Source organism: Pseudonaja textilis, chromosome 1, assembly GCF_049901715.1.
Source record: "Pseudonaja textilis isolate UNSWEBS1 chromosome 1, rPseTex1.2, whole genome shotgun sequence".
Lineage (NCBI taxonomy): Eukaryota > Metazoa > Chordata > Lepidosauria > Squamata > Elapidae > Pseudonaja > Pseudonaja textilis.
Window position 1 is genome coordinate 87,592,182 of NC_141990.1, and position 243,793 is coordinate 87,835,974.

General features: G+C 38.0%; 3 protein-coding genes and 2 long non-coding RNA genes across 12 annotated transcripts; 2 read left to right on the forward strand and 3 right to left on the reverse strand.

Moving 5' to 3' along the window:
* Positions 1 to 5,088: 5,088 nt before the first annotated feature.
* On the forward strand, positions 5,089 to 116,122 carry MAP3K5 (mitogen-activated protein kinase kinase kinase 5). Of its 2 annotated transcripts, none has more exons than XR_015744927.1 (30): positions 5,089 to 5,902; positions 43,664 to 43,803; positions 46,602 to 46,625; positions 54,122 to 54,315; positions 56,195 to 56,363; positions 58,708 to 58,814; positions 60,720 to 60,890; positions 68,712 to 68,824; positions 70,866 to 71,025; positions 72,454 to 72,607; positions 74,520 to 74,627; positions 79,648 to 79,697; positions 86,512 to 86,607; positions 87,669 to 87,750; positions 88,992 to 89,125; positions 92,082 to 92,209; positions 92,881 to 93,017; positions 94,855 to 94,960; positions 96,690 to 96,847; positions 97,198 to 97,375; positions 97,696 to 97,716; positions 98,154 to 98,331; positions 98,431 to 98,599; positions 101,436 to 101,621; positions 102,659 to 102,764; positions 106,642 to 106,876; positions 108,394 to 108,529; positions 111,184 to 111,296; positions 113,463 to 113,539; positions 115,187 to 116,122. XR_015744927.1 is itself a non-coding variant. In XM_026705554.2 (30 exons), the coding sequence occupies exons 1-30, from the start codon at positions 5,467 to 5,469 to the stop codon at positions 115,251 to 115,253; spliced, it is 4,110 nt and encodes a 1,369-aa protein (XP_026561339.1). In that variant the 5' UTR covers positions 5,089 to 5,466; the 3' UTR covers positions 115,254 to 116,122. The 2 variants fall into 2 exon arrangements, 1 of the variants encoding a protein (XP_026561339.1); XM_026705554.2 differs by having other exon boundaries at positions 108,394 to 108,506.
* Positions 49,997 to 66,653, reverse strand: LOC148127714 (uncharacterized). Its single transcript, XR_015744935.1, has 3 exons — positions 66,391 to 66,653; positions 54,264 to 54,350; positions 49,997 to 51,033 (listed from the first exon to the last, which is right to left on the reverse strand). It is a non-coding gene; the product is annotated as an uncharacterized LOC148127714 (long non-coding RNA).
* LOC148127715 (uncharacterized) lies at positions 71,144 to 135,371 on the reverse strand. The gene is made up of 3 exons (XR_015744937.1): positions 135,285 to 135,371; positions 73,916 to 73,981; positions 71,144 to 71,246 (listed from the first exon to the last, which is right to left on the reverse strand). It is a non-coding gene; the product is annotated as an uncharacterized LOC148127715 (long non-coding RNA).
* MAP7 (microtubule associated protein 7) lies at positions 118,755 to 210,965 on the forward strand. Of its 6 annotated transcripts, none has more exons than XM_087940430.1 (19): positions 135,378 to 136,428; positions 178,543 to 178,644; positions 180,715 to 180,780; positions 182,776 to 182,939; positions 183,657 to 183,774; positions 185,409 to 185,495; positions 187,570 to 187,680; positions 191,216 to 191,329; positions 192,407 to 192,555; positions 194,063 to 194,166; positions 196,411 to 196,664; positions 200,070 to 200,253; positions 201,962 to 202,154; positions 204,408 to 204,503; positions 205,921 to 205,971; positions 206,234 to 206,276; positions 207,110 to 207,245; positions 208,787 to 209,019; positions 210,156 to 210,965. In XM_087940430.1, the coding sequence occupies exons 1-18, from the start codon at positions 136,296 to 136,298 to the stop codon at positions 208,971 to 208,973; spliced, it is 2,292 nt and encodes a 763-aa protein (XP_087796556.1). In that variant the 5' UTR covers positions 135,378 to 136,295; the 3' UTR covers positions 208,974 to 209,019; positions 210,156 to 210,965. The 6 variants fall into 6 exon arrangements, with proteins under 6 accessions (XP_087796580.1, XP_087796577.1, XP_087796570.1 ...); XM_087940437.1 differs by having other exon boundaries at positions 192,431 to 192,555; XM_087940454.1 differs by lacking the exons at positions 135,378 to 136,428; positions 185,409 to 185,495 and adding an exon at positions 118,755 to 118,950 and having other exon boundaries at positions 192,431 to 192,555.
* LOC113439617 (uncharacterized) lies at positions 210,891 to 242,745 on the reverse strand. 2 transcript variants are annotated; one of them, XM_026705552.2, is made up of 14 exons: positions 242,139 to 242,745; positions 240,491 to 240,610; positions 238,040 to 238,162; positions 237,050 to 237,169; positions 235,830 to 235,952; positions 234,928 to 235,010; positions 230,960 to 231,085; positions 229,947 to 229,992; positions 226,145 to 226,278; positions 224,676 to 224,804; positions 220,905 to 221,019; positions 216,795 to 216,929; positions 214,174 to 214,299; positions 210,891 to 213,267 (listed from the first exon to the last, which is right to left on the reverse strand). In XM_026705552.2, exons 1-14 carry the CDS (start codon positions 242,362 to 242,364, stop codon positions 213,146 to 213,148), a joined length of 1,728 nt encoding a protein of 575 aa, XP_026561337.2. In that variant the 5' UTR covers positions 242,365 to 242,745; the 3' UTR covers positions 210,891 to 213,145. The 2 variants fall into 2 exon arrangements, with proteins under 2 accessions (XP_026561337.2, XP_087796603.1); XM_087940477.1 differs by lacking the exon at positions 224,676 to 224,804.
* Positions 242,746 to 243,793: the final 1,048 nt, after the last annotated feature.

Genomic DNA, 243,793 nt, shown 5'->3' on the forward strand with positions numbered 1-243,793 from the left:
TAAAATGTGGCGAATGCCTAGGTTGGCTGCAAAACGGCTGAATTCTACTGATGCGAACTGTGGGCCATTATCGGAGACCAAGGAGTCGGGTAGTCCATGGGTAACGAACAGGCGCGTTAACACGTTGGTGATTGCTAGTGTGGTTGTTGTGGATAGCTGCGCCACGTCTATCCACTTGGAATAAGCGTCCACGACCACTAGGAACATCTTCCCATGCACGGGGCCGGCCAGATCGATATGGATTCTCGACCAAGGGGCGCTGGCGCTCTCCCATCTGGTAGGAGTGGCGATGGGGGGAGCAGGACGGGATTCCTGGCAAATGCTGCAGGAACTTACCCACTTGACAATGTCCTCGTCTAGACCCGGCCACCATACGTAGCTGCGTGCCAACGCCTTCATTCTCACAATGCCGGGGTGTCCCTCGTGCAACGCCTCCAGGACTCGGGTACGCAGCGAGGTCGGAATGATCACTCGGGTGCCCCACAGAAGACAACCCTGCAAACTGGACAGCTCCTGCATGCGAGTCTTAAAGGGTGCGAATTTGTTATCAACATTGCCTCCCGGCCACCCCCTCCTCACCCAGTCGAGCACCTGGGCGAGCGTTTGGTCTGCCTTGGTTTTGGCGGCGATGTCAAGGGCGGTGATGGGCAGGTCCAACTGGGTGATTTCAAAAATGGCATTGACAGGAGCTGGGTCTTCAGCCGGAGCGGGTAAGGGGCAGCGACTGAGTGCGTCAGCGTGGGATAGAGTTTTGCCCGGGCGGTGGATAAGTTTGTATGAGTAGGCCGCTAGAAAAAGCGTCCACCGTGTCATCCGAGGGAGAGGACTTGAGGTGTCTGCTTGTCGCCGGCCAGTAGGCCCAGGAGGGGTTTATGGTCGGTGACCAGTTCAAAAAGTGGCCAAAAAGGAATTCGTGAAACTTTTTCACGGCTGCAACAGCTGCTAGGGCTTCCTTGTCTATTTGGCTGTAATTTCGCTCCGTGGCCGAGAGCGTCCTGGAGAAAAAGCGATGGGGGCCTCGGCACCATTGGCGAGTCGGTGACTAAGGACCGCCCCAATTCCAAAAGGGGATGCGTCTGCTGCCAGTACTAAAGGAAGGTTGGGGTCGAATTGGATGAGCACTGCCTCTGGCGTAAGTAGTGATTTGACGGCGTTAAACGCCTGGTCTTCTTTGTGCCCCCAGTGCCACGGTGACTTTTTGTCTAGTAATCTGTGTAGGGGTTCGGCTACTGAGGCTTTATGGGGCAAGAAGGATGCATAAAAGTTTAGGAGTCCCAAGAAAGCTTGTAGCTCCGTTTTGGAGGTTGGTGTGGGAGCTTCGTGGATCGCCCTGACCTTGGACTCCAGGGGTGAATGCCAGAGCGTCAATTTTATAACCCAGAAAGTCCACCTGTCTAGTGGCAATGGCGCATTTTCTTTTTTAACTTGAGGCCATGCTGTCTGAACCTCTCTAACACTGCTCGCACTCTCTGGAAGAGTTGGGGTCTGTCCCTGGCCGAGACCAAGATGTCGTCGAAGTAGGGTACTACACCAGGGAGGCCCTGTAAAATCCGCTCCATGAGGATTGAAAAATGCCGGGCAACACTTACGCCAAATTGGAGACGCTTGCATCGGAAGGCACCCCTGTGAGTGACGATGGTCTGAAGTTCCGCTGTTTGGTTATCAACAGGGAATTGTTGATATGCTTGAGACATGTCCAATTTAGCAAAAATACTGCCCGGTTCGAATGTATGCAATAAATGCTGAATGACGGGCACAGGATAGCGCTAACTTGTAAATATTTATTGATTGTTGTCTTGTAGTCCAAGCAAATTCTCAGGCTACCATCTTTTTTAGGGGTGTGACAATGGGCGTCTCCCACTTGGCGAAATCTGTTGGCTCAATGACCCCTTGTTTTAGTAGTTTATCCAATTCAGCGTCTAGTTTTGGTCGAATAGCAAATGGAACTCTACGTGGTTTTAATCTGATTGGGGCTGCCTGGGGGTCAACGGTGAACAAGATGGGGGTTCCATTATAACACCCCAGCTCCTCGCTGAACACATCTGCGTAGTCAGCGAATAAGGAGTCAGTGTCTGAGGTTGAGACAGCATGGACTCCTGTTAACCCTAGGCCGAGGTGGGGAAACCAATCGAGCCCCAATAAGGTGGGTAGGTTGCCGTTAACTACCACTAGAGGTAGGTGGCCTTTAAAAGCTCTAAAACTGACAAAGAACTTGCCTCTGCCGATCACGGGAATGGCCTTCCCCTGGTAGTCCTTCAGACCGAACTGGCATCTCTGGAGCCGGGTAGTAGATAGGCTGGGGTGGAGTCTCTTGAGGGTGTTCCACGAGATTATTGAGAGCGCTGACCCTGTGTCAACCTCCATGTGGCACGGTTTACCTTCTAGGGAAACGGAGAGAGAAATTTTACTAACAGAGTGGCAAGTCGCCTGGCAAGGCGGTGCGTGCGACAGTTTAATACTTGCCTCTGTGGTCCCGAGTGCGAGGACGGGGGTCTTTGTGCAGCGCTTTGGGGGCTTGGCAGACTCTCGCAATGTGCCCCCTCTTATGGCAGTTGTTGCAACGGCTCCTTTAAACTTGCAGGTGGCCCTTTGATGTGATCCCCACAGGCTAGGCACAGGGTGATGTGCTTGGGTGGACCGGTGTATTCTTGTTTGGCCCCTACCTGCGACCGTCTGTCATTGGTGAGGCGATGGACATCGTTCTCATCGTTGTGGCCTTCCTCCGCTTCCACCTCTTCGGAATGGACTGGGAACGCTGCTAGCTTGGCGCTTGGGCCCTGAATTTCGGTGGCTGAGTTCGTAGCTAGCTCGGCTGCTAGGGCCTCCTCTACCGCTTGCGCGAGGTTGAGGTCTTTCTTAGCTAGCAGTCGCCTCTGTAGGTTGAGATCCTTGACCCCACAAACCAATTGATCGAGGAGCATGTCCTCTAGGTATGTTCCAAACCCGCAGTGCAGGGCTGCTGTTCTGAGGGCGGCCATATATTGGTTGATGGTCTCCTTACTAGATTGCTTCCTCATTCGGAACGTGAACCTCCTGGCGATTTGTGACGGTCTGGGAGCGTAGTGGTTTGTGAGGATCTCAAGCAACTCGGACCACGGAACGTTTTTAATTCTCTCGGCGCCACGAGTGCTGCAGCGGTATCGTAAATGGTGGCTCCGCAGTAGATTAGGAAATAGGATTTTTTCCGATGCTCTCCCGCATCCGACAGGCCGACCGCATCGATGTAATGATTGAAACGGTTCTTATACGATTCCCACTTCTCTTCGTCTGGTTTAAACGCCGGGAATACTGGATTGGAACTCATGGTGCTGGAACGGCTGGGCTACCTGCGGGAGAAATCTCTCTGGGACTACGAATGCTCGTGAGTTACAAGTGATATCAGCTCTGGAGAGGTTTTTTGCTACCCTCTCTTTCTCTCTCTCTGGGTTACCACGTTGGCTGCTAGCCGTTGGAGGTGTCTTGATTCGCGCCAAAAAAAGTGGGCGTTAGTGACTCTCTACAGCGCTGTGCTGTGATTCCTACTGGCCCGAAATTCAAATGACACCCGTTTGAATTTTGCGCCAAATGCAGAGCGGCTGCGGCTCGCAGCGCTTCACTTTCCCCGTAGCGAGGCTAACAAGCGGCTACAGACGCTTCTAACTATTTGACTCAGACCGCTTTCTCTGGCTGCGGATCTGCGTTTGCTCTTTTTGATCGCTCGTTTCGCTAGCTGACCGCTCTCTCTGGCTGCGGATCAGCGTTTCCCCTGTTGCCAACCGATCGCTCTCTCTGGGCTGTAGATCGGTGGCTAGTGACTCAGTGGTTGCAAGGTGCTTCTGGTAGCCATCCCATCCTCGTCGCCAGTGTTAAGTTTGAGCAATGAGAGGCTGAACCAGAGCATGAGTGCAACAGTACTTTATTTACAAATAAAGGGCTGACCGTGCTTGCCAAGCCTGGAACTGGCTCGCAGCAATCAGCGGCCAGTTGGACCCCGCAGCCTGCTTTTATAGCTGGCTGCTGTGGAGAACTGACCAATGGGAATGGGGGAAATAACGCCCACACAAGTGAGTGGACCTGAGTGAGAACTCCTAGAGTCCTCAGGACATAACACTGCCCAAGGAGCTGCTGATACACTCCTACAGAGGAATTATTGAGTCTATCATATGCACCTCTATAACTGTCTGGTTCGGTTCTGCAACCCAACAAGACAGACACAGACTTCAGAGAGTAATTAGGACTGCAGAAAAAAACAATTACTACCAACCTGCCTTCCATCAGGGACCTGTATACTGCATGAGTCAAAAAGAGGGCTGTGAAAATATTTATAGACCCCTCATATCCCAGACATAAACTGTTTCAACTCCTTTCCTCAAAACGACGCTATAGAGCACTGCACACCAGAACAACTAGACACAAGGACAGTTTTTCCCCAAATGCCATCACTCTGCTAAACAAATAATCCCCTCAACACTGTCCAACTATTTACTAAGTCTGCACTACTATTACTATTAATCTTCTCATCACTCCTTAGCACCCATCCCCTCCCACTTCTGACTGTATGACTGTAACTTTGTCGCTTGTATCCTTATGATCTATATTGACTGTTTCCTAGTATGATTTGATTACTTATTGTACCCTATGACTATAATTAAGTGTTGTACCTGATGATTCTTGACGAATGTATCTTTTCTTTTATGTACACTGAGAGACTTTGCAACCAAGACAAATTCCTTGTGTATCCAATCACACTTAAATTAAAGAATTCTATTCTGTTCTAAAAAAGAGGTTTAGGAGCGGAACAGCAGAGGGCGCCATACAATTACATTAATGTAAAGGGCTTTTCACTTTCCTTGCCGCAACGGCTCTTTAACAAAACTTTCGCACTCTTTACTAGCGCAGGAATGCGCAGCTCCTTCTACTATTGGGCAGGGGGCGTGGCCGAGGCGGAAAGGCGGAGCTCCCACTGGGCGGGCTGCCGGCGGCTTGCAGAGGGTTGTAGCAATGCAACAAGTGTCCGCGTTCTGCTCTTCTCCTCTTTTCGTCAGCCGAGGCTCTCGGGGGAAGTGGCCGCCGCGTAACGTCTCGAGGAGGGACCCGCCGAACCGGGCCGAACCTGGTGAAGAAGAGGCACGTTTGCAAAGGAGAGATCGCGCGTCTTTCTTAAGGCTGCAACCTTTTACCGAGGCTCATGAGCTCCGGAAAGGAGTGCGCAATGGTGGCGCTGGCCAACGCCGGAGGAAGTCGCGCTGTTTCGGCTGCCACCGTCGGCTGGGCAGCGTGAGACCGAAGCAAGGGCTCCCTTTCCTCCCGGCCCGATTTCCAAGTCGGCAAGGATCTTTGCAGAAATAAGCAGGCCTGGAGGCAATGGCAGCATCTGCGTGAAAGCCCCGTCGGAGGGCAGAGTCGAAGGCCGAGAGAGACGCCGCTGCAAAAAAAAGAAAGAAAGGAAGGAAGGAAAGAAAGAAAAGCAAACAAACCCCGTTCGGCATGAGCGACAGCAGCGAAGGGGACAGCATCAGCTTCTTCGTGCCAAGTATGATCGGCGGGGGTTGCCCGCTGCTGTACGAAGACGGGCTCGGCAGGAGAGCGCCCGCAGCAAGCGAGGAAATGGCCCGCGGGTTCTCGGCCAGCCCAGCCGCCCCGCCGGCCGGCACTTTCTGGAACGAGGAGAGTAGCGCCTCCTGTCCGTCCAGCGACGCAACAAATCGGGTCAAAAGCGGCGCGGGTGGCGGTAGCAGCCGGAGGACCACGGTCTCCTACGTGATCAACGAGGCGAGCCCTGGGCTGCTGCAGGCGGCGGAGAGCGGGGCCCTGCAGAGCCTCAAAGAAGCCTGCGAAGCGGTCGGCGCCGACCTGCAAACACTGCACTTCGGCAAGCTCGACTTCGGCGAGACGTCGGTGCTCGACCGCTTCTACAACGCGGGTGAGTCGCCCGTTTGGTCTCTGGGCGTGGGACATAACGGTTTGCGGCCGCGGCCCTGAATGCCAGGTGGAGAATAAGCTCGTTTAGAGGCAAGGGAGCTTAGTAAACACGGTGGGTTTTTTTTGGTGGGGTCATGTTGTACACGGGCGGTTTGAGTACAGAATAGAGAACAAGGACAAGTTCTTTCTGCTCTCTCGGTCTCCCAAATGCCTCTAACTTATGTCACGGTTGGGTATTGGTCATTATTCCGGGTCTGTAGCGTGTAACCTCAAAGAAGGTCTTGAGCGCCTCTAGAAGGTATCTTTAAATATTCTGAGGCAATTTCTGTTTTTGATACAAACGTGTGAAAGGGTAACAGAACTTGGGTTTGCTGCTGTCTATTTATTCCACTCAAGCGTTTCAGAACAATACCTGTGTTTGACACGTGCAGAATTCACTTTTTTTAATACGCTACTAAAAGTTCAATGACCAGAAGTAATATATGAAAGCGGTGCGCTTTCTGGTGGGTTCTCTTAGAACTGGCTTCCTTCAAGTACCTTCAAAAAAGTCCATTTGTGAAAAGTGGTATTAAACATAACTAAAGTGGGGGGGAAAAGAGAATTCTTTTACTTCTATCACACAACAAACATCTTCCAAAGCTTCAACCTAAATGTCATCTGTGGTGTCAGATCCTTTAAAAGTAGGAATACATTCATTTTAAAACAGACATTGTGGTAGTTATTAAAGAGATTTGCTTTAATGCAGTATAGGTAGTCCTCGATTTATGACCACAATTGAGCTCAAAATTTATGTTGCTGAGTGAGAAATGTGTTAAGTGAGTTTGCCCCATTTACAACTTTTCTTGCCACGTTTGTTAAATGAATCACTGCAGTTAAGTTACTAATGTGGTTGTTAAATGAATCTGGCTTCCCCATTGACTTCATTTGTCAGAAGGTTTCAAACATGGTCCTTGGATACTGCAACCATCATAACTGTGAACCAGTTAGCAAGCATTTGAATGTAAATCACATGATCATGGAAATGCTGAGCAGTCATAAATGTGAAAAATGTTTTTTTTTCAGTGCCATTGGTAACTTTAAATGGTCACTAAATGAAGTGTTGTAAGTCAGGGTCTACCTGTATATGCGTTAAAGATGACCAGGTGATGGATTTGGTTAGTGTACGTAAAATAAAATTGAAGCTTAAATTAGGCATCTAGTCAATATAGATATTTAATTCTTTAACCTTTTATTCTTTAAGCTTTTATTCCTATCTGGGTCTTGTGGTTGCATTCCGATGAAGAAACTACATTCTCCAGCTTCATACAAAGGACTTTCTGTCTTCATTGCCTGAATCAAGCTGGATCTGTACTCTTGAAACTGTACTTAAGGTTTGATAGAAGTCCTGAGGCAGGCAGAATGTGACAGACTTCCTGCTTTCCTCGTGGCTTATAAGGAAGTCCTTAGGCAAGCTGAAGTCTGTCTTTCAGCATTTGTGAAAGATGGAATAAAGACTCTGTTTTGTCATTCCTTGATTCCTCCCTCCCCCCTGTTTACGTGGTTTGAATATGGGACTTGGCCAATTCCAGTGGCGGCTGGTTCAGGACAGTAAACAAAGGCAGATAGGTCATTTGTTGATAGTGTCTGGACAGAAAAGCTCTGGATATATATTTTATGCTGTCCAGGGTTTTGCTAGAAGCCATGAAGTTTTTTTCAGAATTAATGTACCCATCTCAGTTATCCGATATGTTGATTTATTTTTGACTTTATTCATGTATCTCTTCTAATACATGGGCTGGGCATATCCAACTTAGGTTTTGTTTGTGATGTGATCCTACCCAGTGGCTGTTTTACTACATACCTGGCTTGAAACTTTCTGGCTTGGGCTCATGATTGAAACTGCACGAGTCTTACTTATGAATCTTTTTAATCCCTGAGGATTGGGGAGTTGGAAGTGCTATGTGATGGTGAGTCTACATCTTCATAGAGGGTCGGTCCAGATAGTGGTTGTTAGGTAGGACAGGTCTAGCCCTCTGGAATTCTATTATATGATATAGAGCCTGTATCCTGGAGTATTTGTATATACATAAATAAGATTAGGTTCAAGGCAAGGAAAGCCAAGTGGTTATTCATTCAAAAGTCTTTTGATTCTGGAAATATACCACCTTGGAGTTCTAATAGGATTATGTTCTCCCATGGAGAACAGACTTGCTATTTGAAGATCTTTCTGGACTCACAGCAAAAAAACCCAAATATTCTATGGTCAGGAGGGCCTTTGCCCAGCTTCAGCTGATATGCCAGTTGCTATCTTATTTAGAAGTGGAGCAGTTGTGCTCCAACGACCTTCCTTCCTGTAATTTGCTTTACCAGAGGCTGCTCTTAAAAACCACCTGGAAACTTCAGCTGGTGCAAAATGCAACAGCTTGTATGCTTAAGTCACAGTCTCGCTACTGTGAAATGCCACTGTCGTGAGAGCTGCATTGGCTACCTGGGTGTTTCCAAATCGATTCAAGGTGCTGGTGATATGAGAATGCCTGTTCCAAATAGACTCTGCCACCTGATTTGAGCAAATGGAAAGTGATCGTTGAAGGTTCCCATCTGCTGGATGTTGTGAGGGTCCCAGAAAACCAGCCACGCTTTGTGGAGTGCCTCTCTTCCTCTCGAACAGCTTGCCTCCCTCCAAACTCCTACTCCCATCGTGTTTCTGGAAGCTTGTAAAAAGCATGGCTGTTCTACAAGACCTTTTTGACAGGACTGGTGTAAAATTGCTAGTGCCAGATGTCTAATTGTTAGTATAAAACAATATAATCTTTTAGGTTTTATTTTATTTATCTATAAACAATGTATTGTTTACATTGGCTATTTCACCATTGCTCTTTGTACGCTGTTACTGCCTTTCAAGAGAGAAGCAGCATGGACATAAGCAAACTTCTTAAAATATATTGAATATAGGTTGGCATTTGCCAGGTATATGCTTAACTGCCTCAATCCGCAAAAAAACCTGTTCAGGTCCACTGAAACTGTAGGCTCAGTGTATTGCAATCATTATGCTCAGCGTATATGTACGTACAACCAGGTATGCTGAACAGGAAAGTAATAGTACTATATTTGTTTCTGTCTTACAACAGTCTACTTATGCAGACAAAGAAAGAATGGTGGATAATAAGGTTTTACAATAAGCTGAGCCTTTTGAATGCTGACTTATTGACATAGAGTAAATATGCTAAAGCATGTCGCCTTTCCTCCACACTCTGGGAATTGCTAAATGAACCCACTACCGTTCTTTTACATTATATCCCAATCCAGAATGTTATATTAAGCCAAACCCTTAAGCTCCGAAACAAACTGTGGCTTAGATTTCCATGCAAGCTAAGAATTGCAGTCCACATTCCATGGTAAAAATTCTATTGTCAGAAGCTCCCTGATTTGTTCAACACTGTCAATTGAGACAGATTGGGCGGGATGTCCTCTCCTCATCAGCCACCCTTCAGAAAATTCTGACTTGTTGGGATATATAAACCAGCAAGGGGTGACAATGGTGGTATCCAACTCGGCTTCTTCTGATACAGTGGACAGTGCTGGCAAGATATATACCTTCTTTGCCTGCAGGTCCTTGTATCCTCAGATTCCATTTTAGAATACTAGGAAACCCTCCAGAACATTTTTGGGTGACTGAGGAAGGTGGAATGGGAAGGATTTTTACAAGTCCTATTGTATTAGTCAGAGTCCATTTACGTGACACTCAATTGACTGCTTGTTAATATTTCACTCCCAAATAAAAGCTCATGTTCCAATAACCTCTTGCCTGTCAGAATCATTTGTAGAGTAAATATTATTTAATTTTAAATGATTATCCAACAAGCTGTTCTAGGGAAGAAAGCTCAACCATTTTTTCTTCATTACATTTGGCTTTTCTGTTATTCCTCCTCCCTCATTCTCTCGCCCATTGCTTTCAGGAAAATTGTGTTGTGTGCTTGTTTTGTGAATTTAACTATTTAACAGATATTTTAATATTACTTGGGTGTTTTAATTTTACTTATATCATGTGAGATTCCGGGAGCTGCAGGACATAAATGCAATAAATAAACATTTAAATGACAAAAACTGACATTCTGGGAGCCAGGTTGGAGATAATTGTTCTGCATAGTCTTGATGATGGTTATCTTTATTATGATGGGTGTGGTATTGAAAAAATGGTTTCAGTAGTTTAAATGTTTCTTTGGCACAAAAAGGCTGAAGACTTTTTTCTGATGGTTGCAGCAACAATTCCCAGATTTTCCCTTGATGCAGATTACATGTTTGGATTGTCATGTTCAGATTGCAGAGTTTGCTACTGTGGAGTGTCATGTTCATATTAATGTTGTGGAAAAGCACCACAATTTAAATTCATTGTACATTGTATTTACGTAAAAATAAGAGCTTTTGGGGGCACTTGTTTATTATATAACCATTCAAGGATTACAGTTCATTTGATCTGATGTCTGGAAGAAATAGAGTGTGATCCACAAAAACCTAGGCAACAATACACTGGTTAATTTTTAGGATTCTTCATGCAAAAGGTTAACATGACCAACTAAACCTTTTTACATAATGTCTTTTATCAGATAAAATCAATTATGAACCATAATTGGAGAGCCAGTTTAGTCTAGTGGTTAAGGCACTAAGATTAGAAAGCAGGAAGCTGTGGATTTTAATCCCACCTTAACCATGGAAGCCAGTTACTCTCTCTCAGCCAAATTCACCTCAGAAGGTTCTTGTGGTGGGGAAAATAGGAGGAGGAAGGTATGTTATGAATATGTTCGCCACCATGAGCTATTTATAAAAAATAATAAAGGTGGGATACATTAAAATCCTGTGCCATTATGTTATTGATATATTAGCTTCTCAGAGTCTACCTGCAGCACTGTTGTGGACCACAGGCTGAGGATTGCTGGGGCTTAACAACCCTAATGGAGACTGAAATTTCAGTCACTAAGTGATCGTTAGGTGACCGTACCACTTAGCGACAGTTCAGTTCATCCTGGTTGCATTTATTAGGGGAGGAATGCAGCACCATTAGGCAACAACTTCATGCTTCTCCTGCCGTGCCTGAACTGCGGGCTCTACCCTGCTGCCTCCTCTCCAGTTAGTCCTTGGTGAGCTCCCTTTGGCAGAGGAGGCTCTGCCGCCATGCCACACTTGCCTCAGCTTTAATCCCCTACTCACCTATCTCCTCCATCTCTGTCCTTTGGATGCCCTGCCCTTTGTCACCATCTATATCTACCACCCCAGGTGACCTGTGCAGTCTTTTTTTTTTCTCCTGCTGTTGGCAAGGAACACCAAACCAAGGCAACTGCTAGCCCTTTGGGAAGTGCCTGCAACACCTGGGAACGGGGGTGGCAGGGGGCAGTGGAGTGTGAACTGTGTGAAGGGCCAGCAGTGGGAGAAGGAGAATTGCAAAAGTTGGGGAGGGGGAGTCCACAGGGTGACAGGTGTGCTGGCGTGCAGGTTGTTCAGAAGGACAAAATTGGAGAGAGATAGAGGGGGGGGGGAATTGAAGCATATATTGTGGTTGTAATATAAGCCTATATAAGCAGGCTGCCAAGTGCCCACGTTTTGATTATATGACTGAGGAAGACCTGTTAACAGCCATAACTTTCAAGTACCAGTTGCAACTATTATTCATCCAGCGCTGTTGTAACTTCAAAACCACCAAGAGTCAGGGCAGATGAGTGTCATGTAAATTTAATAATTTAATCAATAAATGAAATCAATAAAATGTATGACAGTTAAACAAATGTCATCTACCCATGTATTCACAGAATTGTTAATTTCAGGTACCTGTCTTCTATTGTGGGGCAAGATATCAATAGGAAATATTTCTATGAATATAATATATATTAAAAATAAATAGTGAAGCCATTGATATTCTGTTTTTTTTTTAAATTCTGAATTTGAGTAAAAGTTATTTTATAAAAATAATTTATAGATAGCCACAGTGGTATGGTGGCTAAAGCAGTTCTCAAAATATTCAATATCATGATCTGCATAGATATATAGATATAGATAGGAGAAGTTCTCAACCTTGCAAATTGAATAGCAGAAGATAGGAGCAAAAAAACCCAGGATGTTTTTGGACAGTGCTCCCTTTTTGTCTTCACAAGACAAAACTAACTCATATTTTCAAAAGCCCTGGGTTAACGTGTTGGATTAGATCTCCCCTCAGCCATGGCAGCTCACCTGGTGATATTTGGCCAGTCATTATGCCTCAGACTGTGCTTCCTCACAGAGCTGTAGTGGTGCTAGAGGGAAATTAGAGAAAGGAGTGTAAGCCACCTTGAGTTATTGTAGGAAAGGGGTATCAATGAAACAAATGCTATAAATCAATTATGTTAGGACCATTTCCAGTTTTGATGCATTCAGATCTTTCTCTTTATATTTACTGCTCTTGAACTTACCAGATCAACACCAAAGGAAGGAAGAAGGATAACTTAGAAGCTAAGGAAGAAGGCATCACATACCATTGCAGTGCAAATACCACTCCTTTTAAATGGCAGATGTGACATCTTGGGTGTGTATGTGGGTGTGAAAAAGACGAAACTTAGGTTGTGACAATGCAGTGACAATGCAGTGCTGCTTCCCTTTCTTCTACCAGATGTATCCAATCCTGCAGTTGTTTCTGATTAGAAGTGGGGAAGAATTTTGTCAGAAGGGGCAAAGAAAAAATGTAAATAAATCTAATTGTAGTTAATTAAAAGGGTCTAAAGATAAGATTGTTAAAAGGAAAAGGAAAATAAAGTTGGTTTATTTGATTAAGGTTAAAATAGATACTATTTGTTGTTATCTCTGGTAACACTTAGATAAGAGATGGGATATGAGAAGAGGAGATAATTTGTTGCATTTTAAGAGAAGATAATTTACTAAAATTGTTTATACTTGCTATGGTGAAAGGGGAAGTAGCTTCTTCATATGTTTCCTTTTTTATTATTATATACAGTATTTTTATTTCTCTTCTAAGGTTCTTTCCATTTTTTTTCTCCTGCACTTTTATTTTTTTATTTTTTTCCTCTCTTTTTTAATATGAATTGTTACTATTGTAATCTGTAATCATTAATACAGTTACTCTAAAAAAAAGGAAGTAGGGCTCCAGGAACTCCTTTAGTAACAAGGAAAGAGAAGAGAAAGTGATTAATAGGGGGATAACTGCTCCATTGATGAGTGTAGATAGAGGAAGAAGAAGTCCTCACCGCTATGAGAGACTAGGCATGCAAGAGAGAGAGTTTGAACAGTAGAGGATCTTAAGAATGCAGAAGGAAAGCACAAAGACAGCAGAGCCTTTTTTTATTTTACTCTGCTCAGTTCAGAGTTGGGAAAGTTGTCAGCCCCTTCAGGTATATCAGTCTAGGAACCAGCTTCCATGGGATGACTAAAATGTCACTATCACAGATAAGTTATAATAAAAAGAATCTTTCAAATCTTCCGGTGTCTCTCTCTTGCATTTATCTCTCTTGCATTTCACTTATCTGACAAGAAATTGGTGGAGGGGTGTTTATTTATTTATAAAGTTTATTGGCTGCCTATCTTACCGTAAGGTAACTCTGGGCGGCGTACAGTCCTAAAATATATATATCTACATTAAACCGTAAATAAATTAAAACAAAATATTAAAATCTAAGGACATGTGGAGGGGGGTAGAATGGGAGGAGGTGGGATCAACCACCTCCAATATGGGGGGAGTTGGGATCAACCACCTCCAATGTGGGGGGAGGTGGGATCAACCACCTCCATTGTGTTGTTCCCCCACTAGGGCCCCAGGCCAACTGGCAAAGCCAGGTCTTCAGGCCCTTGTGAAAGGATAGGCTTGGCACCAATTTTCACATTGGAGGCAAGATGTTCTGAAGGGCAGGAACAACAACAAAGAAAGCCCTCCTCCTGGACCCTGCCAGCTGGAATAATAGGGCTGACAGGATCCACAGCATGTCTCCTTGCTGGCACAAGTGGGATGTACCAACCCAATGAAGTGAGATGGTCCCTCAAGGTATATAGCCTGAGTCTCTTTATGGACAAGAGGTTTCTTCTCTTGGTTTCTTAACAGCTTCTGGGTTCCTTCTCAAAGGTTACCTGCCTGGCTTCTACAGGAGTTGACTTACAAGTACATGTAAAGTCACCATTAAAACCAGACTTCGAGGTCAAAGCATTTTGAGGCTGACCGTCTGACTTGAGGAGACATTCTGACCAAACTATCTTCTGAGAAAGAAGCACATGAGTGGACAGGGGATGGAAACAAGGGACAAAGTCAGAATAAACATGGGTAGACAGCATTGTTGTTACGATTAGTCACACAGTCAGCCAGATTTTTAGACAGGATTTGGCATTTTTATCAATTTTTCAACAAGGACCTGAATTAAGTAGATGTTGTTAGAAGCTGTCTTTTGCAGTTGACTGATGATGCCAGTGATGTTCAAATGATACTCCAGGTGTGTTGGGATTGTACACAAGATGCCTATAATTATTGGAACTGTCTTTGCTGTTTGCAGGTCTTTTGTGAATTTTCTCCAGGTCTTTCTCTGTTTCCAGGTATTGCCACATCCACTCTCCAGACATTTTTGTCTTTCTTAGCAACAGTTGTTAGGGCTTGGGTGTTATATGGTAGGTGCTTGTCTGTTTGAATTCTAAAGTCTCCAGACAGTCTATTATTTCGTATATTTTGTGGTCCTACCAATTCTTGCTTCCAGGCAAATGTTATTTCTTGCAGATAGTCAAATGCACTATGTTGGTGATAGTTTGTTATGTCATTGTTTGTACCGGTAATCCTCAAGTTGCAACAGTTCGCTTAGTGACCATTCAAACTAACAACAGCACTGAAAAAACTGACGTGACCATTTTTCACACTTATGGCTATTTCAGCATCCCCATGGTCACGTGATTTACATTCAGATGCTTGACAGCCGACTCACATTTATGACAGTTGCAATGTCATGTCCCTTTGCAATCTTCTGACAAGCAAAGTCAACGGGGAAGCCAGACACACTTAAGAACCATGCTACTAAATTTAACAAATGCAGTGATTCACTTACCAAATGTGGCAAGAAAAGTTATAAAGTGGGGCAAAACTCACTTAACAAATTTCTCACTTAGCAACATAAATTTTCGGCTCGATTGTGGTTCGATGTTGAGGGCTACCTGTAATCAGTTTTTGCAATCTTCTTGCAGCAGCTATCTAGTAGTGCACTGTGTCTTCAGCTTCTTTGCAGCGACCGTCCTTCCCTGTCTTCTCAATTTTGGCTTTATATGCATTTATTCTTAAGGCTTGGTTTTATGCAGCCAGAATTAGTCCCTCTGTCTTACTATTATTATTAAAAAATATTTAATTAAAATGTGCTATTACAATAGGAAGAAAGAATATGGTGATCTGTTAAAAGTGCAGGCAGGAAGAAGCTGCCCAGACAATGCCAAGTAAGAGAGGAACCTTGGTGACTTCTGTCCTCCGGGATGCTGTAGAAGTTAGCAAGTTAGAGTAAGACTTAGAAAAACTAGGTTGAAGTCTACTCTCAGCCACAAAAGCCTATTGGATGACTTGGAGTCAATTACTCCTTTCACCCCACCTACCCCTTTGGGTGGCTATTGTTCTATATTTAAAATGTTTAGAGGTAAACTTCTTTGAACTTCAGGGATGTAGCAATTGCTTGGCCTACTCAAGATTGTATTCAGGAGATTGAAACCTTAGGTAACCTAAGACCTTAGGTCTTCATCTCCTAAATACAATCTTGAGTAGGCCAAGAAATTGCTATATCCCCGAATTCCTTCCAGATAGAACACATGGCATTGCTTTCTAATAGCGCTTCTGGGGTATGTCCTGTGACCATTTTGGAAATAAACATCCTGCTACAGATTGCCGTTTTGTTTTGCACCCATTTTATTATGAGACTCAGGAGAAAAATTGAAAGCAAGGAGACATGGCAAATATCAAAAGATCTGTATCATTTTGGCAGCCATAGGCATAACTTTAAGAAGAAGAAGAAAGTAGAATCTTATTGCAATATTGCTGGCTTTCTTCTTAAATCCTACTGTAGCACTTACTGAAAAGTAGGTATAAAAGAGAAATTCCTAACCTCTGTGTCAATCCATATAAAACTCTTTCCTGACTCAGAATCACCGGGCTTTGCCTTATGCATTTTACACAGTAAACCAATGTTCTTTTATACTGTTGTTGTTTTGGTTTAGTTCTAAAAATATTTCTCTGACTTCAGATGCTAGTTTTTGACTCAGAGATTAATGCCTGTTGCATAAATCTTTATTTTAAAAGATGTATCATTTCCCTCTTACAGTACACCACTTGCCCCCAAAGATGCATTTATTTTATGAATTTATTTTATATTCTCCAAATTTTCAAAATAGTTTTATAACTATATGAGAAGATGGGCAGATAGCAGTGAAGTCCTGGAAGGAACTTAGTTTTATTGTTATTCCCTTAATAATTCAGTGAGATAGAAAATTATTATGTACTAGCTTACAAAAAAAGGATCTAATTCATAGTGAGTCTTGCATTGTGCAATGAATTTTATCAAATAGTTTGTACACCATTGTGCAAAGTTTGTTTTAGGGACCCAAAGGGGCTTTTTTTCAAGAGACAACTGGACTTTCTGATTTTTCTTTGAAGGCATTTTGCTTCTCATCCAAGAAGCTTCTTCAGCTCTGACTGGATGGTGGGGAATGGAAGGACCATCCAGTCACAGCTGAAGAAGCTTCTTGGATGAGAAGCGAAATGTCTTCAAAGAAAAAACAAAAAGTCCAATTGCCTCTCAAAAAAAAAAAGCACCTTTGGGACAACCATGACCTGGATGACTGAGAATCGCCATAGATACTTGTTTTAGGGAGTTTGTGGTAACATAGCAACATTGAAAGTCTCATAGGGTTTGTTTTGTCACTAAATATTCCGCTAAATGGAATGAAAAATGAAAATATCACTTCACATATACAAAGTTGAACTCTTCCGCTGCGTGCAGTCCTTAGCTTTGCCCATTGAAGAAGTCTGTAAATTGTTTTGTCTTTTGGTGGGATATTCAGAAACATTCTGATAATTTTTTTGGCCCATCCTGGATAGTTTTGTTGCTGTTAGTTGCGAAGTCGTGTCGCAACCCCGTGGACAACGTTCCTCAAGGCCTTCCTGTCTTCTATCATCCCCCAGAGTCCATTTAAGCTCCATCCAGCCACCTCATTTTCTGCTACCCCCTTCTTCTTTTGCCCTCAATTGTTCCCAGCATTAGGCTCTTCTCCAGTGAGTCCTTCCTTCTCATTAGGTGGCCAAAGTATTTGAGTTTCATCAGGATAGTTTAGATCAGGGGTGTCCAACCTTGGCAACTTTAAGACTTGTGGACTTCAACTCCCAGAATTCCTCAGCCAGCTGGCTGAGGAATTCTGGGAGTTGAAGTCCACAAGTCTTAAAGTTGCCAAGGTTGGACACCCCTGGTTTAGATTGTTGCAAATTACAGGGAAACTGTACAGTACAATCAGAAAAGTAAGGATTGGAGACATTTGATGAACAAAAAGCAGAGAAGAGGAACTGAAATAAAAGTTCCAGCTGGAAGAAAGCCAGGAAATCTTATTAGGAAGTAAAGGGGGGTTCTAACATATTTAAGTGAAAATTATATGCTGATGTTTATTTAGGGAACACATTGACCACCAATCATGGTGTGTTGGTTATTTTGTTCAAGAAATAAGTGACCATGTTCATTTCTGGCTTGCAGAAAAGGATGCAACTATATACACAGCTTTTGTTATAGTACGAAATCCTACAGGTATCATCCTAGTTTTCTAGCTTTCAAGAGTTAGAATTTAAGAAAGATGGAGCAATAGGAAACAAGTATTATCTGTTATTGCTACTTCAGAGAAAGTGTGATAAGGGACACTTGTACATGCATCTGTCTCTTCCTTCCTCTGGCTGGGGACCAGGAGTTCAGTATCTCTGAAGAGATTGCATTAGAATTGCTTATGCAGCTCTTACTTATAATTCACATATTTAAATCTGTTGTTATTCCCCTTAACCATGATTTTGCTGCAGTTTTTACATTCTTTTCAAAGCATTTGCAGTGTCATATTAATAAACAGAACACGGTTGAGCTGCAAAAATCCAGACAATCCCTAGATGGTGACAAAAAGATAGAATTGTTGGTTTTCGCTTGTGGCCTTTTATGGGCCACCTGGATTTTTGCAGCTAAGAGCTAGTAGGCCAAATTATTATAATGCAACAAAAATCATGCTTCACCCTTCTTGGTTATTATGTAGCTTTGTTATTCCCTGCCATAAAGAATGATTTATGTTAATTTATGCCATACATGCTTTTATATAGGTAGAGAGACTGTGTGTACAAAGATATAGGGTGGAAGAAGTCAAATTTCTTTCTAAATTCTGGGGATTCTTTGCTAAGAGTTCCTTGCTTACCTTGGGAAATGCTGTTCTGCTCCCCTCTTTTTTCTTCGTTGAAGCAGATGGTGGCTTCTAAAACACATTGGTTTCATATTAATAGCTGACTAAATTATTTCCATGCCCAACTGTTGTACATCCTGCAGCATCTGCCATTTATAGTCATAAAATGCTGTGTCAGCCTTCTAGTTGTTACCAGCTACTGAAATGAATGTTTGGAAATACAAATGAATGAGTTATGTTTCTGCTTGCTTTCCCTGAAAGACAGTTTGTGCCCTTCCCAGACAGCTACAACAGATCCTGCCTTGGATTTCCTAAACTTTCTTCCAATATTGTTTTGTTTCTTTTCCAGAGAACCGCTTGCCTGGGGTTTGTTCCTAAACTGATAAAAACGATCTCTTCTTGTGTTTGGAGTCCATGCTTCATGAAACTATACTACCATAATTAGCTGTAATATTGAGTCACTGACAAAAATATTGTCTTTGTTTAAAAGATGTTATTCCACAAGGCTATAGTGATCACCAGCCTATTATATTCCAATATACTTTGAAGATACCAGAATATTGAAAATACACAATGATCACATGCCTGCACTGTAACAAAAAATTAATTAAATGGGCTGTTAATTTAGCTGATAAAATCACTCTAGTATTTCATTCAAACCATCTTGTAAGATAACCAACTTAAAATTAATGCTGATCCAACTTCTCCAGTTATCCTGAGCCACTATCAACAGTTGACCATTTAAAACCGGAATTAAGGCAGGGCCCCTCTAACTTAAATTCAACTCAGCAACAACATAGCTGCTGATTTGATGTGGAACGTAGGACAGCATGTTCTATGATTAGGAATTTGGCAAGGAGAGCAAAGATTAGTTGTGCGCCATGGGTAATAATGGAACTGTTTAAGAAAAAAAGGGAATATAAACTTCCCCTAAAGCATAAGAAGGCAAATGACTCCTTGGCAATCTCTCCTGACTGCCATAAATTGTAAAGACACAGCATTATTCTGGAAACGGATAAATGCCAATTTGGCCAAAGATAAGAATATCTTAGAGGCTGGAGTGTCCAGAAAGGAATGGGGAAACTATTATATTAGCTTATACTAGATCTTTGTTTAGTTGGCATCAGAAAAGGGCATGATAAAAATACAAGTTTCAGATTTTTCTCTGCACTAGGACCAATTGGCTTCTTCTCTCTTTCTGATCCAGATGGATCTTGACAGACTAGAACACTGGGCCGTATCTAACAAAATGATATTCAATATAGAGAAAAGTAAAGTCCTACACTCAGGCAAGAAAAACAAAAAGTACACATATAGACTGGGTGAAACCAGGCTCAGTAGCAGTAGCTGTGAGAGGGATCTTGGAGTCTTAGTGGACAACCAGCTAAATATGATCCAGCAGTGTGCAGCAGCAGCCAAAAAAGCTAATGCAATCCTAAATTGTATTAACAGAGGGATACAATCAAGACCAAGGGAAGTACTGATACCACTCTATAGATCCTTAGTAAGACCACACCTAGAATACTGCATCCAGTTTTGCTCACCACATTATAAAAAAGATGTTGAGACTCTGGAGAAAGTACAGAGAAGGACCAGGGGAGACATGATAGAGGTCTTCCAATATTTGAGGGCTGCCACAGAGAGGAAGGGGTCAAGCTATTTTCTAAAGCGCCTGTAGGCCAGACAAGGAATAATGGATGGAAACTGAACAAGACGAAATTTAACCTGGAAATAAGGAGAAACTTTCTGACAGTGAGAACAATCAACCAATGGAACAGCTTGCCCTTGGAAGTTGTGGGAGCACCATCACTTGAGACTTTCAAGAAGAGATTGGACTGCCATTCGTCAGAAATGGTGTAGGGTCTCCTGCTTGGGCGGGGGGTTGGACTAGATGACCTACAAGGTCCCTTCCAACTCTGATTATCTGTTATCTGTTACCTATTCTCCAAACACATCCTGTCATGATTGTTTATTTCTCTTTTGGAAGGAAATTACTGAAATTGACCCTTGGTTTGTTTTGCAGGGAAACTGACAGATATACTATATTAAAAGGCAGATATTTTTGATGGCTGATAAAATTATAGTTAAAGTAATAATTTCATTATCTCAAGTTATTAAGTGATATTCATACTTAGGGGAATAATATACCATGTGAACTAGATTGTCCATGCTAATTTTATAGTATATTTACTGAATTTTTAAATGGATCTGTTTGCGTTGGTGAAATGTGATGGAAACATTATTCATTTCTACCTGAATGATGATAGCATTATAATACGCAGTATTTGGGATTATGATATTGCAATAAGGTAAATAGATTTTTCAGGCTATATATGTATATATGAGCTACACGGTAGTTTTGTAAATTTAACAAAGCTGTAGTGATATGTTATACTGATGTACTGATGATTGTATTTACAATATAAATTGATGCTCTGATAGCAATCTGTAAAGATTAAAAAAAAATCCTCAAAATCAGTAAGATTATATCTGTACCATTTAAAGTTCCAATAATGGTTTTCTTGCCCTGAGTTTTTCTTGGCAAAGTTTTTCCGAAATGCTTTGCCATTGCCTAGGGCTGAGAGATAGTCTCAGGCAGGACTAGAATTCTCACTCTCCCAGTTTTTAGCTTGATGCTTTTAACTGTTGCACCAACCTATCTCTCTTTAGATATTTAGAAACCTCCATTAAAAGAAACCTCTCAGGAAGCCAGACAACAAAACTAAAAAAAGAAAATTAGAAAGAACAATACAAACAAATGATATAAAAGTAGTTGAAACACAACATCACTGTATTAACTATAAGTCCTAAATCAACTGTAGGCCAAGCTGAACAAGTAAGGCTTTGGGGCTCGCTTGAAAATCTAGGGAAGGTTGAACATCAATAAGAACAACAGAAGCAGGGAGCCACAATTTAAGAGTTTCTGTTCCTTTTGTTTGCTAATGTTTCAGCAAATCTACAAGTAGAGTCTCACTGATCTCAGAATGCAGGTATTTTGTTATGAGTAAGACATTGAATAATCTGAAATAGCTTTTCCACAATACAGGGGTAGAGAGTGGGGGCAGTATTTAAAACTACCATTTGCACCAAAAGCAGCTTTTTGAAAAACTTTATTTTGATATAGAGAGATGAATATCTCTTGGAAATGGCCTCTATCCACCCTTGGTTTTAAAGGTTTTTACTAAACCAGTGAACGTTTTAAAATTTTTTCACATAGAATAAATAGCAAAAGGTCTTACTGGTACTCCTTGCTTAGTGATCGCACTTGGGATTGGCCACATGGTGACTAAATGAAAAAAAAAATCACACAGTTGTAAGTTACGATTCTACTTCTGCCTTCTGTACTGCACAGTATTAACTCAGCTTGTTGCAAGCAAGTTGTGAAGTATGTGGATAGCGGTTCTGTAATAAGGATGCTGCGACAGTCATACATGTACCCAAATGGTTGTGAAACAGATGAATTGTGATCACACTGTGGGATACTGCGATTGTCGTTAAGTGTGACAATGGATTGCAAAAAAAAATTTTTTAGCCCCGTCATAACTTCAACAGTCACTTCATGAGGCAGTTGGTAAGGAACCTGTACCTGTAATTGACTGCTGAATAGAACTTCTCCCTGTCTTGCAAAAAGTGAGTGCAGCTTTGTTGAGAAAGCTTGGATTTAAAGAGAACCCTATGGCTTGTTTGTATTCTGTGGGATAGAATTTTTATATACCTGTTTTACCGCATTTCCAGAGGTATACGGTCACAAGTGCAGTGGTATTCTTAGGGTTAAAAGTAATCCTGGTGGGGTTGATTATTTAGAACAGTGTTTCTCATCCTGATAATCTTTTAAGACTATGGACATGCTGGCTGAAGAATTTGAGGAATTAAAGTCCACACATCTTAAAATTGATCTGATTGAGAAACACTGCTTTAAATTGCAGTGCTAAGAATTTTTAGGCATTCAGTGAGACTGATTTTGGAACGAATACACACTGCATAGACCTGTTTGTACAGTCCTGCTTATTTCAGTTGAATTCTGCTTTACTTTGCTAAATTTTGTCCATTAAATCTGTTTTGTAACCAAAGACTAAAGTTGAATAAATATGCGTGGATCTATGAGCATTTCTCTTGTATGACAATTTTTGCCCTTGTATATTTTATTTTATGAAGACATTTTTATCCTGCTTTTCAGCTTTCTGGAATATAATAAAAACAAAGCATCTCCTGTCTTTAGGCTTGTAGATAGAAAAGTGGTGATACAGGAGTATAAGGAATGGGGAGGGAAAAGGGAAACAAGGTAATACAAGGATAAAATTTTAATGTTTTATGGTATATATGGGTGGTCAGTTGTAATAGAAATGGGCTGCCTGCTGGAGGTTCAGATGACATCACTTCCACAGCTAGTAGTCTTGTTACTTTTCTTCATAGGACATTTGACCCCACTGATTTCTGAGGAAGGAGAAGGGATTTCCCAATGCAATTAGTGGCAATGGTAGTCTAAGGCAATGATTCTAAAGTTTGAGGCTCATGACGAGGTGGGAACCAGCAGTTCCCAAGGCAGAGAAGGCCATTATGTAAACATTTCCAAACCACCAAGGGTCACCAAGTTATCCATCATCTATTGTGTTTGAGGCTGTAGTCTTGTTTGCAATAAGTATTTTAATTCAACCCTCTTGTGTCTGGGAATCTTTATTTTTTTTTAGTTGCCAGGCTGAGGCACTAAGAATGTTTGTGGTTTTTTTGTCACCCCATTTGCGAAGCCTCAGTGTGATATTTGCGCCACCATCTGCCTCTTTTTGATAATTAAGGTGGGACTTCTGGCCTTTAATGATAAGAACAGATACAGGCCAAGAATTCCTCCTTAATTACTTCTTACATTTTTTGCTTTCTTCATGGAAGTACACAGTAAATATCCCTGAAGATCCTGGATGTGGAATCCCTTAACAACATCGGATAACAAAAAATCTTGACACATATTAGAGAATAATATAGCACAAACATCTGTGGGCCTTGCACTGAAGTGATGTCATAGGAATCTTGCTCATGTTAATGTTAGTCAACCAAGATTCCAGTGTGGTGAAAGAATGATAGGAGTTCTATTAAGGAATTGTGCTGCGAAAATGGAAACAAGTTTATTACGAAAGATACCCATGATAACTTCTTAGGAAGTTAATTTGGGCTCGTGCGTTGGTCAGTCAGCTGAAAAAAAAAACACCTAGATGCATACAGGAAGCACATAAATCATGCAAGTTTGTGCATTAAAAGACTGTGAGGAATGCTGGATTACTCAACAGAGACCAATAAAACATTTGAACATTCTTGACATAGATGTTGCTTGTATCATAATTCCTGTAAAAGGAGAATAGTAACTGGATATAAAAAAGCCATTTTTACATTATATATTTGGGAAAGATACACAGAAAGCAATCCTAGGTATACATTTATGCTCAACCTCTTACCAATGATGGGAAAATAAGCATATACCATATTCGTACTGATTTTTGTTTTTGTTAATGTAATATTTACTAATTATTTCATCTGAAGCCCTGACTAATTCTGGGGAAAACCATGATGTTATTCAACTTGTCAAATTGGCTTGTTGAGTCCAGCCCTTGATTTCGATTTGAGCAGATTAGAAATCACAGAAAACCACAGGAAGAATGTCATGGATACATTTGAGTCGGTTGCTCCTGGAGCTCCAGATAGCTCAGAATGGAGCTAATTTGGGAGAATTGGAAGAAGCTTTCCGCATTCCTGCCCAACTACCAAAGCACCTTCTATTCTATCAGTCTCTGTGGTAGAAGTAAGAACAGTCCTGCTACAGTACATCTCTTAACTCCTCAGTAGGGCAAGGAGTGGTCATCCCCTTGTTCTTTTCAGAGCCCCTGTTCTGGAGCATATTGCAAAAAGCAGGAGAGGGGAGTTTATATGTTATACCGCTCTACATATGAAATTAGGACTTCATGCAGGGAAAGCAAGTCTTTTGCAAAACAGCCTTAAAGGGGAAACTAAGCAAGGACGCTTGTTGATAGCAGCAGACTGTCAGTTCTTTTAAAAACATTTATTTGTATTTATTTGGAAATTTGAAATAAACCTTTAAAAAAGTGTAAAGGTAAAAATGAGTATCCTAGGATTCTTGGGTTTCGTATACTCTTTGGGCAGAGAGCCAGATTAAAGAGACCAAATTATTGCTGTTACAACCTGCAACTACCAGCCACTGCCAGTAAAAAAATGAAAGCAAACCTGTTTATCGTGTTTGTTTAATCTAATTTTGCAGAGAGCAGCCTTCATGCAAAGTGTGAACAATCTGATTCAAATGAGTCATATCCGTTTTCAGTTGTGGATTTATAAGTACAATTTAATCTAACTTAATTACCAGTAGGATATGATTAGTCTCGCAGCATATACCTCAATGTTTTCCTCCAAATAATTTTACATATATGTGTTTCCTGCATAGGATATGTATCTTACATTGTTATATTGAATGTGTACAGAATGTGAATTGTGAATTGAAGCCCCTGGCAAAATCTGGCTTCTTGGGTGATATCTTCTGTGCTGTTCCAGCTGATTGCTGATAACAAAAGCACTGCTTGAAGTTATATGTAGCATCGATGGCAAAATGATTTAGCAAAGGTTTTAAAAAGAAAAAAAAAATCTTTATTTCCGATAGGGCCTTGACATGTCTTCGTCCATTCATTTGTTAAAGGGCCCTTGCAACAAAGTTGAACTTGTAAGCATCTCATCTGTTTAGTAATTCAGTAGCATTTGTTTGAAGAGAGGTAGGGAAGTAGATACATTGTTCTAATAATTAAAATAAATAAATAAATAGATTTTTGGAAGGGAACAATTGCATAGAAATCGGATGAGGGTCCAGTTTTTTTACAAAAAGCAATGAAAGGATCAATACACCTGCCATTTATTGCTCGGAATTTTGTTTGGGCAAACTAATGTCTCTGATAGCGAAGGTGAGTTAAAGAAAAAGGAGGAAGAAAGGAAAATATGAGATAATTAACATTTGCCTCTTTTCTCTCATTTTTTTTCTTTCAAAACTGTTCAATCATGCCAGTGGCATGACCTCTTATTTTGTTTGATTCAGGTCATGTTCTATCATACCTGCATATAATAAAGGAGTTTATTGATACCCCTCCTCTTTTTATAGTTAGTTTGAGATATTGGAGGACTAGAGTCAGTAGTTTATGAGTGTTGGCATAAAATCTAGGAATGAAGTGCAAGAATTGGTCAAATCAAAAACAAAAATAGTTCCCTTTGATCTCTGAGGGTAAACCCCAGTTGTATAATGTTAGGAATGCTTAGCCTGAAGGCTGCAGTAAGTCAGTGTTACATCCTGATCCAGTGCACACAGAGATCAGTCAGGTGCATCTGAAAAACTCACAAACAAGCCTGTAGATCAGGGGTGTCCAACCTTGGCAACTTTAAGACTTGTGGACTTCAACTCCCAGAATTCCTCAGCCAGCAAAGCTTTGCTGGCTGAGGAATTCTGGGAGTTGAAGTCCACAAGTCTTAAAGTTGCCAAGGTTGGACACCCCTGCTGTAGATGTTGGCCACTTTATGGTTTTAATTTCAGAAAGTCTTTCACTATAGAGGCGTGGCCTAACCTTTATTTTAGTTGCCCCTTTCCTGTTCTTTGTCAAGCTCTGTAATAGTAGTTTTGATCTATATTAATCATTAGGGTTTACTAATTAACATATGGACATTTTTGACAGTTTTATTCTCACCCTTCTTCTGTATTTTTTTTTTTCATTACACAGTAAACCGGCTTGACATTTTCAGCTTTTGCTTTTATTTCCACTGCATTAAATGTTTCCATTTTCTCAGTTTCAATTTTTCCACAGTCCTTTTTAGTTTTATGATCATAAATCACTTTTTGGATCATCCTAAACATCCTAGTTACTTCCCACTTACCGTTACCTTCCCAGCTTTCTGGGCCCCGCTATTTCCTATTGTCTTGCACTTGATTAAACAAATGTTTAATTTCCTCTTGACATTTTCCTCCTCCAATGACAAATACACCGGGATTCCTTTCAAGGGCTCTTTAACTTGCTATTTAATGGATCTGCTGTTTTTTCCCTTTAAGAAATAATTTCCCATGTCTAATTGTTCTGTTTTATGTTCATAATTCATATCTAAAATAAATATAGGTGGTGGCAATCCTATTCAAGCCTGTTTGCTTTTATAAAGAGAGCAATCTACTTTGGGATCAAAATATATTGATAGTTGAAAGAAACCTGATTCAATGCATCACTCAATTGCAATAATTTTTGGAATCTCCATGTAAGGAAAGGCATTTTTAATAAATCCTGGAGGATTGGGGCTAGGAAAATGTGTGGCTTTAAAACTGTGAAATTCTTGAGTTGGCTGGCAAATTAGGTTCAACTTCAAGATACATGTGACTGAGGTAGTCCACCCTTTCCTATTGGATCTTGCCTGTAGTTTCATAAGAGTTTAAGGATTGCTATTAAGAACTCTGCTGATCTTATATGACCATTGTGAAAAGTATTTAAGACACACAACCCTCCCAATGTATAGGTTGGTTCACCTTAGCATCCTGGGACCAGATGCTTTCAGTCTATACTTCCTGCATGATGTATATATAATGGATGGTTATAAAAACTGACAACTCAGTAGCATGAAATGTGAAACGTGTTGGGCTCTGTAAGGCTCAGCTCTTCAAATAGTAGGACATCTTATTTCAACTTGTATCTTTCCAGATATCTAACCACAATGGCTGCTTCTTCTCTTATTATACTCCCTGGTTAACTTAGACCAACGGAGAGACCTTTTGAAATTAGCCAAGCTGCCAGATACATGGCTGTATGGTACAGGGCAGATGATCTTCTCCTGTGTAGCTCTGCAGCTATGGAATGCATTTGCAGGGGGAAACATGACAAAACTTGCATAGCAACGTTGCTATGCAACTTCCTCCACTGCTTATACATTCTCATGTGATGTTGCAATGCAAGTATGAAAAGGCAGGGCTTGTGGCATGATGTAACAGTGCACACCCTACCCCACAGGGTTGTTGTTGGAGAAGAATAGGGAACATTATGTTCTCCCATGAGCTGCTCATTGCATCCAGAAGTGGGAGGTGCTTCAGTCTCTTCTGAAAAGGCTGGGCTTAAAACTCCAGGATGCTCCTCCTCCTCCTCCACTGGACACTTCCCCAGCGTCCCCCAGTTTTAGCTCAGCCTTCATGGTAAGAGGTTGTGCACTCCCTGACTGGAACGGTTTCTGATTCAGCTACTCAAATTTCAGGTTTGCTCTTGGGTTAATTCGGCTTGTAAATTCCCCCCAATTAATTTGGCTATTTCAAGGCTTGTGGCTTTATTAGGTTATCCCCGATCAGTTGAGAGCAGCTCTTTGTGACAGGTGGAGCCTGCCACTCCGCAGGGAGACTGAGACAGCCGCGTCAGGCAATTAGCTTATCTATTCCCCCGATCGTTTTATCCCTGCGATCTTGGTGGAGCGCTCGCAGCCGCGGCTCTCTCCTCTGTGCCGTTTTGACTGACAGGATCATTTAGACAGTCAGCAGCAGCGGCTCGTTAAACTGCTCAGGCAATCAACATCGGAGATTCTGCCTTCCCGCCATTTTCAACGCCTGGCTTCAAGTTTGCACCTAAATACACAGGCGCCATTCCCCGCTGGTTTCCCTTCTTGGGGACCGGGGCAAGTACCTTCTCACTCCACTTTCCTGGGATTATTTCTCTTTTATCTTGCTGGCATTGGATAAGCAGGCTAGTTCTTAAACAGGAATTTCTTTGCAATTCCTTTTGAGTCATTACATTGAAGTGAAGCCGCAAGTGCCATTTTAAACAGCAGGACTTTTTTTGACAGGAAAGGATCCATCCAGGTCCTGTATAGCTGGTTTCCCTTGTTGGGGACCAGGGATCCAGAATATTTTTGCTTGGAGTGATTGGGGGTTTCCCTTGTTGGGGACCCTTAGATACTGTTCACCATATACTCAGTTTTACATACATACATACATACATATATATATAGTAGAAGGTAGAAAGTGTTCTACTTTCAACCACAGGGGTAGGCATCACCCGTAAGTACAAATAATAATAATAATAATAATAATAATAATAATAATAATAATAATAATAATAATAATAATAATAATAATAATTTAATAAAAAAAATAAAGAGTCCCAAGATAAGTCAGTGGGCCCCAAAAAGGCCTCTAAGGCGGCGGATAAGGATGCCCATAGATGGTATCAAGCCTTGGAAAGGCAGTTGCAGAAACGGGCCAGGGAGGAGGACAAGATGGCTATGACACATCAACCTCAGGACCCAAGTCCATTGCTGTGGCCCTTGGACTTATCTACCCAGCCCAGACAGACTATCTCTGGACAGCCTCCCATAGACATATCTCCTCCAATGAGCACTGTTCGGCAAATCCCAGAGGCAACCTTCACCCCTACGGCAGCCGGTTTAAGACAGGAGGAGGGTTTACCTGAGACCATTCCCATCGAAATGAGGCAATGGATGGAGATGGCCATAAAAAAGGGCATTGCGGCTGGAGTTCAGCAATCCATCCGGACCAGATACCTTTCGGCTACTTCGGAAGCGGGATCCCTATCTGCTCGCCCCTTTGCGCATTTGGGACACCATCAAACTCAGGTATTCCCCAATACTCCTGACTTATCAGTCCAGGGTCTTTGGGAGGAGGTGGAATTAGATGACCAGGATGTTCCCATGGAGGTGGGGTCGATCCATCAAATGGACTTGGGGTTGTCAGAGGCTGACCCACTAGAACGAAGAATGTCGGATGATGAAGGCCTCATTCCGGACCAACCTACCTTTTCTGGCCTTTTTCCTCTGTACCTTTTTAAATCTTTACTGTTCAAAGCAAAGAACACTGCTAAACTAGGAACATCAAACCCTCATCCATTATCATCAGGGTCTCAGGACGAACCCGAGGATCTATTATTCTCACAACTGGCTAATGAGGCAGAAACTATTCCTGTTCCTCCTATGTTTGATGATTTAGTACAAAATCAATGGGCATCAGCAGCATCCTACCCAGCCCCAGCAGGGTACGATAAATGATATTATAATTTAGCACCAGAGTTTACAAATTTTCTCAAAATGACGGAGGTGGATGAGCCTATTGTGGCACTGGCCTCTTCTTCAACTTTTCCCAATGAGGCCAAGGAAGCCCTGAGACCAAAGGAAAAGAGAGCAGAGTTGGCACTCCCTAGGGCGCATGTTTCTGATGCCTGGGCCATTAGGGCAGCTACAGCTGTATCTTTTTTCACACAGTCCTCCCTACAATGGCTCTTCCACCTGAGGGATATATTGCCAGCGTCAAATGTCAGAGCCCACCAGGACATTGCTAAGATTATTGCAGCGGCAGAATTCTCCGCCGACGCCACTTTTAATGCAGTCAAATTCTCATCTAGAGCCATAGCATCTCACGTATCAGCACGGAGACTGCTATGGCTCAGACACTGGCAGGTGGATACCAGGCATAAATGCAAGCTTATCCCCAATATCAGGGGATAAATTATTTGGCAGTGTCTTAGAGCCCCTGCTTATTGAGAATAGGAACAAAAAAAAAGTGCTTCCCCCTCTTTTTTGGAGGTCTGAAAACAGAATGCCCCAGTCGTTTCGAGGGGGTTCCTTTCAGCCCTACTATCAAGGCCCATACGTTCCCAGATCGCAGAGAACATCAGGCTACAGGCCCAGTTTTAGATAGGATAGGTCGGAATCTTCCGATAGAGGTCAGCAGGGAGGCCAAAACAGAAGAAACCCCAGAGATACTGGAGGCCGATTTTTTCTTTGCTCCAAGTGAGTCCTTGACAGCAGCTCCCATTGGAGGGTGGCTAAAATTGTTTGCTGATCAATGGGACAGTTCCACCTCTGATGCATGGGTCAGGGACACTGTTAGGTTTGGTTTGGTGCTAGAGTTTCAATCCTCCCCTCCGAACTTTTTTATTAGGAGCCCTAGGTCCACAGACCCCATTAAGAGGCCGTTGATGCAGGAGGCTATCAATCATCTTCTGCATATTCGGGCCATTAGAGAGGTCCCATCTGAACATCGGGGTCAAGGCTGTTACTCTCTATTGTTTGTGGTCCCAAAGAGTTCGGGGGGTTGGAGGGCAATTCTGGACCTCAAACGTTTGAACAGATCATTGGTTTATCGAAAATTCAAGACTACTCTCCAGTCCATTCTGCTCAGCATCAGAGAGAACGATGTCCTGACCTCTACAGATCTGACAGAGGCTTATCTACATATACCAATTAGACCTGCTCACTACAAGTATCTCAGATTTTGCTATTGTGATCAGCACTATGAATATATCACCCTACCATTCGGTCTGGCTTCGGCCCCTAGGACCTTTACCAAGGTCCTGGCGGCTTTGGCTGCCTCTCTCAGGATCAAATCTATTCTGTTTACAATGTTATCTGGATGATATTTTAATTTTGTCATCTTCCAGACATCAAGCAAATTTGGATTCCAAGATTACTCTGGAGACCCTTCAAAGTCACGTCTTTTCCATAAATTGGGATAAAAGCCATTTGACCCCCTCAACTAGGTTAGTTCGTTTAGAGGCAGCGATAGATACCGTGGAGGGCAAGGTTTTTCTCTCTCAGGACAGGCTGAATAGCATCCAGTCTTTGGCCAGAGAGATCAGAACCTTAAAGAGGGTTTCCTTGGCAGTTCTGTCTCAACTGTTAGGGAAACGGATTTCTTGTATTTCCATTGTGCCTTGGGCTCGGTTCCATTCTAGAGATCTGCAATGGTTCCTGCTATCTTTCCAGCAATCTGGAAGAGCCACTTCTAACGTCTGGATAAAGGTACTGCACAATGTTCTCCGATCACTCCACTGGTGGTCGGAAAACACGATAAACAAGGGGTGTCCTTTCAAGGAAACTTGCAGGGCAACTATCACAGCCGATGCCAGCCTGGTAGGATGGGGAGCTCACTTCCAATCCCACACTGCATAGGGAACTTGGACTGTTTCCGAACAATCACAAAGCATCAACCTATTGGAGCTGTGAGCAGTTCATCTGGTGTTACGCAGTTTTCTACCCCTTTTCGAATCACGCCACGTTCTGGGCTTGACAGACGATATTACAACCAAGGCCCACGTAAACAGACAGGGGGGTACCCATTCCAAACTTCTGATGCTGGAGACGGCCAGGTTGTTCAAGTAGGCCGAGACCAATCTGCCTTCGCTCAAGGCAGAGCACATAGCAGGGGCCTTAAACACACAAGCGGACTGGCTTAGCAGGGCCACGATAGATCAGGCAGAGTGGCGCCTACGCCTGTCTGTCTTCCAGGAAGCAATGCAGAGGTTTGGGCAACGGGTGATCGATCTATTTGCCTCTCCCCTCAACACCCAATCACCCTGCTATATTTCAAGGTACCCGACTCAGGGGGTGGAGGCCATAAATGCCCTGCGATGTCAGTGGCCTCCTGGACTTCTATGTGCGTTTCCTCCACTTCCTGTAATACCCAGGTTGATCTAGAAGTTATTGGAGGAATGAGAGGAATTGATATTGGTCCAGGCAAACGTGGTTCGCAGACTTACAGGACCTGTCGAGCCAACCACCTTGGAAAATTCCACCATCGAGGGTTTCCCTCTCGCAAAGGCTGGTACTTCACCCGGACCCACAATGGCTTAGCCTAGCCGTATGGAGGTTGAGCGGAGCCGTTTAAGGACCCAACAGATTTCAGAGGATGCCATTGCCACCATACAAGTATCCAGACAGTCCTTAACAAATTGTATATACAAGGCTACATGGTCTGCTTTATGTCGCTGGTGCCGGGGGTCTAAAATTGATCAACCGCCCCATCAATAGGACAATTATTGGACTTTTTACAGGAGGGGTTGAGGGGTGGCGGCCTTAGCCTCGGTGATATCCTGGGGTGACCTTTGTTCCATAGCGCACCATCCACACGTCCGCAGCTTTCTTGAGGGTGCTGCAAACTTACGACCTCCTGTAATTCACTGCTATCCCAGTTGGGAGCTCAACAAGGTGTTAACCGCACTTACATCTGGCCCGTTCGAGCCTTTAAGAACCGCTAGTCTCAAATTCCTGACATATAAGGTGGTCTTCTTAATTGCGATCACATCAGCAAAGAGGATTTCCGAATTGGCAGCATTGTCGATGAGAAAGGACCTGTGTGTGTTTCATGCGGACAGAGTGGTTCTCAGATTGGATCCATCGTTCACCCCTAAAGTAAATTCAGTCTTCCACAGAACGCAGGAGTTGGTGCTTCCAAATTTTTGTCCAAAACCATCTCATAGACTGGAGCATCAATGGCATCAACTTGACGTTCAAAGGACATTGAGCATCTATCTGGACCACATGGCGGCATTTCGAAAATCTGAGATTCTATTCATATCCTTCAACCCATCCACTTTAAGACACAAGGTGTTGTCGATGACCATTGGTAGATGGTTGAGAGCCACCATAGCTAAAAGTTACGAATGCCAGTCCATCTCAGTTCCTAAGGGCATTACAGCCCACTCAACAAGGAGTGTGGCAACATCAGCAGCATGGGCTACAAGGGCTTCCATAGACAAAATTTGCAGAGCAGCAACTTGGGCTTCACCATCGCCCTTTGTCAGAAATTATAAAATTGATGTCTATGCCTCAGCGGATGCTTCATTTGGCAGAAGTCCTGCAGAGGGTCCACAGAGTTTAGGAGTGGATTTCGATCCAGACAGAGTCCCTTCCTAAGGAAAGGCCAAGCTTTGGTACGTCCCACTTCTGGATGCTCTGAACAGCTCATGGGAGAAAGGGTGTTGGTACTTAGCTGATACACCCGTTCTCTGTGAGCTGTGAAGAGCATCCAGCCCCACCCATTTCTTTTCATCTGGTGGGGTTCCGTTCCGGTCAGGGATCTAGATTAGGTGATGAGTTCCGGACTTTGGCACTCAGTCTTCACAAAACTGGGAGACGCTAGGGAGGTGTCCCGTGGAGGAGGAGGAAGAGGAGCGTCCCGGAGTTTTAAGCCCAGCCTTTCCAGAAGAGACTGAAGCACCTCCCACTTCTGGATGCTCTTCACAGCTCACAGAGAATGGGCGTATCAGCTAAGTACCAACGCCCTTTCACTGCTTTGTATAAAATAAAGAGGGGGGGGAATCAAATACTGTAAATAAATTAATGGTTAGGAACATCAATGTCCCTGAGAAATGCCTTTGACCTTCTCTTCCAGGATTTAAGAAAAAAACAAAGAGAATACCTCTCTTATCACCAAGCTTTTAATATTGTTTTAATTATATTTGAATGATAGTAATCTTAAGCTATTATTTTAATTGAATTGATTTTACAGTTATGTTTTTACATTGTAACTTTAAAAATGCTTGTAAGCTGCCCTGAGCATTTACGTGATAAATAAAGGGATTTATGTCAATAAATAAAACATAATTATCTAAATAAATAAGCATAACTCATGGCAAAGGATGGAAACACTGTATTCAAAACTTAAGGGGACACAGGTTTAGGAAGGCCAATCGCTGCTCTGGTTGGAAGTGACTTGCAAAAATGCCAAGCCCAAGAAGATCAAAGCAAGGACAATGAGAGGGCAGAGAGGGTGACGTGCAAAAGAAAATACACAAAGCAGAAAATACATAAAGCAAGAGGAAGGGTACAAATGGAGAGAAGCAAAAAGAAGTCAAACCCAGGTTTACATTAAAAGGGCACGCACGCGCACACACACACATCAGCCAGGATACTGATATATTGAATTCCCAATAGAAGAGAATATTTGAAGCTCGAAGGTTAAACTGTGGGTTCCTTGGTGCGCTCTGATTTTGGTGGTTTTCTTGCAGACATTTCATTACCAAACTAGGTGACATGATGGACCCCACATATTGGATTACAACCCCATCCCCATGGCCACTGAAAGACAAAGAACATGAATTTCTTACAGGAATGCCAAACCCACAGTTTCACTGAAAAAGGTGAGGTATTCTTAACCTACCTCTATGTTGAGTGTTAAGTAGTCAGGGAATAGTTGCTTCCTCTTGCAATTTTTTTATACCATTCCACCCATATCCCAAAAGCTCACGTTTTTCTGTAACTAGAAGAATTTATCATTCTGTGTACTAGCTTGGTTCTATTATAATAGTACCTCTTTCTTCCCCCACCCCCAAATGTGTAGAAATATATTTATCCTATCTTTCCTCAACTATTTAAAGATAGCTGGATAAATCACAAGCACAAAAATTCTGCTGAGTTCCTTCTGTAGTGTTATGTTTTGTGATCTCTCGTGTGTTTCTGGGGTTTCAGTGCCAGCTAAGTGGAAAGTTTTAAATTTTTTTCATTTATTACAATTCACTCGTTGTTCTACTTGTTCTTTTGAAATGTTACCTTCTTAGAAATGTCTTATTGTTGTATTTCATTGTCATATATGCAGCTGAAGTAAAGGCAGAAAGGAAAATTGGAGATGGGGATCAAAAGGAATGCAAATCCTTTTCTTCTAGAGATGAGGGCATTGTCTCCAGTTTTCCAAATCTGATCATGTCTTTTTAGCTAGGAAACCTTCTGACTACCATTATCAACCCATAGAAAGGGATTCTTTTTCTCTTTATTGAAAATGCATTTAAAAAGCTAAAGCATTGGTTTGCTATTTTAATTTTTAAAGTACTTGTCCAGGAAATTCCTTGAAAGAGTGATCGAAATGCACATTAGAAATTTATAAATAGTGCTTATTGTAGGGATAAAGATTATACTGGTAGATGCATTTGTTGCAGGATATACACATTCTGTCAATGCATGCCAAGGGCTAAATCAAGGATCTTCAAACTTGGCAAGTTTAAGACTTGTGGACTTCAACTCCCAGAATTCCTGAGCTAACATGACTGGAGGAGGAGTTCTGGGAGTTGAAGTCCACAAGTCTTAAAGCTGTCAAGTTTGAAGACCCCTGGCCTAAACCAACCCATGTACCTTGTAAGCAACAACAATATTGAGGACTTCTCTCCGTTGAGTGGAGTGTATTTCTCGGCATACTTCCACTATGCTTTAGTTTTCTGTGCTGATACTCCTTGCTTGTCCTCCTTGCTCTCCTGCTCTCTGCTTTTTGCTTTCACCCAGTAGCAAGCTCCTGAAACAGTGGTGGTATTCTACCGGTTCGGCTTGGTTCTGCCGAGCTGGTCGTGCCCATGAGCAGCAGAGACCGAACCAGTTCTCTCCGATGCTTTGCTTTTGGGCCTACCCGCCCACCCTTGCCCCCATGCTAACCTTTATTTCTTGCTTTAGAAGTGCAGCTGCTTTGCGCGCCGCGGCAGATTGTTGCGCGGCAGCTGCTGAAGTGACAGGGAGAGTGCAGGACTGCAGGAGGCAAGTCAGAAAGCCCCTGAGCCTGCGCAAAGTGTGCATTTGGCATGCGCGTGCAAAGCATCCCCACCAAGCCACACCCACCGAACCGGTGATAAAAATGTTAGAAACGCACCACTGTCCTGAAAGCATTTGTGATCTGAAATTGGTGAAGAGAAACTGAAAGGAAATAGAGTTAGATTTGAAGTGGTTGAGAAGAGGTTGCCAGTCCATGAGGTTGGGATGAGCCACAAGTTAGTGACAGAGGAAAGTTATTAGGAGCGTCTGTTTTAGTGGAAGTTTTTTCACTAAAAAAACTTTGGTAAAAATGGAACCTTCTCGAGTGAGGAAAATAAAAAAAGACAGATCTGGGAAAGCACAAAATGGATTCATCATTTTTTTCCCCCCAGTTCATTCATATCCTGCTTTCTCCCCAAAGGAGTTACAAATGCATAACAGTGTTCTGTATTCCCCCCGCCCCCAATAAAATGTTGATGAATCAACCGTGGGATTTCAGAAGTACGTCTTAGTTTGGGAAGCAGTTGTATTTAAAAAGAAATAACTGAGAATCTTTCCATGTCTTAAAAACCACAATGGAAAGGACAAACGAAAAATTCTGCAAGCAGGGGACTACCCCAGTGGAACTGTTCATGCTGTGTCATCAGGAATGATACAATGATCAATGCAAATCATCAGAGAAAATGCCTGAATGAATTTGTTTGGACATAGTGTATACATTGTATGGATTTTGTACGTACAGGGACTTGGTATCGGTTACTTGGGAACAAATACGTGTAAAAGAAATACTCCCTCATTGATAAAACTCTTTCTTGAGACTCTTAGATGTAAAGATAGTTAAAAATACTAAGCAAGGAACAATGACAGATCCTTGCTTTTTACAATCCAGAATTGGCAAGCAGAATTGTTGCCTTCTATAATTGAAGGATTTTATTTATTTATTTACATAGGTTTAGAGAACACCCAAGCCAGTACAATATAATACAGTAAAAGCATAAATGATGTATATGCAAAAGAGGAAAATCATATAAAACAACACACTTTTGCCATATTTTAATTAAATAATGCATCAGCTGGAGAACCAAAAGAAGTGAATAAGACTATTTTTTTCTGGTGCTTTTAGATTCATCGTTGTTGGTTGTTGTTTTTTTACTCCAGGTAACTGGACATGTCCCTGAAGCTTTCTCAGTAAGATTTTGGAAGTGGTTTGCTCTTGCCTGCTTCCTGGGACTGAGAAAGAATGACTGGCCCAAGATACCCAATAAACTACATCTAAGGCAGGACTAGAATTCATGATTTCCTGTTTCTATCTTGCTGCCTGCCTTAACCACTACACAAAACTGGCTCCAAATATTACTAAGGCATTCCAGTAATATTTATCTATAGTCTCTTTCTCTCTCAATTTTGGTAATAGAGAAATTGTAAATATGCATTGCATGTCTAATTAGTAATGCAAGCTTTCTCTGGAGCGATAAAGATTTCTTTTTACATGCTAAGTAAATGATCCACAATACCATGATTGTAAACTTGTGTCAGAGATATAACAGTGCTAGCTGAATTTAGTCAGAGTTTTACAGAAGAGTAACACGTGGGTAGACTGCCTTGGTCTTTGAGATATTTGGCATCACATCTGCAAGGAGGACAAAGGGGTCAAAATAACCCAGGCAGTGTTGCAATTTTGGAATTCAAACCCTGCTCCTTTTCAGTGCATGTCACAATGTTGCATAAATGTTCAAAAGGCACAGGCATTTAGCTTAACATTAGTATGCTGCTTTCCTCATTTTGACAGAAGTTGTAAGAGTCTGTTGTCCCCTTGGTTTTAGCCACATAACATTTAGTTGATAACTGAAGTGGTTTGATGTTCTAAACATTTGGAGGCTACCAAGTTTATTGTTGGAATTTTTCAGTAAATTGGACATTGCAATCACAAGCACAAGGCTAAATACAGTTCTTAAACATTATATTTATTTATAAAAATACTTTTTGAGCCAACAAAATTTGGTCATGGATTGGATAATTCATATTTAAAGAAACAAGTGTTTGTAATCAGCTATGCTCAGCATAGTAGTTATTTTGTGAGTGTGCCTATTTCAGGTCCTTAAAATTCCAATATCTGGACTTCCGGTTTGAGCTTCTTCGGCGACAGACTGAGACCTCATTTCTGCGAGGCTTCGATCCATGCTCGCTGCTGGAGCACCCTGAGCCGGCTGGTTTCGGGGCTAAGCCACCCCGTAGAGGTGGTAAAGAGGGGGGAGACTGCCTGCAGGGTTGAGGAGAGCTGCATCTCTCCTCCCCAGCTAGCCATTACTCCCTTTCCTGAAGGTGGTTGTAGTGGTGGTCAGAAATGGCCACCACAAAGAAGAACTCAACCGGAAAAGAATGTGCAGGAGGAAGATAAGAAGAGAAAGTTTTGGTTGACTGGGTTAAACAGCAAAAGAAACAAATAAGGTCCCCTGGAATTGAAACTATTAAAAAAAAACCAATAACATTGTTCCCTAAGAAGATTTTTAAGCTGTGAAGGAGAGAGAAAAGGGAAAAGATTTGGGTTTTTTTTCCCTCCTTTTCCTATACTGACAGTTAAGAGCCTTAACCAAGAAATTGGAAAAAAATCCACTTTGACATTAATAGGCATTTAATGCTGAAAATAAAAAGTCAAAGGGATAATAAAGATTTCTAGATAATCAAAAGCTTTTGAAAACAGGAAAGGAGAGAAAAAGAATAAAAGGGCAGGATCTGGAAGGGAGGAGACTGCCTGGAATTAAAAAGAACTTACAGCAAAATCTCAACAAGACTTCCAAAAGATACATTTTAACTGAAATATCGCAACAAAAACCCCAGGAAGAGAAAGTGGAAAAAGAAATAAGAAGAAATAATTTGGGACTATTTGGATTACTTGATGATTTCTGGATTTTTGGTTATTGTATTTGAATGACTAAAATCAATTGGGTGGTTTTTTTTAATAGTGTTTAAAATGGCTCCACTTTTAGAAGAACTGAAAATGGAACTTAAAAAGTACAAAGAAGATGCACAAGAAGGGAAAGGTTCTTTTGGCTTTGTATTTCAGTTTTTAGAAATGGAGATTTGGAATTATGAGAAACAACAAGAAATGCCTGCAGAACAAGAAGATTGTGACAAAGAAGAAGCCATCTTTAATGAACAAGTAATCTTAGGTGGGGAGAAAAAAGGAAAGGGGGGGAAAGAGAATGAAAAATTTAAGGTTGGGAAAAACAACTCAAAAAAAGAGAGTGAAAAATAAGTATAAAATCAGAAAGCAACAGAAGAGAGAAATGCAGAAGAGAGAATTAGAAGTAGAGAGACAAGGGGAGGGAGAAGATGAGAGGGAAGAAAGAAAGGAAAAGAAGTTATAAAGGACAGGAAAAAATTGTAGAGAAACAGGGCCTATTTAGAGATAATGGGTGAAAACAATGGAAAAAGGGATTCTGCAAAGGTACGTAAGATAGTATTGTTATATTAGAAACAGAAATAATTTTAGAAAATATGCAACAATGTATGATTAAAATGTTTGATAAAATAGCTATTGTAATTCAGTAGAATGCTTGTCAATAAATAAATGTAACAAAATGAATATTTAATGATTTACAAAACATATGTGAAGAGAAATAAGGGAAAAATTAATTATGGAGATTATATGTGTCTTTAAGGAAGTATGATATTTAATTGAAAGGAAATGTTAAAGATGTTAAGATTTTAATGGTTATTAATGATAGAACTGAATTGGAAAGGAATGAAGGTTTATAATTACATATATTTATAATCTTTTTTCAAAAAAATATAGGGTGTATTATAAGAATGTACCAGCAGAATTTGATTGGAAGTTATGTATTATGTATTATATTGAAGGTCATAACCTTAAGGTATATATTGAAGTTTAAATAAGAGTTGAATGGATGTAATTAAAAGATATAAAGGTGTCATTCTCCAATTAGTAACTACAGGAGAAAATTTGTTTAATGAGAAAAGATAATATGAAATTGAAACAGAACAGATAAAAGTATAAATATAATGATTTGAATATGAGATGTGATAATCAAAATAAAATTGAGAAAATTAAAAGAGGGGAAAAACTATATAGAAAATGTAGAATAGTATAAGATAAGGAATAGAATACAAAAAGGAGCATGAAATTGAGTTTTGTGTCTGTATAAAGAAGTTCAACCCGGGACCATGCTATTTTCAAAAAAGATGTTTTACTTGTATTTTGTATGTGTGAAAACCCAAATAAAACTTTATTTTAAAAAAATGCAATATCTCCCTATCTTCTGATTTCATACCAATACACTTAATTCTAAATCTCCTTGCATCTTTCTTCTCTTCCCACTAAAAGGACCCAAGTTGGTTTCTGCCTAAATAGTATTCCTTTGAGATAATTAATGAGTGAGGCTGGAATTCATATATCTTGAGTCACAGGGTAATTCAGCTCTGGAAACACAGTTTTCACATAAAAAAACCCTAACTTAATTGGCTCGCATAGATAAGTTTCCAGAAATGGAATGCACATTTTCCCACATACAGAAATATCCTTTGGCTTAGGCAAAATAGCTGATAAAACATGCAAAGGTCTATTATTTAATTTTGTTAATAATTGACACTTTTAATCTTGCGAATTAAAGAGTGCCCAGCAGATAAAATGCAACTTTTAATTTTGCATATATTTCTTTTTTATTGATTTTAAATAATAGAAGCAAAAAGAATAGAACTGAAAGGTAATAGTGATGGTAAAATACACATTCTCAAAGAGAAAAAAGGAACACAAGAAATGCTTTAATAAAAACATGAAAGACATACAACTATAATACGTCATCATAACAATAAACAATTACAATACCATATATATTGTATGTAAATACAAATATTATTCATTTCTAATACATAGTTACAACTATCTTTTTTTAACCTGTTTTCTGTATAAATGACTCTTATTTTTCGTTATATTTGTCTGTACAAAGTTTATGTGTAAGTGGCAAGTACAATCAGGTTTTCAATCCATTGGATAAATGGAGCCATACATTTATCTTTCCAATGCTGCAATATCAATCTTTTAGTGAGAACAGTGACATGGAGAATCCATTTACAATCTATATGCTACTAAAACTTCATCTGCTTGATACTTTGTAACCTTCAATTGGGTAAAATGATGTATCATAAAGTAATCATTTTTTGAATCAATGTACCTCAGAGAGTCTAATTTACAGAATCTGTCCAAAATCTGGGATCCATGAATTCAGTGGGATTGAAATTCGGCAAAGTTGTGGCTGCTTCAGTGCTACCAACTACACCTCCCAGGAAGTAGGTTGCATGGCGTGAGGGGCATATCCTTGCCCTCTTTCCAACCGCCCTCTGGCCTCTGTGCCCAATCAGCTGACTGCAGGGCTTAATGAGTGAATGGCCATTAGCTGCTTTGAACTGAGCCCCAAATTTGAAATGTCTTAACTGCAGTGGCCACTGAAGGAAGAACGAGTGAGCAATTCAAATATCTCCTGGCAAGGTGAGACTGGGTGGGGGATGCTGGCAATTGACAGGGAGCCTTCTTGCACCCTGGGGGAGGGAGTCCTTGGGAATATGTTAGAATGAGGAGCAGGGATGAGGATTTCTTCATGATCCATGGCTCTTTTGTTTCCCCTCCTCACAACAAAGTGACAGGCAATTCTATGGGTCAGCTGAAGGGGAGAAGGAGGAGGAGGAGGCGGTGGCTTCATTGGAGTTATCCTGAGTGTCATGAGTGGAGGGGCAATGGCTGAAGCCTATGCTATATTTTGGAAAGAGGAAGGATGAGACGGAGATTCAGATACCTGATAATGAGGTAGGGTTGGTTGGAGGGGCACAAGCAGTCAACGGGTGAGCCCTCTTCCTTCCTTTAAGTACATTGAATAAAATATAATATGGAAAGTAGTAAATAAGAGCAGCTGGTTTGTGTCATCATTCAGTCAAGGCCAATGAAACCAATATAGAATCCAAATAATGCAAAAGTAGAAACTTACTTGATTTTATTATTCTAAAAAATGTCCTATAGAAGCCAAACATGTTTGGGCAGCTTAAACAATAATACAGTTAGATCATCTCTAGAGTAACTTTTGTGGTTTCATGTTGGATGGAAACCTTAGTGAGTGTTGTTAAAAACTCATAGTTCTTTGATTATTGGATGGTTTACATTATAAAGTTCAACCAAAGTATCTTTAGTGTCTCAGCTTTATTTTGATTAACTTTGATTTTAGCTTGAGATACAGCCTCTTTGTCCTTATGAAAATGCATAATTATCGCTGTATAATTTTATCATATATTGTTTTGTCAGATTAAGACAATAATGAACTTAGAAGTGCCTTGTTTTAAAGGAATGATTATAAATGACATTGCTTAATAAAGTTATTTAAGTGGGATTTATGTGCCTTTGAAATAATCCCTTTTATTGTGCGCTTCAAGATAATGAATACTCCTTGATAATATATTCTATCTCTGTCCTGTGAGCACCGATGCCTAATTTATAATATTTCTTAAATCATGTTTATGCTGAACTTCAGTATTCTCTGAATAATTTGAATTTGAATGTATTCCACAAATATCTATTCCAAGATACAGAATGCGCTGGTTTTGTTTTATTATACCTTGGAATAAAATGGGTTTTCAGCATTCACTATTAATCCACAGCAAGTATTGAAAATGTTGACTGTTATGCTGACCTGACTTCTCTGAACAAGTTTTACACAGATGTTGTTGAAATATGTTGTTGCATCCAAATTCATAACTGCATTAAGATTTATGATGGAATTTTTAAGTATAGCAAAATATTTCAGCATTCATTTCACTTTTTCTTTTTAAAAAGGAAAAGGTTTTGAAAGGGTTAAACAATATGGCTTATAGAAATGTATATTTATCATGAGACGTGATCCATAATTCAATTGGTAGAGTATTATCTTTCATTGGTTATTACAGGAACCTCACTTTTAATGGAGTTGAGTAAAATTTACAGGTGCAATAGATTATTTCCTTTAGAACACTTATCTAGCAAGAAGTCTTACGGAAAATGGAAAAAAACATGGTAGAAGTTTGGTACTGCTAAATCAGCTCTACAGAGTTTTCTTTTGTAGCAAAAATAATTTCATTAGAAACAACTCCAGCACTAGGCTCTCCTGAAGGGTGGTTAAAGAGGTCCGTGAAACAATTTTTGAATTAACAAAATGTCCATAATCTTGATTTAAAAAGCTCATTTGATGGCACTGGAGCATTCCGGATCATCAGGAAGAGAACTCAACGTGAAGCCCTCAGCAATTATTTGTCAAAGAATAATTTATAAGTATTCATTTGTGCTCCTTTTGAAGAATTTCCTTCATAGCAACAAGATTCTCATAAAAAACCCAGTTTCTTCCTACTTTTAACCTTGTGCTAAATCTTCCATATGCTCAAAGGTACAAACAGTTCCTCTTAGCCAACCACATGTATATGTTAGAATATGACCCAGAATTGTCCATTGTAAATAAATGTAGACACATTGCAATGGAAAGGATTTGAAAATATTGGGTTTTATATCCACGTGGAAACATTATATGAAGATTATTTAGCTATGCAACCTCAGAGCCAAATGAGGTGAAGAGCCAGGATTCTTATGGGGCCATCAAAGGAAAGCTACAAATGCTACATATTTCCAATTGCAGTGAAAGACCACTCCAAAGATTAAATTCACAAGCATGAAATGTTGCATTCCAGTGGTCCTTCTCTGTTAATGGGCTTCAAAGAGCTTTTGAGGCTTCTTACTTGATATTTCAGCCTGCCTCTTTATTCTAAATGGGAACTCCTCATCCACTGTGGATTCCCCTTGAAACACAGTCATGCTGAAGAAAAAGAGAAGATGCTGATTATCTTCCCTCAATTTTTTTAGCTAAAGGTTATCTTCTTATGTTTAATTTTGTTAGTCATAGTTGTTTTTCAAATAATCTTTTCGAGAGATTTCGTCTTTTCAGGATTACAGCTGAGTAAAATAATTACTGAGAGAAGTTCATGGGTTATCAGCAGATTTTGTTTTTTGAGTACTGTACTTGATTAGCGTATATTTTGATCTTCCTTGCAGATATTGCCGTGGTGGAAATGAGTGATGCTTTCCGTCAGCCCTCCCTCTTCTATCATCTAGGAGTTCGAGAGAGCTTCAGTATGGCCAACAACATTATTCTCTACTGTGATACAAACACAGATTCTCTGCAATCACTGAAGGTACAGATGCTTTTCTAACATTAAGGCAGAGCTTGGGTAAAAACAAGGCAGACTTGAGAAAGATACAGAGAAATGTATGATTGTGTTGTGTGGAATTGTTGGTACCTACGCAATTCTCAGTTTTAGTTTCTGCCATGATGGCCTAGATAGAAGCTTGGAAACAGTTTCAGGGTTCTTGAGTGCTGTGCACATGCAGCCTATGCTGAAAAGTCCCATGTTGGAACAAGGTTGATGTAGGAAGTGAGGTTAGAAGTAAAACTATTGCAGAAACTGAAGCTCCTCATGTGCATAAGCCTGTGGTTCTTGGAACTTTTGTGGTTCTGTTTTTATTTTTTTCTAGGAATTTGAAGAAAGTTCTCCTTCAGTCTCAAGCAGGTGTGGATTATTAAAAATAATGACTTTATCAAGCAAAGGGAGGAAATATATTCAAAATAGACTTTTTTCTTTTTAAAAAATTCCTTGACTTTCCCCACTAATTTTTTTTTAAGAAGCTGCCTTAAATGCTTACTATGGTTAGTCATCTAAGTGGCTTATTGCTAAATCATTTTAATATGAAAAACACAAGAGGTAAATACTAAATATGTTTCACAGCACATGTATCTGGATTCTAGAATTAACCCATTCTATGCTCAGGGATAGAATTTATTCTTAGATTACTTATCTGTGTATTTAAATTGTTTATATCTAAGCCACAAATTCCTAAGAGTTTGCAACATTAAAATGCAAGTTACTACATTTAAACTGCAATCAGATTGATCAGATAAGAAGACTGAAATAGCCCAGAATATGTAAACCTATGGCTTCGAGTTGTGGAAGAATACCATCTTGAGGCATCTAATGTGAAGATAAATGAACATGTTTTCAGCTTGTTTGTCAGTTGTAATAAGGTTGACACAAGCTTTATCTTGAGAGGGAGGGTATTTCACAGAGTAAGAACCACAACAAAAAAGACTTTCTTGTTGCTTAATACCAGCTGAATGTACAAAGGATGTGAGAAAGTGAGGATGATCTCTACTAATGGTTGCATCAGCTGGAGTGGCCTACATGAGAGCTAGCATATGGTAAAACAGTTATTTGTGTCTTGGCCTTCAGAAATTCTGGCTATCGAAGGCAGTCAAAAAACATATCACTCTTCTGTTTTTTCATGGCAGGGAAAAAATGGGATTGGGATCCCATGATTTTATCAACTTTGGGTTGTAGATACATTTTATTTGTGAAGTCCAGTTTATTTGTGAAGTAAAGTTCCATTCTTTCAAAGATACTTATGTTTTAATGTGCAAATTCAATTTATGTGTATTTCAGACAGGTCAATACTTGTCAAAAGTTACCATTTCTATCAGGAGATAGAGACATTCTATAGAATGTACATTAAAAAGCCTGACAAAATTCTCCTTTTGGTATAACAGTAGCAATAAATATAAATCTATCAAACGTATTGTAATCTGTATCCCAGATCTGTGAGCGCCAGGAAAATCAGCAGATCCAGACAATTCAAATGGTACAAAGATTTATTGTAAGCTTGAGCTCTCTACAAGAATCTGAACTACTAATGGCCAAGGGAAATTAGCGGGAGAGAAGAGTAGAAGGAATTCAAGGTGTGCTGGACTTAGATCTCTTGTGGGCATGAGGGGACTCATGACTGATGGCACATTTGACCCCTTCCTCAGGTTCAGCCTGATCATCTCCTACATGATCTTCCTATGTACATGTAAGACTTAAGCCAGATGGGATGGTGATATTAACCTTTTCCTTTCATGTACAAACATGTGCTTTTATCTACTTTTATTCCTCAAATTCCTCAGAGGTATTTTAGCTAGGGTAGCTTCATATTGAAGATTTCAAGAAGGAAATGTTTTGTATTTAGAAACATTGTGATACATATGAGACTACGTCATCATGTTTCTGTCAGTTCTAGCCAATTGTGAGGCTGTTATAAATAACAATTGATGAATATGAGGTTTCCAGTAAAAAATAGAACTATTTTTAGCAAAGGCACAAAACAACATTATTCCACTGAACAGTTACCTAGGATGAGAGCATGCAGTCCAGTAGGATAAGGATTTAGGTCCCTTTTTCCTTCTTGATTGGGCCTTCTTTTTTCCTGATGTCATAAATCAGAGGTGTCAAAACTGGCAGCCCACAGGCTGGATGCATCACATGCAGGCCACACCCACCCCAGCTCCACAAAGAAAAAAACAGTTGTGACACATAATGTGACGCGATCGAGTTTGACACCCGTGTCATAAATGATTAAAATGTGCAAAAGAAACAGGTCTGGAATACACAAAAAATGTTAGTGTATGGGTGCTGGCATGCTATTAGTTCAGCTTTATATCAGTGTAAATATTAAGAATAGACATGAAAGCAGATTGATTAATTAATTAATGCTCTGTAAATAGTTATGATAATTTTTTTCACTGTCTGTCTAGTTACCTTTTTGTCCTTCTTTATTTTTAATTGATACACTTGAACTTAACACATGAAGCTTTTCTTATTTGCCTATGCTCATTCCAAGAAAAGTTTCATCTGGTTAATTTCTAGGGCCAAACCTTTTGATTTAATAAAATGAGAAATTTTAGTGATACTTAAAGCCCTTTCACTCAGCAACTAATATAATGCTAATATGATGCAGCACCTATCAGCAATTTGTTTTTATGCTAAGCAACAGATTTTTGTGAAGAAAATCTAGAATTCCCAGAGCAAACAAAAGTAAGTATATTTTTTGTTAAGTATTCAGTAAGTAGATGCATACATTGTTCATGGATAGTTCTCTCATCTGCTTTTTTCCCCTTTTACAGGAAATTATTTGCCAGAAGAATAATGTAAGTATATTTTTAAAAACAAAAGTGAAATTTCAGCTTCTGCTATATATGTTTTTGAATTGTGCAAAGTTCCTTATTGGTTGATAACTTGTCTGAATATGTAATTGTAATTCTACTGATTCTTTCATTAAATTATATAACTTCAAGTCATTCAGTTCAATTCCCAGTCAAAGTGTTTTTAGAATCTTAACAAATGTGATGCTTGGTATTGTATTAACCAGTTTACTTTATTAAAAATTTGCTGTTTTCTTCAAATGAACAATCTTTCTTGTAATATTCTCTTCATATTCTCCTTACTCATTTTATTTTTATAGCTTCCCACTGAGTTTCTTTTAACCTGCTTTTCCTTTTCTGCTCTGCATTTGCAAGCTGTGTTCAGATGGATGCATTTCCTGTCTCTACAAATGTCAGTGGTTGATAGACTGTACATATCACGCAGACTTTCCAGCACTCATAACTCATGCAGGCTTTTCTTTTGTATACAAAAGAAAAACTGCATTGGTTAGGCCAGAAGTATGTATTTAGCCTTGTAAAAGCTTTCAGAAATTTGTAAACAGGTTGGTATTGCAAAAGAGAAGTAGCAAGCTCTTCGTGATATGGGTGGAGGAAACTACCCATCTAAACAAGTGGCTTTTGCTACATTCTGAAGGAAACCGATTCGATTAATCTGCATTTTGTAAAAAAAACTATTCCTGTCTATCTTATCAAACTTTGATTTCTGCATCAACAGTAGGCTTCCTTCTGTTTTGAATCTTCTACTGATGAAAAATCATTGAGTGACTTGAGGGAGCTATCCTTTAAAAAGGTGTTTGATTTTATTATGCTAAACTAGTACAATGTGAGGTATGACCAAAAGCTGCTGATGGAAGTAGCGGGACAGATTAATGTAGAAGATGTACCTGCAGGAACTTAGATGTTTGTGTGTGTGTGTGTGTGTGTGTGTGTGTGTGTACATCTTTCTTTCCCTCCCTCTCTCCTTCCCTCTCCCCCCTCTCCCCCGTCTCTCTCTCTACACACACACACACACTCTCTCTCTCTCTGTGTGTGTGTGTGTGTGTGTGTGTGTGTGTGTAAAACAGCATGCAGAAGCCTGTCCTGTAAATGGAATAGGGCTTGTAGCATAGGTATAATGTGATCTTGGAAGATCAGACCTGCCAGTATCTCGGCCACTATATTTTGTACCAAAGGCCGTTTCTGGGTGGTCCAGAGGCATCCCCATCTAGAGAAGAATTATGCAGCTCTCTGGAACTTGAAGAATTTGCCTTAAAGGAATAAGACTTCACTTTATTACCTTAGTAATTTGCTGCATTTATTCTTCCCCAGTGTGAAATGAACCAGAAACATTGGTTGATTTCAAAGCACAGAAGAGTTTATTATTACTGCCTCTAATATAAGCATCTAGCCAACCAACAGTCAAAACTAAATTGGCACTAGATTAAGGGTCAGCAGAATTCATGGCTGGACTTAGGTCTTTTATGACAATGCAATGACTCCAAGTTATGACACTTTTAACTCTGACTTCCAGCTCAGCCTCTTCTTTCCTATATCCAGGGGACTAATGATGTTCTTCTGAGATGAAGTCAGTCAGGAGACATGACAAATATGGAAAAATGTCAATATTTAATATGACTTCCATTTTTAATAGGAAAAAAAAAGGACACAGATGACACATACTATAAAATGTAGGGTGAATTTTGGCTAATGTGTGATACATTTGATCAATTTAAAATCATATGGTGATAGATACTGGAAAAAGTTACCATTTCTTCTCTTGCAGAGAGCTAGCAAAGCAAATTGATTTTCCAGAATTATTACTAGAATTCTTGTGTGCTTTCTGTGCTTACATCACATTTATTGTAGTTTTTATTGCAGAAGAACAATGTTACCCTTTTGAGTTTTAGGATAGCTATAAAAACTTAGATTTTTGAGAGAGTGGTAACTGAAAGCCCACATTGGTTGTGTTTGGATGTTTATTGTTCTTCAGTAGCCATGGTTTTCTTTGTAGTTTGACTTTTATTTAGATGGCTGTTCTTTTATTATATTTTTTTCCTATTTAAATTTTCTTGGTAAGGAAAGGGAATGTAGGCCACCCACAGTCTCTCTGGATAGGAACAGCACCTAAACTAATAACGAAATGATTTAGCTCAAACATCTTTTGTTGCTATGCGCTCCTTACCCACACTTGCCTGTATCCCTCACTGTTTTATAAACTAGGAAGAATATGCAGCTGTGACTTGAGCAGAAAAGATAAGAACCTGCACAAAACTATAACTTGAAGGCAGCACAAAAGCCAAGCTGATCCTGCAGAGAATTCAAAAGTTCCTGAGGTGGCAGACTGAGGAGAATATTCGTTACTTGCAACAACAAATAACACTTTTGAAAACATGAGATGGAATCCCAAAATAGTATTGATCCCAATTCTCTCAGTACAAAAGTTATGAAATCAGACTATGACTAAGTGTCATGCAACTCTGGTGCTTCATAACTGTAGCATAATAGTGTGATCAGGAGAACCATTATACTACCTTATATTTGCCCAAATAAGAAAAACACACTGAGTACCTTTCTGCTCATGTCTGATAAAAGAACAGAAAGGATCTTGTCTTCCATAGTTCAAATCTCTTGCCGGATAACTCGACTCATTTTAGGATTCAAGTGCATAGGCTGTGGAAAAGTGCTGATTATATGGAGAGAGTTTTAAAAAAAATAAGATTGAAGAATGTTGTCTCTTATGAAGACTGATCATTGAACATATCTTCCTTTCTATGAGCTTCAGATTATTTCGTGGTATTAGGAGGAAGGATGCTTTATTTTAGGAGTTCTCATTTGGCTGGCATCAAAGTTGTCCAAATGCTGCATTCCAATGTGTACCTCTTGGCAATTTGCAAATAAAATTATTTCACAGAGCTGGGTAGGATATTTTTGGTCTCTTTTCTGTATTTGAAGACTACACCAGAAAACCGAACCAGGAAATGTGTTTGAAAGTGATTATATTTGAGGCAGAGCGCAACTTTGGGAAGTGTCATAGAGGACTGTCGCAAGATACTGAAGTTTTTGTCCTCTAGTGATATTCATGAAAAAATTTCTCAGCCTGGCTAGAAGTAGCAGCAATTAATTGAGCATTCTCTTTGATATGCTAGATATACAATCTCAATGCCAGTTGCATTTCTTTTACGTGTTTCTGGTATGAAATGGCTCAGGTTTTAGGAAGCAACCAACTCTTCATTTTATTTTTGCATTTGAAAAAAATGTATACCAGTTATGTTGTCACAATCCTAAAACATGTAGTTAATTAATTAGCTCCTAATTACATTTCCATGCATGCTGTTTAAAGCAGCTAATAATGATAAATTGCAAAATCCAGTACAAACTTTAAAAAAGCATAGTATACTTTATTTGGCCAAGTGTGATTACGCACATAAGTAATTTGTACCCGGTGCAGAAGCGCTCCATGCATATACAACGCAACAAAATAATCATCATCATAATAATGATACCAATAATAGGAGATAGTAAAGAAAATGAAAAGGATAATAATAATATTACAGCCATACAACATGGGCGAATATACTTAAACATAAGATAGTACTGGGATTAGATGTTCAGCAGAGTGATGGCACAAGGGAAAAAAACTGTCGCTATGTCTAGTTGTTTTGGCATATAATGCCCTATAGTAGCATCCTGAGGAGAAGAGTTGAAACAGATTATGTCCAGGATGTGAAGAGTCTAGTTATTTTCTTAGTTCCCCTCCACGCAACATGCAAGTCTTCTTTGGAAAGCAGGCTGATTGCAGTTCTTTTTTCTGCAGTCCTAACTATCCATTGGAGTATGTACCTATCCTGTTTAGATGCTGTACCAAACCAATTATAGAAGTACAGATGGATTTAATAATTTCTCTGTAGAATTATATCAACGCTCCTGGGGCAGCCTGAACTTCCTAAGTTGATGCAGGAACAGCCTTCTTTGTTGTGCCTTTTTGAAGATGGTTCTACTGTTAGGTGTCCATTTCAAATCCTGGGAGAGTATAGAACCCCCAAACTTGAAGGATTCTACGAGTGATACTGTGCTATCAAATATAGTAATAATTTTAAATCCAAAAGCAGAAATGCAAGTGAACAATTCTGGATGTTCTGCACTGAATTTTTTTCTATTTATGTTGTTAGTTGCCCAGAATTAAGGATTTGGATGGCCTCAAAATTTAAATAAACAAATATGAAATGTAATAAGTCCATGCGCCTAGATTTCTGGCCCAACTGCAGTTTCCTATCGCACATACTTGACTTGCTTAGGTAAATCTACCTGCCCCAACTGTAGAATGTGCTGATGGCTCACAGGATGTAGTTTGTACAGAGAAGAAAAATAGGATTGCTGTACGTAAATAGACTTCACAAGTGACATTAATTCTGTTCTAAAGAGAAAGAGAGAGAGAAAGAATATAAATTGAGAATTATGCAGCAACTTAACTGTTTCTAGGAGTTAATTTGTAACTGCTCCAATGTTTCTTCTTCCATGCCTAGGTCAAATTTTATTGAAGACACCTTCTTGGCTTTGTTGTTGGCAAAGCCAAAAATAAGTCATTATCGGTACATATTTTTGATAGTAGCCAACATACCAGCAGATGGTCTGGGCTTTGTGTCTCTCCAGATTCACACAGTGTGTTGTTTATCTGTTAAGAGCCTCTACTTGACCATATTAGTTTTACATTTTGGCACTCCAACTTTCAGCCTATTTAGGGTCCTCCTGGTAATATAAGGGAGGTCGGATCCTTCAGCCACATCTTCCTTTAATGTTACTCCTTCCTCCATCTTTTAATTCATTTTTGTTCTTGTGTACTCTCAAGAATGTTTGCCATAAAGTTGTTCCTAGATCTGAGTCAGATGGTTTGGGGGATATGTCCGTTCAGAGGATGTTGAAGGTTATTCTCTTGCTTAGATCCCTCAGTGTCTGCCACAACTCTCTCCTGATTTTAAGTGGGGCAATGCCAGAGGGAGAATATATATTTTCAATTGGTGTAGGTTTGAGAAATCCTGTCACTAAACATACTGTCTCATTGATGGTGATACCTACTTTTGAATGATGAAATATGTGCAGAAGAAAGAATGGGATGAGCATCAGATTCACAAATAAATGTGAACATTAGGCCAGTGACGAAAGATCAGAAAATTTCCCTAAATCTTAATAATTGTTCATAGTGTTATTCATTTTAAATTCCTAATTCTGCTGCAAAATATCAGTCTGTGTGTATGTGCATGCATGCACACGTGCCAGTGCATGTGGAAAAATATAACCATTCTAAGTCATTCCTAACTAATAAGCTCTGGATCGTGCTATTTATTATTACTGCTCAAAAAATGCTGCAGGGAGGACATTTCAACAGTGCTCCAACATAGTTATTATGTGAGTTTGCTGAGAGTGGCAAAATAAGGTTTGTATAAGAAGAACTGATTCATCATCATCCTGTTAGTGTTTCCTCTTGGGAATAATTATAAAAGATATAATGAATGCTACAAAAGCGTATTGCCTAATGTCATAAGGGGTGGATTAATAATTAACATGCCTTAGCTTCTCTAAGTTGGCAGGATTTTTCTAACAAAGGAGACCTATAATTACTGCAAAAAGTAGAAATTTATATCAACGTTGTGCTTGTTTATGTGGAGGTCAACTCTATAGAGAAACCTGAATTTCTTTCTAGGGAATTCAGAATTTTATCTATTTTAGGTTAGCCCAGTATTTCACAGTGTTTTGTTTTCCAATATGTTAGTCCTAACCCCCAGGCTGTGGACCGCTCCCAGTCTGTAGCCTGTTAGGAACTGAGCCTGCAAGTGAAGCTTCATCTGTGCATGCACAGAATCTAGGTTGTGCCTCCCATCACTGCTTTAGTCCTCCAGCTTCCAGAATTTCCAGTCAGCACATTGAGAGCTGTGTTAATTGAGAAAGTTGGGAATTGTAAAAGGAATGAGCACAGCTTGCTAATACCTATCTATCTATCTATCTATCTATCTATCTATCTATCTATCTATCTATCTATCTATCTCTATCGTGCACTCATCATGAGCATAACTAGAATAGTAGTATTGGCATTATGGCTTATGATCTCTAAAATTTGATATTTTCTATTAATATTAATAGAATATTACTAATATTTTGAATAAAACAAATTACATTTAGCTTGCTCATAATTTTTGATAGGATTAAGTTGATAAGATGAGAGCCAATTTAGTCTAGTGGTTACGGCACCTGGCTATTAATCAGGAAATTGTAGTTCTTCCTTAGGCATGAAAGCCAACTGGCTTACCCAGTTTTCATTCATAGCCTGAAACCAAGTGTTTTCCATCACAATCCACTGCTTTGTTGATTCTTCTACTTTGAAAGGAGTAACTATGCCAACTGAACTGCTTGATAATATATATTTTAGGCAGGCTATGCCTTATCCAGCTCTATTTTGCAGCAAATATATAATGTTTCTTTTAGAGAAATGGTGTTTCATCTTTTTATATCTTTTCTTATGCTTTCCAGACAGGGCAGCAATTTAAAGATATTTAAAACTTTCAGTATATTAATGTCTAAATATTTAAAAGTTATGTGAAAATTTTATGTTCAATCCTGATATGAAAAACACAGTGATGGTGCTTGATATTTCAATAATTCAACTGTGATAACCTTTGAATTTCCCTATATTCTTTACATTATAATTAATGCATATATTATGATGCAGTATAATGCAAATTACTGTTGTATAATACCAAGAAGTTCTTCTCGTGGTTTCTGTGTTTCCTGTGTTATCAATTAAAATTATAGTTGTTCCCTTTCAGTCCTACAAAAAATATACATAATGTTTACAACAGTAAACAGTAGAATAGAGTCAATCTCCATAATTCCTTACCCTTGTATAATCCAAATATTTGTTCACCTGCAGAGCTTCTTTATGTCTAAACTTGTCTGATGTGCAGGTTATTCTTTCAATAAAAGTACTTGGAAGAATTCCCTCCTTAAATAGTAATGTTCTGCCAGTTCTTTCCCAATCTGATTATTAACAAAATAACATCTCCAGGTATGCTTGATTATAGTATCCCGCATTCCCAGTCATTATGAACATACATTTCAGGACAGATAGGAATTGTAGCCTGTCACATCTGGACACCAATGTGGGGATGGCAGATGCACCATTACTTCAATAGAGAGAATATGGAAAAACGTTTCATTTTTAATTAACTGTTCATTATTTTTATGTCATAATGTGGTGCTGCTTTTGTTGCTTTGATGTATTTTGTTGGCATAAGATGCTGCATGTGCTTATATGGAAAGATGGGATGTTAATCATATAAGTATTCTGTGCCAGCAGAATCTATTAATAAGGAAACCTGAATGGATTAAAGAGATTTACAATATGAAAATTATGTTAGGTGTTAGTTAAGTTCTACAAAGTATATTGATTTTAAGATTATATATGTTATAATTTACATTGCTAAACTCATCCCTTTCCTCCTTTTCTGCAGATGTGCACTGGCAATTATATATTTGTTCCATATATGATAACTCCCCATAACAAAGTCTATTGCTGTGACAGCAGTTTCATGAAGGGTTTGACTGAATTGATGCAACCCAACTTTGAACTGTTGCTGGGACCAATATGCTTACCCTTAGTTGACCGCTTTATTCAGCTCTTGAAGATGGCACAGGGCAGCTCAAGGTATGGAGCGTCTTCAGCTGTAACATTCAAATTTGCTATAAAAAAAGAAAACCGTATGGACCCAATACATTTAACAGGCATAGCATTTGATAGTAGCAGCCAAGAGACAATACATAACAAGAATACCAGAATAACAGAGTTGGAAGGGACCTTGGAGGTCCTGTAGTCCAACCCTCTGTTCAGGTAGGAAGCCCTATACTATTTCAGACAAACATTGTTCAATCTCTTAAAAACTTCCAGTGTTGGGGCATCCACAACATCTGGAGGCAAATTATTCCACTGATTAATTGTTCTAATAATTAGGAAACTGTCGTGTTCATGTCTATCAAGAGTACTTTCATATTAGGATAGCTAGTTGCTTGAACTTTAGCTTCCAATTACCTCTCACCAAGAAGTATCTGAGGACCATGGTATTTCAGATTAGTAATGGGTCCATTGTTCTGTCCATTCTTCCATCTGTCAAAAGCTTTCATGATTAATAAAAGTCCCCAAAGATAAAAAGTAGTCTAAAAAAGGAGAGAACCCACTTTGCCTTGTATCCTTCACCATTTTGAAATAAGATGCATCTTCCCTTTTAAGTTTATGGGGAAGATGCATTGCTTGGAAGTGATAGACATATTTGGGGATGGATGGGGCGTGAGGTGAGGTATAGGAAAGAAGCCTGAGGCGGAGAAAAAGACTCCCCCTCTTTCTCTTTTACAATTTGGAAATGAATTGCTTCTTCAGAATTATAATGGCATCCTGGGGAGGCCTCTTGTTGTTTCATAGATGAAATGTGATAATACTTATACTTGACATTTATAGACTAGAAACATTGAAAAGCTTTAATGAGATGGGCAACATAGAATTTTAATAGTGAATAGCCCATATCAAATGCTTTGTTTGTTTGTTTAATGTATCAGCATCCTTGAGATATGGGCCAACATTATTTTATTACATTATCTACAACTGGGGGAAAGATGAAGCTGAGAAGCTTGCCTAAGGCCATCTACTAGCCTGTGCAATTATGATATGAACTGGAGATTTTTTTTAACATACAGATGGGCATCCTGAATAATCAATTGGACTCTTCAGTTGTCCCTCTTGTGCACTCGGTCGCTACATATTTGTTAACATTTTGAAGGGATGCTCAGAGGACCAAATTGACAGGAATCTTTAGTTTCTTATCATTCTTTCCTCCTCCTTCCCCAAAGAAATAATGCTTCAAGGATGCGGAGTGCCAATAGGTTTCACAAAGACCAAGTGGACTTCTTGTCCAACTTTAGGTGAAACATTTTTGCCATGATTTTTGTTTCCTCGTGAGAAATGACTTACGAGCCAGTGACAGGTTTGCCAGATAGCCAGTAATCTGAATTAAATTACAATGCTTATATCCCATGACTTGAGAACATTTGAAGAACATTTAAGATGTCATGGATCGTAGAACAAGTCAATCCAGAGTTTTCAAGGCACAAATTAGCAATATCCTATTGTCATATTTTGGATACATAATGTGAAGACCCAACTCCCTTGTGAAATCTATAATACCGGGAAAGCTGGAAGGAAAGAGAAAAGAGGACAGCCAGAAAGTAAAATGGACAATACGATAACACAGGCAATGGGTCCATTTTGGAAGGTCTGAAGAGCCAGGTTAAGGGCAAATTATCCTGGAGAAGGCCCATCAGTGTGGCTACTGAGATTCAGCATGAATCTGATGGCACAGAATAAAATAAATCATTTTTATGACCATATCTACATATTCAGTCCATATTTGCAATCTTTAATTAGGTCAATATTCCTAATTCAGTTTTGCCCATTGTATGAATTGCTGTAAAACCGACAGCCAAGGGGCTCTTTTGTAACCCTGAGGTTTATACCAATTATTTCTTTTCCGTTCTAGCCAATACTTCAGGGAATCAATTCTTAATGATATCAGAAAGGCTCGTAACTTGTACACTGGGAAGGAATTAGCTGCAGAATTGGCCAGGATAAGACAACGGGTGGATAACATTGAGCTTCTGTCTGCTGACATCCTGATAAATTTGCTGTTATCTTACAGGGATATTCAGGTAGGAATTAAATGCTTAATTCAAATGTATTACTTCTATTACCTCTGTTTCATCAACATATCCAATCACACTTGGCCAATAAAGAATTATGAGAGGGCCTCTATTCAACTCTAGTCAGCATAGGTCATTCAACATTTTATGTTCCCTAAATATGCTCTTACTCCTTACTAAGCTTTTTTTAGATCACACCACCCACTTAATCCCCAATTCCCTGAGCTACAAATTATTATTTTATATGCCAGCAAACTACAGCATCCCCCCCAGTTTGCCAGACTTACATTTTTGCCTGCATAAAACAAGCACTCATTCCTGAAAAATGCAAATAAAAGCTAAACAAGGGAGACTTTGTAAAGAAATTTACAGTGAATGCTCTTTTCTAAAAATAGCAGTCATTCCTACCAAACCAGATTTTCCACAATTTATCTTCCATCCTCCCATTTCCCCCCCCCCCAAAAAAAAGAGTTTAGTTTGATGGTGGGTGGGCACGGGCAAGAAAGGGATGATTTTCATTATTTAGAAATGTATAAATATGTGGGCGTTCAGTGTTTAAATTTACTGAAGAGGGATTTAAATCCACCATTTTTTTAGAGGCTATTTTGGACATTCTCAGAATAAATGCTTGACACAGAATGGATCAGGGCCAGCTGGAGTCCACAGAGGACTTGGGGTAGATGGTCATTACCACATATGCTCATGGTAGCCTGAAAGTATTCTTAATAGTTGCCAGATTTAACAAATAAATGTTGTTACCATGGCAACTGTGTGCATTTACATTATGCTTAGAACTGCGAAAAGGGATATAGAACGGCTAATATTCAGATTTTATTTTTTAAAAAGTAGGATCCAGTATGCATATTGGGGGACATTACTGTATATTATAAACACAATGACAAAGGTTCAGCAGATTATATGAGTAGATTACATTTCTATAAGATACCCTATCTTGCTATCACATATTCTACAGAACTGTTGTCTTTTTAAAAAATAACTGAATTTCAGATGCTGAGAGTTTTCTTAAGACTGCTATACTTCTGAAGTCTGCATTCAAACAGTTGATGGCTAATAATGGAAACCCATACTGAGGAGATCATTAAGCATATGAAATTTTATGTCTTTTGAATATAGAAATGTCACATCTGGTTTATTATCTTTCTTACTGTAATCATTTCAGTAAAGCTTGCCCGTGCTCCTGTTAAACTGATTGGAAGTAGCCTGGATGTGAAGTAAAATCCTTCCTTATTTCAGTCAGAACAACAAGGTGCACAGGCCAGACAGTGGAATATGTGCTGTCATTATTGGGATGGGATGGGGTGGGGTGGGGAGGGAGTGGCTCAGAAAGATGCTGCAGTATGGAAAGGGAAAACATGTTCCAGAAATGCTTAAGCCTCTGCCTGAAACTGCCAACATGAAATAGTCAATATAGGCATTGAGGGAGTGAAGGAGAACATAATCATATTATTAATAACATGTCAACTTATGTAGAAAATTCAGCAAGGGTACGTGAGGGGTATGTGATATGAGAGTCAAAGTTAATTGTCTTCAGCCTGCACTGTTCTTTGACATTTTTTATTGCATAGTTGGCTACAAAGACTTGATGTGATTATGGAAACTTTTCATATCAAAATTCAAAAGATATTTCCAATTGCAAAGAAGGAAGGAGTAAAGGGAGGGAGCTATATCATCTATATATTTGTAAATCTCACACTGGTCAAAACTATCGCTACTCTTGAATCACATGCAACATTAAGAAATGTCAGATCTTTCAGTTGCCCTTTTAAAAGTTTGAAAACAATGAAAAGCAGTTGCCTCCTTCTGAATGTAGACCAAAAGGGTGACATGATGGCTCGGTGATTAAGATGCTAGGCTTGTTGGCTGGAAAGCTGACAGCCCAGGTTTGAGACCCAAGTATTGTGCAACAGGGTGAACAACTGTCTTTGCCTAGCTCCTGCCCACCTAGCAGTTTGAAAACATGCAAATGTGAGTAAATAAATAAGTACCATTTTGGTGGGGAGGAAACCAAGATCTCCACAACTTCATGCTGGCCACATGACCACAGAAATGTTTTTAGACAAGGGCTCAATGGCCTTGAAATGAAAATGAATGCCATCTTCTATAGTCAGCAACAATTAGAAGAGTAAAACCCAAAGGGATTCCTTTCTTTTGTAGAACAAAGAGAACTGAATGGGCTATAACCAATACTATTATTGTAGTATTAGGTATTATATCCATTCTGTACGTAGTTTTATTTTTTCAGGCCGCAGAAAGACTTACACAGTCTGTCGATTTTTTTTGCCTCATATGAGATCATGTTTTAATAAATTATTTTATTTATCTTTTTTGGAAGGATTATGATTCTATTGTGAAATTGGTAGAGGCATTAGAAAAACTTCCAACCTTTGACATGGCTTTGCATCATCATGTGAAATTTCATTATGCATTTGCACTGAATAGGTAAGAACTTTCCTTTCTCTTGAAACTACAGTGTTTGATGGCAGTTTGTCCACAGACAGAATATCCTTCCATTTTTTTCTAAAAATGAATACTTCAGGCATTTTTTTTTCATCCAGTCTCTGTTGCTTCTACAATAGGTAGATGTCACTTTCCATCTTGACTTTGGCTTTCTATCACCATTTGACTTTATTTTCTGCAGTTTGAGCACAGCAAAAGCCTGAAGAGACCAATGTGATTGGAATGGTCCACGAAACAAACTCAAAAGCATAGCACACAAATTAACATGACTCGGCCTAGAAAAGAAGCAGGCACAGTGGAGCTGCAAACAAAATGATACACATGTGCATGATTCTATTATTAGCTGTTCAGATATAATAGCAGGACATAATCTAAAAATGAGGGAGAATGGCAAGAATGATTAAGCATCATTTGGTTCCATCGCTTTTATACGAGGGCTATCCACAAAATAGATTACGTTTTAGTCTGTAGCAAGAAGGGGCGGAGCTAGCACGGCCATCTTTGATCTGTGCATCCACCACTCAGTCTGCATCTAGTCGTGCTAGTGGGAGGTTCGTATTGTTGCCCGTTATTTCACAGCAAACGTTTGAAATGTGTGCTGCAATTGAAAATCCCGCGAGTTGTGAGGTACAATCAGTGATAAGGTTTTTGTTGGCAAAAAACCATAAACCGATTGAAATTTTAATTGAAAAATTGAAAAACTAAGAAAAGCAATTCAGAACAAGCGTAGAGGAAAGTTAAGCTCAAAAATTTTGTTTTTGCCTGACAGTGCCCAACCACACACAGCAAATCGCACTCGAGAAGTCCTGAATGCTTTCAAGTGGGAGATTTTTCCTCATCCGCCCTACAGCCCCGATCTTGCACCAAGTGACTACTACTTGTTTCTGAGGATGAAGACCTGGCTTGGAACAAAATTTTTGAGCTTAACTTTCCTCTACGCTTGTTCTTAAATGCTTTTCTTAGTTTTTCAATTTTTCAATTAAAATTTCAATCGGTTTATGTTTTTTTGCCAACAAAAACCTTATCACTGATCGCACCTCACAACTCGTGGGATTTTCAATTGCAGCATACATTTCAAATGTTTGCTGTGAAATAGTGGGCAATGATACGAACCTCCCACTAGCATGACCAGATGCAGACTGAGCGGCGGACACACAGACCAAAGATGGCCGCGCTAGCTCCGCCCCTTCTTGTTACAGATGAAAACATAATCTATTTTGTGGATAGCCCTCGTACATTGAATGCTTCAGACTATTAATGTGGTACAGTGTAGTACAACATTGAGAGCTGTCCATTCACCTTTGGGATTCTTTAGACAACTGGTTCTTATTTGAGATTTTGTCTCCAGAAGTTTCTGTCTGTCCTCTAAGATAGCACAGAGTGGAGGCAGCCCCAGTCTTTTCCATGAGATCAATTATTGGAAGTATGCCTTCTGAATTGTGGAGTTTGCTTTCTGGAATACGATCCAGCCCCTCCCCCATCAAACTTCACACTGTACAAGAGTTCCTAAGTGACTTTTCTTCTTGGCCATGGGTTAGGTTGTTTCTTGAACCTATATACGTTTTCTTTTATAATGTAACAGACGATTTTTCTCCCAGGAATATATACCCTTTTCTTAAACTCCTCCACTTCCACTTCCCATCTCTCTTTAATCGTATCAGCCACCAAGAGTCTTTTGAGAGCCAGGCAATTTAAATAAATAAAGTCAAATTCCTATAAAATATTTTTCTAGAAAGTACAAAAGAAATTGTTTTCAAATGGACCATGTTAATACCAATCAAAATTCTTCTCCCTAGTCAGACTTACTGCATCATCTTTGATGTGTGAAGGGATAATGCATTAGGACTATTGCTATGAAATATTGAATTTTTTTTTTAAATAAAACAGACGAAATCTACCTGGTGACAGGCAGAAAGCTCTAGATATCATGATACCTCTAGTGGAGCAAGAGAGCCAAGTTGCTTCTGATATGTACTGTCTTGTGGGACGAATCTATAAAGACATGTTCTTGGATTCTGGATTTACAGACACCGAAAGCCGAGATCAAGGATCTTTATGGTAAGTACCACTTTACTACATGTCTGTATGAGTTTTTGGTGTTAAAAGGACACTGAATTTTTATTCTTCAAATGCATTTCTGAAGCAGTCTTATATGTTTATTAATTAAGATAGTCCTCGACTTAATGACCACAGTTGAACCCAAAATTTCTATTGCTAAATGAGATAGTTAAGTGAATTTTGACCCATTTTATGACCTTGCGTGCCACAGTTGTTAAGTGAATCACTGCTTTTTAAGTTAGTAACATGATTATTAAGTGAATCTGGCTTCCCCATTGACTTTGATTGTCAGAAATTCACAAACGATGGTCACATGACCTCAGGACACTGCAAGTGTCATAAATATGAGACGGTTTCTAAGTGTTTGAATTTTGAGCACATGACCATGGAGATGCTACAACGGTCACAAGTGTGAAAAACGGTCATAAGTCGCTTTTTTCAGGGCCGTTCTAACTTTGAACGGTCACTAAACAAATGGTTGTAAGTCAAGGATTACATTATAAGTAAAATAAATACATTTTACTTGCAAATAAGTAAAATTTAGTCAGATTGGATAGTTTTCAGATCTTTTAGGTAATATTTTCCAGATATATTATACCGTAAGAATATCTCTGTGTCTTCTTTAACATCTATACATTTGACTGATTATTTTTAAGAAATTAAATCAGCAAATTTCAGAGATAATTTCATTTTTGATGATTTATTTTTTTTCCATTTAACTTGCTTTTGTCTGTTAGAGAAAACTTAACGTCCCCTATACAATCTATAGAAATAATATAATGTACAGTACTATGCAAATCCGAGTTTATTGTGTCTTAATCACAGCCATTGTACAAGCACTAATTTCAGAACAGATTAGACACATTGGTCTTCTGTGATTGTCACATAGTTATGGAACCTTTTTCCCCCCTGCTATTGATATCACTTCCATGTCCTAGAAGCCTATTTCCTATCATTCCCAAGGAAATTGTTCTGTTTGGTTTATTATAGAATAGAATAGAATACCTTTATTGTCATTGCATTCCACGAATACAATGAAATTTGAAAGCTACTCCAGCACAGTGCCCCAAATACCACATCACAATCACACTACAAAGTATTTAAAAATAATAATAATAATAATAGTAATAGTAATAGTAATAGTAGTAGTAATAATAATAATAATAATAGGACTAAATCACAAATGCACGGTTTGATTCAAGACAGTTACTGTCTTGGAAAAGAAACTGTTTCTCAATCTATTAGTCCTCATTTTAGGACACCTATAACACCTCCCTGATGCTAACAGTTCAAAATATGAATGTCCAGGATGAGAACGGTCTGTGGAGATTTTTAGTGCTCTAGAGAGGAGTCTGGTCTTCACAATCTCTTCCAAAGAAGAAAGAGAGCAACCGATGATTTTTTGTGCTGTGTTTATAACTCTCTGGAGCATCTCCTTATCCATTGCAGAGCATCCAGCATATCACACAGTATGCCAAAATGCTCTCGATGGTAGAACAGTAAAAAGTAACCAGCATTATTCTATTTAACATTTTATTTGATTGCTTTGAAGACATTGAAAGATATAGTGCTTAAAATTTTTTAAAACATCTCTGGGATGTTTCAAAACAATTCCTGATCACAGTTGACCATACTTTTTAAAATGAAAAGCTGTTGAATGTTGGCAAAGATGAGAAACTACAGCAGTTTTTAAAAAATCTTTCCATTCACTTTAGAGAATTTCAGCTTGGAGGATTCTTTAGTATTTCCTTATATTCTGCTAATCAAATAGAAGGAAATAAGTCTTTGTGGTCATCCTACCATCTACATTACAAAGACTTATTTCATAATCAGGTCTAGACTGCACACCTGTTTGGAATCAGTGATTTATTTTTTTGCCATTGCAATTCTACCTTCATCACACGCAAATATATAAAATTGTTTTGAAATGCTCACTGAAGCGTAATCCAAATCCCTGCAGCTTATCTTTCTGTCTTTTCTTGTGATTTGCTTGTTTTACATGGAGAACTAGAGTGAATGCTGCTAGGCGATAAGATTTCGGTTAATATCGACACAGAGATAAGAGGTTAATAATTAGCTGTCAGATTTTCCCTGTGGCTTTTTGTGCTGACCTCATAAACTGGGGGAAAGGATTCTTGTCAGGAGACTGACCAACAAGCCAGGCAGAAGTTAAATTGGTATGGAGGCTTGCAGACAATAGAATTTGTCTGATGCCAGCTTCCAAGCCAACATTATACTAAGAAAGCAAATTATAATAGACGGGAAAAGAAGAAGAGATACTAGAAACTGAAGTGATAAAACAATTTGCCAGTAAAAGATCAATAGCAGAATATTCTGGATTCTTGTTACGCATGTTCATGGCAGGGAAGAATGCTAAGGACAGTCATGATATTGGATTAAGGTAGTTTTGGATAGTGAATATATTTACAGCAATTCCTTTCCCATAGTCCATATCAGGTATGCAACTAGTGGAGAAATGCTCCAAATCACTGTGAAGTTATAAAAGAGTGGCAAAAGTAAGCCATTTGAACAGCAAAACTGGATACAGCAGCTGCCGCAACAGAAAAAGGACCAAATCATTGAACAGTTGTTACTTCTCTGAGCATCTCATGCCCATATTGGCTGAGTGGATGCAGCAAGTGATCCTCGGAAAGAACAAATTAGTGCCCAGTTGCCTCCTTCTTCTGTAGTTATATCAGGCCAAGCCATTGTTCGTTATATTCTTTAATAAAAAGCCGTGACTGGTTTCCTGCCGAAGCTGCAAACCATGGTTCAAAATCAGAGTGACAGTATTCACATGACACTGTCTAATTCATAACCAAACCAGTATTGTTATAATTAGCATGTCAGCTTTGAAACTTAGCTGCCACATTTTTTTTAAGAGAGTTTGGAGGAGTTGAAAAGTTCAAGGTTATTCTGCATGTCGTATTAAGAAATTCCAGTGGTAGTTAATTGGTTCTTGTGATTTATGAAGTGTAGAAGTGGGAGGAGAGAAGGGAGGAGAGAAGGTGGATTCTGTATAAGGCTGAAAAAAAATTCACTTTGGGAAATTGTCTTTGACATGCCAGATCTGTTTCTAAATAAATCAATTGGAGACAAAATGTCTCAGAGTGATTGATATCATGGATACTTTCTGGATGCCTTACATAGCGTTGAATAAGATAATATGAATATGGTGTAAAATGAACCTGCTATACCACCTGTTTATTTCAGATTCATATTTTCATGTCAGATGGGAAAAAGAACAGCCATCGTCATAACTGGCAAGCAATATTTAGCGGGAACGGTTTATTCTTGAAAAGGAAAATACAAAGAGAAAATTTGACTGCCATTTCTCCTGTGGGTTTGACTGTGGGAGTGCAACCATCCTGATTTTTGATGCCAGCTCTGAATTGATAGAGCCTGGGTTTGTCTTTCTGCCTGGACTTTGCTTTTCCCCCCCACACCCCTTGTGATGTTTTAAAAACTTGTGACTCTCATGAACATTTGAAGGGGGTTAAAAATTAGCAAAAAGAATAGCATTTTCTCAGAGAGGTTTTTTGTTTTTTAAAAGGGGAGCAGAGAGTGATATGAGATGTCTTGAATCATTGGCACTTTTTTTTTGCTTTTCTTTGCCCTTTTTAACATTAGTTTAGGAAAATGTAGTCAGTCAACCATAGTTGTCTATGTATAGTTGTCAACAGTCGTTAACTGACTGTTGATTTGTAATTATTTTGTGTGATAAAGAGTTCTGGAAAATGCTCAAATCTTACTGTAGTTGTTTAAAATGCAAACAATCCAGAGACCCGAAGTTTGTGGGTGCTATACCAGCTAAAACATTTTTTTCTGATAGTTGGCACTGCAGCAGAGCCCCTTTCCTCCAGATATGCAAGCTATCCATTTGGCAGATCTAACTATTTCTTTCCCTAGCACGTTCAGTTTGAACTCAAGGAGCAAGAGAAAGTCTTCCAGTCCTCAGCTGGTTACATTGTAGAGGGGATACCTGATTCGCAAAAGGTCTCTTAGAAATTATTCTTTTGCATCAATAATAGTACTAATTGTGCTTGAAAGATTGTACAGATTTTTAGAATGAAGATAGTGGTAGTTGCCCTTTTCACTGGATTCCTAGCCAGATAACAGATAATCAGAGTTGGAAGGGACCTTGTAGGTCATCTAGTCCAACCCCCCGCCCAAGCGGGAGACCCTACATCATTTCTGACAGTCCAATCTCTTCTTGAAAGTCTCAAGTGATGGCGCTCCCACAACTTCCAAGGGCAAGCTGTTCCATTGGTTGATTGTTCTCACTGTCAGAAAGTTTCTCCTTATTTCCAGGTTAAATCTCTCTTCAGTTTCCATCCATTATTCCTTGTCTGGCCTACAGGCACTTTAGAAAATAGCTTGACCCTCTTCTCTCTGTGGCAGCCCCTCAAATATTGGAAGACTGCTATCATGTCTCCCCTAGTCCTTCTCTTTACTAGACTAGCCAAGCCCAGTTCCTGCAACCGTTCTTCATATATTTTAGTCTCCAGTCCCCAATCATCCTGGTTGCTCTTCTCTGTACTTTTTCTAGTCTCAACATCTTTTTTATAGTGTGGTGAGCAAAACTGGATGCAGTACTCTAGGCGTGGTCTTACTAAGGCTTTATAGAGTAGTATTAGTACCTCACTTGATCTCGATTGTATCCCTCTGTTAATACAACTAAGGATTGCATTAGCTTTTTTGGCTGCTGCTGTACACTGCTGTCTCATATTTAGCTGGTTGTCCAGTAAGACTCCAAGATCCCTCTCACAGTTACTGCTATTGAGCCTGATTTCACCCAGTCTATATTGTACTTTTGGTTTTTCTTGTCTAAGTGTAGGATTTTACTTTTTTATACATTGAATTTCATTTTGTTAGATACAGCTCAATGTTCTATGTCTGTTGCTGTTAGAGAGCAATATATCTGGAAAATACATACAATATTCTTCCGTTTTCTGCTTTGTTTTCTGCTTTGTAGGTGTACCAATCTTTTTTTTAAAATAAACAGGGAATCCTCCTTATTACAATGAATTCTGTAATAAATAAACACTTTTAAAATATTCAGGACAATATCTGATGGGTAACCACATGACAGAGAGACTTTAGTGCAGAGACGAAGTGGCAGAACCCAACTTCTTATCCATTTGTTAAATGGAGAATTCTTTTTCAGAGAGCCTTTCTTTACATCAAGGAAAGGAATGATATTAATCATCTGATGATCTTACTGCCGAAGTAGCCTCCCCTCAGAAGGAGGAATACTGTCCTTATATTTCTCCTTATATTTGACAGAATTCTCATTTGCGGTTACCAAATAAAGCAGCATGATAAAGCAGGAATAAATTATAATGTATCTGTCAAACAACTTAATCATAAATAAAGAAGATATTTTTTTAAATTGAAAATTAATATTTTGATAATCTGAACATACTTTTTTGTCATACTTCAGGGAAACACAGGAAATAAAATATGAGAACACTTAACATAATTACAAGAGCAAACATACCTACTATTAGTAGATTTCAATACTAAAGTACAGTAGAGATATCTTTGTTTGCAGGTATTTCAGCTCAACGCCAATTAATTGGGGGCTCCAATTAAAATAGGGACAACGAAATTGGGCTACTGTCATCTAAGAAATCTTTAATAAATCAACAGCAATGAAATCAATGCAGTAACTATTCATTATGTGAAAATATATATATATAAAGCCAAGTGCCGATTATGGTTATCATTATTTACTGTTGTTACTTCTATTCAGTGCTGGAGCACATACTTTGCATGTTCAAAGTCCAAGGTCCAATCTGTGACACTTCCAGGGAATGGCTGGGAAAGACCCACCCCTTTAAGCCTTAATCAGCATTTGCCAATCAGACTTTTAGCTTGACTAATAGTCTATATTCCATGTTCCTGGATACTTCTGGATGGGCAGTTCTGTGCAACATAATTAATATTCATTGTATAGCACCTACTCAACAGGAATAAGCCTGCAGGATGAGTTAGAACATGTGATGTTTATTATGTCATTTATAACTTTTGAAGAATAAAGCTCTTAATAATCACTGGTTGTGATGGCTAAATACGATTTCCATGATTAGAGGCAGCAGTAGCAAAAGAGGACTGTTGTTTAATTATGAATTTATAATTAAAAAATCAAACCAAACAATATGGGAGAGGAAGCTGACTTTTCTACATGCCTACATTGGTGCTAGTATTAAAATGCAATTATGCCAATGAATTGAGTACTGTATTCCTGACTAATTTGTTTATGCCTTTTCTTCTAGCTAGTATATTACATTACCTTCTACATTTATTTCTATAGATCCATACAGTAGGAATAATGTTTTAAATAGTGTATAGTGAGTGGATTAAAACCATATTTTTAATATAAATGTCAAAAAACTTTAAAGGTGAATATATATATATATATATATATATATATATATATATATATATACATATATATATACATATATACATATATATACATATACATACATACGTGTGTGTGTGTGTTTTCTTAAGTTTTCAGGGTACTTACATGTATGGCATTCAGCTTTGTTCGGGTATTTTCCCACATCATTGTAGTTGTGCTTTTAAAGTTGTAGCAATGTTTCGGCAGAATCTCATCTGCCATCATCAGGCTTCTGTATTGTGCTCGTCTGTGTTGTGTTTCTGTCTGTTCTGAAGAAAGAAAAATAGCAGCCATCCTAAGAAACCCCAAAGATAAAATTGACCTGGAAAACCAAGGCATATATGAAGTCCCCTGGGCATCATGCCCTGCCACATACATTGGAAAGACCAATAGAAGAATAAGTACCCGCTTAGATGAATACAAAAATGCAGTAAAAAAGCTGGAACACACTTCCTCACTAATCCAACACATGAAAGCCACAGGTCATAGCATCGACTTCAATGGCACCAAAACCCTAGCCACTATAGAAAACCCCAGCCACAGAATTATCAGAGAAGCCATAGAGATTTAAAAAAGACCTGAAAGCATGAATAGAAGAGATGGTTCCACCAGACTGTCAATTATCTGGAAGCCTGCACTCTCAAACAAAAATATATCCACACCACAAGCCAGGCAAACACCTGGGCACAAACAGACCCCCCACCGATACCTCCAGCTCAAACACACCCCAACCAGGCACCCAGATGAAACCTAGCTTCCTAATAAATGATGGCCGTCCGTTTACTCGGAGCCAAGCCGCACTAAAAGCCTCCAATATAGGAAACACAATGTTGCCAGCCAATCAAGACAAAAAAAGCTACAAAACAGACAGAAGTTATTAGAAACACCAATCAAACAGAACACAGCAAACTCCAAGACCAATAAACAGAGACCAAGACTCCCAACCAATCAGGATGAAGAAAAAACCATTCTGGCATGGCAGATGGCTAGACGAACACAATACAGAAGCCTGATGATGGCAGATGAGATTCTGCTGAAATGTTGCTACAACTTTAAAAGCACAACTATAATGACGTGAGAAAATACCCAAACAAAGCTGAATACCATAAATGTAAGTACCCGCAAAAACTTAAGAAAGCACACACACACACACACACACACACACACACACACATACTGCAAAATAACAAAGCTGTTGCGGAGTTATATAGTTTTCATAATTGCAAAAACACAGAAGAAAGAAAAGAGTGGAGGAAGGATGTATGTGTTTGGGCTCCTAAAATAACCATGAGTTTTGGAATATAACAGAGGATGTTATGCTTGGATAAGTTAGTTGAGTTGTATAAAAGTGATTGCGGTAATCATTTAAGAATGTCCCAGATTGCCTCTTAATGAAATGTTTTCTCTTTTAGGTTCAAGAAGGCATTTGAGTCAGAACCATCATTACAGTCAGGAATTAATTATGCGGTCCTCCTCTTGGCTGCTGGGCATCAGTTTGATACCTCTTTTGAATTACGGAAAGTTGGTAATTATAGCTTACTGATTCACTAGCAAATCAAATTCAGTGACAAGATATTTGCCACCTTCTGTTTTACGGGAAGCGAGCTCATGTTGAAGTCACAGTTCTTCTTAGCCATTTCTTCATTTCAAATACATCTTCCATTATGAGAGCATACATAGACTGCGCACGTGCTTTTACCAAGTGATCTGCTTTGAGCAAATTCAGTTTTTTAGAATAATTTTTTCCATATAGACCTGTAACAGCTCAGGGGTATCATGGAATAAACTGTTAACAGAAATGAATGAATTCTGTTGATCCTTCTAAATAATTTTATATTTTATATAACTTTTGGTCCAGTGAAATCTTCCATGCCGTTATTTCCCTTTACTATGTTATATTTGAACAGCAAGAAATGTAGTGTATTTTTTGCATTATAAGGCACTCCAGACCATAAGACGCGCCTAGCTTTTGGGGAGGAAAACAAGAAAAAAAATCTGGCTCTGCCTCCCAAGCGATTTGCCTCCTTGCAGCAAACAGCAAACAGCCAGGTTAACTTCAGCACAGCAGCTGATTGGCGGTTGGATCGGCCTCCCGGATTACTGCCTATCAGCTGTTCCAGGCTGCGGGGATCACTGCTGCCCATCACCACCATCGCCACCCATCGCTGCCGCCACCTATCGCCATCTCCACATGCTCCATTTTCAGTCTCCATGCGTCCTGTTTTCGGCCCATTCCGAAAATGGCGGGGATTGATGGTCTCCAGTGCCAATCCCCGCTGCCTGGAACAGGTCGAAAACTGGATGCACGGAGGCCAAAAATGGAGCATGTGGAGATGGCGGTGATAGGCAGTGGCAGCGATGGCTGGTGACAGCAGTGATGGGCAGCAGCAATCCCCACAGCCTGGAACAGCTGATCGGTGGTATTCTGGGAGCCCGATCCGACTGCCAATCAACTACTCATGCTAAATCAGGCTGTGCTGAAGCTGACCAGGGTGTTTGCTGTTTGCTGTAAGGAGACAAATTGCTGGGGGGCAGAGGCCAAAGGGGGGGGGCTGGTGGGTGGGCGGGGCTTTGGCAACATTCTCTCTATAAGACACACAGACATTTCCACCCACTTTTTTGGGGGAGGGAAAAGTGTCTTATAGAATGAAAAATATGGTATCCTGTTATAAACGTAGAATCTGTAGTAATAGTTGCCTACTGTAAAATTTCCATTCTTCCAGCAACATGAGGCTATTGGGTTAATACAAGGTATTATTAAGCTAATACAGGTAGTCCTCGACTTTCAAACACAATTTAGCCCAACATTTCTGTTGCTAAGCAAGACAGTTGTTAAGTGAGTTTTGCCCCATTTTACGATCTTTCATAACATGGCTGTTAAATGAATCTGGCTTCCTTATTGACTTTGCTTGTCAGAAGGTTACAAAAGGTGATCACATAACTCCAGGACAATAGGACACTGCCACTGTCATAAATATGAACCAGTTGCCAAACATCCGAATTTTGATTGAGTGACCATTGTGATGCTGCAATAGTTGTTAAGTGTGAAAAATGGTCAAATGTCACTTTTTCCAGTGCTGATGTAATGTCACTAAATGAAAGGTTGTAAGTTGAGGACTACCTGTATAGCAGGCCAATTTTCTAATTGATGAGAAAAAAAAATCTCAATTCAATTTTATAGACTTCCCTCTGAAAGCTTGATGAAAGAAATGAAGGTTGCTCCATAGCAATAATTTTTTGATTTCTGTTGACAATTTTTATCAGTTTCTGCTAAGTCCCCTTAAACCTCATTTTTTTGTTTTTGACCTTATCTCTGAGGTTAGTTAAAACTTGTACAGAAATGAAGAGCAAGTCATAAATACACGAAAGCAATTATATCCTGAAATTAGGTAGTTTTTAAATTTGTAATACTTTAGTGAGTAACAATCATGCTGAGGTTTATTAAACCTATTAAATTTGAAAGGCGTATGTCTATATTCGTCAGCCTGACAGTTTCTAGATGTGTTGGGGTTCTGGGTTCCAGAATTCCCACCATTACAGCTAAAATACAATTTTAATTTCTTCAGGAGTTAAAATAAGCAGCCTGCTTGGGAAGAAAGGAAACTTGGAGAAATTGCAAAGTTATTGGGAAGTAGGGTTTTTCCTGGGAGCCAGCGTCTTGGCAAATGATCACACAAGAGTGATCCATGCCTCAGAAAAGCTATTCAAGTTGAAGACACCAGCATGGTAAGCAAAACTTTCTTGCGCCATTAATATACATTTAATTTTCAGATTAAACGACATTGCATTCGAAAGCCATTGGTAACTCTAGGTAAATAAATCATTTTGTACACCACATTGACACCCGAGGATGAAAGTACAGAGTACATAAAATGTGGGTTATCCAGGTATCCTTTGGCTTCTTTTTTTTCCTGAGTAAGCACTTGAGTTTTGATTCTGGATTCAATCTGTGAAATTCAGAAAGAAAGAAAATAAGTGTTACTTACAGTTTAACAGGATTTGTTCTCAACCTGAGTGAAAAGATATAAAAAGTTCTCTTTGCTGTCATCTTATGATCATGCTGAGTTTTGCAACCCAGATAGACTAGTTCTATAGAACAGGGAGTAGAAGCAAAGCAAACAGAAGAGATAGATCAAAGGTGAATCTATCAGAGAATGGAAGTGGATAAATGATAACCTTTTAAAAAATGAACTTTCCAGTTTAATTCTATACATCTGACCCCACTTTATACCTCTTGTAGGCAGATCATGGTTATTTAGAAATTTTTATAAATAATTTTGATGAACTGTCAGCCCATATAAATATGGGTGCAATATTCAGCAGACCTAGAATAGTTCTGGGGCTGGGTTTGTTTCCTTGTCTCCCCTTATTTTTAGTTTTTATCATTCTAGTTTTAAATCAATAAGAGGGCAATGAAGAGTTGACACAAGTGGTTATTTTACAGTGTGTAGCTTCTGCTTGATGTTCTGCTCAAGGCTAGTTTGTTGGATCAATGAGAGATTTTGGTATGGTATTTACTTTTAAAAAGATACTAAGCAATAACTATGTCAGACATTTTGCTGGGTTCCAAGATGAGAAAAATGGATTGTAGTTGCTAGGCAACTATAATTCTCTGAGTCAATTTGAGTTGAAACTGTGATGGGGAGTGATTGAAACCAGATCCAGAGAAGAGATAAGAAAATCATCTTGTGTTCTATTTCCATCTTTATTTATCCATACAGGCCTTTGTGTTTATTCAGGCTTCAGTTCAGTGAGGCATATTTCCATTTATGATGCACCCGCCTTTCTGGAAGTAAATAATTCTTAGAAGTAACCACTAACATGGAAGTATTTTCTCAACTAAAAAAACAGGAAACACACTTATTAATTTTAAGAATGAGAGAAAAATATGTTTCCTTCTGTCTGTAAAGTAGTAGGGAATCTATCCAGGACAATGTAATTTATATTATCCTAAGCACAATGGAAGATGGAAACTATTTAAAAAAACACAGTGGAGTACCAGCTTGGGGGAAAAGAGACTCTGTATATGTTTACCCAGCCAATCAGTTTTGTGATGTGTTTTGTGGTCTGTATAGAAAACGAATGTGATAAAGATTGCAAGCAATAATATAAAATGTTGCAAACTAGTCTTTGTTTTCTCCTGGTTTATCCTAGGTATCTTAAGTCCATTGTGGAAACCATTTTGATATATCAGCACTTTAAGAAGCTAAATCCAGATCAACAAGTAGGCAAAAATGAACTTGTAGACTTTTGGATGGATTTTCTAGTTGAGGCTACAAAGACAGATGTCTCTGTAGTTAGATTTCCCGTAAGTATAATTTAAACACTGTTCATTTCCTGTTTGTCTTGCTACATGGTTATTTGGAAAGAGAAGTGCTTTAATTTGGAAGGCAATAAATTTAAAAAAATATAATTAAATTGTTCTTTATTAGATACAGACATCTTGCTTTTCCTACAAAGAAAATGGTTCTTAAATGTCACAACAATTCTGGTGAAGAGATTATTATTATGAGTTTGAATTTCGTTTCTGAATGAGGAATTGAAGCTAGTTTGTAGTCTGTCATTCTAACTATTTTACCACTTAAATAAATAATAAATAATTGAACTTGTAGACTTTGGGATGGGCTGTTACATCTTTTCTTTTGACAACAGATTGAAACATTTTCTGTACAATTCAATTAGTTTTAACAGTTAGTTTTGACAGCTATTAAATGTTATATGAATTTCCCTTCTCTCAATTTTTTGCACAGTTATAACAGAGCAATTGTGTAAATCAAATGGGATAGAGTCAGATATCATTTTCCATTGACTTACCTATTATAGTGATTATACCATTTTCATTCCGTAAATGAATTTTTCACCAATAATGATACCATTTTCACTCCACAGTTGATGGCTATTGAAAAATCTATTCTTTAGTTAAATATTATTCCAATATTTTTGTTGGAACTAAATGTTTTGTTTCTAGATTGTATATTCACCTGTTGTATAATTTTGTACATAATACTTGGCAAATAGATACCTTATTGTTCTTTACCTTTTCACTATCAGTTCCATCCTGCTGCTTTTCCATACATTGTCATTTGAGGCTATTGATCCCTCCCTGCTGAACTGACCTTAGCTGGAGATTTGGTATTCACAGTCTCTTCAAAGATTTCTTGCGTAAATTTGCGGAAATATGATTTTTGCTTGCTCAGTCCTTTACTTCATTGTAACGTATACTCTGAACTTACCAAAATAATGAACAGCATAAATCTTGCTTTGCTATTTCCTAAACTGGAATGAATACAAGCTAGTGTCTACTTTTACAAAAGCTGCAATCTTCTGATCATTACTGTCTTTAGAGTTTTTCTTTATTTTTATGCATGCTTTTCATCCTACCACTTCATGCTTTTCATCCTACCACTTCCCCTCTACAAAATATTTTGTCTTCCTTTCTTATCCCACCTTCCCCATAAAGATTTTCATCTGTGTATTATCATAGAATCTCATAGAGTTGGAGGAAAACCTAACAACAATAGCTAAACTGAGCTACAATAGCTTTTTTTATCATCAGATAAACCAAAGCCATTGTAACTCATGACAATTTATTGAGAGGTAAAAGTGGCATTTTTACCTCATGTCTTCAGGTTTTTTATTTATTGAACCAGCAATTTTCATGTTTTCTTTTAGTTTTTCCTCCCTGAAAAAAGGAAAAAAAAGGAGTTGACAATCTCCTAGCCTTCTTCTACACAGAAATTGAATTTATACTGAAATTAAGAAAATAGTAGCCACATGTTTCCTAATAATGTTGATTTAGGGTCTAGAAAATAATCTTTTCAAATAACTGAAACCAGTTAACTGAGGAAATACATGAAAACTACTTTAAAAATGTTTATAATAAAGGAGATGGAAGAGAAAAAACATTCAGCAAATAATATAATGTAGTTTTTAATTAAACTCTACCATGCACGTAGCAAAATAAAAGTTTAGATTCTTACCACAGATTTTGTTGTGTGCTGCATGCTATTTGTTCGCCAGTTCTTTTTTTAGATAAAGTATAATAAATAGTTGCCATAAATGGTTTAGCTAATAAAATTATAAACCATATAGAGAATACCTGTTAGAAAGCCTTATAATGTGGAAATGGTCTCTCTATTCCACCACAGTTTAATATCTAAATAGCTAGACATTTTGAGAAAACAGTTATTAAATTTAATATTGTCATTTTTTGCTTGAAGGTTTTGATATTGGAACCTACAAAAATCTATCAACCTTCGTATTTGTCGATCAATAGTGAAGCTGAAGAGAAGACGGTCTCTATTTGGCATGTTATGCCTGATGATAAGGTAAGCTGCCTTACTTGCATCTTAAGAAGAAAAAGGAAGATGTACAGAATGTTTCCTTTTTCATCTTATCCACCAATGATCGCTCTGCTACAGTGCATGAGCTAAAGAATTTTTTTTCTTACTAAAGGAAGTTGCTAAATATCAAAGAACCTTTGGTATTTGAGATCTAGAACCTTTGGTATTTGAGGGAGGAAAGATAATGGAATACGACAATCAAGAAACCTAAGAGAGAAGAGGAAGTAATGGATGCTGGGAAATAATATTAAGCATAATATGAAGAGCCAATTTGGTGCAGGTGTTAAGGCATCAGACTAGAAACTGGGAAATTTCCACCTTAGACACAAAAACAACTGGGGGATATTCTCACAGCTCTAAGAAAGCAGCAAGGGCAAATCATTTCCAAAACTGTTTGCAAGGTTTCTGTAGAGACTAATCCAGGCAGTTACCAGGAATCAAGAAAAGAGAGAAAAGTATAGCATGTTCATATAAAGTATTTCAGGGATAGAGGTTGCTCTGTTATATCAAGTTAGATGATTGGCTCATCCAACTCAGTACTGTGTTGCATCAATTGCAATTCTATAGAGGCCTACTGTCCTCCCAAAAATTTAGACAGAAGCTTTTCCAGGCAGGAATTAAATTGGAACTGCTTGCATGGAAAGTGTTTCTTGAATTCAAATTAAACTCGTTCTGTAAAGTTTCTTATCATGTTCATGACACAGTTCCATTTTTTTATTCTAACATGTACAGAGCTACATTATCAAGTAATTTTGTGCCAGAGGTCTAGGCAAATGAACTAGGATAAAGTTTATGACTAGAGTGAATGATACATGTAAGGATGACATACTATTCAAGCTAGAACTGAAGAGAAAAGCTAAAATACTTTAGATGTAAAAGGGCAAATGCCATCATTTCTGAAAAAAAGAATTAAGTGAAAGAAATGATAGAAAACATAGATTTCAGGGGATTTTTTTCCTTAATTATTGGTATTTTGGACCACTAATCTGCAACATAGCAAGTTTGGGTCCTAGAATGTATGCACTATACTGAAATGCATCCCTAGAACTCCAAAACTAAGTATTTTTTTTAAAATCACAATTTAATAACACCTAAATGCTATTGCCAACTTATATAAAATGTTCGTGTTCTTGCCATATTTTAGTATTCTCAAAAAAGATTTTGGGAATAAAATGAAAAAAAAAATCAAGATTTAGTGGCCTTTTGTGAAATTTTGACCATTTTAAAATTCGATCTTTTCTCTTTCATCTACCTTTTCTTTACATAGGTCTGATTTTTGAAACATTTTAAAATATAGAGTGAAAAATATCAAGTACAGGTAGTCCTCATTGAACAATGTCAATTGGGACCAGAATTTTTGTTGCTAACTAATGCTGTCATAAAATAATGTTATGTAGCCACAGCTCTTAGTGATGGAAATTCCAGTAATTCTGGATGCTATTATTAAGCAAATCACTGCTGGTTAAGCAAGGACCTCATATTTTTGCCATTTGCAACCTCCCATCAGCTAAACCATGATATTTCTTCAATTAAAGAAGGCCACAAATGGTGATCAAATGACCATGGGAATGTTGCAACCAACGTAAGTCAAAAGTTCAGCACCATCATAAGTTCAGTCACTGAACAAATCTTTGTTAAATAAGGATCACCTATATGCTATTTATAGTGGTGGGATTCAAATTTTTTAACAACCAGTTCTGTGGGCATGGCTTAGTTGGTGGGCGTGGCTTGGTGATCATGTTATTGGTTGGGCGTAGCCAACTCAATATCACTCACATCGAGGCACGCATCTCCTTGCCTGGCCTCTCATGACTCTGGGGATGCTGCAACAGTCGTAAGTGTGAAAAATGGTCATAAGTCACTTTTTTCAGTGCCATTGTAACTTTAAATGGTCACTCCACAAAAGCAAAGTACCAGCAAAAGAGGGAAAGAAAATTCCAGAGAGATTCCTGAGACAGGAAGTCTAGTCCTGCCAAGAATGTAATAAGGGTTAACGGAGAGGCAGTTTCTGTAAGCAACACCAGAATGTTTCCTTCCTGCATTCCTTACAGGATTAGGCCAGTAATTTCTTCTAACAAAGGGGTTCTCTGAACTGCTTAGAATGTTAACAACTGGTTCTAGCGAATAGGTGCCAACTGGTAGAATCCCACCCCTGGCTATTTAACTCTTCGCTTCCTGTTATATTGAGCAAAATTATTACTTCAATAACTGATGAGTAGGATAAACCTAGCTTAGGTTTTAGCTTATGTTTTGCTGGCCAGATTGGTTGAAGTGACCATCTGTAGCATTTTGACATCTCTAAATCACATTAAATCATCTCTAAAGCATCCCAAGTCTAGAATAGGGTGGGGAAACTTTAAAAATCAGGGGTACATATAAATTTTTCTGAGGAGCTTGAGGGCCACAGTGGCAGAATAATGATGCAAAGTGAGGAGAAGAACCATATGTGGAGAATATTTCCAAGCATCAGCTGCTTTTTATATGAATTTGTAGGAAATCTTTTTATTTTATAAAAAAAAATCTTACTTCCTTTTTTTTAGTCTATGTATGGAAAACATGGGCAGTAGCTTTTGATTATATTCCTATTTCATCTTGGAGCAAAGCTAACAACCTTATTAAAATGAAGAGTCATGGATTCCAGTGTGGGTACCCTCAGCTTTGATCCTTAGTTAGCACAGCAGACAATACATCAATTTGGAAAGGCTTTTTTGCACATTTAATTTGTTTTGGGGAAAACAAATGCATCCTTTACATGGGAATAAGAATAATTTAACCCAGTTGAAAAGCACTTGCATAAAGGCAAGGCAGTGTAGACAACCCACTTCTACTTTAATCTGTCATTCTAGATTCCATAAGCAATTTTTATCTTAAAAATCAAGAAACATCTAGAAGCTGAGCTTCATTCTGGTTTATTACTTTTGGGGTTGCTGAGTATATTTCACTAGGCCATAATCTTGTAATGGAAGGTGCCCTTTCTCTTAACTCCCTTGCATCACTGGTGGTCTCATTCCTCCCTCTCTATCTCCACAAGAAGATCTCAACTTTTAGAGCAGATATGGTTGGGATACAGGAAGCTTGCAGGAAACAATAGGATGTGCTTCATCGGCTAGTGGGCTGTCAGTGGTATATGTCTACTATATCCCTCAGATTATCACAGGGAAGAAATTCAGTCTGACTTTATAAATTGCAGTACAGGTAGTCTTCAACTTACAACAATTTGCTTAGTGACTGTTCAAAGTTACAACAGCACTGAAAAAAGCGACTTGTGACCATTTTTCACACTTTCAACCATTGCAGCATCCCCATGGTCACATGATCAAAATGTGGATGCTTGGTAATTGACTCGTATTTATGATGGTGGCAGTGTCTCAGGTAATGTGATTGTTGATCTTCTGCCAAAGCAAAGTCAATTGGAAAGCTGGATTCGCTAAACAATCATGTTACTAATTTGACAACTGCAATGATTCACTTAACTGGAGCAAGAAAGGTCATACAATTGGACAAAACTCACTGAACAAATGTCTCACTTAACAATATAAATTTTGCATTTAATTGTCATCTTTATTGAGCTGCAATAATTCCCATTCTATGGGTGTAGATCAGAGACCTTCTATCCGAGGGTTGTTTACTCTATCTCCTGGATCACACTAACATACTAACTCTGCTGAACTCTGATGAGTGGCTTGGAAGCCTAAGTTTGAAGATCTGTTTGACTTGGGTATAATTTACTTCCTGTTTGCTGAATAACATTTGAACTGTTTTGTGGCATAAACCTGCTTCTCGCCCATAGCTTTAATACCAAGGGGCATCTAGTATTGTTCTTTATAGTGCTCTAAGTGCTACCTTAGCCCTAGTACTTGGTCTCACACTGGCTACTTAAATAGTTTTCCTGCTGCCTCTGTTTTTATTAAGCAAATAACAGATGTCAGACTTGGACAACTTTCTTAAAATGTTTATACTAGTGGACTGAAAGTTTGGCAGGATCGCTAGGAGGATTGTTTCTATTTAACTTCACCCTCTTGAGAACAACATAATGTTAATTGTTTTTTTAAAAAAATAAGTTTTTAAAGAAATTGGAATTTCTGAGCTTCCTTTTAATGTCAATTAACTAATGAAAAATGGGTCTGATGTGTTTTTAATAGTGTAATGCCTTTGTCTTGGTATAATTTTCACCTCCATAATTGTCAAGAATTGAAATGGAATCTAACAAAACGACTAAGCATATGTGGACAAATAATTGAGAAATATCTTGTTTTGAAAGGCATCCCATGAAATAAGCAAAGAAAGAAGCTTCAAAGATTCAACCATAAGAAAAAAGACAGAAGTTTGATAAGATCAGCAAAGAAGAGTTTTTAGGATAATTTAGCTTACTACTATTCTATAGATACAGTGAACTTGAGCAGATGGCAATACAAGGCTGATTTTGTCTGGAAGCTAAGCAGGTTCAGGTTTAGTTAGTACATGGACAGGAATATCGGAATACCAGAGCTCTGGCAGAACTGGAAAGTCAAAAAATATTCTAAAAGGCAGTTCTCACATGTTTGGTTGCAGTTAAATAGAATTACCTTTTGATTATTTTCATTACTGTGGCTTGCCACTTTAGATCTCATATATTGGGTATGTCTTACTTTTAAATAGTTGTTCTGGATATTGTTCAATTTTCTGTTGTACACTGCCCCAAAACGTGTTACATTATTTGAGTTGGGTAGATCTGTCTGTCTGTCTGTCTGTCCGTCCATCCATCCATCCATCCATCCAATCACTATCCAAAATACATTTAACAAATTCATAAATAAATGAGCAAGCCATTTCATGCTTGCCAAGAAAATTGCATGAAATTATTTTTGAGTCAAGCCTGACTTGAATGTAATGCCATGTGACAACTGTTTTATAAAAGGGTAAATGTAATAAAGGAAAATAACCTGCCAAAATGTTTAAGTTATAGGATGAAATATTTTATATTATTTAACGATTACATGCTATGTTTGTTGGTTTCTTGTTATAGAAAGGTATTCATGAATGGAACTTCAGTGCTGAATCTATAAGAGGAGTGAGGTAAGTTTATATTTATTTGTCTGTGACATTTTTATACCATCTTTTCTTTACAGGGTTCAGAATGACCTCTATAGATACTGATTATTCTATCCAAGCCTTGCAATAACTGTATAATCAAAATGAGAAAAAGTGACTGAGTTCTATGATATAGCACAAACAGAATCCACAAATGTTTATTTAATAAGCAAAAAAATTTGCTTCAGTACAATATCTTAAAACTAAGGTCCATTATTTTCTTTTCATGAGTTGTATCTTTAGGAGAAAATTTCTGATCCATGGAAAGTTAGCTGGATAAATGAATTAACTCATTATATTAATTGTGCTATTAATTCAGATATCATTAAATAACAGCAATATTTAAGAATTAGTGAGAGACAGAAAAAAATTACTCTTTTCAAAGATTGCGAAATGCAAACTCTGGGCACGGAAAACTGTCTACCACATTTCTAGATATCCTAAATAATAGTGTTATGGAGCAACCATAAAATAACCCAAAAGAGGAAACACTGAACTTATTACTAAGTAGAGTCTGGAATCTTACCTGAGACCTAAATGTTATTGAATGAATAATGATCATAATGCTGTAGCTTTTAATCAATATAAATTAGATGTTTGTCAAATAATGCAACAATATCATATTTGACTTCAGAAAAGTAAACTTTAAAAGAACAAGATTAATAAAAAGAAAATTGATAAAGACAGTCAAGGATCAGTTCTCTTCACAGTGCTTGGAGATTATTCAACTCCAGTAATGAAATCATATATAGTATATTCATCTCAAATCAGCCTCTTCCCCCTGGAATAAGGTTCCCTCAAGAATCGAACTGCTTAATGGGGATTTCAAGGGACTTTTGGTGAGGACAGTTGATTCCTCTTTTCTTGTTCTAATCTGGATTTGTTCTCCTGTGAGCTGTTCAGAGCATCTAATAGTGGGAGGTGCTTCAGTCTCCACATTCATAGGCTGAGCTTGATTTGTGGAGCGCTCCTCTTCCTCCACATGACTCCTTCTCAGTGTTCCCCAGTTTTTGCTCAGCCTTGTCTATTATGAAGGCTGCAACAAAATTCAAAAGAAGTCCAGATACTATCCTTGAGCAAGGGCAGAGATGATACCAAAATTAAGAAAGTTTCCTTCAGGAAGTGAACATTTTGCTCAAAGCAGAACAAAAAAAGAAGCTAAATTCTGCTCCAAATTATGCTAGCTAGCACTAAAAATTACCAAAAAGAGATTTGAGGCATGAGATTTGAGACACATGGCAAAGAACATTAAAGTAAATAATAATAAAAAGCTTCAAATGTATTTGGAATAAGAAACTGGCTAGATACAGGTTAAAAATTGTGAAATGGAGACAGCTCCATCTCTCTAACAGATAGCGCTTTTTTATGGAACCCATACTGAAATCAGGAAAATTGCAGTCAAAAAAGAAGGAGAGAGCAGTCAAGATGGTAAACTTTGGTGCTGGTACCATCTTATGTTTATGTTATATCTCTGTGTGTGGCAGGTTTGTGTTACTTTGCAGTACAGTACACAGAATTTGTCTATATAGCTTCCTAATTCTCTGTGGTAAAAATACTTATCTAATCTTGTTTCTGCTTGTTAGCATAGGCCTGAAAGAAAGTTTTATGAAGCCCTGATAATATGAAACATTAAAGGTGTGTTAAGGTAGGATAGAATAATAGCAAAGAATGAATTATTTTCTAAATAGTAAATAAATGTGTGTGTTAATTATGGCTTTTTCTGGGGGTGTTTGAAACAAACTAAGAATACAGAAGTAACAAGAAAATACTGTACAACAAATTAGCAAGCTAAAATTAGACAAATGTCCAGACCCGGAATAGTTCTTAATGAATTTAAATATGAATATGCTGATTTCCCCCCCCACAAAAGTGTGCAACTTCTCTTTTACACTCAGCAAAATTTTAAAACAGATTGAGACAAAACAAAGGAAGTCATAGACCAGTAAGTTTAACATTGTTTCTGTAAAAAGAGTTGAAAGTATTATTAAAGAGATAATGAGAAACAGCCCTCTTTTCCTCTCTGTGGCTACTAGAGTCCAGAGAGAGTGGGTAGACTCTAGTCCTCAGCCTATTGGACTGAGTCTGCATAATTGATTGAAGGTCCCCACTGTGCCATAGGCCACATCCCAGTTTTTGACTCAGTCCAAGCCAGGATGGACGTGAATTCTGGGGCTCCACTTCGAATTGGAAGTAGAGGCTTTTGTCCCTTGTTTTCAATCTTCCACAGCAAAAATCAAGTAAGGAGAACAGCAGCTGGGACAAAGGGATTTTCAATACCCCAGTCCTGGTGGGAGCGCTCAGGGTAGAGGCCCCAGCTCTTGGGCCACGACTATGTGGGAGCGGTTGAAGTGGCGATAAGAGATCGGCCCGATAAGGGCCTCAGCTGTTTGGCATGGCGGCGCAGCAGCAGAACGGGTGAGCAGCCTGAAAAGAAATCAGCTGCTCAGCACAGCAGCAAGTGGCTGGAGTGGGTGAGCAGTCTGATAAGGAGAACGGTGCTGCGCTGCAGCAAGCTGCTTGATTGGGCGAATCAGCCTGATCCCAGGTGGGCAGCACAACCACGTGGCATTGGTTGGTGCAGAAGAGGAGGATCGACCCGAGGCCCAGCTGGTGGCACAGTTGTCAATCATGTTGCCAGTGCTGGGAGTCCAGTTACAGCACTGAGGTCATGTGTGGTGTGCCAGAAGACCTGTACACAGGTCCCTTTGATTGTGGTGACCAGCAAGGTGTGGCTGCAGCCCAGCAAAAGGCCTCTAGGCCTGCTTCGCTGGTTTGGAAGTAAGAGGGACTGTTAAACTGGAATGGGGCCTAGGGGGCAAGGTAAGAGATTAAACATAAAAGTAACTTCTCATCCCCTCCTCCACAAGGAACCAGTCTCTCCCTCGGGCAGTTCTACAGCCCCTAACCCACCAGCTAAGATGGCGGATGCAGAGAAGGAAGGTGGCCATAGCCCTTATACATCTAGGGGCAGGCAAAAGAAAAAGGCTCCTGAACCTAAAGAGACTTCCAGGGCAGAAGAGCAGGATGCCTTGAGAAGACAAACGGCACTGGAGAAATGGGTTGAAAAAAGCCAGCATGCCGCTGGGGGGAGGAGCCTCAGATCGCCGCCCCGAGATGAGTCAGCTTCTTCGGCTCAGCCTCCAGTGTTACAGATTGAGCCTGGGCCTACTTCTACATGTAGGTCTCATTTACAGGCCTGGTCCCCTGATAGGTCATCTGAATCTGCTATCCCACAGCAACTAGTAGGAGGCAGGGATTACCAAAGGGACTCTGACACGGCCTTCCAGGATGATTCATGGGAACCTCCTCCTAAGAGGCCTAGACCAGGAATAGAAGCAACTTTTACCCCCACTGCTGCAGGCCTGCATGATCCCGAGGGTGCAGAACAAGAATTGCCTGCTCAGATGGCCCAATTATCTCAAAAGTTATTAGACAGAGAATTGTGGAAAGAATGTGTGAATGTGTGGCGTCTGAATATTCTATCATTTCAGACCTGGATCAAGCTTCCATACATTCGAGAAGTAGAAGTCCTTGAGTGATAGGGCCTCTCCTGACCCATCCCTCCATAGCCACCCATCTAGGGCCCCAGAAGAAGACAAAAGAGAATCTGACTTCTCTGAGGATGAAGACTTGGTCCCTGAAAGACCAGCCTCTTTGAATCCCATAAGTTCCATGCATTATTGTTCAAGGCTAGGAAGACAGCTCAGTTGGGACCAGAGGCAGATGTTGGAGACATAGAGGGAGATACAACAGCACCTCCAAACCAATTCTTTGCTGAACCAACTGTACACCTTGAAATGGTACCGGCCCCAAGATTATTTTTAAATGTCATTAAAAAACAACTGGACTCCCCTGGTACAGCGGCCGTGTTGTCAGCTAACAAGCGCCACTACTTCAATATGGGTCCTGAACTCACTAGCTCATTGCAGGTGCCATCAGTGGACAGTCTGGTAGCGGCCCTGGTTTTGGTTTCTTCAAACGCAGCAGATCCAGGGGAAGTCTTGAAAGCGGAGGACAGAATAATTCATCAGTCCCTTCAGCGTATGCATCAGGCGACTGCCTGGACGGTCAAGGCTCATCAGCTGTATCATTCTTCATGAGAGACTTCTTACGCTGGCTTCACCAGCTACAGGACAGGATTCTTGCTACAGATGTCCGGGTCCATCAGGACATTCTCAAGTTAGTTGCAGTGGCTGAATTTACGCAGATGCCACCTTAAATAGTGCCAGATTCACAACCAAATCCATTACTACATCAGTGACTGCTCACAGGATGGTCTGCCTGAAAAATTGGCAGGCTGATAGCCAGTGCAAATGGAAGGTGGCATCTGTCTCAATAAAGGGGAATAAATTGTTTGGGGACGTCTTCGATCCCCATCTTGTAGAGACCAGAGACAAGGCTTTCAGGTTTCAGGGCAGTTCCATACTCCCGTAGGTCGACATTCAGAGCAGAGGGCAGTACTGCGGCTCAAGGGCCACAGCGGCAGGCCTTTAATAATCAGGAATGCCCACAGCCAGAGACAGGCCTCAATACTCAGACAAGCAGCCCTTTCATGGGGGTTCCTGTTAATTGTCATAGTAGTTCTCTCATTGGGGGCAGATTATCCAGTTTTGTTGCCCAGTGGGAGGCTACATCATCTGATGCTTGGGTCAGACATGGCCTTTTCTTACAATTCAGATCACAACCCCCCCAGGTTCTATGTGCCTTGCCTTGTATCCAGGGAGGCATCCCGAAAAAAACCCATGGAACAGGCTATTCAACACCTGCTGGATATTCAAGCCATCCAGACAGTTCCATTGAGTCAGCAGGGTAAGGGATTTTACTCCCGGCTGTTTGTTATTCCCAAAGCCTTTTGGGGTGAGGGTGGCGAACTATTCTTGACCTTAAAAGGCTCAATAAATATTTGTGTTACAAGCATTTCAGGATGCTACACTCTATTCTGGAGAGCATTAGGGAGGGTGACTTCCTCACCTCAAATGATCTTACAGAGGCATACCTGCATATCAGGTAATACGGATATATGAAATCACACATGATATATGCAACATCTGTGAAGAGATGCTTTTATTATTGCATCACAGAATTTATTTTTATTTATTTTATATGCTGCCCAACTCACTGATAAGGCAACACTAGCTAGAAGTGTTAGAACTCAAGGTTGTCTACTAAAACTAAATGCAGGGAAATTCTGATTTATAGTGCAGAGCTGAGCTGAGCTGAGCTGAGCTGTAACATTGACTGCAAACAGTTGTGATAGGTGGTAGGCAATTTAAATGACTTTAAAAGTGGAATTAACGGTTACATGGAGTATCAAGTCTCTAAAAGGTACTTTTTCAAAAGGCAATTGAACTATTTTTTTTCCTGGAGAAAGAAGACACTTTGCTTCTCATCCAAAAGCTTCATCTATTCTTGGATGAGAAGCAAAACATCTACCACAAGGGGAAAAAAAAAAACATTGTCCAGTTGCCCTTTGAAAAAGCACCTTTGAGATAGTCATGACCTGGATGACTGAGAATCTCATTGTCATGGAGAATCACGCTATCAGTAACTACTAATGCTAACTGCGTTATTGTTTAAATAAAATCTTAAATATGGTTACTGAGAAGCAACTGTGGAAGGAGGATTTCATCCATTCCAAACTTGGGTTGTGTTCCAGTTGCTTGCCATGTGACGCAGTGTGCAACATTAGGCTGCCTTATGGCCTGATGTAGCAGGACTCTGTTTGATTTCTTATATTAATAATACAATGATATGCCTATTTAATTCACCTAGACACCTTTAATTATCTTCCAATAAGATTCATCGAATTATTAAGGTTACTTGTCATATGTTATTAGACAAATTTCAAGTAGCATTTATTCTGGAAAGAACCTGTGGAATATGAGGTTGTATGGAATAGAAAACTATGAAAAAGATTGGTATGCAATTGGAATGACCCGTTAGTAATATTTTAGTGTTTATTTGCTGTTTACTATACTTCATGTTGAAATATATTTCATAGATTAATTTGTGATAGCCGTAATTAAATGATGAATTTTTGGTACCTTTAAAAGGAAAAAAAAAGAAAGCAGTGACCGAAAGTTTGTGCTAGGGTGCCCTCCAGTGGCTTCCAGTATGTAGTCAGTTTCATACCATAGAAAGAAAAAGTGCTCTTTTAGCCACAGGAGGTCATCTTCATCATTCATTCTCGGTGGTTGATGACAATTCCAGGAACTACATGGAGTTCTTTATGTGATTCATGAACTTCCAAACCCAGATGATCCTCCCAGAGATTTTTAAGAGAACAGTTGCACTGGATGTATAATTTTAATGAGATGCAGTCCATTTAAATGAGATAGTTACATACCTTTCTTCAAATAATTGATAGTGTCCTATTTAATATGATGTAAGTATTTCAAGAATAATTTTGGGGGCTTTTTGGTATACTTTTATAACAACCCCCCCCCCCATACACATACCTAAGTTTACACACTCAGATATCTATGACATTAGAGAAAAGTTTGGAAATGATGGCATAGCCATATTTGGGAGTCCCGAAATACTGAATTAACTTTCATTTTTCTGTAAGTAAGCAACCTGAGCTTCATTCATTACTATTGTTTTATAAAGTCTGAGGGAGGATTTTCTTCCTCTAACATATCCTTACCTACCTTCCTTCTTAAAAAAAATAAGGACATAATTACTTGGAGCATTTTTCAGATATCAAGCATTAAAAAATTCTGATTTCTTGTAATAATTGAAAGATTTCATCAAGTATAAAGACATATTAGTCATCTATTTTAATTTTATTTCTTTTTAGCATTTCAAAATTTGAAGAACGGTGCTGTTTCCTGTATGTACTACACAATTCAGATGATTTCCAAATCTATTTCTGTACAGAACATCACTGCAAAAAGTATGTTGATTACTATTTCATATTTTAAAAAAGATAAATAGGCTATTTTTACATCTGCTGTGTTATTTATTTGATAAAATATTTTAAAATCCACTATGGCATGAAAAATAATTGTGTTTACTGAGAATATTTAGCAGCTTAATTTTGGCTTCTGAAGTCTTCAATCAGTAGCATTCACTTTGTATTTATGTCAGCATTCATGCTGGTTAATCCCTGGCTGATTTTTTTCTGGGCCCAGAAGCTAACTAGGATCAAGATTAGTTGGATGAGAGATACCCAGGGAATAAATATCAGGGTTGTGGAAAAGCCACCCAGGTCTGTACTAAATCTTCCAAATATCTGCCCATTCAAATTTATTTCTTGTGTTTTGAAGATTTGAATTAAATTATTTTAGTTTTGAATGGCATCTGTTATGGGTTATGCCATCTGTTACATAATCTTTCCTATATCTCAGTATGCATTCCATCACTTTTTCTTTACAAGCATTTAGGAACAGATATGAAACTTATAAAAGCATTGTGTAAATCCAAAATTGGATTGCAATTTATATTAAAATCCCTCTTTCTCAAGCGACATAACCACCATACATATATTCTCAAATGATGTAACTTTCACACATAATAAGGTCTGTGCTTGTTTATTATGTTTATCCTAGTCTTTTTCAACAATTCAAGGCATTGTATGTGCTTTTTCCCTTTCCGTGCTTGTTATTTTCACAACTCTGTGAATTACCTTGAACTGAGGAATAGTGATTATTTTAAAAACATTCAGTGACTTTTAAAGCTGTCTGGGGATTTGAGTGCGGGAATCTCATGTTTTATTCCAATATTCTAACTCCTACTATATGCTGGGTATGGTTGTTCTTACCAAAACAATATGCAAAATTATATATCGTGATACAAGGTACAGTCTGAAGGAGATCATGTCAAAACAGGTGTCCAGAATTTTTTTTGTGAAGCATAGCTGTGGTATCAATCAGAGTCCGCTGTGATTGCTAATCACCAAGTTTTATTCTATTCATTGTTCTTTTCTTCTATATGACTACTATATGTCTTTGGCAGATTTTTTGAAATGGTTAATAGCATCACTGAAGAAATAGGAAAAAACACAGAGGAAGGTGAATGTGATGGAGATTCTCTGGAGGTAAAGGCAACTGTGTATTCTTCCTATTTTTCATATTTTTTAAAAATGAGCTCCCTAGCAAGTTCCACTTCATACCCACAACCTTGTCTGCTTTCTAGACTTTCAAGCATTTGTTAGCAGGAACAGTGGCTATCATGATTTATAACCTCATGTTTCTTTTGTAGTATTAGAAAACTCATTACAAAGAAAAAAACAAGTCATATTAATGTATAAGCCTGTTGCAAATAGATGGACATTTTAAAGAGCTATTCAAACTCTAATATTTACATACATTATCATTTGATATTTAATCATCATCACATATAAGTAATCCTCACTTAGCAACCACAATTGGTACTCCCTTGCTAATCAGTGCAGTCACTAAGGCAAACATAATGTGGCCATGATGGACTTAAGACATCACTTCCAATTTGATAATTCAGCGAGTCATCGCAGGTTGTTAAGCAAAATAGCAAAATGTCAAAAGATTGCAGCTTGTGATTTTACTGCCAGTTTCTCTAATGTTTGGCAAAAGCTGGTTGTGAAGCACACAAACAGCAATTATGTGATTATAAGACATTCCAAAGTTGTAAATGTCTATCAGTTATGAGATCTGGTCATAAAGTTACATTTTCAACACTGTCATAACTTTAAACAGTCGTTAAACAAGGCAGTATGCTTAATCATTCGCTGCCACTTAGATATTTAGATCTTTTGTTAAATAAACATTATCAAGAAGGTTCAAGGACAAAATATGAATCAGTGGGGAAAAAACTGAAGTTAAATTTTTAAACAGAAATTGTCTTATACATAATCCTCTTTAGTAACTGCCTCATTTAATGACAGTTCATAGTTACAACAGCAATAAAAAGGAACTTTACAACCAGTTTTTGTATTTAGGGTTTTTGTAAAAGTGTAAAAGCAAAGGAAAATTGAAGTAAGATCATATACACAATTGAGATTTCACTTAACTTCTTTGCTTAATGAGAAAGTTGTTGGTCCCAGTTATGGCCACTAAACAAGGACTACCTTTTATGAGATTCCTGTTCTCCTAGGAATGCTAATTCACCATCGAAAGATGAAGTATAGATTAAAAAATAAATAAACACAGCAGCACTGGCCTAATATTTAGATAGGATGTTGATTCTCCTTGGTTTGAGCCACTGTTGAATCACGTCTTCCCAAAGATTACAATATTTGTATTTGACACATAACAGAATGACATATCCCTTCCCTTTTGTGTATTTTTTTTTTTGTTATAGTATGATTATGAATATGATGAAAATGGTGAACGAGTCATTCTGGGGAAAGGCACTTATGGCATAGTTTATGCAGGACGAGATCTGAGCAATCAAGTCAGAATTGCCATTAAAGAAATCCCAGAAAGAGATAGCAGGTATAGTAATAGTGAATGCTGACAGATGCTGCTATATTTACAATTATACAGCTAATGCTCACCAGTGTTCTGTTGGAAAAACTAATAATAGATCTCCAAAGGTGATCAAAAGCACTTCCTTCTCAAACAATAGATACATCAACGGTAGACAACCAGAAAAGAGTCCTGATAGGTGCTGTTGAACTGTCACAGTAATAGCAATAGCAGTTAGACTTACATACTGCTTCACAGCCCACTCTGAGCAGTTTACAGAGTCAGCATATTGCCCCATTTTACTGATGATTGAAGACTGAGTCAACCTTGAGCCAGTCAGAATCGAACGGCTGGCAGCCGGCAGTCAGCAGAAGTAGCCTGCAGGACTGCCTTCTAACCACTGCACCACCAGGGCTCTTTCATAATTGTATGAAAGGAGTCTTCCTGTCCTTGTTCACATCACAAAGTTGTGCATAGGTTACTGCAGCTGGGCCCAGAGACTCAGGAAGCAGAATTAGACACGAATGACAATTGCTGCATGAATACAACATGCTTAATTACAGGTCACTCAAACATGTGGTATTTGCATTTATGCAGTGTGCCTAGCTGGATTTAATATTGGTTAGTTATTTGAAGACTATTTATGTTCTCTTAGCTTCTGGTTCAGTGGCTAAGTGCTGAATGTAAGTAAAAAAAAAGTATCTTAAGAGATTATGAAATATTAATACACATTTCCATTTCCCATTCCTTTTGGCAATGGATGATTTGAAGCACAGCAATGGCATGGGTGTTCTTAATCCTTTCATTTAGCTGGCCATCTGTCCAAACAGAGAGACTGGATCACACTCTTTTGCAGATTTCCTGAAGTGTATTTATGCTCACTCATTTGCATGTGGAACTTTGCCTGGGGGGGTGGTATGGAAGGTGCACTTTTGAAGCATTACATATTTTTTGCACACACACCCCCCCAAACTTATTTTCTTCTTACTGGCCTCCCCTGCAGCAGCTTTTGTCTTACAAAAGCAGTGATAGTTTTGCCTACCTACACATGCTTGCCTTTAATGCTTCAGGAACTTGATCCATATATTTCCATAATAGGAAATAAGCAGAATAAATGTATGAACTGGTAACTATATATGCAGATCACACAACCCTACGACATTAGACCTCTCACAATGGACCCACAGAAAGTATACACACACCACTTACAGGCAGAAAGAAAACAAAGCTAGAAATCTCCATAGAGAACGTAAAATTCAGAAACAGCCTCACTCTTCCCCCAACCAATGCACATAATATCAAATATAGTATACAGTCTATACAAATACAAGTAGTCCTTGATTTATAACTATAATAGAGCCCAGATTTTTTGTTGCTAAGTGAAACATTTGTTAAGTGAATTTTGCCCCATTTTATGACTTTTCCTGCCTCAGTTGTTAAGCGAATCACTGCAGTTGTTAAATTAGTGATACGGTTGTTAAGTGAATATGGCTTCCCCATTGATTTTGCTCGTCAGAAGGTCACAAAAGGTGATCACATGACCTCAGGACATAGCAACTGTCATAAATATTAATGCCAAGCATCCAAATTTTGATCATGTGACCATAGGTACACAGCAACAGTTGTAAGTGTGAAAAATGGACATAAATCACTTTTACAGCACTGCTGTAACTTAGAATGGTCACTAAACGAACTGTTGTAAATTGAGGACTACTTGTATTTACAAAGAGACTGGCCCAGATTGCTCTTCTAACCTTCTTAAAGCAAATTTGCAGACAGAAGTGATCCTGCCCTTTCCAGTTAGTTGCCTCATCTTTATGTGTCAACAACACATAATCTGAAATGATTCAGTCAGTCATCTGCTAGGCCTCTCAGACACTACAACTTCCCCAGTACCTCCTTTTTTTTCTTTTAAAAAAATCTGAATAATTGCGATACCATTTCTGCCTCTTTCTGTCCTTCTGTATGTGTGTGTGAAGGGTGGAGACCCAAAATGGCTATAGAGGTAGAATGTCTAGAAAAGCCTTTATTTTGGGCAGATTTCTCTTAAGATTATTTTAATTATGATTATTGGAAGGGAGAGTTGATTTTTGGTAAGTAGTTTACATGATGCAGGGAAAGTTAATTTAACTTCAAACTAGAGTAGATCTGTTAAATCTAGATTAACTTAATTAAATTAAAATAAATTAACTCAGTTTTTAAAATAATACCAAATTCAGCCACACACACCCCCCCTCAAGTTAACTTTGTAATGTGAATAGGGCCAGAATTTCATACTATCGAAAGTTGTGTGTATATAACTGCAAACATTCAAGCTTTATAATCTCTTGAGACAGTTCCACTGGTGGCTAAAATTTGTGAAAATAACAGGTACTCGTGAATCTTGATAATGAGTGGTAAAACTATGGAGTGGTAGCTGACCATTTTAATAGTCGTATTTCAGTATCTAGAGAAACCAAGATAGGGAAAACTGACTAATATCAACAACTATCCAGATAGCTAAGTGGGAATAACAAAACTTAGATGATGTTGTATTATAGAATTGACTCAGAATCTTAACTTGGCCAGAAAAGCAGAGGACATGTGATTCAAAACTGAACCCGTTTTAATGAAAAGGAAAAATTGTTATAGCACTTAAGTAAACACACATGATTGACATGTTCTATGAAACATCCATTTCAAATTTATATTGGATTACACCACCAAAAATATGAGACGGAACTGTATTTTTTTGTACTTGTAAGTTGTTGATGTAGTCAGCTTTCATGCTTTCTGCCTTGCTATTTGTTCTGTGTTATCAATTTTTAGGAATATATTTCCTTTGTACGAACATTAACTGGACAATTTTCTTATTTGCTTATTTTTTTACTTTAAAGTACTGCCATCTGTAAATTATTGAGGGTTTATTTATAAACTGAGTATTATGTAGTAAGTTCCATGGGATGAAAACTATGGGACTGAATCACACTAATCTGTCTTTTAGGTATTCCCAGCCTTTACATGAAGAAATAGCTTTACACAAACACCTCAAACACAAGAACATTGTTCAGTATCTTGGCTCATTTAGTGAAGATGGATTTATTAAAATATTCATGGAACAGGTACCAGGAGGTAAAACATTTCTAGGTTTAAAGAATTAATGCATTTTTATTAAAATGTTTGCCATTGCTGTATTTTCTGTCAACCTAGGACTACAACTCCCAGAATTCCTCGCCAGTTGCTAGGTCAGCAAGTTTGTTATAGAAGGTTATAAAGCAGTTTTTCTTCATTAACATTTTTAGAATGTTGATGTTGTATGAAATATTATCCAGAATTCACAAATTGTGCTTTTCAATTCACTAATCAATGAGGTAAAGGCAATAAAATGTAACATTTTAAACCATTTGAGTATTTTTTATATTAAGAAAAAAAATGTAACTAGTTCTGAAATAATTTTTGTAAAAAATTGTATCTAATGATGTCTGTCTGCAGATACAAAGTTTCCTCCAGTGGAATTAAATTCTTGCATCTTTCCTCTGCACATATCTAGGTTTACCCTGTAGGGTTGAGGGAATTCAGGTGGTTTTAGGCAGGGGAGGAAAAGGTAAACTAGAACTCTATCTGCTTAGGATTGCATTTAACCTGGTATATTGATAATCAGAATATTTTTTGCTACAAAAGGTGCTGGTGTTGTAATAAACACGTTTCCATTTTTTAAGGAAATACAAATACTACTGTTCAAGTAAACACTGGTTTACCCTTAGTATCTGTCTAATTTGAAACTATTTTTCTTGATATTTCAGGTAGCCTTTCAGCTCTTTTGAGATCAAAATGGGGACCGTTGAAAGATAATGAACAGACAATTGGTTTCTACACCAAACAGATTCTTGAAGGATTAAAATACCTCCATGATAATCAAATTGTGCATAGAGATATAAAGGTGGGAATTGCTATGTACTATAAATTGTAAAGGGAGATTTCTTTGCAGAAAGAACTGGTATGGATGAATGTAAAGTTATTTTATGAATATGAAAATTAGTTCAACTTTTCTCTGATAGAAAAAAGTCTCAATCCCCATTTGATCATAGTAAATAGAGAAATCTGAACATCCACTAATAGGAATGCATTGGAACTGATTTCATTCTTAGTATCTCAAGACTAATGGATGATATGAATGATGATGCAAAAGATTTTTGCAATTTAGTGAGGTAGACTAGTTGGAATTCTCATCTGAATTCAGCCTTGTTTTAGTTGTGGGTTCTTCAAAAGGTTTTGGAAAAAGCACGACATCTGTCAGACACAAGGAACTAGAATGACGCTGGAAGTTGATCAAAGAAATATTTTTATTATTGCTCACCTATTTACAAGAATCTTGCTAGGCTAACTGCACTAACCACAATTAATTAGGAATTAAATAAGCACTGCAAGATTTAGGGAGGGCCTGCCTTCCGCCGTTTCTTCCCTTTCAGTGATTCCAGGTTAGCCAATCTCTTAACTTCTCCTTATACTTCAGCTGCAGATTCCACCACATTGTCTGGTTCATGTTCTTTTAAAAGGGATAGTATTGGTGTAGCATAAAGATTGGTAAGATACTGTTATCTAAAGATAAATCTAAATAAATAGTGATGCACAGAGCATACCTGACTTGTGATTATTTTAACTACTCCTCTTTTTCTATATTAATTTACATCAGGGATCATAAATCTTTTCAAGATATGGCAGAATTCTCACATTAATCAATATGTATGAGTGAGAGGGGGGTTACATACCCTTGATGATGGATAGTATCAAATATGAAGGATTCATGGGACATGATTTACTGTTCTGTCGCTTTTCCATCCCATATATTCATTTTTTTATCTTTTATACATTTGGCCTCAAATACCTTTTTTTGCATATATTGCAATTCAGGGGCCTTTTTCTAACGCACTCAACTGCTATGGCTATGCTACCATGAAGTAGCCTGCTAAGGGAGCTCTTGACTGATGGAGAAGAGGGAGGAGGCCAAACCCAAATGATTCCAAAAAGGATTGGAGAACTTTTCCTTGTTTGTCCTGGGAATTGTTCCTGATGGGGGAATCGTATGAAAGTAGAAATTTTACACAAATCAACTGATTTTTTTTTTTTCAGCCAGACTTCAAATATTTCCCCTCTTATGCTCTTACTCTGTAATACAGAGCCTATTCTGATCTGTTAGATCTTTCAATTCTTTGGTAAGGCTATAAGAGACTGTAGAAGGAGGAAGACAAAGCAATGTCTATTAGCTGACTTTGCATACCATTTGCCAGTTAAATGGGTAAACTTCACCAAAACATTACAGGCATTAACTTCTATATCAACAGAACAGAATGCTGGAATATTGACACCTGTAACACCCAGCATATGGCTATGCTTCCTAAAATACTGGAGATGTTTGATTGACAACATCTGCAATGCCACAGTTTTCCTAGCCCTGATTTATGACATGTTAAGAAAATATGTTGATAAAAAACAATTAAAACCATGCAATATTAAGTATAGAAAATAATTTTTCCCTACAGTTTTTGAACTGCCCCATTTTATTGTTTATCTCTTGTACCATTGTTTTTAGAAGGTACTTAGAGATACTAGTTCAGCATTCAGGAATGAGAGGGTCATCAGAAACGTAATCTAGTGTCAAAGGTGTAGCAACATCTATTTCATTCATCATCAGTTTTCAGCATTCGTTTTAACTGCAAATTGTTTTGCGATGTCAGTCATAACGTGAAACAGTGATCTCAAATGTTCTCTTCCCGCAGGGGGATAATGTTCTTATCAACACATACAGTGGAGTATTAAAGATTTCAGATTTTGGCACATCAAAGAGGCTTGCTGGAATCAATCCTTGCACTGAGACATTCACAGGTATGTTCCAAGTCTGAAAGCATATTGTAGAGTTCCTAATTTCATTGAAAAATGTTCAGTGTTCATAAATTGAACATAATATTTGGGATTCCTGGTGGATGTAACATGCTCATTTTATTTGCCTTGGTTAGGAAAAATATCCTCTATCTCCAGGGATTTAACTGTGTGAAAAATCTTAAAAAGTGTAAATGAAAAGCCTTCATAAGAGCTAGGTTACTGACATGAGGAATCCTAGGGAATCCTTCCCATTAGAAAATATGCTTAGGGAATGTAGCATTAGTCATTCATGATGTAATTCACATAAGTAGAAATAATCATCTGTTGATGTGCATACCAATCTCCATTAATGTTATCAGCAACATTCCTAAAAATTGATTTAGAGGAAGTACAGACTATTTAATCAGTCTGACATTCTGATCCAATTAAAGGTCATACATAAGCATAACATTAGCTGGCTTAGAAACTGGGTGTGCTCTGACTCAGTATTCAATACTATGGCTGGCATTTGTATGCACTTAAAAAAACATATTAAATTTTATACTGAATTTATATTTCATATAGAAAATAAAAACAACATAAATGTAACTTTGAAACAGTGAATAGATTTAGTTGGCAGTTTTTAAATTTAGTAGATATAGCTTTGTGATGGGCCTTTCTTGTACTTTATGTTCCCAAATGTTGGATTCCATTTCCAATCTTACTACTGGATATATTGAACAAGCCTAGTGGGAACTATTCAAAATAGCTTTAAAAATCCCAATTGCATCCAGTTGCTCTATTAGCTTGTTTCATATAGTATTCAGGAGTGTTACAGACCCCTATAGTGACCCTTATTATGAAAATTATTGCTCTGCCACTGAGATATTTGTAAGCTTTCTGTTTGGTAGCTCTTCCAAAACAGCATAATGTGTGAATAGCTCTTTTCTGTAGGTACACTGTAGTGGATTACTTTTGAGACTACTATGGAAATAAGCCTAGTGATCCTTAAACTATTACAAAATTACAACAAGATCAGGTAGAAATATGGTCTTGGTCTTGAATCAAAAAATACAAAGTCATGCCAGCACACACAATAATTTTACAATCATAAACTCAATATTTTCTTGCTTTTTATTTCTTCACTTCGGAGTTTGTTGTTAGCAAAGACTTTTTATTTTGGGGGGAACAATGTCCACTGAATAATATTTTTTTAGAAGCATGGCCAGATTTTATTCATTTTCCAAATCTGTTCATGGATCAGTCCTGACAGCTTCAACTATCACATAGCTATCCTTCCCTGGTTATTTCAGTGCTGTCCCCTTATACCCAAACTGGCACAGGATATATAAACTAAGGTTATCATTACATTCTTCCTGTAATGTTCCCTTTTGCATTATAAGAAAATAACTGTTTTTGGTTTTGTTTAACCATAGTTGTGGTGATCTTAGTTTCATCTTCTGGTTTGTAAAGAATTCAATCATAGTTTGCTGATTTGACTATAGTTGATAGATTAGATTATAAGAATTTAAAGATAAATCATAGGTGCAAGGCCAGTATCTAATGCAATATAGTGAACTAGACTAATTGAGTCTGAAAAAGCAAATGTAGGTGGGACACTTGAAACATGTGCCATGTTAATGCTAAATTCTGTAACATAAATGTACATGTAAAATCTGAAAAATTATTTTTCAGTATATGCCTTCTGTCAATTTGTTATTAAATATGCATAAAATACATCTGTTTTTCACAGGTACTCTTCAGTATATGGCACCAGAAATAATTGATAAAGGACCAAGAGGTTATGGAAAGGCTGCAGATATCTGGTCCTTAGGCTGTACAATTATTGAAATGGCCACAGGAAAGCCTCCATTTTATGAACTAGGAGAGCCACAAGCAGCCATGTTTAAGGTTAGTTTAGATAGTTTTCTGAAAAGAGGAGGAAAAAGGAAAGTAAACTTATGTCAAATCTATGTTGAAAAAAAGAAGTTGATATGATAATAGGTTAGAGGGAGGAATGTTACAGCATATCTTGTTCATATTTAGATTCAACTGAACATGAAAGCATGCCATAGAAAACAAAATGCTAAAATGTTATTTTGATTATCTTTTAAAATAATACCTATCAAAGAATGAAAGACTGTTCTAAGATCCTTCAGCTAATGCTATTTTTAATGTGGAAACAAAAGAAAAGAATTTCCCTCTGTGATGAAAGATCTGCTTGTCTTTTTTTAAAATTGATTTTCATCTGCATTTATTAGGTTGGAATGTTCAAAATACATCCTGAGATTCCAGAATCTATGTCAGTGGAGGCAAAAGCTTTTTTGCTGAGGTGCTTTGAACCTGATCCAGACAAGAGAACCTGTGCTAATGAACTTCTTATAGATGAGTTCTTAAAAGTCACCAGCAAAAAAAGAAAGTCACAGTCAAAACTAACAGGTGAAGAAATCTAACTGTTCTAGCTGGGAGATTTTAGATTATTAGGAGTCATTGTTAACAAAGCAAGGTAACCTGGCAGTCTTTTGAGAATGTCAAGCCAGAACTTACTAACAGATATGGTTTTGAAATAATGAGCTTTGTCAAATGCTTTTAGAATATTACATAAGTGTGTGTTGTGTAAATACAGCAGCCCTATTCTTTTAGTATGTAGAAATTTGATATTATAAAGTTTAACTGCACTGGAGCCCTATTATATCAAGTTTTCTTTGTTTGACTTGAGCAATTCTGAAAGTTACATTATTTTTGTTTTATTTTTGCAGCTCTCACAGTTGGATCAAATGGTAAGTTTTGCAATTAATATTTTTTCCCAGAAGCTTTCCAGTGTTATGAAATATCACATAGGTTAACTCACAAGAAATAAAGCTATAAATATACGTAACAAGAAGACATTTCTGAGGAATATTGCAAAAAAAAAAAGAATTTTCATTTGATTTGTACATATATTACATATCTGACATACATATGTACATACGTATCTCAACTAGAAAGATTATTTTTCTGTTCAACAATGCGGAGTTGGAAACACAACTGATACATTATAACTATCCCAACATTGTTAAGTGAGATACAGTGGTATCTTGGTACTCAACTGCTTTGAAACAGTTAATACAATTCTTTCATCCAAGATAATATAACTTCTGGGAGATCTTAGTAGATAGATTATATGTATTGGGGAGAATTGTTATGATCATACTTTATTTCCTGTTTCATTGAGCAGAATATCTTCGAAGCATATCGTTGCCTGTTCCTGTTCTTGTAGAAGACACAAGTAGTAGCAGTGAATATGGTTCAGTTTCACCTGACAATGAGTTGAAACTTGATCCCTTCTCCTTTAAAATGAGAGCCAAATCCTGTGGTGATAAGGAAGGAAAAGGACTTAGGTCTCTTTTTCTAAGGTAATTGTCCAGGTAACATCCATGCTAGGTTATGAAAAAGAAAATCACTTTTTAAAAAGGGGTTTCCTCATGGTAGTTTCTACTGTTAAATATTCACAGCATCCCAGATGAGAATTTTGAGGATCATAGTGCTCCTCCCTCACCAGAAGAGAAGGATTCTGGCTTTTTTATGCTAAAAAAGGACAGTGAACGAAGAGCTACCCTTCACAGAATTCTAACAGAAGACCAGGATAAGGTAGTGAGAAATCTGATGGAAGCCTTAACTCAGGTAAAGAAATGTATGTAATATGTTTAGCATTATTTTAAAAACAAAATAGCAATAGTACTTAGACCTATATTCCGCTTTACTGTGCTTTACAGCCCTCTCTAACCGGTTTACAGAGTCAGCATATTGCCCCCAACAATCTGGGCCCCCATTCTACCGACTTGGGGAGGATGGAAGGCTGAGTCAACCTTGAGCTGGTGAGATTTGAACTGCCAAATCGCAGTCAGCCAGCAGTCAGTAAAAATAGCCTGCAGTACTGCATTCTAACCACTGTGCCACCACAGCTCATAGTACACTGGATAGTATGTTGGGATCAAAACATATTGCAAGATTATATAATACCACAGTGACATATTTCTTTACAGGTGGTAATTGGCAGATTTTCAGGAATCCCATAGAGCATAAATATATTTAAGTGCAAATAATTGCAAGATTAAACTATAGTTGCATCTTCACTTATCCGCCATTAATGCTCACTTATGTAATGGTTTTATTTCTGAGAGGTCCCCTCTGAAAATGTAACTGGGAAATGCTAATAGAATTATGCAGAAAAATAATGAATCCCTGACAATTAGCTATATTCTGATTATCCAAACCAGAAACAATTTTTCTATATATTTGTCAAAATAAGGCATAGAAGAGTTAAATACTGTACAAATTATATATGCTTATGTTTCTCCATTGTCAATATTATTTGGGGTTTTCTGTTAAGTTATCATTGGTAGTATTTAAAAATCAATGGCAGAATGTTAGGTTATGTTGATTTTATAAAAAATAAAATAACAAAGTCAGATTATGCATTGGATATATCATGAGAAATGTTGCTGAAATATTTTGAGAAAGTTGGTCAAAATCATTTTTCTGTATATTTTATATCAATACAGAAAAAACATTATTGGTACAACTGTTAAACATTTTAATAGGAATGTTACACTTTAGGATGTAAGAATTATATAATGCAGTTGTCCATAGTTTTCAGGGTTTTTTTTAATTTATGGCTTTTGAGACAACAATTAAAGTCATTTTGTAAGATCAGGACCAGAAAAAGGCACATTGAGAGTATTGTTCTCCTTTGGGTTCCAAACTCTGAAAATCTGATCTATATCACAGGCACACATTTCAAAGACCACTTGAAACAGTTAATCTGAAGACTATGAAAGAGGGCTGTGTGTATGTGTGTAATTTTTGTTAAAAGTTCAAAGAGCAGTAGTAAGAACTAATGCAAACTATATTAAAACTGAGAAACAAAAAATAGAGAAATAAAAAGCTAGAAGTGCAATTAGAAAAGAAAATGGAAGAAAATAAGAAAAAAGAGAAAAATATAAAGATACAACAGTATAAGGGAGTGATATTCCACACACCAATCATAACTACAGTTATATTTGAATCTCTCTCTCAAAAGGTATATCATGATTCTCTGCTTTCTATAATCTATAATGTCTAATCATCAAAACCATAAATCACAACTTCTTTTTTTATTTTTTACAAGAAGTCCATAAGAGGTTTCCAATCACCAATAAATGGAGACATTGTCCTTCCTCTAATCAAAGAAGTTAGTTTGTCTATTTTAGCAAGTTCTGTCAATATCACCAACCATTCTTCCATAATGGGGAGTGATGAATCTTTCCATCTCTGTGCATATAGTAATCTCATTAGAGTAATAATATATTGAAAAATCTTCAATGGGTTTTTTCCTAACTGTTTATCCATCAAACCTAAAAGGAAAAGTTCAGCGTCATTTGAATATTAATCTTTAAAATCCTCTGTATGTATCAGAAATCATTTTTAAACTTTTTCAGCTTTGAATATTTCCCAGAAAATAATACTAGTTAAATTAATATTAATTAATATGGAAATTAACAAGTTGCTACAGCAACGTGGAACTGATACCAGTTGTTATTTCAAAAAAATGACAATGTATAAATAGATTGCAGAAGTTGCATTTTAATAGATAGATGGTGCTTAGTTGTTTTACTTTGGTATTCCATGATTCAACTGTGTGTATGTTTATGTCAAATCTGTTCCAGTGCTGCTCAGTCTGAACTATTACGCCAGTGATTCTAATTTTATCATTTCTAGGTCATAACATTTGAATTTTCAAGGGAAAAAATGGAAATGGTTTGCTTCAAAGTAACATTCTCTAGTGACATTTCACATATAAAGGCATATTTGATATGCTTCCAGTCCCTTTTATGACTCAATTGTAATTAATCAAAGGCACAGTCCATAATGAATTCTTCCAAGGGCTTCTTTTTAAATTGTCCCTTCCTCGGACAATTGTACAAGATGAAAACAAAAGCTAATTCTTACTGAAATGATCTTGTAACCTTTACTAATGTTGACTGAGTTACTGGATAAACTATTTTGTACTCTGAATAACTGAAAACAACATTATTATGTTCTCTTCAAATTGAACCTTTGTGACTTACATTATGTTTCTCTCATTGTCCAGAATTTGACATCCTGTTTCCAACAATCCCAATCATATACCATACTTCAAACAGAATATAAACACTATAGTAATTCTTTTAAATCCCACCCTTACTTCACTAGCATTATTAGTCTATTGTCAGATCAGGCTCCAAATATAACACGGTATACATATATTCTTATTAACTGAAGCCTGTTGGTTTTAATGTACACTTAATAAACCACAAATATATATAATACACTTTTTTGGGAAAACTTCATTGAAATATATAGTTTCATTACAAGATCAGCAGCAAATAAATTAAATAAACCCACAAGCAGAATTTGAATACGGAGCTATATTCTTAATTTTTATTAATACTAACCAGAGTTATACAAATGTAATTAGCTATTTTTGTTATTCTAACAGGGTCCTGAAGAACTTAAGTTGAAATGGGAACACATTACAACTTTAGTTGCTAGCCTCAGAGAATTTGTAAGATCAACAGACCGCAAAATCATTGCAAATACACTTTCAAAGCTGAAACTGGAGCTGGACTTTGACAGTCATGGCATTAGCCAAGTTCAGTTAGTACTCTTTGGTTTCCAAGATGCTGTAAGTATATTTTGGGCTTGTTGTTTTGCTAATTTTAAGAACATAAGCAGTCCCTCTCTGGATTGGACCATATAGTCCAGCAGTCTGTTTTCACAGTGGCCAGCCAACTGCATAAGGAAGCCCATTAGTTTCCCAGCATATGATCTTCAGAGGCACTGACATGGCCATCAAGTCATGAAGAATATAAACATTTCAAAATTTCTTTAGAGGAAACTGTTCAGGTTAGATCAGGGATGTCAAACTCACGCCCTGCCCACCCCCGATTTAGCAAAGTGGGTGAAGTCACAACATGTCGTGTGATGGCAACATGACACTGCAAGTATCACATCCCTTGTTTAGATGAATTTGTGCATGTGCATCTGGTGAATAATGATAGCTTGAGGCAGTATCCTTCTACTTTATATTATGGCAAAGATTCTGTTTCTTGGTGAACATGATGCGACTTTCTGATCTTTGAGATCTAGAGAAGAAGGGTATCGTTCATGTCTCCAGCCCAAATGTTGGGATGAAGGATAGAAATCTTTTCCAAAATTGAATATTATTATTCAATTTATTATTAAATATTTGTAGATTTCTAATGTTTTTTTAGGTGTTACAGTTGTATCCCTTCTGTCAGTGAATGGTAGCTTCTTATTGTGTGATATATATTTGGTAACTCAGAAAATAATTTGTATTGAAGATTTAATAATAGGTTTATACATGTTTAGATATTGCTAAATATGAAAGACTTTGCATAGAAGATACAGATTATACAGATTAGTTACTGTTCTTTAAGTAACTGAAATAACAAATAACACAGAATTTTGTGTTATTCTGGTTAGTAGAAAGAAATTATAAATTAAGTGAATCCATACAAATGGATACAAATTTGTCTTTCAGAAGTATTTTGTTCTTCAAATATTGATCACTTGTTAGATGATAAACTGATTATTTAGAGAGAGTGATGGTAGTGAACATGGCATATCCAGACTGAATTATCTATACTATTATTGTTTAAAGATTAATAATAGTTTCACAATTCTAGTATCTCTTTCTAGGTGAATAAAGTTCTACGAACCCACAATATTAAGCCACATTGGATGTTTGCACTGGATAGCATAATCCGCAAAGCTGTGCAGACTGCTATTACTATTTTGGTACCTGGTAAGATATTTGACACTTTTAAAAATAATTTTCTGAACTAGGCTACTTGCATACTTAACATGGAAGGAAAAACTGCTGGGTTTGCCATACTTTATACGTCTGTTCTCTTCTGAGCTGTGAATATATGTTAGTATATTTGATGGTTTTACATGTCCTATGTATGTGTCAGTGTTATCACATATCCTTCCTAGCTGATAAGATGTGGCCAGCGATAGGTCAACTTCCAAAGTCTTCATGATTTGCATAGAATAGTATGAATTTGGGTAAAACTAGAATCGCTTCTGGGCAATACGGGTGTGATATAAGTTGAATAAACAAATAAATAAAACTGGGCTTTGATTGCAAATTATTACATCATACTGGCCAAAATATACCAAAATTGTTGTTACCATTAGTAGGAATACTATACATGGCATAGCTATACCTTCTCTATCTTACTAAAAAGAATTATATGAAAGCTTTAATAATCCAGACCAATTACTTTTGGACCATTCTGGCAGTGAAGAATTCATATGGAAGACTGTAACTTGAAATTTGAGAGAAGTCAAATTAATGAATGAAATTGAAGAAAAGAAGGGTCGGTATGTTGTATGTCTGTGAAATTAAGAGAGGACAAGGATGTAGGTCTGAAGGAAGGTGATCTGAACTTGTGGAATAGCTCACAAATATAAGGAAGGGGCTGAAGAAGTAGGTTTCATTATGAATTAACAGATGTCATCTATATTATTGTGGTAATGTAAGAAAATTATAAACCAAAGGTGGGTGATAGTTTTATGTTGCAGTTCAGTGAATGGTAATAATACAAGATACCAATGTGGATTTTAATTAAGGTTCTATATTATTTTGAATGAAGATATTGGGAGGGAGCATTATTCTGTGACATGAGTGGGTGAGGAAGAATGAGACACAGAACAAGTGATTGAGCCATTCAGATATTCATGAATGAGAATGATGATTGTGAATACCTGCTTAGAAAAAAGGCTGGGTTTTGAATAGATGGTTTCTACATAAGTCAATATGAACACATGGCAAAAGACTGAATAAGTATAAAAGCCCGATACATTTGGTTGTTCATGATGAAAGATCAAGATAATCCATTTAAGACACAAAGGTGATGAGAGATACTAAATGTGGAACAGTACCTTATCTGCTGGATAGAGAGAGGGAAAAGGAAAAAAGGAAAGAAACTGAAGTGCAGGAAGAGAAAATTCAAATTCTGCATGAAAAGGTATTAGACATCAAATTAATCTTCCCAAAAAACTAATAAAAAGTACACATAAAAAGGAGTGTGAAAAGAATTTTTATAAATGCTACCAAAATATATGGAAAGAAAGTTGTGGGGACGAATATTATATAAAAATACCGAATGTTGCAAAAGAAGATAACAGTGTAACTTGAAGTTAAAGATGCAATGAATGGCCATTTTGATAAAAATAAAACAGCGTACATTGTTTAAGTGGCTAAAAATAAACAGCACTGAGCCTTTGGCAAATTGAAATGAATTAAACATGGAAGTAATAATTTGGGATAAAATTCTGCTAGAGTGTTTTAGATAATTTTGTGAAAATGATAATGAAATGTCAAAGAGCGGAATTGAAAAATGAAAACTGCAAGTTGGGTGCAGGAATTCTGATTAAAAGGATATGAATGGTGGCAGTGAAGAAAAAAAATACAGTGCAGTAACAAATCAGATAATATTCTTTAGTACCGTATGTCGGTGCTATGTTCATGTTGTTGGTGGCCATCCCAAGTTATGTGAATTAAATTTTGGATTGTATGATTCAACAAGTGGGGTGAATCTAAACATTAACATATTAAAACCAAGCTGTTATGTTTAGTAGAGAAAATGGAGAAATGATAAATTATATAAAAAAGCAAAAACACCTAGATAAATCTTTAAAAATTGTTTAGCAAAACAGAAAGAAAACTGATGGAGAATGTTTAAGATATAAAAGTGCTGGTAGAAAGGTAATGGGCAGGATAGGGTTTCTTTTGAGTCATGAATATTTTTTAAAAATATGAAAATGGCCGTGTCTAAGAATTTGGTCCTGATTATATGGAAATGAGAGTCGGGTATGTCAGGAAATAAACGCATGGGAAAATGAACTGATTTGGCATGTCTGATTTTCAAACTCCCCAGTCATGAGGAGGTGTTTTGCCTCTCACAAGGCAACTGGATTTTCTTGCACTTTTTTCCTTGAAAATGTTTCGCTTCTCATTGAAGAATTCTTGGATGAAAAGTGAAATATTTTCAAGGAATAAACCAAGAAAATCCAGTTGACTTTGGGTGGGGGGGAAGCATGATTTAACTTGTTCATGCCTTTCTGCCAATCCAAACTGGAACAGATGATACAGAGTCTTGAAGGCACTCCAAGGAAGGAGATTAGTAAAGAAGCCCGGGGCACAAGTTTCATTTCTTTGTGTTAAAGGATATGGCAAGGGAAGAAAGAGAAAAATATTGGAAGTAAATGTGTAGATGGTGCCAGTTGAGATACAGTAGTCTTCTTTGGTAAGAGACTCCTGGCAACAAATGGGCAGTGCCTCATTAAAAAGAAGGAGTTGGTGGCGTGTACATTTCAATGATCATCATCTTGCATACTTTATCTGCAAGGCTTTAATTGAATCCTGTGGGGAAAGGAGTCTTGAAAATAGTGCAATGCCAATTATTGGGATTGGGAGGAGTATGCAGAATGTTGAGGCAATTGAATAATGAGCATTTGAATAAGTGTAGGAAGGAATAGACAAAGTCATGTGATCTGAAATTTCCAGTGTCTCTACATAAATGTACATAATATAAGGAATAAATTGACTGCAGGAAAATAAATATAGCTCAGTGGGTATTACTGAAATCTGGTAAGTAGAAAAGAACTGAAGGATCAAAGGGGAAGGCAAAGGGCAAGCATGCATTATAGGTTATATTTATATATGAAAAAAGTGCCCATGCATATTGAGATCCAGGAATTTGAGCATAAGAATCTACTTAAGAGCACTTGGGTACGAATAGAAGGAAGGGAAAACAACAGATGTTTTATTGTGTGGCTGTGCTCTGGACTGCTAAGTGAGATAGAAGATCTAGATAATAGTTTCCTAGACCATTTTACAGAACGATCATGGAGAAGCATAACAAATTATTATTATTATTATTATTATTATTATTATTATTTGACCATCTGTTGAAAATCAACTTAGCCAAGACTTCAAGATATATTGCTGACCTCTCATTTTCCAAAAGATTAAAAAAAAAAAGCTGATTGAAGATGTGCAAGCAGTGGGAAATTTGTGAGGAAATTATTGTGTCATCTTGAATTTTAAAATACTGTTGAAAGAACAATGAACAAAATTTAGTTTTCAAATAAAAAAAATAATTTGACCAATAAAGTGTGATAAATTTCTGCCATTCACAATAACATATATGCACATTAGATTCCAGGAGAGCTGGTTCCTCTAAGGACCCTGTGAACAGAATCCAGAGGCCAGAGGAAACACAGGAGGGTTAGAGATTTCTCAAAAATAAGGAAGGTTTTTTGTTTTTGTTTTGCTGCTAATGACTAGCACAGTAACCTGGAATCTCTTATTTCAGGAGTTGCATGTCAGCTTCAGTGTGGATAGTAATCCCAACTTGTTATATAAAAGTGTTTTTAAGTTTATTATCTAGATCAGAGGTGTTAAACGTGCAGCATCATGTTATCGCGTGACATATTGGGACTTTCCCCCTTCACTAAAACGGGTGGGCATGGCCAGCGCATGATGCATCCGGCCCATGGGTCGCAAGTTTGACACCCTTAATCTAGATAAATAGCAGCTCTGAGGTTATGGCGTTCCTCATACTTGTTTCCAATTTCATCATTGTGATAATAAACAATTAAATTTCTTACAGAGTTGAGGACGCACTTCAGCTTAGCATCCGAGAGTGATAATGCAGACCAAGATGAGATTGAAGCTGAAGAGGCACGTGCTCCTGACTCAGCGGTTCAGGGTCCTTGCCTTGTATTGGATGATGCAGTAGCTACCTCAGGAGTGAGCACACTTAGTTCAACAGTATCTCATGATTCTCAGGCTGCCCAAAGATCTCTCAATGTTCAGCTTGGGAGGCTGAAATTGGAAACTAATAGGTGAGTCTGAATTTCCCCTATTTACAAAACTGGCTCAAGGTTTTAAAACGGATGCGTGCATTATGTGAACATTTTTTCTGGCTTTGTTTCACTTTACCTTTATAAATAAGTTTACTTTAAATCCAGTTTTAATAATGCACCAATCATGCCCTGAATCAGTGGAAGGTGACAGGGTATGCTGCCTCAGTAGGATATTACTGAGGCAAATTACAGAAAAACATTAAGAGCGCATTAATATTTAAATTATGTGAAAAATCATAAATAACCATATTGAAGTAACATACATTTCACACTATCCTCATGCAGCTATAATTGCATACCATAATAATCACATTAATAACAGCACCAATCATCTCAGTTACAACCATTCCTTACTCTCTAGCTCTATATGTCTTTTGCTTTTTAAAAAAATAATTTCCTAATATCAAGAAAGAAGACAAGAGTTCTTAGATCTAGTAGTAGGGTATACCACAAGGGGGCAGCCGCTGCAGAAAGTGCCTCCCTCCACGTGGTCTTCCAGTACATCAAATGTGAGGTGGACACTTTTAGTAGACACTGCCTGGAGTGATCAGATTTTATCGGGAGTAACTTTTTACTGAGAGTAGTCAGGCCCCAAGCCATAAAAGACTTTGTCATTCATAACCAAGGCCTTGAATTGCCCCTGAAGCAGACTAAAAGTACTGCAATACTGATATTAGGTATATCAGATAGATCAAATTAGCATGATGGTCTGGGTGAGAGTGATATTTAGCACTTCCAAGAACTTTCACTACTAAACTAAAAGCCCATATTCTATTTTAAAAAATCCTAAGATTGAACGAAGTTTCTCTTGACAACTAAGCAGGGGCCCTTCTGACCACAATTTCCATCTATTCCATCCAGCAGGAGCTCAGAATCTGGGAGAATCTCCTACTTCTGCACTAGCTTTTTTATGGAGAAACACAACTCTCTTCATACCTAAAAAGATGGAATTTTCCTGGAATCATTTGGCTATTTAGCCAACAGCAGCCAGTAGCTGCTAGGTTTTAGCTTTTTCTTCCCCTTACAAACACTGGAAACTCTGTTAAAGATTCATGCTTAGGCTGAAGCTTGTGGTTTTATCTTACAGGTTAGCTAAGATCATTAGAAAATCACAGCTTGGTTTTTTGAATATTTTTCCTGACTAAAATTTTTAATCAGGGCATTTTCTTCATACTGTTACTATGTTCTGCCTAGAAATACTTACGCAATAGGCAGAGAGAAATGATGTAATAAAATAAATAAATGTATTTACTTAAGGGTATGTTAGTCACACATAAACACAAAAGGGCCTTCTGTGTTTGTGGTCCAGATAACCTGTTCCTGGTAGGCACTAGAGGTTTGCTCTTACAGTTGAAGTTGGCTAAAGATATTGGGAGGATGTTTGACCATTGCTAATGCAATACTGAAACAGCTATATTTTTCAAAAATATTATTAGCTCTTTAACAAATAAATAATGATACTTAACTCCTTCTCATTTCCCTTTCATTTCTAACAGATTACTAGAAGAGCTAGTGCAGAAGGAAAGAGAATTTCAGACCCTCCTGCATCACGCTATAGAAGAAAAAGAACAGGAGATCAAACATCTAAAGCTTAAGACTCGACCAATAGGTGCTTATTTGAACTCCTCAAAAGTAATTGCTCTTCACAGCACTTTCCAAACCAATATAGTCAAACCTTCCAGTGTACTGCTTCCAATATAGTGCTTTTTTGCCATTAGGATGATGGTTTTCACCAGCTAAAAGTCTCCTTTAGGCAGTTAATCAATTGAAATAAAAATATGACGTACCTATTTAGAGATACAACTAGCTAAGAGGAATTGTCTCTGGCTTTTTTTCAGATTTTTGTTCTTTTTAGCTAAAAGGGATGAATGAACCTCCAGTTAAATTTTACTATCCTGCATGTATGCATTCATAAGGAGGCTTTGGACAAAATCACATTCACTTTTCACCCCTGTGTAAGGATTGCCCACTGCCCATTCCCAGATGGTATTTCTGCATGCCACCATCTGCAGCTGTTCATCTACTTCCAACTTGCTCTGTAAATGGCATTTCCCTCTTCTCTCACTTCCAGAGGCAATATACTGCACATTAATGTGCATGATGGAGGCAGACTGAAATGACCATGGTCTGTGTCAGCTTGCAACTCCAGTTGATTCTGCAGGTTTTCTGTGGGACTGCCCCTTCTACCAACCTCTGATTTGCTCTCATACTCTTCACTCCTTTTTGGCTGTAAGGGAAGACCACTATCTGGCTTTTGCAGACATTTGTTTTTAAATAGGTCTCAATGTATAGATTGCAAAGCCCTGAAAACGATTAACCAATCCTTGTCCTAACAGCAATAGCAAAAGCACTTAGACATACATACCTCTTCACAGTGCACTCTGTAAGCAGTTTACAGGGTCAGCATATTGTCCTCAAAAATTTGGATCCTCATTTTACTGACCTCAGAAAGATGGAAGGCTGAGACAACCTTGATCCAATGAGATTTGAACTGCAAAACTGCTGGTATCTGGCAGTCAGCAGAAGTAGCCTGCAGTACTGCATTCTAACCACTGAGCCATCACGGCTCTTTAATACATTCAATCTAATACTGTTCAATGGGAAGTATAAAGGAAAGGACTCGACTCCTTCATTTGGTTTCCCAGTGACTACTACTACCAAGAAGCCCTGCCTCCTTCCTTTCCTTCCTTATGTAATGTTTTAGAGTAGTTTATAAGGCCTCATCAATCCTCACATGTAAACAGCTTTCTCAGGTATCCGCTCTTCAACTGCATTTGCCCACTTGACAACTGTTAGCCAAGTGATACCAAAAATGTTTTAGTTTTTCCCCCCATTTAGTGGTCAATAAGTCAATCAATCATCCCATAGTTTCAATGGGCAAAAAAGTCCAGTTGGTCCACAGCGAAAAGAAAAAAATAGTCATGCATCAATGGAGTAACCAGAGCACTGCATGTGTCAATTGGAAGAGGCTTCTCCCATAGTGAATCATGCTTGATAGGACTGGAATTTCAACCAAGGCTCAGAGAATGTTGTGTGTTAAAGCTGTCGAGACGAAAGCAGAACAGACTTTTCCAGGTATTCAGGAAGGATATATTGTGATGTCAGCAAGTTTGAGGGCAACATCATTTCCTGTTGGTCTGAAGATAGGAAGGGAGCACAGCAAAGTAGCTGGGTGAATGTGTTTCCTACTCCTCTCAAGAAAAATAAGAATTAGGGTTTTTTTTTTTTTATTATAAAGACAAGTAAAAATTTCATTAGATATACTTAACTGCTGCTCAGTTTTTCAATAGTGAATGGGGCTTGACCTACTTCTCCTTTCTCCCAACTTTCTGCTTTCAAAAAAGAAGACCTTTTCTTAAACTAAAAGAGTCTTTTCAGTTTAAACTAAATTAAAAAAATGAGCTTTTAAATGTTCATTGGGGTTTTGCTGGCTTCTTTAGCTACAGTGCCCAGTAGAAGGGAAAGCTGTTACAGATTATATTAATAAATGATATACTATAGTCCAGGGGTATCCAACTTTGGCAACTTTAAGACCTGTGAATTCCCCAGCCAGCCTTGCTTGGAGTTGAAGTCCACAAGTCTAAAAGTTGCCAAGGTTGGACACTACTATTGGGTACAAGCAAAAGGTATAATATCAAGAATCGTCCCCTGCATTTTTATTTTTATCTCTGCCTTTGAATAGCTACTGATATAAATGAAATGTTGGATCTTTTTGATTTTGGTCTGATTTAGCATGCAGTTTTTACAGTGTTATGAGAAAATTCCAAAAGAAAGCCAAGAGAGTTTAATTGAATTCATTATAGATTTGTATCTGTAATCTGCAAAAGTATGACTGAAATATTCACTATATTTGTACAGATTAAAGATTTATTTAAACTGTTATAACATGTTGCTTTCAGAAGAGATTCCTTCTCTTGAAAATAATTTTTGGCTAATTAAGGTTAATTATGGTTAGAATCATCATTAAAACCAACCTGGTACTGAAATTCATCATCCTTACCTCATGCTGCACTTATGTATACAGGACTAATTTTAAGGATATCACTCTTTTATCATGTGATGTTTTCCAAATGTGATTTGTTATGATCATCCCATCATCCCCAACCAGTTTGCACCATAACAACACTTGATGAGAGTGATGATAATTCTAGTTCAATTAATCTGGAACGCCTCAGAATGGATTATGTGATGTACAATTTTTATGTATTCATCTGCAAAGAGGGTAGCTATATGTGGAAATGTGTATCATCTTATAACTATGCTAACTTGTGTCAACATTTTTCTAGATATTCCTGGCTTGTCTGTCTCTCACTTTAGTACACAGGACAGAGGAACTGAGGATCCAGATCTTATTAACTGGCTGAGAGTTCATGGTGCTGACAAAGAAACTATAAACAGGGTAGGGAACATGTTCCTTGGGTCTTTTTAAAATTTTGTTAAATGCTTAAATAGCTCTGAACATTTAATTCTTGTTTTGTTTGCAATTTTAGAAGAATAAAAATAATGTTGCAAAAACGAAATAAATCATGGAAAGCAAAATAATATAATAGCAATAGCACTTAGACTTATATACCACTTTACAGAGCTTCACAGCCCTGTAAGCTGTTTACAGAGTCATCAAATTGCCCCCAGCAATCTGGGCCCCCATTTTACCGATCTCGGAAGGATGGAAGGCTGAGTCAATCTTGAGCCTGGTGAGATTTGAACTGCCAAATTGTAGGCAGCCAACAGTCAGCAGACGTAGCCTGCAGTACTGCATTCTAACCACTACATCACCGTGGCTCAGTATTGGATTTAGGACTATTTTTACATGAAATTTTTCATCTTTTATCTAAGGGTGAACAGCTACAAAATAAAATCCCCCTCATGTAAGAAGTTATTTTTCTCAAGTTATGTATGACAACATCTTCTATGACAAGTTGGTGAAGTTTTACAATATTTGGAGTGATTAATTCTAATTCATATTCTAAGATATTTTAAAAATGGTGTGCAAAAAACACCAGACTGGAAACTGGGAGACTATGAATACTATCTAGTCCATTTTACTCAGGAAAAGCTACCTCACAAGGTTGTTGTGGGGAAAATAGGAGGACGAAAGTGTATTAGTTACATTCACCCCCCCCCCTGAAATATTTATAGAAATAATAAAGGTGGGATAAAAATCAAATCAATAAAATATGACTATATGCTAACATTTTTATTTTAATTAAGATATTTAAGATAGATTTTTATATTTGTATTTTTGCACCAACTTGAACATAGTTGTCAAAAACACTTTGAAATAGTTCCCAAGCGTATTGCTCCCTTATTTGGGTCTTACAACATACCCAAGAATCTGACAGATTGCAAAAGATTGAAATAAATTTTGAGACATCTAAACACCAACTAGTGTAATCTGACTGTGGTAAACATAAAATACATTAATTTGCATTTGGAACAAATACAATATAGATTAGCCACAAAATCAAATGAAGGTTTACTCAATCACACACGTCTGTCTGTCTGTTTAGATTAAATAATTTTATAAAGACTAGAACTTTTCTAAAGGTTACAACTTTCTCTTAATAAGCTTCTAAAAGGAGTACTCACATAGAATTCATATAGAAATTCTCTGTAAGAATTAGTCCATATTAAACAACTTTTTAAAGCTTTAATCTGGTTACTGGCCATAATATTATTAATAGACTGGTTCATGTAGTTTATTTTAGCTTGATTTCTCCTGCCAGCAAGACAAGTTTTAAAAATTAAAAAGAAACTCCCATTTATTGTTTGTTTAGGATTAGAAATTAGTATCCCTGGTGTCTGCTAAATTAGCTGTAATCATAAATCAAAGTTTTCTCTTTCATAATGTGCAAGGTGTAATAATAATCAAGATGATAGCCATCATTGTGTGATTGAAGCCGTGACTTTTTTCATGTGAATCATACTACAATGCTTGTAAAAAAGGGGGAGATTCTCTGATCATGTGGTCACAAACATCTTTTACACTCTTCCCCCATGCAGGGCACATGGCCCTGATTAAGTATGAAGCGTGGATTTTGCTTATCCCTTTGACAGGAATTCTTTCAAAGAGAAACTCCAGTTAGTCTTAGTCAAGCTAGTGAAATCTTTTCAGAGTGTTTTCCTAATAAAAGTTAGAAAACAAGTTAGAAAACAAAAAAAAACAAAGTGGTCAAAAAGTGTGTTATAGAACATTTTACATGTACTACTTTCACATTGACATCAATAAGCCCAGAATTTCTAAATAGCATTATTTCATTAATTTGTTATTTGACCATGCTTGATTATATTTCTTTGTAGTGGTTGACCTTGAGAATTCAACCCATTTCAGTATCAATTAGTATTTGCAACAGTGATAAAATGCGATGTGCCATAAAATGAATCGTTGTATTAAACAGTTTTATATGTATATTGTATTAAACATTTTGATACCACAATGCACATTTCAAGACAAATACATTTTTAATTAATTAGGCATATTATAAAAAACCAAGTGCAAAAACAGAATAATAACTTACAGTTCCATCAGCATAACTTTTTATCAATCCTTTTTTTTTTTTTTTAGTTTCTAGCAGAAGAATACACACTGACGGATGTACTCTGCTATGTTACCAGGGATGATCTAAAATGCCTTAGACTCAGGTAACTTTTTTTAAAAAAAAATTTATACTATTCATGTAGGTAATTATTTAATGAAAACCCTAGAGTAATTTAAATATTGAAAATATTTCATTTAAATGTTTAAATACTTTAATTTAAATAATTTATTTTATTGTGTACATTTGTAATAAATTTATAATAAATTGTGCATATGTTCTAAGAGATTTCTCCACAAAATTATTATAATATAGAGAAAAAGCATTATACCTATCAAGTATAGCTATATAGAAACAGAAAAAAACTGATGAGTCCACCTTGCACACAAATGTAGCTGAGCTCATGTTAGTTTTATAATCTAAAAATGTTACTTGTGCATAAGGTAACATTAGTTTTGATTAGACAGGCCCAATCACAAGCATTGTCTTCTAAATTCTTCGAATATTTATCTTTGATTTGGGTTACATTTAATGCTCTACAAATGAGCCTTTGCTCGAAGAACAGATTTCCCAAATCCAACCCCAGTAGATCAGTTCTAAGAAGTCACCATCCCTCCCAATTGAAAATGGAATGTCTGGGAACAACAAGGGCAATTTGACAAATACTGTTTAGTCAAGACTGCTTTGTAACTTTGATAATTGAAATAAACTTTAGGGATGGTGATGAACAATTAATAGGGCTAGGGGACATTGAATAAATAAGAAGCATTCACACTGGTATTTACAATAGCTCTTTTCGTAATAGTGCAACTGCTAAATTATTTGTGCAAATTATTATAGTACATCCATTCTCATCTGTTGCTTTTAACTAAAAAAAAGGACCACAATCTCTGATTTCCTTCTCCCTTCCTCTTTTCTGTCTTTTTGAATCTATTCCTTTGCCTAAGGCAGCTTACAAAAAGCTTGCCTTGGTGAGATAGTATGTTTGATTTTTTTTAATATATGAAAAACATTAACTGCTGGGTTCAGTTAATTATACGGAGCATTACAGGTTCAGCATTGCTGAAATGGTAATAGGCCAGTCTGTTCCCCAGAATTAAAGCCACTGGAAACTGAATGTTAGAAAAGATTGGAAAGGTAATGAAATGTATTTTTAAAGCACTGACTTTAAGGTAAAATACAAGTTTTAATACTGTGAGAGAGAAAAAGACTTGGGGATATTTCTACCAAGCTTAATTGGAGCTTTCTGAGAGGATTACAGAGATTTTTTTTTGAAATAGAATGAAAGAATATATTAATAAGGACAGCAGCATATAAAATATATATTACAGACATGAAATTTAAAAAAAGAATATAAAATGTATGCGTGAATTGAAGCAGCCTGGTGCAGAAAAGTCATTAAGGCATACCAGAAACAGAACCCATCACTGAGAAAGTCCCCCCACTTTCCCGCCATAATCATGTGCCTCACTTCACTTGTACATTAGTAGGAACTAAAATTAGTGACTGCATAATTTCATTGCTGGATTAACCCATTTTCTGGATTAGGTTGAATCATAAACAGTCAAATGACCTGGGTTCATACATGATCAGCCACCAAAATGCTAACCAAGGTTAAAAATAAGCAAGTCCAATATGATGTATAAATATAAGCTGTTAAGATTCTGGTTATGCTTTTTTTTTACTGCAGACAGTGTTTTGTGATACTTGATACTGACCAAAAACTGCTATGACTTTTTTTTTTTTTTTACAGAGGTGGGATTATATGCACGCTGTGGAAGGCAATCTCTGATTTTCGAGAGAAGCACACTTGCCCCTGAGTAGAGGCAATCTTCCATCTCAACACAGAACAGGATATTTCCTGCAGGATTTTTCCCCCCAAGAGATGCTGTTGCACTTTAATCCAGTATTTGTTTACTGTTGCTAAAGAACACTGCAGCTTTCTGGCTGCAACTATACCTATTCTTCTTGAAAAATTGCTCTCCAACATTAATTATTATTTTATCTTAAATATTTTCAGGAATCTTCTCCTTTTCTAACATAATATTTAATAAAATTAGTCCTATCCAGACTATTAACCATATTCACATAACATGGTTGACCAAGGGAACCTTGAGGTACTTAATTGGAAGCCCCATGATCATCAGTGCAGACCTTCATAGTCACTGCATAGAGGGTCACCGAGCTAACATGCCCTGCTTGTTTCCTCATATCAAAATCAATTTTTTTAAAAAAATTAACGAGAGGAGAGGAGAAAAGGAAAACGACAGACTGACTAAAAAAGTTCTGGTTTTTTCAAGGCCTTTCTAGGATTTTATCTCTGTATCAAAAATGGGGGACAGAGAGTTAATGCTCTATTAATCTTATCAAATCAATTTCTTTATCTGCCTGCAATTGACCAGAACTTTAGCTCCCTACAGTTCCCAAGAGTTAGTTGATTAGATTACAGTATTGACAGTCTCCCTTCACAATCAGTTAAACACAATTGTGCATACAGGACCTGTGTAAGGTTGTATACAACTCTGTATCACTAAAACAAAATCAAATGTGAAAATTAACTTTACAGGTTTACGTTTGTAACCGGGGCCTGTGTTAAGCACAGTGTTTCTGGGACCTTAGCTTGGAATAAGAGACATCTGTTCATTTATGAGAGGTTTTGGGTGCAATCCAAAGCATTTTTGAAGTGAAAGGTTCATGGTATTGCAGACAGAGACCCATGAGTATTGCCTTTGGAGGACTACATGTTTCGTTTAAGATCCTTGGATGTTTTCCTAAACTGAGATGGAATCCATAAGTGAAATGATAATGTAGAACATATTTGATAGTTTTTCCTTGTAGTATGCTGACCTTTACATCACTTGGTACTTAACAATCCTTTCTTAAATGTCACATTGTTTTATTTTTAGTAACTTAAATTCCAGTCTACAGTGTATTTGTGTCTTTTTTAGTGTTGTTTATGTATTATTGAACTGTACCAGTTACATATGCCTGAATTACATATAGTACTGTTAGCTTGTTTTAAAGCTATCCATTGTGATACACATTTAAGAAATAAAGAATTATAAAAAATGTGGGTATATTTCTTGATTATTTTAAAACCAAGTTACAGTTTTAAAAACGAAGGAAATTCAGATGAGGATGGTAAAATGAATGAAAACAGAAATATTGACTGGAAAAAGAATGACTATCTGGAGTTGCTGTAGTGCAAAATTACACAGCGATTACCAGAGATTGTATATAATGCTCAAAAACGGTTAGCGACTGAAGACTACAAGGACAAAGGTTGCTGTTGAATTAGCACGGAAAGGTGCTAATATACGGTGTGATACTATATTGATTAAATGTGAATTTATTTATTTGTAAACTTTGCCCAGCTTCCTCTCTGGAGTGTACCCAAGTAATATGCCATTCAAGGCCATACTCAACTCTGGGCTCTAATGATTGTATATACAAGTTTGCACACCTATGCAGCTGCAGTCTCTTCAGACTTTCGAGTTGTATTTCCTTGTGTTTGGCCCAAGATTCTTACTTTATCCTTTCTTCAGGATTCTACTTTCTGTCTGCTTCCATTTAATGTCTACATGAAAACCACTGGGGGGTGTCATCTATCAGTCCAAATGTAGATATTGCAAGCATTTCAATGATATTTACATGTAATATATCTCCATTATGAGCTAAGTAGTGCAGTCAAGGAGGTCTCCAGTCTGGCTAGGAAAGAACAGATCCCAAGAAAGCAAAACAGTAGATTTGAGTTTTGAAGTTCCCTGGTTTTGTAGACCCTTCATGTTTAGCCCTCCAAACATTCCCACAAATAAAACTGGTGCATAAAATAAAAATACTGAGAAGCATACTAACATTTGTTGGATGAACTGATGCAAAACATGTTGAAAAGAATATTTAAATAGTAAAAGAAACTTTTAAGCTGATAACAAGGAAAATTTAAGACTTGCCTGATCCATTTTAATCTGATAAGGATTGAAAGACCAGGAAGTCTGTTTGAAAAAAAAATCCTAATCGAAGTACACTTCCTGATGAAAATATGGTGCGTTATCTCTTCTACAGTGTTTCAATATCATTTATGATGCCTTCCTTCGGTTGGAAGCTGTAGTTGATTAACTTGCTACCACAACCGCCCTATATGGAATAAACGTTTTAAGTATTATAAGCGCGCGCTCGACCTCCCTTGACTTTAAGCCCAATTCATTCAAAAGTTCACTGCTCATCGTGTTTATTGAGTTGTTTGGTTTTTTTTTGTAGATTTCGGCCAACGGATTTCCAGTTTAATTAGCAGCAGCTGCTCTTGGCGGAGACATTAAATTTTGCATGGGATTCTTTGCTCGAGTTTCTTTGCAGACTATATACACACACACACACATTTGTTTTCTTAAGTTTTCGCGGGTACTTACATGTATGGTATTCAGCTTTGTTCGGGTATTTTCCCACGTCACTGTAGTTGTGCTTTTAAAGTTGTAGCAACGTTTCGGAAGAATCTCATCTGCCATCATCAGGCTTCTGTATAGTGTTCATCATATTCTTCTGTATTGTGTTCGTCAGTTCGTCAGACGAACACAATACAGAAGCCTGATGATGGCAGATAAGATTCTGCTGAAACGTTGCTACAACTTTAAATGCATAACTACAGTGACGTGGGAAAATACCTGAACAAAGCTGAATGCCGTGTGTGTGTGTGTGTGTGTGTGTGTGTGTGTGTGTGTATGTATATGTATATGTATATGTATATGTATATGTATATGTATATTAGTGATGCCATAGACTCGAGGCGAGCAGCCGGAAAATATATAAGAAATCTGGTCAGAAAAACATTTCACAGAGATATGAAGGGGCGTTTGCTCCTTTTTTATTATTAAGCAGACCTATGGCGTTCGGTTTCAGGCCGAAAAACGCTTTTCTTTTTGATAGCAAATCCTCCATCGACGCTCCTCCACTTTTTAATGCATCTCGAGGCAAAGTCGGCAACAGTCAGGAAATCGGCATTGCCTGGAAGCACGAAATGCTTATCAGGTGTCTTTTCCCGGGTTGCACGGTGTACCGAACCCCAAACTAACAACTACATAGCCTTCATTGCCCCTCCAGACGAAAACAAGACAGCTCGTCCGTTGGCGTGTGGAAACCTGCGTGTGTGTGTTCGTGTGGGTTAGCTATCCCCAAAACTGCGGAGTCGGGGGTCTTATCTCCACACCGGGTAGCTCTTCTGTACATCCTTGACTTGGCCGCCAGAGGGCGCTTTGCAGAGCGAACGAACCCCGGCAAGCCGATCTCCCTCAGCCAGGCAAGGCAGCCTGCCGTGACGCGGGCGAGCGAGGGTGCGCGCGCGCTTCCTCCGTCTCACCTGCCCGGGCCACGTTCCGTACTTCCACCCCTCCCGGGGGTGGGGCAGAGAGGCGCTTGTTGGGGCGGGGCGGCCGAGAGTTCTCCGAGGCGAGATGGCGGAGTCGGCAACCCCCGCCGCTGCCGCCGTCCATCAGTGGAGCGAAGCTTCTTCCGCCGCCGAAGCAGGTGCGTCCACCCTTCCTCCCGCTCCCTTCTCCCCTTTCCCAAACCGGTGGCCCGGAAAGAGGCGCACCTGGGGATTGCAAGTCCCTTCCCTTTCCGGAGACCGGTTCGTCCGGGACCCCATCCGGATGTTATGCAGAAGGCGGAGGGCGCAGATACTTGTAAACACCAGGTGCGCTCCGAGCTGGTGACGCGCCAGTCATTCAGCAGGGACAACGCAGCGGCGGCGCCTTATTGTGTTTTATATATATATATATTATTATTATTATATTATATACATATACATATATATATATATATATATCTAGGGAAGGCGAGAGCTTTCCACAGCAGCAGCAAGTTTCGAGGATGGGAGGAGAACTGACCTTCAGTTGAATTGGTGATGGTGATGATGGTTCGTGGTTGCGATCGCTTTGCAACTTTATTGTTAACTCGAACGGCGATGCTTTGGATGTCATCATCGGGAATTTTTTTTTTTTTTTAAAAGCCCAGACTAAAGGAAAGTGTGAATGTTCAAAGGGAATTAATGGCTTCGCGAATGAAGGCAACTATACCAGGATAATAATTGCCAGGATCCGATCTGGGTCAGTCCCGGTTGACAGACCCAGATTGGATCCTGAATTAATGGCTTGTGTGACAGAAGCCCTGGAATAGGGGTTGTTGGTTCCATCTGCTGTCTTCCCCCCCACCCCCAAGGTATCTTAAGCCTTGATGAATTAATTCAGTAGGCTACAGTCTTCTATTGCCGGGACAGAGAACTAAAACCTATCGAAAATATTTCTGTACTACCTTGTCTTGTGCCTCTTAAAGGAAGGCCTACAGAGGAACTGTCAAATCCAGTAGGAATTCCTTCTGTTTGTTGTACGGCTCTAAGATGTTGGATAAGATTCCCATATTTCAGTGGAATCTTAATATTTATTTTGGTCAAATCTTTATTTCAATGGAATCTTAAAAGAGTGGAATCGTAATGCAGTCTTCCCTGTTATTGATTCTTGAAAAAGGGGGAAGTTGTGTAAACAATTTAGAAAAGGCAGAGCCGTTTCTTCTGAAATTTGCCACCTCTGTTCAAAATCAGGCTTGCATACAGCTTTGTAGGAGGAAGGTAATCAGGAGAGCAGACACCTGTCATTTGCATTGAATTGGCCATAATTCCCTAAAAAGGAATATGGTATAATATGCTTGTGACTGAGTCCTGTAGGTGGAGCAGTGGCTTTATCCTGCCATGTTGTAATGCTCAAGATGACTTGGCATGGATAATAAAACCTAATGTCTCTCTGGTGCAATTTATATTTCAGTGTCATCACCTGATCTTTTGAAAGGAATTGTGGCCTTGAGGTTGGTTCATCCTTACCGTCACATGTGATTAATTTCCTCATACAAGCAAATCAGCTTTATAATTCTTCCCATAGAAACCATCTTTATCACAGAAGATGTCACAGCTCCACAACTGGCTGTTCACAACATACACATCTTGAGATAGACAGGACCGCCATGTCTGGGTTACAAACATTCAAGATGAGCATTTTTTGTATTCTTTGCTGCCTTCTAGTGCCTGACTGTGGTTTTGCAGCCCAGATATGGAAAGCTTACTTCTAAACCTATTTACTTTGTTTCTTTTACTTCTTGTTCTATTTAATCTGGCACCATTCAGACATTCTAGTACAAGCAGCTTTAACTGTGAGAAACAACTTCGTAGTGAGTCTGCTGAAGACTACATATTCATTTGCCCCCTCACATCTTACTTGTGGGCTTCTCAATGAATTTGAATAGATACTCTGAAGAAACACGAGAATAGATTAGAAATGCTTTTCATTTTAATTAATGAACCGGGTGTTTACAGACTTCATTCTCATCTCTGGCTTTACAAGAACATAAGTAATATTTTTTACTGACACAAAACTTCAGGTTTTGAAAATTTGGAATATAAAACCCAGTCAGATTTATCTGGAATATAAAATCCTGTCAGATCCTCCACTCGCAACTCATCCTTACCTCATAGATTTATGGCTCAGTAGTGATTCACAACACCTTTTGCTTTTGGTACCTTTGCATTTAGTTTTTAAAATATTTATATAGTGCCCTAGTTTAGGTCATCATCAGCACTAGGATCTTGTGCTCATTTTTTTTGTTGTTGCAAGGTTTGTTTTATCTTAGTTGATAGTCCTTGGAGGGCATAAGATTTTAGCATAGCACTTTCTACAGAGTGTGGTTAACCAGATTTGAAAGCTTTCTGCTAAAAGCGGGTATGTGTTTTGCATTCAGACAGTGTGTGTGGAAATATATGCATGGATAAATTGCTTGGAATGACTCATAGTAATAAATTTGGACTTGTACCCAAAAATACAATTATCAAAGCTGTGCATACTGTGTGTGATTAATGATTGGACATTTTAATTTGTGCTAGCTTTCAGAACAGAAATAGCCAATTCCATGTTCACTAATGTTCACATTTTAAGTGTGGCTAGCTTTACAGATGGTTTGGGTATCTTTGTATTTCCGTGTTTACTCCTATTCATGCCAGAATTATATTGGTGAAATCAAATATTGAAGTAAGCCTTGCCTTTGTCATTCACTGTTTCGTTTGTGCGCTGTTCCATGCTTTGGGAAGATTTTTAATTTTGGCATACGGAAAATGTATTACCATTAAATAAAATACAATCATTTTCTTGAAACAATTTCCAGAGAGGTTGGAAATAAAATTTTCAATAAGAATGTTTAGGAGAGGGAAGGTAATATAATACAAATACAAATCAATACATCTAAGAAAGCTCTTCTCATCCAATCAGGTAAATAATTATAACTTTTAGTTTGCTATTTCTGTTCACTACATACAGTAGTCAAGCCCTGTTTTTTTTAATGAGAAAGAGAAATCTTGCCCACTGCTGTGATTCATTTCATGTCAAACAAGGTATAGTAGCTGCTAGTATAAATATGATACAAAATGTAGAAGTCCTTGCACAGAGAGATTTCAACTCACTTTTGGATAGATGAAATAGGAGGCGAATGTTATAGAAAAGTGTATTGTAATGGCATGAGACAATGATATGTCATATGACTTTGGTGAAAAGGCTGATGGTTGGAATAAAGGAAAGACTTTCAGAAAAGGCTTTTGCTCAAGATTTCTTTAGACTAGCGTCAGGAATCAAGTTATATAGTGGGAGAGCCTAATAATGTTATAAGCCCTTCAGAAAGAACAGAAATGGAACTAGGGCATAAAGATAAAGATTCACACTTCCTTTCTTTCTAAAATTCTTCATGTGGAAAGAATGAGAGGTTAATTCTGCCAGTTACAAGTATGCATTAATAATCTGTTGTTATGCAGAGTTAAATACCCTGTGATTCCTAACAGTGCATAGCATTAAGCTGATAAATAGCTTGTTTTTCTGTGTTTTCAATGCCTATCTTCAGAAGTAGATGAATCTGAAAACCAGTATCAGGATAAGCAATTCGGTAAGCATTTACATTTTGGGATTTGAAATAATTTTAGCTGTGTATCAGTATATATGATCCATCCAAAGTAGATTCAGTTTAACTTGTATCTAGAAGAGCTGACTTCTCAGTCCTGGTTATCCTTTTCAGAATCAATGTTCATCTGCATCACTGGGCTTTGTGAAAACTGAAGACTCTAGCTATACTTTGCTATGTAAAATATGGTGGTTGGGAATCTGGGAATACTGAAAAGCTAAACCCTAGAAGGGCCTCAACTATGACATAGAACAGGGGTCTTCAAACTTGACAGCTTTAAGACTTGTGGACTTCAACTCCCAGAATTCCTCCTCCAGTCATGTTAGCTCCAAAATTCTGGGAGTTGAAGTCCACAAGTCTTAAACTTGCTAAGTTTGAAGACCCTTGACATAGAAGATGATGCTAATCAATTAGAATTCTTAGCAGCCTTAGAAGCAGCATTTTAAACTATATGGCTTGACACAGAGACACAACAAAACACGAGGTAGACATCACTCCTCAGAGCAGAAGAACATAATATCGGAACCAACTCATAGCAGAGAACAGAACAGCTGTCAGAAACCTAAAGAAAAATCAAAACATTATCCTCATCCTAAAAGACAAAGCTGAACCATATTTATTATGGAGAGATCACAATGCATTAAAAAGCCAAATAATTATTGAAAGACAAAGAAACAAAAGCACCTGGTGGCAGGAGAAGAAGTAATGGGTGGAAACTAATCGAGGTGAGAAGCAACTTAGAACTAAGGAGAAATTTCCTGACAGTTAGAACAATTAATCAGTGGAACAACTTGCCTCCAGAAGTTGTGAATGCTCCAACACTGGAAGCTTTTAAGAAGAGCTGTCTGAAATGGTATCCTGCCTAAGCAGGGGGTTGGACTAGAAGACCTCCAAAGTCCCTTCCAACTCTGTTATTCTATTCTACTCTAAACCTACATCCCACCCAGTAAACACCAACCCAATATACAAACCAGACAACTTGATAAAGAGAATCCTTAACAACCTAACTGAGAAAGGTCAAATCACAAAAGGACAGTGATAGATAAAAAGCTGTGAATCCATTCCCCTTGCTTCTGAGACACCCTAAAATACATAATCCTGACATACCTCTTTGTCCAATTGTATTGCTACCAGCAACCCCAATGTACAACATAGTTAAAGAATTTACAGAAGGATCAAATATTCTATCAGTTCTCAAGTACAGTGCTTCCAGAAAATCAAAGACCTAATAATAGAAAAGGATGGTGGTTTCATTCAATGTCACAGCATTTTTTATACCTAAAACCCAAAATTAACAAAAGAAGTCATGGCAACAGTACTTAACAACTCACCCGATCTAACCAAATGCACTAAGATCTAAATACCCATAACCATGGACCTCATCAATTTCTGCCTTACTACCTACTTTCAGGTTGATATACAAATACACCACCAAATCAGAGGAACCCCCATGGGATCACAACTCCCAGGATTCGTAGCAGAAACTGTAGTGCAGATTTAAAAACAAAACAAAACAAAACAAAACACTATACCACTCCCATGTATACAACCCAAAGTATGGATCTGGTATGCAGACCACACCTTTGTCATATTAAAACAGGTACAAGTAGAGAAGACACATGAAACAATCAACAACATCTCCAAAGGAGTAAAATTCACACTGAAAGAAGACAATAACATACCACTCTTTCTGGATGGCCTCATAAGCAGAAGAAATGATGGGAAGCTTAGAAAGATATATCTATTCAAAAATGAACCACACTAACTAAGTACTCCTGTACCAAAATAACAACTCAACTTCCCACAAGAGGAGCTGTGTAAGAACATTATTCAGATAAGGACAAATGCATTGCAGCAACACAGGACACCAGAAAAAGAAAATATACAACATATTTCAATAAAATGGTTATCCAAGCAGTTTTATCCAAAGTCAACCTGCTATAGCAAAACAAACACAACTATGATAAAGATAACACTGCCATACATCAAAAATATCTCAGAAATAATCCACAGACTATTATAACCAGCATCACCATGGCATACAAACCAATTCAACCTGTCCAAAGTATTTAAGTAACCAAAAGGCCTGGCAGCCCAGGAAGAAAAAATAGGACACACAACATACAGTGTGAGGACTATTGCAGCCATTATATAAGAAAGACAAACAGAAGAGTAGCAGAACACATCAGAACCATGTCGGTAGACACAATGAAAATTCCTTAATTTCACATACTTAACAGATTTAACCATAGTTTCAATCCGCAAACTGTGAAGCATCCTAGTCCAAGCGAAATCTAAAAATGTTGGAAGTTCCTGGAAGCCTGGCACTCAGACAAACCAGCCATCAATTCAGAGATAAACAATATGTACACACCATTCAGAAGAGACAAAATAAAAAGCTAAAAAAGAAACAAAAGGACAGAATACTTCCTCTCCATCAATCAATATCTAGATAAGCAGGAATTAACTCCAGGATTAACAGCAGTCAACAAGCAGCAATCAATACCCTAATCAAGGAACTACTTACTCAGACAAACAAGCAGAAAACAACAGCCTAAACAAGAAAGTACCAAGGTAAAAACAACACCCCCACCTACATTGGCTGGCTACTGCACATAAATAGAAGGTAAACCCTACTCCCTCCTAGCACTGAAATTATTAGCTAGTTGGCTAATGAAATGCCTGCAAGCAAACATCCATACTCAAAGAGCACCAAGGACATATTTGTTCATGGGAGCATCCATTTTAACAAGCATCCACTTGTCGATATTCCCACAAGAGAGGAAGGGAAATTTTATCTATTCTCCCTTCTTCTTGAAGTTTCTTTTGTCTTTGAAAAATGTTGGTGGAATAGTATTAGCAATACAGCAGAAAACACTTAAGAAATTTAAAGAGACTTATAAACAGGAAGACAGATGGAATGTTAGGGAAATTTCAGAACAATAAGATAGTTTGACAGTGGTCTTAACTATTTTAGGATATTGTTGGGATTTCTTTGCTGGACACCTTTAAACAGAATCTTAAAAGCTGTAGGAAATTTTAATTTCTATGTTGTGCAGCAAGTTGCAGCCAAAAGCCTAAATATGTTGCTTCATATTTGATGAAAGTAAAAATTGCATCTTCATGTGTGGCTCTGCTTTGATTTAATTTCATGCCTGTCATTACATGGTAGCTAATACATTTAAATTCTTACAATGATATGCAGAATAGTAAAATCTATTTCTTTGTAATTCTGTAGTAAAAGCAGCTTAGGTTTTGTTTTTGATTTGATTAAGCTTCTCTTGATCCCAGCTTACTGTATATACATGTCTTTTGTTAATGGAATATTTTGAGAAAAAGCAAATACAACCATGTTAAACAAACTAGCCTTCATCCAGTGAATGCTGATAACCCATTCTAAAGGGGGAGGGGAACATTTCAACTTAGAAAGTGAAAGTCAGATGGATTTCGCTAAACCCAGTGAGAGCATTTGGAATTTTGAAGGATGCTATGAATGCCTTTCAGAAGAGCTGTAATCTTGATCTTGACTAGGGGTGCGGGATATATGAATTAGAAAGCACCGATTTTTCCCAAAAGCTGCCTGTTATTTCTTGATGCTATTCTTGTTTACTTTTTTATTTATTTGCTTTCTAGGCATGCTTCCTAACCTAGGACTGGGCTGTAATAAGTTATCGTTTTTATTTTCAAAGAAACGTATAATGAGGCCTATTTTGATGCCTAAGTCATCCTTGGAAATAAAAACGATGCTGAAGGCTAAGGCTGGCATTTTGCTTTACTTGCATATTATTATATATTGTATAAAGTTGTATACAGTCAGGTGCAGTGAGGAAGCTGGTGGGCACCAAAGTAGGTTAGATATGAACTCCTAAATTATGCAGTGGTTTCCATAACAGTCTGATTTAGCTTTTATATTAGGAAATGTGGTTTTGCTGTGATATTACGGTATGTGTTTGAGCCAGAGTGAGAAAATTCATGTTATTCATACGCTGATGTCACAAACACTTCTCCAGTTCCTAGAGCACTTTTGGTAATGCTTTGTAACAGTTCTAGGGTTTTTTTATAAAGAAAGTGAAGAGGTAATGAACGAAAAATCACATGTTGTCTTTGAGTTACGACTATTCATTCAGCAACTGTTTGAATTTATGATTGCACTAAACAAAGGGACTAATGACAGGGCTTGGAAGTTCCATCCATTCCAGCGTCCCTGGAGTCATATGAAACAAAATTTGGGCACTTGGCAGTCAACTTGCCCTTGAAAATGTTTGCAGTATCATCCATTCACGTGATTGCTGTCGATTCTCAAAACGACTCTAGCTGAAGACATATTTTTCTTGCTTTATTTCGTAGTTGCCATACTTATGGGGTGGGGGGAGGACTTATGGAATGTGGAATGTTTTCCTCCAGCGTGCCAGACATAACAACAATAAGGCTCCCGAGAACCAAGGCCAAACTAGCAAACTAGCAATGGCAGGAGGGAGTGCTGGGTTGGCTAACGTGACCTGTGACACGAGGGGTGGACAGTAACTATTCTTTAATTATACCAAAAACGTGGGAATTATTCAATGTTGGTTTCAATGTTGACCGTGCCGATATGATATACCCAATAAACCGGATTTTTGAGGAAGCCAAGGCCTCAGTGTCTTGAATTGGTTGGGAGCATTCCTTGAATCCTTGACAATTGCCATTGTTGACTTTCTCTATTGCTTCCCACAAGCAAAGTCAATAAAGAGGCCAGCAGGGAAGCCACAAGTTGCTTAGGTAAGTGTCCCCCTCTGCCTTTCTTTGTTCACACACACAGTACCCGCCTCACCCCTTTGCTTACTCTCCAATGCCTCCTTTCCCTTGCTTCCCCGCCTTCACACACAGCCACGCACCCACCAACATCCTCCTTTCATCCTGGCCTCTGCTTGCACGCACATATCCTGCATCTTCTTTTCCCAGCCTCCCTGCACTCACATACACATATGCATGTGAACAAAATTCAGATACTTGGCAACTGGTTCACATTTATAACCATTGCAGCGTCCCAAGGTTATGTGGTCCCCTTTTGCGACTTTCTGATGAGTAAAGTCAATGGGGAAACCAAATTCACTTAACAACTGGGTTACTAACTTATCAACTGAGGTCTCACTTAACAACAGAAATTTTGGGCTCAATTGTGGTTGTAAGTTGAGGATTACCTGTACACTATGCTTTCTTTCCCCAGCCTCCCTGCACTTGGATACATGCATGGATGCACCCTGTACTTTACACAACCTTCTGGAGCTCATGCCACACTACAGCAGTCCCCTCCAACTTGCACACAATGTGCTTCAGGTCTCTGAGGGCCTCCCCAATCCCTTTGCAGCACACCCAGACTCCTTACCTGAGACTCCTTGTCATGTTTCTTGCTTATTGGTCCACATTTTCCTGATGGTTACAATGACAATCAGCTCTGCCTGGATTTCTGTCGCTAAGTGATGTGATCACACAATGTCATGCTTTACGATTGCATTGCTTAATGATGGCAATCTCAGTCCCAATTGCCATTGTAACTCAAGGACTATTTGTGTGGTGTTTTATAGTTCATGACAGATAAGAGCAATCCCGATATAATTCTGTAGCTGAGCTCACATGTAACATTAAGGCAAGGTGTTTGCTTGACTGCTGTCATTAAAGATAATTTGCTGTGTTAGTTACACTAAGTTTAGAAACAATTGTGTTAGGCCTTATAAACACTATTGACATTATAGCTGCATGGGTTGCAAAAATCTAGATCAGGGCTGTCAAACTCGTGACCCATGGGCCGGATGTGTCACGCGCTGGCCGTACCCACGCCCGGTTTAGCGAAGGGGGGAAAAGTTGTGATACATCATGTGATGACACCATGACGATGTGAGTTTGCACCCCTGATCTAGATAATCACCATGTGGCAGTAATAGAGATCCAGAGTCCTAACTCTGCTAATATCTAATGGAGAACAAGCAACACCATTCAGAAATTTATCTGGATTTTTGCAGTACACTAAGACAAATTAAATGGACCACATTATAGAACGTGAACCTGTTTGTCAAGTAGATTATGAGGGCAGAAGAAAGTGTCATTCATCCATTGGGAGGAAACCTAGTATAACTTCTCTTTATGTTAGGATGATCTATTCTTTTGTTTCACGGTTACAACTTCGGTGATGCAATTTTTGTAAAGCAATACTGAATTTCTGGAATATAATATCCAATCAATAGATGCACTGTTACGCTTGGAGAATAAATGCAGTTTACCGTTTTCGGTTTATTTAAAATGAAGCAAGTGCAGTAAATATAAGATGTGTAATGAATATCTTCCTCCTGTTAATATAAATCATTCAGTGAATGCCTAAAACAGAGATCGAGCTTTTCGTCTGAAGTCATAGATTTGGTAGTATGGGAAATTAGTCAGAAATTAACACAGAAAATACAACTGCAGTATGCTTCAGAATTATATTTCTAGTTTATGTTCAGTCATTGTGTTTGGGTGTTGGCACAGTATCAGTAGGCACTGACAGAGCCACAAGATGGAGCTACTGGCAAACAAAATTCTATTAGAACAAGAGGAGAAAATGTAGTTTCAGAGTAGAAGGCAAACCCTGCCAATGTGTGCATCCATACTGTTTTCTGGAGAACAGTGTAGAAATGATTTGCTTTTGAAATGTTTTGTTAACTTCTTACTGTAGTCCGCAACTCTAGTATTTCCTTTAGTATTTTACCCAACTACTCAGTAGACCTGACTATACATCGCTGGTTCCAACCCAGATGATAATCACCTAGGTGAAAAAGAAAACTATTCCTGTAAGTTATATATGCCATTCTTCTTCTTTGTGAGCTACAGAAATGGGTCTGGTTAGTTTTAGCTTTATTTCCAACACTTTTAGATCAAGTTGGAGAAATTCCATTAACTTAAAAGCCATACCAATAATACTCTGATTGGCTGGGGCCATGCCATACTCCAAAAATGACCATCTCTCTTTCCCTCTCTCTCTTTCTTTCCCCCTCCCTCCCCCCCTCTGTTTGTGCATAGAGATAAAGTTTTGGCATCTTGTCTCTAGAACACAGGTAGACTCACCTTAGGCAATCCAAGGTAGGGATTGTGGGAACTGAACTTCAACTTGTCTGAAAGGCACCACTTGAAAAAGGTGTGGAACTGTCTGTTTATTGCAAGTCATGTTGAAAAATCAAATTAATATGGGGTAATGCATAAACAATTGTTTAACAACTTACTAATGGAAGGTTCAATTAGTGTAGAACAGAAGTCTCCTCCCTTAATGAAATCTGGTATCTATTTTGTCTGCTTTGTATGTTAATGATAATTGTTATCTTAAGGCTTAGTTCTAAAATGAATAGAGCAACAATGTAATTTTATACATATGCAATATTTGCAGTTTCTAGTAATGTCAAGAACAGAACAAATCACTACCATTAACTCAAATAAGACAATTGAATGGTACAAGACCAGTCAAAATAATTTTTTTGTCCTTCATTAATGAGAACATGCACACACATTGCTGTTGATCTTACCATCTTGTCCGTCTTGTTTATTTTTAAAATGATATTGTAAAACTCAGGATTTAAAAGAAGATTTTAACTTTAAAAAAAACCACATACAGTACATATAATGGAATTTATATACAAAAAAAAAATCTGACAACATTTTTTCCCTTTCAGTTCAGGGCCCCAAACTTGGATATAGTGCAGGGTAATGGGTTATAGCTATGTCCTGTTTTGAAAGGGATCTTTGTTATCTAACGGCAAAGAAAATCTTTGGGGATAACTTGAGGAGATCACTCTACTTTTTAAAAAGTACATTCAAAGTGAAAGATTAAACCCTGAAGCAGTTGTTCAGTTGTATGCTGCTATGTTTGCCTTTTTCTTCCTTCCTCCAATTAATACACTTAAATATGTATGTCCATACCACATGGTTTACGATGCCTTAATATTTCATGTTATTATTTATTCCTACCCACTTTCAAAAACAAATGGGGAAATCTGGGGAGGATTGATTGAGGTCAGTGCCAGAAGGAGTATCCACCCCAGCTTTAGTCATCTCTCTTCTTTTTGTCTCTTTTTTTTATAAAAAAAAAAAAACCTCTGTGAACTACTGGTTTGATCCCCCACGAGCAAAGCTTTTGTAGGATTTGTTCTTCGTTTATTGCTTTTAATGTATAAATAGAAAGAAAAATAACCAAAACAGCTTGATATGAAAAGAGAAATTAAAAACCCAAACAAAACTGAACCTCCTTCATAAAAGAAAGTCATAGAATGCAGATCATCATTCTTAGACAGCATGCTTATGAAAAACTTGGGTAACTTACTGAATATTATGCAGCAGGTTAATAAGAGACAAGGAATTAAGAAATAACACGAAATCCAGGCCTTAATTCCCCAGCGGTGCAGTTTGCCTTCAAGAAGTCATCCATCTGCATCAAAGCCACTGAACCGTGATCATGCATCTCAATCCTTTCTTTATATAAAGAGGATTTACAGAAGGGAAAGCCTCAAGGGTCACCACTAATATCTTGATTGTAGCAAGACTTTTGCAATTGAACGATTCTATTCTCCTGGCCAAGGGCAGATTGCGAAAGAAACATATCCTGTATGTTGTGTCTGAGTCTAATGTGTGTGTGTGAGAGAGAGAGAAAGACACACACACACACACACACACACACACACAGACAGAGAGACAGAGACAGAGAGACAGACACGGAAAATTAATGTATGTGTGTATGAAAAAGATGAAGACAAAGCTTTCCCAGAGGGCTTTGGGGGCCTGAGGCCATACGGGTTTTATTTATATATAAATATATATAATTTTTCTTCCTAGTATTTCCCCCACAAGTGCTGGGTCTGCATTAGTTGCAATAGGAATTGACCAACTAGCTTGTTGGCCAAGATTGACATCATGAAAGAGTGACGGCCCAAAATTACCCACTGGGCATTTCATGCCTAAGGCAGAACTAAAACTCATAGTCTTTTGGTTTCTAGCCCCTGGTACCTTAACCTCTAGAACAATCTGCCTCTTGCATTGTCTTTATGTTTCTATATTTTATTTTATTTTCTTATTTTTTGAGCTGTTCATTGTTTTGTGATGGTGGTGGGATACAAATTTGACTAATAAAATAAATAATGCAGATGTGAGTAATCTGCAGCCTTTTTAGAAGTTGCTGAACTGCAATTCCCGGCAGCCGGTAATACAAGAATGCTGAGAGCTACGGTATAATACAATGAAATTCTCCGATTTAATCTGTGTCTACATAAAAGTATTTAGAAGTTTTTGGGGAGAGGGGAAAGAAAAGGAGGGGGAAATGAAGCTTCCTATGCAGAAACATAGGAGGGATGTTTCCCCCAGTAAGCCTGGGCTTTCTAAAGGATTCTGCACTATTCCCAACCACCCCAAGCCACCCTCTGTCTATTAGAGATAGCTAGCGAGAGCTAGACAGACAGACAGACAGACAGACAGACAGATTGATTTGACATCTGTGGACAAATGAGGGTTCTTTCCAGAATTCCTAGAAGTTTGGAACTTAATGGACATGAAGCAAAGCTAGCTTTGTTGTTTGTGAGTGTGTATATAGATAGGCACTTCTATTTTTGAGATTTAAGCCATGTGGATTCTATGAATATTTCTTGATCTAGCCTAATCCCTTTGGATTTTGTCATCCCATCTGTCATGGTATTTTTGGTTATTGCATGCTTCCTGGAATGATGTTGATAGGGAAGGGAAGGGAGAGTGAATTAATAATTTCCAGGTACTTGGAGAGGGAATGTTTACTATGGTCCTGATTTCTGGTAGTGTCAGTGCTTGTTATGCATCTATTTACCCCTATCTATTTTTCTGCAGTGGGATCCTTTTCATAGTTTTTCTAATTGTCACGTAGCTCAAGCCTCATTCTACACCAGGCCAGAAAGATATTAATATATATGTCATATATAGGTGACATATGCTAAATATGAATTATTCAGAATGCTCTTAACATCATTCTTGCTCAGTTTACACATGTGACTTAAAATAACCAAGCAAAACATTGTGCAAGCGGATTCAAGAATTTTAAAATACGAATTTAAGAAACATAAAAACATTTTATCAGCTGAACTTGATTTAAAATGTCATTGTTAAACCATTTTTTCTTTTTGATCTTCAATTGCTATCACTTTGAAATTTTATCCTCTATATTTTTAAATATATCTTTTTTCAGTTGCATAGACTATAAAATAGAAATGTTGCTGAAGTACTGAGAAACATTTTGTTTGTCTGGTGATAAAATTATTGCCAATGCCTTAGCCCTGGATATGGAAACAAAGTTGTTTTGCGAGACTGCCACAATGGAGAAGGTAAACCAGCCAGTCTGCCTCCTTGCTTGGTTGCCTGAATTATTTTTACAAAGAACCCAAGGAGGCAGACATCTTTGGGTAAAAATAATGCAGGCAAGCAAGCAAGCAAGCAGGCAGGCTGGTTGGTTTATCTTCTTCTATTTTCCCCACAGCAACAACCTTGTGAGGTGGGCTGGGCTGAGAGAGCCCAAACTCACCCAGCTTCTGTCAATGCAGTCAATCCAAAGTAAATAATTCCGTTTACTTATCAAGGAGTCCTTGCATTTTCTTCTATTAAAAGTATAAATGTGAATTATTTTGTTCCCTAGGATTAGTTCAAAAAATATTTTTGTAGTTCTTTTGTAAACCTTGGACATTCCATATCAGCCAAAAATCATATTATTTTAACAGAGCATCTGACTTTTCACTTTTGACTAACCACAGTCTCTTCAGAAAGCACTAAAGTACTATTAGATATCTTTCATAACTGTAGTGTGCGCTAATTGCTCCCGTTCCTGTAATCAGTTTGGGTTCACCTGTCATACTGCAAGGTTTTTGGGTTGAATAAAGATCAACTCAGCCATTATGGAGTATCTAAAATGCTCATGTCTGCTTGATTGTTTGTAACATTCAATTGAAGTGTTGCATCACAGTGCAACAATTTTTCAATCCATGTACTGTATCTCAAATGGGTCTAAAATCAGAGGGATACTTGACTCCCATGGGACTGAAATTTGGCAAACTTATAGCTGCTTCAGTGCTGCCACGCAACCACAATCAGGCCGCAATCATGTAATCATAATTTCTAGCACTCCTTGCCAGCCTTACAAGGAAAGTCAATGGGAAAGCCGGCAGGAAGTCAGAAATTGCTCCTGCTCCCACAGCTTCCCCTATCCCCCCAGTCATCCTTTTTGTCTATTTAGATAAGGAAGTATCTATGAAGTGATGATACAGTTGGTCATGGGTTACCTAGTAAAACTTTATTTTTGGCTTAGTATGATGTTTGGTTCATCCAACAGTGGTTTCCATCATGCTGCGGTTAAGCAAACCACAGGTCAGTGCTGCATGTGAACAAAGCTTAAGACAAGAATGTTTTTCATGGCACAGTTATCCATATATGCTTATTTGATGAATTAGGTAATACTTCTCCCAATGAAAACTGGCAGAAAACAGCAAAGTAGTTTTTCTGCCTAGCAATTGTTTTTTTTTAATACTGAGCATGCCACTCCAATTGGAGGGAGAAGCTGGAATCTAAAGTGCCCCACAGTGGAAGAGGGCAGAGGAGTAGCTGGGTGGGAAGGGGATGAGATGACTTTTTTATAGCAATAGCGCTTAGACTTATATACCACTTCACACTTTCACAGTACTTTACAGCCCTCTCTAAGTGATTGACAGGGTCAGCACATCGCCCCCAATAATGTGGGTCCTCATTTTACCAACCTCGGAAGGATGGAAGGCTGAGTCAGCCCTGAGCTGGTGAGAATTGAACTTCTGGTAGTCGGCAGAATTAGCCTGCAATACTGCATTCTCACCACTGTGCCATCACAGCTCTTATCAGAAAGGGGGAAAAGTGATTTGGAAGACGAATAAACATGGTTCCCTGTATCTGTTGGTATCTCCTTAAAGAAGCCACAGTACAGTAGCTGCATGGTCCTAGGAAAATACACATTTGACTTAATGTGGAGATGGTGATTTGGTATGACAACTCTGTTGCACCCTGTCAGCCTGTCCTTGACTCAAATTTATTTTTCTGACTACTGTGTGAGCCCAGAACAAGTGTCCTTTCTGTTTCATTTCCAAATAACTGTATATTCCAGTACACCCCTTTGCGAGATAATTGTTTAAAGAGAAGTCATGCATCTTCCTTGGTCAACATGTAACTAGGGGCAACACCACCATATTCTAGTCATGAAAATTAGCCAAAATCCTCTTCTTCATTGAAAGAATCAAATTCTAAATCAAATTCTCTTTCATCAGATTAAATGAAAACTGGCAGAAAACAGCAAAGTAATTAAAAAAACAATGAAAGTAGTTTTATTCTGACAGTTCAGAATCATAAATTAACTGCTTATTAATTCATTTCAAACTTTAAACTTAAAGTTTACTGATATAAAAATCTTGTTTTGTGGAGCCCAACCTCCCCAAAGGAGGTTCACTGAGGACTGAGTCCCATGGGATTATTATGGATACATTAAGGAACTCTTAGTCTTTTCTATTGAAGCAATTATTTGAATGGTCTTCCTTCTGTTTTAAAAAAAATATTGCCAATAAAACCACATGCCTTATGAAATCGCACTTAAGTCAAGCTCAATTCAAATACTTTTTCCTGCTTAGCTTTTTTTAAAATTAGATTATAGTTATTTTACAGTAATGGTTTATTATTGCTTTTTCAATATCTTCCTTTATAAACAGTAATGAAGATGCAAAGTAAAAAAAAAACCTTTTAAGCAGACAAACTCCAAACGCTCGTTTATTTAATACATTTAAACAAACATTTAAAGATTTAGGAATATTATTACAAACTGCAAAGGGTGTTTTTGTATTACAACTCACCTTCCAGGAGACGTCAGTGGCACTTTGTCCTACCTACATTCATTGCTGCTGTTGTCAGCATCAACCTTTGCGCTGCATTGGTCAACGTTCCCCAGATAAAGGGCCAGCGTTTCATGCAAAGGGGAGAATCCTCTTGCTTTCTAACTCTTCCTTTTAACAAGGAGATACTCAAATGTGACCATCCGTCTTCCTATGAGGAAGCTATCTTTGAGCTGCATAAGGTGATCTGGCTGTGACTCTGTGAACTTAAGAAGGAAAGGGAACAAACAGCCTCGGGTGTCTTCGCTTTGGTACGGTTCCTTGAGGATTGATTGGCGGGAGAAGCTGGAATCAAATTCCCCTACCTCCTTTTTTGCTGGCCTCCCTTTCTTTCAACTTCGTTCTCAGGCCCGACGCAGCAAGAGCTCCAGCCGTCCTCCATCCGCCTCTGAGGGGAGCCCAGCCTGCTAGCTGGTTTCAGCTGTTCAGGCTAGCTTGCCTTTGCCACGGGAGACAGAACACAGAGAGGACATTCCAGAAGCCTGTTTTCCTGCAGCTGAGGAGACAACATTCATGGACCTCCTTTTTGATTCGGATATGTCACTGTTGTCAGGGCAACTGTTAATGGTGGCGTATCATATTTTCTTCTCTTGGGCTCTGTGCTGAATATTTCAGTAAGCGGCAGAAAGAAGATACCAGGAGGGAAAAGGTGCTGCATCAGGAAGGAAAGAAGCCCTGGGATCTGACTGAACAAGTTAAGGCTCCAAAGGGAGGAAGAGAACAACAAGGAGGGGGAGGAGGAGGAGGAGGAGGAGGCATTCCAACCAATGGACTTTTAATTAAGTCCCCCTTTTTTTTTGTGGTCAAGGTACAAGAAATTGTTGGGTCCCATCTGCCAAGTGCATGTTGGTATCTCTCTGCTGTTTGCATTCTGCTGGGCCCTCACAGGATATGTTACAAATGAATCCACTGCTTTGCAGCTAGCCGGAATTAACAGATTGTAAAGGGGGGGGGGGGAAGGGACCGGCAATAATGCCAGGTTCAGCAGCTGCTCTCCGGCAAGAGTGGCTGAAGAAGCCAGGTGTGAGGCCAAATACACCTGTTCTGTTTACCATTAATGAGGAGGACGAGCATCAAAAGAGCAACCATTCCAAGAGATTAAAAGGTATGCATTATTTTAACTTGGCAAGTTTGGGTGATCTATAGACTACATCCAGCATTGCAATGGAAGAGTACATCATGTTGCTATTCCCGGACCTTTCTTTTTTGCACTGGCTAACCATATTAAAGGTAGGCCCCTGGCTTGTTAACTGTTGCAAGTTGCTTCTTGTCTTGATATTCATCACATTAATAAGCAGTCTTTTAGTCATGCAGCTTGTTAAAAGGAACACTGTTAAACGAATGATGAAATTTGTTTCTCTGTAGGAATAAGTACTTTTTTTTATTCTTTTGGCATATATTAGTAAAATGAAGGCATTAACATGGAAAAGCTGGCCTTTGAGAAAAGAGAAATTTGTTCCCAATTGTTATATCTATTGTTTTCTATGCATGAATAAATATACTTAAATAATTTGAATATTCATAAAGATCCATGTGCTGGCAAAACCGCTTGGCTTCCTAGTTACTTTATGTCAGGATTCTTGACAAAATCTTGTTTCTGTAGCAATCCTGGTCTCAGTTTATTCAAGTTGTTAAAAGTTTAAGATTACTAAAACTTTAGATTACTTTGCTATCAGTTTTTCACCTTTTTCACCTTTGATTTGTAAATTGAACAAATTGAACAAATGAAGCTGACGAGTATTTTTTCTTTCTTTTGCATCCTTGGTTGTGATAAATAACAGATTCTATAAACGTGAGATGGAGATGGGACACAGGCATCAGTTTTTGGGTAGTATTTGTGAAAGAGGAAAACACCATAAACTTCAATAGCTTTGTGGACTTAGTGGTTATTTACTTTTCCTCTTCATTCAACCAGACAACTAATAGGAGTGTTTGACTGGTTAATATTTACCGATTTAGATAAGTGGTCATGGTTATTTGAAAGTGACAGTTTATTTCATTCAGATCCTGCTCTGAATCACTAACTTCTTTAAAACATCTGTGTTAAAATATTTTAACATATTTTAATTTAGTTTAATTATTCCAATTTAAATATGGAAAAAGGGGTGAAAATCCTGAAGAAACTTAAGTAATGATTATTTGAAACAGTTCTCTTCTTTGTCTCTTGCTGTCTCACCCACATCTATAATATGATTAGGAAACAACCAGCAGCGTTTATATTTTAGTCTGTTTCCTCACCATGTTAGAATCCTACAATATTGTAAATCTAGTCTGTGCAGGTACTGTGGGAAATGGAGATCCAGTGGGCTACTTAGCAACAACGTATTGGGATTTTGTTTGGATTTAGCACTTTCTAATTTCTAGAATACAGATTCTCTCCTGGACAAATTCCCTATCGGAGTGTCCATTAGGCACTCAAGTTTATACGGCAAGATGTCCTGGAAAGGATAAATAATTGATTGTTGCTAATTATAAAGATGAGGGCACAAAAATGTTGCAAGGTAGAACATATCATTCCTCTTGTGTCCTGGGGGAAAGAAAGAGAGATTTATCAAGTTTCATTTGAATATCCAGTGTGCTTCATAATCTCATTTGTGTTGCTGCAGTATCTTTGGGGTCTGCATATTTTTACTGTAGTTGCATAAAAGCGTGCTTCATTATTTTAGGTCAAAACTAAAATTTAATTCATTTTGCACCAAAGTTTCAGTTTACTGGACTTGCCATTTTGTGATTTGTCACTTTTTATATCTATTTTAAATGCCTAGTAATCCATTCAGTTTTCAGGCCCTCCCTTAAATAAGTCAACTTTAGGATTGATGGTAGTAGTTTTCAACCCCTAAAGTTGATCACTGGTATATTATTTCTGAAGTCAGTAAGTAGCATACATGTGCTAAGCTTGTATTCTTGGCAAGAATTTGAATAAGCTAGTCACAAGCTTGTTTTGGCTAAGAGACTTTTTATATGATGAAAGTTGGAGCAAAATGTTAAAAAGGGCTTACTTTCTTAATATTTCTCTGGAAGTTAATAAATGCAGCTTGTATTTTAGAATGCTGTGGCTCCATAATATGTAAGGAATATTTATTTATTTTAAATGCCATTATTTGTGACCACAAATATTGACATTTTGTTCTCCCAAAACTGCTCTGAATTCAGAGCTACTAAGCCCTGGAAAAAACAGCTTTCTAATATTGAAAACAGCAAATAAAATGCAGGATGACTTCCCCATGAGACAGTGTACCTTCATTTCTATATTGCTACCTCCATCTGGATGGCCAGAATAATGTTTATCATACCAAATACATATTTGTTTTCCAGGCATGTTTTTAATTTTTCCAAGGGTCTTTCTGTAAATTGCAACATGCCAAACATGTGCAAATAACAACATACTTAGCATGAAATACAGCTTAATAACAAGCTCATGCTTAGCTTTTGTCATTCTTAAAAAATGTTGCTGTTTTGAAATGGATTGTAAAGAAATAGACAGATTAAGCATGAATAAGGCTGGATAAGATCTGTATGAAAACAATAATATTGAATTTATTTTTGTTTTTTCTTTGAGATTTTTTAGCATAAATATCTCTTTATTCTTTGTTTGGTGCATGGCAGGGATGTCTATTATGACCACAAACACTTTAATATAATGCTTGCATGATAATGAAGATGTTTCCAGCCAAAATCTTCATTCTGTAGTTCAAAAAAGATGAGAGATATTTATTTGAATAATAGCTGTACGTTTTTCAGGTTTCATTGTTGTGAAAATATGAAGGGGAATATGTGTGATTGTTGCTCATCTTATGAAGCCTGATAGCTGTTTTTACTGCTCATCAGTTTTTGCATAAGTGCACTCTGGAGGATTGGATTCAGAGATTGGGAGAACAATTGTAGCTGTGCTCATTCAGTAAAATTTGCTCCCAAATTCATGTGTAAAAAGATATAAACTAAAGAGCTTTACTCATGAAAAATAACTAAGAGAATCTTCTAGATACTGAGAAAGATATGGGGCATCTTATGAATAGATATAGAACAAGCCATGGAATGATTGTCTCTTCAGATTGAAATGACCAGTTGCTCAGAAAGTGGAAAGTTGGAAGCCCAGTGCATCTGGAGGGCACTAAATGGGAAAGGCCTATTTTTCATGTTTTTCACTTGACTATCCTTGTTCCAATTCAGATATGGATTATGATTGTTAGTGCAGACTTTGATGGTATTATTGGAAGAGTGCCCAACTGTGCTGGCACCTTTCTTTAACCTCTGAAGGGGTTTAGATATCTCTTTTCACAATCAGTTCTTATTCTGCCCTGATACACCCATTCAGATAGCATTAACTGAATTACTCATAAAGCTCTTACTGTACCTTTCTATTCTTTAAAACTTCTCCTTCCTTTCACAACAAGGCAAAACTTGTCTTTCTAGTATGGTGTTAGTGAATTGAAAGCTGCCAAAGCTTTACTTAGCAGAAAACACAGGGCTGTTCCTAATAGCCATTTCATGTCACAGGTAATTCAGGTGCCACAGCCCACAAAAGTGGGCAGTGACAAATGGTTGATGTTTTCACTTTCCCCTCCTAACTGATAATAACTAAATTACTGTACCTTATAGATGCTCATTATTATGAAGGATGCCTTTGCTCTGGACCTATCTGGCAAAGCCTTTGAATACCTTTTGTTTAGCAGGTACCTTGGCCTTTATGGCTGCTGGAAGCCAAAGGAAGGCTTGGACAGACATCTTTTAGTAGAAGTGGTTTTAGAATTTTGCAAAGGATAATTTGGGATTAATTAGAGAGAAAGTGGTGTCAGTGCACCTTAAAAGAAAAGCAGTAGCATGTAAAATTCATGCAGTGTGTATAATTTACACATGTAACTACAATTAAATCAGTGGATGTACACTTTGAACCATAGTTCTAAAAGGAACATTTTAAAATGGTGAAGACAGATATTACAATTTAAGGAAGTTAAAAATGGTGTGACAGCATATAATAACAGCTGCGAGATTGGTGTATGCCCCAAACTGGAAGAATGAAGATACCCCTACAGAAAGTGAAATAATAAGGAAAATATTAGTGCAGAGATGGACAGACTAACTTTAGAAATCAAATATAAGGGTGAGAGAGGGTATTATGAAGGCTGGAATAAAGTGTATCAATGGCTAGAGTCAAGGAAAAAGAAAGAAAGGGTTGACGCTTTATAGGAATGAAAGCTGAAGTTTTGTAAACTAAAGAGAATGGAATATAATGGACAAATATGAGATGATACAAATGCATGAATATAAAAGATGGTTGTAAATATGTATATAACTGTAGATAACTGTAGATAAATGTAAAATAATATGCATCTAGCACTATACTAATAATATAAGGGAAAAAGGAAATTAACTGTTGTATGGCCAAAATGATGACCAAGAAAGTCGCGCTGTGTTCAATTGTTTTTAATTCAATAAAATAAAAAAAAATAGTGTGACAGTTACGTCTCAACCTTTTAAACACAGTTGTAGAGATAATCCTCAATTTACAACAGTGACTGTCTTTCAAGTTGCAATGGCATTGAAAAAAAGCATAAAGTTTTCATCCGTATGACCTTTGCAGCATCCCATGGTCACAAGATCAAAATTCAGATGCTTGGCATCTCGTTCATGTTTATGACAGTTGCAGTGTCCTGAGGTCATGTGATCAACTTATGAAACCTTCTGACAAGCAAAGCCAATGGGGAAGCCAGATTCACTTAACAACCATGTTGCTAAGTTAACAACTGCAATGATTCACTTAACAACCATGGCAAGAAAAGCCAAAAATGGGGCCAACTCGCTTAACAAATGTTTCACTTAGCAGCATGACTTTTGGGCTCTATTATGGTCAAAACTTGAGGATTACCTGCATTACCTTTAGACCAAACTCTGGAAAAAAAATGGCTTGAACTCAAAATAAGCCAACCCTACACCCTCCAAATACTGTACAGATGCAAGCATATATATACATACCCAACCCACACCTACCCACACTGTTTTTGTAGTTGGGTTAAAATATATGTGGATTTATAAATGGTAAAAGAAAGGATGGATATAAAACACAGAAGACAGGCATGCATGTGCTGTTTGAAGAAAAAGAAAACAATCAAGACAGCCTGCCTAGGGGTAAGGTAGGGCAGGATTAGTGCTGATGCACATCCTTGGCATAAGCAGCAACCTGCTGATCAGATAAACATTTCCAGAGAATGGAACCATTTTCTGGAAACTCAAAGGAAGTCAAATATTATTTCCTGCACTGAGATAATTGTGCAGATCATCTGATTGCCATAACTCTTTCGAGATTGAGCTAATGCATTAATTGCTGAATTGTCTCCCAACTCCAAAAGTCTACGACAGAGCATATGAGATTTGTCAGTTTTGGTTTAAAATATAGCAGTGCACAAAAACAGATGGGATCATTTCTTTAAACACTACAAATCAAGTTCTGTTGAACATGATGGGGCTTTTCCTTTTGTGTGATGGTATAAAATTCATCTCTAAAACACATCCTTAGGCAAGGCTGTACACCTTATTTTTTAAAAAATAAACAGCATGAAGAAAATTGACGATAAGCAGATATATTTTATAATTGCATTATGCTAATATGAAGCAACAGGAGGAATGCAAAGCAAATTTGACTAATTGAGGAATGGCATTAAGGCAAATAAGGCTGTTACAAAATAAGGATCACAATTAGCACTGGTATATTCAGTCCAGGATAGAATAAGTTACGCAATTTTGGCTTATGATGTGATTGAATCTTTGGTTCAGCCTTCAATCTTGCAGTTGATCCATATCCGTATTACTCAAATTCCCTTTTCTTTTGTTTGGAAACCAAAAGATTTGCAAGAGTCCTGGTACTGTATTTATTTCCATCTTGTATCGGTCATCATTCAGGAGCCCACAGGTATGCAAATAGGTGACTGACAGCACCTGAAAATAAAACAAAACAGATAAGACCTCGTGCTGAATGAGGATGCAGAGCCACCTGGGTTGTTTTTCATGCTTCATCCACTAAGATCATGTGGTTTGAGAGCTATTAGCAAAACGTCAGAAAAATATTACTCCATTTTGGAGCACAAATTTTCACCCGCCATTAAAACATAAAAAAGGGAGTTACATGTTTTTGCAACATTATCAGATTCCGAGTAACACATCCTCCAAAAAGCAGAACTCTGAGGCGGGTAGATTCCTCAGAGAACTTGTTTATTGGATACAACACATTTTCCCCCCTAATTAAAAGAGCAAATATTTCCCTACCCAAATGTCACCAGTCGCATTGTCCAATGAAAGTAGCTGGGAGCCTGCTTGGTCACTCCTCTCCTCCCTTTCTTGCCACCTGTTGGGATGACCTTGGTTCCCAAAAAAACCTCTTGTTTTGACTGGTAGCCAGTCTATCTACTTCCCACTTCCCCCATTTAAAGTTTATGGTGACTGTGAGGCAGGAAAAGATGGCTTCATCCAGGTTTGCTTCGGAATTGACACATTGCTTTCTTTTGTATTGGCAGAAGGAATTGTCTATTGGACTAAATCTAGTGTGAATAACATATGAACAGATCCTGAGCTGTGCAAAAAGAAAAAAAGGGCATAACAGGAGCGAGTCAGCATTTATTTCATTATCTCTCTGATTGCTGTTACTTGGCTTCACCATGGAACGATAGACCTTGAATTGGGCTATTGGTTTCCAAATTTCTTTTTGATTTAAGACATTTCAAGGACAAGCTAATTGTATCGAACTTGAGTGACTGGAGGCAGTGACTTGAGGCAGAATCTGACTAATAACAGTGCTTTATCAAGTAGCTAAACCACAGCAAGAAAAAGGTACACATTTGTGGTTCACAATGTTGAAGTAAACAAAATTAGATACTTAACTGATTGGTACTGCACTCCAAGAATTGGGGTGATTTTTCAAGGCTTTTCAAAGTACTAGTTCACATCATACTCTTTTTCAAAATGTAAATTGGCTAATTAATATTGGTGGGTGGGAGAGAGATCCTATGCTATGAACTGAAGAAGATATCTATCTGTGTGCAGCGATGACTGCAACATTTAGAAATAGTGTTGCTATCTGTAGACTTATTTTCATACATTTGCTACACAAGTGTGATCAAAGGTAATAAAATTTAGCCTTCGGAAGCTGTCAGAAACAAGTGTTTAGAGCAAAAAAGAAGCTTAGGTCAGAAAGAAGAAATCTTTTCAAGACAAAGCAATATCCCAAGGCAGGGCTGTCAGGTCATCTACAAAATCAATCCATTTTACAAATAAAACAAATGAGCAATGCAAGTCATACCTCGTAGAAAAGTGAGCCCTAATAAAGATGAATAACTTTAATATTCTTAGTATTTGGGAGTGAGAGAGCCAGTGTAGAATAACAAGGTTAAAACTGGGAGCATGAAACTTAGTTGAGTGGCTTTGGGTCATGAGCACTGGCGGTGCAGTGGTTAAAGCGCAGTATTGCAGGCAAACTCTGCTCACGGTTTGGGGTTTGATCCTGACAGCCAGGGCTCAAGGTTGAACTCAGCCTTCCATCCTTCCAAGGTTGGTAAAATGAGGATCCAGATTGTTAGGAGCAATATTCAAATAATGCTTCTTCATTGTAAACTTCCCAGAGCGTGCTGTAAAACGCTCTGGGGCAGTATATAAGTATAAATGCTATTGCTATTCACTCTCTGTCAGCTCTAGGAAGGAGGCAATGACAAACCACTTCTAAAATCTCACTGAGAAAACTTTAGGGGCTGGTTCAGGCAGTGGCCAAGAGTCAAGACAGACTCAAAGCTTCCCATGCTCTTAAAGGTTGAGTAGGAATGGCTTCACAAATTTAAAAACTTTTCTAACCCGCAGCTAGGCAACGGAAAGTCCAATGCAAATATGGATGGTTATTTACTTATTTCTTGTTTGTCTTTCTGTGTTTTATTTTTTTAAAGAACATTTTCAGAACTCCTTTCCAGGGAAGGCAATTAAGCAATGTCCTTTGTCATTCTGCGCCATATTGTTTTGATGAATAAGAAAAAAGAACTTGGATCGGTCTTCACTTTACATGGCTCACCTTCACAGTTAGAGGAAGTGGACCTGGCTAGTCTAGTAAAGAGGAGGACCAGGGGAGACATGATAGCAGTCTTCCAATATTTGAGGGACTGCCACAAAGAGAAAAGGGTCGTGCTATTTTCTAAAGCACCTGTAGGCGACACAAGGAATAATGGATGGAAACTGAACAAGGAGAGATTTTACCTGGAAATAAAAAGTTTTCTGACAGTGAGAACAATCAACCAATGGAAAAGCTTGCCCTTGGAAGATGTGGGAGCGTCATCACTTGAGACTTTCAAGAAGAGTTTGGACTGCCATTTGTCAGAAATGGTGTAGGGTCTCCCGCTTGGGCAGGGGGTTGGACTAGATGACCTACAAGGTCCCTTCCAACTCTGATTATTTGTTATCTGTTCACCTGGTGTTTGTTTTGTTCCATAAATGAGCAGCAATTTTCCTAATTGACTCTAGAGCCAAATGTCATCTGTTTCATGCAGTGTGGAAATGATTAGTATTGATAGCCTTCCCAGCTGCTTTGTCTGGGTTAGGAAAGAGAAAAAAAGGGGGGGGGAGGAATATATGTCCATAATCGACACAGTATGTGACAAATGAAAGGTGATAAGAGTGTTTGTATAGCATTCTTGAATGGACAGCTATACAGCTCACCGGTTCAACAGCTGGGGTCTCCGGTGAGGGTAAAGAAACTCTGCAAAAATCTTATCCTGAATATGACTTCTATGTTTTGATGTCTCACTTCTACCCCACCTAGAAGCGCTCTGTGAGGGAGATGGGTGGCTTCTAAGTGAGGGATACGTAAGTAAAGCCCTTCCCTCTTCACAGAGAGCTCTGAGTTCTGTGATCGGGATGAGGGATCTTTATGCTCCCTTTTCCCTACTCCAATGCCTAAGGCTTCTTGGGTGGTTAGACTGTTGTATGTCCAGTATAGGTTCATAGTGCAAATATAAGGTCTACGCTAAGTTGAATGACTCCAGTATTGCTCCCACTTATGAGAAAGTATATGTGTGGTGGGATTCAAATTCTTTTACTACTGGTTCTGTGGGCGTGGCAGAGGAAGGATACTGTAAAATCTCCAGTCAGAGGTGGAATTTGCCGGTTCTCTGAACTACTCAAAATTTCTGTTACTGGTTCTCCAGAACTGGTCGGAACCTGCTGTTAGAAGTGAGAATTCCAGTCCTTAGCAATCAACATTTAATTTTTAGGCATCTAACACATGTATTATCTTACATGTGAGCCACAACCAATCTGTTCTTTTTCAGCGTGGCTTAGTTGCTTGGAAACATTTAAACTGAAGTTCCTGCTTGAACGGAAAACAGATAAAATCCAGCAACTGGAATTTATTTGGATGCAAGAAAAGCCTTTCATATGGTTTCCAGGCTGTTTTTAAAGCAGGCAATAATGTATTAGGGACTTCCTAACAGCTTTATATTTTGAATTGATGGGATTTCTTCAACTCCTGACTCATAGGTAATTATTAATGCATTCTCCTCGATGCGGTTTATGTCATGGCAATACCAAGAATGCCTTGTCTCTTCTCTCTCTTGTTTTAAATAAGGTTTAAAATCACTTGCCAGCATAATGAGAAAATCTGGAACTCTCTTGCTTGTGCAGGTAGTTGGACTGGATGAGGTCCCTTCCAACTCTGTTATTCTATGTTCTGGTAGAGGGGAACAAATAACAAATTACTCCATTATATGCTGATACTTGATTTCTTTATCAATAGATTGGAAAAAGTCTACTCTAATACTATCTCCTTATTACATAACTTTGGAATCCTGTAACTAGACCTGATATACTGGATCATAGGAACAATCTAGAAAAGAGGCAAGCCTTCAATTTTAGGTTATGTTTTTGACTTCTTTATCTTGGTATGAGAACAGCCAGAAGCCCTTCTCAACCGGTAGAATTTAATTTATCCCATCTTTATCCTGATAAAAGAGGTAGAAAGATGGTCTAGAAATCCTTTAGGATAAGATAAATATGATCGAAGTTAATATAACTTTAAAGTTATAGTTTGACTATAGTTCCTATATTTATCCCATTATATTATTTCATATAAATGTGTAGGAAAAAATTACCCCATTATATTATTTTATACAAACGTATAGGACAGTGGTTCCCAAACTTTTTCAGTACACCAGCCCCTTGGTGCTACAAACTCATCCTCAATGCCCCCCACCCAGGGGTGTGATTCAAATTTCTATGGGCGTGGCCTAATTTGAGGGTGTGGTTTGCTGGTAACGGTGGGTGGGTGGTGGCTTGCTGGTCACATGACTGGGTGGGTGTGGCTTTCTGATCACGTGACTAGTGGCGTGGCTTGCTGGTCACGTGACTGGGTGGGTGTGGCCAGGTGACTGGCAAACCAAATACAAGTGGTCCTCACTTAACGACCGGTTGCTTAACAAGTGTTCTAATTTATGACTGGCCTCCCCAGAACTACTTGACCTGTTTTTGGAGTTTTGACAGCCATGCACACACATATACACATACTCCCTTCCAGCCCTGCTGGAGCAGGTCATTGGATTAGAATCGGCAAAGCATCTCTGATTAGATTCTAGTAGTGAATAAAATCTAATCAGAGATGCTTTGCCAATTCTTGTTGATTTGTTTTATTTGTATTTCTTTATTTTATGTTGCTGAATTGCACTGACATGTTTGTCCCTTCTTGTGCACAACCCAGAAGCTTTTGTGATTCTTTGCAGCAAAAATTACCGACCTCTGACTTTGCTCTACTTTTCAAACATGCTGGCACTGCCGCGTTCTAGGTGCCGGCCCCACTGAGCCCGCTGCACTGGAGGGACCTGCCCAAGCAAGTCCGAGCGGAGAGGTGCACCAAATCAATGGGGTGAGCCTGGGAGAGGGAAAGAGAGAGAGAGAAAAGAAAGAGAAAGAAGGAAGAAAAGAAAGAGAAAAGGGAAAGAAAGAAAAAGGGACAAAGAAAGGGGTGATGGAGGGATGGAGGGGGGAAGGGGAAAGAGGGAGAGCATCAGATTGAAATGAGGCCTAGTTTAAAGGCCCTTTTCACATTGAAACGTCTTTGCCAGCATCTTTGCCAGCACATTGAAACATCTTTGGCTTCTATTAATTAAAGGTTTTGTGGACGAAACATGCGCAAGACTGTCAGAAAGCTCTCACATTTTGTTGAGGTTTTAAACAGGATCTATTGGACCAGATCTCCACCCTAAAATATTACTTTTCCCCAATGTATTACAGTGTCAATTCTGAAGAAGGCAAAACCAAAATGTATTAGTAAATTACAAGGAGAACACACACACACACACACCTTTCTAACCCTGCTGGAGCAAGTGATTGGACTAGAATAGATATCTCATTATCTTTCTCCTCCCTCCCTCCTTCTTTATTTCTTTTTCTTTCTTTCCCTTTTTCGCTTTCTCTTCTTCTCTCTTTCTCTCTCTCTCTCTTCCTCGTTCTTTCACTCTCTCAGGCTCACCCCACTGCCTTTGTGTACCACTCTTTTCGGACTTGCTTGGGCAGGTGCCTCTGGTACAAGAGGCTCAATGGGGTGGACCTGCAGGGCCTCACCCCAAACGTGGCGGCGGCAAGATATTTGAAAAGGAAAGCAAAGCCACTCTGGCTTTGCTCTTCTTTCCCAATGCTGCATTCGGGGCGAGGCCCGCAGGATCAACCCACTGAACCTTTTGCACCGGACCATGTAAGTCAATGGGGTGATCCTGCGGGGCGTCGCATCGAACATGGCGGCGGTGGAATTTTTTCTCACCCCTGAATTGTGCCCTGCCGCTCACCTCCAGTACCCCCCTGCCTCCTCTTAGCGACCCCCTGCCGACCCCTTGCCTCTCAGTGCCCCCTAAGGCATCTCACCGCCCCCCAGGGGGTGGTACCACCCACTTTGGGAACCACTGTTATAGGACATTGAAGGAATTTCTTTAGCAGGATGTTCTGAAAGATTTTTGATTGCCTGTTGAGAAAGATAGATTTAATTTTCCACCAGTTGAAGTTTATCATAGGACATTTATCATAGCGTTGAACATTTCAGAATTTAGTTCTTCTTTGAACTCAATTTGAGAAATACTATCTTATTCCAAGGCAATTGTGGCTAATTTTAAGATCCTTCTTAATGGTGGGATCAATATCTGCCCTTAATTCTGCAAGACTTATATGAACATTTTGGATTGCGGATACAATGTAGACTCATTTACTCAAGAAAGGTTATATAATGGGATGGTATTGGTTTAAAAATAGCTTCTATATCAGTTATCGCTGTGTATCTCTCTAACTTTTTCTTTAAGATGTCATACAAGATTCTTTTGTGTTTTTGCCATAAACACAGATGTAAATTCTTTGTGTAGTTGAAGTAATGAGGAAAAGAAGGCGCAATTGAGATTATCTGTTAAGCTTATTAGAGAGGTGTTGAAAAAATCAGTAGGATAAATATTTAAATGTTTTATTAAGTATCGGGAGGTTTGGGTTTTTTTGATCAGGAAGATTATGATTTCGTTATGCATCTATTCTTGATTTTGTACATCTAATCAGTTTTAAACAGTAATAAAGCATGGGATTTTTTTTCTCAAAACACTAAGTACAGTTTTATATAAAATCAACTATAACCTCACATCGTTTTAGAGTTAGCTTAAAATACACAGTACTGAAGCGTTTTTGAAAAGAAACATTCCTCATTGCCCGCATTTATTCTTAGAAGGATTTTGACAAGGAATTCACAATATCATAGACACAATTCACAGGCTACTATATATAAACAAGGAGCAAACTCCACACTTATTAACACTGATGATTTTAATGCCTTGTTGAAATAACTTTGTACTATTTTCCCACAGTAATTAAAAACAGCCTCATGTACCTAGTGAAATGTATGCAAGCAAGCAACCAAACTCAAAGCACCATAGACTCCATACAGTTTACCCCTGAACTATACCTTTTCATTTTTATTGGAATTCACAATCATATGGCCAATTCTCAGATTCTCTTTGAGCCTTAATAGTATCTGAAATAGAAAGGTTTAAAAATACCTAAAAGGGAGGGTGAATATAGTGTACTATTCTATAATACTGTTGGAAGTAGTTTCCAAGCAATATTGTCTACATAACATAACTCTGATAAAATGTGTTGGTGTATATTTGGTCTGCATGTAAAGGAATTCACAAAGGCCTGGCAGATGTTCCTGTTGAATCAGTCTGGTTTTAGATTTGGAACTATTGTTCACTGAGTTTTGTTAAAAGGTTGAAATTTCAAATAACTACAGAATTGTAGATCAGAAAGGTTGGCAGTTCGGCAGTTTGAATCCCTAGTGCTAAGTAACGGAGTGAGCTCCTGTTACTTATCCTAGCTTCTGCCAACCCTAGCAGTTTGAAGTCATGTAAAAATGCAAGTAGAAAAACAGGGACCACTTTGATGGGAAGGTAACGGCATTCCGTGCGCCTTTGGCATTTAGTCATGCCAGCCACATGACCACGGAGATGTCTTTGGATAGCGCTGGTTCTTCGGCTTTGTAACAGAGATGAGCACCTCCCACTAGAGCCAGAAATGACTAGCACGTATGTGCAAGGGGAACCTTTACTTTTACCTTTACAGAATTGTAAAAAATATTATTTATGTATAGTTAAAACTTAATATGACACATGTAGGAAATAGAAAGAGCATACTTATCACAGTATGCAAAAGAAGATAATACATAGCTGTCTTCTGAGTTCACATTATTACTGTAGTTACCATGTTATGTGCCAGATGTAGTTGCTGACATTTTTCTAAGGCTTTTCAGTAATATAATTAAGAGGTTCCAAATCTGAGTTCAGGCTATTTGTGGGTAGAAATAGCTGAAGCTATCAATGTTATAATTGGTCCTGGTTATTAAAGTTATGTGCAATGTCAATGACAATCTGGCATCTAAGAACCCTCCAAAATCCCATACTCTATTTAGGAAGTGCCACGCCAACCAGTTCCTGATATGACAACTGCCCAGAAAGAGGTTTTCCAACTTCACTGGTATAGCTACTGTATCTTACGCAGTCTAACAAAGTCTAAAAGTCTGTCAGTTCCATCACCTTTCCTGGTTCATTTGAAAAAGGAGTTCTACTGTAGAATTTTGCTTCTGAGAATAACATATTTAACATTTTTGAAGCAAGGTTCAGTTTTAACATTCCTATAGGAAATCTCCCACTAAATTTGGTGAAGATTTCCTCTTGATTAATGGGTATAGATTTCTTAAGATGTAGAGTGTGAGTAAATGTGACGAATTCCTAGTGAATGTTAAGAGTGCAAATATAAATAGGAATGAGCTGAACAATTGGGATGCCATTTATTTATTTTCTTCTCCTCTTCCTGTCTAGCATCAGCAAGAGTGGATTATGCAAAATAATCAGCATAATCAAATGTAGAATAATGTGTTGCTTGATATAGCAGATATTCCCACTGACTTATTGTTACGTACATATGATATGTAACATCATGTACAATCACTTGCCAAAAACATTTACTTGACATTTACTTTTCTACGGTATTTAAAAAAAAAAAAACCTCCTCCAAGTAGCTACAAAATAAAATCATGATTAAAGATAAGGCATTAACTTTCCACCAAGAACAATAATGCATATCAAAAATGAGGTAACTGATTACTACCTTAAATCAATTATTTCTTAAAAGCTCAACAAAAAGCTTGTCACTCTTTCTGATGTTTCCTGACCACATCAGTTAATTGTAGTGCTTGCTCATTCTGTTATTAATACTTAATTGGGTTCCTTGTATTTTTTTTTTTGTATGTGTAATATTGTACATCTACAATCCTGTCATCTGCTAATATATCTATCTATCGTTATAATAATTGATGAACAAATTCTACATGGCATTTTTGGCAAGCTTAAAAAGAAATCTCATGAACAGAAACAACCTCATGCTTTCTGTGCTTTTTACCCCAGTTAAAATCTACTGTGGTAAAAAAGCAAAGAAAATCCTTGGCTATTAACAGGGCTGGGCATTTTTGCTTTCAGCACTTCCTTGGATTTTAATTTATCTATTTTATGGCAGTCAATCCACAGTTAGTTTTGTAGATGAATAACTATTCTTGGCCACCTGCCTTCTTATTTTGATATAAATTGGAAATTTAAACCCTGTTCATATGAGCTTAACATGCAAGGTACAATGTGTTTTATGTTTCCAGATCGTTTGGAAATGCTATACTGAGTAAAGAAATGCACACTCATTGAAAACTAATTGACCTTTCTATTTTAAAGAAGGCTGGCCTTAATCTTGTTTTACATGTGGAGCTTTGACGAGTATCTACACTATCGATTAGGTTTTTTTCATATAGCTCAAAACTGTAGCTCAGACAAGAACTGCACAGTGCAGTATTAATATTATACATACAATTAAAACTATTTTGTTTCTAAATAGAAACACATTAGCCTGACAGCTCTTTAGAAAATAAACTGTAATTGTAAAGCACTTTAAACATTAGGTAGAATGATTTCTTTCACTGACATATTGTACTTGATGGAACAAGTATACTGGAATCAAATAGCACCCCTTGAACTTAATAGGGAATGTAACCATATTTTAAAGAATACTATATATTTGACAATTGTACTATTTTAATGCCCGGTGGTTTGGGGAGTGGTTGTCCAGGGCATTAAGAAGGAAACAGGTTTGGGAAGTCTCATGTGTACGTTAAGTCTCATGTGTAGGCTAGGGTGAGGTTTGGAGTCTAAATGCAAAATTGACATGATTGAACAAACCTTTCCATCTGAAATCTGTGGTTTGGAACAGTGGTGGGATTCATTTTTTTTTAATACCGGTTCTGTGGGCATAGCTTGGTGGACGTGGCAGGGGAAGGATACTGTAAAATCTCCAGTCAGAGGTGGTATTTGCCTGTTCTCCAAACTACTCAAAATTTCCACTACCGGTTGTCCAGAACTGGTCAGAACCTGCTGAATACCACATCTGGTTTGGAAGCAAAAAATATGGTATGCTCAGCATGATGGTGATTGTTTATTTATTAGTTTCGTATAGTGCCAATGGCTGTCAGATATTTTGGGAACCGCAAAGTCCTCAGGTAAATGTGTCAATGTGTGGGAAAAACCAAGTTGTAGTTTGGGGGCAAATGAATCACTAGTATTGCTATGCTGCTGAATTACTCTCTCTGTTTAAATAAATTATATATTAATATATTGCTTTTAGTTCAGCTTGTTTTTTCCCTTCCCTCCAGAGGTGGTATTCAGCAGGTTCTGACCAGTTCTATAGAGCTGGTAGCAGAAATTTTGAGTACTTCAGAGAATCAGCAAATACCACCTCTGACTGGCCCCCATCTATTCTCTGTCTCCCAAGTCCCAACTGATCGGCTGGGTCTTCTTTTGTTGCCCTGCAGAGGAGAACGGAGCTGGAAAGCAGGTTAGTTGGGTGAGGAGGGAATGGGGATTTTGCAGTATCTTTCTCCTGCCATGCCCACCAAGCCAGGTCATGCTCACCAAGCCACGCCCACAGAACCGGTAGTAAAAATGTTTGAATCCCATCACTCTCCGTCTCAGAAATAAAATTACAGGACAGAATTTTGAAGCTGTAACAGAAACAAACTCTCATGAGTATTTCTTTAAGGACATTTTGTGATCCTTTACTTAGAAGTGTATTTTGAGAGAATCAAATTGTGTTTTGCTTGGAAACCTAGCTTAAAAATGGGAGTGGACAACTGACTACCAGCCCTCTCCCTGTTTTATTAAGAGTTGCTATAGTGAGGATCACTTGCATGGGCTGTTCCCAGCCAGAACAGAACGTTAGACAATATTTCTCAAAATTAGTCAAGAATCTTCCGACAGTGTTAAATCTTGAGTCATATGACAACTGGTTAGTAGATGTTTTCACATTATTAGGGGAAAGATGTAAAATCTCAGCACCAGCTGATCCTGTAGAATAAAGGGATGAAGCTTATATTCTAAGGCTCTCTTAGTTGTCACACCCAAGCTTCTACCTCTTGTTTTGAGGGCAGTAACTTGGTTGTTCCTGCTGCCAGCACCATATTTAGGGGATGTTTTACCAGGCACCCACATTCTAAACCTAAACATCCTGTGCTGCCTCTCTAATGACTAAAATATAAGTTGTTTTTTTAAAAAATGTAAGTCTATCTAGTCATTTCCTGGCCTTATAGTATGAAGGCATACGACTAGAGGTTTCAGCCCTTCCAAACAAAGTTACAAGTGATAAAATCAGAGGGGTTTCTTTTTTAAAGAAAGGAAGGCAAAAGAAATAATTGTTTTTAATTTGATATATTAAAATGACAACTTTCCTTATTGGTAAAATAAATACAGAGTTCTACAAACCACTGGAAGAACAGCAGCTTTGAAGAGAAAATTCAAAGAGAAATAAGTGTTCCAAATAGACTACAGGTCTGCTGCGCACAGAGAAATCCTCAGTGTAAAGAGATGGGAATGGGATTTCAAATAACTACTCCAAATCATAAAACGCTTTAAAGAGAAATTATTTGCTCATGCACAATCTGAGAGATGCATAAAAGACTGAAACACACACAAATCATGTGCAGCTTCAAATGCAACAGAAACGAAAAATAAAACTTAGCATCTTTTCTGTCTGTAATGTTTTTACTTATTTCTACAGAAATTGTTTGTTTGTTTTTAAAGGAAAAACGCCCTGCATCAAATTTATCTTTGCTCCTAGGAATCCCACATGTGAGAGATGGAAAGGCAGGTTTCGCTTTTAGTCCAAATTGGGCCAGCAAGTTCTGCCTTGATTTTGGAGAAGAAAAAATGTTTCCATCCCCAAACAGAAGGGCTAAGACATCTCTATAAAAAGAGGAAGAGAAAAGTGTAATGTTTGTCTACCGTGTTAAGCCTGCCATTACTGGATAAACGAGGGTTGCCAGGAGTAGGGAACAGAAACCCAGACAACTACTAGTTGGCAGGAAAGAAATACAGAGCACTGTAATTTTTTGCTGCCATCTGATTGATGGTTGTCTGCATGTTTGTAGTACAGGAGAAGAGGGAAATTGAAATCGTTCTCCTGGTAATATAAATATTCGCCTCTAAAAGTCTCTTTCCTAAGGAGTTGCACTGAACAGAACATTTTATTCATTGTGTGTGTGTGCTTTTTACTAGACAGAAGGATCATAGCTGGGTTCAGAATTTTCCTTGCTAAGCACAAGGCAGTTGTTAAGGGAGACACACCCAATGTTATGATCTTTTATTATGGTTGTTAAGTGAATCACTGCAGTTGAACATTAAATGAAGCCAACTCCCTGCGTTCCCTTTGCTTGTCGGAAGCCAGCTGGAAAGGTTGCAAATGGCGATCACATGGCCCTGGGATGCTGTAACCCATTGCAAATATATTCCCGTTGCCAAGTGCCTGAATTTTGATCACATGATTGTGGGGAATGCTGTGATGGCCCTAAGTCAGGGCTGTCAAACTCGCGGGCTGAATGCATCACACGCTGGCCACCCCCACCCTCAGTTTAGCAAAGAGGAAAAAAGTTGCGATGCATCACGTGACGACAATGTGATGCCGTGAGTTTGACACCCCTGCCCTAAGTGCAAGGACTGGTTGTAAGTCACCTTTTCTTTCAAGTGCTGTTGCAACTTCGAACAGTCACTGAACAAACGGTTGCAAGTTGATCCATATGCCTTTCTTTTTCTTCTATTCAACAACATATTTAATAATGAATCCCCCGTTGACTAAATATGATTATTACCTAGCAACCAAGAGGACCCTCTTATATGTTTGGCATGAGGGCAGAGAAAACACAAGGGTATCATGAAAAAGAAAAATTATACATGTTGGATTTCATTAGAAAATGAGGCAGGAGTAAAGTCAGCTAAGCCTAGAAAGACTTCAGTTTTGGATGACCTGCCGTAATATTGTCTAAAGATAGTGGAAACTTTAAAAAAAAGAACACCAGATGATAATTACAGGTAGCCTTTGATACACAACCATACATTTAGTGACCGTTCAAAGTTACAACAGCACTGAAAAAAGTAACTTACAGCCAGTCCTCACACTTATGACCGTTGCAATGTACCCATGGTCACGTGATCAAAAATTTGGCGCTTGGCAACAAGCCTAGTTACAATGGTTGCAGCATCCCTTGATCGCCTTTTGCAACCTTCCCGGCTGGTTTCCAACCAAGTCAATGGGGGGGAATCCAGATTTGCTTAACAATTGTGTGATTCATTTAACAACTGGGGTATATAGTAAATAGATTTTAAAATTGGGCACTTAACAACCACCTTACTTTAGCAATGAAAGTTTTTGTCCCAATTGTGTTATAAGTCGAGGGCTACTTGTATCATCTGCCCAAGGAGGATGAAGACGCCTGTTGCTATTTTTCCATTTGTATTCTTAATGTTTAAGTATTTTGAGACTCTCCCCCCCCCCCCGCCCCATTAGATAGGAAACTGAATATAAGATCTTCCAGTATTTTTTCTTTCACCATCTGCCTGTGAGTGTGCCATAAATTGGATTAGGGACATAATTTATTTCTCCCTGCATTGTTTTCCTGTTCTGAATGCCTCTGCAGAAGCTATAATGTGCTGTTTTGAGGAAACCTCCCTTCCCTAGCACAACAAATCGCACCCTTACAATTAGGAATTTAGGCCAGGATTCAGTAAAAAAGGTGTAAGGACAAAGTTAATCCACAATTTTAATTGGATTCTTCTACATGTCTGTCTTGCAAAGATGGTGGAGAGGAACATTCCCAAAACCGATTACAATTCTGCTACTCAAAAGTAGCAAAGATTATTTAATATTTCATTTTTTTCTTCTTGGGGCCATTGTTAGACATGCAGTGCCAGAATATCTGAAAGGCACAAGGTTGGAAAGACCATAATATTCTATCTGCTATACTTATGTACCTTTATGTACCTTTATTAATGGTTTTTAGTCCACCGATGCTTAAGAGTTCTCTAGGGAGATTACAAATTCTTTAGAGGAATAAAACACATCAAATATTAATATGACACTAAATAACACAGAAGTAAGCTAAACATTGTATTTATGTTCATATGGGGAGGGAGAGAGAGGAAAAGAATGCCATTGTAATCCCATGAAAGCTGCTGCTTCCTGGTAATGCGGTTGTCTGCTTCAGGAGAAGAGTTAACATTGGTAGCAATGGAAACATCCCTCCCAATGCAAATAGCCAGGCAGAGGTTAAAAAAAACATTTCAATTTGGTTGGAAAAGATTAAACCTCCTACCCATCCCTTCACGCTCCTTTTTCTGCCATCCTTCTATTCTGCAGCTGCTGTTTGTATTTGCAAAACAATACTCACCCTGCTTACAGGGATACAACAATCATATTTGGGGAGCCTAGAGATCTAACTTATTTAGAGTTAGAAGGGAGCTCAGCCCTTGCACAAATATAGTTTGGCTTTCCCCAAAGTGGGCCCACACCCCGTGACTTGATTTGTCTGGAGACCAGATCTAGAAAATGGACTGAAACAAACATCGCCTTGTAAATCCAGAGTAAAGTAATGCAGTAGTAGGATAGACAAACTGCCATTAATAACCAGTTGCTTCAGCTTGCTTTCAGATAAGCTGCTCAGAGCACTGACGTAGATCTCTGGGAAAGAAAGGCTCTGTAGATTTCCCCCCTTCACAACCCCCACAAATAATCTCACGTATGTGACAGACAAACTCCATTTTGATCTGATAAACACGGAGCTAAGAAAAGAGGTCAGCTCAGACTGGAGAACTATGTTTCATTGGTACACTTCTGGTTTTATTGAAATAGCATAGCCAACACAACCTTCCTTCCTTCCTTTTGTGGATTGTTTTACACCAAACCAGGTCTCATTTTTTTTGCATGAATTCAAGTAATGCCAAAGTCTTATAGCTCGGATATGGGTCAAGCCATGGAGCTTCATCAGATGCTTGGAAAAGCACCTGTGATTGAAATACCTGCCATAATAGAGAAACTAGGTAAGACAGTACTTTCTCTTTTTTCAATCCCAAGAGAAAAGGCTCTTTAAATTTATATAATCAATAAACAATTGAAGTTCTATCTTATTTTAGAATGGTGCTTATGAAAAAACAAGGCAGTGCAGTTATCTGCAGGAATAGTTGTCACTTTTGTGCTGCTTCAGAACAAATATCCTTATGTACATTACCTGTTCTTTTGCTCTGGGAGTTAGATGGAAAAAGAAGATCCTAGAGTATACCTGGACACTGAAAATATATATATATATATTTGTCTCCAGGAGATGTAACAATGAGTTATTGATCCTGCTGTGAAAATAACATCTAAATTACAAACACATTTTCAAAGCAGTGGATGCAAAAGCACTGAACCCAGAGAATGACTGTCTTTCTGTTGAAAACACAGCCTGCAGTCCGAGATCAGTGCTCACTGGTGCATTGTAATGTGGTTTGGCATAAGGTTTCAAGCAGAAATTCTTTCCAATTCAATTGCTCGTTCTGCAGTATTTATATAAATAAAGGGCAATTCCCGCAATGTACAATCACGGGCTAATCCTGGTTATTTTGCAAAGTTTACAGTCTAGATACTCAAACATTAATACAGGATATCATGTGTACCTTTAACAAATATTGACTGAGTTTGATTTGGTTCATTTGATTTTACCTTCATAAAAAAAAAAAAGAATAGCACCGGTTTATCCTATTATAAATTCAAATTAATTGGTTCTAGGGGTACACTTGAAAAAATGATGTAAAACCGAAGTAACAGGCGGCATCTTGCCATGCTTCTGCCAAGGCTAGCATCTCCTCTGCACTTCTGCTAATGGAAAGGAAGAGAGGCAATTTGCTCATGTTCTTCCTCATGCTGCAGGACTTCCTCCTCTTCCATTAACTCTTTAATTCCTGGAAGTTGTGTCTGAAATGATATAAAGGTTTCCTGCTTGAGCAGGAGGTTGGACTAGAAGACCTCCAAGTTTCCTTCCAACTCTTTTATTCTAGGGTATTATTCTGTCATTAACTCCAGGGCTTTTCAATTCCTAGAAGATTTCAGGGGAAAAAACAATGGGTTGCTCCCTCATTCTGCCCATAGAAGTTCTTGCTGAATCTGAAATCTTCCATGGAATAAAGGGAAACAAATGGTAGATAGAAATGGAAATGCCTCTTTCTTGACCAACTTGCCAAGTATCCACATAAGTCATTTATGTGAGTTAATATTGTTATATATGTTAGATGCTTTTCAGGCGGAAGAAAAAAACACACAAAGCAAAGGTCTTCTAGAAAATAATAACCAAGTATTATTTTCTCCACAAGTTCTCTGTCTCTGCATTGTTTATGACTGAACAGGGATATTTGCAGAGCCTGACTATTTTCTACAGAAACAAAGAAAAGTGGCTGCAATCCAGCAGAAGTTCCTGACACCTAAATTTTACTGCAGTAAAAGAAGTGGAAGTGTAAAGTACGGACTTAGTTTTTAATCCTAAATAAATTTACTCGGAAGTTTGATGAAACCTTTTACTTATTAAATTTGTTTTCATTTCAGTGGATGATAAAAGTGATTCTACATAGTTTATTTCTTTTTGTCTCAGTCAAGTGTGTAAATAATTGCAAATTTAACTTAAAATTCATTTTGGCTGGCCTTTGTTCATTATTTATAAGACAAGTTTTTAATAGTTTTGTCGATTCTTGTAAAATCTTGTGGTTCCCGAACTGCCACAGCAGATTTACAGCGTAAGATATTTTACCATTTAATAAATGGAAATGAATTTGCTTTGATGCCTCAGAACCACGCAATGCATGGGGTTCTAGGGATATATAAACCAAGACAGTTTAAGAGCCTCTGACCTAATCCATTTTATATTTTATGTTTTAATCATTTTAAACTTAAGATTGTTGCTGCTATTTTTTGCAGATTTTTCTTGAAGCAAGGAACTGTTTGTCCATTTTATAAGAAAGTACTATCAAAATGTTTTAAAATAAAATACCATCACTGAATCTACCCATCCAGTTAGATTGTGGGAGGACCTATTGAGGGTTCTCTTATTTTCTGATTGAGTGTATGGACAAAGTTAGAGGTCTTCTCAGTAGTATGGAATTCTCTCCCTACAGAAGAATATATGGTTTCTTAGATGCCTGGATTTTTATTTAAAATAGTGGTACCTCATTACTTAGTGAATTAGTTCCATGAGGTGCGATGAGTAACAAATCAACATGTACCAAACAATTTTTCCCCATAAGGAAAACGTAGTGAGTCACGAAGCAACTGAGGCTGACAGGTTCTAGTTTGTGTGTCAAGTTCCAAACAAACAATGAGTACCAGGACAAAAATTTTGTGTAAAAATGTGTGGAGTACCAAATACAATGAGTTTCGAAGCAGTTGACTACCAAAGTATTGCTGTAGTTTAAAATGTATTTATTGAATTTCACCCATCACAAGCAAGTGACTCTGGGTAATGAACAATTTCATGTGTAAAATTATTAAAAACAATTACACTGTATCACAAATTAAATATATGGCATCTGAGAAAAAAATGATCATAGATATCAGTATAGCCAGGAAACAGGATCCTACAAACCTTTGGGGCTCCAGCCCTTGGCATAAAGCCCAGTCTTCAAGGCCTTATGAAAGGCCAACAGGGTTGGGGTCATCCTCATCTCTGACGGGAGAATGTTCCAGAAGGCAGAGGCTGTGACAGAAAAGGCACACCTCCTAGTTAGTAACTACCAGGTGCCATTCTTTGGCTGATGGGATCTGTTGCATGTCGACGTGCTAGACCAAACTGGATAAATAAAAACCACCAAAAGAATACAGTCTCTTAGGTAATGTGGTCCCAAATAATGACAAGCTTTAAATTACCTTATTCCATCAACCTTTTTGCCTACCCTGAATGGAGATGTCATTATTATTTTTATAGGAATTTTAGTGTATCGGGTTTATTCATTTTAACTGTATGGTTGTTGTTCATCTTTTGGAAGTAGGACAGCCTAGAAATTCATAAGTAAGCAATAAATATCCTGTGTGAGAGTAAGTTCATTGCAGGTACCTTTCCCCTGAGGAAATCCTTATGAAGAAGTATAAGCATTTCATTCAGACCTGTAGTTATACTTTCAAGCTGACTCCAAAATAGCCTTGCAGCCTTGTACCCTGATGCTTGTAAGCAGAAAATAAGATGTTAAAATTGTGCTATATTTTTTCCACTTCAATATTTAGTTGGCAGCTCACATGCTAGAATAATTCTATACTGCAGTGAATGAACAGACAAGCTCTAACACCACATTCATGGACAATGAGCTGCATCTCCACATTCAAGCCAAGGATGTAGGAATAAGAACATTTTTCTATCAAATATTTTTCTATCTTGCTGCAACATAGAAAAAAGGGTTTGTCTTTATAGTAACAATGAAAGTCGGGAACTGAGGCTGAAAAGAGAAATGCGGTTTGTTCTATTTCCACAGCAGCCTCAGAATTAATTGACAAGACTCTCCAGGGATCTAGATGAGAAATCCGGAGATAATTGAGACAGAAGAAAATCTGTTTTAGGAAAATGGCTATCTAAAAAGAATTCCTAGAAATACTGAGCATGATTAATTTTTCATTTAGATGTTATGTGCTTAAGTCTAATATTTTGTGTTTGGTATTTTTTTCCTTAGTAACTCTGCCTTTATGCACAGATATGCTTCAGTTGTGATCTGCCTGTAGATATTTTCCATTACCTTTTTTCATATAGGAAGATTATTTTTATTGATTTATTTTATCTCACCTATATTATTCTTATATATAATTCAGAACAGCAAACACAGCTAACGCTCCTTCTTCTTCTTTCCTTCTTCCTCCTATATTCCCCATAACAATCACCTTGTGAGGCAGGTTGGGCTGAGAGAGAGTGGTTGGTTAAGAAGTCATGATTCATGATATGAACAGCACTATATTTTGATGCACTTTATACCATTGAATGATTCTTTGTGTCCCTATTTCAAGCTAAATTTATATTCTTATTTTTTTAAATTGAGTTTCATCTTACTTATCTCTTGTCAGATTGTTATGATTCCCAAAGCAGAGAAGAACAAAAGATAATGTGCCTCATTGTATAGGATTTCACAGAGTCATTTTTGCTTATGAAAGTAATGTTAGAGATTAATGCTTTGTTAGCAATACCGCAAAGTTTTCAATTTTTAGAATTAAAGTTTGTAAAACAAACTCACTAGTGTGAATAATCTGGTAGAGAAAGCATAAAGGAAAATTTAACCTGCAGTAAAGGACTGCACTGTTAGGCAGTTTATTTGTATTTATTTATTTATCTCTGCAGTTGTTTTTATGATTCTATTTCTCAGCATCTCTGAAAAACACATTGGCCGTTTCAATGCCTGACTTGATGCCTTTCCATTGAAGAAACCTTTGCTTCTTTTTTAATGCAAAAAAGAGAGAGAAAAATATATATTTGAGATTCCTGAGAATAACTATTTTCAAGTTTTAAACTGCAGGGTTTTAGCCCTTAGTATTTAAAGAAAAGAGTTCAGGAGGATCTAGTGTCTCTACTAAACATTTGGAAGTGGCTTGTGTCTTCTCCTCAGATGCTGTCTTTCATGATAGTCTCCATGGGGCTAGGGCAGAAGACATAGTCCTCAACTTCTCCTGGGATGACCCAGGAGGAGGAGGATGGCAAATGCTTTCAAGCTGCTGAACCTGCTTCTAGTTGAAAGGAGATGTGTGAATGTGTTCTGAATCATTTGGCATTTACTAGTATGTTGAGTCATCCAAACTGGAACTGGCAGACCATCTCTTGCTTTTTTTTTTTTTTAGCAAACTTGTAAAGAGAAGACATTGTTGGGCCAATAATGTGACATATCAAGTATACTTAATACTTGAGTATACCATTTTAAATATACTTAAAATATACTTAAAATGGTTCTTGCACATCCCCAGTTGATGTGTAAATTTATCACCATATTATCCATCATGCTTTCCTTATCAATCCATTTATCAATCCGTTTCTCAACCATACGGAGTCCTATTTAAAGCTGTAAAAGAGGCAGATCAGTTGTTCTAGAATCTAGAACAGGGGTTGATTTATTTTCTGTAGAGATACATTTACCTCAAAGCACCTTCAGGTATGCAGGATGTCAGGGGAGTAACTCCTACTAATAGTGTTCACAGCCCTTATGATTCAGTGTGATTGTCAGGAAGAGGAACTGGGAAGGTAGAGTAGATGACATCAGCGCATTACAATTTACCATGCTGTTCCATGCTTATGAAACTGTCAATCTTTCAACCACTGTTTTTCTGTCACTCTTGACTTTGGGTGTATGGATTTGTGTAGCTCAGGTACAACTGGTGAATAAGAGTTACAGATAGTCCTCGACTTACAACAGATTGCTTAGTGACCATTCAAAGGTACAGTGGCACTGAAAAAAAGTGACTTAGAACCATTTTCACACTTATGACCATCGCAGCATCCCCATGGTCATGTGATTTACATTCAGATGCTTGGTAACTGGTTCATATTTATGACGGTTGCAGTGTCCAGGGTCATGGGATCACCTTTTGTGATCTTCTGACAAGCCAAAGTCAATGAGAAAGCCAAATTCAATTAACAACCATGTTACTAATTTGACAACTGCAGTGATTCACTTAACAACTGTGGCAAGAAAAGCCATAAAATGGGGCACTTAGCAAATTTCTCACTTAGCAACATAAACTTTGGGCTCAATTGTGATCGTAAGTTGAGGACTACCTATATTGAAGAATCAACATTTAAGAAAGAATTTTTGGTATGTATGAAAGTGATTCTTTCTCAAGGCCTTAACCATGGTTGGTTGATAAAATCAATCTTTCTTACAAGAAAAAATGGAATAAAGTAGCTGCAGAAGCCAAAACTGTGATCTGCCTGCAGTCAAAACAGGACCATGGAGCCTAATGACCAGACAAAATGGGGCAAGCCCTGTTAGACTCCAAAAAACAAGACTGAGGTTCTTCCAAGCAGTATCCTTTATTGTTTCCTTGCCTGTAGACCAGGGGTGGGCAAACTATGGCCCGGGTGCCACATCCGGCTCGTTGGTCTTTTTAATCCAGCCCGCCGAAGATTGGTACAGAATTAAGGTTTGATGTGAATGATTGAATGATTGCATTCATTTTATTTTGACTTGTAATGACAGGCATTTTGATACCAGGTGGCGGCCCGTCTGTCAAATTTTAAAAGTCAATGTGGTCCCCAAGCCAAAAAGTTTGCCCACTCCTGCTGTAGACAGAAATCTCACCATACACCATTACATATTTACTCTGAAAATTCCTAGGGAGTAGCTGTTCTTCCTCCTACTCAAACTATCTAAACTCGTCTATCTTTTGCTCCTTTGGAATGGACTCTTTCCCTTTTGGGAATCTGGTCTAATTTACACCACAACCCCTCAACACATTTGTCAGCCCAAGTAATGCCTCACAGATACTCCATTCCACCATATGCCATAGATTACCCAGATGGCAGTTTTGTATTAGGACAGGGGTATCAAACTCAATTTCATTGAGGGCCATATAAGGGCTGTGGTTGACCTCGAGGGGGGGGCAGCCAGGCGTGGCCAGCTGGATGGGTGTGGCCAACTGGGTAGGCATGGCCAGCTTGATGCCACTGCCCAAATTTCTGGCATGTTTCCTCTTCGCATTGGGTAGACCAGGCTGAAGCGATGCGGGTAGATCGGGCCAAAGTGATGTGGGCAGACTGGGCCAAACAACACAGGCTGGCCCCTTACATTTTCCCAGGTGGTCCCGCGGGCTGGATCTGACCACATCACAGCCAGATCTGGCCTGCGGGTCTTGTGTTCGACACCCCTGTATTAGGATAATTAAGTATGCTCACACTACCACACTGTAGCACGTAAAGGTGATTTTGGACTGTTTGGACCTTTCTGCTGGTCATCTTATTCTTCTCTTTATCCCATCTTTCTCAGGCTTTGATTTTACTGCAATTACAGGTTTCATTTGATCAGACCTGTATCGTGAGATGCTACAAATATTTCCAGTCTAACCTAGTGAAATAATTATTGTGAAGTTATATTGGTAAAGTAATGGACATTGAGCAACTCTTCTGACAATCTTTTGGTGATAATACTGAGGAAACAGCATTATGCTTGCATTTTCCTTTCTTTTTGGCAGATTTGCTTGTGAATGAATAACAAAGACATTGTACTATTTTGCTTGCTTTCAGAACAACCTCATTAAATATTGATTTCTGTCTCTAATAGCATAAAATGAAGATATATATATTTGTATCATTTGATTATGACATTATTGATGAAATTTACATTTCCTGAGCCTGCTAGTAGAAAAAACGCATTCAGTTTTAATGATTCCAATTTCTATATAATATATTAAATGAAGGATACAGACAAAAATGCCTGGAGATGCATTCGGTGTTTTTGGAGTTAATTTATTCTTTTAGCACATAAATTTATATAAAAAAGAGTTCTGAGTGATACACTGTACTTCATTAGCAATAGACAAGATCATACAGCATATTTTTTTTCTCTTATCATCTGCAGAGTCTTCCTGAACCTGAATCATTAGAGAGATTTTCAGGGGATGAGAGGGGTGGAAACACCAAGCACAGAGGGCTATATTTTACAGAACTGTAATTTCAAGCAGGAAAAAAACATTGAAAATTGGGGCTTTTGCATAATCAACAAAATTCACAATGTCTAACTACTGGATTTCCAGTAAAGTGCCACTTTTCTAATAACATGCTTTGAATGTGCTGACATACACAAAAGAGCCAGTTTGATGTAGTGTTTAATGGTACCAGGCTAAAACTCAGGAGACTGTGACTCCTAATGTTGCCTTAGGCACAAAGCCAGCTGAATTACTCTGGGCCAGTCATTCTTTCTCAGCTCTAGGAAGAAGGCAAAGGCAAACCAGATCCAAAAAAATTGACCTGAAGGCATCAAACATGTACGCACACATGCACAGCACAGATACATAGAATTTATAAAGTAAGGTTTGGTGTAGATTTTATAAGTTAAGTAACCCAAATTCTCATCTATCCAGTCTTTGCTAAAAGGTCTTTTATTCTTTTGGCAATTCAAAACAAATGTTCACTCACCGTGATTCCAAAAATATTTTCAGTCATGAAATGAAGCAATCTATTTCCTTTCTTGAATATATTCTCACTTTGTGCAACATGCATTATAATATCTGGATGATCCCATCTGCAATACTTACGGTTATTGCCAAATTGATTTGGCATTAAAGAGTCTGTCTGGTTACAAAATCGGAGCAGGGCAATGGAGAAATGCCACTAACGGGCAGAGTACACATTCTCTGTGTGAGAAACTTCTAAAATCTCTTTAGAGTACTGGAAGAATTGTTCTTTTGTTTCAGTAGAGTAGCGTGGGTGGGTCTTCTGAAAAAAACGAAAGACCCTGAAGTCAAGGAAAAAGAGAAAGAGAGAGGAGAGAGAAAGAATAAAAATTGCAATGGCATTCCCTTCCTTTATAAAATAACAATTCCAGGATTCCTTGAGAGGAAACTTAACCTGTTTGATTATGTGCCACCAAGTATTGCTGATTCTTAACAACCACATAGATTTTCTCCATGATGATCTGTCCTTAACTTAGTTCTTCCAATGGTGCACTCATTGCCACTATAACTATCAGGTTTACAGTGGATGTGAGCTATCTAATATTACACAAAATATGTTCATATTTGACTGCAAAATAAAGAATGACTTTCCTTTGGCTCCCCTAAATAAGTGGTTCTATTTTCTACAGTATTCATCACAGTTAGTTGTTCAAATAAACATTAAAAGAAGAAATACATTATGATTGAAGTTCATGCATTCAAAGTAACCATGTCCAATTGTATTATTTGGTTGCCAAATTTAATTTAGGTCTAGACTGTATTATGCCTTGGATGGATGATAATTTCCTGGCAAGGAAGAGGCTGGAGATATTTGATTTAGAAATCAATGCTTCTGATGATTATGTATGATCCATCATTGTTTCCTTCAGAATGATGATCTTAATGCTATAGCGTTTCTACAGATACATTTCCTGCCATGTTAAATACTTAGCTGAATTGTTTATATACAGTACGTTCTGAAATGGAGCTTGCAATTAACAGCACATTTTTCTGGTTTGGATATTCAGTATGAGAAAGCATTTCTGCTACCAGAACCTACCCTTCCTCAGTAATATTTTCCCATCAGGAGCACAATAATTAGCAAGAAGTTTGCAGTTGTGTCTGGATAATATCAGCTCATGTCATCTACCACAATCATTCCAAAGCAAAGCTCAGGTTCTAGTCTCTCTCGCTCACACGCACTCATTCCTATAATTGTCAGCATATTAAAAATAAATTGCTATTTCTTTGTAATGTAGGTTGCAAGAGAGCTTTTTATCATTCCAATATATAACGAAACAAATTTCAATAGAGGAAAATATTTGTAGCTCAGGGATGAACTGGGAGTCCTTGGTGCTCTCTGAGCTTAGTTTTCCCCCCCTACAGATGTTTGGTTACCCATTTGGGTAATATCTGTGCTAGAAGGACAATCAGCTTGCCCTGCCAGTGCTGGTGGAAGTGCTTTTAGTAGTTGATTATCGTTTGATTGTTTGTCTTAGTTGGTAATTCCTTGATTGGAATGTTGTTTATGACTTGGTGTTAATCTCTTTATCTGGATGTCGATTGCTGGCAAGGAGGTGTTGTGGACTTTTAGCTTATTGATTACTCTTTTGGACAGTAAGTAGATATTTTTTATTTCTATGTCCTGTTGATGGCTGAAGCCATGTGATTGTAATAGTCCATTGGTTGTTTGTGAGATGTTTTTGATGTATGGCAGTGTTATTCATTTCATACTTTGGTTTGGTTGTGTTGTAGTGGGTTGAATTGCCAGACGCTTTTGTAAGGATGTTGAATAGGTGATCTGTTTCCTTTTTCTGGTATTCAAGGATGCTTCAGTGTGTTTGTGCTCATCAAAATAGTGTTCTTACATAATGTTTCTTGTGGGAGGTTTGGTTGTTACTTTGGTAGTGGAGCACTTGATTAATGTGCGTGGTTTTATAATAATTTGTGTTTGTAATTTGCTGACCTTGCCTCTGTTGGTGAGGTTATCCAGGAAGGATAGATTGGGTGGAGTGGGGGGGTGTTCCTTCCCTTGTCAATTTTATTCCTTGAAAATGTTGATAGTTTCATGTGCCTTCTCTACTTGTTCCTGTTTTATTATGACGAAAGTGTTGTTTACATACCGGAACCATACTTTGGGTTGTACACGTAGGAATGCTATAGTTTCTAGGCATTACATTATGATTTTTGTTGTGAGTCCTCAGAGTGGTGATCCCATGAGTGTTCCTCTGGTTTGTTGGTATATTTGTCCATCAAACTGAAAACAAGTGGTAAGGCATTAGTCGATAAGGTCCATGATTGTGGGTAGTTTAATCTTAATGTATTTGATTAGGTCGGGTGTATTGTGCAGTAGTGCTGTCATGGATTCTTGATCTCATCTTCTGAAACTCATTTCTCCCTATCTGCTAAATAGCATCTAGACAATGATCATTTATACCATACTAAATTTGTTAGTTTTTAATAGTGTCGTCTACTGTGTGTATATTCAGAAATAATTATTAAATTCAGTAATATTTAGACTTAGCTAAGAATTTCCACAATTGTAACCTCAATTTATCATAGAGTTTTAGTTCAGTGAATCTAAACAGGATGCCCTTCAGATATGCTTATAACTTCAAAGGGCAATTCCATTGTCTTTGGTGGGCATCAGAAGGAAAAGGGCTGCCCTTGCAACAAGATTTTATTCATTCTTCAAGAAGAATCTGCTTTGACTGTCTTTTGAGCAGAAAGAAGAGATCTAAAGTGGAATAGACAAGTTATCTTAGTTGTCTGTAGCTTATATTTAATCAGCTTCAAAATCCATCCGTAGCACTTGGATGAAGCTCAGTGGAAGAAAAATTACCCGGAAAGCATTAGATAAGATCTGAAAGTTGTATAAACAATCGACTGTGATATTGCAGTCTCCTGTTCAGTGAAATCAATTTGGCAGATCTTGAGAACAGTATGCTTCATAATAATATTGCTGACTGTACTTCTTTCTGGTATGCACTAATTATATTGGCTTTTTGGAACAGAATATCAAATTATTGGACTCTTTAAAAACAACAATGCAAGATGAGTTCTCTCTTGAAAGGCAGATGGCAATTTTTATTTATTTCTTTATTAGATTTTGGAGTGTATGATGACTAAAAGCTGGTAAGGAAGTAGCAGCAGCACAGTAATAATTGTTTATTTTGTCTTGCTGGTTGGTTTGTTACTTCATGCCAAAGTGTTTTTTTTATATGTTGTTCAACCTTTTGTTTTTCTTTCGTTTGCCAGAGAACTCACTTCATTTTAAAAAAGTTCTTTGCTAATGAGAGTTTCTGACTCTTTAGGGGGGTTGTGCCCTAACTGTTGGCGTGAATGTGGGCCCAGTGTATACCTTTTTTCTCAGATATCACAATACAAGGGATGCTGCCGCTCTTGGAGTGAATGAAGGTGAAAGCAAAGAGTCCTTCACATTGATGTGACTCCTGGGTATTACATAGATGCATTCATATAGTTTTCTTGGCAACGGTACAGAAATGCTTTGCTATTGATTTCTTCTGGGAATAGAGACTTATTTTCAGTTAATTCTTTGAACCGCCACTGGATCGTTCAGATCGTTGTCAAATGCTCCACTTTGCCTATTCACACTACGCTGAAATATAGGAGAGGAAAGGCACGAATCTCTACTATAGTTGCTTCGATAACCTGTGTGCCCCAGGCCTGCTTCTTTATTTTTGAGTAGGTTATTTCAGTCAGAGTTGCATATAGACCTAAATAATGCTTAGTTTCAGCTTCCCTCCCAGCAGCGGACATTAGAAGCCCATTCAGAAAACAGATCACATCTCTTCTGCTGCATCCCTACGGTAAGGAAGCTATAACAGAGCATGGTTGCCTGTCCTGCTGCTGGTCTTATAGAATCATCTGAAACCTTCCAGAACATACTAAGTGGGAGTTTAGTATACAAAATGGAGTTTCCTTTCTTTTCCTTCCTTCCCCTCCCCTTCCTCCCCTTCCTATAACTCAGAAGATTTAATAAGAATTTCAGTGAAAATGTTTTATTGGAGGAACCTAAAATGAGTTGTTAAATGTCAGATGAAAAAGAATATATGTCATATAAGAAGGCTAAAAAACACTTTTTACAGTCCTCTTATGAATTTTGAAGTTTTTAGTTATTTGCACAAGGAATACCTGTGTTTGTTTTCTTAGGTTCAACATCCAAAGGTAACAATAGGCATTGAAACAATTCATTTCAAAACAAAGATTGCTTTAATAAAAGCTATGTAATTTCAGTAAATTCACATGGGCCCCCAAACAATTCCTTGCCTTGTGTTTTCAAGTACTGTTGATATAGACCTTATTCTTGTACTACATAATTGTATAGGTGCCCCCTTGTCTAATGTGTCTTCTTGCTTCCCTCCCTCCTGTATTTGCAGACCACTTAAATACATTCTAGGAGCATAATTAGGAAAAAGCAAGGCAATAGGAGGCTATTACCAGTATATCACAAGATGCCTGCCTGGAAGCAGCAGATATAATTGGATAGAATGTTGATATAATTCTTCAAAAAGCTCCAGACTAGAAACAGCATGATGCTTGATTTTATAAAATTAGAGTAAGATTGAGGCTTTAAAAAAGAAGAATTGATCCCCATGCCTTTTTACATTGATTGTCCATGATTGTACATCATTATTTGGCTCCAGAAAGCATAGTGTAGATTATCTGACACATAAGAGTAGAAAACCAGGTTAGGGACAAACATAGTTCCCTAATCTAACAGATAACAGATAATCAGAGTTGGAAGGGACAGTGTAGGTCATCTAATCCAACCCCCCACCCAAGTGGGAGACCCTACACCATTTCTGACAAATGGCAGTCCACTCTCTTCTTGAAAGTCTCAAGTGATGGCGTTCCCACAACTTCCGAGGGCAAGCTGTTCCATTGGTTGATTGTTCTCACTGTCAGAAAGTTTCTCCTTATTTCCAGGTTAAATCTCTCCTTGTTCAGTTTCCATCCATTATTCCTTGTCTGGCCTTCGGGTGCTTTAGAAAATAGCTTGACCCCTTCCTCTCTGTGACAGCCCTTCAAATATTGGAAGACTGCTATCATGTCTCCCCTGGTCCTTCTCTTCACTCTTAAGCTATTATTTTTTCTGGATTCGTATAGTTTACAGCATCATAATCTGCTCGAAGAACCTGAAGGCCAGAAGTTGAATATTTAATCACCTGAAGGCCTAACATATATGACATGAACTAGATATCTGAATGATTAAATGGATGCTCAAGTAAATAAGTCCTTTACACTACAAGCTGTGTCATGGGATGCATTGTAGAGAAACACATATTGAAATATTATTTAGTTTCAGCTGCTTCAGTCATCATATATTGAAGCATAATTCAATTGCCACACTATCAAATATTGAAGAGCAAATGGCCCAAGTTCACCCAGTTGGCCTTGTGCCTAAGGTTCAACTAGAACCCATAGTTTCCAAATTTATAGCCTGGTGTAACTTGCACTAAAGTGGCTCTTATTTTAACTTGCAGTTATTTCTAGTATTTTCAGTGAGACTTTAGAAATGATGAAATTTTCTTTGAGAAGATGGGATGTTGAAAATTATAACCAAAGTATTATATGGAACAGGAGAAACTGGCATGAAAACAAGTAGATAAAGAATGTTGAGAGGAGCGGAGGCTAAAGTCATATGAAAGCTAGATAACCTTCAAGTAAGAAAGGTAATTTCAGAGAGTAGAACATTAGAAGGCAGGTTTAATGTACTGTATATATTATGTACTATGACCTTTCGAAAAGAAATAAAAATGGAATAGGATTCATTCATTATTTATAATCTGCCTTTTCTCTGTCTTGCCTTTTCTTTATCGCAGTTCCTGTGTGGTAGGTTAGGATGAGAAAAAATACTCAGTCATCCACCCAGCTCTGGATTGAGAAGGAACATGAATCAGGATTATGTGGCCTGTGTAGCTTGTTATAGCTAATGTGATAGAGACATCCTTTTCTGGAAAGCATTTTCCAGGCCCTTGCTAAATATATTTGAGAAGGGCTCAGAAATTACAACAAATCCTGGCCAAAGCTTTCATATACCCATCCAGCACTAACAGTAAATCCAAGAGGATCCTTGGGTTATAGACCTACTGTTTCAGATGTAGCCTCTTTCTCTTAAGGTAACAATAGGGCTAACAGATAGCCATAACTAACCAACAATCCCTGCTAAGATGCAGCTTTAGGCTTCTTTGTTCTCAACTTTCAAAGATGATCCAGGAAGATAGTTTGATGGGTAGTATTGAAGAGAGCTAAGAAATCTCATAATGCCATGCAGGGTGCATTATCCAAATTCCAACAAAAGTAATCCACTTGAATGACAATGCCATTTCTATCCTGTGCCAGATTGGACCCTGATTGAAAGTGGTCTAGATAACCTACTTCTTTTAGTCTAGAGCATTCTAATTTTCCACCATCCTCCTAAAAACCTTCCATCAAATGAGGGATTGGAGATTGGGTAATACATAGTTTTCATATACCCACCCAGCAGTAACAGTGAATCGAGAAGGATCCTTGGGTTATAGACCTATAGATATTAATTTTTCACATCCTTTTTCAAGACTGCAGGACTCATCATCTCTCAAAGGGAAGTGTGGCATCCAGGGGTCACATCCTACTGGCATAACAATTGGTTCGGTGAGCGCTCAGCTGTGCCGCGCAAAGCAACTAAGGTTGCTTTAGCAGGGAATAAAGGACAGCCTAGAGCCCGCCCGGGTGGGTGAACCCAACCAAAGAAAAGAAGATCTTCAGAGCGAACCGGTTTGGTATCAGCTGATCTTCAGAGCTACTGGTTCTATAGAACTGGGCTGAACCGGTAGAATCCCACCCCTGGTGGCATCTTTTCAACCCAGCTTGACAAGAGCAAAGATCTTCTTTCCTCTGTAATAGCACACCTATTACTATTACTGTGCAAAAACTAATTTACTCTCATTGGAGCCAAATCTTTTATTTTCTAATCACTTTTTGAAATTGCCTATTAACTATTCTAAACTCATTCAATAGAATCAGAACAACAGATTTAAAAAGTCTTTTTTGTGGTGAGTTTGTCTACAACCCGAACAAAAGAAAAATTAATTAAAAACTTCAGAACTTAAAGAATTTGAAATAAGCAAAAAAGCTAAATAAGATTTTGATCTAAGAAAGCTATAAATGAAATAAGAGTCCAGATAAATTGAAAACATTGACCTTTACTATAAGATTTTTTGGAATTAATTGTAGACAATTATTTCTCATGGAAAATAGACTTGTTTTGGTTAACCTGGCAAGTGTGAATCATAATAAAAGATGAGTGATAATTTTAAAAACTAGATATTACAAGGGACTAAAGATTTTAAGCAGAAGAAAAAAAGAGTACATGCTACGATTTGGATGACAGATTGCAGGAGCCACTTAATTGGAGGATAAATTCATTAATTACCAATTCAATTTTTCCTATTGTATCTCTCTCTGTCTTCTACCAAGATGGGTTTTTCTTCCTGAAGCATGACTCTCTATTTTTGCATTTGCATTTGCAAAGTACAAATAATATACTCAGCACAGGAAAAATTACTGTTGGGACCACTGCTGTGCCCAGCAGTGTTTGTTTTGCTGTGGTTGATTGAAACATTTTTGTTAAATATTTTGGCTCTTCTTGATTGGCATCCCACTGTGCTCAACCCTGACCTGCTCTAACCTGCCCAAAACTGTGCTTTCTGTACCTCTTCTACATACTTTTTGTAGGAGAATGCCTTAGGTGGGAATACTATGCAATCTGGAATGTTGGGTTGAAAACAAAATGCAGTCTGCATATAACTTTAAGTGTGGAATATGGAGCAGGTTTGGGGAGAGTGGAAGTAAGTACCACAGACAATCTTCTGTACTCGAGATTAGGAAAAGAGAGAAGAGTATGAAAGAATATTAAATGTTTTTTATTTCTACTTGTAAAATGATAAGGTGATGAAATGTTGTTGGAAGTGGCTGTTCCCTGTTTTACATAACATTCAAATCTAGACATCATGTGTGATTATAATTTTATGGGATAAAATATAGAATGAGCTAACCAGTATAATATATTCCTGCAAGTCTGTTGCCAGATTGAATCAAAAGAGAAAAAAAAAAAGAATTAAGTCAAAATCTCTACTCTTAAAACTGAATCTTTCATATTAAATAATAAAGTTACTTATGCATAATATATTTATGGACTATTTAAGAAGCTGAATAACAGCAAGTTTATCATATGAAAACTAGGGGAAAGTAAGTAGAAGGAAATAAACCAATAATTGGAAAGGGAGACATTTAGATTAGTGTATTGCAATTTTGTCAGGTTTTTTTTCCTTTTTTTATCATAGTTTTGCTACATCAATTTTCTTGGGGCTTATACTACCTATGAGCAATATAAACAGCTACTATGTGTTGAAGTGTTCCCCATGAGTCTTTTCAGGATGTCCTACCCCTTGAAGTTAAATGGATGTTGGCTTGGGGATTAGGCCATTATTATAGCATTTTCCTAGCATTTAACTGTATCTGGAATAGTATTCCCAGATGGTTCACTTAGGCTGCACTTTTAGAAAACTTTTTGATGCCAGAATGACTATAAAATTTATTTTTCTGGACCTTTTAAAATGGTCCCTCGATTAGATATAAAGATATTATATATAAAATTAGATATAAAGTACAGTTTACCCATCTAAATTTTAATTTAACTACTCAATTATTTTATACATGCTATTGCATATTTCCTTTTTAAAAAGTGATTAGTTTTCCTGAAGGATGTTGCTAAAGAGACCACTGTAAATAGAAATATAATAACACCATTTGAAGTCTATGTTCAAAGAAAGCAAAGTTGAGATTTCAATGAAGGCACCTACCAGAAGCAGTAATCATGACCCCTCGTTGACACAACTAGACCAATTTCAGATATTGTGCTATTGGTGAAACCTTTCCACTGTGAGGGTTTGACTTTAAATTTTAATCCTTCTTCAATTTGCTGAAAATTGTAATCAGAATGCCTGGAATGATGTATGAAATTAATCCCATATGTATTGGAATATAGATCAGGGGTCTTCAAACTTGACAGCTTTCAGACTTGTGGACTTCAACTCTCAGAATCCCTCCTCCAGTCATGTTAGCTCAGGAATTCAAGTCCACAAGTCTTAAAGTTTGAAGACCCTTGAGTTCAGTGGTGGCTAAGCTTTTTGGGCTTCTGTGCCAAAAACTGTGCATGCACGAAGGCAATGCGCCCCCCCCATGCCCTCTACACATGCACGTACAATACCCCACCCCACTCCTGCCGCCCCCTTACCTGCACTGCGCCTCACAGCTGATTTTCAGCTATTTTTAGAAAAACAGGAAGTGATGAAACAAGGCTAGTTTTTGGCCTGCAAAGCTTGCAGAAGCCTTCCTCAAGCCTTTGGGAGGTCGAAAAAGTTATCAAACCTCAAAAAAATCAGCTGTGCCATAGGTTCGCCATCATGGATATAGATCATGAACATATGGGGAAACACTTTAAAAGCTACATGTTGCAGGAAAGCATTAGGAATTTTAAGAAATAAATAATTTAGATAGATAGATAGATAGATAGATAGATAGATAGATAGATAGATAGATAGATAGATAGATAGATAATTAAAATATTTGGCCATCATGTTAATTACTTCTTTTTAAAACATGTTTTTAGAAAAAGAAGAACTTTCAAATACTTTATTACCAGAAGCTCTGCTCTCTTTGCCTTATCTTTTCTGAAGTGGCTTCTTTTGAACTGCAAATAAATACAGCTTACTGGCTTTTGGTTTCAGCAATGTTATGAATTGCAAGTTTATTATGGTTTTATATCAGTGATTAAATAGGGACTTCAGAGAGCAACAAAGATAAGAAAAGCCCCTTGACTAAGGTTCTTTTCTATGCAGTGTTCTTGGAAGGGTAGCATAAGAGCTTGTGTTACCCTTCTTCCAAGATGGTTTGTCGTTGTGTTTCTACTTTCCAGTCTATCTGGTAGCCTGGCAATTCCGAAGTGACCCCACTCCTTCTAGTATTAATCAGAGTTTATCTTATTCTGCTTCTGAGCTAAGTCAGCAAAGTGATGTTCTCTTAGCTTTATGTCCACTGTGTTATTAAATACATGATATCCTGTACCAGTTGCACCTCCAATGAATTGGCAATCTATATCATTGAAATAATATGTGTGTGCATCTCTACAGGAGCTTTACAATATCCTGTTTGAATGCTTTAATATTAAACCTGAAATCAGGAAAACAATACAATACAGGTAATCCTTGCTTAGTGATGTACTGTTATGATGACAGCAACCGCCGCCCAGCTACTTACATCCTGTTTCCATAGTTCTGGCTACTGCATCTACCCCTTTGGTCCCAGGGGACAGCTACTGGAGCACTTTCATAGGCAATTTATGACTTTGGGACTGGTTTCCAGCAAAAGAAAAAAACCCTCCCAAAAGAATACATGGATTCACTTAAGGAACATGCTTAATGACTGTGACAAAGAAATGTTTTGAAATTAGATCTGGTCAGGCATGTGCCTTGACTTACGACCATCATGACTTCCAAGGGGAATTCCATTAAAGCCATACGTCAAGGAGTACCTGTATAATATTTGGGGGAGTTTTAGGTAGAAAAACTTTTGCAAGAACTACATAGATAGCACTTTCTCCAATATTTTGGCTAACGTGCCCTGAGAGGCTGCACAGATTTCCCATGTCACTGAATGGCCTTAGGTGTGCTTGAATGGGACATGGAAATATAAAAGTGTTTTTAAAAAACTATACATCTTTTTTTGCATGGAATGATTTTCAATCTTTTTACGATGGCTGCTAATGTAATAACCATTGGAGTGGATCAGAGGTGGCATTCAGCAGGTTCTGACCAGTTCTGGAAAACCAGTAGCGGAAATTATGAGTAGTTTGGAGAACTGGCAAATACTACCTCTGACTGGCCCCATCTGTTGTCTGCCTCCCAAGTCCCAGCTGATTGGCTGGGTCTTCTTTTGTTGCCCTGCACAGGAGAACGGAGCTGGAAAACAGGTTAGTGGGATGAAGAGGGAATGGGGATTTTGAAGTAACCTTCTCCTGCCACGCCCACAGAACTGGTAGTTAAAAAATTTGAATCCCACCACTGGAGTGGATTGCTGTACTGTAAGTAAGGTTGCTATGTGTAATGTGCCAAATTTTTGACCTTTGGTAATGCCAATAAAGAATCATGGGAACTACTGTGCAATAAAAATAGATTGTAAAAATGGGAAAGGCTGTTATTGTGATAAATAAATATGAATGTGTTTGTAGTGGTGCCATCCATTCCAATGTAGTTTGAATACAGCAATGCTGAATGTTTCTTTAGAACAGTGGTTCTCAAACATTTTGGTCCCAGAACCCTTAACATTCTTAAAAATTATTGAGGGCCCCAAAGAGCTTTTGTTTATGTAGATTGTATCTACAGGTAGTCCTCGGCTTACAACAGTTCATTTAGTGACTGTTTGAAGTTACATCATCATTGAAAAAAGTGACTTATGACTGTTTTTCACACTTACGACCATTTTTAGCATCTCCATGGTCACGTGATTTATGTTCGGATGTAGATCATGTGCTTGACAACTGACTCACAGTTGCAGTGTACCAGAGTCATGTGATCACCTTTTGTGACCTTCTGACAAACAACGAGGAAACCAGATTCACTTAACAACTGTGTTACTCATTTAACAACTGCAGTGATTCACTTAACAAAAGTAAAATGGGGCAAAACTCATTTAACAAATTTTTCACTTGGCAACATAAATGTTGGGCTCAATTGTGACCATAAATCAAGGACTGCCTGTATTAATACTTACTGTATCAGAAATTAAAACTAAGCTTTTTAAAAAGATTTATTGGACTTTGCAGACCCCCACCCCACCACAGAGACCGCTGAGGGGTCCCCAGATCATGTTTTGGGAACAGCTGCCCGAGAATATCTTAGATATATCTTACATTAGACGCCCTAATTCCACACGGGCTGTTTTCTGTTACACCCAAAGGGCTGAAAATTCAATGCTAGATTATGTGTTTACTGAAACCCTAACACCTGCCCCCAGTCAAGAGAAGGCTAGTTATTTTTTTAGCAGATGCAGCTGATCTGTTTTCAGTCATAGAACTTGTGATTTCCCCAGAGTGTTCCTGAACTACAGCTCCTCGCTTTCTGTGCCTGTGGTGGGATTCAATTTTTTTTTTACTACCAGTTCTATGGGCATAGCTTGCTGGGTGTGGTGTGGTTTGGTGGGTGTGGCTTGGTGGGCATGGCAGGGAAAGGTTACTGCAAAACCCCCATTCCCTCCCCACCCAACTAAGCTGCTTTCCAGCTCCGTTCTCCTGTGCAGGGCAACAAAAGATCAGCTGGGAGAAAATAGATGGGGGTGGGGCCAGTCAGAGGTGGTATTTGCCGGTTCCCCCAAACTACTCAAAATTTCTGCTACTGGTTCTCCAGAACCAGTCAGAACCTGCTGAATTCCACCTCTGTTCTGTGCCACTGGCCATCTGACTGGGATTGCTAGAAATTGTAATCCAGCATTATGTAGAACACTGTCCCTCAATTTTGCCAACTATAAGATGCATGGACTTCACACACCTTAAAGGTATCAAGATGGAGGAATGCAGGTCAAGGAAGATATATGTTGCCATTCTGTGCCTCATCCTAATTCATGTACGGATAGTCCTTGACTTACAACCATTCGTTTAACAATGGTTCAAAGTTACTCTGGCCTCGGAAAAAAATGATTTATGACTTATGATCCTCTCATTACCACTCCACAATCATATGATTGCAGTTTGGATGTGGCAACTGGCTCAGATTTAAGCCTGGTTGCAGGCAGGCGATTCCAACGGGCAACTTTCCCAGCCAGTTTCCGACGAAAAAATGTCAGTTGAGGAAACTGGATTCGCTTAACAAATACACGACTTGCTTCATGAGCACATACGTGATCCGCTTAACAACTCAGCAAAAAATAATCATAAACTTGGGCCCAATCACATGGTGATCATATGACTGCACCGACTCACGACAGAAATTTTGGTCCCAATTGTAGTCAAAAACTACCTGTAAATGAAGGGTTGGCATTGATTATCTCAGGGAGAAAAAAACAGAGATTGTATTGATATGGTTAATTCATTTATTTTTCTTTTCTCTCTTCATTTTAGTATCTGAAAACACTAAAGTACCAGATAAAAAAGCTGTCTCGTCCAGCCGGCCCTCTTCTGCCCTTTTAGGGCAGGGCACTAATCCTGCAGGACCCAAGACAGGTATTATAGTAATTTAACTCTTCCCAGTGTTTTCCATGAACTGGAATGTGACAGGATTGTTATATTCTAAAGCACCATCATTCTATAAATTTTAAATATTGCTGTTTTAGTTCCATTTCAAGTATGCTGTTTTGTATGTAAATTGTTTGCTGATTTTTAATCCACTTACTGTGGCTATTGTTATTGCTTTATTTTAAGTAATTCAGCAGACTGTTGCAGGATTGTTATTAGGAAGCCAACAATACATAAGCATAGTAAATACAGTCAATAGATATTGCTATTGAAATAGTACGACATTTTATTTGCCCTGCAACTGTCTTCATGCTTGTTATTGAACTGATGATTCTAAACAGAAAAAAGATAACGTAAGTGCCTGTCTTACTGATTACTCTCTCATTTGTGTGTCCCTGCAAAAAACTAGCAGCTAGCAGCTATGGCAGTAGAAGAAAAAATACCATTGGCTGTGAATTCTGAAAAATAATATATTCAGAACCCAGTGTTTTGGAGAGAATAATTCATGTATCCTATGAGAAAAAAAGTGAATACATACTACCTTATTTTAGTATAAGAAGTAATTCTTAAAGTGTTATATGTAGTCCTCAACTTACAACAATTTTGTAACCATTCAAAGTTACAACAGAACTTACAGCCATCATTAAAGAGCCGTGGTGGCACAGTGGTTAGAATGCAGTACTGCAGACTACTTCTGCTGACTGCCAGCTGCCATAAGTTCAGTCCTGACTGGTTCAAGGTTGACTCAGCCTTCCATTCTTCTGAAGTCAGTAAAATGAGGACCCAAATTGTTGGGGGCAATATGTTCTGTAAACTGCTTAGAGAGAGCTGTAAAAGCACTGTGAAACTGTATATAAGTCTAAGTGCTATTGCTATTGCTATTACATCCGCAAGATTCACATGATCAAAATTTGGGCACTTGGCAACCAGCATAGCTTTATGATGGTTTCAAAGGCCTGGGATCATATGATCATCATTTACGACCCTCCCATCTGGCTTCTGACAAGCAAAGTCAATGAGGGAAGCCAAATTTGCTTAATGATTGTGCGATTCCTTTTAATAACTGCAGTGATTTGCTTGAAAAGCCATGACAAAAAAGATTGCAAAATTGGGAGTGAATCACTTAACCACCTTGCTTAGCAGTGAAAATTGTGGTCCCCGTTGCAGCTGTAAGTAGACGGTTACCTGTAGGATGGATAGGATTCTACAGCATGTTGTTGTGAATTAATTTTAATGTAAGCTTCTTAACAAGCTCTCCCTCAGAGGTTCTCCAGTGTGAGCCCTCTGCAACTGGAGACTGAGGTTCACATCATTGAAAGAATCTTAATATTGCTGGACAGAGAACACTATGGAGTACTTCTAGATGAAGCTTTTAATATGAAATTGTTTTTCCACATTCACTTATTTTGAGAGCTTTAAATGACCTTGTCAAACACACAAACTATTCCCATTATTATCTCTCATTTTTTCCCACCATATTTTTCTTTTCAAGGAAAAAAAAAAGAACATTAAAGGAGAAAAATATGGGATAGCAACCCAATAACTTTTGATTATTAATATTTGGAAGTATTGAAGATTTCAGGGAGAAATCTAGAAATCTTCAATAATATAGAAATGTACATGTTCCTGGGTATTTATTTTAATGTAAGTTTTCTAGCTGATTTATGGAACTGATTAAAATGATGATGGATATCCTAAATAATGATGGCTTAAACCAGTCCTCTGTTTCCCAGATGTGTCAAAAATGTAATTCCAAGTTCCCAACTAATACCTAGAAGATATATAGTTGAGGAAGATTTTAATAAGATGCTCTTGAATATGGTATGGGGGAAAGACTTCACAAGTTGTTAAATAAATACTCTCCTTTTTATTTTGTTATGAAATAAATTCTGAATCGGTTTTAGAATCCTGCATTTTTTAACATGACATCTTAAGAATAGATTTCTATGTATTGATGCTTAGAAGTAGGTTCTGTAGAATTTAGGAACAGCTGCCATTCATATAAGATGAATAGATTTGGAGCTAAATCTTACATTGTTTTCACTAATTGTATACCAGCACTAAAAGTTGATGAAAGACAACGACTGGCCAGAGAACGAAGAGTAGAAAAGGACAAGGTTTTAGGTAAGTCATACTTACTAATAAACCAGGTAAATTTCCTTGTTGATGGGTTCTCAAAGCACAGTATTACTGTCCTCTGGATTGTATCACTCCCCTGACCAAGGTTCAAGTAATATCAATACTGCTTTAAATGAAATTTGGAGGCCTGGCTTATTCCTTGTCTTGGATTGGGTGGAATATATGTCACCTGAGTGACATTGTATTAATGTATTGTAGCACATTAGCTCCCTGGTTGTTTCTATTTTTTATTTCTTTTGTTGTCTTGGATTTGTTTTAAAATTTATACAATGCCTCAAATTGATCTAAGCAGTCTTATAAATATGAGAGAGAGAAATAGATAGGATTCTTGCATTTGATACAATGAGTTAGGATAGGTGTAGAAAATAAGGAAGATGACCTTGACATAGATTCGCAGGTGCCAAAGCATTTTTTAAGTCCAGAATATCCAGATAATATTTAGCAGCTCACGCAGAGACCTTCCTAATTCATGGAAGTCTAAGAAAAAGGAGATCAGACTTTCATGGTTCTGTTATGGTAACCAATCTCAATATTTTTTATTACTGTATTTTATTGAATGTATTTTTAATCCATTAAATGAGAGCCAGTTTGGTATAATGGTTAAGGCGTTGGCCTAGAAACCAGGAGATTGAGTTCTAGAACTCAATCTCCTGGTTTCTAGGCCAACGCCTTAACCATTATACCAAACTGGCTCTCATTTAATGGATTATTTAATTCTGTAATTATTTAATGGATTTTAGTCATAGTATCATGCATCTGTTCATTTATTTGATGATTGTTTATTTGAAATATTTAAAAGCTCTTGTAATACATCTCCAGGTTATGCTCCATGTTAAAAATACATTCAATAAAATACAGTAATAATTTTTTTTTTTACAAGGGCTGTAATTATGACAACTGATTATGGTTTTTAAAGATGCATTGCTATGTCTTTAACATATGGTTGAACTATGACCTACAATTGCAACTGAAATTGTATTTCTGATTTGTCCCACAGTCATCCAGATGTTCAGACTGGATTTGGCATTTTTATCTACCTACTGAGTCCTTCCCAAGGACGTGGGCTAGGCAGGTGTTGATGTTTGATGGTATTAGGTATTGTTGCAGGATGTAAGCTGTTCTGAGGAAAGCTGCCATTTGCAATTGACCAAAATTGGTGATTTTTGTCAATGTCAGTGGTGTTCAAGTGGTGCGCCAGTTGTTTGGGGACTGTACCCAGGGCACCCAATACTAAGGGTATTACTTTCATTTTCTTTTGTCATTTTATTTCTGTTTGCAAGTCTTTGTATTTTGTTATCTTCTCCAATTCTTTCTCTTCTATTCTGCGGTCTCTAGGTACTGCCATGTCCGCCATCCAGACTTTTTTTGTCTTTTTTATTGACACTCGTTAGTCTGGAATGTTATGTGACAGATGCCTGACGGTTTGAATTCCAAAGTCCCAGAGCACTTTAGTTCTTCATTTTCAATTACTTTCTCTGTTTTATGGTCTCACCAGTTTGCTTGTTTATTTATTTATTTATAAATTTTATTAATTACACATTAAAACATTGGACACAGTGCAACCATCCTGGCATCGTCCTTGCCTTACATACTAAAGTATCAAATAAATATTATATATACATTGCTACCTTTATACAGTTAGTCTATCCAGTATATACATTTATAAAGACATCATAATCTCATCTGTATTATTAATTTTTTACTTTTGTCTCTTCTCTTCTATTCAGTTACAATTACATACATAACCTCAACTCTCCATTCTATGAATCCTAGTTATTTTTTATTCTGGGTTCCTTCTTCCATTTCCAACCATTGATAAAATTTATTCCGTATCTCATGATAATGCTGTAATACCAGAATGCTGTGAACTTCTTTAAATATGGGGGTATTGGTAGTTAAATATTCATGCCATGGTTAAATATTCATGCCCTAGAAGAATATCCCCCCAAATGTGTGAAATTCCCTTTGATATCCTTTTAGCAGCGAGAGAAGCTGCTTGGCTAGAAAAAGAGGAGAGAGCGAGGCAACATTATGAAAAACATCTGGAGGAACGTAAAAAGAAATTAGAAGAGCAGAGGCTAAAGGAAGAAAGAAGGCGAGCTGCAGTAGAAGAAAAACGGAAGCAGCGAATAGAGGAGGACAAGGTAGGAGAAGTCCTTTACAGGATCTTTGGGGCAATAAGTTTCTATATGGAGCAGTGAAAACAGGGCAGATAATGGGCTCCAGTCAGTGGTGGGATTCAACCAGTGTTACTACCGGTTTGGTGACTATGTTTTGCGTGTGCGTGTAAAAAAACCTTAAGCTGTGCCGCCCGGACAGTTGAAAAGCGCTGTGCGCAGATGCACAGCGTTTGAAAAGCCCCCTTTTTCCTGCTTTTTCAACCTCAGCTGTGTCGCGCAAAGCAACTGAGGTTGAAAAAGCAGGAAATAAAGGATAGGTAAGAGCCCGGGTGGGTGGGCCAAACAGCAACAAACACAGAACTGGTTTAATGTCTGCTGCTCTTCAGAGCTACCAGTTCTATAGAGCCGGGCAGAACCAGTAGCATCCCACCTCTGGTTCCAGTGAAATTTAGCCATCACATGCCAATATAAGTTAGCCCATTCACTCTTTTTGGGAAATTAGAATTCTGCTATTTACAGGTCTCCTTGAATGTTCCTCATTGCAGCTGGGTAGAAAAAGAGCTAGGACCAAGGCAGTACAGACAGTGGGAATATAGGAATTCATTGATGTCTCCTCTCACTGGATTGCCTTAAGATGAGCACATTTTATGCAATTGATTGCATTTATCAGTTTAAATTAAAATGAATGAAATGAAGGCAATGTCACTTCAAGCCAGTTGTAATAGTTTGCTATCTCATTAGGAGAGACATGAAGCTGTTGTACGCCGCACAATTGAGAGGAGCCAGAAACCAAAAGAAAAGCTGAACAGATGGTCCTGGGGAAGTACGCTTCATCGTAGCAGCAGCGTTAATAATGCAGGTAAAATTGGAAGCCAGGTATCTCACTCTGTCTCCTTTGTGTGTGTGTGTGTGTGTGTGTATACTAATAGATACATGGGTTGTTTAACTGAAGACACCTCCTTTCATACTGAATTGCATTTGTAGACTTTAATTGCATATGTCTCCAGATGTGTGGTGCCTCTTTCTTTTATGCTTAACTTTCCAGTATGAGAAACTGGTCTCATATTTGGACATCTGATTTCTCCTTTCCAACTTCATTTGTATTTGTATGTATTTGTATTATTTGCTTTGTCTGTTTCTATGTATAGCATTCTGTTTGTTTAAGCCAAGCTTTTTAAAATTATGAATTTAATTAAATATTTAGATAAGTAATATAATTTCTGATAAAGCAATGAAACCAATAATATATTTTGTTGTAGCTGTGAAAGCCTTTGTATAGGGAGGAAAATCCAGTAGTCAGTATTGCTTATTAATTAATATTTAAAGACTGATTTATCTTTCCTCTAATGAACTTGGCTTTGAAGAGATTTTCCCCCCTCTGTTGTTCATTTCAAGCAGCCAATCTCTTTTCTCAGGTCTCTGTGTGAGTTTTAGGCTATTTTAATAAATAGGGGAGAGGTACACATTGGTATCTGACTTCAACTATAGGTAGCTTACTATATTTAAAACGTAAGCATAAATGTCCTCTTCCACTGCAGTCAAATTCTGAGGAAACTCCATTCCATCAGTCATACAAAAAAAGATATTATTCATCTGTTTCCTAGATGTCATAAAAAAACTGGAGGAATTCCTCTGTTTTCACCCAATCAGGTCTTATGGATACATAGGAGGTCCTCCTCAGTTGATGGAGGAGGATCTTATTATAGATCCGTGATGGCAAACCTATGGCACACATGCCAGAGGTGGCACATAGAACCCTCTCTGTGGGCATACGTGGCATTGCCAACTGCACTTCTGGTTTCTGGTCTTCGTGGGAGCCGGAGTGCTGGGAAACGGCCCAAAAAACAGCCTGAAAACAGCCCAGAAAATGGCCCCCAAAATGGCCAAAAAACAGACATGCGCCTGTGGTCTTCAGGTTTCTGGTGCTCTGGCACACGCACATGCACGCACATGCATGCACATTCCAGTTTGGGCACTTGGTGCCGAAAAGGTTCACCATCACTGTTATAGATGGACTCGAGCTGTGCAGAAATTGTGTTTCTATTAATACTTTATTTTCTTTCTTTGAAAATGCACTAGCAGTCTTAATTGCATTTGTTATGTGACAAAAACATTGATCATTGCTCTTAATTTATAAGTAAAATGGTAAAATCTCCTTTAGGACAAATTCAGTCGTTAGCAATTTCATGGACATTTCAATCCAGAGCTCTTTTGACAAAAGTATGGAAGTGGCTTGCTATTGTTTTTTTTTAATTGCCTAGCCTAATTGAACACTTTACATTTCTTGATGTTTTCTCCTATTCAAATACTAACTAGAACAACTTTATATATTTTCATCAACTAAAATGAGGTAGACACTGCTACAAGATCAAATTGTTGTCTTTTTCATAAGAACGTTCTACCTGTTATTTTTGCTTCTTTTTGTGTAACTTGACTGCTGCCTTTTAAGTTTCTCTTTACTTTTAAAAATCACTATCTTGCATTCTGTCCTAGGTTATTTTGTTGAATCATCCTTCACCCTTCTCGATTTAGCAGGCTTGGAGTACCACTTCAAATCTCTGGGTGGTGCTAGAAAACTCGGTACATAAATCACTATGATTTGTTGAATTCATCACAAGTAGTTATGTCCTCAAAATAGGACCAGTATGCCAGTACCTAATCCATCTTTTTGTAGATTGTGTGCATGTCTAACACTGCATAGACTAGAGCTGATAGATAGCCCTCGCTTTTTCCACAAGTTTACTGAATTTATTACTGGGCGACTTAAAGAATGTGGCACAACTTCTCAAAATGCATTTGTATAATTCTGAAGCAATGCTGCCTATTTGGAATATATTTTAACCTTGAGAAACAATGTTTTCAAAAGTCTATTGGATACAAGAAAAAAAAACATTATTTTTGTTTTTCTATTACTTATTTTATTGTGTAGTGCTTTAAAAATATGTAATGATTATTCTTGAAAACTATTAATTATTCCATCTTCAGCATGATTTTGTATTTTTCAGTGATGCAATTTGTCACTGCATTTAAAAAAAAACACCCCATCACCAACATTTTAAGAAAAGCAAAAAGAATCCTGTCACAGGATTGCCTTCTGTACCTACCTATTCTTCAAAAGGAGTCTCGCTGGTTATCATTCAGGAACCTGCCCCACTATTTCCAGATCAGGTGGCACATAAGACTCTGGGAAATATTTGTATCAGCATCTTTCCTAGCTCTTATCATGGTTTCCTTTCTTTGCTCTGAATCCCATTGTGTCATTCTTCTCCATGCCCCTGTTCATTTATTTTTTTTTTGTTTTGGCAAATAAAAGTTTGCTTTGGAGGAAAGTGGCTTTATGTTGTTTTGAAAAAGGAATAAAAGGATGTCAAAGGACTGCTGGGTCACATCATTATGTATCCATGCTGAAAACTCAACTGTCCTCTAAAAAAAAAAAACCAAAGTCATCAAGTTGGAGAGGAAATAACACGGGGAAATTACATTGTGTGCAGTGTGTGCACTACAGTGGAAATCCTAGTTGAAGGACTTCATAAAGAAGATAAGGAAGAGCTGAACGTTCCCCCACAAAGCTACGAGAAATGAAGCTTAAAAAGATGGTGAATTGGATTATATAACATTTATCCAGATAACCATTCAGTGATGCAGCCTTTTCTCGATCTGACATCCTCCAAATGACTTGGGGCAATAATTCTCAGAATTCCCAACTAGCATAGCGTTTGTCCTCAGCTGTGTTTGATCTGTGACCCCAAATATTTCCAGGCAGAATAGGTCAAAGCTGCCTCATCCTACCTGGAAGGCATGAGGATAGAGAAGGCTGCAGCGTTGGTTTCTAAGATAATAATAATATAAAACTTTTGCTACACTCTAAGGAAAACAATTTTATTTAAATGCACCAAAATCCTTTCCCACCATGGCTTTCAACCCAAATAACCTATAACTGTGCTATTAAAAATCTAAAACAGTGAGATTTTTGAAAATGCAAGTAGGTCTGGCTGTAAGATTGCATGCATGAGCTGCACAGAATTCTGCCTATAGCACTTTTCACAAGAAGTGCCTGGAAATAATCTCGCAGGAACTTCTTTAATTTTGAAAGTTCCTGACTTTGAAACTCCATGGTTTTCTTTCTTTCTGCCTTGTTTCTATAGCTTTCCCATATGAACATACAAGGACATATAATACTGAGAGATTCTAGTTCATAGGACTCTCTTACCATTAAATGTTTTTGGCTTTAAAATATTTGGTTTTATTACTCATTTCATTTCTCATTTCCCTCAGGTTTACTGCATTATCTTGAATGTCCATACAATGAATGAAATAACCCTTTTAAATCTCATTGCTTTATTTCTTATTCTTCATTTGCATTTGTTTCATTAAAGAGAACATTGCTGTTTTATTAGGAGTTTGGCTGCAATTTGAAATTAAATGTGCAATCCTATATTTATCTTCTAAACAGTAAACCCTCAATTGGACTTATTGCAGGATAACTATAGGATTCCATTTTGTGCCCAATCTTTGAGTCACCTAAAAAAACCAATCCCTTGATATATCCTCACAAAGCATAAGAAAACAAATCTTCCCATTTATGCTCTGGAGGACTACAAAGTCACATTATTGCATGCGGGCTGTCAATTAGCATTATTTCCATTTGTTTTAGATCCAGACAGGCGATCTGTTTCAACAATGAACCTTTCGAAACATGTTGATCCAGTCATTAACAAGCGGCTCTCCTCCTCATCTGCAACATTACTAAATTCTCCAGACAGAGGTACAGTTTGGAAGAAAAGTGGAAAACAAAGGATCAAAAAAAATGTTCCGTATGATAATTGTTTTGAAAAATTTGAGCAGCTCTTAAGTAATTTCCTTTATATTATTAGAGGAAACAAAATGTGGCTTTGGACAAAAAGCCACCTTTTGAGCAGGAAAAAAAATACCACAAATGCATAAAGCAGTGCTTCTGTCAGGTTTTTTAGTAAATGATTTTTTTAAAAGAAAAGTTATAGAGCATCTGCTCATTTCTCCATTGTGCATGGAATATATTTTAATTTTTGTGCATCATCATTGGATTAGATCATATTCATTTGATTATTCCCCCCTACATTTTTTCCATTAAAAAGTGCTCTTGAATCTCACTCTGGTTAGTCAGTTTGATAATTCCTTGGCTAAGAAACTGGGTATTCAATCTTCCTATTGGCTTCATATCTTGACATGCTTACATGTCTTCCCAGAGAGATTATTCTGAACTATATTGTTTAAAAAGAAAGCAAGTATTCTTTTCATTGTTCTTACTTTTTAATGGATATAGAGAGGAATTTTTAAAAGCTGCTCAGTGGTAATCAAAATGTCTGAAGGACTGGATATATATATATATTTTTAAACCAAAATTATTTAGGTTTTCCATTATAGTGTGAAACTTTTTGGAAAGTCTCATCCATTTGGTAAATGTACATATGTCTGACAGAAAATTTCACTGAATTGAATGAGGCATATTGTCAACTAGATTATGTGCATGGGATAATCTTTATTGCCATATGATTGTTTATGTTAGTGAATTATGTGTTTTTCTCCACATATGGAAATAAGTACATGTCTATGTATTTATAATTGTCAAACTGACAATTCTATTAGCTTTGAAATATTGTCTCACTGACAATAAAATACTACATATCAGATAAGTAATTTATTCTCCTTCTCAAAAACCAAACGCAATGTTTCCGCTTTCATATTAAAACAAAGGAGGACAACCATTTTGTACTGTAGTCAGGGACCATACTTTTAGGGATAAGGTGAAAGGTAAATTTATGTTTTTATGATTATGAAATGCAAATTTGTGTTACTTATGAATCCTGGTAGTTAGAATGCAGTATTGCAGTATTACAGCCTAAAAACTGCCATATAACTTCAGCCGTTTGGTTTGTGTGTATGTGTGTGCCCTTGAGTCATTATGCCCAAATATGCTCTTCCAAGGGACAACTGGATTTTCTGGGTTTTCTTTGAAGATGTTTTGCTTCTCATCCAAGATGCTTCTTCAGAGCTCTTGAAAAAGCGCCTTCGGGATTCAAGGGCACACACAGACCAAACGGCTGAGATTGTATGGCAGACTTGATGCTACTGTTGGAGTAGAACTAGCTCTCCATAATGAAGTAACTTCGGACCAGCAAAATCTTCCCTTTTCCTTATTAAAACATGGAATGAAATTAAGAAAAAACAGAAAGTCTAGTTGCTTCTTGAAAAAGCACCTTTGGGACAACAGTGACCTGGATGAGTGAGAATCTCCATAGACCTTGAATCAGTGTTGACTCCTGGTCACTGCCTGGACAAATGCCTATAGACTGGGTGGGTTTGTTGGGTTTTTTGGTAAGATTTTATTAGTGGTTTGCTATTGCCTACTTCCTAGGGCTATGAGAGAATGACTGGGCTAAGGTGATGCAGTTGGCTTTGTGTATAAGATTGGGCTAGAACTCATGGTCTCCCAGTTTCTAGCCTGATCCCTTAACCACTGCATCAAACTGGCTATCTGATGTGTAGTTATTATCTTAAATTTCAGAGTGCTCCCAGAAGGAAGAAGAGATAGTGTTGTCATGCTCCATCACTCATTTGGTCCTTGTTATTCTCTTCTCATTGCTAGAGAACAGTTTATTGAATTTAATGTGTGTAACTGAAGTAGCAATAAATATAATCTTAGATGTCCATTAATTATATCAGTCAGAGAGGAGAAATAATAATTCCAATGGTATGCCTTAGGATTTTGCTATAGTATTTGTCTTCATGCTTTCTTATCTACATTGGTTAAAGATACACATTTAATGACCAATAATGTGCTTAATGGAGTCATTCTTAATACATTTTGAATTTGATATACTTTGCCTGACTATGTTTCTATTAACTGTAAAAGCTATTTTATAGTAATTCGTTATAGAACATTTTTTATAAATGCATTATATCATTACATGGGATAATGATTTATTATCTTTTCATACACACACACACACACACACACACACATAAATACACACATAAAGGATGTTCAGATTAATGTAAAACAGGAGGGTCAAACTCAGCCCGTGAACCAAATCAGGCCTGTGGAGTGCTTAAATCTGGCCCATGGGGCCAGCTTGGAAATATCAAGGGACTGGCCCGCAGTCCTCCGGAGGATAAAATGGGCTGTGTGCAGTCTCCCCGCACCTTGTTTTCACCCTCCATGGCCTCCTGCAGCACTCTGCTGGCCAAAACCGGGCCCAAAACAGGCCAAAAACGCGCTGAAAACGGCCCAAAATGGGTGAAAAATAGGCCACGCGGCCTGTTTTTGGCCAGCAGAGTGTTGCAGGAGACCATGGGGGGTGAAAATGAGGTGCAGGGAGGCTGTGTGCCCCGTTTTGGCCGGCAGGATGCTGCAGGAGGCGTCCGTCCGCCCCCCCTACCCCCCACCCCAGCCCGCAGAGGAGAACTACAATGCTGATCCAGTCCTCGAAGAAATCCAGTTTGAAATACCTAATGGTACATCCAGGATTGAACTTTGCCTTTCCTTTGGGAGGATCTACTCCTCTTGGTGAAAGATATGTAAACTGTGCACACAATTAACAAAATGTTTTCATGTTTAATATAAAGAGATATTTGTTTTGATACGTAATAACTTAGAATTATTTTCATGGTAAGTTTGAACACGTTCAGTTTTTGGTACTTCTTGCAAATAAACATGTTGGATGTAGACTTAAACTGATTTTAGGGATGATGCCATATCAAAAATAGTGGGGGGGGGGGTTCATGAGCACCATGAAATTCTTTAACAAACAGCAAATCCATGGCAGGCTGTGTTCTCCCACTTGTAGCAAGAAATAAAGGAAAAGTCTGCATCTCCTCTGCCTCAGAGGCAGGCAACTTCCACTCTTCTCCATGGTTTCATTTTCTGCACATAATTAGATGCAGTGTAACACATCTGGGCTTAATCTGCTGCCTTTAGAGCCGCTGAAGAAGCTCACAGTAAATGATTTCTTTATGGTTGTGGTTAATTATAGGAAATGTATTTGGGAGCACTTTCTTTTTGTGTGAATAATAATTAACATTGTACTGTTGTTCTTTCAATGTTCATATTTTTTTATTAGGCCCAATTTCTTGCAAGTATTTTTGGAAATAATTGCTGAAATGGAAAGGCAAGATGAATGAATGAATTAATGATCAGTTGTCTTTCCAATGTTCTTAATAAACACTTATGTGTAATGAGGTCAGAGTTTAATCCAGAACTGTAATGTGATTCTCTGTGAAAGACATTTGAACTAACTTCTCACTTATATGATGGCATTCAGCTCGACGTATGCAGCTAAGTCCATGGGAAAGCAACATGGTTAGCAGGCTTCTGACCCCAACTCATTCATTCTTGGCTAGGAGTAAAAGTGCAGCAACTTTATCTGGAGATGCAGGTAAAAGTAAAAAGTCAATCAATTCCCTCCTCGGTTATATCATTTTCAAAGTATGCAGTCTTTTAAATTTTGCTTTGGAAAATTTTGGGTTGGCTTGGCTGTTGTCTGAATCTTGATTCAAGGAATAGTCTGCATTATTTTCTCTCCTTCCATTTTTCGAGCTCTTCTTGCTTTTTTTCTGTAAATCTCAGTAGAAAATTATCTAATTTCAACAGCAAAGGGTGCCTGCCTCCATTAACAAGCTCCCCATCATGTTTTAGAGAAATCTTGCAACCATACCTGTCCTACTTATATATTAAATTGACCATTCTATGAACATGGTTTTTAGATATAATTAGGTATTAACATCTAAAATTACTGATTGAGTAAAACAGAACTTTCAGTAAATCAAAATTACTTTATAGTTCCCAACATGATACCTATTATTTCATAATCAGATTCCGATTTAAATATGCCTCAATTTCTCATATATGTAGTTTAACAAAGAAGAAGTACCATGTTTATATGAATTTAACTCAGACAGATTTGACAAAAGTTACATTTTTATATAAATTGAATGAATAAAATTAATATGTCTTAATGGTCCTTTAGGAAACGAGTACTTTCATAGCTGAAGCAACAGAATTAATGTAGGACGTTCTAGTTGCTTTCAACTTAATTATTCATATAAAAGAAGAATTAGATTAGACCTAATAGAATAAGAATTGAATCTATTGTACCAGAGAGCTGTTTTGGATGGCATAAATGGAGGCATAAGTATTTTAATCCTGCAGTTCTGGGAATAAATACCCTTATGGGATTTATTCTTAGGTAGACCTTTGTACAATTCTGTATTTTGGTAGACCATATTTCTGCTTTAAATAGGAAGAAATGTAATTTCAGGCCTCTAATTTGTAGATAATCCCAGGATAGTTCTAAGCATTCTGCTTTTTCTCTGTTTGTATAGTAATACTTTCCTTCTTTCGTTTTTTCTTTCTTTATCTCTGGTTCCTGCTTCTGGTTCCTGCTCCTGTCTCTTGGGTTTCCTTCTATGTGTTTGGTTAAATTTATATATGGGAAAAAAAATAAATACCCTAGTTATCCCCATTTGTCCTCGTTCAGCATCTTGCAGCCCAATCAGCCCTCTCTCCTTCAAGGCCGTAAGTTGCCAAAGTCCAGCAGACCGAGCAAAACTGTTTGGCACAGCCCCTGAGGTTAGACGGAGAAGGACCACACATTCAGCCGGGGTAAGTTCCCAAATTGGGAATAAGCTTGCACCTTTGATGAAATCCTGAATACCTAGGTTCTTTTCCTTATCATAGGAAAATAATTAATACAGAGGAAAAATGTGGACATGAAATCATACTATTTGCACATTAAGATGTGTGCGTTAAACTACCATAATGATTCTGGTTTATTAGCAAAGCTTTTGTGATCCAAAAGGATTTTTCACCTAGTAAACTGCCTATTGTTTGTGAAAATTTCACGAGAATGGGAACATGGGTTGATTCATTAGCTTTACATTTTGAATTAACAGCTTGTGTTTAAAAATGAACGAAAAGATTAGGAAGACATTTCCAGATACAAAGTTTATATAATTGATAGATCTTAAGGGAAGCATAAAGCATTGCAAGTTATATGCTTTGTGCACAGAAGTGCTCAGACACTAAATCCCATCATCATCATCTGTAAAAGGCTCAAGCTTGAAATCAAGAGAGTTGATTTAAGCGGTGTCCATGAAATGGTAGTCAAAAAGATGTAAGATGACAGTTGGCAAAATGTGACTGGGCCATAGAGTGACAATACGACAACTATGTGTCGGATAACCCATAGTTCTGGATGCTGCTGGAGCTAGGCTGAGTACAAGGCAGTTCCTCTTGTTTTTAAGTTGACCTTTTAAAATGTGTTATAAACTATAGAGTAAGAAAAATGGTCTTGATAGAGATTTGCAAGATACTTGAGGGGTGAAATATGTTTCATATAGTGCTCATAAGTGACTCAGACAGGGACTTCCTAATTCACTGAAGTTTAAGGAGGGATGAGGTACAGCACAATCAGATGTGCCAGATTCTATTATTATAGCTAATGTCAATAAAAGTAATTTTATCCACTATTTCATTTCTTGGTACAGCCTACCAGGTGGAGTTGATATAAACTGCAATCAAAAAGGATCATTCTTTTTCTTGAAAACTGTAAAAATGTTTAGGTTTAAATATAGGGCAAATCAGAAACACATTTCACTGAACTCAAAGGCAATGTGTTTGGAACTGATGTATTGAATTGCTTGAATCATCCATTATGGTTTGGGAATGGTAGCTTTTCACAGTGTCTGTGAGGATAACTCATGGTTAAGCAAAGCATTACCAGATTGTGCAAGACATTGTTTATTCAATTAGTCAAAATCTCTGCATTCATGGATAGTGCTAGGCCATAAATAATGATTCATAAACCATAATGGTGGGATTTACAAATCAAATTGCAAACAAACAAAAATGGAATGGCTTAAAATAAAGGTTCAATCCAAATAATCAGAAGATACGGAACACTATAGTCACAAAATGCAAATTAAAACAAAAACAAAAATTACATATCATGAGTCCAATCTTTTATCCTCTTTTGAAACTGAAGGATAATTAACATTTGTATAGCAGTAATTTGCAATAGCAAATCTTTATTTCTAGGTGCATTTAATAAGGTGGCTTTCTTTCTGTGGCTATGCAAAATGCCTCATTTGTCCTATTTGTTCAATATTAGAGTAGCAGAAAAGGAAAGGAAAGAGGACTCTCATCAACTAATCCTTCATCGGGTAAAAGAAGAACCCGTTCACCATCTGCCTTCAGAAATAAACCAGCTGCTTGGTAAGTAACTTAGTATTAGCCTTTATTTCATCTTAGTTCTATTTTTATCTTGTATAGTTGCTATAGGAATCAGTTGGCGGTATATGAACATGAAAGAAACAGTTGGCTATACAAATAGGAAAAAGATACATATATTAAAGCAGTGGTTGCCAACCAGTGGGCCGGGGACCATTGGTGGTTCGCGAGAAAACTTTGGTGATCCACAGAGAAATGTTACCCCTAAAGCACCCCACCCCCCAAAGCAATTAATCCAGGTTGTGTGGAAAAACAAGGCTGAGCCACCCACATGGCCCATGGGAACACAAGGCTTGCATCGCTTGCATTGCTAACAACATGAGGTAGTGAGGGGAGGGGCAAAGGGCAGAGGAGGGGAACTTTCCCCAATCACCCCTTGCGCCTCACCTGGCCACCGGCCTGCTTCTTTCCCCTTCTTTCTTCTGCTTTTGGCTGCACTCAAGGAAAGCAGCAAACGTCTTTCTTTCTCTCCCCCAAACTCCCCCAGAAATTAGTCTTTTGGACCCTGCAAGGCATCCTGCACCAAGAGGCTGCACCATTCTGGTGGAGTTTGGGGGAGAGAAAGAAAGACTTCTGCTACTTTCCTTGCTTAAAGCCAAAAGTCTCCCTCCCTCCCTCTCTCTCTCTCTCTCTCTCACTCTCTCTCTCTCCCCCTGAGAACGGAGATGGAGATGGTACCCTGCAATCCCAAATAAAGAACGATCAATTGGTAGGAAAATGGCTGAGGAATTTTCCTGCAGACTTTTGGGGCGATTTTCCTAGGGTCTCTGGTCTGTGGGATTTAAAATGATGAGTTTGGTGGTCCCTGAGGTCCAAATGATTGGCGACCCCTGTATTAACGGAACACCCCAGTCTGATTTTTTTCTCCAGTCTTGATGGACAGTCAGTGGGATCTTAAAACCATGCTTCCCAATCTAGTAATTCCCAATCATCATTCCCCTTGGGAATGATGATGTCTGTAGCAGGTATGTTTAGTGATCATCAATCAGGGAAAAGTACCTTAGTCCAAATTGTGTCATCAAATATTTCTAGAAATTCTGTCTACAAACAGAGAAATCACAGGGGCATATATATATATATAGAAGAAGTTCTTTTCTCTAAGAAGAGTGTTCTGTGGTTTCCCTTTCTAGACTCTGCAAACAATCATAGCTAACTCTCAATAGTAAAGCAATAGGTATCTTAAAGACCCATTCATTGCTTAAATAGCTATTCTTATCCAAGTACCTCAAAAATATCTCCAAATATATAGATTAGCAATTTCAGTCATAGTTTTTGTGCACACACAGCAATAATCTCTTTTTCCCCTTCTACAGCCTTTGCAAGATAAAGATGTTGAATAGAAGTCTTATAGCAAAGCAGGCAATGCTAAAACTTGGAAACTCCTATCTTTTCTCTTTCAGTAGCCATTGTAATATCACAAATTGTTTTGAAAGTACCTTTCCTTCAAAAGTGGATTACTCTAATGTGAGGCAAGGCTCCAAAAAAAAAAAAAAAAAAGCCCAGTCAAAGTCATTTTGGGATTATGAAAATGGTACCACATTGCTGATTTCTAGCTGAAGCAGAACCCTGTTCTTTTTTGAGAAAACAAGCAGATAAATTTTAATAAATCTTTAGCAAAGTGTACTAAGCTGTGCCTCATTGAGGCATAATATCTATTTGTGGTCCTCTTTATACAAGATAAAATGATGTTTCTCAGATAGGTTCTTTTCCCCCACTCCTCTCAAAGCTTCAAAAGAGTAGGGAAGAATGGATAGAGATGGGGAAATGTTTCAAAGCAATAAAATGGAGTAACTGTAACTCAACAATATAATATAAATGATCTAAATGTACATATATGCATCCAAACTGGACTGTGTTGTTTCCCTGTGTCATATAATATATGTAGGTATGTGAGTATATGCATAATTTGTATTATTTGTTTGTTTGTTTATATTTTTGACATGATTATGTAGTATCTATTGGAGGTAGTGACCCTTTGAGAGCTGTATGCAATGAAATTTCATTTTAATGTATGCCGATTAGTGTAGATTTAAAGCAGGGGTCCTCAAACTTGGCAACTTTAAGACTTGTGGACTTCAACTCCCAGCGAAGGTGGCTGAGGAATTCTGGAAATTGAAGTCCACAAGTCTTAAAGTTGCCAAGTTTGGAGGCCTCTGATTTAAAGTGACAATAAAGTTATTCAAAGTCTAAATCTAAGTTGTGATTGCTGTCCCTCTGTGATTCAAATAGGCATGCCTCCAGATCGATGCCTGCTCTGCCAGGAACACCCAGAAAGATCATTTTGCTCTCCGGATCTTCCAAAACACCTTCCATTCAAACTCGCCCTCCTTCCCCTGGCAACATTCGTCCACCAAAACATGGGAAAAAGGGAACTCTGCAGGAATCTGAGAAGATAACTGAACAAAAGTCAGACCTTAAAAAAACAGCTTCAAATCCCAGAGTAGCTACAAGTGAAGAGTCTTGTAAACTAGAGTCTACTCAAAGTAAGGATCAGGTTATCAGCCTTCCAAAGCGTTCCTTAGCCAATTAAGTGCTTTGCTCCCTTTTCAGAATGTAGCTTTTTGGATGTTGTTTTGAATCAATGTGGGTAATTCTAACAGGTTTATTTCCAATGGTTTAGGTTGGGAAGCTAAGCAGAGTTGGTTACTAGTTAAATGGTAGAGCAGAGAAACTACCAGAATCACAGGCTAGAATGGACCTAGATGTCCACATGAAATCACTGGGACTATTTGTTTAAAGATGGACTATAAGCTTTTGTTTTGTTTTGTTTTTAAATCAAAGTGGAATATAATTTAAATGACTAGATTGAAATACTTGTCATAATAGTCACATACACTACATGTTCTAACTAGTGATAATTTCAGATTTTAAGATCTCCTTGGGCAATAATTCTCTTGTTAATGACAATTCTGACTTAATAGAGCTACATCCTCCTCACTAAGCCATGGCCCACAGGAGTGCACAACCTGTCTATCACCAAAGTTGCCTGTGGTCTCACTAAAGTATTGGGTCTTCCAAAACTCTCCCAAAATTACTGGGAAATTGTAATTTTAAATGTACATGGGGTTATTAAATCATAGGAAGTTATTACATTAATTGAGTGTCAACGATTAGTGAAAAGATCAGGCCCTAGGCCCCTGAATGTGAGATACCTTGGGGTGCAGGTCTGTTGCTGCTGTTCTGTAATAAGTACATGAAACCACTGGGTGAGGTCATTCAACAGCACAGAATGCAATATTTATTTATTGCTTACAATAAATAAATCAATTGCTTACAAGATAACAGGTATAAGTATAAACACAATTATGAATACATGAGATGGATACGAATAAGAAAAATGAAAAGAAACGATAGGACAGGGACGGTAGGCATGATTGGTGCACTTATGTATGCCCCTTACAGGCCTCTTAAGAAAGGGCTGAGGTCAATAGTAAACAGTCTAAGGTTAAAGTTTTTGGGGTTTGGGGAAGAAACCACAGAGTCAGGTAGAGTAGTCCAGACATTGACGGCTCTGTTGCTGAAGTACTATTTCCTGCAATCAAGTTTGGTGCGATTAACCTTGAGTTTGTATCTGTTGTGTGCTCTTGTGTTGTTATGGTTGAAGCTGAAGTATTCATTGACAGGTAGGACATTGCAATGTATTATTTTATATACTATACTTAGATTGGACCGAAGGCAGCATAGTTTCAGGTTTTCTAGGTCTAGGTCTAGAATTTCAAGTCTGGTGGCATAAGGTATTCTGCAATGATAGAGGAGTGGAGAACTCTTCTTGTGAAATATTTCTGGACTTTCTCAACTGTGTTAATATCAGATACATAATGTGGGTTCCAGACTGATGAGCTGTATTCAATAATTGGTCTAGCAAATGTTTTGTATGCTCTAATTAGTGGTGTAATATTACCAGAGAAAAAGCTACATAGGATTAGATTAACAACTCTTAATGCCTTTTTGGCTATGTAGTTACAGTGGGCTCTAGCACTTAGATCATATCATCAGTGTGATGATGATAATCAGATATACCCAGCTAGGAATGCCGTTACAAGCTAGAAGCTGACCCAGTGACTGGGCAGGAACCATCTCTGACTCAACCCTAGCAAGACAGAGTGGCTTTGTGTTTTGTCCCCACACCGACCCTCAGAGTTTGACATTGTGTTGTCTTTGCTCAGTGAGGTAGCATTCCCCTGAACAGAGCTTCTATGGAATTCAGGACTCTTCCTAAGCTCATTGTTCCTATTAAAGAAGTCATGGCTAGGATGTCTTTCTACAGATTCATCTTGTGCACACCAGTTGTTCCTTTTCTTGTTCTTGTTCACAATCATTCATGCTTTGGCCACTTTCTTTTTGTATTACAGCAATGTGCTGTCCATTAGTCTTCCCTTGAAGACCACTCAGAAGTTGCAACTGGTCCAGAATGTAGCAATTCTATGCATAATTCTGAGCACCTGGTGGTTTCCCATATTACACTGCTGCTGTATTGGCTTCTTTTTGGCAATTCAAGGTGTTGTTTATCACTTTACAGTCCTGAATGGCACAGGGTCAGGTTATTTAAGGGACTGCCTATCCAGGCCAAAAATGGGGTCCAGGGGTCCATATGCAGCCCCCATGCCCCATTTTGACTACCAGAGGTACTGCGGGCCAGTCTTTTGCTCTTTCCAGACTGGCCCACGGGCCAGATTTAAACATCCCATGGGCTGGATTCATGAGTTTCGCCCTGCACAGGTTGGTTCACTCCAGTTCTCTCCCTTAAATGTCATCTGGTAGAACCCAGGAAGCACATCTTCTTCGTAGCAGCCCCTGCCCTGTGAAACACCCTCCCCTAATGTTTGGCAGGGCTGTAACCCCCCCCCCCCCGCTAACTTTCAGGAAGCCTTGGTAAATTGGCTCTCTTCCCCAAAAAACATTTGACCCATTTACTCCTATTTTTGTATATATAATGGGTTGTTGTACAGTATATATGGAATAAATACATCATCATCATCATTATTTAATACAAAAACAACAATGTACACAGCAAACAAGATAACTATGCTGGGTTTCCTATCACAAATCACTAGTGGAGCACTTCCCAAGTGTTTAAGACTGTGTGATGTATCTGCAGATTATGCGAGCAGATCCCAGTAAGGTGGCCTTCTGCAGCTGACCAATTGTGATTTTGTCAGCGCCAATTGTTTTCAAGTGCTTGCCTAGGTCTTTTGGCAGTGTGCCGAGTACCACTGTAACCACCTGCACTGGTTTATGCCAGAGTCTCTGCAGTTCAATTTTCAAGTCCTGATATCTGGTGATTTTTTCAAGTTGTTTCTCATCGATTTTGCTGTCACCAGGTATGGCAATGTCGATGATCTATACCCTTTTCTTCTCCACAATCGTGATATCCGGGGTATTGTGTTCCAAAACTTCGTCAGTCTGTTTTCAGAAGTCCCACAGTAGTTTTGCAGGCTCATTTTCAGCCCCTTTTTCAGGCTTATGATCCCACCAGTTCTTTGCTACAGGCAGATGGTAGTTGTGACACAAGTTCCAGTTGACCATCTGAGCAACTGTGTTGTGATGTTGTTTGTAGTCAGTCTGAGTGATTGTCTTGCAACAGCTCAGTATGTGATTGATGGTTTCATGCACTTCTTTGCAGAGTCTGTATTTGAAGACCATTAATAACTACCTGCACTGGTTGTTGTTATTATTATTATTTAGTACCACTACTACATTAAATTTCATCAATTGTAATTTTTGGCCCAGGTCTTTTACATTTGTTTGCTTTGAACCCACCCACTTGTCAACCTCAACTAGTAAATGGTATTTTCATATTTTATAATTTTCCTTTTCCAGATGTTCTTTACTGTACATGGCTTTTTAAAAAACCAACTCTGATGGTATAAACCTGACTCTTCTTCTAGGTCCTGTTCCGGTTATGCCCTCTGTTCCTTCAGCAGCTTCACCATCTCCCATCTGCAGCAAATCTTCAGCAGGAACAACAGATCCAGAGGAAGCAACCCGGTTGCTTAGTGAAAAAAGGCGACTCGCCCGGGAGCAACGAGAACGCGAGGAGCAGCAAAGAAGGGAGCAGGAAGAGATCGAAAGGTGATCCAGTCACAGTTGCCTAATGGAGAAAAGGCACTTTTGGATCTCTTCTTTGAACACACCCCAAACAAAGAATTTGTATAAAGTTTACATTCTATTCATCTCCATGATTTAGCAAAGCAGGCTGTTAAAAGATATATAAGTGTCTAGAATAGTGTCCGCCCAACAATGAAGACCAGGCTAAGTAACTAATGCCATATAGACAGGACTGTTTTTATAGCTGTAACAGCTATAGTAACAGGCTCTTGTAAGTCTGAATGTGTTTCCTGTTTCCTCCCTTTATCTTCATGTGAATTAGGGAGGAACCTGTCCAAGAGGTGTTCTCAAATTATTTTCTTTGAAAAATTATTTGACCATTGCCTTACTAGTGGCTCTTCCTCCTGTCTTTCTAAGCCATTCCTTCTTCTCTTTAAAAATAGAGATTATACTATTTCGTATAATGTGATAATTTGTATAGATTGTGCTGATCATATAGATGTTATACAATCTACATTCTATAAAATTAAGGTGATAATTGGTATAGAATTGATGATACTGATTGACTAAGAGTCAGATGTGTGTGATGATTAAGATGTTGGCCTAGAAACCAGGAGACTAAGAGTTCTAATCCTACCTTAGGCTGGACCACTCACTCTCTCTTAGCCTAACTCACCTCACAGAGAACTTGTGGGGAAAATAGAAAGAGAAAGGAGTATTAGGTATATATACCACCTTAAATTACTTATAGAATAATAAAGATGGATAAAAAAATCAAATAAGTAAATGAACAGTATGATGCAGATGTTCAAAAGGACTGCATCATTTCTCAACCTGTTATTATCCAGTTGTATCAAGGTAAACTCCCATCATTTCAGCCATGTTGGCTTGGGAGATAAAAGTTGTATTTCAAAATCTTGGAGGGTCATCATGTTAGAAAAAGCCACTCTAGTGCCCCTTAGGTTGTTCTGACTTCAACAAATGCATGGAGTTTGCATTCTCATCAACCCTTCCAGCAATATATCTAAGTTTGTGCCACCTGCACCCTGAAATGATACAGTATTGTTAGAAATATGAACACTCTTACTCGTGTTCTCTACATAAACGGCGTCTATCTGTCTCAAGAGAGAAAAGTAAAACCAGTAATTCAGAATCCACTTTTTTAGCTAGGTGATTTATATCCCACCTTTCGTTCAAGAGCTTAAGGTGGAGTACTTAAGCAGCTTTTCTTCTATTTTTTTTTCTCACCACAGCAACCCTGTGAGGAAAGTTGAGCTAAGAGAGTGGCTGGCTCCAAGTCAGCCAATGAGCTTCTATGGCTGAAGGAAGGCTAGAATATGGCTCCTCCTGCTTGTAGTCCAATCCCTTAATCTCTATGCTACAGTGAATCCTGTTAGACTTGCTCAATGCAGTCTTAGATATCCTTCCACAGAAATACTATAATTTGTTTTCTGGCACCAAGCAAGATTTCAAATTTCTCATGATTCCATTTAAGGAAATTTCCCAATTAATCCAAGTATAACCTTCAGTTTAATAACCTTCAGTTTACCTCAGATAAAGTGAGAAGAGGAAGCATTTCTTCCTTTTTCCATTCCATTCTGTATCATGTATTCATTTTTAGAGGCATGGGTGATCTGACATGCTAAAACTGGTGTTTTATTTGTTTAAAACAATTTTTTGCCAGTTTCACCCATCCATGCCTTTGTCTAACACGCACCATTGTTTCCGTTAGACAAAAGAAGGAGGCCTTGGCTCAGAAGATAGCTGAGGAAAGAACACGCCGAGAGGAGGAAGCTCAGAAGCATGAGGCAGAAAGGAAGCAAAAAGAAGCAGAACAGGAACAGGAGAAAGACGAAGAGCTACGCCGCTTGGCTGAAGAAAAGGAAGAGAAAGAAAGGAGGGAAATGGAACTCCTTCAGAAACAGGTAGTGTAAATACCAGTGGGCTTTTCAGATCGTCTGTTCTACAAATGGCTCATTGTTCTGTGGAACTGCAGGAAGGAAAGCAAGAAGGTACAAACAGTGGCATAAGGGTTAAAAAAGTTTAGATGGAAGCCATGAGTCCATGGTTGAAGTCCCACCAATCCCATATATGTGCTGATGTTCCACACATGGAGAAAGCTGCAGAACTTTACACTCTCACAAGTACCATCTTGATAATGCCAGACCAAAAGCATCCTTAAAAAAAGTTTTCCACGGTATTCAGTGCTGCTGTTCTGCTGATTCTAATACAGCTTGTCCCTCTGCCAGTGTAAAAGCATGTAGCATCCATTGGCAATTCCTTAACTGATTCTGTTTTTTTCCTGGGCCGTGTGACATTTCAGAAGGACAGTTGTCAGGCTTAGCCCAAGAGCAATGTAAAACAATGCAGTCAGAGTCTTTATTTCCTGACACAAAATAGAAAGAATCTTGTCAGACTAAACCAGGGGTTTTCAAACTTGACAGCTTTAAGACTTGTGGACTTCAACTCCCAAAATTCCTCCTCCTGTCATATTAGCTCAGGAATTCTGGGAGTTGAAGTCCACAAGTCTTAAACTTGCCAAGTTTGAAGACCCTTGGACTAAACCCTTATTCTCATCCTAACAGACATACCCTGGAAGATTCTAGGGAGTGGCTATCCTAACTCTCTTCCTCTGTCTTCTTCCAGCTCCAGGCTGTGCTGTCTCTTGTGTGCTCCCTCCCCCCGCAAATGTTTCCTGGGAAACTGCCATTTCACTATAGTTCATCACATCACTTCCCCCTCCGTAGGCACCATCCCTCAAACTATCACAAGAATAGATCAGCTACTTTAAGGAATATTAACAGGGTCTATGCAAGCTACTCCTCCAGTGATATTCTTGTTGAGGTAATTCCCCGTTAGGAGAATGAGCGCACACAGGGAGACGTAATGAGAGTGGTGAAGAATAACACACAAACAGCACACAGCTACACTGTATATAGTAAAATGTAGGTTTTACTTCCAGTAAACGGTTAAGCAAAGTCCAAACACAGTCTAAGTCATTCACTGTTAAAGCAGTCAGTTTTTAGTCCAGGGATAATCCAAATAACAAAGTCCAGTATCAAAAACAGTTCAGTAAATAGACTCACATGAAATCCAAGAATAACGACGATCGGTAACAGTCAATAAGGAAAAATGCAGGAACATCAACACTCTCAGCAAAAACAGAACAGAACCACTCAGGTTTCTGGCTCCATCTTATGGCCATTTGAGGAACCACATCCAATTACAATTTTAGCATTCCCTTAAAGAGACAGTATTAAAATGTCTATCCTGGTTTATATATTTTCCAGCCCAACTGTGAGGTGACTTACATTCCTAACAATCCCAAAAGCACTTTTTTGTCTTTACAAGAGATATGCATTTGTGTACAAAATATGTATGACTGTGGGTTTTGGAATATTGGTATTCTCTGGAAGGACTCCTGACAGTTATAAAAAATTATATAGTATTTCCTTCCTTCTGTCTGTATATTTAGGACCTATTCTTTCTGAAGTTGAATGCACTTTTTGATCTAATTTGCACGCTGTTTTTCAGTGCAAATGACATTCATTAAATTCCCTCCCCGAAAGTTTTTTTTTGAAGAGGAATTTTTATCAAAATTGCAAAGCATTAATTTTTCCCCTTCATGCCTCTTCTTAATTATGAACCTTGCCAGCTGCTGCTATTACTTTGCATTTGAATGTATCCTGCAGGTTAGATACAAAAATGCCATTAATATTTGTGACTTGGGCCTTAAACATGCAATGCATGCTTCCCTAATATATCATGCCAAATAGAAAAGGGAGCACTTAATTTTTACCTTGCATAAAATCATGAACAGTAACTGATTATGTGCAATCAGAAAGACTAATGATTGTTGAAGTAATCAAGAAACACTGGTATTCTAATTTTATGGACTGTGGTACATAAATACACAGTATTTAATTGAGAATCTCATCACCTTTTCAAAATGTGTTTGCACTACAAGAGAAGTAATTAAATTGTACATTCATTTGCAATTATAAAAGAAGCTGCTCTTTGGATACAAAAGATACCTTTTGCAACTATGTTGGGGCTACGCAGCCTCTTACATTTTGGGATTTCAGCAATTGAAAGCAAAAGTGAAAGTAATAGATAAAATACACTGATTACCATAATATGATCAATGTCCATATTTTCCTTTTTATGTCGTAATATAGAAGGAAGAGGAAACTCGGTTACGAGAAGTACAGATTCGACTGGAGCGTGAAAAACATTTCCAAAAAGAAGAACAGGAGCGCTTCGAAAGAAAGAAGGTAATAGAAATCTGTTCTTTCAGACAGCCAGATGTATATTTTCATGTGACCCATCCAGTGAATACACTTTAAACAGATTAAACCAGGGCTCTTCAAACTCGACAGCTTTAAGACTTGTGGACTTCAACTCCCAGAATTCCTCCTCCAGTTATGTTAACTTCAATTCTAGGAGTTGAAGTCCACAAGTCTTAAACTTGCCAAGTTTGAAGACCCTTGGATTAAACAGATAATCAGAGTTGGAAGAGACCTTGTAGGTCATCTAATCCAACCCCCTGCCCAAGGACTTAAGGACTAAAATAGTTTTACAAACCTTTTGGAAGCATTCTCTTCCATGCAATTGCAATCACAGTTATGTTTGCTGTTTATAATGCCACCTTTGGATTTTTGCACATACCTGCCCAACAAAGCATCTATGAAGGGGAGTCTTTTCTGATTTAGAACCCATTGCCAAACTTACAAATCATGGGAAGAACCTACAGGAATCTACATGAATCAGGTAGCCTCTTGCTTTCATGTATGATCACAAGCTTATAAAGAACACCCCCAAAGGGATTCATGATGTGATGGATCAGTTTTGAGTTACCTCTTTATTAACATATTGTATGCTGCATACTGTAGGTTGGTTTACATCACAGGCAAACTTCCATTGCCACTAGTCTCACATGTTTGGGAATAAAAGGTGTTTACTTAAAGTGGAGAAGTTTACCCACCCCTGCATTTTTCTAAAGTGGAGACAATAATGGATTGGAGGAGGGAGGGAATAAATGTAAGTTGATCTGATTTCTGAAAAAGAAAAGGGTTGCAGGAAGCTTACAAAGAGGATGTTTGCTCATTTGCTCACTGATCACCTATGCTGCTATTGATGCTTCCTCCTCCAGTTGATTCCAAGGAGGATGAGTAGCTCATTTTGTAAAAATTTGTTGCAGGCAAGTTGGTGGAGGAAGAGGTGGCAGTGGTGAAATAACTATAGCATATACTGGAGATTAATTTGGTTATTGCATGTTGTATGTTCATAATTAATGTAGCTAAATCTGTTATCCAGTGAAAACATCTTAGAAAGGTCTGTTAAAGAGTCACCTCTCCATCTGAAGTTAAGGGAACATGGAGAAGATGACAGTCCTTCTTTGCAGCAGCTCCCACACATTGGAACACTTTAGCACCAAATATTTATAAAGCTTCCTCAGTCAGGGCATCTAGAAGATAATTGAAAGTTTTATTTTTCCAAGTTTAATTAACTAATAGTTATCAGCATGCATCTTGGGGGGATTATGATTTTTCTTATCATTAGCATATTATAACTTTCCCAGTTTTTTGCTTGAGGTGGCCCATACAAATGTAAAATAAATGAATAAATATTATAAACTATGGATAAATCTGGAAGGTGTTGATTATAAATATTTTTTTCTTTATTATATAGCGTCTTGAGGAAATTATGAAAAGAACCAGGCGATCAGAACCTGTGGAAAAGGTATGTGTGGAAGTGTCTATGGAGATTCTCAGTCATCCAAGTCATGGTTGTCCCAAAGGTGCTTTTTTCAAGAGACAAGAAGCTTCTTCTTTGGATGAGAAGCAAAACTTCTTCAAAGAAAAACCAGGAAGTCCAGTTGCCTCTTGAAAAAAGCACCTTTGGGACGGTATGTATGGACTTTTTTCCTTTTTCAGAAGTATATTTTCTATATATTTATCTTCTAAAGAATAGATGTTTACATAAAATCTTTTTTATTTTGCAGAAATCAGATGAGCAGCAGAATGGACTGATAGCAAAAGAAATAGGTATTACTTTTGATAGGTATTTAGTTTAACACTGAAAATTACTCAGAGCATGGATAAAAAAGAAGTAATACATCATTTAAACATTAATAACTTGGTTGTATTTAATGAAAAGTCAGTGATTTGACATTTGAATCCTTGTAATGCCGTATTATTCCATTGTGAGTATAATTATATACAGAATGAAACATTAGCGCTGTGATTTTGCAGCGATAAATAAATCAAGTTCTAGATCATTAGTTTTAATCATTACTGAGAAAATACTAAATTATATCATTTTCTGATCTAGATTACAGTTTTGTTAATAATTGAGCTACTGAAATAAAATCCTTACTTCCGTTTTATTAAACAATTGAAATGTTAGCTCACTATTTACCTGGTATGATGATTTCTGAGCAAACAAGCTGTAAAAGGAAGTGTTTTATATAAGGCTATTATAAAGTGAACCCTGTTATTCGTTGGATATTGCATTTTTCATTAGTACGAAAAAGGAATTGATTTTTCAGAATTCAGATAGAGATCCCTGAAATTTCTCTTGGCTCTAGCCTTAGCATCGTTCTATATTAAGAAATAGGCATAGGAAGTTGTCTTACAATGGATCAAGTGATTAATCTATCTGGCTCACTATGAGCTCTATGGGAAAACAGTAGCTCTCCAGGAAACAGTCCTATTCTCTCCCAGCAATACTGAATATTATATTTAGGACTGCATGCAACTACTCTCCAAAAGACCATTTTGAGAAGGGAAAAGATGCTTCTCTATGCAATCTTGTGTTCTCCATTCTGCTCCATTAAATGAATACGGTTTTACGGACCATTTTCTTTTCCTTTTACTAGAGAGCGGTCCTACACCTCCGTTAAGCCCTGTAATGGGTTCTCAGGTTCAGTGTATGGCAGAAACTCCACGCAATGGGGAAATGGTACTTCATACACCTGTGCTCATTTCTCACCAGCCTAGAGTAAACTTAGACAGGTAAGAAACATGATTCCCCCACACCGCCCTTCTGTTCAGTTGAGTCCAATTTTCGGAACCTGCCTGGAATATTCCTTGTGGTGTTTTGGGTCAGGATTTCCAGAAGTAGTTTGCCATTGCTTAGGGTTGAGAGAAAGTGACTGGCCCAAGGCAACTCAGCTGGCTTTGTGCCTAAGGTCTATCTGGATAGATAGAAACCTATCTCCTGGTTTCCAATCTGGGTCCTTAATCACTACCCAAACAGGCTATCAACATGATCCTAGTATGGAGAAAAAATTCACCGGTGAGTTTTAGAAGTTTCGTTTTCTTGAAGTAAACTTGTATATCAAATTTAATTATTTCCCTTAGCTGTAGGTGTTTATTGTTTCAATTATCTATTATTTCTCTCAAATATTCAAGGAAACATTTAGTGTCAAAATGTTTTGCTGTATCATACATATTGTTTCTCAGTAAGCCAAAAAATAAGTAAATAAATCATTTGAAAACATTGATGTTTGGGAACTAAGATCATATTATATCAGAATTAACAAGAAATAAAGCCCCTTTTCATCTGCATTCTTGCATTATTGGGGAAAAGGGTGTCCCAATTGTCAGCCTGACAGAATAGTTGCATAGATTTAATATCTGCTTTTCAATATACAGAAAAGATTGCTTTTCACATGAGACTTAGCATCACCTCAGTGTTTTAGCAACCTTTGTAGCCTCACGGAATGAAACAAAGGCAAATATATCCAAACCTTTCTGGTGTTTCTTGATAAGTTTGTCACCCCAACCCACTTCACAGGAGAAAATAGGAGGAGGAGGAAGTATTATATTTGTTTGCCATCTTGATTTACTATTATAAAATAATAAAGGCAGGATTTAAAAAAAATCAAAGAAATAAAAATGTCACAATTTTATTAGGCACTGTATAAGGAAATTTTGCAGAAGTAGAATTAAAGATGTGGAAGAAGACACCAACTTCAACCTGCAATATAACTTAGTCTATGTTTTCTATGTTTTGCATTTTTTTAGTATTATTACAAATATTTTTGCAATATTTGCATTCAGAATTGTACTTTTTTTTTCTTGGCATTTAGTATGCTAATTCAAATATAATTTGTATATTGACTAAATAATATCATTTGTATTTGTTCGATAATACATTGATGCCATTCAAAGTTAAGTTTAAACCATCAGGAGCCACAATATAAATATCCAATTATTAAATTTTATTATGTTATTTAAGAATGTGATCTCACCTAAGTTTTATATGTGAAGAAAAATGTCAAGGTTTGGATGGTATGTCAATTGAATTAAGAACACCTCCTGTTAATATTTATCCATATGGGTAGTAGTGCTATCTCCATCATTAGATAAAGTTGAATATAGATATTGTTTCCAAAACGTTACTTAAATTTGTCTGTATCATGGCCTAAAATGTTTCTGGTAGAGGAAACTAAGCCTACAATAAATATAATTTAAAAAGCATTGGATTAAAATAGTTCTATAAACATCTGGTTTGTTATCTGTAAGTTATGTTACCTATTGATGTATTTCAGTAATCTCAACCCACAAAAACATTCAAATGAAAATGGAGTATCTACGCAGGATGAAAACTTTGAAGAGCTCATCAGTTTACCCATGGGAATAAAACCTCCCAGATTGGATGTCATGAGTCCTGAAGAGAAAGATAGCTCTGATATTCCTTTGACTCCCATCTTGGCCTTTGAAGAGAATGGGGCATAAGGGTCATTGCCTCAGGTAGACAATGTTCAAACACCTCAGACAGCAGGTAAGTTTGCTGTATTCCTTCTAACTTGCATGCCCTGGAATGAATCTAGCAAATGCCTCATTTGAGTATATTAAGAGGAAAGAATAAAGGGTTATAAAATCTGCAATAAACATATTAATCTTGATTCTTAGAGCAACCTGCATCGAGAATAGGACAGAGAGAGAGAGAAGCTTGATTTGAATTGCACTAGACTTGTACAGATCAGGGCACAGATCTGAATTTCAAACTATTTATTTAAAAAATTGTTTCAATTATAAAATTTATTTCTGATACAAAAGCAAATTTATTAAGGGATAGACTTTTAATAAAAGTAAGAAAAAGCAATACTTCTGCAACAGATATATAAAAATATTGATTTTAACATGTGCTGGGTTTCCTTCCTTATAAGATATTTCAGTGAAAATTATCTACTCTGGTTCATAACTCTAGGTAACAGGAACTTTGTTCAGTTTATGTGGGATTACCATAGAATGGAACTATTTCTGCACTTAATAATTGGTGCATGGATCCTGAATTATTGTCCCATGAGAGGAAGCCACTCTGATCCAATGGTGGCATCACCAACAGGACAGAATGAGTGATGTTTTTTTGCCAATTCCTCCTCCTTCCTACAGGCCTACTTCCCACACTGTTTTAGTTGTTGTTTCAACCCTTTCAGCAGGTGTTCAGAACATATAGGAGAGCTTCAGAGGGAACAGGAATTGGCAGATATTGTTTCTCTTGTTCCACTCATGAGAACTTTTTACATGCAATTCCAGTCTTTGGAACTAATAAGATCCATTTCCAGGGGTGGGATTCTACGGGCAAACTGGTAGATCAGAGGATCATCTGAGAGCGAACCAGTTCGATTTGCTCTGACGATCAGCTGTTGAGGCCACACGCCTGCCTGGGCTCTAGGCTGTGCTTTATATCTTATTTTTCAAGCTCAGCTGATTTGCGGATTGCTGCCCATCAGCTATTTGACAGGGATTGCTGGAGAAGGTCATTAGCATGTGCTCACCGAACTGATTGTTACACTGGTTAAATTGCACCCGTGTCCATCTCCTGTCAGCATGATCATCATCCATTGACAGGACTGTTTGTACTTTTGTATAAGAATCATTGCTAATGATTTCTTTATTGGCTTTCCTTTGTAGAAGTTGTCTGAGATCTCCTTACAAATTATTATCAAAGGTGAAGAAAAAGCCTTCTGAAGCCAATGGGATTCCTTTTCCATGCCATGAAGGAGTGTTATATTTTTGGTCACTCTGGAATTTTCTAAAGATTTCTTGCTTTCTTTCTTTTTTCTTTTTCTAAAGAAAACAGGTAGTAAAACCAGCAGAATATATTGGAAATAGATTTGGATTGCCTTTCTATCACAAGAACTCACTACTAGGGGAGAATTGTGTCTTCTATTTCAAAAACTGCTTCATGTAGCATAATTGATATTTTCACCAATTCTTGAAGAAAAGGGTAACTAGATTAACAATAACAGGATGATTGAGATAATGGGCCTGTTGGTTTTGACTTGATTTGAAGATGGGTAGTTTTAAAAGGCACACTGTAAAATCAGCAAATAATCTTACATTTTACTGATTCAATACTTGAAAAGTAAACACCTCACTGCTCTACAGGGAGGGGCTTTGGGTTTTTTGTTTTTGTTTAAACCTGTTGGTTTAAATATTATTGCAGAGAACTATTAACTTTGGAGGCAAAATATAGCCTTCTGTATCAGGTTCTTGTAAATGTAATTCCTAAATGGACCTTCTGTATATTTAGCCATCACTATGCTCTTCTCACATTTTCTTTTACAAATAACATGACAGGTTTTAAAATGTGAAAAAAAATGAAAGCATTATTTTTTCATAGGTGAAATGAAAAAAAAAAGCCTATTGTATCTTAGATAATGTATTTATTAATTTTGTTGAGTACAAAATAAACAATAAAAACGTGGCTATAATTAACAATGCAAGTTTGGGTTTTCTTCATTTATCTAGTCTAGCAGGCAGTTCAGCAAATAAAACAAAGCTTTCTGGCTTAATGTCATTCTCTGCATTCAATGAGCTTTTTCCAGACTTGGAAAATGAAGATGCAGCTAATGTACCCATAGGCAAAGGTTCCCCTCGCACATTTATGCTAGTCATTTCCAGCTCTAGGGGACAGTGCTTATCTCTGTTACAAAGCCAAAGAACCAGCAGTGTCTGAAGACGTCTCCGTGGTCATGTGGCCGGCGTGAATAAATGCCAAAGGCGCATGGAACGCTGTTACCTTCCCACCAAAGTGGTGCCTATTTTTTACTTGCATTTTTACATGCTTTTGAACTGCTAGGTTGGCAAAAGCTGGGACAAGTAATGGGAGCTCACTCTATTATGTGGCGCTAGGGATTCGAACTGCCGACCTTTTTGATTGACAAGCTCAGCTTCTTAGCCACTGAGCCACCGTGTCCCCAGTGTACCCATAACGTTCTCCATATCGTACAGGAATAGGAAATAGGAATAGGAAATGTTACTGAAGTCCTGTCCTGATGTCTGGAGGCCATTAGAGTTGGATAGGGAGGAACAGTTTAGGCTGAATCCTAGCAAGAATGGTGTTAGATTCAGAAGCCCCCCAATACCTGGGATAGTCCATCTCTGATTCTAAGGCACTAAGACCTGGTCTGTTTGATATCATATTGTTGCAGAATGGTGATTACATGAAATAGATGATATTCAGTTATTTGGGAAGTCTAATGAGGGAGCCAAGAGTTGGTCTTCCTGCAATCTAATGGGAGGAACAGATTCAACAATCCTTGAGGAACACAGCCCATTCATAGAAGAAATGCTGCATATGACTCAGATGACCATTTCCATCTCAGGAGGCTGTTCTCATTCTTCTGTGTCCTGTGACATTCTTCTCTAAAATATTATTTTCTTATAACACTTTATGTTGCTTCCTATAAACAAGATTCTAACAATTTAAAAATCCAATTTAATAAGAGATGAAACCCATATGGGCATTTCCAGCTATAAACTGGCTAGAAGAAAGTATGTTTTGTTTCTTGTGGAAAATGTGTTTCACTGCCATTGTGTGTCCTGCAGATCAATCTTCAATATGCAAAGCCAGAAAACAAAAGCTTTCATTTTTTTTACTATGTTTGCAGACAACTGCAGAATCACTCAAAAATATATTAGATACAATATATAGATATATTAGATACTTTGCACATGGCTTCCAGACATTTGATTTTAGTAGCACAAAGAAAGCAGTAATCTTCTATGTAAATATTCAGGTTTTTTTTTCCCAAAAAGATCCAATAATCGATTTAATTTAGATGTAAGAGCTGAAATAAAGTAAGAGCTCTTGAACATATGCACTTCACATATGTATAGAAACAGGTTCTGAATAGCCTTTCTTTGTGCAACTAGGTACAGTATGTCTTCTTTGGTGGATATCTCCATGTCATCCAAATCATTTTTCTACTTGCAGAGCATTTTAACACAAATATGTGCATAAATCGAAACCTTTGGATCCAGCAACTGTCATTTACGGAACCACCTACATTTTTTCTAAAAATGCCCATTTTAATAAAAACTTCACAAATTTAGCTTGGAAACCTACATACACATAATTATTTGCTAGCAGAGATTTCTTTTTTCCATTTCAAAGCTCTTAAAACAATCCAATTTCAGTTTATTAAAATAGGAATGTGGTCAAGGTTTATTCCAGGGCAAGATTATCTATATCTGCAGAGATTTGCAGATTACAAATCAGCAAGGCTGGTGCTAAATTGCAACATTTGTATGAAAGAACAACGTTTAGATTGGTCCGTCTGTCTTGCATCTGTATAGTAGAACAATCTTTTAAGACTGGTCCATGAATGCATCAAAATAATGAACTAGCCATCTTAGATAAGGCAACAGTGGCAGATTTTTGATATAATCCCAAACCCAATCATTTTCAATGGATTCTGTTTACATGCCTTGTGATGGAGGAAATGTCCCTTTCATTTCTACCCAAATAACTGACATCAGAATTTATGTATGTAGCTGTTGTAGATTCATCCACGGCTGCTCCTTTAAACTTGAGGTGCCAATATCTTACCTCAGCTGCCTATTCAGGAGCTAATGATCTCCATTCTGACTAATGATATGCAGGCTGGAAGTGTCTCTCATGGATCCATATGTCCAATAGCGACACTGAGAAGCTCTTGCATAATTTCAGTTTGTTGACAGATTTCATCAAGGTGCTTCTTCAGTTCACTGTTACTGAATGCTGCCAGAAAGTCTGGATCTTCATATAAGAAAAAAAGTATTCAGATATTAGAGCTTTTTAAAATACCTACGGAACTTTTCATGTGGGAAGGTACACCCTTTTACACTTGTCTATACATTTATTTGACATTGGATTGGTAGTATTATCTAAGGATTTACATTCAATCTATAAAATTCTACACCATGAAATATAGGCCAACTTTAAATTATTTATGTTTAAAATCTGCTTTGATGTTACAATTTTTCAAGATTGTGTTAAGAAATTCATGCATATTCCTGTTTCTTATACATCATACATCAGTTCAACAAGCCTCAAGAGAACCTGTTTCCACCTTTCTCAGTCAGAAATATGACAAACTTTCAGGCATTATGATGTGTCTCGTGTCCATCAATCAGCCTTCCACTTTCCACTGTTCAACCTCCTATAAAGATCCAAGCTTCCCTTTGGACCTTCTGTCAAAAATAACTCTGAAATTCACCACCTAGCTGGACCTCTTATACATTGCATTTTTGGTGATTCTATTTGGCTTGGTTTCACTCTCTTGAGTCTTCCCCAACTAAAATCCTATAAGGGTACATCTTGAGTTCTTTACTACTGCTAATAAAAAATAGTTGGAAAAAATTCAGGAAACTAGAATCATGGGATTATTGATGCTCCCTTTCTAAAAATATTTTTAGAATTATAAAATATGTGACAATGGGAATGAACTTCTACACAAGTCTGATGAAAATATCAGTGAACTTTATAAAGCTGGAGTTCGTTTACATTACTAGAAGCAATAAGGACTCAAATCCTAGTAAAATCTAGTGAGCCTAGTTATGCTAGACACCACATAAAACTCCTGGGATTTAATTTGGACCACTATTTTATTTATTTTATTGGAAAGACTTAATAGGGATTTTTTTAAATCATAGAAGTCCATACCTTTCTGTAATGCACAGAGAGTGGTTATGCCCAAATGCTGAAAACGAATCTCCCGGTGAATAAGATACTTCATCAGATATTGCTGAACCTGGTTCATGTGAGTTTTTAACAGAGACACTATCTCCTCTAAGCAATTGATATGGAGAACAGAAAAGAAATACAGAACAGAATCCATTAGTTATACGGCACTATTAAAACAGCATCCTTCTGCTTGTGATGACTGCTACTGCTTGCTTTTCTGGTTACTAATTTGTTAAGCTAAGTATATTTTAATATTGAAAATTTATAAATGTAGTTTACTATAAAGTCATGCATTACAGCAAGCAGAGCTCTGCACTCCAGCCCCAATTCATTTTAAGTTTTATTTTGTGAAATAAAAACACAAGTGCTGAATCTCCTAAAGAGCTTCATCTACTTGGAAATTAAAGCACAGTGCTAATAATGCTACATAATTGTGTAGTAAATGTCTTCGACACAATTAGTGCCCGTGTACATGTAATAATAAATAAATAATAATAAATTATTTTAAGAATGGGGGTTTAAAGAGGCTTTATACCACAATGATTTTTCAAATTAAACATCACTTCAACTTGCAGCAGTAAATCTATCAATATTTGAGCAGTAATAGCATATTTAACAGGATTTGTTTCCTTCTGGAAGATTCTATTACGATGGCACAAAATGTTTAATTGCTGTGTTGGAACTATTTGCTTCACTCTCTCAAACAAATTTTCATATTTAAATTAGAAAAATAAGAGCTCCAGGCAAGGAGGCCAAGTGTGGTCAGGCACAAAATACCGGCCTAATGTTGATTAGATTTACATTATTAGTATATTATAGGAAAATAGACGATCATCTAGCTGTAATTCATTCATTTAATAAGTCTTTAAAAATCCCATTATACTCTGAGAATGATATAAATAAAGGGATTTGCACTTCAAGGCTCAAGCTGTTGTCCTTTTTTTTTTTTAACCCAACACATTTCATCACTTGAATTTGAATTTATATTTTCATTAGGCTGAAAATATACACTGCTCAAAAAAATAAAGGGAACACAAAAATAAGACATCCTAGATCTGAATGAATGAAATATTCTTATTAAATACTTCGTTCATTACATAATTGAATGTGCTGACAACAAACTTACACAAAAATTATCAATGGAAATCAAATTTAGCAACCCATGGAGTTACACTCAAAATTAAAGTGGAAAAAAAACACTACAGGCTGAGCCAACTTTGATGTAATGTCCTTAAAACAAGTCAAAATGAGGCTGAGTAGTGTGTGTGGCCTCCACATGCCTGTATGACCTCCCTACAACACCTGGGCATGCTCCTGATGAGGTGGCGGATGGTCTCGAGGGATCTCCTCCCACACCTGGACTAAAGCATCCCCCATCTCCTGGAGTCTGTGGTGCAACGTGGTGTTGGTGGATGGAGCGAGACATGATGTCCCAGATGTGCTCAATTGGATTCAGGTGTGGAGAACGGGTGGGCCAATCCATAGCATCAATGCCTTCGTCTTGCAGGAACTGCTGACACACTCCAGACACATGAGATCTAGCATTGTCATGCATTAGGAGGAAGCCAGGGCCAACCGCACCAGCATATGGTCTCACAAAGGGTCTGAGGATCTCATCTCAGTACCTAATGGCAGTCAGCACATGGCAAGCACATGGAGGGCTGTGCAGCCCCCTAAAGAAATGCCACCCCACACCATTACTGACCCACTGCCAAACTGGTCATGCTGGAGGATGTTGCAGACAGCAAAACGTTCTCCGCGGCGTCTCCAGACCCTGTCATGTCTGTCACATGTGCTCAGTGTGAACCTGCTTTCATCTGTGAAGAGCACAGGGTGCCAGTGGTGAATTTGCCAATCTTGGTGTTCTCTGGCAAATGCCAAAGGTCCTGCGTGGTGTTGGGCTGTAAGCACAACCCCCACCTGTGGACTTGGGCCCTCATACCACCATCATGGAGTCTTGTTTCTGACTGTTTGAGCAGCCACATGCACATTTGTGGCCTGCTGGAGGTCATTTTGCAGGGCTCTGGCAGTGCTCCTCCTGTCCCTCCTTGCACAAAGGTGGAGATAGAGGTTCTGATGCTGGGTTGTTGCCCTCCTAGGGCCTCCTCCACGTCTCCTGATGTACTGGCCCATCTCCTGGTAGCCTGTCTCCTGGTGCTCTGGACACTACGCTGACAGACACAGCAAACCTTCTTGCCACAGCTCACATTGATGTGCCATCCTGGATGAGCTGCACTACCTGAGCCACTTGTGTGGGTCGTAGACTCCGTCTCATGCAACTACTAGAATGAAAGCACCGCCAGCATTCAAAAGTGACCAAACCATCAGCCAGAAAGCATAGGAAGTGAGAAGTGGTCTGTGGTCACCACCTGCAGAACCACTCTTTTTGGGGGATGTCTTGCTACCTGCCTATGCTTTCCACCTGTTGTCTATTTCATTTGCACAACAGCATGTGAAATTGATTATCAATCAGTGTTGCTACCTAAGTGGACAGTTTGATTTCACAGAAGTGTGATTGACTTGGAATTGCATTGTGTTGTTTAAGTGTTCCCTTTATTTTTTTGAGCAGTGTAAATATCAGACTCCCTGTTGATACATACCATGCCTTACGAAGTGTTTGATCATAAAAGCAGCTTGGAATGAAAGCTCGGTTTGTTCCACCTGGTTAGCTAATTTCACCAAATGACTTATCAATGGTTCATCCATCAATGCTACAATATGCGCCGTGGCTCCTTCTAATAATAAAAGGAAAGATTTAATAAGAAATTAAAAGACAAATGAACAGACCCCAACAGAACAGAAAAAGACTATAGAACAGGGGTGTCAAACCTGTGGTGTCACAGCAGTGTCATGTGACATATTGGGACTTTCCCCTTTGCTAAACTGGGTGTGGGTGTGGCCAGCATGTGACACATCTGGGCCGTGGGCCGTGTGTTTGACAGCCCTGCTGTAGAACATTTGAAATAAATATATTGAACCACAGAGTCAAATACTTGGTAGGCCTCACAATTGGTGGAGAAATTAAAACCTGAACAGAAGGAAGTATAGCCTTTCCTTATACACATTCAGCAAAGGGTGCTCACCATCTCCTTCAGTATTTGGCATCATTGTTCAATTGGTCTTATCATGAGGAAATTTTTCTTAACATTTAAATGGAAACTGTACTTAGGAACAGAAACTTAAGAACATTGGTCTATGTCTCACACTCTGGAATGATAAAAAATAGGTCTTGAACTCCTCTGCAGGATCCATTCATGTACTTGAGGAAGGCTATCACACTTCAGTCAGGCATCTCTTCACAAAAGGGACCACACCCAGTTGCCTCATAAGACTTATTTTATTGTCCGTTCCAGTTCCAATTACTATAACCGTGATGGCGAACCTATGGCATACATCCTGGAAGTGACACGCAGAGCCACTTCTGCCGGCACACGAGAGGTCGCCCGGAAGAGCCCCACTGCGCATGCATGCACGCCTCCCGCCAGCCAGCTGATTATTGGGTATCTGCTATGCATGCAGGGGTGGACTTCTACCAGTTCACACCTATTCGCTGGAACCGGTTGTTAACATTCTAAGCAGTTTGGAGAACCGGTTGTTAGAAGAAATTACTGGCCTAATCCTGTAAGGAAGGCAGGAAGGAAACATTCTCGTGTTGCTTACAGAAACTGCCTCTCTGTTAACCCTTATTACTGTCTTGGCAGGACTAGACTTCCTGTCTCAGGAAAATCTCTGGAATTTTTTTCCCCTCCTTTGCTGGTACTTTGCTTGTATGGAGTGACCATTTAAAGTTACAATGGCACTGAAAAAAGTGACTTATGACCGTTTTTCACACTTATGACTGTTGCAGCTTCCCCACAGTCATGAAAGGCCAGGTGAGGAGATGCATGCCTCGACGTGAGTGATATTGAGTTGGCCACGCCCAGCCAATAACATGATCACCAAGCCATATCCACCCAGTCACATGACCATCAAGCCATGCCCACCAACCAAGCCATGCCCACAGAACCGGTTGTTAAAAAATTTGAATCCCACCCAGGCACGCATGCGTGGGGAGAGACGCATGGGGGAGATGCGCATGCATGCACAGAGGCATGCGACGTGTGGCGTTGCGTGCGCATGTGCAGAAGTGTGCAGTGGTTGAGCATGCATGCACAGAGGCGCGTGGTGCACGTGCAGGGGATTGCGCGCATATGCACAGGGAGTCAGGGGAGTCATTGCATTGCATCATGGGTGCAGGCACGCGTGCACACATGCACACACATTTGGCATGCAATGTGGAAAAGCTTAACCATCACTGTTCTATAATCTCTCTCTCTCAAAATGTGGAACTAACCCCAGTAGTCAAAGTGGCATCTGACTAATTCAAAATGCGGTAGGATATTTCCTATGATTTCACAGAGGAATTACTTTGCCCATGATGGAATACCTGATGTCCAAGGATGCTAACTTCACTTTAGATAATACTGGTTTGATCAATGGCTGGATCTTATAGACAGTCCTTGTAATAATAACCACTCATTCATGACTTTTTGATGTTACGACAGCACTGAACAAATGGTATTTGTGACTGGTCCTCAAAGCTCCGGCCATTCCAACACCTTTGTGGTCATGTGATCACAATCTGGACAACCGGTTATGTGGGCGTGGCTTAGGTGGTGGGTTTGGCTTGGTGGTCATGTGACTGGGTGGACATGGCTTGATGGTCATGTTATTGGCTGGATGTGGCCAACTCAATATCTCTCACATCGAGGCATGCATCTCCTTGCCTGGCCTTTCATGAGAGTGGGGATGCTGCAACAGTCATAAGTGCGAAAAATGGTCATAAGTCACTTTTTTCAGTGCCATTGTAACTTTGAATGGTCACTCCACACAAGCAAAGTACCAGCAAAGGAAGGGGAAAAAACTCCAGAGAGATTCCTGAGACAGGAAGTCTAGTCCTGCCAAGAATGTAATAAGGGTTAACAGAGAGGCAGTTTCTGTAAGCAACACCAGAATGTTTCCTTCCTACCTTCCTTACAGGATTAGGCCAGTAATTTCTTCTAACAACTGGTTCTCCGACCTGCTTAGAATGTTAACAACCGGTTCTAGTGAGTAGGTGCGAACTGATAGAACCCCATCCCTGCTTGGCTTGCCTTTATGATGGTCACATGAGCACCCATTTGTAACCTTTCCTACCAGCTTCTCATGAACAAAGTCAAGAGGAAAGGCAGCGGGGAAAGTTGCAAGTTGCTCTGCAATTACATCTTCTTGTGAGCCACCTGGGATCACTTCACACCCAATGATCTTTGCATGACAGCAATGGGGAGTTCCAGGATTGCCACTGCTAAATGGTACGGTCATATCATGTCATGCTCGAAGGGCTGTATTGCTTAGTGATGGCAATTCCAGTCCCAAGGTACTTTATGATTTCTCCAGCATAGATAGTCCTTGACTCACAACCACAATTCAGCCCAAAATTTCTGTTAAGTCAGACATTTGTTAAGGGAGTTTCACCCCGTTATACAACCTTTCTTGCCTCAGTTGTTCAGGGAATCACTGCAGTTGATAAGTTAGTAACCCGGTTGTTAAGTGAATCTGGCTTCCCCATTGACTTTGCTTGTCAGAAGGTCACAAAAGGGGACCACAGGACCTTGGGACATTGCAATAGTCATAAATACGAACCAGTTGCCAAGCATCTGAATTTTGATCACATGATCTCAGGGATGCTGCAAAGGTCGTAACTGTGAAAAACAGTCATAACCTCCTTTTTTCAGTGCCGTTGTAACTTTGAATGGTCACGAAATGAACTGTTGTAAGTTGAGGACTACCTGTATTTTAGATATTTTCTTCAAAGTGTTGCTCGCTCCCATTAAATATATGTATATTTTAGAAGTTTGAGTTTTAAAAAAAGGATTAAAGAAAAAGAAAGAGTATCCAAGCGAATATGCTTTTCCTTTTAAAACCAGCAAGCACTTTAGAAATACTTGGCAATCTAAATATTTTGATTATGATTGAAATCTGAGTTTGTTTTATTTTAAAATTATGTTTGCTTTATTGATTAATTCCTTCAAGTTATTGCCGATCTCTGGCAACTGCCTGGAATAATCCCTGCAGATCAGAGGTGGTATCCAGCAGGTTCTGACCAGTTCTGGAGAACCGGTAGCAGAAGTTTTGAGTAGTTCAGAGAACCAGCAAATACCCACTATGACTAGAGATTTTACAGTATCCTTCCCCTGCCATGTCCACCAAGCCAAGCCCACCAAGTCATGCCACGCCGACCAAGCCACGCCCACAGAACCAGTAGTAAATTTTTCTGAATCCTACCACTGTTGCCTATCCCTGCAGATCTCTTGGCAAGATTTCAGAAGTGGTTAGCTGTTGCCTCCTTCCTGGAGCTGTGTGTGTGTGTGACTGGCTCAAGGTCATCCAATTGGTTTTGTGCCTGAGTCTGCCAGTTTTTAGCCTGGTGCATTAGTCACTATACCAAGCTGGCTCTCCTATTTAAATTGAATTTAAATATATTTCTATTTAATTTAATTTAAATTCAATAAAGTTCTTATATCTCATATCTTATTTATATTTTTACCCCAAGTATTTGGCTTCTCATAGGCTTCCAATAAAACCATCATCATCTGTATTATGCAGGAGATCAAAACTTACATCAACATCAATGTTCAATGCCAGAAAAAAAGGCTTACGCATCTATGCAACTGAATTAAAGGCCCCCTTACCATGCTTCACCAGTTCAGCAAGACAAGATATCACACAGAAAAGGGAATCTTCTAGTAAATGGGCACTATGGATAGCTTGAAGAAGGCCTTCAACACATGGGCTTTCTAAGATTTTCTGTAAATCATACACAAAAGGTACTATTTCAGTCTGGCAAACCTCTTTCAAGCTATAAAAATTAGCATCATGAATAAAAATAAACAGGGTAGTTTTATGGCCTATATCAGATTCATTCAAGAATCAAATTAAACTAAAACTTGCCTCTGCCCCAGTTAACATTGGATTTAATTTTTAGAACTGGATAAAGGATGTAGGATGAGGGATAGATAATAATCACACAAAATATCAATATGTGTGCAATAACCAACTGTGGTTGCATTGTTTTCTTTCTTAAAATATTTATGGCATACATGGTCTCCAAATTCTTTTATTAGTTCCAAATACGAAAAGAGATCTCCAACACTTTTAGACCCATCTTGCATTTGGTACTCATGAACTCCAGAAAGCAGATTTGAGGAAACCTGCAACATTTTATACAAGCAGGTGGAGAGATTAACATGAGAAGAAAGCATGCAGGTAGGTGCATTGCTTGATAATATAACTCTCTTTCCTCCTATATATGTTGTTTAAATAAGAACTATTATAGTGCAAAATTTATTTAGTGCTCTGATACTGTGAAACTAACCCATTTTTTAAAGCATCATAAGGATTTTCAAAATATTTCCCAGAATTGATCAGACTAGTTTAGCTTTAGCAATTCTCTACACAATGTGCTTCTCAGGAAATTTAGCACCTGCAAAATCCATTGCTATAGATTTTCCAGTGGGTGCTATATTGTCCATTACAGAAATCCATTCCACAGTGATACCAATAGTCAAATTTGAGATCAATAAGGGATGACCGTTATATAGTTCACAGTTTGCTGTAATTAGTTCATTCAAACTACAGCAGAAAGAAAAAGAAATAAGCACGTTGTCCTTTTAATCTGAATTTTAAATTGATTTCTAGTACTGGTATCTTTCTAGGTGCATTTTAAAATGATGGCTGTGGCATAATGTTTTTAAGGACAGTAGGGCCAATATATGGTGGGGGGTGGGAACTATATTTCCTGTATAAATCAATTCTCTTAAATGGATATTAGAGGACCAGATATGGAAACTAGAGGTAAATCTTTTATAAATACCATGCCTTTGGAAAGCAATGTCCAGAGACAGCTACAGAGATTGAACCTATAATCTTATAGGAATTGAGTAATGACTCCAGACCACTTTATCTATATGTATCAAACGGAAATACTACTCATGCATCATCATAAAATCTCCAGAACCGTAAAGCCTACAAACTTGAAATTTGGCACATATGTTCCTCTTGGCTTCTAGTGCTCAATAAGAAAGGATTTTTCGAAATGACCATCAGAGCATTAGTATTTTGTATATTATTATTTACATGCTCTGATGCTAAGGAGTTCTACTCCCCCTCCCCACCTGAAAAGAAATTTTTCTTCCCCAAACCCCAAAAACGTTAACCTTAGACTGTCTACTATTGATCTCACCCCCTTCCTAAGAGGTCTGTAGGGGGCGTGCATAAGCGCACCAATGTACCTCCCGTCCCTGTCCTATTGTTTCTTTTTATTTTTCTTATATGTATCCATTGCATGTATTCATAACTATGTTTATTCTTATACCTATTATCTTGTAAGCGATTGACAAATCAAATAAATATAAATAAATAAATAAATAAAATCTGTTCCAAATGTAAAACACAAGCAGTGGAGAGGAGTTTCAGTTTCACAGCAGCAACCAGCTTTAGTACAAAACAGTTGAGCTAAGTTGAGGCTCCTTGCTGTCTCCTTCTTGCTCACACAGCAAATACTGCTTCACTTTCCAAACAGCCCTCAACTCTTTCACACGCTGACAGGATGCTAGCCAGATGAATACCGGTGGATGCTGGTAGGCAGAGGCATATTTTTTCCCTTAGTTTCCTCCCCAAAAACTAAGCCTGACCTCATAGTTTCGTAGCGAAGCACGGGTATCGAGCTACTTTGATATGAAATCTGGGCTTGTGTGTTTATGTTGGCTGCTTTTCTCCCCTGTTCATGTGCTTATTTTGTAAACACTCTAGACTGCACTCACAAATTGTATGACTATCTACATTGTGGAAGCAAATTCCACATTGCATCTGGATGATTTAAACTCTTCCTTACCACGCAGGTCTATAGGAAAAGAGGGCTTATGTGTGTCAAGTACTTTCCTCTCAGGTATATTTACAATTATTCTAGACGCATTTCCAACTACCGTTGGAGGTGGCATACGAGCTACTCTGAAAACTGCAGCAAGGAAGGAAGGAAGGAAGGAAGGAAGGAAGGAAGGAAGGAAGGAAGGAAGGAAGGAAGGAAGGAAGGACGGACGGACTAAGTCCACGGGAGAGAAAACAACATGAGAAAATCAAGAAGGGTAGTTGATGCACTGAGGAAGACAAGATGACAAGATGACAGTAGTAATTATGAGCAGCCCAGAGGAAAGGGGAAAGAATCATGCAACAAAGAAGACAATGAGTAAAGAAGCAACAGTGTAAAGTGCTAGTATTCCAAAATAGAATGCAAAGGAGAAAGGCAATCTGAATAGCAATAAATAAGTTGATAGGAATAAGTCTGGTTTAAGAAATATCTGAGGGAAATAGCTTTATGACTTTATGATAGCAAGGACTTCATGATAGTGAAACTGAAGTTCTACAGGTAGTCATCGACTTACAACAATTCATTTAGTGACCGTTCAAAGTTAAAACGGCACTGAAAAAAGTGACTTACGACCATTTTTAACACTTATGACTGTTGCAGTCTCCCCATGGTCATGTGATTTACATTCTGATGCTTGGCAACTGGTTCATATTTAAGACAGTTGCAGTGTCCCGGGGTGTGTGTGTCATATGATCCCCTTTGGCAAGCTTCTGACAAGCAAAATCAATGGGGAAGCCAGATTCACTTAACAACCATGTTACTAACTTAACAACTTCAGTGATTCACTTAACAAATGGGGGGAAGAGTCATAAAGTTATAAAATGGGGCAAAATGCACTTAACAAATTTTTCACTTAGTAACTTATACGTTGGGCTCAAGGGTGGTCGTAAGTCAAGGATTACCTGCAGTGCTACTGCTTTATTGAGCAATAAATAAAGTTTTCAAAGGTAAAATAAATTCCTAGTTTCCTGCTTGCTATCTTTACTATCTAGAACAGGGGTCTTCAACTTTGGCAACTTTAAGACTTGTGGACTTTAAGACTTATAGATTTCAATTCCCAGAATTCCACAAGGCTTAAAGTTACCAAGGTTGGAGACTGCTGATCTAGAAAACAAACCTGTGATATTAACATGCTTGAACAAAAATTCTCTGTCTCTCTCTCTCTATGTGTGCATGCATGAGTGAGTGAGTGAGTATGAGTGTGTATGTGTGTGTACGTGTATGCATAAATTTGTATGTGTATGTGTAAGGTGGAGAACAGTGTATAAAATGATCAAAGTATTTCCTTGCACTGGAACATGGGTGTCTTTTAGTTATAAATTCTGAAAGAACTGAGTCATAAAAATAACATCCTGAAAATGTTCAATTTAAAAAAAAAACCAGTGTGAATGTATTAAAACATACCAATTCCATGTATGCTATCAGGAATATATGCTGAGAATTCAACAAACACTTAATATTTTCATATAATATCACTCAGTTAGCTGAATTGTGAGCTGAATATTTGGATCGGTATGCAAAACTACTTGAGACTTGCCTGTATGTTTTTAGAAAGGCTGAGATTTCTGATGAGGCAAGCCATATGGCCAACAATTACTGGGTCTGTTCTCCAGGTAAGCAACAGTTCCCCCAAAGTTTGCAGCATCTCATCAGACATCAGGGCATCCTGCAAAGATTAAAGTAGCACTTAAAATACAGTAAGAGCACTTTTAAAATAACAATCTGTGTGGGATTAACCCAAATTTACAAAATTGGTATAATACAGCTGCAGGTGCAAAGCAATGTTGCACCAAAGAGCCAAGGTTGACCAGGTTCATCACAGACAGGGAGGGAAAGGGCCACAGCATCTCTGTGTAATAATACCCAGTTTTGGGGCGGGGGGGGGAACTGTGCCACTATTAAATTGTTAAGCAATTAAAAAAAAGCCAGTGAGCTGTGCTAACCTTACAGTTGGTTAATTCAACAAACAGCAATATAAATACTTCCACTGAGTACAAATCATTCAAGGTTCTATCCAATCATGGATAGCTTTTTCCACTACTGGTAGTCCTCGACTTGCAACCACTATTGAGCCCAAAATGTATGTTGTTAAGTGAGGCATTTCTTAAGTGAGATTTGCCCCATTTTACTGCCTTTCCTACCGTGGTTGTTAAGTGGTTCACCGCAGCCATTAAGTTAGTAACACAGTTGTTAAGTGAATCTGGCTTGCTCTTGTTCACTTTGCTTGTCAGAAAGTCGCCAAAGGGAAATCCACATGATTCTGTGACATTGCAATCGTCATAAATCTGAGTCGGTTGCCAGGGGCTTGAATGTTGATCATGTCACCATGGGGATACGGCAATGGTTGTTGGTCATAAGATACATATTTCAGTGCCGTTGTAACTCTGGTCACTAAATGAACTGTGGTAAGTCAAGGACTACCTGTGCGGTAGTAATGAATAAAACTGACCACGAGTCTAACAAAAAGGAGGCCTGCCATTAATTTACTTATCAATTTGAAAAAAGTCTCAGGTGGAAACCGGGAGAGACAAAGGATCTAAATAAGCAGCAGGAAGGAGAGAGCTATTAACCTACCAACGTAGGTACAATTTTAATAATAAATATTCTTTATTTGCAAGGAAACTGATAGACAAGTAAAGTTAAAGAAGGTATACCTACCAAGCTAAAGATAAAATATAGTGCGGAACCGAGTAAACCGTGCTGAGTATCAGAGTAATAAGGAAAATAGAAGAAAAAGGTGCCATCTCAAGAGACGGAACAATAGTAGAAAGCATAGTAGAAAGTTTATGAATAAAAACCCTGTTAACTAGATACTCCCCCGTCTCCCCAATTAAATTCTATGAATTAAAATATCCAAAGCACTATCGTACCTCTGAATAACATAAATTGTGAACCCTTCCTGTCATATAGATATACGAAGCATGCCTGTTTGAACATTTGTCCTATCCCAAATGCTTTCAATCTCATAAGCGATCCAAAGGCCAGTGGTATTAAGAAAATGTGTACCTGGTTGCCTGAGTGTTGGGATAATATCTGGAGGAGAATTACTGAATTCCGCTGAATCTCCTTATTTCTAAATGTCAAGAGAGGAAGAAGACGGGACTGGATATGCATAGCAACAAGACTGGTCAGAACAAACTCTGCAACAGAAGAACACTCCTTAAGGCTGTCTGCCAATCAACCAAAATTGTTCTGCAAAGAGAACTTGAGAATAAAGCACATCACCAAGTTTAATAAGAGTCAAATTAGTTCAACTGTCTCCTAGAAGCAGAGAATTCTACGCAATATCAATACAGTGGTTAGATCCAGAGTTCTGTTTCATGAAAAATCACCAGAAAGACAAACCAAACTTAATATAAAAAAGCTAGCCTCTGATCAAAGTAATTAAACCATGTTCACCCTGATCTCACTAGAAGTCCAGGTAGTATTAATATTAGCATCAGAAGAAAGCTTAAAGTAGTTGTGCCCCCTTCTGGCATGGACTGGAACACAGAGAGCTCATTCAAAGCCAAGGAGACACATGACAAATCATCATCCAGACTGAATAACATCTTCAGAGGGGTATAACAGACAGATTAGCCACATTTACAACCAAATATTGTAGGCATATGGACTTGTAAATTAAAGTCCATTCCATAAATATTGAAAGCTGAAAGGTGCCCGTTTACTGTAAAATGTTTAATGTTTATGCCTGCATACAGCTAGTCCTTGGCTTATGACCACAATTGAGCCCAAAGTTTCTGCTGCTAAGTGAAACGTTTCTTAAGTGACCATTTTATGACCTTTCTTGCCATGGATGATAAGTGAATCACTGCAGTTGTTAAGTTAGTAACACGGTTGTTAAGTGAATCTGTCTTCCCCATTGACTCTGCTTGTCAGGAAGCCGCAAAGGGCGATCACATGACCTCACGAGTCAGTTGCACAGCATCTGGATTTTGATCATGTGATCATGGGGTTGCAAGTGTGAAAAACGGTCATAAGTCACTTTTATCAGTGCTGTCGTATCGTCACTAAGCAAACTATCGTAAAGGACAGTATTCTTCTTTCAGAAAGGCAATATCTGGATCTGGTTAATTATGTCGAGGAACAATATTAGCATGCATCAAAGGTGTATGGGAGAAGGAGAGAGGAGATATCACGGAGGCTCAGTGCTTTCAGTAGTGTGGCCCCAGTTACACTGGCACATGACCCCCTCCCTCATGTGTTTGTTAACCACCAATTCAATCTAGCGCTGGAAATAGATTCTCCACCTCTGCGTTAGGTTCGCTACATACATCAAATCTAAACATGAACCTGGGGAGTGAATGGCTTGAAGCTTTGCAGAAAATTACTTGCAATACAAGAACAAAAGTAACACTTTGGGTTTTAAATAGGACTGCTGGTTACCTGAATTTGTACCATGATGGGAATTTGGGCTTGAATTCATGTACAGACTTTAACAGAGTGAACTATACTAATAAATGTGTCAGTTATAGAATACAGTTAGAGATCACTGCTTCACTGATGAAGAAGCAAACTGCTAAATTCTTCTGCAAAACACCTGTGTTTTTGTGTGCATTTCTCCCACAAATTAAAATCTTTGTGAAAGAGTAATGATGCCCCTTGTTTGCAATGCCATTTTCTGTTAAATTTTATAATCAAATGCCCTGTATATCCATTACGCTATCCAATGTCAAAAGTTAAAAAAAAACCTCTGAAAAAATAGAAAGATTAATAGAAAGTTGAAGCAAAGATTTATAAAGGACATTGCTAGCCAGGTGGCAAGAATCCAAGAAAATCTAAGAGGAAATCTGACAGTAGTGCTTCTTTATTAGGGCCAAAGTAAATAAAGACAGGGTCCTTTCTCAAATATTTCATCCACCAGAAATCAAATGCAAGTCCCACTGAAGCAGGGGAGGTCGTGGTGTTATCATCATCAGATAAACCTATTGTTGGAGGAAATGTTCATCTGGGTTCAGTTCCAAGTGGGAAGAAAGACGCTAGAAACATGGAGGCTGCTTGGAAGGATGGACAGGACCACATGGTTTGGTCCTGGGTAGCTGACGACATGGAGTGGAGAGGGAGATATACGTATACCCTCTCTTAGGCTTTGAATTTGCTTCCTGTTCCTGTGAAAGAAATGTATCCTGATTGGTTGTCAGATTCCCATGGATGTAGCGGTAACTGTGTAGGTTGTCTTGAGTCCCAGGCTGGGTGATGTAATCTTTCCAGGTATCATGTTGTGAGATGGTTAGAAGGCTAATCCTATCATGTCCTGAGGGCCATGTCTTCATCCCATCACCCTGGAGCTGAAGTGGGGCGGGCAGGGAGCTGTAGGGAACTTTGTCTTTAAAAATAAAGACTTTCAAGACAAGACTGGACTGCCATTTGCCAGAAATGGTGTAGGGTCTCCTGCTTAGGAGGGGGGTTGGACTAGATGACCTACAAGGTCCCTTCCAACTCTGATTATCTGATTCTGAACATGTTTCTCCTTTTCTCATCCAGGGAAATATAATAGTCTGCCTTTTTAGTATTTCCTAGAATATTTCATTCTTCTAGAAGAGGGGTGGGTGCTAACTTTCTACTCTACTAAGCAGAGCCAGTTCTGGGGGAGAAGGGGTTAAGGCACCAGCTTATAAACCAGGAGACCACGACTTCTAGTTCCACATAAGCCACAAAGCCAGCTGTGCGACCTTGGGCCAGTTCCTTTCTCTCAGTTCTAGGAAAACCGCCTCTGAAACTCTGCCAAGAAAACTGCAGGGATTGGTCCAGGCACTTGTCAGGAGTCAAGACTGACTTGAGGGCACCAAACAAAGAAACCTATTCTGCTTTTTCCCATGTGTAGGCTGTGCTGATAGGAGAAGAGGTGCTTTGTTCACATTTCCATGCATTACAAGGCCTCTCTTCTAAAAGATTTGCAGAGCTGTTGTTACAGAAAAATCTTTTTTCCCCTCAAATTTCTCTCACTGTTATATATTTTTGATGGGGTCGCTGCTTTTTTCCTCACCCAAAGGATCAGATAGGTGACTCTTTTTTTTTTTGCTCAAGAATGATCTAATAGTGCATGCGACTTGTTAGAAAAAGTAGCATTGAAACTAATTTTTATTTAGTTTAAACGCACATAATTTAGGATTATAAAAGTGTGTGACTTGGCAGCTGTAATCCGTATTGATGACCTTGAATAGTCTATCTAGAGCAATCTGGATTTAAACACACACAGAAGAATAACTGCATTATAAGAACATAATAAACTGCAGAATAGTTGCAAGATCAGGGACAGTTTATCACCAAACATTTCTTGTTAGCTCCTTCTAATTATTAGTATGAAACTCTAGTCTGATAAAATGTTTTTCCAATTCCTCAGTGCCAGAAATGCATCTCATGTACCAAGCCAATCTTAACATTTTGTAATAATATTATACATTTAATATTAAATAGTGTGATACTGGTATTTTTTTAATGAATAGAGGGCTTCCAAGAAAAATCACCCTAGATCATGTAGAAGTTCTTATAGCTGGACTTAGAATAAGTGGGCTGCTCTTCTCTAAACCTGCCTGTCTGGTCTGGGACATCTTTACTGCAAGTTTTATTAAACCAGAAAAAGCCTCAACACAATAGTGTGCCTGAAACCAAAATATAAGATACTTCCTACTTCACAGAGTAAAGAACAAGCTGAGGACATTCTTTCCAAAGGCTAGGCACAGTACAAAATAACACGTGTGTGTGTGTGTGTGTATGTGGCATTTTCTATTCTGTATGACTGGGGTACTGGTGTGTTTGTTGCCTGCTGGCAATTTTTCTTTTACTCCCATATTAGGTCTCTACTTACCATTTGTGGCCAAATTCCTGAGACAAATACAAGCCTGGTTTGAAATCTATTTGAAGGAAACAAGCAAATCAGGAGGTGAGAAAAAGAACTCTTGTCTGCAAAAATAAATTAAATGGCTGACAGGTTCATGTTAGTTTTATTTGAACACTTTCTTTATCACCAGGATATCTGGGTGGAATATGCTTGAAATATGAGAAATGTGAGAGTAAAAAGATTCTCTGTCACAACATAACCCAGCTTTGATACTTTAAAACTATACCATCAGTGTTTTACTTTCTGTATGAGAGTAGCTTTTGTGGATTGATTAAATAAATACTGTAGTTCGTTGCAGTCCTTAAAAATCCTGAAATATCCTCCACAAATCTTCCCAAAAGACCAAATCATTTGTTCTACCAACGTCAGTCATAAAATCACTGTCCATGTCTTATAACCTCCCAGGTAGGCTGCAGACAAAGTATATTTCCCAGACCAAAAAAGTGACTGTTGACATTTGTATCCGTATGATGGCATGAGAAAACAGCATCATCTTTTTAAACCTTGATTCAGACTATAGCATTGCATTGTGAACAAGTTCATGGTGGCTCTTTTAGCAAACCACATTCTTTGTTCAATATCTTAAGCTTAAAAGCCTAGCTTAAAAGTTTGCTCTTTTAGGGGAGCCTTCTTCTACCATGTACCTTCCAGATGAATTATAAGGTCCATGATCCCAAATCAACATGGCTACATTCAGCACATGCAGAAAGTACTAAGATAGGAAAAGCAGTTCCAAGGAATTATGGAGGAAGCCCATTCAACAACTCCTCTATTTGGACTTTTTCATATTCCCACATTGGGAAATGTATTTTAAAATAAAATATGAATAAGGACATTCAAGTATGGAATTGTAAGCATATTTATATTCCATTGAAATCATGATATCTTTTGGGAGGGAAAAAAAAAACCTTATATGACTTAACTTCTAGAAAAATGGCAGACAATACTCTTGATCATTATCCAACAATCCCGAGCTTTACCTTGTCCACATCAGAAGATAGGAGAGAAAGGAGAGTCTGCAGAAGAAACCCATCACCAACGTGAAGCATGGCTTTGTGGTGCTGTGAATCTGTAGCCACATTGCTGAGAGCAGCACAACTGTAATACTGTAAGGACAGAAGACAAAATTGGTAGATGCAGTTGAAGAGACAAGAGTTGGTCTACAATGGATGGGAACAATAAATATCAGATTGTCTCTGGTCTACCCCTGAATAGCATGTAGTAACTTAGTAAGAACTTTTGACTCATCACAAAAGCAATGAAAAATATATAAGGAGTTTGAGATTGTGACACTTATGGACTAAATTTCTAAAACTGAATTAAGAACCCATCACATCACGAAGGACCATAAATGGTTGAAGTTGAGAGCTCAGGATCCTCTCCAAAGCTCTAGGATGTCAAATGAGAACATTGTAAGCAGTGAATTCAAATGGAATTGCTCAGTTTTTGAACAAATAAAATGACTGCAATAGGTGTGAGGATTCTAATACCAGAGCTGAGATTTGAGAGAAAAGACCATATGTTATGCTAATATAATACTTAAAATCAGTTTTCAATAGTTTCTTATGGAATGGATGCCATGGTGTAGAAATATGTTCTTTTGCCTCTTTGCAGAAAACACAAAAAAAAGTACAGAAAAGCACATTAAAAACAAATTAAAAGACTCAAGGACCATCCCACCCCTGAAAGGACCTAATAGTAAAGACTGCAATGATGACACCATTAAAGCCAACCTCTTTAACACATTCTTTGGCTCAGTATTTGTAAACAGCAATGGATCATGCCCAGTATTTCCTAGCTGAACCACAGAAAACTACAATGATCTAATACATATCGTTTTTACAGTGGACAATGTTGAAAAAGCACTATGCAATCTAAAACCATCTCTATCTATTGGACCGGACGGAATATATGCCTACTTCTTAAAAAAGCTATCCACTGCCATAGCAGAACCTCTAAGCATAATCTTTGAAAAATCTTTCAGGACCAGCTCCTTGCCTAACCTATGGTCGCAAGCCACGGTCATCCCCATGTTCAAAAAGGGAGACCCCAGCCTAGTTGAAAAGTACAGACCAATCCGCTGCGTCACCTGTAAAGTCATGGAATCAATTATTGACCAATCCATTATCCTCCACTTAGAGACAAACAACCTACTCTCTAATAAACAATTTGGTTTCAGAAAAAAAACTATCCTGTAATCTACAATGCTTACACTGCAAAAACATATGGACTACACAACTCGATCAGGGCAAAGCAATAGACTCAATCTTCATAGACTTCTGTAAAGTCTTTGATTCAGTGGTACACGACAAACTACTCCTAAAACTAAAATCTTATGGTATCTCTGGACACTTGCATAACTGGATAGAAGCATTCCTGTCAGAAAACAAATGGTCAAAATTGGGAGCGTCCTATCAAATTATGTACCTGTCAACAGTGGTGTCCCCCCAAGGCAGTGTTTTAGGACCAACTCTCTTTTATATTCTACATAAATGACCTGTGATCATATTAAGAGTAACTGCATTCTCTTTGCTCATGATGTAAAGCTATTCAACACCACAGACAACATTGCTACCCTTCAAAAAGACCTCGACTATGTATCAGAATGGTCAAACAAATGGCAACTTCAAATCTCAACAAATAAATGCTTTGTCTTACATATTGGCAAAAAAAAATCAGAAAATAAAATATAAGCTGAATAGTCAAGACCTTGTTGATGATCCAAACTCTATCAAGGACCTTGGAGTACTCATCTCTAATGATCTAAGTGCTAGAGCCCACTGTAACTACATAGCCAAAAAGGCATTAAGAGTTGTTAACCTAATCCTACATAGCTTTTTCTCTGGTAATATCACACTACTATCACACACTACTATCACACACATACAAAACATTTACTAGACCAATACTCGAATACAGCTCATCAATCTGGAACCCGCATTACATATCTGATATTAACACAGTTGAGAAAGTCCAGAAATATTTCACAAGAAGAGTTCTCCACTTCTCTACTCATTGCAGAATACCTCATGCCACCAGACTTGAAATTCTAGACCTAGAAAACCTAGAACTATGTCGCCTTTGGTCTGATCTAAGTATAGTATATAAAATTATACATTGCAATGTCCTACCTGTCAATGAATACTTCAGTTTCAACCATAACAATACAAGAGCACACAATAGATACAAACTCATAAACCGCACCAAACTTGATTGCAGGAAATAGGACTTCAGCAACAGAGTGGTCAATGTCTGGAATACTCTAGCTGACTGTGGTTTCTTCCCCAAACCCCAAAAACTTTAACCTTAGTCTGTCTACTATTGACCTCACCCCTTTCCTAAGAGGTCTGTAGAGGGCGCGTGCATAAGCGCACCAACGTGCCTACTGTCCCTGTCCTATTGTTACTTTTTATTTTTTTTATATGTATCCATTTCATGTATTCATAACTATGTTTATACTTATACCTGCTTGACAAAATAAATAAATTAATAAACAAACATTGAATGAAAATGAAAATGGCTTCCAAAGCTTCAGCGGTATCAGCTGGGGGCAATTCCATATGAAAGCTTCTTTACTTTGTTTCCGGTTGGGCACTGTAACAACTTTCTGAAAAAGGAAAAGTGACTACAGTCCGTTTAGATGGAGCTGATCTTACATAAATTGGGACTTAAGTGATAAACTAAAATTCATATATCTATTCTGTGCGGTTTATATGTATGGAAATCATTGCCTGCCTCAATTACTTCTTTCCACCTGAAGATCCTTGATGTTCTTCCAAATGAATTTCTATTAGTATTACCCTTAATCCCAATATAGTAATTTTTTAAACTTGAGTGTACAAAAAGGAAGATTGTAAAAGAAAGTTTGGGGGAATCTTCCTCAGGCATTTTTTTTTTTTTACAATAATGCAGCAACTTTCGGAGTGGGGACAAATACCCTCTACTCCCAAGTTATCCCACAGTTGTAGGCACACATTTGCAGTGGATGAGGGCAAAATGTTCAGGCCCATTTTTTTATATGGTAAAGGGATTTAAAGATATCCCAGGGATTTAAAACATCTATTTTGCCCATAAAACATGAAACACCTCACACCCACTGACCCACAGCCAGAAAAACTTTTGAAAGGGAAGGAGGAGCACATCACTTTTTTTTTCACAGCATATATTTCTCCCTTACCACAATATTGATGGAAAGAAAATCAAATATTTGTTCAAAGCTTAAAACTTAAACAGAGCAATGGCCATCCGTGATTATGTCAGACAAAAAGTCAAGGACAAAAAGTAGTGCTAAAGTTGTTCCAAAGTACGTTTTTTCAAGCATCTGAACAAATGCAGCAAACAAGATCACATTTGCTTAAGCTGCTATGGTGTCTCTCACAATTTCTTTCAAAATATGAACAACTGGCTCTCAGATCAAATAGCTCTTATCTTACTCATCCATAAAACTTTATTTTAAGTGTCAGTTACCATCTATAACAAGGGTGTCAAACTCAATTTCATTGAGGGCCGCATCAGGATTGTGTTTGACCTCAGGGGGCCGGAGTGGGCATGGCCAGGATGAGCATGCCCAGCTTGACGTCACTCGTGTCGGGGGAGCCTGTGGTGGCCCGAGCGCTCTGCCAGCGAAAACAAGCTAGCAAGCTCAGTTTTTGGCTCTGACGGCCTCCTGCAATCCTCTGCCAGTGAAAACGAAGCTCCCCTGGGCCAGATCTAAGGACCCTGCAGGCCAAATCTGGCCCCCGAGCCTTGAGTTTGACACCCCTGATCTATAACGTGTCAGTCTTGTCTTTTTTGTTGTGTCTTTTCAACTTGGTTGAGGATTCAGGTTCTGTCAGGGCAATTTTGAATCCAGTGATGCATTATGTTTCCAGAATCCTCAGACTAGTGTTCATGGTTTAGTATGTTCAGTTTCAGAAGTTCCAACTGACAGGATGGATACAAATTTTACCTGAACTTCTGTGTCAGAAGACTCTAATAAATGGGTGAGAATTGGGAGAGCACTTTGACGAACCAAAACCCTTTGGATCCATTCTGTAAAGGAAGAGATTAACACTCAAATGGCATCTGTAATCATTTACTTGGATCTTACCACTGCTACCTAAGTATGTACTGTACCTAAAAATGAAATAAATTGCATTTTCACAAAACTATACCTGCACCAAAACCAGTTTATTTTACTGCTATTTTGTGCGCATAGACAATGTTGCTGGGTAACATTGCTGGGTAATTACTCTGTTAGCAAAAGCTGCAAATAGAATTAAAAGAATATGGCTATTTTATTCTGCATGACAACAAAATCTGGACTGCATATCATAGAAAAATATGTCCTGATGAGGTAGCATTTATAGTGGACTCATGCAGTTATTAAAATGTGTCTGGAAATGATTGTACTATAAATAAAATACTATATTTCTTTAACATGTAAAATGGCAATACAATGTTATTAATTTAATACATTGACAAAACAATAGTGTTCATAAAAATCTCCCCTCCCCCACAACCCACAGACAGAATACAGCTTTAATAGTTAGCAACCAGCTTCACAAATTTACTCTTTGCTGCATAGATTTTCTGCATTTCCTAAATTAAGTAGGCACTAGTGTTTAACTTCTTTAACTGTTCTCTAAACATTATTGAAATAGAATTCTTTATAGAATTCTTTATTGTCCAAGTGTGATTGGACACACAAGGAATTTGTCTTGGTGCAAATGCTCTCAGTGTACATAAAAGAAGAGATACTTTCTTTACAAAGGTTACCAGAATGTCCTCAATGGAACCTATCTCTAATCCTCTTTTTCTTACTATTCTTGCATTTGGCATAGTTGAAATAAATCACAGCTGTCACATTACCTGATCGTGTGAGGTTGAAAATAGCTTGAACAGCATTTTGTTGAACACCAATATCGTGAGATTTAGAAAGGGAAAGCAAGGGTATAGTTCCTCCGGCTGCTGCAATTGCATTCCGACAGGCCTCTGAAGGAAGCAGCAGAGAAAAAGATAAATTAAGGGAGGCTTAGCTTTGTTAGGAGATAGCTTGGGAGTAATCATTCAAGATTGGAGACTGAACATTGGGCCAAGTCCTCAACTCTCCAGCCATGGTTTTGTGTGCTATGAATATCACTATAAGCCTACAATGAGAACTATTGCTACAAGTTGCCTTGGGATAATAACTGACCAGAAGTTTTAATCAATCAAAATGTGTATCTTGAAGTGCCAAGCTGGAGGTTGAAGGAATGGGGAATGGAATGGGGTATGGCAACAGAAGAAGCAAGCAGCAAAAAGAAGAGAATTTAGCTGCCTGGTTGAAAGCTCCTTTCAAACACCAGTTAGCTGAAAATGTAATAAAAAGTCAGGCTGACTTGAGTTTGAGTACCAAGCCTTGAAATCTGAATGAAGTTTTGAGACTGCCATCTTCTTTTCTCTTGATATGTTGAAGACACTAGCCATGTAACACAGTAACATTTCTTTGGGCACAGGATGATTCTGTAGAACAGATTCTATGGCAACTGTTGCAATAAAATGGTTGGGCATTTATAAATGCAGTGCCTATTTGGGAGGGAGAAAGAATACTCCAGAGAAACTTGAAGGGCCCATGGCTACCTCATCATAATGACCACCTCTTCTTTTTCTGAAGATCTTTGAAGATCTCTATAGATCTTGCTCTGCATTCCAAGATGAACTAAAGATAAACAAAGCAAGTAACATTCCTAACCATGCAATATAAAGGTACATATCTGCATAATTCAGCAGTTATTCAAATAAATTGGGGTGTATCTGTGGAAAAATGAAAGTATACATAGCTGTAATCAGTGCAGTATAATAATTATGATGTTGAACTTGGGCTAGAGAGAGCTAATTTTGATCCTTCACTCAATCACCATACTGGGGGGGCTTTGTGGCAGTCATTGTTTTCAGCCCATCTTCTCTTTTATAGAGTTGTTTTTGAAGAATAAAACTAGGGGAGAGTCAAATGGATGTAGATCAGAGTTCAAAAAGTAAAGGAAATAACTGCGGGAAATGGAATTGTTGCTGAACTTAACCACTACCTTAGGCTTGGGAGCCCTGCTCACCTGAGTCAGCCAGCATCATTAAGCAGGTACAGGAATTCCCCTGGACAGTGATATCATCCGATTCAAGTAGCTCTAGGATTGGCTCAAGTAAATCCATTTCTATGACATGCTCCTTGGTTACTGTTTGTAAACAAAGGTAGTAGTAAATAATCTTAAACATTATTATAAATTCAATGCTAAATAAATTTAATAGTAAAAAAATCTTAAATACAAAGTTTAAAATGCAGTAGTGAAGAAATTTAGTATTTAAATAATACTGAAGGAAGCAAAAAGCTACTGACATAACTCAGTACTACAGAAATGTGTTCCATTTACTACAAAGTAACATCCACTTTCAGAATTCCTATGAAATAAATCATTTCATTGGGGCAAGAATCTAATAAATTTATTATCGGCTACACACTTCAGGCAGTGGTGGAATTCAATTTTTTTTTACTACCGGTTCTGTGGCCGTGGCTTGATGGGGGGGGGTGGCTACTGTAAAATCTCCAGTCAGAGGTGGTATTTGCCGGTTCTCTGAACTACTCAAAATTTCCACTACAGGTTCTCCAGAACTGGTCAGAACCTGCTGAATACCACCTGAATACCAGGTGCAAAAAAACTGAATGCCAAGGGCTATATGTGCTCCTGTCAATCTTGACTTGAGTTTTATTGTCCCCAAATCACCAGCAACTGTGATCAAAGTACAATTTTAATAGGACGAGGAAAATTATTCAACACGATTATAAGTTTTACCATACTCATTTTAATTATATGTAAATGAAGTAAAAACAAATGAATTTATAAATATGTACAGTATATTTAATCCAGTCCCTTATCAGAAAAAAACATTCTGCACTACTGAAGCATTTCCCTCCCTGCAAATGAATCTTCAGGGCAGTTCAAAAACCAACTTGTCATTCTTTAGGGGCAGAGTTGAAAAGAACTCACATTCTAGGCAGGTGTCGTATTCAACTTTCTCAGAAAAAGAGTTCTTGGTTATCCACTCACCATTTCCTTCTAATAAAAAGCTGAGCAGGGATAAGGATGAAATCTGCTGCACCTCCAAATCATTAGACTTCAGCAAAGCATAGTATGTTTCCAAATGCTCTTGGGACAGATGGATGTTTAATGCTAAAATTAGAAGAAACATTTGAACATTCAGAACAACGATCCTTTTGTCTTGGAACTGTGGATGTTAAAGCATAGAAGAAGTCATAACTAGGAGATATCTTAGTCCACTTTCAGAAGATGCCTTCCACCAATCTATCCTATGTAAACCATCCTGATTTATACACAGTGAAGATAGCAATGCATTCTACCACACACCAGCCTTCATACACATAAACTTCTCATGTAGCAGCTTCTACAATTCCAAGGCAAAGCCTCACAGTATATTGTATTATAATTTCATGCTTTCCATAGGAGCAAGTTGCTAGAATCAAGACAGAAAATTCTTCCAGGATCCCTTGAGCTTCCATGCTAGAAAGAGAATTTTAATCTCCTCTACATCCAGTGTATAAACTAAAGAAACAACCAGCCAAAGTGTGCCCTCCATTAAGCATCTGATTGTATGGTGAAAAGTATAGCACCGTTCCTGTGAAGAGCACACAGAATTAAGAGTAATGTGACTCCGTCCTCAGAGGCTGAGAATGTGTGTATGCACCTTGCAACTGTAATCTTAACTTCCACCTGAAAGTGAAGGACTTCATGTTACAAAGAAGCCCCTCTCTGCAAGTATAAGTCCTATTTAATTACATGTTTGCTACCCTAGTAAACAGCTGCTCATTAGCAACTGAACTTATCATGTCTCAAGAGATAACATTCCGCATCAGTGATGCATTTTGATCTCTCCAAATGAATCTTCAGGGCAGCTCAACAACCAAGTTGTCATTCCTTAAGAGCAGAGATGAGAACAATTTACATTCAAGTTCTTGAAAGAAAAGTGGGATTTAATCTGAGAATTAAATGAAGCACATCTATAGGGAAATGGTTCATTTAAATGGCATTGTATATCAACTTTGTATATCATTGTATATCAACCATGCTAATTCTGTAAACCGCTTTGAGAGGGCTGGAAAGCAGTATAAAATGGTATATAAGTCTAAGGGCTATTGCTATTGCGAACTTTATATATGATTTTTTTTCCTCTTTTTATATACCAACCTTCCCAGAGTCTTGTGAATCAAGGGTTCCCCCTTCCCTGATACTTCTCAATATGCAAGCCAAAGAAAATAGTTTAAGCATTTAGTTGATGGCTGTCTGCTAAAACAACGAAGACTGGGAAGCTTGTGAAGTCCATCCGGGAAGAACTAAAAATGCTTATTCACAGGGAATATGCACATCTAAAGCTTGTAACAATTCTGGGCGGTTAGAAAGCTGATAAAAGTAATAGACATCTTACATAGCTCAGCTAGAAATTAGGAATAGGGGTGGCCTGGAGCAAATAGCATGTATACTACATGTGTCATGTTGCCATCATGTGACATATTGCAACATTTTTCCCTTTGCGGAGCTGGGGCGGGCATGGCCTGCGTGTAACGCATCTGGCCTGCAGGCTACCAGTTTGACACCCCTGGAACATTTTTCAGCCAAGGCTTAAGAATAGGGACAGCTAGAAGCCAATAAGACAATTGTTAGATCATTACTAAAACGTTTATTAGGTGATTTGTTTTATATATCCCACCTTATCCTGCTTTCTGCTTTAGTGAGATTGTATGAAGCTTCCTTAATCCTTTGTTCTGGGTCCTGCATTTTGCTGTCTGGGACTCCTTTTGCTGAAGTGCTTCAATAAAAGGGAACAAAACGTGCACCACGTGTCTGGTGTTCTTCACTGGCTTCGGCAACAGGCTCAGACTCAAATTGGGGACAACATGGTCAGGTAATGTTGTTAGGTCATGTAAAGGCAGAGGTGGTATTCAGCAGGTTCTGACCAGTTCTGGAGAACCAGTAGTGGAAATTTTGAGTAGTTCGGAGAACCGACAAATACCACCTCTGACTGGAGATTTTACAGTATCCTTCCCCTGCCACGCCCACCAACCCACGCTCACAGAGCCGTAGTAAAAATTTTTTGAATCCCACCACTGTGTAAAGGCCTCAGTCAGTCAGGATTCTTTTCTCTTCTTTCTGCCTCATTCTCTTCAGCTCTCTAGTTTCTATCAAATGAGACATCTATCTGTTGGACTGCTGCTCTCTGCTGTAATTTTCACATTGACTAAAATCTTTTGTATTTACACTGATGCCTCATTCACCTTGCTTTGATTTACCTTATACCTGTATTATCTTACTACAATCCACCATAACTCTCCTTACTTAGCAGACTCTAAATCCCTGTGAATCCTAATATTCCATATAATGGTGTTATGTATGAAATTCTAATGTTAGTCTACGTTTTAATAATCCATCCATGTTCAGCTGGAGGGAAAGTGCTTTGCTTTCCTAGTTATTACAATGCTTACTTACAGTCTTGGCTTATGTGTAGATAGTAGAGAGCAGCAAGCATTTGCAAGCCAGGATGATCAGAAAATGCCAAGGTCTTCAAGGCCTCTAAAGAGATCTTGCCAAGTGATGACATTTCAAAACCTTAAAGAAAAATATAAAAAGAGATTCTGAATTGTGTCAGAAGTAGTGGAAGTATTGAAGAATCCACAGAACTGAAATAAGTAGGTGGAGGGTAAAAAAAAAAACACCCTCTGACATTAAAATATTATCTGCGCATGCTTGAAAACATAGTGGATAAAACTGAATAAGCAATTGAAAAGATGCTCGCCTTGTTCTTAATTCTTTTTACAAAAAATAGTTTAGCATCCTTCCCTTCCCTTAGTTACCTTTCCTTCAGGGTGTAATTTCCCTCTATTTTCCATCCTTACTGATTTTGGGTTCAGATTCTCTTTACTGAGAGAATATATAAACTGATCTAAATGGATTTAGATTTACAATAACTAAGATTTCATTCCTCCAGGAGTTATCACAGTCCCACCAACAAAATCATGTAAATGGCCAAATCTACTCTGATGAAATTATGAATTTGTGATGCTGAGTATGGAATCATATAGCCAAAAAGGGAAGTAAATACATGCTTAATGGCTATGGAGATTTTCAGTCATCCAGGTCATGGTTGTCCCAAAGGTGATTTTTCAAAAGGCAACTGGACTATTTTGGGGGAAAATAAAAGTCCAGTTGCCTTTTGACAAAGCACCTTTGGGATAAGTAGATGCTTAAGATTATCCGAATATATCTAATAGGAAAAATAATCTGGAAAGCAGCAAAGTTCTCCAATAATTCAGTGAGAATTTTATGTGTTTAGAAACTATAAAATGCTGAGTGACTACAGGGAAAGTTAATGATAGATTTCAACCCTATATGCATTTTAAGAGTTTTCTATAAATTATTTTAAACTTAATTTACAAAGGAAAGGTAGTGATAAATTAAAAAGGATAAAAACCATCATTATGCATCTCTTTATTTTTTAAAAAATGACTTTTCTAGGTATGTATAAAAATTCTTTATGTCTTTGTGTGTATGTGTGTCCCCATAATTAATTTGCTACTAAATTTCAGATATCCCAGATCCTAACATTAGGAATTTCCTTTTTTAGAAGGAGTCTGGAGAATGTGGTAATGAAATTAGAAAAGCAAATCTTTTTTGTACATCTGAGAAGATTTGTTCTAAGAAAATAGTGTTTGGTAAGCTACGGTTGATTTTGCCCTTGTTATTGTACAACAGTTATTATGTGCCATCATGGTTCATTACTGAACCCAGGGGTTCTTGCCCAGCTAAGGAATAAGAATGCTTGAATGAAAATGTAAAAGTGCATTGTGGCAGCTTTAACAACAAAAATCAAGGTAATTGACATGTAAACAAATCTCTGCACATTTAAAAGCAGTGATTTAGTCAATAAATCGAGAATCGAGAATCAATTGCCCAATTATTTTTTGGGATGCTTTAAATTTTGGCTTTTTCTGTTTCACCATTATTCACAAAAAAGAAAACAACCAGGAACACAAATAACATGACTCCCTGAACTTACAGTACACAAGCAAAGCAACAGAGTTGTAACAAACAATCCACATAGTTGGCTGACACACTTTCAAAAGCAGAAATGTCTCACCTTTTTCAATGTGTTGCAGAAACTCTTGGGCAGTTTCCTCTTCATAGGGATGAAGAACAGGTTGGTAGAGCCGCCTCATTTCAACATTTTTCCGTTTTAGGCAAGGGCAGTCAGCAATCTGAGCCAAACACTCTCTAATGTCAAGCAACAAACCTGACAACAGTGTTTTCACTGAGACAGCAAAGTTGTAAAGCAATTGAACACACTTGGTACACAGCTGACCCATTTTTATTTTCCAAATCCAATAGAAAACCCAGGAACAAAAAGGAAGGGAGCGTTTATACTTTGTTTATTTTATTGTTCATATATTCCTTGTACTGGAAATTTTTGATCTAGATAATGCCAAACATGATGTGGATGAGTTATTTAAAAGTTCAAATTGTTCCCGGAGTTCAGACAGAAAATCTAACTCTGCATCTAACCACTCCAAATTAAGCCTTTTCCTCTATTTTAGACTGGAGAACAATAAACAATTAAACAAAACTGTAGCATTCAAAATCACCCTTTGTCCAGAGTCAAACTAAGGCTATTAAAAGAAAGCACAGCAATCTTAGAAAGCTAGCAACAACTCCCAGGATAACAAAGAAAGGTGATGCTTATATAGAATGACATCACAGGTCAGAGCAACGAATATATTGGTCCCCACCTCCTTAACTGATCAGCCAATCAGTGGAGAAGAAAACAAAAACTTAAAACAGGTTGTTCCAGTTTCTTCCAGACAAAGTAATAGTGCCCTTTGACTGGCACAAACCCAGAAAGGCCCTGAATACCTTGTGTCTGCAAAAACAGAAAAATACACCTGTTGGAAGAAATATCCTTCTGGGTTCAGTTCCAAGTGGGGAAAAGGACACTGGAAACATGAAGGCTGTTTGGAAAGATGGTTTAATGGTGGACAGGACCACATGGCTTGGAGCTCGAAGTGAAAAGGATGATCACATGCTTCAAGGTGAAGGAAAAGATCAAGAAGGAGGAGAGCTGGAAGTGTCTGGTTTTATACCCTCTGTTGAGATTTGAATTTGAGCTTGTAACTAACTTTGTAGGCTTTGTCTGGACCATATGGCTTCACCTGGGTGCTGACTGATACAATTTTCCCAGATTGTGAGAGGGGTAGAGGCCTTTATTATGTAGAGTACTCTGGCCTAGGCCTTAATGGTCCATTAGCAAAAGGTGTGTGTTGGGGGGGTGAGTTTCTGCCTCTCTGAGGTGAGTTTCTACTTCTGAGTTTCTACTCTTTTTTAGGGGAAATATTCTGCCTTTTTAATATTTCCCAGGATAATTCATTTTTCTAGGAGAGGGGTGGGTGCTAACTTGCTACGCATATATATAAGCTCCCTCTTGCTTATTGGACTGAACAAAAAAGATTAATAGTACACTAACTTTAGTAGTGAATGTATGATAGAAATTAAAATTTGATGCATCTTGCTTTCTTTTTTCTCATCATAAAGTTGCTATGAAATTTGTACCATGCAAATACAATGTGTAACCATAGTAACTAATTGATAATTACCATATGGTTTAAAAATAATAAACTGCCAAAGTGGCAAAGGATAGATATGAAGCAGCTATGCATTTGCTATTTGTTCTTCTTATGATACCCTTGCATATCCTTATATTTTATTTCCCCCAATTCCTCCATATTTGCTTTCACTTGTATT

What these genes read in the sequence shown, in the direction of transcription:
- MAP3K5 (XM_026705554.2), top strand. Translation starts at nt 5,467, where the DNA reads ATGAGCGACAGCAGCGAAGGGGACAGCATCAGCTTCTTCGTGCCAAGT. An exon ending in TATGCATTTGCACTGAATAG is followed by an intron (nt 58,815 to 60,719) that starts GTAAGAACTTTC and finishes TAAATAAAACAG; the next exon opens with ACGAAATCTACCTGGTGACA. An exon ending in CATGGAACAGGTACCAGGAG is followed by an intron (nt 92,210 to 92,880) that starts GTAAAACATTTC and finishes TTGATATTTCAG; the next exon opens with GTAGCCTTTCAGCTCTTTTG.
- MAP7 (XM_087940430.1), top strand. Translation starts at nt 136,296, where the DNA reads ATGCCAGGTTCAGCAGCTGCTCTCCGGCAAGAGTGGCTGAAGAAGCCA. An exon ending in TGGAACTCCTTCAGAAACAG is followed by an intron (nt 202,155 to 204,407) that starts GTAGTGTAAATA and finishes GTCGTAATATAG; the next exon opens with AAGGAAGAGGAAACTCGGTT. An exon ending in AGCGCTTCGAAAGAAAGAAG is followed by an intron (nt 204,504 to 205,920) that starts GTAATAGAAATC and finishes TTTATTATATAG; the next exon opens with CGTCTTGAGGAAATTATGAA.
- LOC113439617 (XM_026705552.2), bottom strand. Translation starts at nt 242,364, where the DNA reads ATGGGTCAGCTGTGTACCAAGTGTGTTCAATTGCTTTACAACTTTGCT. An exon ending in TCTACACATAAGCCAAGACT is followed by an intron (nt 238,163 to 240,490) that starts GTAAGTAAGCAT and finishes TTCTAATTTTAG; the next exon opens with CATTAAACATCCATCTGTCC. An exon ending in CAGGAATTTGGCCACAAATG is followed by an intron (nt 226,279 to 229,946) that starts GTAAGTAGAGAC and finishes CTTCTGTTGCAG; the next exon opens with AGTTTGTTCTGACCAGTCTT.